Genomic DNA, 288358 nt, shown 5'->3' on the forward strand with positions numbered 1-288358 from the left:
AAGAAATTGTTTAAGAATATGTCCTAGTCTTGGAAAGGTTGTTCTAGGATTGTAGAATAAATCTTTGTAATTTAAAGCATAGAAATGATTCCCAAGGCAGGAATAAAAGATAATTTGGAATCTTTATAGCATACAGCAAGCAGAAAGCCTTTTGCGTTACAATTATTCAGGTAAACGGACCTGTATATTACATAAGATGAGTAAGAAAAAGTCAATGCACATAATGGATCATAAGTTTAAAAAGAAGATTACTTATTCCCTTATCCATCCTTCAGTGAAATGTACCACTCTAAAGCTCTCCTGAAGGCTCAAGAAGCCTTCAGGAGTGAAGGTGTCTGGGATGAGACGTGTGGTTATTTAAAGATAATTGTCAGCCTGAAGAGAGTAACATAAAACAATTCAAAAGAATATGTTGACAAACTGTTTAGTCACACAGCACAAGTAGAAAGAATTCTCAATATCTACCTATACACTCTATATTTTTCTTCACACCATGCAATATTTTAGTTAACAAGTAGGCTGGCTTGGTCGCTCAACAGCAAGACACTGGTGAAGCAGGTACAGCAGCGCTTGCATTTTCTTCATTGCATGAGAAAAGCACATCTTCCTTCCCCTGTTCTTACCACTTTCTACAGAGAGATGATCGAGAGCATGCTGTCATACAGCATCACAATCTGGTTTGGAAGTATCACTGCTTCAGACAGGAAGGCAGTGCAGAGAGTGGTGAGGATGGCTTAAAAGATCATTGGCAGTTCCCTCCCTTCCATCCAGGACATAGCACATAAGTGTTGCTTGAGCAGGGTCTGCAAGATTGTCTGAGACACCACACATCCTCTTCACTACCTGTATTCCTTGTTACCTTCTGGGAGGAGGCTCTGTGGTATCTGAAGCAGAACATCCAGATTCAGTCACAGCTTTGTTCCATACAGTATTAACCTTGTGAACTCTAAAGCTTCCTCCTTCTGTTACGTATTCAAGATGGACAGTGAACAATATTTGTATGTTACTTAAATGTAAGGGTGTAGGTCTATACATATGCTGTATATAGTATTGTTGTGTCCTGAGCCTGCTGGAGGGGTGAGCAGGCTCAAAAATGTTGCAAATGGTCCCAGGCAAACCAAAAGCTGCCCGGGACCAGACTGGTTGGCGCCAGCTTTGTGCACATGCTCAAGGCGCGAAAACGACCAGTTCCTATTGGTTAACACTGTCTGGGTTTAAGGCCCTATAAAAGGCCTGCGTGCCTTTTGCTGCTTGCTTGGTTGTAGGAGAAGAGTAATAAAGAGCTTGTTGTTTCATCATGTGTCTTCGTCAATTGCCAACAAACGGAAAACACAAGTATGTTTTAAATGTGTTATATATGTGTACATTTTGAGAGAAAGCAACTAAATTTCATTTTTAATATGTGCCATTGTGCTCACAGGAAAAAAACGACAATAACGGTTATCTATCTATCTATCTATCTATCTATCTATCTATCTATCTATCTATCATCTTTTCTTTTCTTTTCTTTTCTTTTCTTTTCTTTTCTTTTCTTTTCTTTTCTTTTCTTGTGTTTTTCTCCACCAAAGGCCATAACACAAAACTCAGGTGTAGGGACTGTGAGCGCTCAACACTGTGGTTATCTTTTCAATGATTCATTTTACTGCCTTGAATGAAAAATATCACTCTACATGATTTGAACCTAAAAACTCCTGAATCATACTTTTCACATAACACCCTTTTATATATTTATGGTGTTCTTACCTGTTTTTTTTCAAACTTGGCAACTTTAAGATGTGTGACTTCAGTTCCCCAGACAGCAACCCTGTTGAGAATATTTGCAATAAATAAGCCATATTGCCTGCTTATTAATGGCTAGTTTCTCTATTCTATTCCAGGTGCCATTCACTTTCTTAGTGGGATGCATACAATACATACCTTCCTATTTAGGCTCTCAGACAGAAAACAGAGGCCACAGGCATCTACATACTCCAATTAGAAGTAGGGAGATAATGCACACAAACATATACTGTATGTTGCTTTATTGCAGTGCTAATACAGGGGAGGGAAGGAATGTTAAAACCATGCTCTGCATGCTATTCCTCTCTGGTTTCTTTGGGGGTCAGATTTTTTTCTTTTGAATGGTAAACTTAAGGGAGATATGGTCTTGCTGCAACTATTCTTAAATCACTCTGGGGGCATTTGTGATTGAATAGAATTATCTTTCTCTCTGTGAGTCTAGGGGCATTTGTTAGATTTCAAACACTCAGTCCTGCTTTTAAGGTTGCCATCTAAAACAGTCTTCCTCTTTTTCTACAATATTCCATGATAGCCAACTTGGGGAAAAAAAATAAAAATAAAATCTTCAAGTCAAGTTTTACAATCTTTCAGCTTTTGTAGAACTTTAGTGTATCCCGATTGGTCTCTGATCCAATTACTAACCTCACTTGACCTTAGTTTCCCTTTTGAGATCACCTAATGCTGACACCTTGCTGGGTACCTGTTGGGAAAGTGGGAGAGCCGATATAACATCCAGGGAAATTTGGAAGTGAAAGGGTGAGGGAAGTGAAGAAAGAGGGGATATTAACCTACTTTGTAGGTTACCAGTTGAAGCGGAAATAATCCAGGCACCTTGATGAAATAGCTGCAGGCTAGGTGACAATTGGAGGTTCAGAGCCAGAGGCAGGTGTTCTCTGTCTCAGCAGAGGAGTTATGGTTGCTTAGCTTCTCTTCTTTTCCTCTGGTTCTGCAACTTGATGGAATAGATGCCACCAGGGAAAACTTGGGGAGAAGATGAGACAATTGTTTTCTCATGGGAGAAAGTCATCTAATTTGAATTGATATTATTTTGCATTTTTGAGCTAAATTGTTTGAAAATGGTATTTTCCCCTGGGTTGTTTTTTTTTGTGTGTGTGTGCAATTCTCCAGTTAAATTGGGGATCAAAAATTCAAGTTAGGGAAAACTGATTTCCCCAGATAAATACCCTGATGAATATAACCAAGAAGGCTGCGTCACCGTAGGGTGCGAAGAATGGTTTTCCTAATAATAATAATAATAATAATAATAATAATAATAATCATCCCCCAGTGAGGCACTACCTTGACGTGGTTGTGGGGCTTGTGTACTCTGAGGAAGATGAGAGATATGCCAGAGGTTCAACCATACTGGACAGGTCTCATCAGAGGAGTCAGACAAAGAGTGTCTCTCCCATAAAAAATATGGTGAGACGTAAATTGCAGAATGCCATACCGGCTCGGACGTCGCCCGGGTTAACCAGGTCCGCGCTAGATATCGGAGTTCCTGGATATCTGGTGAAAAATGGGTTACAGGACTCAGGACTGTTGGCTGAGCAACCAGGGCCAGCAGCTGCAGAACCACTGGAAGAAAAGATGTTTACCTGTCGCAGATACACAGTGATTGAAAACAAAGAAATAATGATCTGTTACTACAGATCAAGTCCAACACGAAGAGGATATCTAAAATGAATGCACCAGTTCTGGAAAGAACAACATCCAGAATCAGAAATAACAGAACAGAGACTAGCAGATCAACGCCGATTTAAAACACGAAATAAAGTATTTACAGAAACAGAATTGGACGAACTGCAAAGGTTTACCCAGGGCAAAGAAATCAAAGCCTTACAAGAAGTAATTCAGAATGTAGAGGCAAACCAGGGGGAGTTGGCAGTGAAAGAATCCAGTAGAGATATACAACTGTTCTCATTTGGAAACCAGGCACATCTTCCTCAGGAAGAACAAAACCCTCTAACTAAAGAAATAAAAGAATTGAAACAAAGAATAACTGAGCATCTAGAACAGCACAAAAACAACAGAATAAGGCTACCTCCATTGAAGCTTGTTCCAAAGAAACAGCTAGCACAAGCATTAAAAGATGCAAATACTGCAATATCAAGTATAAGCACCAATTCACTGCAAGAAACAAACCAACTAATGTACAGCACAGCTGCAGTTATAACTGAATACCTGGGATGCAAAATCAACAAAGAAGAAAAACAAACAAACAGTGCACCACAAAAATGGAAGGTTAGATTAGAAAATAAGATCAGCAAGTTAATATCACATGCAAGCAAGCTAGAACAGATGAAAGAAAAGAAGCTGAAGAACAAGAAGACCAAAGAATACTAATCAAGAAATACCACTTAGAAACAAGGAAGATCAAGGAAGCACTGGAAATAATAAAGCAACAAATAACAGCTATAGCCAGGAAAATCAGTAGATATGAAGCTCGAATTGCAAACTATAGGCAGAACCTCCAATTTCAATCCAATCAGAAACGTTTCTACCAATCCATCAATGGAGAAACTGCAAGGAATCAGTCAGCACCTGACAAGGAAGAAACAGTGCAGTTCTGGAAGCAGATATGGGATAACCCAAAGAAATACAACAAGGATGCGGCTTGGTTAAAAGAGGTGGATGCAAATAAAACAGAAGTTGAAATGAAAGAACTAGTAATAAAAACAAAAATGGTAGAAAAAAGAGCAAGGAAAATCAAAAATTGGTCAGCACCAGGTGAAGATGAACTGCATGGGTTTTGGTTGAAACATCTAACTGTTATACACCCACTCATTGCCAAGCAGTTCAACAATATACTACAAGGAGGAGAAATTGAAAAGTGGCTAACAACTGGGAAAACCTACCTAATAATGAAAAATCCAGCAAAAGGGGCAACACCAGGTAACTACAGGCCAATTACCTGCTTACCAACAACTTTCAAATTACTAACTGGTGTGGTAGCTGATGCAGTACAACAGCATCTAGTTGAAAACAATCTCTTTCCACCTGAGCAGAAAGGAAACCACCCCAATAGCAGAGGAACAAAAGATCAACTCCTAATAGACAAAATGATCTTGGAAAACTGCAAGAGAAGGAAGACCAACCTGAATGTGGCATGGATTGACTACAAAAAGGCATTTGACTCTCTGCCACATGATTGGATAATAAAGTGCCTAGAAATAAAAGGAGTCAGTAGAAACATCAGAAAATTTGTGCAAAGATCAATGGCACAATGGAAGACACAGTTGCAGATCAATGGTGAGAGGCTGGGAGAGGTTAATATCAAGAGAGGAATATTTCAAGGAGATTCATTATCACCATTACTATTTGTTATTGCACTGTTTCCTTTGTCAACAATACTGAATAACTCAGGACATGGCTATCAAACATCAAAAACATCTGCCAGACTATCCCATCTCCTTTATATGGATGATCTGAAGCTGTATGGAAAAACATCATCTGAAATAGAATCGCTGCTCAACACTGTCCGTATATATAGCCAAGATATTGTAATGGAGTTTGGCTTGGACAAATGTGCCATACTTACTATCAAACAAGGAAAAATAGTGAAAACTGAAGGAATCAAGATGCCCCACGAAAAACATTAAGAGTCTGGATGAGGAAGATTACTACAAATACTTGGGTATCCTTCAAGCTGACAACATCAAGCACACTGAAGTCAAGAAAAAGATTAGAGGTGAATACATCAAGAGAGTGAAGAAGATCTTAAAGTCCAAACTGAATGGAGGAAATACCATAAAGGCAATCAACACCTGGGCAATTCCAGTCATTAAATACACAGCTGGAATAATGGACTGGACTCAAGCAGAACTAAAAGCAATGGATAGGAAGACCAGAAAAAATAATGACAATGAATCATGCCCTTCATCCACACAGTGACATTGACAGACTTTATCTACCAAGGCAAAGAGGTGGGCGTGGAATGCTACAAGTACATCAGATGGTTGAAGAAGAAAAAATGGCTTTGGAAGAATATCTGAAGAACAGTGATGAAGATGCACTGAAATTAATATATCAGGAAGGCTTACTGACTACTGGAGAGACCAAACTGGCCTACAAGAAAGACCAAATGAAGAACAGAATAGAGGCATGGGAAGACAAAGCACTACATGGCCAATACATGAAAAAAATAGCTGGGAAATCAGATAATAATAAAACCTGGCAATGGCTAAGAGCAGGAAAACTGAAGAAAGAGACCGAGGGACTAATTCTGGCTGCACAAGACCAAGCCTTAAGGACAAATGCATACAAAGTCAAAATTGAGAAGACAGCAACAGACAGTAAGTGTCGCCTATGCAAAGAAGCTGAAGAAACGGTGGACCACTTGGTAAGCTGTTGCAAGAAGATTGCACAAACTGATTACAAGCAGCGGCATGACAAAGTAGCAACAATGGTGCATTGGAAGATCTGCAAAAAATATAATTTGCCTGTAAGCAAAAACTGGTGGGATCATAAAATAGAGAAAGTCATAGAAAATGATAAAATTAAAATGCTCTGGGACTTCAGAATTCAAACAGACAAGCACCTGCAACATAACACCCCAGACTTAACAATTGTCGGTAAGAAAGACAAAAAAGTCTGGAGGTCTGGACGTGCTTACAGACTGGACTGGAACAGGTGAAGAGAAAGAACTGCGATTTCGAAGGCGTACAAAGACAACGCAAAGCAGGGTGGCAGCCTTCAAGCTATCTTCCCTCACTTGGTTTGCCTTGAAGTAGTTCTCCATTCTGGATACGTAGGACTCCCACCGCTCTGGATGTGAGACGTCGAATTCCAAAGCCTTCCGATTTTCGCCATTTCGGATCTTCAGGAGACGGCCTATCAGCCACCTACCCCCGAATGCGCACTGGATTGGCGGGCAGCTGCTGAGTCAACACCCTCTTCCGCCGCTCAGGACTCCTTGGGTAAGCTTACACTTTGGCTGACTGTGCGATGATCGATAATAATAAAAATATGTACTTCACCTAAAGGCAGTTAGGCAGAATTGCAGGCACAATTTATAAATATGAGGTTAGATTTGTACAAAAGTATCTATTTTAAAAATGGGGAGGAAAAGGAAAACCTCTTTACTTCCTCTTAGCAGGCTGACTTTCTTAGCAGCTGAGGAGAAACCATGTGACTTTTAGGAGAGACAATGCAGCAGTCCTGTTTCTCTTCTCCCTCTCTGTAATTAAATGGAAACTGGTGTGTCATCAATTTTAAAAGTTTTTTAAACTCTCTGGCAGCAACCCCATTATGCTAACCCAGAACAGTTTTTTGACAAATTAATAAATCAGTAGGATTCCCTATCTATGTATAGAAATTGTTTGATCCAGAATGTTTCTACAAATATTATAGCCATCCCCACTCAATGAACCTATCTACTTTAAATGCTGGTCTTGTTTTACTAACCAAACATTGGTATGCTACAGTGTAAAGAATTATGAAATATAGCCGAGGCCTAGCATTCCTCGGGGCTATTGTTTTAACTGAATTTGAAGAATCTTATATTGAAAGTTGACGGTTTGATGAAAATAAGCCGTATCTGCGCACAGAAATAATTTTTGTGGAAAAAAAACCTCTCTGTCTTTCCAGGTTGAAACTTAAATAATCAATATTCCCAAATTGCAGGTGTATTGATCAGCAGCTTGCATTGTCACCAAATGTGTCACTATAGCACAAACTCAATGAGTTCTTTTTTTTTAATTTTTATTTTTTGTCACATAATTTCTCTAAGCTTGTCTACAAGACAATACATCATCACTAAGCCAGTAAATTACTTGACTTTCAATGGCACTCCTATAGAAGGTGCCTTCTAACTGAATTTAGAAGCAGATGAGAGTTTTGTAATTAGGATGAATTATACACAAGTATAATTGTTTATGAAACTGCGCTATGGCAGAAATGCTTAGTATATCTTGCAGTGCTTTAATATGCTTCAGTGAATTTGTAAAATTCCTTTTTTACACTACTTTTTATTTAACCATCTGAGTTGTTACTTTTATTATTTATATATCTTCTTTCATTCAGGAGTTCAGGAAGGCATACACAGTAATTTTTCTTGCCATTTTATCCCCACATTGTATCCCCAGTATTTCAGTAGGGTAGGCTGGACTAAACAAGACTGGTCCAGTTACCCAGTAGGCTTTTGTGGATTTGATTTAGATTTTCCTAATGCTAGACCAACTTCTTGGTCACTACTTCACAACTTGCATCAAACTTGCTTTATTTTATTCTAGTGGGTTGTGTGAACCTAACCCCTATAATTTGTAATTTACGGATTGAGGCTTAGCATTATCCATGGCTTTGAACAAACTATTTACCCCAGGGCTCTGTTCTAGGCCCAGTGGGCTTCAACAACTTCATCAACGATTTGGACGAGGGGATAGATGGGGAACTCATCAGATTTGCAGACGACACCAAGCTGGCAGGAATAGCCAACACTCCAGAAGACAGGCTTAAGATACAGAAGGATCTGGACAGACTTGAACACTGGGCACTATCTAACAAAATGAAATTCAATAGTGAAAAAAGCAAGGTTCTACATTTAGGCAAGAAAAACCAAAAGTGCAGGTATAGTATAGGGGGTACCTTGCTCAACAGTAGTAACTGTGAGAGGGATCTTGGAGTCCTAGTGGACAATCATTTAAACATGAACCAGCAATGTGCTGCAGCTTCCAAAAAGGCCAACACAGTGCTAGGCTGCATTAACAGAGGGATAGAATCAAGATCACATGAAGTGTTAATACCACTTTACAACGCCTTGGTAAGGTCACACTTGGAATACTGCATCCAGTTTTGGTCACTGCGATGTAAAAAAGGTGTTGAGACTCTAGAAAGAGTACAGAGAACAACAACAAAGATGATTAGGGGACTGGAGGCTAAAACATATAAGAAACGGTTTCTGGAATTGGGTATGTCTAGTTTAATGAAGAGAAGGACAAGGGAGGACATGACAGCAGGTTCCAATATCTCAGGGGCTGCCACAAAGAAGAGGGAGTCAAGCTATTTTTCAAAGCACCTGAAGGCAGGACAAGAAGCAACAGACGGAAACTAACCAAAGAATGAAGCAACATAGAACTAAGGAGAAACTTCCTGACAGTTAGAACAATTAACCAATGGAATAACCTGCCTCCAGAAGCGGTGAATGCTCCAACACTGGAAGTCTTTAAGAAGAGACTGGACAGCCATTTGTCTGAAATGGTATAAGGTTTCCTGCCTGAGCAGGGGGTTGGACTAGATGACCTCCAAGGTCCCGTCCAACTTTATTATTATTATGAATCATCGCACAGTCAGCCAGATGTTCAGACTGGATTTGGCATTTTGTCTACCTATCGAGTACTGACCCAGGACCTGGGATAGGCAGATGTAGATGTTTGATGGTATTACAGGTATCGTCGCAGGATGGAAGCAGTTCCTAATAAGGCCGCCTTTTGCAATTGACTAATAGCAAATTTGTCAATGCCAATGGTGTTCAAGTGGTGCTCCAGTTGTTTTGGGATTGCGCCCAAGGAGCCTATGACTATTGGTACTACCCTTGCTTGCTTTTGCCACCGTCTTTCTATTTCTATTTGTAGGTCTTTGTATTTTGTTATCTTCTCCAGTTCTTTCTCGTCTATTCTGCTATCTCCAGGCACTGCCACGTCCACTATCCAGACTTTTTTGTCTTTCTTATCGACAAATGTTAAGTCTGGGGTGTTATGTTGCAGGTGCTTGTCTGTTTGAATTCTGAAGTCCCAGAGCAGTTTAATTTTATCATTTTCTATGACTCTCTATTTTATGGTCCCACCAGTTCTTGCTAACAGGCAAACGATATTTCTTGCAGATCTTCCAATGCACCATTGTTGTTGCTTTGTCATGCCGCTGCTTGTAGTCAGTCTGTGTGATCTTCTTGCAACAGCTTACCAGGTGGTCCACTGTTTCTTCACCTTCTTTGCATAGGCGGCACTTACTGTCTGTTGCTGTCTTCTCAATTTTGACTTTATATGCGTTTGTCCTTAAGGCTTGGTCTTGTGCAGCCAGAATTAGTCCCTCGGGCTCTTTCTTCAATTTTCCTGCTCTTAGCCATTGCCAGGTTTTATTATTATCTGCTTTCCCAGCTATTTTTTTCATGTATTGGCCATGTAGTGCTTTGTCTTCCCATGCCTCTATTCTCTTCTTCATTTGGTCTTTCTTGTAGGCCAGTTTGGTCTCTCCAGTAGTTAGTAAGCCTTCCTGATATACTAATTTCAGTGCATCTTCATCATTGTTCTTCAGATATTCTTCCAGAGCCATTTTTTCTTCTTCAACCATCTGATGTACTTGTAGCATTCCACGCCCACCTATTTTCCTTGGTAGATAAAGTCTGTCAATGTCACTGCATGGATGAAGGGCATGATTCATTGTCATTATTTTTCTGGTCTTCCTATCCATTGCTTTTAGTTCTGCTTGAGTCCAGTCCACTATTCCAGCTGTGTACCTAATGATTGGAATTGCCCAGGTGTTGATTGCCTTTATGGTATTTCCTCCATTGAGTTTGGACTTTAAGATCTTCTTCACTCTCTTGATGTATACACCTCTAATCTTTTTCTTGACTTCAGTGTGCTTGATGTTGTCAGCTTGAAGGATACCCAAGTATTTGTAGTACTCTTCCTCATCCAGACTCTTAATGTTATTTTCGTGGGGCATCTTGATTCCTTCAGTTTTCACTACTTTTCCTTGTTTGATAATAAGTGTAGCACATTTGCCCAAGCCAAACTCCATAAAAATATCTTGGGTATATATACGGACAGTGTTGAGCAGTGATTCTATTTCAGAGGATGTTTTTCCATACAGCTTCAGATCATCCATGTAAAGGAGATGGGATAGTCTGGTAGATGTTTTTGATGTTTGATAGCCATGTCCTGAGTTATTCAGTATTGTTGACACAGGAAACAGTGCAATAACAAATAGTAATGGTGATAATGAATCTCCTTGAAATATTCCTCTCTTGATATTAACCTCTCCCAGTCTCTTACCATTGATCTGCAACTGTGTCTTCCATTGTGCCATCGATCTTTGCACAAATTTTCTGATGTTTCTACTGACTCCTGTTATTTCTAGGCACTTTATTATCCAATCATGTGGCAGAGAGTCAAATGCCTTTTTGTAGTCAATCCATGCCACATTCAGGTTGGTATTCCTTCTCTTGCAGTTTTCCAAGATCATTTTGTCTATTAGGAGTTGATCTTTTGTTCCTCTGCTATTGGAGCGGTTTCCTTTCTGCTCAGGTGGAAAGAGATTGTTTTCAACTAGATGCTGTTGTACTGCATCAGCTACCACACCAGTTAGTAAATTGAAAGTTGTTGGTAAACAGGTAATTGGCCTGTAATTGCTTGGTGTTGCCCCTTTTGCTGGATTTTTTATTATTAGGTAGGTTTTCCCAGTTGTTAGCCACTTTTCAATTTCTCCTCCTTGTAGTATATTGTTGAACTGGTTGGCAATGAGTGGGTGTATAACAGTTAGATGTTTCAACTAAAACCCATGCAGTTCATCTTTACCTGGTGCTGACCAATTTTTGATTTTCTTTGCTCTTTTTTCTACCATTTTTGTTGTTATTACTAGTTCTTTCATTTCAACTTCTGTTTTATTTGCATCCACCTCTTTAACCAAGCCGCATCCTTGTTGTATTTCTTTGGGTTATCCCATATCTGCTTCCAGAACTGCACTGTTTCTTCCTTGTCAGGTACTGACTGATTCCTTGCAGTTTCTCCATTGATGGATTGGTAGAAACGTTTTTGATTGGATTGAAATTGGAGGTTCTGCCTATAGTTTGCAATTCGAGCTTCATATCTACTGATTTTCCTGGCTACAGCTGTTATTTGTTGCTTTATTATTTCCAGTGCTTCCTTGATCTTCCTTGTTTCTAAGTGGTATTTCTTGATTAGGTATTCTTTGGTCTTCTTGTTCTTCAGCTTCTTTTCTTTAATCTGTTCTAGCTTGCTTGCATGTGATCTTAACTTGCTGATCTTATTTTCTAGTCTAACCTTCCATTTTTGTGGTGCACTGTTTGTTTGTTTTTCTTTGTTGTTGATTTTACATCCCAGGTATTCTGTTATAACTGCAGCTGTGCTGTACATTAGTTGGTTTGTTTCTTGCAGTGAATTGGTGCTTATACTTGATATTGCAGTATTTGCATCTTTTAATGCTTTTGCTAGCTATTTCTTTGGAACAAGCTTCAATGCAGGTAGCCTTATTCTGTTGTTTTTGTGCTGTTCTAGATGCTCAGTTATTCTTTGTTTCAATTCTTTTATTTCTTTAGTTAGAGGGTTTTTTTCTTCCTGAGGAAGAGGTGCCTGGTTTCCAAATGAGAACAGTTGTATATCTCTGCTAGATTCCTTCACTGCCAACTCCCCCTGGTTTGCCTCTACATTCTGAATTACTTCTGGTACGGCTTTGATTTCTTTGCCCTGGGTAAACCTTTGCAGTTCGTCCAATTCTGTTTCTGTGAATACTTTATTTCATATTATAAATCAGCGTTGATCTGCTAGTCTCTGTTCTGTTATTTCTGATTCTGGATGTTGTTCTTTCCAGAACTGGTGCATTCGTTTTAGATATCTTCTTCTTGTTGGACTTGATCTGTAGTAACAGATCATTATTTCTTTGTTTTCCATCACTGTGTATCTGCGACGGGTAAACACCTTTTCTTTCAGTAGTTCTGCAGCTGCTGGCCCTGGTTGCTCAGCCAACAGTCCTGAGTCCTGTAACCCATTTTTCACCAGATATCCAGGAACTCCGATATCTAGCGCGGACCTTGTTAACCCGGGCGATGTCCGAGCCGGTATGGCATTCTGCAATTTACGTCTCACCATATTTTTTATGGGAGAGACACTCTTTGTCTGACTCCTCTGATGAGACCTGTCCAGCATGTTTGAACCTCTGGCATAGCTCTCATCTTCCTCAGAGTACACAAGCCCCACAACCACGTCAAGGTAGTGCCTCACTGGGGGATTATTATTATTATTATTATTATATGACTCAGTATGATATGTGAACTCAGCCTCTTCTCTACTTTTGTACTTCTATCAGAGGGCAAAACTAGGAATGCGAAGCTACTGTTGGGATGTTAAGCAAGGTTAGTATGCTGGTCTTTAGTTAATTAATTTATCATATCACGTCTACTTCCTTGGGATTGCAAGGAATTTGACCTGTTTTTAGTAATATACTATTGCTCTTTCAAGGACATTCCAGTAATCTTTGATCTCCATCCATGTTCCTCATTGTTTCCCCCTTCTTATGCATAATCCTTTTTTTCATGCCTGAATTATACATGATTGATATTACCATAGAATCTTAATTTACAGATGGGAAGCACTAGTTCAGAAGTTCAGCTCCACAAGGAAGCCAGGATTATTGCTTCAAGGGTCCTTGCAGGTCCCTGCTCTAAGTCTATCTCCCCTCCATAGTTTGCATAGCTTTCCATTATCTTGTGAAATGGGGCCTCATTTTAGAAGACCAGAATCTTCTGAAACTGGAGTTTCAGAACTCCAGAAACTGATACCACATAGACAAAAACTGGAATCCTGCCTCATGTGTAGCTCTTCAAAATCTCCAAATATTATTATGCAGTTGCCACTTTTTAATGACAAAGAAGAGGAAAATGGCTAAATATACAACTAGAAAATATTAATTCCTGTATGGTTTATTAAAAGGATGGCTCTACAACAAAATCGGCAGTAGTAAACAACAAATAGCAAATAGTCAACAGACAATAGAGGATGTTCTATGAAGTCTTGATATCCATTACACTATTGGTTCATTCTTGGATTTTCAGTTTTTTGAACTAAATGGATTTATTATTTGAATAAACCATTCTAGAAGAAACCAGGAGAATTTGCTGGCAATGCTGAACAATTTTGTAGAACCCCCAATTTACTTAAGGTAGAATTCAATTTCAGATTTCTAAGGATATTGCAGAGCCACATTTTAAAATTTCATTTGAGGAATTGCAATTCCCTTGGAGTTTTGAGAAATTGCAATACTAATTATGAATCCATGTCCTTTTAGATCATGGGTGTCCAACCTTTTGGCTTGCCTGGGCTTGACTGAGTGAAGAGGAATTGTCTTAGGCCATATATAAAATATATAATATAGTTTTATAATATAAAATCACATAGTGTTAAATGTTTACAATATTGTGTGGTCACATTATTAGCTGTCCAGGGCCACATGTAGTCATCTCCCTTTCTCCTGCTCTTCTGTTTGGTAATGGATTTCCCATAAGCAGAATTATAGTAAATATTTGTTCTCGTAACAGATTTTGGATTCATATTTAGCCTTGGAAATTTTATAAAATAACTTAAGCACCTTTTATTCTGAGTCTACAGTAATTGCTAAATCAGGAGCTAGTAACATTTTGGTGACCAAAAGATGGCACTGAAAATTTGGAGGGGGATCTAGGCCACCCAAATGAGGGGACATGAAATGTGGATGAGAATTTGCCTTTGTGGGGGAATCTGATAGTATTATCCAGATGTCTTTTTTTAGGATCTACAGTATAGTTTTCAACTGTTCCCCACCCCAAGAAGTCAGTGACCTATGCTATCAGGTTTCAGTAATCATGATCAATGGATTCATGATTAGGATGGGTTTATTATTCATTATCATAGCCTGAAGTCAACTGAATGGTAGTCACTAGGAACAGAGGCAATAGAAACAAGAGTGATTGTCAATAGAAAATTTAAGAGCACAACTCAATAGTGGGGAAAGCAAATCTTAGAAATTTTCTGATCATAGAAGATTACTTCTGCAGACATTTTAAGATGTGATTATTCATGTTTTCTAGCCTTTTAGATCAGTTTCCTGGCAATATAGGACTCAGCCCCAGAATGCATTTTCTATTTCTAATATTTATCTTCTAGAAATTATGCCTTTTTATTATCTACCTCGAGGTGCAAGCAATAGCTGTAAGTTATAAAGCTGATAGCAAAGATAAACTTGGGTAGATAACAAAGATAGTCTAAGATATAAAAGTTGCCCCTGGAAATGTGTGAAATTTCAGAGGAAAATTAGATAAGTTCCATCACTTCTAACATTTAGGCACGTGTTTAAAATATCAGTATTCCAGCAAGCCTTTCTTTAAAACTGTTTTAATACACCATACTGTAAACTAACTTCAAAATTAGGTTTCATTTCCTACTATTTTCTAACTATAGAATTTTATACAGTGATAAAGTACTTCAGTGTGTTTTTAAGGCCTGAAATGGAGTTTAATTCCCACTCCTTAAATAAGTAAATAACTTGAATCACTGTAACTGAGCTAGAATCTGAGAAGGAATTTAATCCTGGAAAACATAATGGGTGGCATAATTTTCTTTTTGTCTGTTTCCTATTATGTATGTTCAGAAAAATAACATTACTCAATTATAATAAGCTCACAAATACATTAGCTGCAAAACATATAACTTTCCTTTTTCCATTTGTTCCTCTAGTTGTACATGTCAGACAACTTGGTAAGACAAATAGCATTTTTTTCTGTGCATTCTAAGCTTTATTTAAGTCAACAATATACTCTATTACACCACACAATGACAGATAAATGTGAAAGTGCAGAAAAGTTAGAAAAAGTCAAAATAAAAAGGAAGGGAAATCTCTTAGACATTTAGAGCCTAGATTCTAAAACACAGTTGCACAAAATTTTGTTTTAAATCTACATTTCAAGACCAATTGGTTGGAATCTGATGGAAATGTATATACAATGCAAAAAAAAAAAAAATAAATCTTCACAATCCTATTATAAAAATAATCATCTGGTTGAACCAAATGATATTCCAGGCAGTATAATTTTAGAGGGCAGAAAGGAGTAATCTTTTTTTTTTTATTAAGAATTTTTTAAAAAGTTTTTACAAAAAACAAAAAGAACAACAACAAAAATTAAAACAACCCTCAACCCCTCCCAAACCACCCCGTCCACCCCCCCCGAGCTTCCCAAAGCTGAATATAGGCTTAACTACAATTATAAAAATCCTAAGAAAGATTAAACAACTTATAAGCTAGTTAACAATAAAATATATATAACAAAAAAAGCATAAACATTAAAAAAATACTTAAAAAAGAAGAAAAAAGAAAAGAGAGAAGAAATAAAAAAAAAGAAAAAAGAGAAAGAATACAATCTATGAAATATCAAAACTTGTATACAAGTTATAAAAAAGCTAAATGATATTTTTTTATATCCAATTTATATTGTGTGAAATTTATCCATTTTTCCCATACGGCAAAAAATTTCTCTTGTGATTGCTCCTTTAAGAAAGCCAAAATCTTTGCCATTTCCGCCAAGTAAGAAACTTTAAAAAACCACTCTTGCAAAGTAGGCAAAGATTCCTTCTTCCAATATTGCCCTACTAACAGCCTTGCAGCTGTAATCAAATTCAACATCAATATAACGTCCTTAGCATCACAGTCAATAACAATTCCTAACAAAAACAGTTGTGGAGTAAATTTTACCCTCTTTCTAAAAATTCTTTGAATATTCCACCATATCTTAATCCAAAAAGCTTTTATATTTTTACACGACCACCAAATATGATAATAAGTAGCGTCCAGACAACCACATCTCCAACATTTAGGCTGTAAGTCAGGATACATAAGAGACATTTTTTGTGGATCAAGGTGCCATCTATAAAACATTTTATAAAAATTCTCCCTTAAGTTCTGGGCTTGTGTAAATTTAACATTCCTCACCCAGATAATTTCCCAGGTATCCAGTAGAACTGGTTCACCAAAATTTTGTGCCCATTTAATCATACAGTCTTTGATTAGTTCTGATTCTGAATCCAGTTCCACTAGAACCCCGTAAATTCTCTTAATGTGAGTTCGCCTTTGATCCTTTACTTGTTTAAAAAGATTTTCATCTTCTCTAAGCAGGCCCATTGCGATCCATCTTCCATCTATCCACTATTTGTCTATATTGAAACCAAGAATAGGTAATATTTTCATGTACTAAATCTTCCAAAGATCTTAACTGCCAGTTTTGACCGTCCCATCTAAGTAATTTTGTATAAGAAACCCTATCCATTTTAACTCCTCTCCTTATCCCCTCTATCGCATGCCCAGGTATAGCCCATAATGGTATTTTAAAATCACTTTTATAATATTTCCTCCAAACCCGAAGTAAAGAAATCCTTATAATATGAGATTTAAAAACACGATCCACTTTTTTGTTAAAAATTAAATAGGCATGCCATCCAAAAAGTAAATCCCAACCCTCCAAATGGAGTATTTCTACATTTGTTAAATTTACCAATCACTAATTAGTGTTAAAACCACAGCATCATAATATAATTTCAAATTCGGTACCTTGAGTCCACCTCTCTCACGGAAGTCTTGCATAATTTTAAACTTTACCCTTGGTTTTTTCCCTGCCCAAATAAATTTATTAATACCTTTCTGCCATTCATTTAAATTAAGCTCATTCTTTAAAATAGGTAGCATTTGAAACAAGAAGAGAAATTTTGGTAAAACATTCATTTTAATCACTGCAATTCTTCCCATAAGAGATAACTGTAACTTCTCCCAATTCTTCAAGTCTTTCTGTACCCTGACCCACAGCCTTTCATAATTATTTTTATACAATTTTGCATTGGAAACAGATAAGGTGACCCCCAAATATTTTATCTTATCTACAACCTCAAAATCAGTCAGATTAACCAAAATCTGCTTATCCAAATTAGTCATATTTTTAGATAATATTTTAGTCTTATTATTATTAATTTTAAAACCCGAAACCCGTCCATATTGGTAAATCAATTGTAATAGCTTTACTACAGAATTGGTAGGTTGAGACAAAGTAACCACCAAATCATCTGCAAAAGCTCTTAACTTATATTCTTTTTTGTTGACTTCTATTCCTTTTATTTCCTGCGATTCTCGAATTTTAATCAACAAAATTTCCAATGTTAAAACAAACAGTAACGGTGACAATGGACATCCCTGTCTTGTACCTTTTTCTATTGTAAAAACCTCTGACAAACCCCCATTAACAATAAGTTGTGCCGTTTGTTTTTGATATATAGAAGCAAAAGCTTCTATATATTTTTTCTCCAAAGTTCATCTCCTCGATTACTCTTAACATAAACTACCAATTCAGTTGATCAAAAGCTTTTTCAGCGTCTAAAAATATCAGCCCTGCTAAATATTCTAATAAATTAATAATTTGTCTAGCATTATTTTTCATATACCTACCAGTTATAAAACCCGATTGATCCTTATGTATAAGCTGGTGCAAAACCCTCATAAGCCTATTAGCTAAAATTTTTGCAAAAATCTTATAATCTACATTTAAGAGAGATATAGGCCTATAATTCTTAGGTAAAGTAAGATCTTGGTCCTCTTTAGGAATCAAAGATATAAAAGCACTGCGCCATGACGGAGGGATCTCTGAACCCTGTAATATATTATTAAAAAGCTCACATAGAGGTTGAGCCATCTCTTCTACTAAAGTTTTATAATAAGAAAGGAGTAATCTTGTTGCAGCTACCAGAAATACTTATGAATCAGGAAGATTTGTTTGTATATGCATTTATTTGGAAACCACCACAAATCTAATAGTAGATCCAGATCTACCTTCTGTCCACTCTGGTTTTGCAAGTTACCCTTACTCTCAACTTCAGTTCAGCAGAGAAAAAGAACCCTGTAAAGGAGGATTTTGTGGTGTATCTGTATACCTTTAATACCATCAAACAACCACATCTGCTTTTCCCAGGTTCTTGGGAAGGACTCAATATGCCAATTCCTGTCTAAACATCTGGTTGACTGTACAACCACTACCACCACCACCACCAATAATAATAATTGCAAATAGATAGGCACCTGCTACATAATACACCAGACTTAACAACTGTCAATAAGAAAGACAAGAAAGACTGGATAGTGTATGTGACAGCACCCGGAGACAGCAGAATAGAAGAGAAAGAAGCAAAAGAAGAGAAAGAAGCAAAAAAAAAAAAAAAGAATGGTAGTACCAATGGTAATAGGTACCTTGGGTGGAATCCCAAAACAACTGGGGCACAACTTGAACACCATTGATCACCATCAATCAATTGCAAAAGGCAGCTTCACTTGGAACAACTTAACAACTTTCTGTGACAATACCTTTAACACCTTCAAATAAGAACATCTGCCTATCTGACGTCTTTGAGAAGGACTCAATAGATGGCTAAAAATCCAGTCTAAATATCTGTCTGACCAAATCCAGTCTAAATATCTGTCTGAATATGTAAGGAACAATAACAGTAACAGTAACAACAACAACAACAACAACCACAACCACAACAACAATATAATAATAATAGCTGTCCGACTTCCAAAGACTCCATACAGTTCACAACAGTCAAGCAAAGCAATTATAGCAGAATCAGTGATGTAGGGATGGAAGAACTTGTGGGTGGAGTGGAACAAGAGATAAGCTTAGAATCCCTATGTGGCCACAAGAGAACTAAGTCCAACCCCTTGAGTGCTATTTATCTTTATCTAACTCTAAGCAGGTGTTGACCCTAGCTGACAAGATTCCTATGCATAGGCTTTTAGCAATAAACCAATTTAGTTGAACCTTCATGTATGCACTTGGTCATACATGTATGCATCTGATAATAAAAGTTAAAATATTAAAAATGGCAAGCATGATTGAATGAAGTGAGGGATCTCTCTCTATCTCTCAAAGGCTTGGGTGAAAGGCAGGACTTTATCATTCTTCTGAGTAACAGCCAAGTGTATCTTGGGAGATACCCTTATTCCAGGGAAGCAGGTGCTGTTGCCCATGCAATGTCAATGATTCCCAGATCTGGATTGCCCAAATACCCACAGACACTCTAGATAGTATTGAGTCGGAGATACAGTAGTTCATACCATGTGCTTCATTGTTCTAACTTACTAGCTGCTAAGTGTCTGTGAGTTGTAGCTTTTAATATTTATTTTCCTTTTTGCTATTGTAAGGTAATTTGAATGGATTAAATTGCTTTTCATGTCTGGATAATGAAGACAACAATATCATCTTATTTAAATATATCTCATCATCTCAGGTGTTATGAAACCCATGCTTTCACTTGAGATTCCTGGATAATTCCTTTCTCCAATCAATGTTGTTCTGATGAGCCTGATTTTCCTGAAGGCATCTCTGTATTCAATATGAATGTCTATGGAAAGAAGTCATTGTATATGAGCCATGACCCTGATAATGTAATATCTTGCTTCCATGGAAGCCACTACACTTAGAACAATTAGTACATACACTTTTTTTTTCCTATAGAGAGAAACGCTGGAAGAAGACACATAATTGGGATGATGTCACTGGAGGAATATATTTTCTAAAATGCTGTTAATGTTCTGATTTAGTAACACATGAACAGAGCTTTTGTCTGGCTCCGTGTATACATATTGTATGCAGCAGAAAATAGTACACTAGGCTGTTTTTAAAAAGACAGACAGCTCAAGATAGCTTGCTCAAAATTGATACCCTGTATAGTCAGCCCCAGGACCCAGAATCCCAAAGCAAGTAGCTTCAGTTAGGCAAGACAACTATAAATCTGTCTCCTATAGTCTCCTTTCTGAAAAGAGAGTGAGTTTTTTTTTTTTAATATTCAACCTTAGCATCTGAATCAGAGAGGGAAACTGTATGTGTAGCACCCTTTTATACTTATAGGTTTAACTTATCCAGAAAAATGCAGATGTTTATGTGAATAGTACCCAACTGGACTGTACTCTATATTCATGAATTTTCAAATGAAACATGGTAATTGAAATCAGTGGGGAATTAGACAAACAAACAAATTTAGACTCAGGAAGGATACTAGATTAGTAGTGGGAGGTAAAGTGAGACAAGAAATGTAAATCATGAAACTTCAAAAATCCTTCAAAAATCAGTAGCATGAGCACTGAGATATGAAGTTTTGGTTCCTATTTCTCCCATGTTTTCTGTTCAAGGACATTTGTATCCTACATTTATTGTTTGCTAATTCTTCTCTAGCTTTCAGTACATTTTCAGATTAGTATCAAATGTATTCCCTAAGTGTTATCTTCTCTTTTAGTGGGATTAGAGGACTACTACTAAGCACTTTGTTAATTTTGTCTCTTTTAATCACCTTAATTTGAAAACCAGACAACAGAAACTAAAATTTCAGTGAGTTCTGGTCCATACATACAACCCTACTATCTTCCCAAATGTCTCTCACTTGTTTTGCATTGCTTTAATTGACGCTAGCTTTATGATTTATTTTACAACAATGGCTTTCATGACTGCCTTTATGACAAATGATTTGAGTGGTACATTTGCATAGAGAACTAAGCATGATATCCAAAGACCTTAAAACAACCATAATTTGCAATATCAGAATACATCAAGGATATTTAAAAATTAAAATATTTCAAGAAGTTATCTTGCCAAACATATGATATGCAAGTTGGTCAGCTTAATGAACCCTTGGCAAACAGATGGTCACTGAAGGAAACAACAGTTAATGTCAGTGTGAATTGCAAATCTAAAACATCTCAAAGACTCTGCAGTCCTTTTTCTTTGTGAAAAGCAGAGTGCAGTTCTAATTCTGAATTAATATTAGATAATGGAAAAAATATATAGGTTCATTTTGAAATCTGTATGATTTGTCTTGTGATGGCTTTAAGAAATGCCCTGAAGTTATAACATGTAGTAAAAGTTTTCATATCTTAATAAACAGAATTTTTAAAAATATTGGGGTTAGACATTTTACCAAACAGAGTTTTAAAATTCTTACTGTGTCCAAAAGAAACAAGCAAAGTCACCTTGCAGTGATATTTTTTTCTGTCTCACAAATAGTTGTGTTGATGCATCTTAAACAGTTTGCTTATTTCAGAATTGTGAAGATTACTCCTTTTCTGAGAAAGACGTAAACAGCTTTAATTAATCAGTGAGTGTAATGTTGAAGATCTAAACTGACTTTAAAAAAGTATTCATTAAGGATCATAAAAATATATTACATAAACTAACATTGCATTATTTTGAGAACTTTTATTTTCTCATCATTCCTGAAATCAGGGTCTACAACCAAAACTCAGGACAGCAAAGTTGAGCAGCAAAGGCTATTGAAGTAGTTGTTTACTTTATTTATTGCTGGTTCTCTTTTGGGAACATTAACCTTGGGGTTGGTGTAGTTCTTTTATTCTCCAAAGCATGTGAAGGCAGGATAAGAAGTAACAGATGGAAACTAACCAAAGAATGAAGCAACATAGAACTAAGGAGAAATTTCCTGACATTTAGAACAATTAATCAGTGGAATAACCTGCCTCCAGAAGCTGTGAATGCTCCAACACTGGAAATTTTTAAGAAGAGACTGGGCAGCCATTTGTCTGAAATGGTATAGGGCTTCCTGCCTGAGCAGGGGGTGGACTAGATGACCTCCAAGGTCCCTTTCAACATTATTATTATTATTATTATTAGCCTGAGTAAGGACTTCTTCCTTTTTTATTGATTGGACATTGGTTGAACCAGCCAATGTTCCTTTTGTCCATCACAGAAGCAGGAATGGAGCAAGGCAAAGCTATTTTAAAATACTGTATATAGTTTTGGCAACAAGAAATTATGAAATCAAGAGTACTAACTATGATTGGCAAGCATCTTTATAATGAAGGGAGAGCAGCAAGCTTCTGTTTGGTAAATTAAAGAGATGCAAGTAATATGTTCTAAAATCTAATCAGAGAAAGATCTGAAAGTCATGAAACATGGGACAATGCTAAGTTGGCATAGCATACTTATTCCAAGAGAAGTTGAAGAGATATATGCTGGATGTTAAATAGGGCTGCCCAACATTTCAATCAAGATGAGAGCCTAAAGGAATTTGCTTTGCATGACAGTCTCCTATAGTTAGTTTTTCCTCAGTGTAGATCTTATTGTACAGTAAGTAGTTTTATAAAGCTGTGGTCCTAATTTACCAAAGTCCTTCATTCTTCAGATAAGTTCAAAGGAATAGTTCATGTCACATAGCTAAACAAATATGAGGGATGCTGACAACCAATCTTGTGTAATATTTAGAGTTTTGATTGGGATCAAAAAGTTTACATGATTCTGGGCTGGTCCTCTTTCCTCTTGATTCATAGGTCTTAGTCATGGAAGCTCACTAAGTGACTTTAGGTCGGTATTATCACAACCTATTCTACTTCTCAGAGGTATTATGAGAATAAAATATAAGGACCAAGTATTATATATACTTGAGTTCCTGAAGAAAAAAATTGAATATAAATCAGACTAATAATAATGACAGTGATCTAAATGCAATCCTAACAGACAAATTCTTCAAATCACATTGAATACTAGCAAAAGCCAATTGAAACTCAAAAGCATTGTTCTAATCTAAGGGACAAGATAGAAGTTTGGAAGTTAAGAATATAATCTGAAATCAAAACTTTGGTCTAAATAATTCAGTTCTGTCTGCTCTAGTTGAAATAGCTGTCCAGAATGGCAGAAAGACATTCTGACCAGCCCAACTTGTAAATGCTATGAATCTGGAATTTTTTGCCATATTTCATGCTTTCTAAATTTTTTTGACATAAACCAAGACATATTTGCCTTAGTTAATATTTGGGTAGGGAACCATCAAGAAATGTAAGGATATATTGGGAAGCTAAAAAGCTATCTATAACAAGGGATTGGCAAAGCACTTCCATGATGTCACTATAAATTTGCTGCATGAATTGGGACATGGTCTTGACTGCAAGACAACTTTATCTTAGATACAAGATATGTAGGTGCTCATGATCACAGCTTAAAAGTTAGTCTCCTAATTAAGAAGGTTGTAGCTCCCAATTAACACAGTTTTGGGGCATGCTGTTCCTTCATGTAAACTGCTTCAGTATTCTTCTGTGACAGGCACATGTCAGAAAATCCCAATAAGATTGCCCAATACGCTACTTCATATAATAGTCATTTATATTTGCTGTACCCTTTTCTAGCAACATAATCTATTTCTCTTACAATCGCAACACTAGTAGAAGGATCTAAGGCACTTAAAGAGCTCTTATAAACTACATCCTTTACTCTGATGTTTGAAGAGAAACCCTTTTAAATGTGCCGTCAGGAAGTATGGATTATATGCTGAACATGGAATAGAACAGCTGTGGCAGTAGAAACAAGAACCTTTTACAAGATTGAGCATAAAGCAGCAGGACATAAAAACAATTTATTTTAGCAGTATTGAAATGATTGACCTTCTCAGGTGGATGCTTTTTAGGAGTCTCTTTGTAGTTTCAGGTTGTTTACAGTTCACACTTCTTAGCTATTGCCTTTTGGTGGTTTGCACTAGACTAGACTCTAAATAGAGCTAGAGAAGTTAGCTTACATGGTTCTTTCTTGAAGGATCCCTACCGGAGAAGGACCATAGTTCCTGGGGAATTAGATGATGATGGTCTCTTGATACTTTATGCTTTGAGTAGTGTTTGGTTTATACTCTGAGTGATTAGAGGTCTTTTCATGCTAGAAACCCCTAAAACCATTGTTCACTGATGCACTCATGAAGAAAAAGTCAAGTACAAACCCCACAGAATACTGTTTCCTGCTCACTGGAGCAATATTATTTAACTGGATGTAAGTTGACAAGCTAGGTTCCTATGCTTGAGCTAAAGATGTTTAGAGGAAAGCAGCTCTACACAAAGCCCTTTTAAAACCTGCTTGTACATAACGATACACAGGGGAATTCCTACAATCTGAACATGGGGTGTACAATCTTTCAAGTTTTCTCTAGTAATTTATGTTTCAAAACCTAACACTATATCACTGCCATTGGTATATTCTGATTTTCCCCAGTGGGAAATGATAACCAGGATGCTCAGGGTATCTCAAATCAGACATGATACATGAACTGATCCAACTATTTTAGGGACTGATTGAAGCTCCCTGAAGAGGCAAAGCCTCCAGGGTTTTCTGTGATGATGCTTTTCAAAGCCTCCCACAGAAGAACAGAGAAGATCATTTCCATTGTTTTGCATACAGTTTTGGAAAGCTGCTTTAAGAAAAACAAAAATAAAAACCCACCGCTAGCGGAGATGGTAGCTGATGAACAATTGATAGTGTGCTATTTGTTGGGGGAGGACAGGAGAGTGGAATAATCAATTTGGTGGAATTTATTTTAATTCCATATTTTTTTTCTCCAACTAGTCTTCCCTTATTTTCTTCCCAGAACAACTATTGTGTCATATAGGATAAGGTAAGGTGGTAGTGTGGAGTTTCTGGCCCAAAGTCATTCAGTGAACTGAACGATTGAGTACATTTAATAAAAAGAGTGGCCATCAGGATCTGTAAGGACCTCCCTGAATCATTATGAGGTGTCACATGAGGAAGTGGTTCTTAGAAAATATTGTCTAGTAGAAATCACTTGTCATTAAAGGTTCAGCATAGAAGATGATGTGATTGCTGTTTGCTTTCTGGTAAGGATAACAAAGCAGCGAATTACAGCAATCAGGTAATTAGTAATTGCCATGGACAATACAATGGCCAACATTGTTGTCAAAGCTGAAGAAAAGAATGAAATCTGGACTACATTTTCTTACATAAGCTTCATTTCCATGCAATTTTGTATGGAAGACAAGTAGATTAAGCTGTTCTATAGAAGAGCTCATAGTCTCATGTATAATATAAATATATTTCCTTTGCTTGATTTCATAGTCCTTTTAATCATTTATATAAGAACAAGAAATGTTTCTAAATTTTACATGGTTCAGGATTCATATATAATATGTACCTATTATGATTGTGGCTGCTGAATGATGTGACTCTAAAGAAAGGAAGATGTCCTAGTCCCTGCCAAACCTGATATTTCTTTTTAACCAGTGGTTTTCTTTTCTCTTTCTTTTTAATGAATATAAATTTCTTATCTGTCTCATGAGAATGCTATGAGGATCATATATTTGCAGAACATACTGAAGATGAAATGTGCTCTATAAGTGCAATATATTACATATATCTTCTTTTTGACTCTTTTGATTCAGATATATGATCCTCATAGCACTCTCTTTTTTCCTCCTGCCTTAATGCTTATGAAGATAATTAGCTACTTGTGGTACATCTCTTGTTTGGTGGTTCCAAACATCTATTTCCTGTATATTTCTCTTTTAATACTAATCTCGGACGAAGGTTCCCATATATCCATAACAACTTCCTATGTTACTTAGTACTATATTTTTTGTTCTCAATTCACAAGGTGTATTTGTACTCCGACTATCTTATTTTTAAATAATTCCCAATCTACCCTGTATATCATTTGGTTTAAAGATTTTTCTCTTTGATATCTTACCTAATAATTCTCTCAGCTTGTTGAAATTGACTTTCCTTAAATCTAGTATTTATGTTCAACCGAGGTAGTCCTCAGTTAACAATGGTAATTGAAGGGTAATTCCTTGCAATATTCTCAGAGAATTCCATCACTAAGCAATGTGATTGAATAATGTGACAATCACATGATTGTAATTTAATAAATAATTATAAATAATTCCAAATAATTAAAGAAAATATGATGTATTAAAAAATTGCAAAGTAAACACAAAAGGACACCCAAAAGCTACATATAAAGTCTTACATTTTTTAACTTATGTTTTTATCCTCTACATACCCTGCAATCAATTTGCAGAGTGAATATTTTATTTTCCCTAATTTCAAATATTTTACATTTTTTCATTGCATGAAGAATAAATGCAATGTATTCATTGCATGAATTCAGTTCATGTTTTAATATATACTTTTCTTCGTTGTCAGAACCAGGACTCATGTAAATCACAGTCATTGGTTAAATTGCTGAGAAAAGCACTTTTAATTAACAGATTTAAAAGAAAAACTATTTATGCCTTAAAATTAAAATGACTCAACATTGCATTAGCAGAATAATGGGATTCAACCTGCTTGATATTTGAGCCTTGGTCACAATACAACTTTAAAGGGAAACACTAAATATTTCATTAGTGTTATATTACAGAAATAACAGGACTGTATTAACTTATGGATGATTGAGTCCCAATTAAAACATCTTGAATCTTCTTTCAACAGGGACAAAAATCAAGTGCCTAGCTAAGTACAGATATTTTTAACTGTTCTGAGCCATTTTGGGACACCACTTAAGTGGAGTACATCAACCCATACAATGTGTAGTTATCCTTAGGCATTTTAAAAAACTTTGGATTTGTGAAACAGAAGAAGGCACCACTTATCATTACTATTCTATCTTTATTCTTTAAACAACCCACAGAGGGGAAATTGTTGGACCACAACTTTCATGACTAGCAAAAAACATGACTTTTGAGAACAAGAACCATTAGCAATTTTCATTGCCAGGATACTTTTATGACTTGTCTAAACCCCTGAAAATAAGCCTTTTTTATGGCAGTAGTGGCATACACAACCTTATCTATAATGCCTAAGACTGACATTATCTATTATACACATTTTTATTGGTAAAGTAATTGTTTGTTTACAGTTATTTCCAGTTCAGCCCAATTACGTTTAATCTTTGGTTGTTAAAGAAGGTACAGTGACTTTATTTAAATAGTGTTATGCAATGACCACAAGTTTGGGAAGCCTGTTAGAAGCAACTGCCTCTAACACTTCTGTTGTTAATTGCAGAACAATTTATGGACCTTTTTCTCTCTTTATGCTCATCACAATAAGAGGTCTTGATATGTAGAAATGCATTTTTGTGAGAGGTTGAAACCATGAACAGACAAGGATTAGTGAGAAAGTAATAATCTTGAATGTTAACAGCTATGTGAGCAAGTGCTGGCCAGCTTGAGGATAAGCCTTCATAATTTCTAGAGAAGATATCAGACTGTACAATGAGCAGAATACTGTAACTGGATGAGGAAAGAATTCTCTGAGAATATTGCAAGAAAGGCCACAGTGAAAGATGACATAATGGAAAAGTTATAGTAATAATTTGTAGCAGCCAATCCAAACATCATCTCAAGGCAGCCAAAAAACCAGAAAAGTTCCCTACCTTCTTTTTTGCTCAATATATATATACTGTATATGTATATAAAGGACCTTGGAGTCTAGTGGATGATCACTTAAATATGATCCAGCAGTGTGCAGCAGCCACCAAAAAAGCTAATATAATCCTTGGTTGTATAAACAGAGAATCAAAATCACATGAAGTATTAGTACTGCTTTATAAAGCCTTAGTAAGGCTACACCTGGAATACTGCATCCAGTTTTGGTCACTACAACACAAAAAAGATGTTAAGACTTTGGAACAAGTGCAAAGAAGAGCAACTAAGATGATTAAGGGCCTGGAGACAAAAACATATGAAGAACGGTTGCAAGAGTTGGGTATGGCCAGTCTAGAAAAAAGAAGGACTAAGGGTGACATGATAGCAGTATTCCAGTATTTGAGGGGCAGCCACAAAGAAGAGGGGGTCAACTTATTTTCCAAAGGCCAGAAGGCAAGACAAGAAATAATGGATGGAAACTAATCAAGGAGAGAAGCAACCTGGAATTAAGGAGAAACTTCCTAAGACTGAGAACAATTGACCAGTGGAGCAGCTTGCCTTCAGGTGCTTTTAAGAAAAGACTGGACAAATTGTCTGAAATTGTATAGGATCTCCTGCTTGAGCTGGGGGTTGGACTAGAAGACCTCCAAGGTCCCTTTAAGCTCTATTCTGATTATATGTACATATGCATAGCAGCAGCAGTACTGAATTGATATCAATTTTCTAGGCAATATTTATGCAAGAATATTTCCATACAAAGAGAATTTTGTCTTTTTTATGACAAGTGTTTATGTTGCATCCTATTTTGTGTAAACCTGATATCTGCCTTACCTCAATATCCTGCTGAAAAAATCTTGCAGAGCTGGTTTGACAATCCTAATTTGTTCTGGGAATAAAATCAGTTAGATAAAGCTTATGCTTCTTCCCTGTCTACATTATAGTGGCATAAAAACCCACATTGAATAGTGAAAATGGAAAACAAATTACTTTACAAGGCAAACAAACCTTATTTCCTGAACAAGTCATAATTACATTTTCTAATAAATGTCTATTTAGGAAAAAACCATCTGCCCTGAGATTTGGATTTGAGGCCATGTTTTCTGGTTAGTAATGTCTTACAATAACATTTAACTTGCAGCAGTTAACATTTATATTTATTAAAAAATGGAAAAAAGTCAGAAAATGTTAGGAAATTATGAGCATAAACATTACTTTCTATCATTTAACACTCACTTAATTTTGATGGAAATATTTTTCTTTAAAGCAATCTGCAAGGAAAGTCACAACCAAGAGAAAAGGGAAGAGGAGTTACATCAATATTCATTTACTAATTATTATTGTTTTATACTCCACTGATTATTGCAGGTGAACATCTGAACATTTGATCAGAAATAGAAGGTTCAGTTGTGTTGGTTATTATCATGCAAAGACTCAATGGCAAGGATTCCTGTCTGTTTCTCCCATTCAAGAGACAGAAATATCAAGATATAGAGGCCAAAGTATTATTGGCCTTATATCTTGATATTCCTTAATTCCTTATTTCCATTTACACAGAGTTATTAATAATCAGGGATGGGATCAGATTGATTTGAAGTTATATAAAGAGTAGCCATTGAATCATGATTAATGCTTGGTTATGGATGAAGTGAGGGAGAGAATTATCCCTATCACTGGTTCATTGGGGGCACTCAGAGGGACAGGGGGCTGACTTATTATCCAAAGCAACTGAGGATAGGACAAAAAATAATGGATGGAAATTTATCAAAGAGAACTCCAACCCAGAATTAAGAGAAATTTCCTGACAGAACAATCAATCAGTGGAATGGCTTCCTCCCAGAAGTTATGGGTGCTCCATCACTGGAAGTTTATAAGAACAGATTGGACAGCATTTGTCCAGAATGGTTTAAGGTCTCCTGCTCAAGCAGGAAGTTAGACTATTAGAAGACCTCCAAGGTTCCTTCTAACTCTGTTATTCTGTATTTAAATATATCTTTACAGAAACAACCAAACTAGAAGAAAAGTCTGTGTTGGTGAGTGATGTGCATCAAAGGTCAATGATTTCAAACTTCGAAGGAGTGTCTGGATACAGTAAATGCAGCCTATAGTTCCTATGAGAAATATTTGTTGAAAGGGCATGTTACATATTGTTTTGGATAAGAAGATTTAAGAATTTCATTTGGTTTGTATGCTTTTTTAATCAGAAGTTAATACAAACATTTTTTTCATAAATGAAATGGAAAATTCCAATGGGGAAAAAGAAAACTGAAGAATCTATCCCTTTATCCATAACTTTCTTTACACTTTGTTTTCTGTAAATTGTGTGCATTTATTTTATAACTATCTGGATTGCTTAACTTTCTAAATCAAGTAGATTTTCTTTCTAAAAGCTTAAGTATACTTAAAACTAATAACTATACTGACTTGAGAATCATGGCACCTTAAGCACACCAGCAATATTTTACAACTTGGTAATGGTTCCATGAAATATATAGGAAAGCACAGCTATGTAAAATGAGAAGGAACCAATTTAGTATCAAGTGGAATTTGCTTTCTTCATTTAAATGCAGATATAAAATATAAAAGGAAGGAAGGAGGGTAGGTAGGAAGGAAGTGAATAAAGATGATGAGGAAGAGGGAGACGAGGAGAAATATGGATAAACAGATATTTAATATATAATAATAAAAAAGGACTTTTTCTTTCCAGCCATATATTAATGCCCATATGCAATATGCAAACATTTTTGCATAAAAGAACTCAATGAAATTTCTGGGTAATATGGCATGTTTCTTTATCAATTTCTCTAGTGAGATTGGAAATAATCCTCAAGGACAGTCATTGGAATGCATATTTATGTCTACTACATCTTTTTAGAAAAATTGCTTTAAAATACAGACATAGGAATACATTTGAAGAGGAGAGTACCAAGCACTGAATCAATAACACATGCTTTTCATTGCTTATTATTTTTAGAATGGGAGCAAGGAATATAAAGGACATATAAAATGTGGGATGAATGATATAATTATAGCATACAAAAAGTGAATATGACAGTGGAGAAAAATCAAGACTGCTATTGAGCTAAAATAGGTGTCAGAGATACATAACTTCTATGAATGTCAAGCAAAGCATATATAAGACATTACACTGTATATTTAATACATATATTAAGATGTTAAAATATCCTAACTATTTTTTTAAAATGGATTTCCTTATACTTTTAAAACACTGATGAAAGACAAGTGCTAGTTGTATTCCACCAGAATGATAGTTCAAAACTTTGGCATCAAAGCAGTTCTGGACCGAATAAACTGTATGCCTAGATCTAAATAATTGAAAGCCTGCCATCTTGTCAGGATTCAGCAACATTTTATTTGCCTCGATCTAGGTCAGGGGTCTTCAAACCTGACAACTTCAAGACTTGTGGACTTCAACTCTCAGAATTCCACAGCCAAAAGAATTTAGAATTCAGGAGAATTCTGGGAATTGAACTCCATAAGTCTTACAGTTGCCAAGTTTGGAGAATCATTATCTTTTGATGACAAAGGCTTCCTTTACTTGCCTCCTAATTGAAGTTACAACATGCAGAGGTGGTGCCTTTTGGAAGGGGCAACAAACAGCTGTTTGAGGGGCAGAATCTTATGAGGCCTGAAATTTTGCCCACTGTAAGACTGAATGAACAAGATTTCACAAGGCTAATATTTTTATGTCTTCCAAAGGTTTGGGAGGGAATATTAATTGGATTTCAAAAAGTTCTTTAGTCTCTATGGCTCCTCTCCCCAGCAATGAGAAAACCTATTTAGTAAAAAGTATTTTTAAAGAAAATTAGTTTAACAAACTCAAGATTGACCGATTTACTGAGAAGTGTTTGGTTCTGCAGACAAAATAAGTGTTGAAGAAAGGAACAGATTATTGTTCAAATTAGTGGTGAACCTGAAGTTACATTTTATGTTGAATTTGAATTTAGAACTTGTTTAGCTTTCATGTGATTTTATAATCCATCATTTCAAATAAGTGAAACAATATCCAAGATATTTCATCTTTGTGCCTTCCAAAAAGGCACATGACAGTTTCAGGGATTTTTTTTTTTTTTTTTTTTACTGTGAAAACAGTATGAAGGATAAGAATTAATCCTTTCTCTCATCTGGTGCTGGAGCTCCATTTAGAATCAGGCATTTCAGAAATGTTCTCAATCAGTAGCTCTAGTCTGAATTCTATCAACAGCACATCTAAGGTGGGCTTCCAATAAGTATGTATTTATATTTCTGTATTAATGACCAAGTATCATTTCAACTTTTCTTATAAATAATGTTGTAGAACACTTTCAAGAAAACTGGTACTAAATGACTGCAATTTTTTTTAAATAAAAAGTTTTATTACTTAACTATTTTAGTTCCTGAGATAGCCAAGCTGAAATAGCAAATCCCTGTGAATAGTTTTATGAGGCAAATACTGAAGACCTATTAATTGTAGGACACCATACAAAATTCTATATTTACAGAAGAATTCAAGCGCAGTGTTTCTTTTTAAGTGGCCTTTTATAGCGCTGAAAGGTACAATTAGAAATGATAGCTTGGCAAGTATGAAACCAGCAGCAGTTTTCACAGTAACCTTCAGTTAAACCTTTTTTCTCTCTTTTGTGGAGTAGATAACTGTTGCTATTTTTTTACCGTTTTTTCCATCCTGAGGTCAAGAGATGTTCCTAATTGACAGAGAATGATAGAAAGCTGATGACACCAAAAGCAACTTCAAATCTGAAAGCTCTTGAAAGTACAAAGACTCACACATACATATGCACACATCTAGAATGAACTCCCTCAGGAATGTATGGATTCTGTTGACATTTTATTAGCCCATTTCATGTTCTTATATTGTGATCTTATTCTCTATTTCTTCCTTGTGTGTTAGGACTGAGACTTGCCAGTATTATCAATATTCATTCCTAGCTAGATTTCACAGAGTTTGAAGAAAATAAGTTATTAGGTTCTTGTTTATTTTTCTTTCAGTTTTGACTTTTTTTTTTTTTTAAAAAAAAGTGTATTGAATTTGAAATATATATTTATTCAGGGCACATGAACCTGAATAAAAATACATTTTATTAGTTGTGCTGCTATCAAAAAATATAGAACAGATAATTGTTCCTAAATTATATATAATGTCAGGGGACCAGCTGGAGTTCATGATGCACCACAAGGAATTATTTGACTGGACCTATTTAATTATAGAAAGAGGATAAATCACATAACTGATGTACTGAAAAACCACATTTTACATTGTTTAAAAATTAAATTGATAGATTCCATATTGCAGTCTTTCCTAACCAGATGCGCTTTCCATGTGTTAGAAAGCTACATCTGAATGAGGTAAAGGAAAATTGAAAACAATATATCTTAGAGTATTAACTTAGAAAAGCTCTCATACTGACCTGATTTGAGCAGTAAATGAAGTTTCTAACATGATATGAAACATGCTGTGTGTTTGTCAATTTTTGGATTAAAATTAGCAGGTTTTCCCACCCCACTTCCACTATTTAATTACTTCATGGGATGTTCAAATGTTTAAATCCATAAATGTTTTTCTCTGCAATGAGACCAATTCCAAATCATTTCTATTTGTTTAGAAGAATGACAACACTCTTTATTCTTATCTTTTTCTTATATTAGATTATAAGTAACTATAGTGGGGGATGTTTATGGTAGTGGGTGGGGTTAACTTGCTTTTTCCCACAAATGCTCATAAATGATACTGAAGAGCATAGCAAATTCAATTCTATATTTTTATCTGGTAAATCCAATTTATATTGTTGCTTGACATACATAATAAGGATAAGCATTTCTAAAAGAAATGTAGACATTTTGGTTTACAGTCTATTGGAATGTGAAAAGTATTTCAATTAATAGAAGTAATTAATGTAGCAAAATGGAATGATATTAGATGAAGCAGAAAATTAGAAAGGGAAACCAACAGCTTGAGTCTTTTTCCTCAAAGTCATTAAGTGACTTCAAGATCTGTTCTCTGTGTGGCTTTTTGTGCCTCAGATTATGAATTAGTTTGTTAAGATTCGGCATTCAGGAAGAACATTATGAAAGATCCCCAAATTATTCTTCTCCCCCCTTTCTTATTAAGATGTGTTTTTGTATTGAGAGAAAAAGAGAGGGATTTCTTTGCATTCAAGAAATAAGTAGCAATATAAAGAGCAACATTTATTTAATAATTGATTTGAAATGATTTTGTTTCATCTATTCTTCTACTCATTGATGTGCAGATATTTAAATTGAATTATGAAAAGAGGAAGTCAGAACTTGAAAGTCAAGAGATATAAAATGACCATTGACCATTGAACTTTCTGGAAGTAGTCCTTGTCATGTTCTGAGTTTTTAGGCTAATCTGTTAGATAAAGTGGACTTTTAGATGTTCCAAATGTTTTAGGGGTATATATAAGTATGCATGTATATATGTATGTAAAGAATCATGGAAATATTCTATTTACAAAATATGCAAGATAATTTCAGTTAATGCAGGCATGTCAAACTCTTGATGTCATGTGATGTCGTGCAACGTATCGGGCCGGTTTTGCCATTGCCGGCAATGGGGTGGGCACGGCTTCCGTGTGACACATCCGGCCCATAGGCTGGCAGTTTGACACCCTTGAGTTAATGGCTCTCTCTTAGCATGGAGATCTGTAATTGTCATTTTAAAACAATATATCTTGAGCTTCCCTTGCGACAATGGGACAAAGCCTCCTGTTTACATCCTCTGAATATCTAGAAATGTTTTATTCTTGGGGAATAATTAACATTGGTCAGAGAATAGGGCTTTTTTCTGTATTACAAAAAAGTTTTCCTTAGGTGAATAGATTTGCATGTTTTCACCAAAATATCCCTTTATCATATTTCTAAAGGTTAGAAGTTAACCTTTCATCGTTTATGTGTTTGTCTCTGGAAACAACACAAGCTTGATTGCAGCCTGCTTTGTGCTGTCACTCCAAGGCAAACATTTTAAGCTTGTTTATTCCTTTTGATGAGAGCTTTAAACAGGTTGGTGGAGCTATAGTGTGATCAAAGATGCAGTCAATTGTGGAATGACAATGCAGTTGCATGCAATGTTCACATCACAGTGCTGGCTTTTATGAAGATTGCACATTATACCATATACCATCCCAGGAAGAAATCATTCATCATTCCAAAGGAAGAAAACAATGCAAATTGCTTTGTTTGACTACTAGCAGGAAAATATACCAAATGAAAGTTAAAATCCAGCATTAGAATGGTTGATAGTTGATGGTTAACTTTACTCAGATATGGCATTTTGTGATTAATCAGATACCAATGAAGATTAGAGTTCATGTTCTGGGATAGTATATCTCTTGAATTTCTCTGTGGTTTTTCAAAATTTGACAACCTTTAGAAGATAGGGAACAGGTGAGAAATCTTTTCTTAGAGAGCCAGATCTGGACTGCAAAAATATATGGATGACTACTGGATTGCATCTCTTTTTTAAAAACACAGCATATGCAAAAATTATACACTTTGATAAGATATTCTTTTCTTCTTTTCTTTTTGTTGCTGAGTTGTCAGTACTAGGTCTAAAAATAACAGGTCTCTGTGGTTGCCCATTTATTGGTTTGCTGCCCTTCTTTGAACTAAATCAAAATGAATTAATCTATCTATCTGTTTCATTGATCAAGACACAGATTTCACATTGCCAAAGAATGCTGGTTTCCATTTTGTAGTTGAGATAAAAGAGCCATCTGAGCCATCTACACTAGCTTAGAACCATCAAAATATTCCAGTTGGCTCTACCGGAGATATGAATCCACCCACAGTTTTACATTGTTCAACTAGAACATATGAGGGAGCGAAGAAGGTAATGACAGTCATCAGCATGGACATTTTTCTTCAAGCATGCTCTGATCTTATTGTATCATTTGAGTTAAGGGTGCTAAGGTTAAGAAAATTAATGGGTAGGCTTCCAAGAACAAATCTGTTCTTGCATCCATCATAAGGCCCATAAAAAGATAACAAAAAATATTGCTATCACTGCCACTTAACTAAGCAAATCTTCAACCTATTTTTCCTCATTACATAAATATTATCCTTATGCCAGGAACCCTGAATTCACCTCTTCACAAAGGTCACCTAGATGAAGAAGATGGATTCCCCTCCTTTGATTAGGTGCTTATGTGGCCACGGTCCAGTAGTAAGACTCAGCCCGGGGGTTGGGACCCCTGCCTTAGGGAAAACCAGTTTTTCTGGCCATGGGTGCCATTGCACAATCTAATGATTTCCAAAATTGTGGGTTCTCCAAATACCATAAAATGTTATTGACTTCTTCCTGATGTATGGGGATCCAGTTTTGTACAAACATCACATGAGAGTTTATCATCTTGTGAAATTACAAGTCACTCTATATTATTATTTCATTTTTGAGGCTGTAGGCAACTTCTAAGCATTTGATTGACATAAAATTAAAATGGATACTTATCTCCCGTGTAGTTTTATTACTTAAAATCAAAGATACTGGTTATATTGATCCAAATATTTTCTTTAAAAAAATGCCTTTATATTTGCCCAGTGGATATTGAAGCAGGATATGTAATCACTGGAGCTTCTAAGAAGGTTGTGAAGAAGTGCTGCCAACTTCATGCACTTCTATGCTAAGCATTAAAGCAAAATGACTATTTTTCAGGCTGTATTCATTTTAATGACTGGATTCCTTAAAGCAGTGGCATTTTATCCTCATGCTTGGGGAAAAAAGACAGGTTACTTTAATGAATAATCAAGAGGTGCTGTGCTTCTGATTTGTTTCCTAAATTTTAGATGCATAGATCTTGTGATTTTTTCCCTATGAGATACAGTTTTGTAAAAGGTAAATTTTTATTTTATTTTTTTTGTACAATTTGCCTTACAAATATAGTTATTTTGGAGTAAGAAAAGAGGTTTTAGCTTGTGGATTTCCAGAAAAGGAGGTTCTTATCTTTCTCTGTTTATGTGTTGCTGATTGTTAAGAAAATGATTGAAAACCTGTACCTTCTTGGGAATAAAACTTTCAGCAAATTGGAAAATAGATTCTGGGACTGAGAATCAACAAACTTCATCCCCAAAACTGCATGTGGTCTATTGGATCTTTGTTGTAATTCCTTTTGAAAATTGGCTGTGCAGTTTCTTGTCATGCCAAGGCATGAAACATGAAAAATGCAATATAACCTAAAATAGTCCCAACATAGTTAAAAAAAAAAACAATTTCAACACTCAACACAAATTGGATTCTATACAGTGTGGTTTTGTATAAATAGAAATGGCGGCTTTCAGCTGGCAGCAGGGCAGCCAATCTTTCTGAACAGCTCTGTCATAGTCATTCCCTTGCAAAATGAAATGCAGTGTTGGAACTGGGGTTCCGTGGGGGTGAGTCAGTGAAAATTGGATGACCTGCACTTGTTACTAATGTAGGGCTGAATAGTGCACAATTCCATGAAGTTCCTAGATCCCTTTTTCTACCCCATAAATCATACCACAGGTGGAAATTCATGTTGTGATTCCTTCCTTTGTTTCCAAAAAAAGCAAATAAAACCAATGTAGTTGATTATCCACCAAGTTTATTGAATTTATGCCATTTACAGTAATTACATAAATTCATCCAAAAGTCAGACTTGCTTGCAGGCACCTAGCCAGTGGTGGGATTCAAATATGTGAACAACCAGTTCTCTGTGTGGATGTCACTTCCGAAAGTCCATTCTGGGCCTGGACAACAAAAAATTAGCTACTGGTTCTGCCGAAGTGGTGCAAACTGGCTGAATTCCACCACTTCACCTAGCCACAAAATTGTTGTCGTCCCCCTCCCTGAAATAATACAGTGCCACCAAAAGGTTATGTAGACATAATTTTTTTTCTCACAGGAACAAGTACCAGTTCGGACAATTTATACTTGAGAAAATGGAAGTACTGCAGCTAAGTCCATTTTTAGGAATATCATGGCTTCCATTGCCAACAATTCACTTTGTCTTAAAAATTCAGAAACCTCTGGTCTCAGATTTAGTTGTGGGCTTTTTAGTTTTGGGGCCAAATATAAGCATTTGAAAATACACAATCGAGAGTTCTATTTAAAGCATGCTGCCCTCTGTTCTGAAAGTAGACCACCTCTTTGAAGTAACTGATTATACACATCAAGTGACAGCTGCAATTAGCATAGCTAAGATTATTTAAAACGAGGCCAGTGCAATATTTGCTGACAGTGAATAGTTTAATTCTGCTTCAGATTTAACTATGTGTTGTGTAACTAAATATTTTCTCTATCCATAGTTAGTTTATTATTCCATGTTTGAACATTGCGAGATGGAGAAAAACTTTGGTGCCACATTTTTTAATATTACGCATGATTTCATTCATGTCTTCTATTGCCATTTTATTGGAACCAACCATATTATAGGAGGTGGATTTTAAAAAAGGGGGGAAATCATTTAATGTACAGTTCTGAATATGTATCGGCTACAAATAGTTGTTCCCTGAAATGGACAATGGAGAAACCTTCTCTCTGAATTGTGATAGAGTGTCATGAATGAGCAGTGGCTTCTGAGACCTGAACTCCTGAACTTTTCTCTAACAGGCAACAATTATCTATGCACCTGAAATAAAACAAAGAAAAAGACATGTAACCTTTGAACTGAAACAAGAATAAAATAATACATGAGCTGAAAATAAAAGCAGTATGGAAATAAATCTTGAAATGCCAAAGAAAGGGGCCAGAATGCAAGACACAGGAACCATTCACTGCTTTTATTGTTCTCTTTTTATTTTACTTCTCTGGCACAGAGGAGGTCATTTCACCTAGCAGAGGGAGGCAATACTGAAAACTGAATTCAAGCTGAGATGATAAATAAATAGATAAGCATGCCTCTTCCAGAATATTTTTGATCCCGACGTTCTGAGGTATATGTTATATATGTTACTTCCCCCCCCCCCATCCATAGCAGGCTTGGGATGTTGCTATGGTCCCGGGATGTTGCAAGCTGTCTGGGACCAGACTAAGTGGTGCCAGCCTGCGCACATGCGCAAGGCGCAAAAGCGTGCCATTTTCTGTTGTAACCTTTTTGCCCGGGAATTCTATTTAATGCGAGAAAGGCCTGCGAGCCTTAAAGTTGTGTTAGAGTGAGCAGAAGAAGAATAAACAGTTGTTGGATACAGAATGCGTGCTCTTCTTTCGCCATTAACTCGAGGACTTAACACCCCCCCCCAAAAAAAAAACTCCTCTCAATATTCAGAGAGGCAGATATTGGTAAAAATTGCAAGTTAACAGCAAGAAGGATGCTTTAATTTGGTAACAGTGCAGTTTAGCAATAGTATAGTATAGCACAAAGCCATGACTGCTGGCCAGGTATAATATTAAGATTTCCCATTAAAGCTTATAATGGATATAATTATTTGGCTATAGCAACACTATCACTCTAGAAAAATCCTATTACAATATTAAAATATCCTTTTTAAGGGTTATAATCACTTGACTACATCAATCTAGAAATGCAACTTCATAGGGTTCTCTTAAAGTGAATTACATTGTCACATTTTCTTCTCATTTTGGGGTGTTTTCATAGATTGGCACTTGATAGTCATCAATATATTAATGTTCTAATAAAAATGCACTGGATATTTTTAACATTTTATGAATCTAAGTAGTGAGTTCACAGAGCATTCTGTCCAAGCCAAACTACATAAGGACCTATAAAAGTAAAAGGTAAAGGAATCCCCGTGGGTTTTACTCTACTAGTCATTGCCAAATATAGGGGGCAGAGCTCATCTCCATTTCAAGCCACTGAACCAGTGCTACCTGAAGACATTTCTTTGCTCCTGTAGCCAGCATGACATCACAGAGTGCTGTTACCGTCCCACCAAAATGGCACCTATTTATCTACTCACATTTGCATGCTTTCAAACTACTAAGTTTGAAAGCAAGGGGCAAGGATGGGAGTTCACTCCATCTTGAACCTGGGCTGCCAGCTTTCCAACAAATCCAGCGTCTTAACCACTGAGCCACTGCACCACCTTAAGGATCTGTACCGTGGAGATGGTTTATAGGTAGGACTGAAAGAAATATCAAAGAATGCATTTAAAATTACTTAAGAGCAAACAGAAGAGATTTCACTATCTCCTGAGAGTTTTACATTTTCTCCATGGAAGTCTGTTTCGGAACCAAGGAATACATCTATTTTTGAGTGCATTCAGGAATTCCTCAAAATGGGTGTTACCAAAAGAAAGAAATAGATAGAAGAGAATTCTAAATATGAATTGATAAAAAAAATCATAGTGACTTTGGATCTGTTGTGCGTATAATGAACTACAGAATTCCCTGTTGCTACCAGTGGAGCAACAAATAATAAGTGCTGGATAAAAAAAAACAGCTTGGATAGATGGAGAATACTACTTGTTAAAGAAAAACATCTTTTTTTCCTCCCCTTTTTCTTGTGAGCATTCTTGTATCGAATCAGTAACAGTGTAAAACAAAATGCTGGACCGAATAGTCTTTGATCTAATCTATTGAGAGTCTTCTTATAATTTAATGGCTTTGCAGGCAGAGTGATGGAAGGGGCATGATAGATGTATGTAGAAAAGTAGCAAAGGTGAATGATAGATCACTGAATACAGAAGTAATTCTGTATGTTGTTGTTAAATGGAAACTAAGAAGAGATCAAACTTTATTGGGCCCCCAGTGGCATCATGTGATCAAGTTTGGCATAGTTTTGACATAGAACAAGGCTAATTCTCAAGTTTAGGAAGAAAACTTTTTTTATTATGTCTGAATTCTGAGCCTGAACAGCACTACACATGATTCTTAATTACAATAATCTTTGCAAAACTTTATCATAGGGTTAATCATATGTATAAATACATACTGTACCTTGAATTCACTGTTATTTTTGTTTTTGTGACTTAGCTGAGGATATCATTCTTTTTACAGATCATCTTATAAAATATCTGGAAAGTGACATGCAGTCTCTAACATTCCAAATAGATATTATTGAAGTCAGGCATCACTTGCACATAAATCTTGCCCATTATTTTGGGAACATTGACAGAGTATTTTTTATAAAGTTATACCTCAGAGCAAGCTATTAAAAATAGAAATGTAAAAAGACACTGTCCGGTAAAATAGAAGTACAATTTTTAAAGAAAACACCAAAGACAATAGACTAGGGAACATGGCAGAAAGAGTAATCCTGCCAAGAATATACTTATGAATTCACCTTTGAGTAAATAACTGTAACACTTTGTGTCTTTATACTTTTATCTTATCCTGGAAAGGGAAGGAAGGAAGGAAGGAAGGAAGGAAGGAAGGAAGGAAGGAAGGAAGGAAGGAAGGAATCCTTTTAAAAGTGTAAGTCAGTTGGTTCATTGGCTATGTCTCTTTATCATAAAATAATTCCATACTATCAAAACAGGAAGTAAGATTTTAAAAATCAAAGGAAGTAAGATTTTAAAAATCAAATAGCCAATTTTAAAACATAAGCTCTCTACTGGTTCTGAAGATTCCCTTTGGATTCTAAAGTTTTATGAATATGTGCATTCATAAAAACTGAGTTGATAGGCTGAATAATCATTATTTGTTTTAAAAAGTGGGAATTTGCTATTTTCCCAGTTTATAAAGTTAGAATGAGTGGTCTGTCACAGATGGATAGCATTTTCTTAAATATGCTGTCATGGGGAAGCTGCCTGTAAATGTGGCCCAAATTATAATCTTGAACAATTGTGAGCTGCATAGAATGTTCCCATGAATGTGTCTTTCATGTAGGAGACACCAAAGCATTCCTGAGACACCTCATTTGTGTGGGAGAATATTTCCAACTTTAGATAATATGAGGTTAAGGGACCCATTAGGCTTCTGAATTACATGGTGGAATAGTAAAGGGGATAATCTTGATGGGGGGAGAGAGAGAGGATAACTGTTACAAAAGCAGTGAGGAAGAAAACATGGCTTAAGTTCAAATCATGAAGAAAGTATGTGAAAATGTCTCAGACAGATACTCCCCTAATTCACATGAATTAAAGCATAATCAGATTGCAAGACTGATGTCAGCGACACAAAGTAGACCATTTTAGTCATGGAGGACTAAAATTACTTTTACTAAAATGGGTTATAGTTATAAAATCTTACTAATTACTAATTAATTTGGGCTTTCAATTGAATTCTTCTTGACATAGGTGACTTTCTCAATATGCCCTGCCACTACAACAGTGTGGTATCACATGAGAATGTTGTTCATGCAGATATTCCTTATTTAATGGCTATACAGTGACCATTTGAAGTTACAGTGGCCCTGATGGAAGGGATTTATGGTTGTTCCTTGTGGCTGCAATTACAGCGATTGCACTATCCCTCACTTGCATAATTGTTATTTGCAATCTTCCCTGCTGGCTTCCAACAAGTCAATGGGAAAACTACAGGAAGTTGCAAATGGTGAGCAGTAATGTCACACTAACAACCATGTGGTATTTGCTGAATGATGGCAACCCGGAAGTTCTGCAACTGGTCTTGTAAGTCTATACAGTCATGTGACATAACATTTTACAACTGAATTGCTTAGCAATAGAATTGCTGGTCCCAATAACCATTGTTAAGTGGGCCTGTAATCTGTTCATCCACTGAATATCATTGGAAATATAGACTGCTAGTAAATTGTAAAGTTATGATAGCTTGTTTTTTTTTTAAAAAATGTTATACATTTATTAACACACATACACACATTTGATTCCAAACATCATGATTTTGTTGGTAAAATGCTGATTCCAAGTAAATGTATTCAGCATCAAACTAGCAGAAGCAACCTCATTTTAATGGGGACTAGAATTTAAGGTGGTTTAAAAATTGGTCATGCATAGAACATTAGTGGAAATGGCAAACAGACTGATTTGGTGTCCCTCACATCTCACTTCTTTCCCTGTTCCAGTATTTCTGGCATGTACAGGGAGTTGTAGGTCATAAAATTGTGAGCCAAAGAAAAGATATATTAAATATGTGCTTCACAATTGAAGATGTACTGTACCTGCAGGGATCTTAGTGAGGGAACCAGGAGGCTATTAATTGCAGGGTGCTTCTGGCATTGATATAAACCAGCAGCTTAGTTCTTACCATGATCAATATGAGCTCAGTGAACATTATGAGGGCAGCATGAAAATCACAATCTTTTCCCGTTGCATGTTCTTAATATCCTTCATTGCTCTAAACTTGGAATGTTTACTTACCTGTTAGGCCTAATGACATATGTCTCTTCCACAAATGTGTCTAATTTATAAAATCATTGAAGTAATCCAACCATCACTAATGTCTAGATAAGCAAATCACATTAATATAGTGTTCTATGAAATCATACTTTATTTGATCTGTGCTTGATATACCAGCAATAATTTGACCTGGTTAACCTAAAATGATGGTGGGAAAAGAAGAGGAAAAAAGGACCTCTCACTATCCACTCTTTCTATTACATTTATAATTATCATAAACATATTCCTCCCTAAGTCATATATTTTCTGAAGTTTGGAAAAGTGCAGTGTTTCTCCAAAGAGAAAGTTCTCTAGACACTGATCATTAAACAGGACAATCCTATTGTCTAGCAAAGATATCTTCAGCTAAATTGGAATGTAAATTGATGTTTTGCTACATGATACTCTCTGCAAACCCAAAGCAATGTCCATATTGAAAGAACTGATTGAAACAACAGTGATAACCGTGGCAAGTGTCACTCACAATATTGTCATATAATCACAACCTTGTTCCAATGACCTTCTCACACTCGCTACCTATGTATGGGACTCCCAAATGTCTATAGAGAGTCTCAGTTATACAGATCGTGATTGTCTCAAAGGTACTTTTTCAAAAGACAGCTGGACTGAACTGAAGAAGCTTCTTGGATGAGAAGCAAAATGGTCTTCAAGGAAAAACAAAGTCCAGTTGCCTTTTGAAAAAGCACCTTCGGGACAAGGACTCCCAAACTCAAAATGCAATGATTCTGCTAGAAAAAGTGCAGCCTTTGCAGACTCCAAACAGTGAAGAGTTGTGAAATAGATTCCTCACACTTTACCCTGAAGAATACCAGGTCCTCAACATGAAGAAAGTGCAAGTAATGCACCAGCTGGGTAGCTCATGTGCAATGCACTGTTAGTCATTCAAATTTTGTTCTAGCACCATTGCAATCACTCTAAAATCATTGCTCATGATCATTTTTTTGTGCTTGAAATGTTTGTAAATTGTTATCATGCCACAATCCCGTTATCGTTTTGTCATAACCTGGCACTCATTTTCGCACTGTTGGATGAATGTATGAAGTCTAAAGATAAAAAGCCTTTGTTTTATTCAGTAACTAAAAAATAAATCCCATGACTGCTTTAGCATGTTAAATGTGCATGCTATTATTAACATCATATTACACAGCAATATAATCTATTGTACAAACTTGGAAATGATATATTGATCTTGGTGTTATCATGCAGAAATTAAAGGCATTTGTATAGACAAAGCAAACCAAGGCAAACTTCTATAATATAACTGATATGAAAAAAAAAATGGACTAGAGCAGCGGTTCTCAACCTATGGGTCGCGACCATTTTACGGGGGTCGCCAAACAACGCGATCCGCCATTTTTCCCCCTCAGGGGGTGGTGCCGCGCATGCGTGCCGCGCATGGGGCACGTGCTTGCGCACGCCGCACATGGGGACAGCACGCGCATGCGTGTGCGCGTCCGTGTGACCGGGGGTCGCCATATAAAAAGATTGAGAACCGCTGGACTAGAGCTTCATAAAACAATACTGACACTAAAGTTTTCCAACAATGTATCTTCATCACTCATTGCAAGGTAACAGTTTTATACATATTTTCTTGGAAGTAATTTCTACTGGTCACAGTAAACATCCCACCCCCCCAAAAAAGTGCATGAGAATTGAGAGGTAAGAGTTAAAGTAATCTTGGAAAAAGATAGTTACCCTGAGCTCATATTTATTGGACTCATATTCCACTTTGCCAATCTAGTAGATTTATTAAATGATAGATGGAAAATATTGGTCACCCTATTTATTTTATCACTTTTCTGACTGTTTGCAATTCAGCCCTTAAGCCAATATTTCAAGATAGTAATACTGGAAGTCAATTTAATTTTTTTTTAGTGGGTTGCATTAGTGTTATTACTGAGGTTAAGCTTTATAATATCCTAGCAAATGCATAATTTGTATCATTTTCTTAAATTACAAACAAGTGGATTCTTAGTTAAGTTGTGGAGAAAGAGAGAAGGTAAGTAAGCTGCATATTACTTATTAATTGAGATGGAACAGTACATATGTATATCTACTTCCTTTGAACAGTACATTGGTTAATGACTGAATCACATTCAGCTTTTCAGGTCTTCCTGTCATCAGCTGGATGATCATTGGAGAAATTGGATGTTTGCCATTGGTCTGATCTAGCACAGTTGTTCTTATAAGGCAATATTAGGACAGGCTTCTAGTTTCTACAGCCTAATTCTCTAGAACTTGCCTGAAAAATCGGTGTGAATTTCTGTGCATTTGTTTAGTATCCATACAGCTCACATTAGATTAATTTCAAAAGCAGATATATTAAGGAATATAGAACCTAACATTGCAGTTCATTAATACATACATGAACAATTTCATCCAGATTTTTAGACATGTACATATTCTCCAAAGCACCTGAAGGCAAGACAAGAAACAACAGATGGAAACTAACCAAAGATAGAAGCAACCTAGAACTAAGGAGAGATTTCCTGACAGTTAGAACAATTAATCAGTGGAAACATCTGCCTCCATAAGCTGTGAATGCTCCAGCACTGGAAGTTTTTAAGAAGAGACTGGACAGTCTGAAATGGTATGGGGTAGGGTTACCCAACCCTGGTCCACGGACCGGTACCAGGCTATGGCATGCCAGCAACCAGTCCACACAAACAAGCAAAGCTCCATCCATAGGATGCAGGCAGCACACAAAACCACGCACCCTCTGTTGAGTCCGTGGCGGGAAAACAGACACGAGAAGCAGCTGGAGTTCTCAGTTTCTTTTATTCAGCGTTCAGCTTACAGGAAGATGGCTTCAGCCTCGCCCAAACGCCTCGCAGCCTCTTATATAGGCAACTCCCGGGTAAATGGGTTACTTTTCCCGCGCCAGCACCCGCGCATGCGCACGGCGCTGGCGACAGCCTGTCTGGTCCCGGGCAGCTTTGCACCTGCCCGGGACTGCCTGCAAACGCCCGAGCCGTTTGCAAGGCTCGGGACATAACACCCCTTTCCCCCGGGCTAAAACTACTACCAACATACAACATTTATTTTATACGACAATTTGCTCCCCAGTGCTCCCACTGTTTACTGGCTTTTGCCTTGCCAGCAATGTTATGTAATCTTCTAGGTACTTAGGAGATTTCTTTGCTCTCTGTGACCTTCTTAGCTCTGGGTTACTGGCATAAGTCCCCTGACTGGAGGGAGGCGTGAGCCTGTTCTCTCTATTGTGCCCTGGTGTCTTCCAAGGACTGTGCCCGATGCCTGGCCTGCTTGCTTGCCCACCGGGCTCGTCAGGCCAGGGCTTCTGTTGCTTTGTGACCTGGTTGTCCTACCTAGCTGTAGACCCTCAGGCCCTTGAAGTGATAGCCACTGCTGGGCGTCTCTGTAGAACCTCCTAGGTCAGTCCAAGACCTGTCAGGAGGCTGTCCATTCCCTGAACCCCATTCTGTGTTCGGGCTCGTGTGGGTTTCTGTACTTTCCCAAAACTCAGGTGTTCCCTGATTTGTGCTAGGGGTGTTGTAGTCGGGACTTGGTTCCTCGACTAGCTCTGTGTATGTTTGACCCCCTGTAGGATTTGGGTTAAGGTCAGGCCAACCTTGGGAATTGTGTGCCAGCTCTCTTGCGGGGAATGATTTGTTGGGATGCCCCCGGGTATCCTCCGTTACTGGAGTGCTGTGTGATGTGTGTGGAAAGTGAGTATGCCCCCGGGGTGACTCCCTGGCTGGAGTAGGCATGAGTGCCTGTTGTGTGGGTAAGCTCCATGACTTCCTTTTCGGAGGAATTGCGGAATCTTGGGATGGGCCGTTTGTGGCTCCCTCAGTGGAGATGGGCAGTAGCTCTTGCCCTTCCCTTTGCTCTAAAGGGTCCCCCTCCCCCCCTGGAAAAGACCCAGGAGTCTCATCAGAAAAGTCCCGCCTAGAGCGGAGTTGGTCAATGTGCCGACGCAGGACACGACCGTTGTCCAGGGCTACCTCGTAGGAGAGAGGACCTGTGACCCTGGAAACAGAAGCGGGGACCCATGTATGACCAGGCCCGTAATTGCGAGCCCAAACCGGGGCACCCACAAGTAGTTGTCTAGGTGCCCTAGGATGTGAGGTAGATGAAGGCAGTCTGTCCGGATGCAACCGGTCAAGTCTAGTAGTAAGTTGGCGCCCCCAACGAAGTTCAGCTGGACTTCTCCCTGTAGAAGTGGACGGTGTGGTGCGATAAGAAAGGAGAAAGTCAGCCAACCTATGATGCCAGTCCCCGTAGGTGAGTCTCTTCAAGGCGTCCTTTGCGATGCGCACCATGCGTTCAGCCATACCGTTGGTGGACGGGTGAAAAGGCGCAGACGTGGCATGACGAATCAGGTTTGCCTGTAAGAAAGCTTGGAATTCGGAGGAGGTGAATTGAGGGCCGTTGTCGGACACAATGACATCTGGCAGCCCGTGTGCAGCAAAAATCCCCCTCAGTACCTGAATAGTCTTTGCAGTGGTGGTGGATGAGACAGGCACAACCTCAAGCCATTTTGAATGGCTGTCAACAAGGACCAAGAAGAACTGGCCCTGAAAGGGCCCAGCGTAGTCAATGTGCACCCTAGACCATGGGGACTGTGTTTCCTCCCATCTATGCACAGGAGCTTGGGGCATCTCTGGGCGAGATCGTTGGCACAGGTGGCATGCGTGTACCTTAGCCTCAATACCTTTATCTAAACCAGGCCACCACAAGTGGCTTCGTGCAAGAGCCTTCATACGAACAATGATGACCCTCGTGGAGGGATTCTAAGACCCTAGTCCTCATTGAGGTGGGAATGACAACTCTGTTTCCCCAAAGCAGACAACCCTGAGAAAGGGACAGTTCGTTCCTTTTGGACCAGAAACTCTGAAACTCAGGACTAGGGCAGTGCTCAGGCCACCCGGACAGGACCCAGGAGCGGACACGTGAAAGTGTGTGATCTGTACCTGTTTCAGCGGTAACATCCCTGGCACTAAGAGGGAGCTCGGGCAAGGCTTGGATTGATAGAATGTTGACAGCTGGCGCGGGGTCAGCTTCTACTACTGGCAGAGGCAATCTACTGAGGCCATCAGCATGGCCCATTTCTTTCCCAGGCTTGTGGATTAATGAAAAATCATATGCAGACAAAAAAAATAGACCACCTAAGCATTCTAGGGGAAATGATGTGGGGAGTCTGCTTACGTGTGGTAAACAGTCCCAGCAGAGGCTTATGGTCAGTGAAGACCGTGAAATGCCTGCCATATAGAAAATCGTGGAATTTTTTAATTCCAGCAACAACAGCCAGAGCCTCCCTGTCTATCTGAGCGTAGTTGCGCTCGGCAGAAGACAGTGTTCTGGAGTAGTATGCAATAGGAACCTGAGTTCCATCAGACCTGAGGTGACTCAGGACAGCTCCAACCCCGTAGGGGGACGCATCACAAGCGATGCACACAGGAAGAGACTCGTTGAAATGTGCAAGAACACTGTTAGAAGTGAGCAAGGCCTTGACTTCTTTAAAGCAAGCCTCATGTGCTTGTGACCACAGCCACACAGCTTGTTTGTCTAGTAGCCTGTGAAGAGGCTCAGCTACACTAGCTTTATGTGGAAGAAAAGAATTGTAGAAATTCAGGAGGCCTAAGAAGGCCTGAAGTTCGGCCTTAGACTTTGGCCTGGGTGCTTCTAAAATAGCAGTTAGTTTGGATTCAGCAGGATGAATCCCAGCAGCATCAATTTTGAATCCCAGAAATTCAGTAGAAGGCACCCCAATCTTGCATTTGTCTTTTCTGAGCTTAAGGCCTGATTTCCTGAATCTTAACAGGACAGCCCTAAGCCTTTCAGCTAGAATGTGTGTGGAGTCTCCTGCAATCAAGACATCGTCAAAGTAGGGGCAGACCCCTGGTATACCTCGTAGTGTGTTTTCCATTACGCTTTGGAAAATCCCAGGAGCGACATTCACTCCAAACTGTAGCCTTTTTACCTTAAAGGCTCCCCTGTGGGTCACAATGGTCTGAGCTATGGCAGCATCATCATCAACAGGCAGCTGTTGATATGCTTGAGCTAGGTCAAGCTTTGCAAAAACACGCCCCCCTTGAGAGAGGCCAGGATGTGACTGACCACAGGAACAGGATAGGCGTGCTGCAATGCCTTATTGAGTGTGCATTTGTAATCAGCACAAATGCGAATGTCCCCATTTGCCTTTAGAGGCGTGACAATGGGGGTCTCCACGGGCTGGAATCAACAGGTTCTAGGATTCCCTGTTGGATTAGTTTGTCTATTCAGTGTCAATCTTACTTTTTAAAGCAAAAGGGACCCTTCTTGCTTTAATCCTAATGGGAGTGACAGTGGGGTCTAGCTTTAAGGACACAGGTGGTCCTTTGAATGTGCCCAGCTGGGGGCTGAAAACATCTGCAAATTCTTTGCAGACTTCCTGTAGGTCGAGTGTTTGTAAACTGTTGAGTCCTGTGATGTGTATCCCCAGGGCCTCAAACCAATCGAGTCCTATGAGACTCGTTCGTTCACCCCCTACTACTAATAAGTCTAGTGGACCTTCAAAACTCTTGTATTGCACGTTAAGGGTGGCCTCCCCCTTAACACACACTCTTGAGTTCTGAAAATCTGTTAATACAATATCAGAAGGCCTTAACTTGGCCTTAGTCCCACTACTGGAACAAATCTTCCTAAATGTATGCAATGAAATGATGGAAAGGGCAGACCCTGTGTCTAGTTCCATAGATAATGGAACCCCTTGTAGCTTCACGTTGAGTGACAGCTTTTTCTTCATGGGCTTGTGTGTGCCTGTCTACAGATGCTTCTTCGCGAAGCGCAAAAACCTACCCTATTCTGGCTGGGGAGTCTGGTACCCTTCAGGCGTTCTTCTTGGGGTTGTGCTTTCGTCGGGCCAGACACACAGCTGCAATGTGCCCTTGTTTGCCGCATGCCCGGCAGGTAGCGGAGCGGAACTTGCAGTCGGTTCTCCTGTGGCGACCTCCACAGCCGATGCACTTGAGCGGAGCCGAAGAGCTTCCCTTCTGGTTCTCTTCCTTCGCGGGGTGTAGACGGTCGACTTCTTCGTCCGGATCCTCCTCGGAGTTTCGTTGGACGTCTTCCTGGTGCACGGACGCACCCTCTGCACTGCTTCTGATCGGCCGCATGTTCTTGACGGCGCCGCCTGCTGCTTCTTCTGCGGTGACTTCCCTTAAGGCGTCTTGGAAGGATAATTCTTCCTTAGCGAAAAGTCTCTGTTGTAGCTCTCGATGCCTTAACCCACACACGAATCGGTCCCTCAGTCGTTCCTCGAGGTCCTTGAACTCGCAGGGCTTGGCGGCCTTCCGTAACGCGGCGATGTATTCCTTGGCTGACTCACCGGACCGTTGATCCCTCTGTTCGAAGGTGTGGCGCCATGAGATAACGGACACCTTGGGGTGGAAGTGCTCCTTCAGCAGCTTCTTCAGGTCTGCGTAGCTTACAGACTCTACTGGGACAGGTGCTGCAAGGTTTTCTGCGATTTCGAAGGCGTCTTGGCCGCAAACGCAAAGCAGGGTGGCAGCCTTCAAGCTATCTTCCCTCACTTGGTTTGCCTTGAAGTAGTTCTCCATTCTGGATACGTAGGACTCCCACCGCTCTGGATGTGAGACGTCGAATTCCGAAAGCCTTCCGATTTTCGCCATCTTCGGATCTTCAGGAGACGGGTCTATCAGCCAGCCTACCCCCGAATGCGCACCGGATTGGCGGGCAGCTGCCGAGTCGACGCCGTTCCTCTTCCGCCACTCAGGACTCCTTGGGTAAGCTTACACTTCTTCCTTTCCAGGTAGTGCAAGGCATCCCACCTTCGTCGCCAGTGTTGAGTCCGTGGCGGGAAAACAGACACGAGAAGCAGCTGGAGTTCTCAGTTTCTTTTATTCAGCGTTCAGCTTACAGGAAGATGGCTTCAGCCTCGCCCAAACGCCTCGCAGCCTCTTATATAGGCAACTCCCGGGTAAATGGGTTACTTTTCCCGCGCCAGCACCCACGCATGCGCACGGTGCTGGCGACAGCCTGTCTGGTCCCGGGCAGCTTTTCACCTGCCCGGGACTGCCTGCAAACGCCCGAGCCGTTTGCAAGGCTCGGGACATAACACCCTCCAGTCCGTGGAAAAACCTCTCTCCACAGAACCAGTCCTAGGCACCCAAAAGGTTGGGGACCTCTGATATAGGGTTTCCTGCCTGAGCAGGGGATTGGACTAGATGACCTCCGAGGTACCTTCCAACTTTATTATTATTATTATTACATGTGTAATTTGCATGGTTTTGAGGTAGACAAATACGTTCATCCTTATGTATGTTCATATAAGAAATATTCTAAGGTACAGGTAGCTCTTGACTTACAAGTCACTTAACAACTATTTGAAGTTATGAGCAACCTCTCCAGAGCTTCTTATGAGCTGTTTTCAAAGTTAGGACAGCTACTCCACTCTGCCTCCTGCAGTCATGTAATTGGGCCCTTGACAACTGATTCACCTTTATGGCTATTGGCAGTATCCAATTATCTCACAACCACAATTCATTATGTTTTTTGCTGATTTTCAGCCAAAAACACCCATTGGGAAAAATGAATTTGTTTAATGACTATGGTATTCACTTAATGACCACTGCAAAAAATGTTGAAAAATGGATCCTTTTACATGATGCCTCAGCTTACAAATGTAATGATTTATGACTATCATTCTAGGCTCAATTATGGTCATAAATAACTGACTACCTGTATAATTGATGGATCCATTCAAAAAAAATCTGTTGGAAGTTAAACAGCAGAGATTTCAAGAAGCCAGATTGAGGTCTAATTCCTAGCTAAACAAACAGCAATTCTGCCAATATATTGTAAATGTCTTTTCAAAATTGACACAGTATTAAACCATGACCGAAAAATAAATGTCTGGTTTAGCATTGTGCAATATATCTGAACATGACCATAACGAAACACTATACTAGTCCTATGCAATTGTTTTTAGGGAAAAAAAAAACAATTAGGGAAATAAGGCAAAGTGTCTGCTAGACTCAGTTCTTTGGTTATGTTCTCCTCCATCTCTTGCTTTCCCCTGCCTATGTACAGATCCTGTCTTGTTTACAACCAGGTTTATAAATTATATATGGGTGCAGTAGATGACCTGTGGCCATTGAGAACAGATAACTGTATATCTCTAATGCTCAATGAACCAATTACTCTGTTATTTCAGATATTGGAATAAGATCAGGAAAAGATTGAAATCAGCTCTCAACAATGGAAACTCAGTGGGTCAGTCATTCTTTCTCAGCAGAGATTGTTACCTCACAGGTTGTTGTTATAGGGATAAAATGAATAGATGTCCCACTGTAAGGTGACTTAAGCAGTTCGAGGAATGACAGGATATAAATCTAACAAATCATTATCATCATTGGCTAGTGATGCAGTTACCTACCATTATGAAGCCAGAAGCATCTCCATTTCCTTCCTACCTTTCAACATTTTTAAAATTTTATTATAATCTTTTCCTCCCCTCCCCCAAAAATGTTGAGCATATCTATCTTCTGTGTATGATATTTACAAATAGGCTACCATGTCAATACTAAAAAAAAATCGGATGGTCCTTTGAAGATAGTAAAAAATTAATAGTTTGAAATCCCAAAGCAAAGCAGCACTAACATTTGAAAAATGTACTATTAGTTTGTATCTATGCCTGAGTTCTATTTTTAACAATTGCCTGGATGAGATTAATGGGTGCTGAAGTTCATTGACTTATTTTTTCTATCATTTTACTTTTGTGTTTGCTTCATCATCATAATTTTGTTGAAGCAAGTCATAATTAAGCCCATTCTCAGATGGAAATTGAATAGATCAGTATACTAGTTTACATTAGCATTTACTCTGACAATGAGAACCAATTCATCCATATAACTTTAAGTGGAAATAAGATTTACTGACTTTGTATTTTCAGCTACAACCTAGGACTGTGGAGAGAAAGCAGTAGGTAATCAAGTTAACTTACAACAGTTCATTTAGAGACTGTTCAAAATTACAAGGGCACCGAAAACAGTGACTTATGACCATTTTTCACATTTATGACTGTTGCAGCATCCCCATGGCCATGTGATTTACATTCAGATGCTTGGCAATTGGCTCCTATTTATGACCGTTGCAGTGTCCTGGGATCACGTGATCCCCTTTTGCGAACTTCTGATGAGCAAAGTCAATGGGGGAAGCCAGATTGCCCTAACAACCATGTTGCAGTGATTCACTTAACAAATGTGGCAAGTGATTCACTTAATAAATGTGGCAAGAAAGGTCATAAAATGGGGCAATTTTAGAAGCACAGAATAATGTGATTTTATGATGAGAGTTCTCCAAATGCTTCCTGGGAAGAAAAAGTAGAAATATATTTGAAGTTTTTCATTTTGGAAGTATAAATATAGAATATAAAAATAGAATTACCACAAAAGCCAAATTGTTTCTTTCCAATTTCACAGAACCCCTGGCTGATAATTAAACATCCTTCATACTAACCAAGATAGATATAGTTCGGTCATAACATAGGCAGCTACAGACTATGCACATGCTGCTATTTGGATAAATGCCTAACTAAATCAGTGGGTGATGTTCTTCTACATTTCTCAAGCCCTTGCTTTAATGGTAACAACAACAACAAGCTCAACACAAACTGATTATTTGGAAGGAATGGAAATGTAAAATAAATGTTGTAGAAAAGGCTAAGAAAAGAACCATGCCATTGGATAGAGATTTTATTCAGCTATTTGTCTGCCATTAACTGTTAACTTCAAATCACACTAGCTAATTCTATATCAGTACAGTTGTACCATATTAATTCAATTCAAATAAATAAACATCAAACATTGCAAAATCTGTAAAAACAAAACAAAACAAAAGCATTATAAGATGTTTCACAATGACCTGAAAGGATATCAGACTCCATGACACTCTTATACCATAGTTATGTCTTTGTGTCATATAATTGTAAAGCTCCCAGAACCATTTTAAGAATCTAGTTTTGTCCTTCATTATGAGCCCCAGCAATCTGCAGTCCTTGCCCAATCTGTGACACTAAGTAAAGATGGTGCTGTTTTGCACCTGAATGGAGATCCACCTGAGAATTTTAGGGTTGTTGACTGGAAGAGCAAAAACAAAACAAACAAATAAGCCCTGGAATGAGGAATCTGACAAACATTTCCATTAACATTTGTTTTAACCCTTCAATATTCTCCACATTTCCCACACATTTTTTGCAATCCAAGCTACCCAGTCTGGAACTACATCAGCCTGCATTGGCTGAAGATACAAAGAGGCAGTAGCCTGGTACAGGCTATTTGAAAACCACCCAAATAACAAGAGAATTTGGGCCCATGTTGTCACTTTGCCCAAATAAGTTTGTTGACACATCTGTAAAGAAAAATCCGCATTTCTGTTTTTGTAACATTTTCATAGCGTTTAGTGACATGCAGAGTAGGGGGGAAGTGAGTTTAAAAATCATGCAGTGGGAAAAAGATATTTGGTTCAGGTGGGTAGAAGATAAAGGTCTCATGCACAGCAAGAATGCTCATAGTACATGAAAGAAGGAAAAGTATAAATGTAAGTATGCCTGGTTAGGAAAGAGAGAGCCAAGCAATGATAATAAACTGGCGGTAGAAATTGATATGCACTGCAGGTGGGAAAAAGCAAAACTGAACGTGGGTTGTGAATGAGAGGAGAAGAGTCTTAATATTTGCAATTGAGTGGGAAAGTCTACATATGGTAACTTGGTCCATGGATAACTGTTTCTGATATGCTCAGCTTGACACTTGTAAATTAGCAACAGTTACTTTGTTAGAAAGCATATAATAAAGCATAAGCTCTTCTATTTAAGGTCACACACTGATAATTTCTACCATCTGATAAAAGCATAGAAGGCAAAGCATGTAACATCCCCCAAACAATGGGCTGGGATAAAACATTATAGATAATAAATGCAACTCAGCTTGAAGCATCTGGTTAAGTATCTAGTATTCCCAAGTAGAATCCTTTTTATCTGGGTTGCAATATTCTGAATGACCATGAGATATAGCAAATATTTCTCCACTACCATCTAATGGTCATCCAGAATTTTGCAACTTAGATACATCTACCCAAATGTAATTGATTCTGAAAGTTCTGAATTATGTCTCAGTACCTTCGCCACAAACTGAATGCCTCTGAGACCTTCATATATGGGGACTGGGTAGTTCTAGCATAGATGTGAAGTCCCAAAGCCTTGGTAGTGGAATATGGATTTGCAGGATCGGGTTCAGTTTTTGCTGTAGAGTTCTCAGGTTCCAAACTAATGTTTGCCTCAATGTTCTTTTGTTCTTTCCCTTTTTCAAACTCCCTTCTGAAACACATATATAGGTTACTGACTTTATAGTCTAGGAACCTACTTAGGGCTAGGTAATAGTGCATAGTGTTGTTTGGAAATAGATGGGATGTATTATTGGAGACATCACACAGTTTTGGTAAAAATATAGGAGTTCAGGAGATTATGCAGTAATAAGCTGCTCAAGGTAACACATAACATATAGAAAGTCTTAGTTCATCTGCACAAATCATATTAATTATAATTGATTAAGCATTACATGCATATGCTTATAGTCACGCTAACTTGCTTATGACAAACTATCAGGTAATGGTGTTAGGGAAGTCAGGAGTGCTATATAGATTGTAACTTCATACATGAATTGGGGGTATGTTGACAGAGACCTATACAGCTTGTCCTTATCTTTTATCGATGGTATCCATCACACATTCCTTTAGGTGATCTGCTATATCAGGGATGTCAAGCTCGCAACGTCACATGATGTGTCATGATGTATCACAACTTTTTTCCATTGCCAGCAATGGGGTAGGTACGGTTTTTCCATGACACATCTGGCCCGCAGGCAGGCAGTTTGACACACCTGTGCTATATGGAACTTCTTATCTAAAATAGCTGATATCCAGACTTGCTCTGGTGGCTTCCTTAATTTTCACACTCTTCAGCATGTCTACTTCTTCTCTTGGGTTCAAATTCTGTTCATCTGTATCTTCCAATATTTTATTTCTTGTAACGAAGATTGCCAGGCTTGTGTGTTACAAGTTGCATACAAGTTGCCATTGCATAGAATGTTACTAACTTTCATGCTTACCTATTTCCTTTGAATCCTACCCTGGGTAGATGTTATAGATTAGATTGACATCAGGTGTCCTACCTAGTCAGACTTGATCTTGTTTTTTCAATGCAGCAGACAGGTGTTAAGAGGAAATATTAATTGCCAAAGGAATATTAAAGCAGTATTCATATGCATGGAATGTGTGATGCCACATTTCTAACTGGTTCTATAAAAGTGCACAAATGAATACAGTGTGCTGCTGAAAGAATTACACTTTCCACAATAGGAAATTTTTGTTTGTTACATTTAATCATTATTTTCCTCTCTTTTTGAATTGTGATGTCTAGCCTCCCTTTAAACATGCTGATATAGGCACACTTTTGTCAAATTATAAAGAGATTACCATTATTTTGATTGGTAGGGGGGAAACGTTGTTAATGTACAAGAAAAAACGAAGTTGAAAGATTTGCTAGGAAATTATATTGTGTCACAGAGAGGAATATTTATTCTCTGGGTAGCACTGGCAAATGTAAGCTCAGCTTGATTCAAATTGTAGTGCAATGGAACATGAGTGAGTGATCAAAATAGGGAAATCTCCCTCTCTCTTCTCCCCCACCTCTCAAAGTACATGAATAAAGATATCACAAGAAAGCATTACAAACTAGATACAAACAGATGCATTTGTTACGAAACAACATGCAATCCATGTATTTCTGAACACTTTGTTAGTTTTGCATCTCATTGTCTATTCTAGAGGAATCATGTTTTATGCTGACTTTACTGGAGAGTTGTCATACTGCTTTACTGTTTTCAGTTCATATGTCATCTGAGTGAAGATACTTTGCTGCAAATAAGCAGTGAGTGAAATTTTACTTTTTTTGGGATGAGTGGGGAAAAAAATTCGGTAGAAGTAATTAATAAAAAAAAATGTTGGAAGAGCAAATGTATTTTTTATGCAAAATATCACTAGTAATTGTATTATCCCATAATAGGATCTAGAATGCTTGCACTGACAAAAACTCTTTACACAAGTACATGCTTGAGTACAGTTTGATGTAGATAAAGGGATCAATACTTACAAAGAAATAAGACGGGATAGATGCTCATCTCAGTGCTATTTAATGTATACATTAATAGTTTACCAGGATTAATGAAGGATCTTGAAGTACATATGCTTATGGTACTCAACACATATTATAAACCTTTGCTACTTGCTGACAATTTTTAGCACTTTGCAAATTGGATTGTGTAAGTTGTTAAGGTTTGTTGTTAATTCTTTGATTATTAATAAATTGAAGTCAAAGGTTGTGGTCTTCAGAAAAAGACACCCAGCCAGAGATGGCTATTAGATGGTGAGTTAATAGAGCAAATTAATACCTTTCTTTATTAAGGAGTAGTCTTTTCCAAGATCTTGGCTCCCTAATCATTAAAGGAGCTTGTTCAGAGTGAGGTTGCGAATGTATTAATAAATTAAAATTAATAAATCTTAAGTAACCACAATTATTAAAGTGTATAAATCAAATATACTCCAATATATGCCATACTTTTATATATGGAGTTCAAAAGCATGTACTATTATTAGAGCAAACACAACCACAGCATTTGAGCAGTATTTAGGGTATGAAGAAAAGGACATTGCCCATTCTAAAGCCAAACGAAGTTTATCTTGATAAATAAACCCAGCTTGCATAAAGCTCAAAGGCTTCATAATATTTCAGCACGTTATTTAACATTGTGTTTAATTGGTTCGTGCTTGCATTAAATATTATAAGAAAGCAAACGCAGCACCCTTAGGAGAACTGTGGATTGATTGGGAATGTGGCCCAGATAAGCACCAAGCTTGTATTTGGAAGAAAATAATGCTGTTATTTGGAAAGGAATAGAAGAAAGCTTGGAGGATGAAAATGGGAATTTCCATTCAGAGGCCCAGCTAGTGGGATTTCTTACATTTGATAGGATGACATATGAAATTAAAATAGTTTTAAGGGATTCCAGAAGAGTTTTTTTTTATTAGCTGTATTTGAGTTCTGAACACTAGTGTGTGTTCATTGATAATATCGTTAAGACTCTATGAAGCTATAACATATAACACCCTTCCCACCCCAAAGAATTGTTTTAATAAACAGCACTTCTTGCCAGAGTCTTTGTCCTCTAATTCCAAAGAGCTCAAACATGGGAAAGCTATTAAATCACGTTTGATTTATCATACAGTGTCCCTATGCTCATACACATGGAGTATAAATCCAAAGCAGATCTCTCTCTAATCCTCCTAATTTTAAAAATGTTTGCTCTAAGAAACAAAAGTAATTGTGATTTGCAAGGTTAGCTATCTAATCGGCTTGCTTCTGCGGTGACTGTCGCTCTTCATTTTGATTTTCTCAACACTAAGTGGTTTGCTAACATACTTAATCCAGACCCACTGAGTTTTTCATTTATTTCACTAAGTCTCCAATGTGATATAGTGCCTGTCTTCATTTCACACTATTTGCATTTGGCTGATGTAACATTTGGAGAAAATCTTAAGTGGGGATTCGTTATAATTCATTACAAGTGTTTGTTCCTTTTCCAACCCATCACTTCTTGTAATCTAGGTAGAGAGCAACTTTTCACTGGAATTGCTAAATGGATTTCAATACATAATGTGTTTGCAAAAAAATGGTGTATTTGAGATTATTTTTTTTTTAATTTTCTAATTTTCTTTTTGGGGATACTGGTAGAAAATTAATGGCTATTAAATATAAGGTGCGCAAAGAATAAGTAAATAACAGGATTTATAATCAGGAAAACGTTGGTAGGAATTTGTAAAAGACATTTTAAAAAACTTTAGTGAAGTTTTTATTGAAATTAAAGAAATTTTCAGGAAGAAAAGAAAAATAGAGTAATGGTGCTGGTATTCCTTCTTAGTGAATTCTAAAATAAGTAGAACTGCCTTTTGTGGGCTAGTCATAACTTGGTAGATTTCTAAATTATTTAGATATATTTGTCCATTCAAGCCCTATCAAAATAACCAAGGAAGCTGAGTAATGACAAACTAATCTAATCCTGTGCTATATAGCACAGGAATATATACAGAGTCTAGTATCTCTCAAAGACTTGGGCCTTCAATTTCTGATGACTTTTAGCATGGAAAGGGACAGTGGGAATTGCTGTCAAATTGCTTCACTTGGGACTATACTGATTGGCTGTGGTTCTCTATCTTTTCTGAAACCATTAAGCTGTAGAACTGCTTTAAGGAATAGCTTGTTTGGCTCTATTTTTAATTATGTTTTAGTAATCTAATTAAATCTGTATGACACAGCTTTAATTTTTATCTCTTATAGAATTATACTACTAAGGGAGTACTTACACTTGAATTTCTGTTGTTGAGATTCTGATGAACAAGTTCTCTGGAACACTGTTGCCACATTCTTGTTGCATGTTACCCGGCAGATTCAAGATGTAAAAGGTTTTCAGTGAATGGGGATTACTACTTTCCCTAGCAGCTTTATGTGTGGCAAGCACTAAGATTTTGGCATGAGTACACTCTTAATCAAGCCAAGGTTTGGAGAATTTAGTTTGAGTATTCTGAAGTAGCATAGAGGAAGACTTAATACATTTCTGCATTGAGCTAATAATGTCATGGAAACTGTCAAAAACAGACCGTAATATTGACTTAATTGATGGCCTATTTCTGCTCTAGATTTTGAATGAACTTAGAAATTTGATTCATGCATATCTAACTTATGTGATAATTTAGGGCAAAACAATATCTTTTTCACTGAAGATTCCAGAACATGTTAAACAAAGGTGTTAACTTTCCAAGGAAAGACAAAGGAGAGATTATTGCTGTAAGGAGGTGAGGAGATGCAACAAGTACCCATATAATAATCATCCATCCTGCTACAATGACCCTGGGCAGCTAAGAGTAATACAATAGAAACAATAGCCATCTGCAACAATAAAAAACAATTACAATAGCAAAGAATAAACAGTGTGCCTGAAGTCTGTCTTATGAGCAGACCAATAGTAAACAACTATATGAACCGTATCATCCTTAGAAATATTTCTTTAAATGGACAGTCTGAATGGCATATTCCCATGATTAATGATATTGCTGGACTCTTTATACTTAGCAAAATGTAATGTTCCTTTTGCTTGACATGTAGCAGTCAGCTTCTCTTGCCTGTAAGTTATCCAATATTCCTAAAAAAGAGAAAGAGAGAAAAAAGTACACAGCAATAATAACTTTGACAATAAATCTACACAGGTATATGTATACACATGTGGATGCACATGTGTATACATATACACAATAAAGGTTAACAACTTTATTCAACATGTTCTGGAAACTTCAATGAAAAGGAATTATTTTGCCCTAAATTATCATATAAGTTAGATATGCATGTATCAAATTTCTAAGTTCATTCCGAATCTAGAGCAGAAACAGGCCATGAATGTGGAAACTGTTTCACATCAAATTAGTGACCAGTTTTCTCTGGGCAGTGAAAGATGAAACCAGAAACCTGTTTTTAACAAGTTGGATATGAGAAATCCAGGAATTAAATATGCTCCACACAAGTTGCAGACACTGAAGGTCATCAGTGTTTTCATCATGGAAGACACCACAGGTGACACCAGGAATATCTTGGACTACACTGATTGGCTGTGGTTCTCCAGCTTTTCTGAAGATATACATTAACCTAGTTTCAGTCTCCATAAATATATCGAGTTTCTTAGCAGTGATTCATTGCTTTGCTAGGATCTTGGACCTACAATATTTCAGAAGTGACACTGGAGTTCATTCCTTGATTAGCTGGCACTGCATCCAGTGAAAGTGTGGGAATATAGCAGATATATATTTCTTTATGACTCACTTGTCATGAGAATAAAATTGGCATTCATTGGATCTCCAAAGACCTTTTAATTAAAATGCTACAGAATTAACATGTGTTCCCTATACAGAGATGATAAAGAAATAATTCTTTAGCACTGAAGAATACGTTCTTTGAATGAGATTTACCTTAGAGGTGAGGGTCCTTATTAGGATTTGTAGACAAGATTTTATTATCTCAGGAGAAAAACTAGTGAAGGCACAATTGCAGAACTGAAAATCAGGATTCCAATAAAAGTTCCTTGTAAAACATGGCACTCATGTAGAGCTTAAAACTGCACTATTTATTAATCTGCTAAGGAGCTCATGCTTTTTATGATTAGGAGGAAGTGGGTCAGAAAGTATTTGCATATATTGTATCAAGATTTGCAGTCTTAAGGTTGGCAAATTGCATGTATTTCAACAGTCTGCATAGCCTTCTTTAGTGATGGCAGTAGCCAGCTTCATTATCCGTGAAAATAAAAAGAAGTTCAGTGAAAGATGCAATCTCTGGCAAAGAAACAACACAGATGGATTAACAGGTGGTGTCAGCCTAGCAGGAAGAGAAATGGATGGAATACTGATAGTGGGAAGAGAGAGCTAGGATTCAATACTAGTCAGCCGAATTCCTATGCACAGAACATACTTTTGGAAGGCAGAGCTAGCGAGCCATCTGGGACATTTGTTGTTGATTCAGGATAAATGCCAACACTTGGGACTAATGTAAGGCAAGCAAAAGATGAAACAAGATGTTTAGGACTATCAAAGGTATTGATGGCTGCTCAAGCTGCACACCAGAATGACACAGAGAGATCAGTTGAGGTAAATCTCAGGTGAAAGCTGACAAGGCAGTTGTAAGACATTCAGCAATGACCAGGCCAGAATTCAGTCATGATTCTCTTTCTCTTGAGATAGTGAGTTGGGAATAATACGCTTTTTTATCCAAACTTTTCCCTTAATGCTTTCCTTGAAATTGAGGTGCATTATTGAAAAAAAAATCCATCATGGCAGAACAATGTGGGGGGAAAATAAATTCTCTCCCATGTTTCTTTGATGGACCTGAAAATCACCTCTCACAAATTGTCCTGAGAAGTGAGATAGACCAGACCAATTATTTGAAAGAAAAAAGTTTTTACAAAGGAAGAAGTCATTTACTGTTGCAGTGTTTATGCTCAAACATTTCCAGAATAGTTATTAGTAACTACATATTACTGCACAAATCTGCTTAAAGCTCTATTGGCATAAATATCAATGTTTATGCCAATGCAGCATTTATGTAACTAGAAATCTGGGATGCAAAAGGTCAGTCTCCTGGCTACCATTTGATATTTATTGATGTGTTCTCTCCATTTTCTGCTTGTTTGCCTCACGTAGTGGGTGTTGTAATCCATGTACGTATATGTAGTAGATGACTTCTGGTTTGTCTTCTTTGGCCATTGGGTCTTTGGGCTTGCTTAGGATGATTTTATTGGTTTATAGTTTTCTATGATGCCTAGGTACTGTAGTAACCTGTTGGTAGCTTTAGAGATGTTATTGATATACGATAGAGTTATCCTTTCCATGGTCTGTGTGAGTGATCTCACCTTCATAGCAGACACAGTGATACAATGTCTGGAAATAATAATACACCCACAGATGCAACCCGAAATATGGATCTGTTATGTGAACAGTACGTTCATTATGATAAACTACTTCAAGTAAAGAACACCCATCAAAAATGCTTCCCTGAAATGACATTTGAAAAATGGATACTATAATATTTAAACTAAGGATTGAATTTAAGTTTTATTTGTATCTTTTGTAAAAGAAGTTGGGACTCATTTTTTTTATGCTTGTGTCTTATAGTTTTTATTTTCGGCACTCCAAACTTCTATTTTTCTCTTCATTCTTTCTATCTATTCCTCTTTATGACTATTTATGTTTGTTAGTTTTATCTTTTTGTTCTATGTAAAACTTAATAAAGTGATATAAAAAAAACAAATGGAATCAGATTCATCACACTATGTTTCTTGGAATATTCATACTTCAGACAAAGCAATGGCAAGTTATACACCCAAAAGTAACCCCAAACAATCTATACCTATCAAATACTCAGCAACATCCCAACAATATTCAAAAGAAGCTATGTAAATACTCTCATCAGATGAGGAACAGCATACTGCAATAATCCAGAATTCCAAAGAGCAGAGACTTTACTTATATAACACATTGTCATATGATGGATATTCATGCAACATCATCAAATTTGTTTATCCATCAACCAGCAACTACAAAGCTGTGAAACCCAGACAAGCAGATACTATGAAATTCTTTAATTACAACACACACTTACAGGTTTGACTACAGTTTTATCTTGGACTAAGACAGATCCAAAAGTGCAGAAGTATAGTTTGTATTAGCTTTTACTTTCATTTTCAAAACTTTTAATAAAATTATAAAAACAAACAAAAATACAAGATATTTCTAGAAGCATGGTATTCTGAATAATCCAGCAGAGACACATTGAAATAAGCTCTTTTACAAATCATACACTAAAGGAAGGAACCAGAAGTCAAGGAAAGAGGAAAACAGACCTAAACATTCTTTTTTGTAGCATTAACCAATACTTAGATAAGCAGGAACCACCACCAGATAAAAAGAACAAACCAATTTTCAATTATTCGTCTTATGCAAAACCATATCCACCCAAAAAGTAATCAAGAAAGAAATAATAAAGGCCTGGTAGGATAAACCTCCAACAAACCTTACTCCATTACAGCACTGATGCTGTAACCTGGTCTGGTAATAAAATGTCTTCAGAAAGAGCAAAAAGCATAAAAAACACTGGACACCCACCAGTCCTAAGGGTTTGTGAAGGATATGCCCAAGTGAAGCAAAGTGCTAAAGGCTGTCAGAGGAAGACAAAGGAAGTTTTTTTTTAAATAAATGTCTTCAAGATAATGTACTGTTGGAGCAATTTTCTTTTTATGTAAACCATCCCATCATATTATCTCAAGAGAATTTTCATGGAGGGTGTTGAGTCCTTGGCGGGAAGCAGACACGAGAAGCAGTTGAAGTTCTCAGTTTCCTTTATTCAGCGTTCAGCTTACAAGTAGATGGCTTCAGCAGCTCCCAAAACCTCCCAGCTTCTTATATAGACGCTTCCCGAGTAAATGTGTTACTTTTCCCACACCAGCACCCGCGCATGCGCATGGCGCTGGCGACAGCCTGTCTGGTCCCGGGCAGCTTTGCACCTGCCCGGGACTGCCTGCAAACGCCTGAGCCGTTTGCAAGGCTCGGGACATAACACCCCTTTCCCCCGGGCTAAAACTACTACCAACATATAAACATTTATTTTATGCAGTGTTCTGTTTTTCAGTGCTCCTATCGTTACCTGGCTTTTGTTTAGCCAGCAATGTTATGTAATCCTCTAAGTATTTAGGAGACTTCTTTGCTCTCTGTGACCTTCTCAGCTCTGGGTTACTAGCATGAGTTCCCTGACTGGAGGGAGATGTGAGCCTGTTCTCCTTATTTTGCCTTGGTGCCTTCCAAGGACTGTGCCCCAATGCCTGGCCTGCTTGCTTGCCCACCGGGCTCGTCAGGCCAGGGCTTCTGTCACTTTGTGACCTGGTTGACCTGCCTAGCTGTAGACCCTCGGGCCCCTTGAAGTGATAGCCACTGCTGGGCGTCTCTGTTGAACCTCCTAGGTCCGTCCAAGACCTGTCAGGAGGCTGACCATTCCCTGAACCCCGTTCTGTGTCCGGGCTTGTGTGGGTTTCTGTACTTTCCCAAAACTCAGTTACTCCCTGATTTGGGCTAGAGGTGTTGTAGTCGGGACTTGGTTCCTCGACCACCTCCCTGTATGTTTGACCCCCTGTAGAATTTGGGGTAAGGTCAGGCCAACCTTGGGGATTGTGTGCCAGCTCTCTTGCGGGGAATGATTTGTTGGGATGCCCCCGGGTATCCTCCGTGACTGGAGTGCTGTGTGATGTGTGTGGAAGGTGAGTATGCCCCCGGGGTGACTCCCTGGCTGGAGTAGGCGTGAGTGCCTGTTGTGTGGGTAAGCTCCATGAATTCCTTTTCGGAGCAATTGCGGAACCCTGGGATGGGCCGTTTGTGGCTCCATCAGTGGAGATGGGCAGCAGCTCGTGCCCTTCCCTTTGCTCCAAAGGGTCCCCCTCCCCCCCTGGAAAAGACCCAGGAGTCTCATCTGAAAAGTCCCGCCTAGGGCGGAGTTGGTCGATGTGCCAACGCAGGACACGACCGTTGTCCAGGGCAACCTCGTAGGAGAGAGGACCTGTGACCCTGGAAATAGAAGCGGGGACCCAGGTATGACCAGGCCCGTAATTGCGAGCCCAAACCGGGGCACCCACAAGTAGTTGTCTAGGTGCCCTAGGATGTGAGGTAGATGAAGGCAGTCTGTCCGGATGCAACCGGTCAAGTTTAGTAGTAAGTTGACGCCCCCAGCGAAGTTCAGCTGGACTTCTCCCTGTAGAAGTGGACGGTGTGGTGCGATAAGAAAGGAGAAAGTCAGCCAACCTGTGATGCCAGTCCCCGTAGGTGAGTCTTTTCAAGGCGTCCTTTGTAATGCGCACCATACGTTCAGCCATACCGTTGGTGGACGGGTGGAAGGGTGCAGACGTGGCATGACGAATCATGTTAGCCTGTAAGAAAGCTTGGAATTCGGAGGAAGTGAATTGAGGGCCGTTGTCAGACACGATGACATCTGGAAGCCCGTGTGCAGCAAAAATCCCCCTCAGTACCTGAATAGTCTTTGCAGTGGTGGTGGAAGAGACAGGTACAACCTCAAGCCATTTTGAATGGCTGTCAACAAGGACCAAGAAGAACTGGCCCTGAAAGGGCCCAGCGTAGTCAATGTGCACCCTAGACCATGGGGACTGCGTTTCCTCCCATTTATGCACGGGAGCTTGGGGCATCTCTGGGCGAGATCGTTGGCACAGGTGGCATGCATGCACCTTAGCCTCAATATCCTTATCTAAAACAGGCCACCACAAGTGGCTGCGTGCAAGAGCCTTCATACGAACAATGCCAGGATGACCCTCGTGGAGGGATTCTAAGACCCTAGTCCTCATTGAGGAGGGAATGACAACTCTGTTTCCCCAAAGCAGACAACCCTGAGAAAGGGACAACTCGTTTCTTTTGGACCAGAAACTCTGAAACTCAGGACTAGGGCAGTGCTCAGGCCAACCGGACAAAACCCAGGAACGGACACGTGAAAGTGTGTGATCTGTACCTGTTTCAGCGGCAACATCCCTGGCACAAAGAGGGAGCTCGGGCAAGGCTTGGATTGATAGAATGTTGACAGCTGGCGCAGGGTCAGCTTCTACTACTGGCAGAGGCAATCTACTGAGGCCATCAGCATGGCCCATTTCTTTCCCAGGCTTGTGGAGTAAAGAAAAATCATATGCAGACAGAAAAATAGACCACCTAAGCATTCTAGGGGAAATGATTTGGGGAGTCTGCTTACGTGTGGTAAACAGTCCCAGCAGAGGCTTATGGTCAGTAAAGACCGTGAAATGCCTGCCATAGAGAAAATCGTGGAATTTTTTAATTCCAGCGACAACAGCCAGAGCCTCCCTGTCTATCTGAGCGTAGTTGCGCTCAGCAGAAGACAATGTTCTGGAGTAATATGCAACAGGAACCTGAGTTCCATCAGACCTGAGGTGGCTCAGGACAGCTCCTACCCCGTAAGGGGACGCATCACATGCGATGCACACAGGAAGAGATTCGTTGAAATGTGCAAGTACACTGTTAGAAGTGAGCAAGGCCTTGACTTTGTTAAAGCAAGCCTCATGTGTATGTGACCACTGCCACACTGCTTGTTTGTCTAGTAGCCTGTGAAGAGGCTCAGCTACACTAGCTTTATGTGGAAGAAAAGAATTGTAGAAATTCAGGAGGCCCAGGAAGGCCTGAAGTTCGGCCTTGGACTTTGGCCTAGGTGCTTCTAAAATAGCTGTCAGTTTGGATTCAGCAGGGTGAATCCCAGCAGCATCAATTTTGAACCCCAGAAATTCAGTAGAAGGCACCCCAATCTTGCATTTGTCTTTTTTGAGCTTGAGGCCTGACTTCCTGAATCTTAACAGAACAGCCCTTAGCCTTTCAGCTAGAATGTGTGTGGAGTCTCCTGCAATTAAGACATCATCAAAGTAGGGGCAAACCCCTGGTATACCCCGTAGTGTGTTTTCCATTACGCTTTGGAAAATCCCAGGAGCGACATTCACTCCAAACTGTAGCCTTTTTACCTTAAAGGCTCCCCTGTGGGTCACAATAGTCTGAGCTATAGCAGCATCATCATCAACAGGCAGCTGTTGATACGCTTGAGCTAGGTCAAGCTTTGCAAAAACGCGCCCCCCCTTGAGGGAGGCCAGAATATGACTGACCACAGGAACAGGATAGGCATGTTGCTGCAATGCCTTATTCAGAGTGCATTTGTAGTCAGCACAAATGCGAATGTCCCCATTTGCCTTTAGAGGCGTGACAATGGGGGTCTCCCAAGGACTGGAATCAACAGGTTCTAGGATTCCCTGTTGAATCAGTTTGTCTAACTCAGTGTCAATTTTACTCTTTAAAGCAAAAGGGACCCTTCTTGCTTTAATTCTAATGGGAGTGACAGTGGGGTCTAGCTTTAAGGACACAGGGGGTCCTTTGAATGTGCCCAGCTGGGGGCTGAAAACATCTGCAAATTCTTTGCAGACTTCCTGTAGGTCGAGTGTTTGTAAGCTGTTGAGTCCTGTGACGTGTATCCCCAGGGCCTCAAACCAATCGAGTCCTATGAGACTCGTTCGTTCACCCCCTACTACTAATAAGTCTAATGGACCTTCAAAACTCTTGTATTGCACGTTAAGGGTGGCCTCCCCCTTAACACACACTCTTGAATTTTGAAAATCTGTTAACACAATGTCAGAAGGCCTTAACTTGGCCTGAGTTCCACTACCGGAACAAATCTTCCTAAATGTATGCAAGGAGATAATTGAAAAGGCAGACCCTGTGTCTAGTTCCATAGATAATGGAACCCCTTGTAGCTTCACCTTGAGTGACAGCTTTTTCTTAATGGGCTTGTGTGTGCCTGTCCTAAGGATGCTTCTTCGCGAAGCACAAAACCCTACCCTATTCTGGCTGGGGAATCTGGTACCTTTCAGGCGCAGTTCTTCCTGAGGTTGTACCTTTCGTCGGCCCAGACACACAGCTGCAATGTGTCCTTGTTTGCCGCATGCCCGGCAGGTAGCGGAGCGGAACTTGCAGTCCGATGCACTTGAGCGGAGCTGAAGAGCTTCCCTTCTGTTTTTATTCCGTCGTGGGGTGGAGATGGTCGACTTCCTCGTCCGGATCCTCCTCGGAGTTCCTTTGGGCGTCTTCCTGGTGCACGGATGCAACCTCTGGACTGTTTCTGATCGGCCGCATGTTCTTGATAGCGCCGCCTGCTGCTTCTTCTGCGGTGACTTCCCTTAAGGCATCTTGGTAGGACAGTTCTTCTTTAGCGAAAAGTCTCTGTTGTAGATCTCGATGCCTTAACCCGCACACGAATCGGTCCCTCAGTCGTTCTTCGAGGTCTTTGAACTCGCAGTGCTTGGCGGCCTTCCGTAATGCGGCGATGAATTCTTTGGCCGACTCGCCGGGCCGTTGATCCCTCTGCTCGAAGGTGTGGCGCCATGCGATGACGGACATCTTGGGGTGGAAGTGCTCTTTCAGTAGCTTCTTCAGATCTGCGTAGCTGACAGACTCTACTGGAACAGGTGCTGCAAGGTTTTCTGCGATGTCGAAGGCGTCTTGACCGCAAACACAAAGCAGGGTGGCAGCCTTCAAGCTCTCTTCCCTCACTTGGTTTGCCTTGAAGTAGTTCTCCACCCTGGCTACGTATGACTCCCACCGCTCTGGATGTGAGACGTCGAATTCCGAAAGCCTTCCGATTTTCGCCATCTTCAGATCTTCAGGAGACGGGTCTATCAGCCAACCTACCCCCGAATGCGCACCGGATTGGCGGGCAGCTGCCGAGTCGACGCCGTTCCTTTCCGCCGCTCAGGACTCCTTGGATAAGCTTACACTTCTTCCTTTCCAGGTAGTGCAAGGCATCCCACCTTCATCGCCAGTGTTGAGTCCTTGGCGGGAAGCAGACACGAGAAGCAGTTGAAGTTCTCAGTTTCCTTTATTCAGCGTTCAGCTTACAAGTAGATGGCTTCAGCAGCTCCCAAAACCTCCCAGCTTCTTATATAGACGCTTCCCGGGTAAATGTGTTACTTTTCCCGCGCCAGCACCCGCGCATGCGCACGGCGCTGGCGACAGCCTGTCTGGTCCCGGGCAGCTTTGCACCTGCCCGGGACTGCCTGCAAACGCCCGAGCCGTTTGCAAGGCTCGGGACATAACAGAGGGAGCAATAAAACAGAATATTAATTCATGTTCTTAGTTGTGAACATTTTAGAAGCCGAGCTACACAGTGCATATTTTGTATATCCTCTTTGCAACCTCTTTTTCATAAATATTGACTAGACAAACAACTAGGTCAGGTACCTTGGCTCTTTTATAACTCATGGACCAACTCCCAGAATTTCTGAGCCAGCCAAGTCCACTAGTCATAAAAGAGCCAAGGTTGCCTATCCCTAAGCTAGGTAGACTTTTTAACAGCACCATATATATTCTGTTTTTTTATTTCAATATGCACAACTGAGAAGACATAATAGAAAAGAAGAATGAGATTGAAACCCCAGGGTTTTCTGAAGCCTATTTGCCAATTCATACACATGGTAAAAGCAGAACTTGAATCTTTCTGCCTATAGTATATTTCACAAATGTAAGGCATTTTTAAATTACTTGGACATTTATTTTTTTTAAAGGACAACTTGGTTTTTTTTGCTAAAGTGCAATATTTATTTATCTACCAATCATAAGCCCTAAGATAAGCAGTAAAGGGCATTTGATGAATCTTACAATCTAAAATAAAATAAACAAAAAGAATGGGAAAAAAAATCTTGCCAGATTCTGTTTGATTATAATTGTAAATTGCATCTAGTTTGACCATTTTGAGATGGTCTTCTTCATGATCTGGCCACCCAAACCCTGAAATAATGATTCTGGAATTCTACCATTTGAATTGTAAGAAAATTCAGAGAACCTCTAGTAATAGAAATAACTTTTTCAGATACAATGTCCATAGCAAAGAAATTTAGAGTTTACTGACTAATGAGGTGGCAGTTTTCTACAGATTTTATGTTGCTATTGCATTTTCCTTTAATTGAATATTACAGACCTTCTAGGAAAAATCTTGAATAGAATCATGGAGAGAAATTATGCATATTATGATATAATCTGAGGAATTTCTTGTCTATCTATTTAGGGTAGCCTTTTTCTAGAGGTGACACAGGAAATTCAAAAAGTCAAGATGGCAGCTACAGCCCATTTAAAGTGGGTTTGGATCACATGGATCTGGCCTCCATTTTGCCTTTTTTTATCCACTGCCTTGGTCATTCATTGTGTTTCAAAGCACATCTAAAAGAACAAAGGTGTTATATTTCCCATTAAAAACTATTATTCCTGAAGAAGATGGTAGAACACAGTCTGTTCTTGTTTCCCAAATACGCTTCTCTACCAGTGTTTTCTTAATTTTCAGAATTTTCTAAAAGCTGCCAGACAGCCCATTTCTTTCATAGATCTAAAAATGTCATTTATACTTCATGCAATAATAATAAGTTGGCACTAATGGATTAATGGATGGCATGTTTACAATATCCACAATAGCAACAGCTATTTTAGATTTTCCACTGCTGTCTCCTTAACAAAACCCAAGTGTGCTACATTAAACAATAGCCATTTCAGGATTTCTTGAATACAAGAAAAAAATGATTCAACACAGACAGTTTTCCATCTACATAATAACCTATTCTGTTTCCTATGTGATTTCAGTGATTACTTTACTTACTCCATGACAAGTAATTTGTAATATTTCCCATTGTCAGCTCAAATGCTCAAGTATAATTGCGAGAAATATTTTCTCTATCAATAATCACATTATTATTGCAGCATTTCAAGATGAAAAAAGAAAACCCATTTCAAAATAAAAGAGCAGATCAATAGTTTGAGAATAGTTTGATACTGTTGATATGAAAGTGATATATTTAAACAAATTATATAACTTATGTGACTATTTTATTTAACTGATGAGGTTAAATAAATGATATCATCTCAGAAACAGTGATTATTGTTTTCAACCTAAATTTCTGACTTTATTCTTGCTGTCCTTTGAAAATGTACTGAGGAACATTTGGGGAAGGAGTTATTTCAAAGGAAAAGTAAAACCAAAATACCGTTTTTGGATAGTAATAGGTTAAATCAACTATTGAGCCTACAAGGCTATTTCTGGGTACAAGCTTAAAAAAAGTTAAAGCTTTAAAGCAAGTTAACATACTTTTGAGTTGAAAATCTGAAATTCAGTTTTATGTACCGAAGGTCATCAATCATATACAAACTTTGCTGGAAGCAGTATGTTGTGAACTCAGTGAAAATTGTGAAGTAGACTAGACAACATGCAACCCATTTCATAAATATTTCCTTACCTAAAAAGAGAAACAGAATGACCATCAGTGGATTGCTAGTGTTTTGGTTTTAAAATGAAAGAAGAAAATATTTTATTGAAGAAGACATGAGTGTAGGAGGACAAATATACATGGTTTTCATTCAACAAAGGAAGCCCATTTGTGGGTGGTCTGCCATTCTTTAAGAATATTCTAACATTTTCACTTCTTTTTTCTCAGCTTAAAGTGACATACAGATGTGGCCATGCTGAAATACCAGTATCTCTAGATAAACCAGCACATTCTCTATGGTTTGTCCTTGCACTTTAGGTATAGTGACAGCAAAGCATGATACTATTGAAAATTGTGTCTGCTGAAGAGGACACAGACCCCCTGTGATTGCCATCATTTTGATTAATTATACTGTCAGTATTTGCAAGTTACATTCTTCAAGGGTTTTTCTCAATTTCTCAAGGTTTATTTTTTTTGGGGGGGGGGAATACAGAAGAGCTTGTTCATGATTTTCTTATTGACCATGATATTATGCAGAGTCTTGTTTTTTCGGCATCTTCCAAAGTGTTACCAATGATAATCAGCTTGCAACAATCCTTTCTTTGCAGACATCTTTGAATGACAGAAACAGATATGTCCATTAAGTGTCTTCAATGATTTGAAACATACTGGTTTTTTTATAGGATGATGATACATTATCAAGTAGTAGAGGTGAAGAAATGGTATACACCTGACCCAATACATTGGGTTCAAAAATTCTGGAAAACTCTTCCACTGTTTTCCCAATCATCCTTCTTTTCCACCCCTTATTAGTCCCAGTATAGAATCTTGGAGTATTGCTAGATGTTATTGTACAATGTTTTTGCAAATGGAACATGCTTGCAAAGATGAATGAATTCTGTTGTAGTGGTTCTTGCCATATCAATATTCAGTTGCCCAGCAACATTATCTGGAAATATTACTTGATGCCAAGGCTTTTTTTTTTGTTATAGAATGCACAGAATGACGTTCCAGCACCTTTTTTCAATGGAATTTGTGGAAATAAAAAAAGTTCAGTCAGACCTTCTTGCAAAAAAAAAAAAAGATCTCACAAGGAGTTGGAAGGTCTGGCTGAACTTTTTTTAGTCCCACAAACTGCAACAGAAGAGAAACACGCCAGAGCTGGAAAGCAGGTTAGCAAAGAAATGCTTTTCAGAAGAGGGAGGAGCTGCACCAGGAGAAGAGACAGGAAATGGGGATGCCAGTTCCAGAAGGGAGACGTGGGGCAATGCAGGGCAGCAAGCAAGTGCTGTTCTCTGCTCTGCATTCCTGCGCATGGCTGCTGTGTTCTCTGTTCTCCGTGAGACAGGTGACAAAGTACTGGTGGAAGGAAGTGGCGGGGGAGGCTTGTGCTGACTGGTCATGGTGCAAGCCATGGGAGAGTTGGCGGAGGACAAGGAGGGGGCGGCTGTGCCCAGGCAGGTGATCTGCAGGTTGAAGCTTAAAGAAAGCCCCTCCAGCAGTGCACAGTGGCAGTGGAGCCATTCACCATCACTCTCCCCTGCTCCAACTACCCCCCCATCCCATCCACCTTAGCATGGCAGTCCAACTCAGGAGGGGAGTGAAAGGTTGCGGATCAAGGAATGGCCTGGTGGGGGGGAGGGAGGCTGAGTTCCGACACCTTTTTTCTTACAAACAAAGCACTGCTTGATGCTATTGTGGAAGGTGCACAAAGGCAAAAAAATGTCTGGCTTTCTCTCATGAATTTGAAATCCAAGTATCAATGCAATAGTTTCAGAGGGCCCAATATATCTGTCTGTCAAGTACTGTTTGATTTTGTCTTCTCTGTTCAATAAAAAAAATTGCCTATCATGGTATACTTGATATACTTTGATGTTTAACAGATTTAACTAATGAGCATATTTGTACATTGAGATGACAATTGAACACCTTCAACAGGTACATGATCAGGTACCATTGAGAAGTTATAATCTGTCATCCTGCTTTATGGCCTCCTGTTTCTGAAAACTCATTCTTGTAGATAGGTTATGAATCATCACCATAGCAGATATGCTTGTTGAATGCCTTTCAGTATCTCTTACTGCATGTACTATTTTACCAACACACCGAGTTCCTGTTGGAATGAGGACCATGCATCATGTACTTCAGTACCAATTTATGTAGCTCTGGATCTTAATTTGGATCTGATATTTTGGCTTACACAAATATACTATAACTTTGTGCTTCACCAAGCCACAGCAGATAGTGCAAATGAGGCAGTTGCATTGTCTAATATTCTTCCTGAACTTGTTTTGATATTTTGCTGAATTCAGATTATTTTTTTAAAATGAGATTACATTTGTTGGCATAGCTGCCCCTTTTTCTGCACATTTTGCTTGCCCAATTTTAGACTGATGAGAAAAGGGATGGATAATAAGAGGGAGTCTATAGATTGAGGGGAAATTAACCTTTTAAAAAGTGAAGCCCATCTATTTTACAGTATCTACAAAAAATAGACATATAGAGGTCTGACTTAGTAAAATGTTCCTGCCAATATATAGGTTGCTATTAAAAACAAAGCAATCTGCAGGTTTTGTTTTGTTTCCCCAAATGTGATGACATTTGCTGGCAGTGGAAAATGTATGATTCAGTATCTCTGCCATAAAGCACTATATGTTAAGAATGCCCCTGATGAATATGCCCTTGGCTTTGAACAGAGACTTGTCAATCAGCCAGTAAACCTTTCTTCCTGTCTTGGCATTTTACAGAAAAATACATTTTTCAAATACAGCTTTCATGCGATACTCCAAAATGCTAAATCATTCACAATGCTTTATTTCATTTTGTCCTCTTTAAAGGGACCTCACGTCTTCATGGACCCAGAAAAAATGACCTTTTCTTTTAGGATTATCTAAGGATCTTGAATATTAATTATCCATCATCTTGATATTTATTTCATAGACTGCTTGGCTCATGTGCTTGAGATACATGCAGCAATTTGTTTTTCCCTCAGCTTTCTGGAATTTTCTTGGTATCTCCATGAGACATACTATAGTTTGGATTAACAGGTTACTAGGTGAGCTGAAGTGAGGGGAAGGGATGGTTAGTAGATAGACATCCCAGTTTATAGCACCAACTTGTGATCCTTGCATAATTATCATTGCAAAATTATTTAATACTTCTGTGAACATTGTTGGACAAACATTTTGGTACAAGTATTTCTAAAATACATTGTATTCAATGAAAATGCTATACCACACTATAGTATTTTCTTGGATTTATATATAGAAGTTAACTGCTTTATAAGCTTGAAAAATCATAAGGATTTATTGCCAAACATAAACTTTTTTCTTGTTAAAAATAATAGTCCATTATCCATCAAAATCTGTCACCATATAATAGTCTCCAAACTTATTTAAAAATGTATATATCCATTTATTAACAGGAAGGCAGAGAATTCCCCCTTATTTCTGTTGCAGTATAAATTAATATTGGTTTAGAGAAAATACCATTTTCTTTCAGAAGGAAAATCTTAACTGTGAAACACAAGTGATGGTTTTTTTTCACTGTGATTTTATTGCATGAAGAAATGCATGGAAGTGATGTTACATGTGAAAATAATTACATGTGCAAAAAAAGCTCTAATATATTTAGATAATGTCCAAAGATTAATTTCAGAAATTAACATAAAAAAGGAGGATTGTGACTTTTCATCCCAAGCCTTCAGTCTTCATGAGAACTGATGCCATTTTAAAACAGGAGTCCAAGTCTGCATTATTTTAAATGGCTGCTTCAGATCAAGACAACCTCCAAAATTGAATCAAGTTTGGATCCTGAGCCTAGCCATCTTTAAAGTGAGCACCTTCATATGTCACCAAGATTGACTTTATATCAACTTTGAGTTGGTACCTGCTTAAGGTGCCAAAGCTTAGGGGATGCCACCACTGGCCTTCTTTCTGAATACTTTTTTTTAAAAAAATATTTACAATGACCAGAAGAGGCACCATCCATCAATCTGTTCTAGGGATGCATATACCATTGAACTGAAACAGTATGCCACAGAATGCATTGTGTGATTCAGGAAACAATAGAAGTCACACTCTGCTGAATTTGACAACATCCCTCCAGTTCCTTAAAAATTCTAGTTGTATGAGTCTATTGTAGAAGGTTGAATTAGAAGGGGGAAAAGTTGTTAGCCCTTTGAGATAGGCAAGATGAAGAAACAGAAGTAGCAGGGATCATAGGTATGTTCTTTTGTGTTGTAAGGTAGGGTAGAAGACTCTTGAAAGCCTGTCAGAAGTCATCTGTGCCTGGTCTTATATCAGACTAAATCAAAGCATGGTTATTTTGAGTTTCTTTCTTATACTTTATATTTCCCCAGATTGGGCTGCTGTTTTTCTTCTGTTTATTATTCTCTTCTTGCTTTTTAATTCCAGAGCTCTGTTTGGTCACCAAAGCGGCTTTAGAATGAGTGGAGATGCACAGGTAACCCTAATCATTGTTCCTTTCAACCTGATATGTTGTTTCCAGAGATCATGCTACAGCCTGCAGAAGACAGCTATGCAATCTGCAGCTGCTTTAAGAAGCCACTGCATGCTGAAAAACACTTTTTTTTTTCCTTTAAAAATCAAAGTGCTTCATATATTGAGTCTGTAAAACCTGGAGTCCAAATGCTAATGAAGTCTCCTTCAGTAGTTTGGTACATTGAGGCCAAGTGTAGCATGATATATTTAAGATGCAGACTCAGAAATAACATGGAAGTTATTAAATTTCTATGGCTCAGTTTAATGTTTTTTTTAAATTTCTTTTGTATTGCTGTTCTTTGGTTAGAAATATGTTGATACAAACTGTAGGAACACATGGAATTGTTTATATAATTACACATTTGATGCTGCTTAGTGGAATGCAGACATTTTCAGTTGACTCTTTATGTACCACATAAATTTTTTTTTTAAAGAATATATTTTTACATTTGGGTTGCAAACTTAAGTTGGCAACCTTTAATACATCTTCGGTTAAAAAAAATAAAATCGCTGTTGAAACTATAAATGTTAAGTTAATGTTGTTTAAATAAAATATGAGCATGCTAAAATCCACCCACATTTTAACTGCGTTAGTTTATGAATATGCAGTCTTGCCCAGTTTCATCCCCTATGCACGCTGGCAGAATCCAAATGTGGAACATTGAAGACATAATTGATCCTGTTTATTTCAACTCATTTTAGATAATCCTACTGGGCTGGGATGGAGTCACTGAAGCAGTAGGTGTGAGCTTAAATGGACTCCAGAAGATGGTAGAGGACAGGAAGTCCTGGAGCAATGTTGTCCATGGGGTTGCGATGGGTCGGACACAACTTTGCAATTAACAACAACAACTTTATTTATCTGGACTAGATTCAGGCTCTTGTATTTTTAGATGGGCATACTGAGGAGGTAGGGATTCTGCTTCAGAAGTGACACAAGTTTCGACCAATAATGCTGTACACAGCCTTGCTCTATAGCTTTGTGTACACTATATGCTCTAGCACAGTATTTCTCAGCCTTGGTAACTTTTAAGATGCTTAGAGTTGAGCTCCAGAATTCTTAAAGTTGTCAAGGTTGAGAAAAACTACTTTGAAAGGTCTCTACAGTCAGCAGGAATCAGAAACTGATTCAACTGCACCAAAACAAACTGCACTCCATTAATTGTTATTAATCATACAAGAATTTCTTTCAAATTTGACTAATATTTTGGGAGAGAATTGAAACAGATCCAGGAAGTACTTATACTTGATTGGACCATTAGTCACTTGATGTTAGTATTGTTTATAATGTTAACAATAGCTGTTTAATTTCTCAGGTCAGATTTGTTTCAGCCATACATGGAAATGATAAGCATAGATACTGGAATCTTTGCATATAAGCATCTATTCTAACTTAAAGCCCTTCCTCATCAACTACTTTGTAAGATTGTGTACAAAATTTAAATTAAGTGCTTCATCAATAATTTTTTTAAAGGTCTTGCTATGTGATTTTCAAGTTAACTTTACCTAAATTGCTCCCAAAGTTACAGGAGAACAACAAATAAATATTATATCATATATAACTTTTCGGAATGTAGCACATGTGGGCTATCTGGCACTTCTCAAAATAGATGGAAGTTCAGTTTTGTAATATGATATTTAATTTATCCAAATTAAAAAACTGTCTTTTTTGCATTTCAAACTGAAAATTATATCTCTTTCTGTCTTATCATAGCATTACTTTCATAAATACATAGAACTGAATTGCACACATTTTTAATTTTTGATCAGTCAGTTCAGACATTTTCCATTGTAAAAGAATCTCAATTGCATACTATTAATACAGTATATCAAATTGGCTTATTTCTCTAATTAGAAATAATCCTGAAAATGAACTCAGAAAATGTGTTCATTTTGCATGTTATGTTACGTTACGTTACATTACGTTACGTTACCTTACCTTACCTTACCTTACCTTACCTTACCTTACCTTACCTTACCTTACCTTACCTTACCTTACCTTATCTTATCTTATCTTATCTTATCTTATCTTATCTTATCTTATGTTTTAGGATATTGAAACGAGTTCCCAGAATTCTATTCATGATGACCAAATTAATCATAATATTATTGCCATTCATTTCAAGTGACAACATAGCAGAACACAGATGTTAATCCAAAGTCAGTTAAGTAATTAAGGGTGTCATGCTAACAATGATAGAAGTATTGAAGTATAGTAGAATCAGCAATTATTATGGATACTTGAAACCAAGGAAAACAGACCAAAGGTAAAAAAAGGGCAGAAATAAAACTAAGTATGGTAATAATTTTATGAGAAAGAAAAGCATTGTTTGAAGAAACCTGAACAGTTCCAATGCATGTATCCACAACAAAAAAGTAAAAAAAAACTAATCTCCATTAAAAACTTGCTTGAATAGTAACAGCTTTAATTGGTGTTTAAATAAAAAGCACAACAGACTTAATTGCTCACAATTGAGTGCTACAATGCTTCATTTAATTGTTTGTTTGTTTATAAATGTTATATACTGCAATTTCTTGGGTTTTTTTTTTTTAAAAAAGTTCAAACTGGAGATGCAATTGAATTAATAAAACAGTTAACATCATTTAATTTTAAAGCAGTTACTGCTGAAAATTTGAACAAATCAGTTGGCAATTCTGAGGCTATAGACTGCATGTGGTTCATAGTTTTCTCTTTATTGTTTGTTAATTCCTGTGTTCCAGTCACAAAATTTAAATTGCTGGATTTCAGAACTCAAATTTTCAATTAATTGAGTAAGTAATTTAAAGTGTGGGAAAGAGAATTCTTGTTCCTATCTCTCACCCCAGCACTTTTTAAATTTAACCAAAAAGGTGAAAATCAATCAAATAAACAAAATCTTTCCAATTCCAGTGAAGTCATTTGATCAGTTACACCAGATCAAGGAGAGAATTCCATACAGAACTATGTGCATTGTAAATGCTCTGTCTTGGATCAGAATACAACAAATCACTAGCAAATGTAACTCTCTGGAGGATATGCCACTAGATCTTAATAGCCAAGCAGAATCTCTGCTATACACCCACGTCATTAGCAAAATCAGTCTGTCTTTAGCATGACAAATTCCTTAAATGTAGCTTTAGAGCAGAATAACTCTCAGTACAATGTTTTCAAAACAAATATGATCTTATAGCAGTTCCACAATTAACAGTTACATAGTTGTTTTGCCAGCAATCTGAAATGTAATCCTGTAAACAGAGGTTCCAAATAAAATTTTATTGATAGGCTAATAATGGTTTATTATTTCTTGTAAGCCATTTATGAAAGTTTGTTATCTCAAGATCTGAACTGATCAGCAATCACTGTCTGTTCCATACATCTTGTGTGAATGTTTCTTATACACTATTTCAGATAGGCAGAACTTGACATGTGATATCTCATAACAACACTTTTTTTTCCCTCGTGGTCATTAATTGTGTAGAAACACACACCTACACAGCTTTCACTCACAGATGCACACATTCTGTTAAACATTGTCAAAGACTGATAGAATAACAGGTGGCTTAGAAGTATTCGAAGTAAATAGTAAATACCATCAATTGTAGTGATACTATTTAATTTGACCACCCTGGCATGTTACTTTAAAAAAGGTGTAATATGCATGGCTCCTCCTTTATATGCATATGAATATATGTTTTCCCCTACTAATTCTTGTTGTCATCACTGCAGATATACCTAATGTTGATGGAGCTCCTGCAAACAGTTTTTTTTTCTCAGTCTATTTGCTCAGACTAGTCAATACAGCAAGTAAAAAATAAATATTCTGTCTATATCACCATAGCAACTAATGAACAAACAACTAGTGTCCGTTCTTCCTTTTAAACTTTTTTTTTTAGTAAAGTGAATGAATTCCTCAAAGGAAAATGAATGAAGAAGAAAACTCGCAACAAACAAACAAACAAACAAACAAAAAAGACTTGTACTAATTTTGACCTGTTTGTCCAAGTTAAGAATATGCTAAGGTATAAACCGAGCTTCTCACAGCATGATTGCTTTGGATCAATTTTATTTGGAAAGAACTGTTTTTAAAACTTACAAACTTAAAATTAATTAAAAAATATTCTTGACATTGTATTCAACTTATGCAGGTGTTATGCTGAGAACAACAGAAGTTTTAATAGAACAACCAGATCAATCACTGTATGTTGAAGATGCCTCTGTACTTCTTAATGCATTCCAGTATTAAGGAACACAAGACTTGTGGACTTTGATTATTTGCATATATACCACTGGAAAAGAAAAGTGTGCACCGGTATTTCAACAATTATTTGTTGATGTGTGCCATTTGTCCACATTTGTTTATCAAAGTTTTTCAACAAATGATCAATAAAAATTGATGGTTAAAGGTTTGGAAGTTATGTTTACAACATAATGCCTACCTAGGACTTCTCCTTATTCTCCCCCCCCCTCTGTATTGCAGTGCTGATGAGGGTTGAAATTAGGTAGATCCTCTAAGGCTGTGTAGATTTTTACTTTTTCTGTCAATTACTCTAGCAGAATATTTTTTTTAAAAAAAATACTTATTTAAAATATTGCTACAGCTGCTCATCTCATTTAATACAACCCTGGGTAAAAAGATAAAAAGAATAAAAGCAATATAAGCATTTAAAAAACAAAACAGAAGAGGCCCAGATCCTAAACACAGAATATACATGAATACTTATCACAGCTTTCCTGGATTCCAGCTTCATGACCCCACTTGTCCACCGTGGCTTGTGGGAAAAGTCAGGTCTTTTCAAAAGGCCACGAGAATAGGAACCTGTTGAATGTCAGGGGGAAGACGGTGCCAAGATGTTATCTTAAAGAGGAACACCCCCCATTAAATCACTCTAATGTAAATACTATCTAATATTTTGACTAGAAAAAATAGGTTTTTCTTTTTTATCATGAAGTTTTATACTTGGTATAGAGTTGTGCCATCCGATTACATTGTATCTTTTTCATTATCCATGGCCAGCTGGTTAAAAATGAGACTCATCCTTACCAGTAAGTGCTTATAAAACGGAATGGTGAACTCTTAATGAAAGGATATGAAAGGATGTTCATTTTACACTGCAGAAATTAATACCTATGAATGATGGCTGCTTTTGTAGCCCATAAAATTTGCAACAAAATGTACTAAAAACAGATAGGTTGTGCAATATTATGCATGTAGCAATTATCATGTAGGCATTTGATTATATTCATTTATATTAATGGAACAGTTTTTATTTATAGGTTTGTAAACATTTCAAACGCTATTACCTATTGCCATTATTTCATTCTTCTTGACAGCATACATTATCTTTTGTTTTACAGCTGTGGTGAAGTGTAGCAGGCAAATGGAATCTTTGCATCCAAATATATTCAACGTCTGGATTATGAAATTAAATTTCAGCACTGGCAAAATGGTAGCATTTTCTCTTCAAAGGTCAGTGTGATAGCACCCAAATCTACTTTCCATCCTATCCATCAGGTTAGATCACCTTTTTTTTTCAGAATACAGTGAGCTCCTCACCATGGCAACAATTTTAATCAAAATAGGAAAAGCTAAGAATTCCAGTTCTCTATTCAGATAAGGTATTTAATTGCTAATGCAGACCTTTGAAGACTCTTGTTCATCCTTGAAAGATGAAGAACAATGGACATGTTTTGATTCAAAAGGGAAGGATTATATAAGGTTGCCTATCTTTTAGGAAGACTGCAGCAAAGAAATATATTGAAATACTGTTGTGGAGTAAATTCCAAATACAGATAACGGTCAAGGAAGACAAAGACCAATAGCAAAGTAATAATAAGATAGCTGAAGATTGGATAGGAAAGCAAATTTAATGTTACGCTTATTATAATTAAGATACCAGCATGTATCTTTGACTGCTACCATCCTGGATTAGTTTGCTTAAATACAGGTGCTCCTTGACTTACAACCACAACTGAACATAACATTTCTGTTGTTAAGTGAGTTTTGCCCCATTTTACGACCTTTCTTACCACAGTTGTTAAGTGAATTGCTGCAGTTGATAAATTAGTAACCCAGTTGTTAAGTGAATCTGGCTTTCCCCATTGACTTTGCTTGTCAGAAGGTTGCAAAAGGTGATCATGTGACCCTGGGACACAGCAACGGTCATAAATATGAATCAGTTGCCAAGTGTCTGAATTTTGATCACGTGATCTTGGGGATGCTGGAAAGGTCATCCGGGTGAAAAGGGGTCATAAGTCACATTTTTCAATGCCGTTGTAACTTTGAACTGTCACTAAATGCCTAATATGTGGGATAACTCTTTTTGCTGGCCAGCCATTCCTGAGAATTCTGAAAACTGTAATTTGGAAATGTATTTAAATTCTGCATTAGAGTGAACATTCCCATTTAAAAGTACAATTCCCAAGTTTTGGGGGAGAGAAGAAATAATTGTTAAATTATGATGATTAGGGCAAAAATAGCTATTCATTTGCCACCTTTCTTATATTCAAAACAGCTTACTGTCAATAATCAATACAGTACAAAAAATAGTAAATAAACTTGCAGAATAAAGCAAGCATCAATAACTAAGCAAAATTTTTATTTGGGTTGTCTCAAACTAATAAAACAGACCTGTCAGATCAATATACAGCATTTCAAAAATAAATATGTATTTTATCATTCAACATTTGAAGCAAGCATTAAATCAGCCTTCTCCAACTTGGCATTCTCCAATATACTGAAATTATAATATTCTAAGTGCTTATTCTGAGACTTCTGAGAAGCATACTTAGGGATTATAAAAAGAGAAAGTTGCAATAAACCTAATGGAAAAGCTAGTAGAACTGGAGGACCAGAAATGGGCTCTTTTCAAGAAATTAGCTTTGTCGCATTTAATCTGTTTAGCAACAAGCATTCAAGCATAGGATAGAGAAAAACTTCAGTCTTCTGACAAGTGAGAAGGTAAGAGACTGGAGTGGAATTTGGTTTGTTATCATATCTTTAACTTCTCACAGTGTTTAATCCTCACCCCACCACCTTTTTGAAATTGGTTCTTCATCATTAGAAATAATGATTGCTTGGTTAGAAGCAATTGTTAGAAAAAGCCCCAAATTTGTAATTATTCCAAGGTGAAAAAATTAAAATATTTTCTTCCAGGCACTGCAGCTTGCAGTGTTTTGCTAAATGCAGAAGGTTGCAGCCATCCAAAAACAGTAGGGACAGGACTCATGAATCCCAATTCATGAAATCTGATCAATATTAATTGATAAAGGGATAGTAATTGGAATCAACTGGGATTCATCATTGAACTTTGTTACAAAAAATACTGAAGGACATGGTTGCTTTGAGCAACATTCATTTTTAACATGATGATAAATGTTTAATTATTTCTTAAGAAGTATAGTAGGTTGTATTGAAAAGTGTGATAACTTTTATTCTTGAAAAGTTGTTCTTTCACAAATATTTCAGGCTATAATGGTTTAACTCATAAGCTGCTCCTTGCTATTGCTTCCTGCATTTGGCATTTTGTAGCATAACTGAATATGGAGGTTTTGTCCATTCATCCATCACTGTCAGTAACTTTTGATAGATCTTTCCCCCTATGGATTTTTCTAATTTTCTAAAGGCCATCACATTTTCTGCTATTAAGTTTCATAAATTAGTTATGCAGTGTGTTCTATATTCTGTAAGCTGAGACCATTTGTTTTAAGCAGTATTTTGGTATAGATCAGGTAGACCTTAAAATGGTCATATTTAATTTCAAGATATTTTCCAGAGGCATTGAAACAAGTTTGGCTCAGTACTTCCTTCTGAGTGGAGAAAACTTACAGTACTTGAAATCAAAACTAGATGTGTTTAATGAAGAATATAAAGTAATTTTTATTACAAAATTAAACCAATCAATTCTTCTCCTTGTAAATGATTAAGCATTTGTTTATTAATCAAATTTATATAGCTGTCCACCTCTTCCAGAGGAGCTGCCCCTTTTCTTCAACATCTTGACAGTGGACCAGTTGTGGCAGTAAGGTGCATTTTTATTCCTGTATAAATGATATATGTTATTTCAGCATGTGAAATGTCATGTAGTAACTTTGCTGCTTAACATAAAATACTGCTGAGTTTAACCTCTAGCAAGTTCTAGGGCTTGGATTATTATTAGTTTCTTGGTATAATCCCAGTTAATAAATGACAGCTGTGTGCTTTTACAGTTACTCCCTAGTTTATCTGTGAATGACATACATTGATTTGTTTACATGGGAACTTCATCTTAAAATGGAATGTTGCAGAATGTACGTAAAGGGATGTATCCTGACCAGATGCTATCCTAAATCATATATATCTCTTTGTCATTTGTCAGGTAAATGCTAATATCTAAGGCAGAAAATGGTTGTTAATTAATGAAATCAGAAAGGATCAGTGCTTTAAGTTCCTGTTTTCTTGACAAATGAAAGAACTATTTTCCTTTTAAGTTTTTCTAGGAATATTGAACAGAAAACATCACAAAGGGGAAGAACTAATATAGGACTTGCTTAACCTATAAAAGTGTCAGCTTTCTCTAATTTTGGTGCTGCATGAATACTTTAGTGCTCATAAGTCCTCTGGGTAGTATGAACATTTCTGAGCATATCAGGAAAGGACTGGGAAAGGCTGAAAAATAAAAGTAAGCCCAGATTCATTTATTATTTAAGATTCTTATGCATTAAACGAGTAAGGTTTATTTTCTTTTCTGCCATGTGGAGAATGCTGACAACTTGCTTTTGCTAGTGAACCAATGATTCAAGCATTTCTTAGGTATAGAAGAGGGAGAAAAGCAGAACAGCAGGCTTCCAATGAAGCTGCTTTCCACAAGTTCCCTTTTCTGACCTTTCACTTTATCCCAATTATATTTAGTAGATGGCTTTATTTTCTTTGCCTATGATCTTGCAAAGGATCTTGGCAGTAGCATATGTTAGTTGGTATTTCTGGATTTAAGTTTTGTGATACCCAAGCGATGGCTTCTTTCCCATTACAGATTGCATCCTTCCTGGTCTTTCACAGTTTAAATAAATTCAAAGGGAAGTCATCCTCAGGAAATTCATTTCATTCCACTTTTTCAGTTTAGAAAGTAAGAGGGAGGGGAAATCTAAATGGAAACTTCAATGAAGTTGAAGCTATTGGTATTCATATCCATCCTCGTTAGGATGCATAATATCCCAAATTAGTTTGTCTTGATGCTAGGGCATGTGCCATTCAGTTGTTTTAAGTTACTGCCAACAGATATTCTGAATTTTTTTTTTAACCTGCTCTTTTTTCAGCTTGATGAAAGAAAATTAGAAAGGTCAAAGAAGACGGAGAAACTCTTAAAGCTGGAGTTTAGTGTTTTTGCATTTATTTAGATATAATTTCTCCAAGGGATGTGCACATGAGTGTGTCTTAATTTTCAGTGCCTAGTCACTTTTCCAGCATGAATTACCTAGCTTTTTGTTCCTTAATTAAATCACAAGCAAAAACATCCTGAAGGCATTTTTCTCATTCTGGGGAAGGCACAGATGGTGCTATCATTGTTAAGGATAAAAATCTACCTTTAAGAAATTGTTGGAAAATTCCTTCTTCCTCTAATCTAGAATCATGTGGATAAATTCTTCACCCTATTTCTCATTTTAAATTTGTAGAGAATGCTCAACCATAGTTTCCCAATGTGAAAAGGCTACCCATTGGATTAGATCCAGATAATCTGTTCTCAGAAAACATTGAGACAGAAAAATGAAAACTGTTCTGCTTCTGTTTAATAAGGCCACTATACTGGATAAAGGGGCTGTATGCTAATCTGTTATGATTTATATGCCTTATAATTCATAAGGCTGCCAATTTCCAAAGATGATTTTGGGCAATGTATAAAGGTTAAAATCATCACCACAATTTACCAAATCAAGGACCTGAGAATACAATCCAACTCACATTCTCATAAAGAATAATATTTATTGTTGTATATTTATATTTATAATATTTATTTGTTGTATAATTTGGACAAAACTCAGCAGCACTTTTTCGTGCGGTTGCTGATAAAAACAGGATCGCCAACATGATTGCCAACGTCCGATAATGGATATGGCACAAGAAGGAAAAGAATATCCCTTCTGCTTCAATGAAGTTTGTATTTACGTTCTTTATTTTATAAAATGTTCAAGCTGACTCTGAAGGTTTACAAAAAGAACAATAGAAAATATAAAGATGCAAAACCCAAAAAGGAGACTCCAAGAAGCCATACCAACTAGAAACTAAACACCACACAAAGAGTTCCATCACCTATTCTGACCCAGAGCATGAGGGGAGGGACTAGGTCCTGAGCACTCATTTAAATAAGACCCAAATTCAGTAAGAAGGAAAATTAAAAGAGAACCAGACAGATGCAAGGGTAATTGTTCAGACTCTTCACTGATATTTCCTCCCCCACCCAAAAAAAAGAGTGATAACTGTTATGTCCTGAGCCTGTGGAAGCAGGCTCGGGGCATTGCAACGGTCCTGGGCAGGTGCAAGGTGCCCGGGACCAGACTGGCTGTCGCCAGCACTCGCGCGCATGCGCAGGTGCGAGCGTGCCAAATGTTGCAGTTTGGCCCGGGAATCACCTATAAAAGAGGCAGGGAGATTTGGGCGTTGTCGCCGTCTTGTAACCAGTATGCTGAACATAAATAAAGAGTTCCTGAGAACTAGAACTGCTTTTCGTGTCGTTGCCATTTCGCGAAGGACTTAACACTGGCGACGAGGGTGGGATTGCCTTACATCGACTGAAGACAGGTGTAAGCTTACCCTGAGCCGTAGGAATGGCATTGACTCGGCAGCTACCCGCCAATCTAGCGAGCATCGGGGGTAGGCTGGCTGATAGACCCTTCCTTTTCTACAAAAATGGCAAAAGTTGGAAGACTTTCAGAATTCAACGTCTCGCATCCGGAAAGATGGGAGTCCTACGTAGCCAGGGTGGAAAACTATCTTAAAGTCAATCAAGTAAGAGAAGATAGTTTAAAAGCCGCCACCCTGCTGTGCGTTTGCGGTCAAGATGCATTCGAAATCGCTGAAAACATAGCAGCACCTATACCTCTAGAATCTGTTAACTACACAGATCTCAAAAAACTACTAAAGGAACACTTCCAGCCCAAGTTGTCCGTCATCGCTTGGCGCCACACCTTCGAACAGAGGGATCAGCGACCCGGAGAATCAGCCAAAGAATACATTGCTGCGCTGAGAAAAGCCACTAAACACTGCGAGTTCAAGGATCTAGAAGAACGGCGGAGAGACAGATTTGTATGCGGACTGAGGCATAGAGAATTGCAGCAGAGACTTTTTGCTAAAGAAGACTTATCATTCCAAGATGCCTTGAGAGAGGTTACTGCAGAAGAGGCAGCGGGCGGCGCCATCAAGAACATGAGGCCGATCAGAAGCACTCCAGACGTTGTGTCCGTGCACCAGGAAGGAGTCCAAAGGAACCCAGAGGAGGATCCTGACGATGAAGTAGACCGTCTCTCCCCCACGAAAGAAAGGAAACAGAAGGAAAGCTCTTCAGCTCTCCCCAAGTGCCTCGGTTGTGGAGGTCGCCACAAGAGGACCAACTGTAGATTCCGCTCCGCTATCTGCAGGGCATGCGGAAAACAGGGACACATTGCAGCTGTGTGTCTGGGCCGTCAGAAGGTACAACCTCGGGAAGAATTGCGCCTGAAAGGTACCAGGGTCCCCAGCCAAAACAGGGTGGGTTTCTGTGCTTCGCGAAGAAGCATCTATAGGACAGGCACACACAAGCCCATCAAGAAAAAGCTGTCACTTAAAGTGAAGCTACAAGGGTTCCATTGGCTATGGAACTGGATACGGGGTCTGCACTTTCAATCATTTCCATGCACACGTTTAGGAAGATTTGTTCTGGCAGCGGATTTCAGGCCAAGCTGAGGCCTTCCGACATTGTGTTAACAGACTTTCAAAACTCCAGAGTGGAGTTTTGTATGTTAAGGGGAGGCCACCCTTAACGTACAGTATAAGGATTTTGAAGGTCCACTAGATGTAATAGTAGTAGGGGGTGAACAAACGAGTCTCATAGGACTCGATTGGTTTGAGGCCTTGGGAATACACGTCACAGGGCTCAATAGCTTGCAAACAATAGACCTACAAGAAGTCTGCAAAGAATTTGCAGATGTTTTCAGCCCCCAGCTGGGCACGTACAAAGGACCCCCTGTGTCACTGAAGTTAGACCCCACTGTCACCCCTATTAGAATTAAAGCAAGAAGGGTCCCTTTTGCTTTGAAAGGTAAAATTGACACAGAATTGGACAAATTGATTCAGCAAGGAGTTCTAGAACCTGTTGACTCCAGTCCTTGGGAGACCCCCATTGTCACGCCTCTTAAGGCAAATGGGGACATTCGCATCTGTGCAGATTACAAATGCACTCTGAATAAGGCATTGCAGCAACATGCCTATCCTGTCCCCGTGGTCAGTCATATTCTGGCCTCCCTCAAGGGGGGGGTGCATCTTTGCAAAGCTTGACCTAGCTCAGGCAAATCAACAGCTACCTGTTGATGATGCTGCTGCTGTAGGTCAAACCATTGTGACCCACAGGGGGGCATTCAAGGTAAAGAGGTTACAATTTGGAGTAAATGTCACTCCTGGAATTTTCCAAAGCATAATGGAAAACACACTACGGGGTATACCAGGGGTTTGCCCCTATTTTGATGATGTCTTAATTGCTGGAGACTCTACACACAACTTAGCTGAGAGATTAAGGGTTGTCCTGCTAAGGTTCAGGCAAACGGGCCTCAAACTTAAGAAGGACAAATGTAAAATTGGGGTGCCTTCTACAGATTTTCTGGGATTCAAAATTGATGCTACCGGGATTCACCCTGCTGAATCCAAATTGAAAGCTATTTTGCATGCTCCTAGGCCAAAGTCCAAGGCCGAACTACAGGCCTTTCTGGGCCTTCTGAACTTCTACAACTCCTTCCTTCCAAACAAGGCTAGTGTAGCCGAGCCTCTTCATAGGCTCTTGGACAAACAGGCAGTGTGGCAGTGGTCACAAAAACACGAAGCAAGTTTCAATGAGGTTAAGGCCTTACTCACTTCTAACAGTGTGCTTACACATTTCAATGAATCCCTTCCTGTGTGCATCGCTTGTGATGCTTCTCCTTATGGGGTGGGAGCTGTACTGAGCCACCTCAGACCAGATGGAACTCAGGTTCCTGTTGCACATTACTCCAGAACCTTGTCTTCTGCAGAGCGAAATTATGCTCAAATTGACAGGGAGGCTTTAGCTGTTGTTGCTGGAATCAAAAAATTCCATGACTTCCTATATGGCAGGCATTTCACGGTCTGCACTGACCATAAGCCTTTGTTGGGGCTGTTTACTACACATAAACAAACTCCCCAAATCATCTCCCCCAGGATGCTGAGATGGTCTATCTTTCTGTCTGCCTATGAGTTTTCCTTACTTCACAAACCTTGGAAAGAAATGGGCCATGCTGACGGCCTCAGTAGATTACCCCTGCCAGTTGTAGAAGCTGACCCTGCACCAACAATCAATATTCTCTCCATTCAGGCCTTGCCTGAGTCCCCTTTAGATGCAAGGGATGTGGCTGCTGAATCAGCCACAGATCTCACACTTTCGCGTGTCCTTTCTTGGGTTTTATCTGGATGGCCAGAGAGCTGTCCAGGCACTGAGTTTCATAGTTTCTGGTCCAAAAGGAACGAGTTGTCCACCTTCCAGGGTTGTCTGCTTTGGGGGAGCAGAGTTGTCATTCCTGCCTCAATGAGGACTAGGGTCTTAGGTTCCCTCCACGAGGGTCATCCTGGCATTGTACGTATGAAGGCGCTTGCGCACAGCCATTTGTGGTGGCCTGGGTTAGACAGAAACATTGAAGCTAAGGTGCATGCATGCCACCTTTGTCAACGTTCGTGCCCTGAAATGCCCCAAGCTCCTGTACATAGATGGGAGGAAACACAGTCTCCATGGTCTAGGGTGCACATTGACTACGCTGGGCCCTTTCAGGTCAATTCTTCTTGGTCCTAGTTGATAGCCATTCAAAATGGCTTGAGGTTGTACCTGTCTCTTCCACCACCACTGCAAAGACTATTCAAGTACTGAGGGGGATTTTTGCTGCACACGGGCTTCCTGATGTCCTCATATCTGACAATGGCCCTCAATTCACTTCTTCCAAATTCCAAGCTTTCTTACAGGCCAACATGATTCGTCATGCCACCTCTGCGCCTTTCCACCCGTCCACCAATGGTATGGCTGAACGCATGGTTCACATCACCAAGGACGCCTTGAAGAAAATTACCTATGGAGACTGGCATCACAGGTTGGCTGACTTTCTCCTTTCTTATCGCACTACACCTTCCACTTCTACTGGGAGGAGTCCAGCTGAACTTCGTTGGGGGCGCAAACTGACTACCAAGCTTGACCGGTTGCACCCGGACAGACTACCTTCCACAATCACACACCCCAGGGCACCTAGACAACTGCTTGTGGGTGCCCCGGTTTGGACTCGTAACTATGGGCCTGGTCATTCATGGGTCCCTGCCACTGTATCCAGGGTCACAGGTCCTTTGTCCTACGAGGTGTCCCTGGATGACGGTTGTGTCCTGCGACGACACATCGACCAGCTCTGCACTAGACGGGACCTTCCCACTGAGACTCCTGGGTCTTTTCCAGGGGGGAAGGGGGAACCCTTTGGGCAAAGGGAAGAGTGCGGGCTGCCGCCTATCATTAACGAGGGAGCTACAGACAGCTCATTCCGAGATTTCGCGAGTGCTCCAAACAGGAATCCATGGAGCCCAACTAGAACTCAGGCACCAGTGCCTACTCCAGCCAGGGAGTCACCCCGGGGGCATAATCACTACTCACCCGCATTACTTAGTACTCCATTCAGGGAGGATATCCGGGAACGTCCAAACAACCCACACCCTGCAAGAGAGCTGGCACACATTCCGTCTAGTTGGCCCAACACTACCCCTGTCCCTAGAAGGGGGCAAGCACACAGGGAGGTGGTCAAGGAACCAAATCCCGACTACAACACCCCTGACATCACTCAGGGGACAACTGAGTTTTGGGACAGCACTGAAACCCCAACAAGCCCGGGGACAGAACAGGAACACGGGGAAAGACAACCTCTTGACAGGTCTAGGACAGACCTTGGAGGTTCTATAGAATTGCCCAACAGTGACAGTCACTTAAGAGGGCCTACAGCTAGGCAGGTCAAACAGAGAAAGAAGTCCTGGCCTGATGAGCCCGGTGGGCAAGCAAGCAGGCCAGGCATTGGAGCACAGTCCTTGGAAATCACCAGGGTTTAGCACGGGGGACAAGCATACATCACCCCTCAGTCAAGGGGTATTTGGAAGGTACCCAGAAGTTAGGAGGTCACAGAGAGCTAGAAGATCTCCTAAGTATTTAGAAGATTTTGTAACCCTACTGGCAAAACAGAGTTAACAGAGAGTATTCCTGTACACATTGGAAAATAGAAGTAAAGGGGACAATTGGTACAAAGTAGTATGGGTACCACACTCGTATTGGATTGCATATTATTATTGTATGATCATAGTCTGAGCCGGGGGGGAAGGGGTGTTTTGTCCTGAGCCTGTGGAAGCAGCTCGGGGCATTGCAACGGTCCTGGGCAGGTGCAAGCTGCCCGGGACCAGACTGGCTGTCGCCAGCACTTGCGTGCATGCGCAGGTGCAAGCGCGCCAAATGTTGCAGTTTGGCCCGGGAATCGCCTATAAAAGAGGCAGGGAGATTTGGGCGTTGTCAGCGTCTTGTAACCAGTATGCTGAACAGAAATAAAGAGTTCCTGAGAACTACAACTGCTTCTCGTGTCATTGCCATTTCGCGAAGGACTTAACAATAACCCCCCCACCACACACACAAAAACATTTTCTTTCTTCCAGAACAGGGATTGCCTGCAAAGCTCTGATGCTTAGGAGGTTTTACCAATGATTTTAAAAGACGATAAAGGAATCTCGGTTTCCCTCCTTCTTTCAGGCAAAATTTAAACCAAGCAATTTGAAGCTTAACTGACATTTGATGGTATTTTCTGCTGTGAAAGCATTTATCCAGAGATAAGCCCCGGATTTTACCAGTCTAGACTGGAACAGTTTTGGAGTATTTTACATATTGTTAATCATAAGGAGAAAAATGTGTTTGAGATTTCATATAATAGAAAGGAAACAATGAAACAGTTTTATGGGGAAGAATTATATAATATTATATATATGCCAATCATATAGAAAATGCTGATTTAACTAAAGATAGATCATAGTAAAGACAATGGATACTTAACTTAGTTACATATGCTTTGGAAGCCACATGTTTATAGACACATATTTTTCTTATTATCTGTTCTCATTCTGTTATATTTTCCCTGATTCCTTCTTGTTCAGGCAGATTCATCCCTCATATAGTTGCTATAACTTTTGACAGACCAGATAATTATTAATTCCCATGATCTCAACACTGTATTAGTGTTGAAACAGTCAAAGAGTACAGTAATTGGCTCTTCTCACAAATCCTACTATTAAAAAGGAACCATCTATCTAGTACCCATTAATCTCTATGCCCTCACTAATACGTTTCCAACCCCTTCCTTGCTCTTGATTAGGGAAGCATTTCCCTCTATTTTCTGGAAACTAAACAGAGAAGAAAATATTTTCAGTCATGCAAGGTTCTGTTTAATAATCTTAACGTATTGTAAGTAACCTTTACACTAAATACGAGGCTGTGCTCCTGGATGTGCTTCGTATCTGAAATAAGATCTGAAATACCTCGATGGGCTAATAAGAACAAAACTAATTTTAATTGCTCATGTTTGTCTGTTTTCTGATTATGTTGTTCTTTCAAACTCCCTCCCCCACTAGTATAAAGGTTCACAAACATAATTTTTCTATTCCTTTTACTACTCCGCTTTTCTACTCCTCTCCCTGTGTAACAAACAGATTTGCTTCCCTTTTTATACTTTCCTTTTCATTATTGTTCCTCATTGATTTTTCTACCCCTGATTCTACCCCTTTTATTTTGTAAGGTGTGAATGTAAGTCCTGATGACACAATGCCAGTGATGGCTGGGGGGGGGGGAGAGAGAGAGAGAGAAAGAGAGAAAGAGAGAAAGAGAGAAAGAGAGAAAGAGAGAAAGAGAGAAAGAGAGAAAGAGAGAAAGAGAGAGAGATCTTTAGTAGTCATCTGGATTGCACCACAAAGCTGCCCTTTTTGCTCTGTCCTCTGATAAAACCATTTTTCGTCCACTTTTTCTTGTGCACTGAGAATTGTGGCTCCAAATAAGGAACCTCAGTGCTAGAATTAATTCATTGAGAAATTAATTTATCTGCTCATGCTATTAGTCATGTGTTAAAAAAAGTGGAATATGATTTATCCTCTAAAATCAATTGTAACTTGGGTTACAGTTTGCTCCTTTTGGGTTGTTTTTCTTATCAGTCTTATAAAGTCAATACAGTAATCTAAAAAAAACATTTAAAAGCACACTCCCAATTAATATGCATGCAGTGATTGTGTGACAGAAGGCACATTATCTGAAGGTGTGCTTGTGATAATATCTTACACAGCCTAAAGTTACTTTCCATCACTTCTATCATTTATTTTTAGTACAAAATGTTACCATGCTTACACTAGTCTTCGTGAAGTGACTCAGAAAGTTAAAATATGCCCATTTACAAGTCAAGACAATTCCTTGTCACATTGTAAATGTGGAGGGTGTTGTCCTAGCTTTAAAATGAAACATGAAATTCTCCACTGCCACTTCACATAAAATATGGGTGACATCAGATAATTTAGTTCATAAAATATTTCATCAGCCATCAAGAGAGAAGGGTTGGGATTTGTGATAGGAGAAAAGATAGCAACCAAATGCATTCATTCTCAGTAACGTGGCTATGTTTGGTACATAAATCAGACCTATAAAATCTGCAGTGCCGAGTCTTTTATCTTTCCATCCCTGATCCTTATGCACATATTAGCAACTTTCCAGTTGCAACAAAAGTAGCTCAGGCATCTATGAATGGTCCGATTTATTTTTGGAAACAAGGATTTTTGCGTCCTACTCCCAGAGTGCGTTAAGATTTTAAAACCAGGAAATCTATTCATTGCAATGCTTTCTTTACCCTTAAGAACTGGGATCCGTTTTCAGACCCTTAAGTGTAACTGTACAATTCATTCCAAGGGGCTGTTTTTCATGTAGCATGGTAGCAACGAAGGAGTAAATTGTAAACATTTATCATCTAAGCAGCACATTTATTGATTTCCCATAGGAAGCACTTTGGGAACTTAGTGATAGATGTTGGTTCCGATGGAAAGTGAAAGGTTATAACAGTTCACTGATTATGGATCATCTGCTAGTGCTCAAGTGAAAGTTACCCGTTTATTGCATTTTAAATGAATACTATAGACCCTAAACACAGTGGGCCAAATCCTTGAACGTGATAAGACTATGGCAAATAGGACATTCAGCCTATTGATTACAAAAGTAAATGCATCCCATTCTTTATGGAGAAGTTCACTATTAATGACAGAAAACTGCATGCATACATTTCATAATATAATCATAACAAGTGATGATGCTGAAAACAGTGGTTTTTAACACTATAATGACAGAATGTTAAAATATGTCTGTGATGTCACAACACCAGCTCCTCTCTTTTATACTGCAATGTGAAATCACATACAGTTATGGAAGGAGTGACATTATGTCCCCATGTTTCAATGGAGGCTTAATAAATTGCTTGTTCTTCAAAAAAATGCTTATGGTTATCTCATGGTAAATTATTCAACTTCTTACTTCACAATTTCAAACAGATTTTACTTGCTGCCTGATAAATTAATTCTAGGTTGTTATGCAGCTCCATGAAAAGACAAAACAAGAGCAACAAGACTTTTTTCTTCACCAAATCATATTTAACTCTTACATGGGACAAGCGGGGATAACAACAGGCTAACAATGTTATCACAACACTTCATATATCTTTGAAATACTGGTCTTTACTACCTTCTGAAGAAAATTCTATGGAATGCATATTTTTATTTTTATGTTTCACTTACTTCCCAAAAAGGAAGCAAGCATTAACTGGCAGAAGCGATAGGGCTAAATTTAATAATCAATTTTTTTTTCAGTTTAGAAATGCTAACTATGTTAGATAAAATAATGCATTTTATCCACATTCTTTGGTTATCAGATATATAATAATAATTATAATAATATGACCTATAGATTAAGAAGGAATTAAGATTAAGAGACAACAAATGAAGAATAGAAAAGACACGTGGTAAGGCAAAATATTACATGGTCACTACATTAAAAAAAATAGCAAGCAAAGCAAATAACAAGACTTGTCAATGGCTAAGACTAGGAAAATTAATAAAGAGACAGAGGGGCTAATTCTGGCTGCACAAAACCAAATCTTAACAACGAATGCATACAAAGCCAGAATTGAGAAGACAGCAATAGACAGCAAATGCTGGCTCTGCAAAGCTAAAGAAAAGGTGGACTATCTAGTTAGCTGCTATAAGACAATTACCCAGATGACTACAAACAATGGCATGACAAACAAGCAACAATTGTGCATTGGTGTATCTGCAAGAAATACCATTTGCCTGCAAACAAGAATCAGTGGGACCACAGAATAAAGTAATAGAATATAAAGAAGCTAAAGTGCTCTGGGATTACAGAATTCAAACAGAAAAGCATCTGTCACATAACACCCCAGACATAACAATTCTCAACAGGAAAGACAAAAAAAGTCTGGATAGTGAATGTGACAGTACTTGGAGATAGCAGAAGAGAAGAGAAAGAACTGGAGAAAATCACAAAATATAAAGTCCTGCTGACTTGCTAAATGTGACTAACTGCACAACCCCCACCACCAATAATAATAATAATTTAAATTAAGGCCAAATAAAAGAAATAAAATGGATAATTAAAATTAACAGTTAAAAGCAACATTTAAAAAACTGTACATTAAGATGTTCTACATGGAAATCATTCCAAAATGTTGGAGTGTCAACAGAGAAGATTTGATCTGGGCTGCTGGTAGATGAGTTCATGGCAATTATAGGCTAACCTATGTTAGCAAGGAGATTCATATAGTATGAGGCATTCTCTCAAATAGTTGGATCTAAGCCAGGTAGGGCTTTAAAGTTAATGACCATTACTTTGGATTTTGCCTGGAAACAAATTGGCAGTTTGTACAGTGCTTTTAGCATTGACATATAAACTAATTGCAAACAACAATTTTCATGTCAATATCTGTTGGAAAATTACTCTGGGCAATTCCTTGTTTAGTTTGCACCTAGCACACTTCTAATCAATCCCTATATCCAAATCAGAACAATCAGATACTGTATACTTAACTCAGCAGGTCTAACAAAAAAAAAAATGGCTGGATGTTTATGTATTAAACAAAGCCACTATCCAAAGCAGATAAAACATTTACATATTATGCACTGCAACAACATAGAGACATTTCTGTTTTATGTCAGGGAATGTAGAGTTTTGGATCTTTGAATCTTAGATTTGACCTGATTTTTACTGGGTTTGGTCATGCATTTTTCCAAATTCTGAAAAATGTTCTTCAGCTCTGGTTTCTCCACAATAATCCCTAGCCAATAGTAACAAGTGATATGACCCTAGGCTTGTGAATTGAGTTGCAATGTATGAGTCCATGCAAAATATTATAAATAGCAAAGACATGGCAAACAAACAAGAAAGCATAGCAACAGCAATTCCCATAGCAATAGCAATAGCACTTAAACTTATATACTGCTTCATAGTGCTTTATAGCACTCTCTAAGCAGTTTACAGAGTCAGCATATTGCCCCCAACAATCTGGGTCCTCATTTTACTGACCTCGGAAGGTGGAAGGCTGAGTCAACCATAACTATATAGTATAGACCTACTAGTTCTAAACTGTACAAATTTAAGATATGAAAGAATGATGCTGAGATTTGACAAAGGATCCAAAAGAGTCCAAAAGAAAAAGGTATGACTTGTTTCCAACTCAATCAAAAGCTATCAGAGAATATTTGAGAAACCAATTCATTGGGAAGAATTCATTTTTCAATCAATACCTAGGCAAGCTTTTGTTTCTTCCATTTGAAAACCCAGCCACCAAACATAAGGCAATTGTAAAACTACTCTAACAACTTGATTTCCTCCAGTTCAACTGATCTGTAGATGGATTTTTGTCAGAAATACTCTTATGGTTGCAAATTCCAGCTTATCAACCCTTGAGCACAAAAAAAAAATTCAGAAATCTTGCTGAGCTGCTTAGAATTCCCAGCACTACTTATTCCATTTTAGCTTTCTAAATCTCAGAAGACTGGAATATCTCTCTAAAGGACTTGAAACATTTACCTGCCCTATTTTAGGTCTGTCAATAAGCTAATTATGTAACTTAGATAAGCCAATAATGCAATCATTATCTTGTCTTTTGATAACTTATTTATAGGATACTCTTCCCTACAGTACCACGCAAGACTGCTCAAGGTCCTTCTAAGGTCAGTTTGAATATGTTACAAGCATCACATTATCACCATACAAAAGGACTGAATGTTTTGTTTCATCAGCCTGGGTAGGCAGTGGTGCATGATTTCCAGGGTCTTAGCTAAATTGTTAATACTGAAATTAAGAAGTAGCAGGTCCAAAATGCAGTCATGCTTGACAACTTTCTAAATTGGTAGAGGGGCAGGTAATAGTGGGTTGCATCTGACTCTCAAGTTGGTGTTTGTATGGAACTTATTAATAAATAGTAGACAATCTCTTGTTATCAGAGATTGAATCAAAGACAAAGTTGGCAAAAGCAAAAGGACACATTCAATTTCTTAGAATATATATATAACACAGCTAAATGTTGAAGAACTATTCCATCATTTTCACATTCATTTTTCTTTCAATCAGATAGTTTCATCAAAAATATTTGGCACGGAATTTAAATACGATTATGCTTAACAATCTAATTAGTCTGTAAGTGATTTCCATTTCATATACAGGAATGACAATATAAAAGTTTCTAGGGATCAGCACTGTCTTGTCTGTAAAGATGAAGATGGATAGTAAAACAGGTGCTTTTCAATCCATATTTATCTTGGTTAATCCTTTTTGTTAATCCTAATTTAATCATTGCCTGAATGTTCTCTGTGTTCAGTTGTTCAATTTTGTTTTCCTTTAGGTCTCAGAAACTGAGACTGGAAGGCATTCAAGCAAAGTAACTTTGGAAAGGGCCAGTCTTCATTATTATATATCTGCCTGTTATAGAGAGCTTGAAAACAGGCTTCTTCAATGTGTAGAGGGCCATCACTACTTATGCTAGAGCAGTGTTTCCCAAACTTGACAATTTTAAGGCATGAGGACTTCAACTCCCAGAATTCCACAGCCAGCAACGCTGGCTGTGGAATTCTGGGAGTTGAAGTCCACATGCCTTAAAATTGTCAAGTTTGGGAAACACTGTGCTAGAGGGATACGTCCAACTACCAATTGCCAGAAGAGAGATGAATTATTCTGGTGAGCCAAGTAATTAGTTGTTGCCATGTCAGCTTTAATACTTCAACAAAACAAAACAAAAAGGAATTTATTTTTATTTTTTTCTAGTCGACTTGCTGCAAATGTAGCAACAGAAGATCAAGTTGGTAGAATTCACAAGACATTATAGAGATTTGCTACCATATACTTGTGATCAAACCAGTTCTTAGAGTGGAGATCTTATGATGAGCTTTGGTCTACTTTGGTAAGAGTTAGCATTCTTGTATGCTTTAAACAAGATTGTAATGCTCTAATATATTTTCACCTGCTTCTAGTTGTGTTAGTGAGATACAACTAGACTAGAATTCAACTTTGTTTTGAAAAATCCATAGCAGGATTCATTCTATTATAAGTATTAAAATATAAGCATCCAAAAGGAGGATAAAAGGGCAAGCAATGAAAGAAAAAAATGATGACATCTTCACATAAATGCAGCAAATTATTTATTTTCATCTGACATCAGAATCCAAGAACCCCAATGTTTACTAGATGATGTTGCCAAATTCATATCTTTATTACACTTTTCTAAAGGCACTACCAAATTAAGATAAAAGGAAAGAAGAGCACAGACTTTAGGACCATGGTCTGTTTACTATTTTGCAGAATTTCATCTAAACTACTGAGCATATTGGTTCTTAATGTATTCAATTTTTAATGTAATATTTTTTATTTATTATTTATTTCCTTTAACTAATGGAAGTTTGGAAAGATGGATGTGGAAAAGCTAATGTTTACATGAAGTGGTACAGTAGAATTAAAAAATAGCATCATTTGGCTAAGCAGTTGAGTGTCGTCCCACAAGGGATTTCTCTGCTAAAGAGGGCTGGGAAGCTTTGCGCAGTGTGTACATTAGAGAGACTGCGAGCAGCAAAGTAATGCTGACAAGGAAGCTGTATAAGGCCCAACTGAGACCAGGAGAGAGCATGTCTATGCATTTGCAGTCCATGAGAAAGACATTCCTAGAGCTAGAAGTAAGAGGAATGATTTTACTGAGGCACACAAAGTGTATGTGGATATAACCAGTGCGGTTAGCATTTTGAGTCGGCACACTTCAGCACCCAAACAACAACACTGGTTGGGGATTAAAAGAATATTAAGATATTTAAAAGGAACAATGGACCTAGGATTAAGGATAAGGTCATCTGGTGATTTATCATTACAGTGCTATGTAGATAGTGACTGGGCAAATGATCTGTGGGACAGAAAATTAAATTCAGAAAATCAAATTCAGGGTTTGTGATATTGATATTGCAATATTGTTTGCCAGCAATTCAGAAAACAACCTTCAGTAGCACTATCAATTGCTGAAGCTGAATTCGTAGCATTGTCCAAGGCATATTCTGAGATAACCTGGTATGTTCAGTTCCAGATAACCTGGTATGTTCATATCGATGTACAAGGAGCTGTATTGAAGACAATGTTGTATGTATAAAAATGGCAATGGGAGAACGTAAAGGAAGCAGAAGTAAACATGTAGATATAAAGTATTGTAACATCAGGGAGGCTGTAAAGGATAAACTGATAAAGTTACAGCATTGTTCCACTGACAACAATATAGCCGATATGTTAACTAAGCCTTTAAACCAGTGGTTCTCAACTTTTTTAATGCCGCGACCCCCAACAGGTCGTAAGTCGAGGACTACTCAACTGGTGCAGCACTGTTTGCAGAATGGGACTTTTGGCGGCTCAGCAGGGCAGAGACAGCCTGGACAATTCCTATTGGCTTTTGAAAGCCAATAGAATTAGACTCTATTCAAGAGAGTCTATTCTATTGGCTTTCAAAAGCCAATAGAATAAAAGGGAGTAGCACAGCTAAGGAAAAGGGGAAAAAAATGGTGTTGTTTGGCGACCCCGTGAAATGGTTGTTCGACCCCAAATGGGGTCCCGACCCACAGGTTGAGAACCACTGCTTTAAACGCAGGCAAGCATCAAGAGTATGTAAAAGCATTTGGGTTAATAGCTGTTCAGCTTTAAATGATGATTTAAAAGTTGACCAGCTGATGCAATGATGGGAATGAGTCAGTAGGGTCTTTGGCTGTTGACTCTTTAAGAGCCTGTGTAAAAAGGGAAGCTCTGCTAATGTGTTTTTCTTTCTTTTCCCTTTCCTAATATATTTGCTTTTTGTTGGATTTTGTTCATAGCACGTGTACATATATTGTTCCTAGTGATACTTGTATACCATTGTAGATATTGTAGATAAATCACCATTTGTTACAAACCACTGTTTGCTGTGTCTGCTCCTGGGTTGTTGCACGCGATAGGACTGTGCGCGTTCTGACAAACTCTCTGATTTTATTTGTATTTACTTAGGTATTATCTCCTGACTTCAGTAGGGCTTATTGGGTAGCCTTAGGCTTATGCAAAAGAATTTAGAGCAATTCAGTTTCTTGCTGATTTCATTCATACTTTTGTGAAAGATAGACAAAATTCAAGTACTAATACATCTATTGGCTTATAACTGTCTCCATCAATACATTTTTATATGAACTTTTTGCTTCAGCAAGCTCAGTCAAAATCACATCAAAATCAATCAACCTGTACACAAACAAGATCCTATAACTTCCCAAGAAACAATTTGGCATTGTGTTAGAATCTTCCAGTATTCAGATCTATTAAATAAAAATAACTGTGTCTGCACTTTACTTTTATTTGCAGTTTGGTAACTACTATTTTATATTCTGCTTACAAATCAACCCTCATTCTTAGGGATTTCTGAGTATTCAGCTTTCTGCAAAAAACCAATTTCTTCTAAATTCTTTTTGCCTCTTTACTTTTTTAAAGGGAAAAAAAGTTATAACAAAGGCAGAGTTGCCAGTCTCGATTAACTTAATTATTAAAAATAAAAGTAAAAACAAAAGAAAAACTTATACAACCAATATTATTGAGGCTATAGGAAGGTATACATGGATTCTTTGAATTTCTAAACTATCAAATTACTGTTTCTGCTGTTCTAAAGTTTATGAGATACTTATGCTCAGCTAGACTTTGTTATGTTTCCTAACTATATAACAGCATGATGTGAAAGGAGAGGAGAGCATTATCTAAGCAAAACAGAACATTTTTTCATTTTGTTAGATGATTAGCTATCCCATCAAAATTATATAATATGCCTATATGATTACCATTTTTCCACTTCTTCATTCAGATCATTAATACCAATATTGGAGACTTTCAAGCATAGGAGTAAACTGTCTCCTTCTGAATACTTGTCTGTGAATATATATTTTCAATTTGATAAAGAATTATTGATGAACACTTGTTTATTTCTTGATTGAGTATGCTTCCTAAGCCAAATATGTAGCCATCTAATTACCATGTTATTCATCCTACATCTAGCTTTAATATTAATTAAATCTAATCAGTTAATATGCCATGGATTCTTTGTCAAACGTTTTGTAGAATTCAGAATACATTGCACCTACAATTTATGAAAGATGTGACCAAAAATGAGGGAAGGCTAATCTGGCAAGATTTGTCCTTGATCAGTCTCTGTGGGTGCTAGTTGCTATTTAGTGGTCTCAGGGGTCTTTCTAATTAACCCCCTTTTTAATCATCTGCTCTTGAAATGCTGCATTGAGTTGTACCAAATATAAGTGGGATATAAACCCAATCAATCAATCAATCAATCAATCAGTTATCTCTCCTGTATCAATTGTAGACTTATGGTTCTCCTGGGTTCTTCTTTTCCTCCTTACAATATTTGCCATTTTCCACTGTCCTGCATTTTATCAAGATTTCTCAAAGATAATGTCTAAAAATTCAGCTAGACAATCACAAAGTTATTTTAATATTCTAAAATGCAGTTAATGGAACCTTTAGATTTTGATTCTTTCGAGGTAAACGGTATTCTCTAACATATTTCTATAAATCCAAGGAGTCAGTCCAAACCTTTTCATCTTTTAGTTCCTGTTGCCTAGTGAAGTACCGGTATGTATGCTCAAATTATTTAGTTGTATTTCTCTGCCTTTCCTGAGTTATATATTACCATTTTATCATCAACTGTGGACAGCTGTATACCGATTTATTTTCTTTTTGTTTTTGACATATTGGAAATATCTCTTTTTATTTTATAGCAATTGACAATCTCATTTCCTTTAGTTTTTCTGACATTATCTCTATAGTTACATGAAGCCTGCCCAAATTCTACCTCTTATACATATATTTTTTTTTACATCTTGCTAAACTTTTTGTGTAGCCATTTGACTTCTGCTGTTACTTTCCTTTATTTTGTCATAGTAATTTGTTTGCAGTAGTTTTTTAAAAAATCTGTTGGATCTTATTCTCAGAGAAAATCCCTGCAGGTTTACCATTGTTTCCTTCCTAAGACTAAGGAAAAGTGACTGACCCAAGTGACTGTTCCAAGGTCACCTAACTGGCTTTGTGACTAAGGAAGGACTAGAACTCAGGTTTTTAGCCCAACACCTTAACCACTATACCAGACCGGCTCTTCATAGTGCTTTTAAATCTGCTTTTTTTTTTAGACAAATTTGCTCACTCTCCCAATAAACTTCTTCACCCATTGAACTATATTTATCAGTTGTTCCATGCTTCTGATACATTTAGAATCCTAGCATTTTGTGGCTCCTTTCCCCCAAATTCCTGATATTTACAATTCTTTGACTAAGACTCTTCTTGGTGTCTTTTGCAGTTGGATAAATTACTACTATTGCTAAAAGATTTTGTTTGTTAAATTTCTTTTATCTAAAACTGCTGTGGATGGTTTCCTCCTCTACATTAATTGCACTTTTCAATTTAATGTTGATTTTGTACTAGATCATAATTCTGAATTCATTTCAGTTGTTGAATGGGCAGTAAAAAAAGTTGGGCAAACATTATAATCCAATACACATTGTTGGAAGAAAAATCTGGTCCAGTTCTCATTCCAAGTTGGGAGAAAGATACAGAAGAACTGAACTGAAGGCAGGCTGCATTTTGGAAAAGAGGTCGCTGTTTGGTAGCCAGAAACAACAATAACAATAGCATGTTTCTGGGCTGGCAGACAAATTGGGGTTGAAAGTAGATGGACTTTTGTAAAATTTTGGGGGCTTTGTGATTGAGATGCCTGTTCCTGTGCAAGACTATATCCTTTAAAATTTTAATGGCTGTTGCCAGATTCCTATGGGGTCATTTAAGGGTCACAGCTGGCTCTACAGGCACAAGGGGAAATGCAAATCCTAGGTATTTTGTTTGTCTGAGCTAATCCTATCAGTTTCTGCTCCTTGCCTATTGTGTTGCTTATTCGGAGCTTTTGGTTGCCCTTTGTTTTTTGAACAGAGTGGCCCGGCTTTCTGAATGGATACAAAATGTCCACATCTAAAGCCTAGTCCAGGGGTAGGCAACCTCGGCTCTTTTATGACTCATGGACTTCAACTCCCAGAATTCCTAAGTCAGCATAGCTGGCCTAGTCTCTTCAGGCTTCTGCTTGAAGCTGTTTTCCTATAGCAGAAAGTCTGGGGGCTGCTTTATGCCTTTGTTAAGGAGATTTTCCTCCTCTTCTTCTTTAGGGGAACTATTCTATCCTGCCTCTTTTAATATCTTGTAGAATATTTTTCTTCTGGGCAGGGGGGCGGCTTCCTACAGCATATTTCTCATTCACCAGTTTTGGAACTAGAACTTGCAACATTCCTGACTGGAGAAGACTGATATCATTCTATATGAGTGCACTGATTATGTCAAGAATTAAGAAAAAAGTTGTTCCGATATAAATATATGATATTTCTATTTTTTGGGCCTTCTGTTGAACGCACAGAGGTTTTGCCATCTCTGGACTCTGGTTCTCAACATCTTTATACTGGACCAGGCCAGACCAATAGTAAAGGTGGTCTCCAATTCTTTCCATATCAGCCCCAGCTATCAGCTGGGTCACTTTCAGGCCTTGTGATAGCATACCTGCCCTTCAAGGTTAGTGGTGAGCTTCTTTTCCCCTTTTACTCACTCAATTGGCCGGCTCACTCTAGCGAATTACAGCTATGCCAGACCCCTAAAACTCATACGCCACAACATCTTTTAATTTTCAATACTACCTCCTTCAAGTACTCAGCATGATTAGTAATTTAGTGTTGTTGCTTTGTCCATCCTGCCATTATCTGTTTTGCTGTTTTCTTTTAAGAAATCTATTTCCACAGACCTTGAGATTCTTCTTAGCATGCTGATGCTTTCTGTCTATTTCTCAAGAAGTCCCACTTTGCTACCTACCTTTAACTCAGCTCCTGAGGTAGCTATGAATATATATGAGAGCTTAGAAAACTACATTTATAACAGAAACTGCAGCACATTAACACAGCCTTGTGAGTGTTGTTGCTATAATTATTTTTTAATTATTGTACATCTTAAATACCTTCAATAGCTAAACACCAAAGGAAGTTCATGAGGGAGAAATGGATTCAATCACCAGAATAATGTCTCTGTTTTAGCAGGTGCTGTTATTGCAAATACAGTGCAAAGCCATACCATTTTAGGCTACGGAACACATTCTATCATAGCCAAATGGGACTGGAAAGCTTAAATGAATGAATTACTTCTGAATTTGAAATGTCTTCCATTCAGTATCTTAAATTTCTTAACAGGAAAACCAAAACAAAATAAGAAATAACGTGCTGCAGTTCCTGTTATAAATGTAGCTCTCTCTCATATTTGAAGAATCTGAAGAATTTGAGACATATAAAACAATAAATGAATGTAACAAGAAGGGTATTGTGGAAAAAAAACTTCTGCAATCAAAATGCACTTCCTCTTTTGATTATCATCAAGTATATTTGATGCTGTATGCATCTGACTGTCTGATTCAAGGGTATCCATGGGAAGGAAAGGTCAAATATGGCAACTGTGATTCAAGGATCCTGCCTCTTCTTTATCTGTAACACGTATAAAAAAAAGGCATGAAGCTTGTGATTCCATGGTTACACTGCCATATTAATCCCTCCAGCCCCTTCCCCACATGCAGATACCTTTGATAAAAGTACTTTACTTATTATCCCTGACACCAATATCATATTTTCATCATGAATCTTCCAAACTTCATTTTGTAGATCATTCATCCCTAATAAAAGATATATTCTAGGGAGAGATATTGCAGAAGAGATATTGGGTGGGTTGAGATAACTTTGATTTTAATTCGAAAAATAAAATATTTTAATCTTTTTATTTTTTTGGTATCTCAAAAAGGATTGTATATAGAGAAGCTTGGCAAAATACTTAACAGTTACTATATTTCATAATTCAGAAATAAACCTGGATAATTGAACCAATGGCATGGTTCAATATAAAGTCCATATGTTTATAAGAAATGAATAGAAGTGCAAAGTACGGAAAAGGGTTAGTGTCTATATTCTGTGACACCATCTAATTAAGGAATGCAAAATCAAGTTCCTGAAGTAGCACTCAATTAATATTATGTACCAATGTATATTTAGTGTGTTAAAGACCCATTAATTGATAATATGCTGCAATTAGCCCTTAAGTATATAATTAATATTCTAGTAAATGCTCATTTACCATTATTTCACATTCTGTATGAATGAATAGATATTTAATTAAAATCTGCTTCCTTTAAATTTGAAGAACAAATCAGTTTTCTCTTTTCTATGATTATCTTCTGCTTTCTTTCTTTAGGCTATTTTCATTTCAGGTTGCAGAGTGTTAACCTCCTCATGGTTCATTCAGCTAAACAGGAAATAATCAGTTTTCCAGCTCATTCGGACTGGTTATGCTGGGATTATAAATCTACCAAAGAACACCAAAATATACTCCACAAAATATTTCCTCCCATGCAAGGACCTATAAAAATGCAGTCAGAGTTATAATTTTCACTTCTTATTTCCCTCTTTTTTAGCAACTGCAGATGTACATGCTGAGGGTAAACGAGGCAGAGAAAATGGAACAATACAAGAGTATGGTAGTAATACTGCCTTATGAAGGAGAAAATCTTTAACATCGATTCTCTACGTTTGGGCTCTTGCTATCTGATAAGCAGCCAACTATAGCATGTTGTTCAGCAGACACAAGTAGGAAGAAACATAAACAGGTTTTGGATGTGAGCAGTGGAGTCGGGTGGGTTGAGATAACTTTTGATTTAAAAACATGGTAGTACAAGAGTTTGAGAATGAGAATTATTTAAGTGACTCCAGTGTCAAGGCTATATATCTGAGAGTAGTTCATGTTTGAAAATTGTTAATCTCTACAAACGAGACTGATTTAAATATTTTAGAATCTGTGGAGATAAGGTAATAATAAAGATGTTGGATTAATGAGGATTAGAGGATCTAGGTTTCTTTTAAAACAGCATCACAAACTGTATAACTTAATCTCAAGCAAATCTGCATTTTGTATTTACAGTATATTGCTTCATTTCATTAAAATAAAATGAGCTGCCTTTTCACCCATGTTGAAACATTTGTTCATATCCATGCATTTTTAACAGATGTTCATTAAAAATTATCTGTTAATTTTCAAAGAAAGATAATAAGGGCAGATTGGAAGAGAGAGAGAGAAAGAGAGAGAGAGAGAGAGAGAGAGAGAGAGAGAGAGAGGGAGGGAGAGGGAGAGGGAGAGGGAGAGGGAAAGGGAGGGAGGGAGAGAGAGAGTGTGTGTGTTTCCATTCAGTTATGTCAATTCTCACAGCCTGCCTGGATAAGTCCCTGCAGTTTTCTTGACAAGGTTTTTCAGAAGTGGTTTGTTATTGCCTCCTTCCTAGGGCTGAGAAAAAGTGACTGGCTGAAGGAACAAATCAAAAGATTGTAATGTTATCTCAAATGCCAACAAGAAGCTCAGAAGAAAGACATCAGAAAATGACAATTTCTTGGCTTTCTGTTTCCAGGAGAGAATGTCGTATCAAAAGGGAAGCAGCTCCCATGATTGGGAATAATATACTTAATGAAACCAGCTAGCTGCTGTTGATAGCTTTGTTCTTGAATTTAACAATTATCTTTTGAAGCTATCCAAGCTAATGATTGTCACCACCTCTTTAACTAAGTGGGGTGTGAAAAAATTACTCCCTTTTGTCTGTCCTAAATAGCTTGAGGCTAATAATTTCTCAGGCATTTGGATTCAGTTTGATCAAAATGAAATAGTTTTTAAAATGTAAATGTTCCTACATCTTAATGTGGGATTCTTCAGCTTCCCTTACTTATAAGACAGATAAGCATGCAAGTTCCTTGTCCATTGTGCTGAATTCTCTCTTATAATCCACAGGCTTCACAGATTCTTGCACATCAAGGGCAAAATGTCAGAAGCTCACTCTTCTCAAAACTTTTTCACTGCAGGAAATGTGAGAAGCTGTCTTTTTACTGGACATTGTTTTTCCTTATCAAGGTGGTTTGCCTTAAAAATTATGACTATTTCACTGTCCTGGCTTCCTTGATGTCAGGGCTTGTCTTCTTATTTGTAGTTTAAGCAGGTGGGCCTTTTTCTTATATTCCCTGAGCCTGCCAATTTCCTAGGCTGTTCTTCAAATCTTTCTGCAAACTTTCCGAGCAAAGCTTCCTGATGATGGTTCCCTTTTCCTTTTTAAATATCACAAGTTCCACAGGAGGAGCGAGCCACTTTGAGATCTGGCCCAATTTCTCTCTAGCTCAATGACTCATCTCAGTGTTCAACATACATAATATAGGTAGTCTGTGACTTATGTCTATAATTGGGACCAGAATCTTGGTCATTTGAGGGAAGCAGTTACTAAGTGAGATGCTCACCTGAGTCCTTCACTCAGTGATTGGAAACCTGTACTTCTGGTTGCAGTTGTTAAATGTTCTCCCAGGTCATTAAATGGACAGAGTGAAATAGTTGCCTGGTAGAGGATTTCAGCTCCATGCAGAAGGAGACCTTTCGGCAGGGGATAGCATCTTGCAAATCTTCCCTGCTAGCTTCCTAATTGTCTTTCTGGGGAAGTTGACAAAGACGATTGCAAATGGCAATGATATTTAGAATAGAATAGAATAGAATAGAATAGAATAGAATAGAATAGAATAGAATAGAATAGAATAGAATAGAATAGAATAGAATAATCATGGATACTCGGCAACTGGTCATAAACATGACCAGTTGCCAAGCACCTAGATCTCAATCGTGTGACTGTGAATGTGCATATACAACATTTTCCAACAATGGGAAGTGTTTTATGGTCCATGAAGTATCCTTTCCAAGACCCCTATTAATTTGAACCAGTTATAAGTTGAGGACTACCTGTAAAGAAAGAGCTTGACTATGATCGATGCAAAAGTTCACCAAAAGCATTGAGTGGGGGGAAAATATAAGAAGTCTTAAAATTAAGCCAGGAGTTTCCTCCATGCACCTTAAAGTGAGCTGCAAGACAGAGCCTATAGTTGATTGCATAAATAGAAGAAGTTATTTTGAAGAAATATTACTGCTGCTTTGATACTTCCAGTATCTAAGAGGCAAAGAGTAATGGGCCTCCTTCTTAACTTAGTTTAGAAAATGCTGTGTTCCATGTGTACTAAAACACATGAAAAGCGCTAAAATAAACTCTCAAACTAAGAATAAACAGATCTTTAGAGCTGCCTTTGATAATAGGTATGGTTATGTACATTTCATAAATAAATAAATAAATGGGACAGAATAATAATCCCAACCAAATCAACCAACCTTTTAAACCATTGCTATGTATTTTTATATCTTCCTGTTTGTTCACTGAGAAACCTTTAAGAAGTTCTTTTCTTTAGTAAAATATACATTATAATTATTTTTCCTGTTAATTGAGCTATTTCTTAGCCAATAATGAATGCTATCAGGTGCTCCATTAATGTAAAATATACTTTTCCTCTGTGGGTTAGCGACATAAATGAACAACCATGCACACCGAGTATTTTAGACGTAAAGAAAGTAATATTTTTGGTGGATGATTTTTAACTGGATTTTAATATTTAGCTCTTCTTTATCTTTCAATAAAACCATTAAGTTAAGATTAACAATAGAAATTAGCAATTCATGTTAAAATTCTTTTGTATGGGATTTTGTGAACCTATGACAAGTGTAGAATAATCCGTTCTATAGGAATGAAGACAAACAGCCAGTTGGCATTTTTGAAAGATATTTGGAACGGTATAAATTTTATCCATACCTTTCCTCATTATTCAGATGGATGATATCACTAAGATATTGTATTTATGAACTTCATTTAATTAATTCAGCCACATAAATCCTCAAATTGCATCCTCCTTTCTAAAATGGGATGATGAGATCTGGAGGGCATTATATTCACCATTTGTTGAACTTAAGTATGATTTCAATTATCAAATTTATAAAGATCTCAAGTTGCATGGAGAGAAGGCTTCATAAGCTTTCTTTTATATCTCTTCATAGAAGCTGGGTAGAACAAGTGGAGAAACCAGGACAAGAGGACATGGTCACAGAGCCACAAATACTTGAATTATTGACATGTATGTATCTAACAAATATATTTATTTTCCTTTTAAATAATGGCTGCTAAAATTAGATTTATTGAAACACAAATATAAATGCTTTCTCAAACATTGAGTAAATAATCAGTAGGCAGGATTTTTTCCTTGGCAATAATTTTTGCAGAGTTCAAGTTTACATATAAGAAGATATTAATATAAATTTATTTATGTATTTATTTATTATACACATTTATTATCTCCACCCAATGATTCCAGATGAAATAAGACACACAATGTAAGCAATAACCCCAACATTCTCAGATACATAATCATTGCTGACTTTAAAATTCTCATTATATTCCAAAGCACGATCAAAATATATTCCAATAAGAGATTGTGATTTGCTGCTTGCTTATGTAAATAAGCCAGGATCTCATGATTTTCAGTATTTGTAGAAACAGATCAATTTAAAAATAGAATGATAATTTCAGTTCCCCTTGCAAGGACGCTTGAGAAGGAGAAGGGATGTGGTATTTACTTTCAAAAGCTAGTTGCACATATTGCTAAACTAGAGCTTGTCACATTTCCAAAAAAGATCTGTCATGTCACCAGAAAGAAATGTTGCAAAGTTGTTGTAGAAACATAAATAACTAATCTAAAACATATAGTTGTTTATAAATTATGTAAAATCAAGCTTCTTTTAAGTCAAGAATGAGTCCTGGTGATTTCATGGTTGTATCCATGTAGTTTTCTTGGCAAATCATGGAATAAAAATCATGGCCAATTTGAAATTATGAATTGGCATACAACTCATTGAATTCTGATTGTTGCATCTATCTCCTCTATACCTCTCATTCTAAAACCCCTGTTTGTGTCAGCCCTTCAAGGCTGTCTGTTAGAGGAAAATAAAAACCACATGAATTCCTGGAACTCTAAAGAAGGGAGAATTGATTCTTTAAAGAGAATCAAGACAGGGCAGTCTTGAGTTTTCCCTCTCATTCATTCCTACCTCTCGGCACTAAGCTGATATTGCTTTTCTTTTTCAAGATCAAGTGCATTTTTTAGAGAGGGCTGTTATAATACATTTAAATAATAATAATTTATAGCTTGGGATTATATATCAAACTAAATGAAAATATAGTTTTAGCACAACCTAATTAATTGAGGCTTATTTAACTAGTCATGGTTTAAAGAAATCATAGCTTGGAAAGAAGTGAAAGTCCAGCCTAGAAATGTATAGCTTCTCTTTGGTGTTTATATTTTTCATTGACTCAACTGATGTTTCAATTTTCTAAATTTGCAACTTGAAAATATGATAGTAATGGTTATAATAACCTGTTCACCAAATGCCTGTACAAAAGGGGTAGAACTTCAATCAGCATCTTTAATTTTTCCTTTACCCTACAAATGCCCCTTTTGGTCACCAAGAATGGTGCTTTTAAACATACGCATTCTTTTGACCATCACAACTTTTTAAATAGCATTACCCATACACGTTGTACTTTATCACTCACAACTCTATTATAGTTAACAGATTCTTGGAATAGGAATGTACAGAATGTAGATGAGCAAATCCCACTGATGATCCTGAGAACTAGAAAGCAGGACATCTGTTACCCAGAGAAAAACACAAGAAGGAGGGGAATATTGGATGCAAACTAGAAGAAGAGATACTTTCTTAAAGGGACTCACAGCTTTCAGAAACTGCCAGCTGTTTGGAATAGATTCTGTTCCTACATTACCCTAAAGTTGTGTCCTTTCAAATATTTGGGAAGCTTCAATTTTATGTCTGCCTAGAGAGGCTGATATTATCAGCAGTTATGATGGCCCATTAAAGGACAGCATCTCTCCAATCTTTCTCCTCCTCTTCCTTAATACAAAGTTTTGGTTCTTGCATTTCTCCCAGCCTCAACCATTGTTGTTTGATAGCGACATTGTATTTCCATTTTCTTCCAGGTATGCTTCATGCTCTTTGACCTTTTTATGTATGCCTTACATGGTATGGAATCCCCAGATAGTCTCTCCAGATGGACAAACCACTTTATTTGCTATCTTTTTATGTAGTTTAATATTGGTTCTATTCCAATTCTTTTCCTTATAATCTCATTCCTGATTTTAACCCTTAGTCATTCTGCCAGCTTTCCTCAGGCATCTCATTTTGGCAGTAACTAACTTTCATTTATGCTTTATTTTAAGTCTCTATGTTTGGCACTGGTAACATAAGGTGGTCCAAGTTTGTCTGATCTCAAAAAACAAAGCACATTCATTCCTATTTGGATGGAAGACCATCATAAATTCCCAAGATCATCAACTAGACTGAGAGGTTAAAAAAAAAAGGCAGCAATTACAAAATACTTCAATAGTGTTCCTGAAAGCTACATGTGTGTATCCATTAAATTATCAAGAGTCAAGGTTAAATCAAATGAAACATTATCTTTATTAGTAGATATACTAAATAACCACCTTTAAAAAAATAACTGGATGAGTGAAAAACAAAGACAAAACATATACACAAAAAATATATTTCAAGTTAGTCCTGTTTAATAATCTTCTTTTGTACCTCCAGTGAGAGGGCTGGTTCCAGAACGGCATGAAAGGAGAATTCTTTAATTATTAATGATCCCTTTTCAAATCTCTTCATAATATTGGCTGTAGATGAACTTCACAATAATACCAGGAAGCAAACGTATTGTTAATGTGTTACTTCCTGATTCTATAAATTCTTCCCAAAAGCTGATGGGAAAAAGTGACACTCAGCTATGGTTCTGTCATAATTAAGAAGGCAATAAATCACAGATTATCTAGCACAGTGATGGTGAACCTTTTAGAGACCGAGTGCCCAAACTGCAACCCAATACCTGGTTATGTATCGTCAGGTGCCAGGTTGGTGTGGTCATTGGGTGGGTGTGGCCCATTGGGTGAGTGTAACCCATTGGGTGGGCGTGGCTGCAGTGGTAATGACAGACTGGGTGGGACTAAAAAGTTTAATCAATCAATTCCAACTTTGTGAAATCATTTTTTTCCTGCAAGAAGTTGAAATTGATTGATTGAACCTTTTTGTTTTTGCACACGGTGGCGGAGGCCTAAAGCGAAAAGGTTTTATAAAACCCAGCTGAAGGCCTAGGACTGGGGCGATGGCACACGTGCCTACAGAGAGGGCTCTGTGTGCCACCTGTGGCACACGTGCCATAGGTTCGCTACTACGGATCTAGCATTATGATCAGACCTTCCAAGTACAACAGTCTCTATGGGGCATAAGCAAATGGGAAATTCAAGCTGCTGGTATCAGTGTCCAAGAAACCTTTGAATTTCCTAGTCATATTAGTGCAGCTAATTTAGAGAATGCTGCTGGGCCTCAAGTTTCCTAGCATACACTGTATTATGATTGAACTATCTGCATAAAAGGCAAAGATATACTTCATATTCACTCATACATATTTTCCCAAAGCCCAGCTTTGGCAATGATGCCTGGCAATGCCCAGGAGTAAGTGCACACATTCCATGTCCTTCAAATGGTAGTATGGTTAATGATGCTAAAAATATGAACCCTGGGAATATTCATATCTAAAATAAAATGAACACCAAGGTACTAATTAAAACTATAAAAGTTTAATTTAAAAACGCCAAGCTTTCGCCGTCACCTGCCGGCATCATCAGGGCTGGGCCGCCAGGGTGTGAGAGAGTCATTTTATAGGGAAGCCGGAGTCTGCACTCGGCTCCTTGATCCCGTCATCGGGCCCAATTGGTTAAATTGTGCTCCGGTGGTTCGTTTCTTCCTGTCCTTCCTAGCTACGTGTGTATCTTCATCTACCTTCTTTTATTTGACTTCTGAGGCAGGTGGTATAAACTCCTTATCTCTCCGACTGTCTCTATCCCTCAATCCATTCTCCCTTTCGGGTTTGAGTGGTAATTTGCATTTGTCCTTTTCTTTTCCCAGATCACGTTTTACCCAGTCACTTTCTCTATGAGTATCTTTCTTTTCGTCCTTAACGCCCCTCCCTCGTGCCCAACTGTCATCAAGATGGTCATACGCAGTGTTCCAGATCGGTTGGGGTGGCTCAATAGGTTGTTTTTCTATGGGGGTGGTCTCATAGTTATAATTATCTTTGACTACCACACCCTTCCCCTCCTTTTTGTCCTCTGCGCTCTTGTCGCACATGCTATAATCCGAGGTCTTGGTCTGGGGGGGGTGGAGTTGCGATCTTTCTGAGCGTGATAACGCTCCTTCTTTACCCTCCTCTTCGTTCCGACGTCTCTCGCTCCTGCGTGTGTATGACAGGAGTCTTTGGAGTCCATGGGTGTTGCCGGTACGAGGCGCGGTAAGCTGATCTCATTAGCTCCACCCTCTCTCGCACCTCTCCGTCTGGGCTCGTTTTTCTCCTTACTTTCCGGAGCGTCCGCAGGCTTGTTTTTATGCTCAGTGCCGTCCCGCACTCCATATGTTTTTGGGCCGGCTGATGATGCGGAGTAGGGGGGTCGCTTCTTCTCCCTTAAGTCGGTCATCTTGTTTCTTTCTGAGCGTCGGTGAGGTGTCCGGTTTAACGATCTCTCCCCATCTTTGTCTATCGTGTTTCCTTGCATGCTAAATGGGATATCTCCGATGTTCATAATGCAGGAGTTCTGGGCTTTAATTTCTATTGCTCTCTTAGCTTTTTGCAAGCGTGTTAACATTGCGGGGGTAGTGGGGATTCTTAGTCGCTGTCCCTCCTCTTCTGGATTGCACCAAGCTGACTGGGGGGTTGGCATATCACCTGTGGCTTTCTCGCTAGGTTTGTTGTCGGGCCGGTAATAGCGAGATGGGTGGTTGGTCGCACTCCATGATCTAAATGCCAAGTGTGCTGGACAGAGGTCAATATGCCGGTTGATAGAGCTGCTATTGGATAGCCATGCTTCCTTTAGCAGTCGGCCTCCCTTTGTACTGTCACTAGCCAAGACGTCTACCTCATTAAAATTAAAGCGGTGGCCCAATTCCGCCATATGAGTCCATATCTGGGAGTGCTGTTCGCCCCTGGTAGTATATACATATTATGTAAATGAACAGGTTTGAAAGCTTTCAAGCACACACGAACTTCACACTTGAACACTTTTCAAAAGCTGTTCAACAGCAATACTTCAACTTGGCTGTTTTTGTACCTTTCCATGGTTTAGTAGTTGAGGAAAAGAAATGATCAAGGTTTATCTTCAACTCCTTGTGTTTTCTCCACTCTCTTTGACTGCTTGAGCTGGACCCCCCTGGAGTTTTCAGCAGGTGTGAAATGCAAGGTTACATAGCAAAGACCATTTGCCCTTTGCTTTATTGCAGATTGTTCTTGAATGTTTGCCTTTGCTCAGTTGTTTGCTTTCGGTTAAGAGCTCCCTCCTTGTGATTCAACCAGATATGCCCTGGAGTCGGCTGTCCTTCCAATTTAACACCTGATAGCAATGATTGTACAATGTAATTAACAGTCAGTGCTAGCTTTTTGGATATGTGCTATAATGAAAGAACCATCTGAAATTAGGACTTAAATAATGACAGGTTCAGGAATATGTAGGCTGGTATTTGTTATGCATTTTAATAGCGTAACTTTTCAGTTAATTGGAGACTAACTAAACCCCTTGGACACATTTCAAATCATGTCAGTATTTTTTTCTCCCTAAGGAATCTGATAGGCTATGCAGCTTAGTACTGCCTTTTTCTATCTTAATTACCATATTGAGTTGTTTTAATGCTGGTTTACTTTAGAAGCATGTGTTATGACTTTAAGCTAGACAGTGCTTCTTATCCAGCTACTGCAATCTCATTTAAATTTAATACCACCCTATCTGCAAGAAACAAGGAGAAGAAAAGAAGCAGACTTATTAAGAGCAAAACTAGATCCACGATCTGTGCATGTGCATATCATTTACACTGGAAGATACGTATAATTATAAACCACCCTCCTCTTTTTGGTGTCAGCATCCCTGAAAGGCTTAAAAGACAGGAAATGTAACATGAGAATGGATGCCAATCTTGTGTGATGTTGGGCTTTCCTAGATACACTGAAGTATCGTTTATACCAGTAAAAGAGCAAATTTTCATTGCCCAAAAGCTGACGGCTATTATTTTTGCAGTGTGTGCCAGAATTATTAGTTTGAGAAAAGCACTGAAGTTTCCAGCACATTTGTTAATAGTGTAAAATTCCATGAATAATCTCTATGCTGAGCAACATGTTCCTGCAAAAATGAATAAAGGGCAGAAGAACTACAGTCTGGAAATCAAACTAGAAAAACAATACCATACTTGTTTGGGCTTTTGGGGAAATTATCAGTTGCATATTTATCTCTGCTTCCTATCCTGTGCCAAGGTTTAGTATTAAATCATAATACATTAGCAGGCCATTCTATAATTTGAAAGCAGTAGGAGGCTGAAATACAGGTTGCACATAACAAATACCACTTTGGTCTAATGGTTAAGGAACTAGGCTAGAAATCGGGAGACTAAGATCTAATCCTACTTTAACGCCTGAAGCCAGCTGGGTAATTTGGGGTTGGCTGTTTTCAGCCCTAGTAAGAAATTAGTAGCAAACCTCTTTTGGAAAATGGTGGAAAGGAAGCAGGAGGGAACTGTCTTGGTAGTTGTCATGAATCATGTCTGGCATGAAGACACTATACAAACAAATAGCATTAATGAAATCTTGTTTTGGTTTAGCGGAACAATGAACACAGAAGAGTAACAAAGGTTACCTAGTTAATATCCAGAACATGCTGGAGAATATTTTACCATGATCCACGTTTCCTTTGGCCTCATGGGAGCTTATGATGGATTAAAATATATTTAAAATGTATCTGAGTATGTAGAGGTTTCCTCTCATTGAAAAGTCTGGTGATTGGGGAATTTCATTGGTACTGGATGTTCTCTATAGCTGTGAGCCACATTGACCCCCATTATTTGAGCATATGTTCAACCATTTGTTACACTCTGTTTCTAAGTACATTATTGTACTTACAATAAATATGTGTGTGTATATATATATATATATATATATATATATATATATATATATATATTTCTGTCACATTTTTTTCATCATGAAAAAAATAATTCTTCAGGCTTTTGGTTTTTTTTTACACAACTTTCTTGTCTGGTTTCTAATCAAAGAACAAGAAAGAAACTGCTTTTAATATTTAGAAGTGTGGATTTTGTTTTGCAGCTTTCCAATTTCCATTTCAGTGACAAAGTATCAGTGCCCTGTGTGATCAAAGTTCTTTAACTCAGAATAGCCCTTCGTTATCTAAATAAACAGTTCCTTTCATGGCCTTCTCATTATTTTTCAGAGTCTTGAAAATATTCTTTTTCCTTGTAATTTTTCAGTATAGCTGAAAAATATAGAGAATTTTCTGAGATAATAAAGCATCTGCCTCTTTAAACATAGGTTCTTTCAGAAGAAGAAGCCACATTGGTTAGTTTTGCCTCTAATCTCAGCTTTAGCATTTGTCATGTTTTGAAAAAATTGACCAATAATTCAGCAAAATTGTATTTTTCCATTTCTTATGTCAGTTTACTTAACCTGCTTCCTCCTCACTCCCCTCTTTTTCATATCATTTTAACCTATATATTATGGCATTAATGGTGTGGATGGATGTTTAAAAGCAGCCACTCTACAATCCATTTTATCTTCGCAGTTTATTCTCAGTATAATACAAAGAGACACAAGCAATACCTCATCTAGGATGGGATAATGCTATCTGTTCTCTGCAGCAGCCTTGAAATGCTAGTTGCTAAGAAAAAGTATTAGGGTATGGTGTTTTCCTGTTACAAATTAGGAGTGGGTATAATATCAAACCTTCTGGCAGACCATCTTTTCCAAGGAGTCTTACCATAATTTTATGCTCATATGCAAAATGTAGAATACACAAGTAGTATATCTACTCCAAATGCTTGCTTAATACAATGCTACTTTCCCTTTCAACATTATGAACTTTGCTCTTTTCTGTTATTCCTTATTCATGTAGATCACTTTAGACTAATTTCAGCTTGCTACCTGAATGTGGCATAACTGCAGTAATCCAATAACTCAATAGGAAGAAAATGTATAGATTAGAGGGTACATATTTGGCAGTTTTTCCTCCTACTGAGTTAGTGGTAGGTACTGATAACTATGCATGACATCAGGAATATATATTTAAATTGAAATCTTACTGATTTCTGGGCACAGTTGAAAATGGACATTTAAAATCCTAGCTGGTTTGGGATTTAACAATCCCAGGGATATCTTTTTGGTCTGCTTTCTAGATAGCAATGTCATTAGATAAGGGCCTCTTAAATGTGACCTAAATTTTTGAGATCCTTTTAGGGGACATACAGAAGAGATCTTCTATGTTGCACCCATTCTGTAGATTGCAACCCAAAGGGATCAATTGTATACTCAAGCTTCCCTTCCCTATGTTTAGGAAAGAAGTTAAGTTCTTCTTCTTAGAGAGAAATTTTCCATTTAAATAAGTTAAAAACAATTTAACAATGTTTTATTGGTAACCCCCTAATAATTTTACTCACAGTAACTGTGATTTTCATGATGCCATAATGGAGAAAGGAGAGTAGCACTATGTGCACCACACACCACAAAAGGCATTAACATTCATGGCAATTTATGTCCTTCACGGTATGCTGTGTGTCATCCCCTCTAGCTCTCCAACACCTTTCTACGAAAAAGGATGCATGTAATTAATTTCCTGTATAGTTTGCATATAATTACATTCAAATGGATATCTTGACTTAATGGCTATATTAGGGTGCATTTACATTAAACTTGCTAATTAGTTAGCATTCCATATAGCAAATAGGACTTCTTATTCTTCAGTTAGAAGCATCACAAAGCAGAGTCGTGGCTGTCTAAAGTGGAAGACATTTCAATAGAGGAAGGTACTGTAGAAGCAAAATTATAGCTACAGAGTACTAAAAGCAATGATCATAAATATTGTGTTGATCAATATGAGTTAATGAATCCTGGACTGGAGACATTGTTTTTAATGCTTGCTATGTTGATTGACACAAGCAGACACTATCACATGGGCAGCTATGTAAACCTAGTGCATTTTGCAGTTCTGGATAACTTGGTCCAAAGGTTATCTATAGCACATCTAAACAGTGTGACAGGACCAGCACAGAACCTTGAGAATAAAGAGCAGGTCCATGAATTATATTATCCATTCTTTTAGCTACTGATAGCTTTCCTAATTGCTCTAGTCTGAGGTTTCTAACATCCAGAAGAAATAATCCAAAGACTTATTTTATGTTATCCCATGTAAAGACTCTTCTCCATGTAAATTTAAATTTAAAGTGATGTATCTGATGATATATATTAGAAGAACAAAGATATAGAAAAAAATTCTTAGAGGACAGAGGGAATGCAAAATTACATGCTGCTTAGGTAAAGAAAAAAAATCTTTTGGGTCTAATACATTTATATTCATTCCCATACCTGAAGGAAAATTTTAGTTATAACTGAATAAAGCATTCATTCATTCATTCATTCTTCATTGCTTGTGCACAAATGTTATATAAACATATATTCTATTATTTTCCCCATTTTATTTGACCACAATGGTAAGGAATTCTTGAGGAAGGTTGTATTTTAATTTATAGTGAATTCTTTACAATTGGAATAAATAAAATAATTTTTAAGCCCAACTTCAAGCTGTTGAAGACATAATTTTAATCTCCCATTTGTAATACTACTTTGAGCTGCAAGCATAGGTGTGCTCTTTAAATTTGAGTTTGTATTGAGCCTCCAGTTTCCTCAAACCAGCCCTGATATTTGGGTTTAAATATTCTCAAATTCATAATTGACTTCTATTTTGTAGTTACTGCCCTCTATGATTATTTGATATAAACTATTCTTGTAATGATCTCAGAAATGATTTCATCTCAAAAAAATAATAGGGATACAAATTATTTTTCCCCTATGGGTCTCCCTGAGAATAGATTTGGATTTTTATTCTCCAGCTGTTTTATTTTCAGCTATTATAGCACTTGCAACAAATTAACAAATTATGTCCATCTAGATATAGTTTTATCTAATGCTCTCTCTGGAAAAAAAATCCTAAAAGAAGATAATTACTGAATGGTATTTTAAAAATAATAATTAGATTAAAACTGAGAGTATACAACAGGGGAATGCCGATGTCAAAATAAGACCAGAGTAATGTGTACTAAATGATTTCATGGGCAAATGATGCTAATAATATGTAAATGAGGAAGATAAATACAAAGGCTCTACATATTAAAAAGCATGTTAAATATAAATAATTAATGAAAATATTTATGTGTTCTAAAAATCCATTAGAAAACTTGCAGGCCCAGAATGTTGTACTACTAAAAATGACTGAAATTTTACTAATATGATCAGCCTCATCATTGCAGGAATCTGTTGGTTTCTGGATACCACAAGTAAGGTCATTTGTTTTTCAAAACTATAAAGACACTTTTGAAATTGGCCATTAACTGTTACAAGTGAGTATCGAAGACATCTTTTATGTTTCTTGTATTAGCTAATTTATTATCTATAATATGCTGAAGTTCATTAACTATAAGGCTTCTCTTCCTCCATTCTTATTCTTTTTTTATAATTCCCTTCAAAACATAACATTATTTATAACTACATAATTTTCTTCCATTTCACCACCATACGGAAGAAACAAAGGGATGAAGGAAGGAATGGGGAACAAAAAACAACAACCACAAAGAAAAACAGTGGTGACTAGGTAAAAGAGGTGAAAGACAATCCAAATAGAACTGAAAAAACTATTTTTTTTATTAGCAACACAATCTGTGTCCCGGTGGGGGGTCCAGCTGTCCCAATGTCTTCAGTTATCTTTCTGATACAAAGTATTAATCCATTTACAAAAATCCCAACTTTTTGGTTGTCAGGATTTCTTTCAAATGTGAAGTTAAATAGCAACAGAAAGGACTAGCAAACAGTAATGAAATGTAAGTCAGCTTTACTTAATACATATCCTGATAGTAAATAAATACACATTGGCCTGCCACTTCAAGACCAGAAAGGGCCGTATGCTTAGCATTTAACGGAATGGAAAGTACTGTTGCTTTGTTCTAGGAACAGATCCAAAATTCTGTAGTTCTCAGATTGAGTCTGAAAGAAGAGGCATTAAAATTGGCACAGTTCCTGTAATATCAGTTCTGTGTGACTTGAGATTCTCAGGAGAGTGAGTTAATATTTTCCTTAAAAGGGAGAAAAATAGAAAAAAAATGCACTCTTTATTTTAGTAGCGGTCTGGATACTTTGGAAAGAGGTTGAATTAAAATCACCTAGTTCCTATTATTTTAATGCATTTTTCTTATCATACACATTTTATTTACTTCACAGAATTCAATAGTGTGATAAGGTCAGGATGTTAAATTAACTGCATTGATACCATCAAAATTTGCACATACAATGTGGAATACAGACAATTATATTGAATACTTGCTTCAGTTGCATTCCAAATATATCACTACATCATTTTGTATAAAGATGTTAAAAGGTTCCTTGCTAACTGTTAAGTTTTATTATCAGAGAGCTGGAATAGCTTATTTTGTGCTAGAACCTGACACTGAAAATGATTCACAAGTAGATAAAGTGACTTCTACATAGCTACCCATGCTAGAAACAATTGTATTAGGAGCCTATTTAAAACTCCTGTGTTTCTTCTAATTCATTTTATTCACAGCTCTTGAGTTGTACATGTAGTCCTTGAGTTCTTCATTGAATTGAGTCATCCAATAAACACCTGGCAAAAAGAAAAAAAATCAGCATAAATTGTGTTGCCGTGATAGTTAAACTGATGCTGCGTGGCAGCACAGAATAGAACAATATGGGCTTCATTGTGTTTTGAAGGAATTCTACATTTATGTCCAGACATAAGCCCATTTGATAGTCACAGGTATGGAGGAACGCTTGCTATATAGAGAGAGGGAATTCAGTAAATATTTTATTTGCATAAATAGGAACAAATAATATTTCTACTTATTCTATTACTTGCTGCAGCATCGGCAATGAGAAACCAATGATTATAATTTTGACCTTGTGCCTGACACCACCTGGAAGTAGTCCATAAAGTAAACAAAATGATATTGCAGCATTATCTCTCCCTCCCTAGTAATAAAAACTGTGGGGCAAATGGTCATCTGAAACCTATGCAGATAAAGTGGAAAAATGTGCTTACTTGGAACAGAATCAGTAACATACAGCCATTGGAATGCAACTTGAGAAGAGCCGAGGTTGCACAGCAGTTAGAGTGTAGTACTGCAGGCCACTTTAGCTGACTGTGTTCAGCAGGTCAGTGGTTCAAATCTCACCGGCTCAAGGTTGACTCAGCCTTCCATCCTTCTGAGGTAGGTAAAATGAGGACCCAGATTGTTGGGGGGCAATGTAAATATATATATATATATATATATATATATATATATATATATATATATATATATATATGTAGGTCTTTGGTTGTTCGGGTTTTCTCCCGCGTAAAATTGGAAGTGTCTTGGCGACGTTTCGACGAAGTCCCATTCGTCATCTTCAGGCTGGTGTTTTCAGCTTCGTGCTTCGAGCAGCAATGTGTGGTCTTAGCTGTTTCTTCCTTTTAACTGCCAGTGGGGGTATGAACTGATTGGGTGGGAGCTTGGCTGTGTTCTGATTGGGTGGAGGTGTGTTCTGATTGGTTAGGGGCGTGGCTGTGCTCTGATTGGCTGGGGGGTGGCTGTGCTCTGATTGGCTGGGGGGTTGGCTGTGCTCTGATTGGCTGGGGGAGTGTTCTGTTTGGTTGTCTCAGGTTAGTCTGAGTTGCAGAGGGGTTTAAGATTTTGGGCTGCCTTTTTTTGGTGCGCATTTGAAGAATAACGTCAAAAAAAAACAAACTTCCCCTCCACACCTTAAAGCCACAGGACAAAATTTTAAAAATACCAGAACCATTGCCAAAAGTGAACATTTTAATAACAGAATAATCAGAGAAGCCATCGAGATAGAAAAACGCCCACACAGCATGAACAAGCGAGATGATACCTCCCGCCTACCAGCCATTTGGAAACCCGCCCTTATTGACAAACGACTCCCTAACACAAAAAATGATACCAGACCCACACTCACAAAAACCACACAGGATGTCACCACCACACATCCACGCAAAAAGCAAACCCAAAGCCACACCGATGATGAGGCACGACCACAAACCAGAAGCCAGACCAGAGCTGCATCATTAGCCACTTTAAAGCCCTCCAATCCATACATGAAGCAAACTGACACCCTCCATGAAAATGAGGCACGACCACAAACGCGAAGCCAAAAAATAGCAAGGCAGCCCAAAATCTTAAACCCCTCTGCAACTCAGACTAACCTGAGCACAACAGAACCAAACAGAACACTCCAACCCCCAGCCAATCAGAGCACAGCCAAGCCCCTAACCAATCAGAACACACCTCCACCCAATCAGAACACAGCCAAGCTCCCACCCAATCAGTTCATACCCCCACTGGCAGTTAAAAGGAAGAAACAGCTAAGACCACACATTGCTGCTCAAAGCACGAAGCTGAAAACACCAGCCTGAAGATGACGAATGGGACTTCGTCGAAACGTCGCCAAGACACTTCCAATTTTACGCGGGAGAAAACCCGAACAACCAAAGACCTACATACAAATACCCGCGAAAACCTCAGAAAACTATATATATATATATATATATATATATATATATATATATATATATATATACACATTGCTTACTGGTATACACCGCTTAGAGAGTGCTTGCACTTAAAGTGGTATATAAGTCTCATAAATAAATAAATAATAAATCTAGTTGAAAATAATGCTAAACCATTTACATAAGGATATTACTGGCTGGCGCTTTCCAGAATGCCAGTCAGAAATGCATCTGCTGTATCTAGGTGTCCAGGGTCTATAGCAGGGTCCCCATGGACCAGTACTGAGCCGCGGCATGCCAGCAACTGGTCTGTACAAACAAACAAAGCCTCATCCACAAGATGCAGGCAGAACACAAAACCACATACCCTCCAGTCTGTGGAAAAACCTCTCTCCACAGAACTGGTCCCTGGTGCCCAAAAGGTTGGGGACCTCTGGTCTATAGCCTAAGCCAGTATAGCCACTGGAGCATCAAGCAACCAGAGGGAAGGAATGCATATCAGCACAGCCTAAAGTATACACACAAGGAGCTGGTGATATCTCGGTTTTTGATCATTAACCACATTATAAGTGATGGAACATAGACTGTGTCCATGACCAACAGTGTTGGGAGAACAAGGAGAATACTAATCAAAAAATGGAACAGATAAATACAACTTTAGCTTTATCCACTGTGGACTAGGGAGGAGATGGAAGGCCAAGTGATTTAGAAAGAGTATGGAGGACACCTTTCGGCTAGGATTAGAAAGACATAAGAATGATTGTCCCAAAGGTGCTTTTTCAGGAGGCAACTGGACTTGCTTGTTTTCTTTGAAGACATTTCGCTTGTCATCCAAGAAGCTTCTTCAGCTCTGCCTGGATGGTGGGGAATGGAAGGATTTATATTCCTTGCAGACAGCTGGTCATTTGCCTTCTTTTAGAGAGTCATTGGGGCCATTTGGAGGTTTTTCTGGTCTGCAGGGTCAGCTGAGTAGTGCCAATGTGTGTGGAGCCTTCTGGCTGCAGAAAATGCTGCAGATTACCGGAACATCCTGCAGCCATAAGGCTCCACAGCCTCCTGTGGAGGTTGTTTTTCTTTTCCATCTTCTAACCTGACCTGATAAATTTTGCTTTAGATAAGACCTCTGCTCTTTGCTTAGAAACAAACTTTTCAGCAATGCAGTTAGGCCAGTTTTGATTCAGAACTTCAAGTTAACAGCTCCCACATCTGGACAAGGATTGTTGTGATAATGACCTTCGGAGAAGACTGTGCAAGTGGTAAACCATATAAAAATAATCTTAGGATGAAGCTATTTAGATTGTACTATATAGTTTTACTTTAACACCAGGCAATTGAGAGTTCCTACACCTAGGGGCAGTATCTCTTCCTTGATTTGTCCTTCAGAGTACTGCCAAAGTAGCACTGTTGACTCTGTACCTAATGACACAGTTCCAGTCATATTATGCTCAATTTGGTCATAGTAGCTTCGGCTATTTGTTAACATTTGGAAATTTGTTTGAGAAAGCAAGGTGACTCAAATATGCAAATTTCAAAAGTAATTTCAAAATGTTTACCATATTTCATTTCAATTGCATCATAAGATGGAATAGCAAAGGTTGGCTTGTCATAAAGTTTTAGCCTTGCCTGAAAGTTTTACCCCAAAGTGATTTTATTTTCCTAGCAAGGCTATCTGTCAAAAGCGGCAAAATATGTTCTCTAGGAAGCAGTTGTAATCTCTCTTCTTTAACACTCTAATATTATATATGCTGTGTGGATGACTAATAACTGAAGGTGTACATAACTTGCTATTATAATGATGCAATATTTTTGTTGCAACATACCTGTATCTATCTCCACACACATATTCTATTTTCCTTTCACTGAAACTTAAAGAAGCATTAAAAATGAATAATGATTTGAGTTAACGCCAGCAGCAGAAATGTCTTCTTTAATTGCAAATATTTCAAGATGTACAATTTAGTCAAAATATCAGACATTTTTTCCCCTGCATTTTTAAAAAGCAATTCTCTGCAGTGTAATGGTAATGCTAATCAATTTGCAAAGAAGTATGGGAAAAAAAGTAATTTTCACTGCAGTTCGGTAAAGATGAGAGAAAGGATGTAGACCTACTTAGGTAAACTTTAGAACTTTTAATATGTGAACATTTTAGTACTGAATATAATGACCCTAGGAGAATTAGATATGCATTATTTCCAAATTATTGTCATTCCTACTTCTATATCAGGAGCTGATTGAAATGAGACTAACATATCAGAAATGAAGAATGGGACAAGTTGCCACAGTCAACTGACCACTGCCAACTCACTGTGGGACAACTCTCCATGAGCCAAGTCACCACAGGACAATTCAACAATTCAATTTAATTATTTAAAATAATTTAAAAAAAATATTTTTAGTTTTGTCATTCATATTTCATTTTGTCCCTCCTTTTGCAGTCTTTCTTCAGTGATTCTATTCCACCATTTGTTTGATACTAGTGTAACTGTTGTCCCATAGCGAATTGTCCATGGTGAGTTGTCCCATGGCGACTTGTCCGAGACCCTGTCCAAATCAGGATGTTTGAGAATTTCTTTACAACATGCATGAGAACCTCAATCATTATATAACCTGTTTAAAAAGACTAAGTATAGCATCTTGGTCTTTGTTTGGTCCTCTACATTTCTTATAGCAAAAATGTGACTTTGATAAAGGAAAAGGTAGGTGAAATGGGAATCACTTCAACATAGGCCAGAATATGAACAGATTGCTATTTTCTATCAGAAAGTTTATGATATGAAATTTATAAGCCTTCTATTTATTCATCAATTTCAGATGTGGGAGATCTTCAGTGTATGATAACATACTTCCTGTAAACAAATCTGTCTTTTACCCCAAAGTAAAATTAAGGATGTTCATTTTTTTAAGAAGATGTGAGAGAAAAGAAAAACGCTAATGAATAATTAAGTAAAAAAAAGTAATGGAGGGAGAGTCCATAAAGGTATTGAAATGAAATTCCTCAGTACCAAAGGGGGATGGGCAGCATCTAGATAGACTTCATCTCCACATTGTGGGAGGATACAAGTGCAGGGAATGGGGAGGAAAGGCGATGAGAGGTGAGGGAACCAGTAAGGTTAGTCCACTACAATATTAGGTAAATAAGATGCTGTGGCATCATCTAAGGAAGATCAGCAGATGGCAGACTCTAAAAGAGAGCACACATGAATCATCAAACCATAGGAAACTGCTAAGTTAAAAATAGAAGACCTTCTTGTCTTAGGAGAAGTATTATAGGGAGAAAATGGAAAGAAGCAGAAGTTGCAGCAATGGATTTCCTACTGTCAAAATGAGCTGACTTAAGGTAGATGCACAGAAGAAATAAAGTATGACATTCCTTGTCTGACTTTTATCTTGACTCCTTTTTAATTTTTCATTCTAGAATAAATCCATTCTATAATTCTTTTTCCCCACCAGAGAGTGGGTCAGAAATGTCTATACATGCATGGTCACAGATACTTAGACAATAAAGTTTGTGCTGCATTTTCCTCATGACCTTTATTGCTGCTTTGTAAAATGACATTCCCTAAATTCTGCTGAAGATGTTACCTAGCCTGGTAAAGAAAAGTTTGGAAACCAACCCACAAGCTTGGAGAATGAACCTCTACTCTCATATTATTTTATATATGTTTTACTTTTTAATATATTTTAATTTTTAATACATATTGTTTTATATTGTTATATAGATTGTATTTATTTATATAGTTGTTAGTTTTATTTTAATTGTTGTTTGCCACACAGGGTAACTTCTTGTGATATGGTGGTGATATTCGATAAATAAATAAACCTTAAGTGAAATGAGTTGTTAAGCTCTTACAGTAGCAGGTCTGAAGAGCAATATACATGAAAATCAATATCAACTGTCCAACCTGTAGAAGCCCCAACCTATCCCACAGTAATATGTTATTTTCAGTATAGATCTTTGTAAAGACATCAAGAAGGAAGAAGAAATTCAGATTGCTGAGACAGGAACTACCATTTGCAGTTTAACATTCAGAGGAAGACAATGTTTGGCTTAAACACGTTGCTTATTTTAGAGCAATAAGTAAAGGTTGGATTTCCTTCAAGCAGTTAGTTTTCTCTACTCTTTTGAAGCTCTGATTGAAACTGTAGTGTTTTGCCTCCAAAACTAAAGAAACTTATGACTTTCAAAAGAAAGGTAAGTTACACAGACATATCACACCGGTGTATATTTTAAAATTTTAGGAAGCCTTTTTAAAAAAAAAGAAAAAAAGAAGTTGAATAGGTATTTCATAATCTCAACTGCTGCTTCTAATATCACAAATGCTTAATTAGATTATCATACCATAATTCTCATATTTCACAGTGGTAGCATAAACAAATGCTTGTTGGGATGTATACTACTCAAAAAAATAAAGGAAACACAAACGTACTGTATAGGATCCTATACGTTTGTGTTCCCTTTATTTTTTTGAGCAGTATATTTAACCTCACCTACAGTACATATAGGAATCAGTTTGTACTCCGCAGGGATCCCTTGAAAGTCAATAGCATAAATACCCTTATTTAATTTGAGAAGCATTTGTAATGATTCAGACTCTGATTCTACAGCAATTCTTCACTGCTTGTTCTTTCCAGTTGGTTGTCTAGCTTTCAGTTTGCAAGAACTACTGTGACATTAGAGCACCAGATCATTAGCTCAATGTGAGATGTTGAGTCCAGTTCACACTTCCTGAATGTAAAGATCAGAAGAAGGTAGCACCTTTTCAGAATAACAATTTTTAGTAAAAGACTTTCATGAGCTGTAGCACACTTCATCAGATTTATCCCTATTTAAATCTTACATTAGTTTTAGCCATTCCGTGCTTCGGATGAAATAGGCTATAGCACAGAAAAGCTTATGCCTTTATATACAATGTATTAATCCAAAAAAGATGCTATCAAACTCCCTCTGATTTTTGGCTATCATAGACTAATGCCGCTTTCTTCCTGTAATGAAATCAAAGTATAACTTCTAAGCCTAGTAAATACCTCTAAGGCAGTGAATACTAAGGATAGTTATGTATAAGAATAATATTGTCCTTCAGGGACACCCTTGAGCAGATGTGCACTGAAAATCAAACAGAGGGGCAGGCAGAAAAGCAAGGTCTGCAAAATGAAATATAAGGAACTTAGATGAGAAAGAAAAATAATTAACATTTCAACTTTGCAAACAGGCAAAAGCTGTTTGCAAAAAATAAACAGCCTGATGCTTTATATGAGCGTTTGGAATCTTGTGTGAGTACCATACTAAGTACTGGTAATCCCCATTCAGAAACAGTATAAATCTGGAAATGGTCTAATTTAGGTTTCAATGAAATTAAATTTGGATTAGCAAAGCCAGTTCAAGAGAATGGTTAAGTTCCAACTTCTAAAAATTAAGTGTCTAGACCTTGGATAGTTCCAAATGAATTCATCTGAAAGTTTGACTATAAAAGCAGGTTAGATTGTTGCTTTAATAACCTACAAATTCAGCAGCTTCCTTCTGATAATTAGCTCTGCTCCAAACTCTTTTAGAAACCATTGTCTCCTCCTCCTCCTCAGAAAAATGAAAGAGTTGGATAGCAACAATTGCATGACAATGATATAATAAATACTGATTTAAAACTATATGAAAAATTCTAATGACATAAACATTTAATTCACCCTGGGCAAAATATTTATTCTTTGTTACAGCAGATCTAATTCAATAGCAATTTGTTTGCATGCTTTAGTAGCTGTGACATAAAATGTAGCTATATTAAATGGCATTAAGTCTATTGTATGATTAGAGAAAAGCAGGATAAAACTTGTCTAATCATCCTGCATATATTCCAACAAGGGGGAGATGAGAGATTGATAGTTATTTTGATAATATGAGCAACACAACAAAACATATTATTGAATGTTGAGTTACAGGGGACAACTTGTTCTTGGAAAAGGAATTTTGGCTAATCTACTATTGAGAACTGCACTAGATAAAACAGGTCTGGCTCTAAAAAGGGTCAGTGCTGAGCAGGTAAGATAAAACATAGTTAAACCTCTATTTTAGTTCCAATATAAGGTGTTCTGAATGCTCCTTTATTTGATGTGAAGTTAAACTAAGTTCATTCTGCTTTCAATATCAAGTAATTTGGTTTTAGTAATTTGAAAGGGTTGTTTATGTTCTGAGGACAACAGCTGTTCAATAAGAAGGTCAAGGATTTTTTTTTTTTTTGAGTACTGGAGCACTGAAGTTGATTTGTCCAATCTAGAAGGATCAGTTCTGGAGGGGGGGAGGGGGAGAAAAAGCTCTTGAGTCAATAATTAAATGAACAGCCATGCCTTTTCCTCTAACTTCAGTGATCCTACCACCAGGCTTAATGATGCATTTGATAAACATTTAGGTGCATGGAAAATTGACTCTAGGAAGCTACTTTGCATTGTTTATAGGGGTTTATAATTAAGGTACGGGCCTATGTGAAATAAAGCATTTGGGCCATAATTTCAATGGTGCAGCAATATATTCTTTTCCCAGAGTGTGAAAGAATATTGCTGCTGAGATCCTAAACACTAATTGTTTCATGTATTCTTTATGGCTTTTTCCAAGAACCAGTAGCATGTAGGATAGACATGTCAAACCTGCGACATCACGTGACATCGCACAACGTATCGGGACGGTTTTGTCATTGCCGGCAATGGGGTGGACACAGCTTCCAGATGATGCGTCTAGCCCATGGGCCAGCAGTTTGACACCCCTGATGTAGGACCATGCCTAGATATTTGAAACTGTTAACTCGTTCAATTTCATTCCCTGCAATAGTCTATTTTTTTAGGGTTTTCATCAATTAATTGCCTTTTTTTTGGCGGTAATCAGCCAAGAATCTAAAATGCAGTCTTAAGATCAGTTGAGGCTTGTAAAATAATAGTCAGATCATTAGCATATAGGAGAATGGGTACACTAGTGCAGGGGTGTCAAACTGCCGGCCCGTGGGCCGGATGCATCACGCGGAAGCCGCACCCACCCCATTGCCGGCAATGGCAAAACAGTCCCGATACATTGCGTGATGTCACATGATGTCGCGAGTTTGACATGTCTGCACTAGTGTCTATAATCTGAGATGTGTGCAAATGAGAATCAGAAAGATAGTATCTTGGGGAGTTTAGGTACAGATTAAATAATTAGGGGTCAAATACAACCCTGTGTGACGTTTCTGATAAGTATTAGACTGGTTAGTACACTACATGAGTTACATCTGACTCTGATAGTAAAATTTTTATATAAATGTTGAATAAATAGAAGTAAATGTCTGTTTACTTCTACAAGTAAGTTCTTCCACAAACTTTCCCTTGAAATGGATTCAAATGCTCATTTAATATCTATAAAGTCCATATATAATTGGGTCTTTGCTTTATGGCTATATTTTTCTGTTGAGTCGCTTGAAAGCAGGACCCAATCAATGGTAAAGTGGCTAGGGCAAAAGTCTGCTTGTTTGTTACCTAATATAGATTCTTCTTTTATCCAGTCCTGTAATTTGCAATCTGAGTGGTATTCATAGAGTTTGCTGATTATGTTTTTTAAAAAAAGCTAATGGGATTTATAATTAGCTGGATCTGTTCTGTTCCCCTCTTTAAATATGGATATTTCTGCTTGAATTTCCAGGAGCCTGAAGTCTTGAACTCTTTAGATGCCCCAATTGACCTAATTTCTCTAGGGGGGGGGGGTGATCTCCAAACTTGGCAACTTTAAGACTTGTGGACTTCAACTCCTAGAATTCCTTAGCCAGCCACAAGTCTGAAAGTTGCCAAGTTTGGAGATCCCCCACTCTAGAGGAGGATTCCTAGCTGTGGTATGTAAGGGTCTGGTTGATAGTTGAATCCAAAGAGTTAGAGAGAGCTGATTACAATCTAGACATGTTTCAGTGATATCTGAGTAATCTTTAGCAGATCACAGGAAGCTAACCAATAGTTTATCACTGACATACAAATAAATGAATTATGCTGGGCAGGCATCCAATATTACTTATTAAGAATATAGAGATCATATTGGAAACCAACTTGGTAAATCAAAAGCCACCAGAATTACACATCTGATCCTTTAAAAGCCTTTAAAAAAGGAAACCTCTTCTAATATAAAGGTAGAAGTTCAGCAATAGTTTCAAAACTTGTGATCTTAATATCTGAAGAAGAGTACAGTTTATTAGGGTCTGGCTAAAAATTGATAATGGAAAGTCTGAGAAATAGAGATGCCTGGATTATTTCCAGTCTGTCATCTATAGCCACCTTTTTGTCTGTGGAATTCATCTGGGGAAAATAGCAACTATTAGAAATGGATGGGGAAAAACTGCACCCTTTAGTTTGTTGCTGCTAAAGAGAAACATCTCTGAGATGGTATGAATGCATACTAGTGAAAATCTTGAGTGCTAGTCTTTCTGCACTGGATTGAACCAATGTTCATTTGTTCAGAACAAATGACTGTCAGCTGAAAAAAAATGCCTTTAATGTGATTCTAGTGAAAGAAACAGGCAAAGTGACAATCCATATCAACAGTAAAGAAACTTTTTCCCACAAAAGAAATTCCAAAGAGAGACAAAATGTTAAGAAATAACACTCCTTCTATCTGGCAGTTTAGGAAAAGTTGAATGAACAGAAGGATTACAGAACTGGGGAACTTATGTGTGATATATGCTTTTGGGGTGGCATGTCAGTGTTTTAAATGTGACCAGTGGGTTTACAAATGGTAACAATTGTGGAAGTATTGTAAAATTACTTTTTTAAAAGGTTGAGTTACATACCTGCTGTGCATTGTAGATAAACAAACTTAAGGCTTTTAACTAAAGGTTTCCTAGGTATTTGTACAAATCACTTCCAAGAGTAGAAGTCTTCTTTTAGTTACCACAAAAATGGTATGTTTCAAAATTTCCAGCACAATCACACACTTATATTTTGATGTTTTGTTTTCTTTGCTTGTAAATCTTCTCAGGGGAGAAGACATGGAGTACTGCTCTTTCCAGGTGAAACCTACAGTAATTACTGTAATTCAAAGAGATATATTTTCATTGGAAGAAGGCAATTCCGCCCTCACAATCAACCTTTCTGCAACTCAAGGAAAACACAAACATGGCCCTTCTTAAGCATAAGCAAATGACACATTAGATGAGTCGAAAGATCGTGCTAGAAATCCAAAACATGTTTTGCTGCCACCTAGTGGATAATTGGTTAACCAATTGAGTGGTCAACCTACTGTATAAAGAATTTTAAAAACTCAATTGGTCAACAGAATAACTGTCAAGAAGGGAGAAAATGCAGTACATGGAGTAACCAAAGCATTGGCTAAGCCAGTTGAAGGAGGTTTTTAATATTTTGGATGATTTTGGCTGGGGTTGAAATTTCACTAGAGGAAACTGTCAATGACCCTTAAAATGTTGTCTGTTAAATTGCACAGACACCAGCCTAGCATAGACCCATTTCAAGCACACAATCAGGGTACAGTATGATTTTGGAGAAGCAAGATTCCTTCTGGGTCCAGAATGGCAAAGCTGCTATGTGAATAGATTCTCTGTATTTTAATAGCATATATGAGATCTGTTTTCATTAAAATAACCATAGACACTCTTGCACAAATAGGTATAAGCCTCTAAAGATATTCTAATAAAAAAAAATATATTATAAAACTGAGCCAGGAAACTTTCAGAATGGAATAGTACACCAATGCTCAATCAGGCTGCTTGTATTTGTTTGTGACCTATCTTCAGGGGTGAAATGCTATAAGCAGATTCTTTTGAAGCAGGAATTCCCTATTGACTTCTATTCTGAAGCTCTACTTTGTCAAGCTGTACTGTCCAGTAACCACAGTGAAATAGCTACCTGGCAGTAGATTTATTACTCCATTTATAGTGAAGAAATAAAACTGTCTAATGTAGCAAAACATGTAGTCAAATGCAGACCTCATCAGCCATCTAAATTAACCAGGATAAGAATTCTGCTGTCAGACGGCTGTAAATAATCAAAGGAAAGAGACTCCTTTGAACATCTTTACACTGAAGATGCATACAGAAAGCTGTTTTCCTCACAGGAGAATAAAAACATCTTTTAAGATTCTCTCATTCAACTTGAAACAACACATATTTAATTCATATTACTTTGCAAACATGTCATTTTTGAAAACAAAGACTTGGGAGAGTTTTTCCTTTTAAAGCACAAATAAAAATATCCTCCAGAGTTCTGAGAATGTTCAGGTCCAATAATAATAATAATAATCATTCCCCAATGAGGCACTATCTTGACATGGTTGTAGGGCTTACATGCTCTGAGGAAGATAAGAGTTACGCCAGAGGTTCAGCTGTTCTGGACAAGTCTCATCAGAGTAGCCAAATGAAGATAACTACTTCTTATAATTCATGAAAATTATATAGTATATGGATTTGAAGATGCACCCTTCCCTTTCAACTCCTTTTCGCGGACTACAATTTACAGTGTCTTTTGCTTGGATCCATGGAGATACGGTTGTGTGTTTTTTTAAAATATTTTATTAATTTTCTAATTTTACAATCATGAGTACTTAATAAACAATGTATTGTCTGGGTCCATTGGTACATATTAATTCAATGGTACATATTAACTTTTTCAATCTAGTTCCAATACTACACCATCCAGTGCTTCCTTTGTTCTCTTTTCTTCCGGTGATATGCATTTTTCCACACTGGGCAAATACAATTCTTGTTACTGTTAATACATATACAATTAAATATAGACATCTTCATCACATTTATCTGGAATTATACATAATTTTGATAGTGTCAGTTTATAATATCTTGTCTAGCCAGAATACATCTCAATTGCATTTGCACTTAAAATCCATTTGTTCAATCAATATCCTGTATTTCCCACTTTTTAAAAATTTTAATTTCCCATCAATGTTCAAAATATCTCTATCACTTATAATTTTCTCATAATAAATTATATATATTCAAACCCTTTTAGAATTTTCATAGTTCCCATCTCATAACAAAGTAGAATATTCTAGTTACAAATCCTATCCTTCTAATTATAATAATACTTTTATTTCTAACAGTTATCTATTTTCTTAACCATATTCAAACATCTGTTTAATAGTATAATATCCCATCTAATGGTTCAAAACCTCTATTTTCTTCAGTCTTACTCTAGCTTTCTTCCTTTGCCAAATAACTTTCCAAGTCAGTGCATTTGAATCATCAGGTAATTCTTCCTCTGTTTTTGTATATATTATTTGGAATGAGAAAGAGAATTTGATTGAAGTATTTTTGGAAGAATGCTCAACCCATTTATATTTATTAAACAGCCTCCATCTTTCTCCTTCAGTTTTTCTTTTCATTTCTTGTTTGTCAATATTCAGCATTTCTCCTAACAGCTTTATCATCCATTCGATCAGCTCTTCTTCCTTAACCTCAAATGTGTTCTGAGATCTTGACAAGTAAGATATTTTTTCCATTTCTGGTGTTATCACTGCATCTTCTAATTTTCCATTTGTCTGTATCTATCTGTTAATTCCTTTCTTTAGGTCCTCCATCTTTGGATCCGTTTCTTCTAATTTTCCTTCTGTTTTCTGGGTTACTAGTTCCTTCTTTGTAGTCATTATCTGGATTTGTAAGTTTAGGTCAGAAAATTGTTCTTTTCATACATAAAATAAGCATATTATTTCAAAAACACATTTATTCTATTTATTTATCAAAAACAAACGGCACAACTTATTGTTAATGGGGGTTTATCAGAGGTTTTTACAATAGAAAAGGGGACTAGACAGGGATGTCCATTGTCACCATTGCTGTTTGTTTTAACTTTGGAAATATTGCTGATTAAAATTCGAGAATCACAGGAAATAAAATGAATAGAAGTTAATAAAAAAGAATATAAATTAAGAGCTTTTGCAGATGACTTGGTGGTTACCCTGTCCCAACCTACTTATTCTGTAGTAGAGTTATTACAACTGATATACCAATATGGACGGGTTTCGGGTTTTAAAATTAATAACAATAAGACTAAAATATTACCCAAAAATATGACCAATTTGGATAAGCAGACTTTGGTTAAGTTGACAGATTTTGAGGTTGTTGATAAGGTAAAATATTTGGGGGTTACTTTATCTGTTTCTAATGTAAAATTGTATAAAAACAATTATGAAAGGTTGTGGGTCAGGATACAAAGAGACTTGAAAAATTGGGAGAAATTGCAATTATCTCTTTTGGGAAGAATTGCGGTGATCAAAATGAATGTTCTGCCAAAGTTCCTTTTTTATTTCAAATGATACCTATCTTAAAGAATGAGATTAATTTAAATGAATGGCAGAAAAGTATCAATAAATTTATTTGGGCGGGGAAAAAACCAAGAGTAAAGCTTAAAATAACACAAGACATTCGTGAGAGAGGTGGACTCAAAGTACCGAATTTGAAATTGTACTATGATGCGGTGGTCTTAACATTAATTAGTGATTGGGTTAATTTAACAAATGTAGAAATACTCCTCTTGGAGGGTTGGGATTTACTTTTTGGATGGCATGCCTATTTAATTTTTAATAAAAAAGTAGACAGGGCTTTTAAATCTCATATTATAAGGATTTCTTTATTTTGGGTTTGGAGGAAATATTATAGAAGTGATTTTAAAATCCCATTATGGGCTATACCTTGGCATGCGATAGAGGGGATAAGGAGAGGAGTTAAGATGGATGGTGTTTCTTATGCACAATTACTTAGATGGGATGGTAAAAACTGGCAGTTAAAATCTTTGGAAGATCTAGCACAAGAAAACATTATATACTCATGGTTTCAGTATAGACAAATAGTGGATAGATGGAAGTTAGATCGTAATGTGGGTTTACTTAGAGAAGATGAAAATTTTCTTAAACAAGTAAAAGATCAAAGACGAACTCATATTAAGAGAATTTATGGGGTGCTAGTAGAATTGGACTCAGAGGCAGAATTAATTAAAGAATGTATGATTAAATGGGCACAAAATTTTGGTGAACCAGTTCTACTAGATACCTGGGAAATTATTTGGGTGAGGAATGTCAAATTTACACAAGCCCAGAACTTAAGGGAGAATTTTTATAAAATGTTTTACAGATGGCACCTTGATCCACAAAAAATGTCTCGTATGTATCCTGACTTACAGCCCAAATGTTGGAGATGTGGTTGCTTGGATGCTACTTACTATCATATTTGATGGTCGTGTAAAAATATAAAAGCCTTTTGGATTAAGATATGGTGGAATATTCAAAGAATTTTTAGAAGGAGGGTAAAATTTACCCCACAATTGTTTTTGCTAGGTATTGTTACTGATTATGATACTAAAGAGACCACATTGATGTTAAATTTAATTACAGCTGCAAGGTTGTTAGTAGGGCAATGTTAGAAGAAGGAATCTTTGCCTACTTTGCAAGAGTGGTTTTTTAAAGTTTCTTATTTGGCGGAAATGGCAAAGATTTCAGCTTTCTTGAAGGATCAATAGCAAGAGAAGTATTTTGCGGTATGGAAAAATGGATAGATTTTATACAATGTAAGTTGGATATTAAAAAATATTATTTAGTTTTTCAATAACTTATATTTAAAATTTAAAACAACTTATAGATTTTATTCCTTTTTTTATTTTTATTTTTTATTTTTATTATACTTTCTTTTATCTTTTTCTTTTTTCCTTTTCTTTATTCTTTTTCCTCTCAAGTATTATTCTTTTGGTATTTATGTTTTTTCATATATATATTATTGTTAATTATCTTATAATTTAATATTTAGATTTATTCATGGTTTATATCTTTTTTTAAGACTTTTTGAAGAAATTTTAATTAAGCCTATGTTCAGCTCTGGGAAGGTCAGGGGAGGGAATGGGAGGATTGGGGAGGTTTGGGGATGGGTTTAGTTTTGTAAAATTTCAAAAATTCTATAAAAAAAACAACAACACATTTATTCTATTTCACATATATATTCTATTAACCAACAATTTTCCTCTCGATTATAAGTCTGAGTCTTAAACCTTAAGTCAATCCGTGTCTCTGAAAGGCCTTTTTAACCCGTTACATACAATTTTAAGTTTCATTTTTAAGTCTTATTCTGGTTTTCTTTTTGTGCCGAGCAGGTTTCCATAACAGAGCCTTTATCAACAAATAAGTCTCCCTTTATTCCTCGTGATATAATTTGGGTCAAGGGAGAATGTCCCATCCTTTATTTTGGGAACCTGACTCCTTTGTGGTTAATCCCTTGTTGCTTTAAAAATTCAAATCTCAATGTTTGTTTCAGCTGAATAGCACACTCAGTTGTGTCCAATATTGTGATTAATGGTTGGTTATCAAAGTTGTCGTAGTTCTCAATAAATTGTATTTCTATATCAATTCCTGTTGCTGTGGTGGGGCATGGTTAGAATGCAGTATTGCAGGCTAATTCACTGCTCACTGCCAGGAATCTGAGTCTCACTGGTTTAAGGTTGACTCAGCCTTCCATCCTTCCAAGGTTAGTAAAACAAGGACCCAGATTGTTGGGAGCAATAGACTGACTCTGTAAACTGCTTAGAGAGGGCTGCAAAGCACTATGAAGTGGTGTATAAGTCTATTCTCCCCTCCTCAAAATACTTATTAGCAGTACTTTAAAAATCATGGGGGTTGTTCTGTCATATCCCTAATCCTTTCTCTGGCCAAATAGCATATTTCATGGGCCAGTGGGTTGTATGTTTCTTTCAGTTCCTTACATTAGTGATTCACAAAAAATAGCATGACTCTTGTCTTAATAGAAGGCATGGTTGCATCCTTTGTGCTTTCCTAAAGAGTCTCCAATACTCTTTTTTGTTCTTCAGATTAATTTTTTCTTCCTCTTTACCTGCCATGGGGCATGTTACCAACTCCATGCATCATTTTTATTGCCCTCTTCTGAATTTTTCCTAAGGATTTACATTTGGTTAAAGATCTTCTGCCATAGTTATATCCACTTTTTGAAACCTAAAGGAAAACTTAAAATTAGCTAGCTTCAAAACTGTGTTCAGGGTTTTTTTTTGTTTGGCTTTGTCCTACTAATGTCAACTCTACAATGAGTATGGCTGCAGCCATTTTTTTCTTCTCATTCTAGGTTGCCATATAGAATGGAGGGAGGCAGGATGCCCAGGTGTTTCGTTAGTCAAAATAATCTTCTGTCTCATGAGAACCAAGGTCATCTGCTGCTCCCAAGACCAGGGACTGGGTGTTGCATAAAAAGCCCATCAACTAAGTATATTGGAGAACGTAGTTGCTTGCATAGTGGGTGGGATATTTAACTTTGTAATTGTGCAATTGTTACTTGTGTATACAGATTTGGTTTCACTTTTGACCGTGCCGATACTTTGTAACTAATAAACATGTTCTTTGAGCAATTTCAAGCCTCGTAGTTCTGCTTTATTCATCTCTGTCTGTCGGAACCATGACAACTAACTTATGACAGGGTCTTGAATAATCTTCCCTCCCCTCCTCATGCAATTTCTCAATATGGGATTCTTGACAATTGGGCATCTTAATTTAGAAACATTTTGAACATTTGGCTCTCAGAGCTTTAGGCTGGGAAGATGAAGAAATAATCAAGGAGATTTTGGAAGTGACTTGACAGCAGTTATCCTGTATTTCAGCTAGTGACTCTAATGTCAGAGCTACTACACCAGACCTCTATATAGTCCTTATCATTTCTTATGAGTAAGCAAGAATTATAAATAGCTGCATTTAGAAGATCTGCTATTCCTGGCTCATCAATAACCTTCAAGATGATGCGTGCTCTTGCTCAATGCTGATGTCCTGTCACAACAGACCATGCATAAGGGATCAGTGTCAAAGACACAGTCACCTTGCAAATATCACTTTATAAAGTGACAAAATATTGTGCTACATGCTAATTTTATTCTTTGCCCCTTTTTTAGCTCATTAGTAATTATCTGTTTTTAAAAATGGAAATTTTTGTTGTGCTTTAAATATGAATCTGCAGCCCTGCAAAGATAGCACAATACACTAGTGGCCAATATAAGCCAACCCTTCCTTCCTTCCTTCCTTCCTTCCTTCCTTCCTTCCTTCCTTCCTTCCTTCCTTCCTTCCTTCCTTCCTTCCTTCCTTCCTTCCTTCCTTCCCTGTTAACAATTACAGTATGATTTTCTGGCTTGTTGATTTAAATAACAAACAAACAGCTGCATTATGGCTCTGCTAAGCTTAATATATCTATTCTGCTAAAAGCCCAATTCCATATGCACAGATTGAAACAAAGGTAAAATTGTATCCATTAGCATTCAGTGTTACTACCAAGTAATCAGTATATCACTTGCTAATAATAGTAATCATGATAGTGAATGTTGTAGTACCTGAAGATAGCAAAATACAAGAGAAAATCACAGAATACAAAGACCTGCAAATAGAAGTAAAATAACTGCTGGAAAAGAAAGCAAAGATAATACCAACTGTAATAGGCACCTTGGGTACAATCCCAAAAATGCCCATTGGCACTGACAAAATCACCATCAGTCAATGGCAAAAGGCAGTTTTACCTGGAACAGCTTATATCCTGTGACAATACCTTTAACACCATCAAACCACATCTCCTATCCTATCCTATCCTATCCTATCCTATCCTATCCTATCCTATCCTATCCTATCCTATCCTATCCCATGTCCTTGGGAAGGACTCAATAGATGGATAAAAATGCCAAATCTAACCTAAACAGCTGAATGACTGTGCAGCCAACATAATAATAAATCAGGCCCTGAATGAATGCCCTGTTATGTTTTTTTTTTTTTGTGTGTGTGTGTGTGTATGTGGATGGCTCCAAATCAGTATGACTCCTGGTGATTGCTTGGACTAGTCCCTGCAGGATTGTTGTTGTTGTTGTTGTTGTTTTTGGCAAACTGTTTTGTTTGCTTTCTAAGGTTGAAAGAGAGTAGCTGATCCAAAATCAGTAGTTGCCTTTGTTCCTAAGCTAAGATTAGAATTCACAGTCTCCTGATTCTAGTCTGATCCCTTAACTATTAGGCCAAACTGGTTTTTCCTGGTGTAGATCATAATATTTAATATTAAATGTGTGTGCAATTTCCTTCATTTAAATATAATTGAATTATATCATAAGAATAGATTAAAGTAATGTAATAAAAAGTTGGATCAGAATAAAAAGATTTATTCTTGGATTTCTGTAGCCATTCACATTAAATTCAGTGTTGCTGATTTTTCATCAGTACCAAAATTGCTAATCCACATTGAGCAAGTTTCTCCATCTTTCAAACATGGACCAGAATTCAGATAACTGCTTTTATTTTTGTTGCTGTTCATCAAAACTTTACTTGTTTGGGTCTCAAAAACTATATGGTTATAAATTTTGTAAGAATAAGGTTCAGGCCGATCTCATTGGATTTATGGGAGATAATTTGGACAAGAAATGTTAAATTTACACAAGCTCAAAATTTGAGAGAAAATTTTTATAAAATGTTTTATAGATGGCATTTAGATCCTAAAAAATTATCTTGCATGTATTCCAATATACAGCCCAAATGTTGGAGATGTGGCAATAATGATGCGACATACTTTCATATTTGGTGGAATTGCAAAAAAGTAAAGGCTTTTTGGATTATGATTTGGTGGAACATTCAAAAGATTTTTAGAAGAAAGATAAAGTTCACTCCTCAACTATTTTTACGTGGTATTTTCGTTGACTTAAATGAAAAAGAAACTACTTTGATGTTGAATTTATTAACTGCAGCAAGGTTATTAGTAGGTTTATACTGGAAGAAAGATTCTTTGCCTACTCTAGAAAAATGGATATTTAAAGTATCTAGTTTTGCAGAAATGGCAAAAATTTCTGCTTATTTAAAGGATCATACACAAGAAAGATATATTATTGTATGGAGAAGATGGATAGATTATATTCAGAAAAAGTATGGAATTAAAAAGTTTCATTTATTTTATGAATGAATATTAAATATTATAGAGAATTGCTTTATAGGTTATGGAGTTAAAGGTTAATTATGATATTTTTTTTTCTTTTCTTTTTTCTTTTCTTTTTTATTATTATAAATTTTGTTATTAACCCTGTATTCTGCTCTGGGAAGAGAAGGGAGGGGGGTTGGGGGTGGGAGGGAGGGTAAGGGGGGGGGTAAAGGTAGTATAGACAATGATTGCTTATGAATTTATTTTATTTTAAATTTTATTGTATTTTTATAATGTTTGTATGTTAAAAAATAAAAGTTTTCAATAAAAAAAAAAGAATAAGGTTCAGGCACAGGAAGGTTAAAGTGAAAGCAAATTGTCTGAGCCAAAGACCAGATTTTAAAAACAAGAACAGATATCTTGATCACTTTGGGAAATAGATCAGGACCCAGTGTAGCTTTAAATATTAGCAATATGCATTCAAAGAAATCCCCAAGTACAAACTCATAGCCACTTAACATGGAGGCTTTCAAAGCATAGATAATGCATACTTATTTGGTTTAATTTTAAACTTAATCTATTTCACTCACAACCTTAGCAAGTGAAAGGCCTTGAAACTTGTAAAGAATCAAAGTAGGGAGAGAATGGGATGGCATGCTTGGCTCCAGTGGCTTGACTCCAGGTGGGTTCAGAATTAACTCATTATAAGGAAAAGCCCAAAAGGAATTTTGGTTTGCATTCAATTCTAACACCAAGATGACCTCATTCTACAAGTTCATTTTTATTTTGAAAACATGAAGGGACTGTAAGGATAAATAGGAAACAGAAATTGGACAACATCATATTTTGTCTTCAATCCCCAAATATTTCAAGAAGATTTGGAAATCTCTAGAACAGAGGTTCTCAACCTGTGGTCCACAGACCCCCATTACAGGGGGTCTGCGAAGGCTTGAAGAAATGTTATAATTTAAATCTTGAGTTAAGTTTTGGGATCCTTAGCCATGGTCTGTGACCACAAAAAGTATTTAAAGGGGGTCCGTGGTGGAGAAAAGATTGAGAACCACTGCACTAGAAGATTCGGGAGATTTATTGTTTAATAGACAAAGTCATCCATCATCGTGACTTAGATCAGGACTTTTCAATGCATATCACCATGGTATTTTGGGCACCTGGCAGATGGTACACAACTATCCTACACAAGTGTAGTGGGGGAGGGGAATGAGCTGAAGTGACACAAACCTGAGGGAGAGACAGCTGGAGCTGCAGGACTGTTGGGGCTCAGCAGAAGCTCCAGGATCACCACAGAGCACCAACTCATTGGCACTTCCAGAAGCAGCACACAGCTGGAGGTGAACCAAAGAGAAAAGAAGGGGGGGAAGAGGAGAAGATATAAAAGGAGGAGGTTTTGGCGGGACAGGGAAAAATGACAAGGAAAGAGAAGGGGACGGAGAAGAAGTTGTGGAAGGAGAGCCCAGCAGGCAGGGAGGAAAAAGAGAAGGGAAGAAGAAGCTGTTGCTGGAAAAAAAGGTCTCCTGGTTTGTTTTCTCCAGCCAGGAGAATGCAATCAGCGCTGAGGAAATAAAAAGCTGGGAGACAAGCTTATTGGAAAGGAGGTTGGTTTATTTCAGAAGCCAATGTTACTAGTGACTGCAGCAATGGGTTCCCGATCATCTGGCAGCTTGATTGGGTAAGCATAAGGATTTTTATATAGTTTTTACAATGTTTCATAATTCAGAGGCTCAGTTTCTGTGCTTTTGTTATTGGAATATTTTAGTCTGTTTCACAAAGACTAGCAATGAGTCAAAAATGTTAGCTTCTGTAGGTTCTAATCCCTTTAAACAAATGTAATTAGTTTTACCCCCTTATCTTGAGTCTGTCTATGGCTTTTAGCAAATTTTCTTTGTAGGTAAACATGCTTAATTTAAGGCTTCCACTTTTTGCAATTGTCGGAGCCTTTCATGCTCTGGTTACAACATTGTTTAAGCTGAGGCATGTGGCCAGTCTGCCTGTGACTATTATTTGACAGCTTGAAGAAAAAAAACAACTGGAGTTAGTGTTTCTTTATTCTGGGAGGCTTTTGTGAGCCTTTCTTGCTTTGTGCTTGTGTCTTTAGGGGTATGGTGAATGGGCTGGGGGGTGCATTCTTACTGTACTGTGGAAGGAGAGCCCAACAGGCAGGAAGGCAAAAGAGAGAGGAGAGGGAGAGAGGAAGAAGGAGGGCCAACCAGCCAGCTGACACCAAGGTAGTGGTGCATATTAATAAATATAGATAAATTCATCATACATTTGTTAGTGCAAAGGAACCGCCATGGAAGAAATTAAAACTGGTATCTTTTTCCTTTTTTTAAACAGTTTGTTAAATTTTATTATATTATAGAATAAAATACAAAAATACAAAAGCAAATAGTAGGATACAGGGAGGAGGGGGGGAAAGTGAGGGGGAGAAGGGAAAAAGAAAAGGCATTGACTTCTGACTTCCTCTGTTGCAGTAGAATGAAGCATTAACATCAAATCTTGACTTCTTACTTTTCCATAATAGTATAAACTAGCCATTTCTATAACAATAAATGAATCTAATCAGTAAAACCCAAAATCCCCCCCCCTTTTTTAGTCAGGAAGCTTTTGACATCTTGCTAAGCATTGGTGGTACTCAAATATTGTCATGTCCTAAAAGTTTTACAATCTGTGAAAAGGTTGAAAAGCCCTGACTTAGATATTTCTATGTCAAAACAGGCACAATACCTTTGATATTTCTAGTACTAATTTCTATTGGAAAATAGTTGCATGACAACCAGTGTCTTGTCCAACAAAGGGCATAATCTAAAATATATTTCTGTGTAAAATAAAAAAAAATGTCTTAGTGCTCAGAATCAGAGGCCTCATTATTTACTGTATTACGCATTCTAAACTTCTCCTTGAATATATCCCATGAAATAGAAATGATGGTGCAATATAAAAACTGTAATATGATTACCTGCACAAGTGCTCTAGAAAAGATACAAGGAACACTCAAAGCACATAAACTTTGCTAATTTGGAAGATTTTTCTCCAAATAAATTCCAAAAGCCCTTTTAATTGCACATTGTGCCCCTTCTTCTTACTTTTACTCTCCTCATTGATTCTTTCTGTAAAACAAATCAATGACATCTATTTAGGGTGGATTTAGCAGAATTAGCCTTAACAGCCAGTTTATTTATATACAATTAGTTTAAATGGAGAAGAAAATTAGGTAGGTTTAATACAGGAATATTTTCCAGACCATTTACTCATGTATCTCCTCCTTAGGGTATTTCAAATGAGGACAATGCACATTCTCATCACTATAGGGACTATTGATCCCCTTAGATTTGTTTTTGAGAGTCTCAACTCTTCTCCATCCCCTGACTTTCAGCAAAGTGGTTCCAGCTGTGATAAGAGTTAATGACCTTTTGATATGACTTCACATGAATGTTTTTTAAAGTTGAAAAGCAGACTGTTCAAGGAAAAAAGAGAAGCATACTGACTGTGGTTAAAGAGCTAAGGTACTGGTAGCTAACCCAGGTTATTTATTCCCATGTTAAGGCAGAGGTAGGATGAATGAGTAAGGAACATACAGTGAAGGACACCAAAGCCACTTGAATAACAGATTTATAGGTTGATTAGTAGATAACAATGGTGAGGAGGGGAGGAAAGATTTAAACAGATGGAAAGAGAGGAGTTGGAAACTAAATCAATCTTATTAGTTTCAGAACTAGGAGATACTTGTATAAATTATTATTAATAACAACCCCACAGGAGAAATTCTTACAATTTCAAAATCTTATTCCAAGTTTCTCTGACTTCTTAGTCTACTTATAACTTTCCAAAATCTACATTCAAATCAGCTTTTTACATTTATTTCAAAATAAGAATGTAGTCCTTAAACTTACATAGAACTTCCTTTATCTTTCTGTAGTTCTTAATATCCAAAAGTTTTTTAACAAGCAATTTCCAAAAGTGCTTAAAGACAGAAGTATGCAAACCCAGTGCCACAGCTTAAGCAAAGAGGGCTTTTCCTTGTCTTCCAAGACCCTGAAACCCACTGGAAACCAGTGACTTGTGGTCTTCTCATGGGCAGTCACTAAATGGAGCATATGTGGGCAATACTGGTCCTTTTCTTGCTCCTTGCTCCCCTTTTGCAGAATCATCTTCAGTCTACCATTTCTTCCTCGGAAGGCTGTTATTAAATTTTAAAACATGTAGCACATAACGTTCTGAATGCCATTTCTCCTTTACGAGAAGAAGAGACTGAGTATAGAAAAAGAAGGGGGGAAAAAGATAGAGGTTACTAATAAAGGAGAATAAGTTCCCTTTTTGGTTTGTTGATTGTCTCTTTTGCATAGTATGTAACGTAAAGTTTTCCTTATCTGTTGTGTCTGACTCTAGGGCACGGTGCTCATCTCTGCCTCTTGGTTGAGGGAGCCACTGTTGTCCAAAGACAGTTTCCATGGTCATGTAGCCAGCATGGCTGTATGCTAAAAGGGCATGGAACACTGTTACCTTCCCATTGAAGTGGTATCAATCTATTGGCATTTGCATGCTTTCGAACTGCTAGATAGGCAGGAGCTGGGGCAAATAATGGGAGCTTGCCCTATTGTGTGGAACTTGGGTCTTAAATTCAGGCTATCTATTCTCCAACTGATAAGTTCAGCATCTTTAACCACTAAGTCACCGCACAGTATGTAGATGTTGTTTACATCTATGCGTCTATAGATGGCTAATTTGTCAGATAGTTTTGACTTGGCTTGATCTAGGATGGTCACAGTTTCCTAACAATGGTTCAGTTTGTTCATTTCTTGTGAAATTAAAGAGTTTTCATCATCTCTTCTCACTGTTAGTTGGGCATTCGTGGATGTGTTTCTGCTAGTCTTCTGCCTGTTTGTCCTCCATAGTGGTTGTTGCAGTCATTACATTGTATGAGTAGATGACTCTCCTGTTTTTTCTTCTGGGGCTGTTGGGTCTTTGGGTTTGCTAAGGATGTTTTTGAAGGGTTTGAGTTCGCTTGTGTGCTACAATCCAATTAAAGATAGAGGTTACAATAGGATGATGAAGAAGTGCAGCAGGTGCAAGTGAATTTAGCCAATGTATGTAATAAGCAAATAAAAAAGCTTTAAAACTGTTATTTTATACATGTGAGACTACCCTGCCATGTCCAAGCCCCACTACAGAGAACCAATGTAATGCAACAAGTTTAATGAGTTAGACAAAAGATATTGCATTATTGTAAGGAAAAGGTGGGGTAAATTGAATTATTTTGCACATATAGGGTTAAAAATCTTAATCTGGCCCTAGACAAATGCAGAACTATACTAAAATCCAAGGCAGCCTGAACACTTGGGTGACATCCAAATATTTTCATGAGAAATTATTGACCAATCAGGGCTTTTGACAGGGCTAACTAACCATATTTTTCAGTAAAGTGATTGGAAATGTTTCAATCAAGATGCTGATGAAACCTCTCAAAATTCAAAAAGACACTGGCTATATGTTATGATTTATCTAACACATAAAGAACACTGCCTGCTGAGATGAATAATCACAGACCAGAACAAAATAACAGTCCTTGATTTTAGACAGTAAAAAATCACTCCAAGACTGTCGGTTAAAGTGAAAATCAACTTGTTTCCTGTCTTTACAAAACAAACAACAAGCAATCAAACAAAACCTAAAGACATCTGAAGGGGTCCAATACTAAATGAATATTTAAACCTAATGCCAACCATGATAATATTATTTTGAGGATTGAATATATTCTGCATATAAGAAAAGTGTTTTTAATGATTCCTTCCTCTCTTTCTTCTTAAGGATTGCCTTTTATATGAGTTGGAAATTACTTGTATTAACTCAAAGATGTCTTGCTGTAGTCATGATGTCCATTTCTACCAGCAGGTCAATCTATATATTGTTTCAAAATTACTCAGGCAAACTTTGTGCTGTGGAAAAAAAGATACATATATCCAAAGATTTTGTTTCCGGGTTTAATTATATAATAATAACAATAACAATAATAATAATAATGATGATGATGATGATGATGATGATGATGATAAAGTTGGAAGGGACCTTGGAGGTCATCTAGACCAACCCCCTGCTCAGGCAGGAAACTCTATACCATTTCGGACAAATGGCTGTCCAGTTTCTTCTTAAAAACTTCCAGTGTTGGAGCATTCACCGCTTCTGGAGGCAGGTTGTTCCACTGGTTAATTGTTCTAACTGTCAGGAAGTTTCTCCTTAGTTCTAGGTTGCTTCTCTATTTGGTTAGTTTCCACCCATTGCTTCTTGTCCTGCCTTCAGGCGCTTTGGAAAATAGCTTGACTCCCTCTTCTTTGTGGCAACCCCTGAGATATTGGAACACTGCTATCATGTCCCCCCTTGTCCTTTTCTTCATTAAACTAGACATACCCAATTCCAACAACCGTTCCTTATATGTTTTAACCTCCAGTCCCCTAATCATCTTTGTTGCTCTTCTCTGTACTCTTCCTAGAGTCTCAGCATCTTCTTTACATCGTGGTGACCAAAACTGGATACAGTGTTCCAAGTGTGGCCTTACTAAGGCATTGTAAAGTGTTCTGCCTCCAAACTTCATCTCTTTTCTCATTATAAGCAAGAGTCCTTCTGTCCTTCATCACCCTCCAAAATGTCCTTGCTGTCAGTGATGGGTTGGCAAGAACCGAAGAGCTACCAATAGTGAGAAGATCTCATTTGCATGTAATCCTACAACTTTTGCACTTGAAAGTTCAGAGGGAAATGCATCAAATATTAACACATGTTGCAATCTCCTTTGTCTGCCTCAAATCACAGAATGACAAGTTATGTGTCAACGGTAGTTTGGGACATCATTACAGCTGATTGTGTATGCAAGCTGTATGGATGCAGCTTCTTAGGCATTTAATTTCTGATGCCGAAGCAAGGTATTAGCATTAGCTGACTCAGACATGCAATAGGAGAAAATTGAAAAAGCAGGGAAAGATATCCTTGCCTCCTCTCAGAAAATAGAGTGAGAAATTTGAAGAATTCAACTTTCTCCAGACAGGCTGTTGAAAATAAAGCCTTTGTAAATTTGGAGGAAGTGAATGCCTTCAAATTGATGAAAGAGACCTGCTTTGGAGCTGCAGCTAAACTTTCAAGAAAATTCTCCTGGGTTTTTGTCTTTTCCATTTTACCACCGAGGAACCAATCAGTCTCTCTCTCTCTCCCTCTCCCTCTCTCTCTCTCTCTCTCTCTCTCTCTCTGTGTGTGTGTGTGTGTGTGTTTGTGTGTGTATCTGCATCTCCATATGCATTGTTATTCCTTGCGCAATCCATAGCTTCTCTGGCTTCAATTAAACATCAAGAGAAGATGCTATAAAAAAACTCTCCCCATGGGAGCTTTTCAGATCCAGAAGCTTTGTCTGTCAAGCAAGCTGCAAAAAGCAACATCCAAAGACATTCTAAATAAAGTCTAATGCACTGGCAGAATGAAGCATTTAAACAAATGTGTCTTTTTTAAGAAAAGAGAACTTTTAGGAAATTAGAATTAGACTTGATATTTGGCATTTGAAGGGAAGCAGCTGTTTTATATGAAAGAATGAAAACACAATAGTGTTCATGGTGGTAATGACAAGTACAACCCCGTGTTCCCTAGATTTTAATTCTCAATGCTTGGATTCAGAAGTAGAGAGAATGAGCACATCTGAGTTTATGGTAGGATCACAGCATTAATGAAGTGCCTAAAAAGAATTGCTACAGCTTGGTACTCATTCACTAATTAATATCAGGACCATGTATCTCCAAGGAACAGAATAACTTTCAGCAATTCAGTAGATTGCACTGGGCCAGAAAACACTTAGGATCCAATCTGGAACCACTGGAATTTATTGTCAAACATTTGTTTATTTAACAGACAACCTTAATTACTATAATTCTGTTTGTTGAGATAATAGACAGGAGCTTTTTCAGGATGATTCCCAGATTATGGATGTTCCTTTTGAGCTAGTAGCAATAGTACTTAGACTTGTACACTTCACAGTGCTTGAAACAGTTTACAGAGTCAGCATATTTACCCCAACAATCTGGGTCCTCATTTTACTGATCTTTACTGACCTCTGGATGGAAAGCTGAATTAACTTTGAGCTAGTCAGGATCAAACTCCAGGCTGTCGGCAGAGTCAGCCTGCAATACTGCATTCTAACCATTGCACTTCCATGGCCTTGTATAATCATGAAATTGGCTGCTATAATTTATTTTCACCAACTTCAGCTGACAAAAACTGATGCCATATAATGTGTTAATCTTAAAAAGGGCTACCAGCCTTGTTCCAATTACTGCGTTGCCTGGTTTTAATAGTGCAGTGCTTTATAGAGTTATTATTCTATTTGTTGCTGTAATGCACTTCAGTGCTTCTGTGAATATTTATTCAGAATTGAATAAGTAAAAGGTAAATTGTACAAATAGAATGCAAAATGTAAACTTACAATTCCCAATTACTCATTTGGTTCCCAAAGAAATTTCTTTTGCACCCTGAGTCCTCCCTCTCTGAGAATTTAAAGCCTCAGAGAAGTCATTGATGAGCTGTGAATATGCATTTAACATAAACAGATTGTCTTAATTATGGTTTATTCATTTTTGAATTCTACATGCTGCTTAAATTCAAATAGACTCTACGTTGTTTATGATATTTGATAAAATACAATAATTTAATAAATAGTTGTGGTCTCTTTAAGGTTTAAAGTTCTATGAGCGCCTACCATTTTCTCTCATTGTATTTCATGGAAATGTGATATTTCTCTGGGTTTTTTTTTTTTTTTTTGTTCATTGAAGTGAATAGTTAAAAAAGCAGGTGACAATTTGAATAAATGTTCTAATAAACAAGAGTTCATTGGGGTAAATGGCCTAGTAAGCAGGCAATATAATGAAATAACTTTTGAGAAATATATTCTAACTAGTAATTTTTAAAGTTTAGAATAAAAGCATCATTTCATCTTTTCAAATATTAACATGAAGATACAGGCATATTAAAAAAATACCAGATTTTCAAGTAGATTTTTCTCTTCAGCTCACTGTGATTGGAACCGAAGGCAATTTTTTTCTTCCCACCTCCAAAACCTATGAATATAAAACCTAGAATTTTCTAGATCAATAGAAGTCTCTGTTGGAAGATTGGATAAATCCATCTTTCAGAATAGACCAAGTTCGCTATCCAGTAATTTGAATATTTTGCCCGAATATCATTTCCCAAAATGTAAACAGGTACTAATGACAAATTTTAGTATTGCTGTCCTTCAATGGCAATCCTCTACAGGTTAATTCTGAAGTAATTCCCATTATACTGAATGGAATTAATCCATTTAAAAAATAAATATTTTCAAGCTAAGATTGTAATCCTATGCTCATTAATTTGAAAGTTATCTCTGCTAAACTCAATGGAATTTATTCCTGAATTAACAAAAACAGGTATTATGTGGTTACTAAAAGTTGACATCAACCTGAAGGTACATAATCATCACGCAATCAAGCAACTACAGTATTAATTGGGAATATGATCAATTTAACATAGTTCAACTTTGTTCTGCTTTATGTATATTAATTTGATCTGTCAGATGCCATAAATGAAATACTGTATAAGAGAGAGCAGTGTTTGTACTTTCATATGTATTGAAAATGTATGCAGCAAAGGTGGCATAATTAGAATATAGTTAAATAAATGTTGAGAATGATACTCTTCAATGAATATGTTGAAATATTCAGCTCCCAGAATCTTGGAATTTCAAATTTCAAAGTCAGATTTTTGACTTTAACTACAGTCATTTCTGGACAATACTGTTAAAGTTCTCTAAAATAAGGATTTGTTTTGTTTTGTTTTATGGCCAATTTACACATTGTGAACTTTCACAATATTCTTGAAAATAAGGACTGGAATAACGTAATGACCAGACATGTATTTATAAACTACAATATATATCAACCTATGTAAGGAGTGCAGAAAGAGTCAGATAATGGATAAAAATTAATGACCAAATCTTTCTTAACTGAAAATTATAAAATATTTGTCAATTTAAAATTGATGCACTCACACAAACCTATGCTCTATGTTCTGAACTTGGACAATAAATAAAAGTTAAGGTTTAAGAGTCTTCCTGGGTCTTTAAAAATCTACTCAATGAAAAAGGACAGATTTTAGAACTCAAAATGAATAACTAAATCTGGTGTGTGCATGTCTTTTCATTACTAATAATATAGTGCTTGTAATAGGAAAAAATTATGTCTAGTTCTTCCAAAAATCAGTAAAATTACGGACTAAGGGATATTTACAATATAGGAAACAGGCTGTAGTATTTTAAAATTACAAGTTGTCAAACATTCTTTGTGAAAAAGTAGTTAAATTGAAGTGTTTGGAATTAAGTTATAATAATGCCACAAATGTTTATGGGGCTTAATTGAATTGAATTCAGCTTTTTAAATCTAACTGGGACTTGGGTTTGGGTGACAGTATATCGTTTCTCATTTAACATGAATTTCAAGAGACCTAAATGGAAATTAAAAAGCAGATAATGCAAAGCAGATGTTAGTAAACTCTTGTTTTTTCTTCTTAGAACGTTATAAACATATGGAATGGCCTATCAGATGCTATTGCTTAGACAGAACACAAGGATCATTCAAGAAACAATTAGATGCCTCTCTAAAGAAATGGAATGCTTCACATGGATTAGACCTTATGGGCCAATAGCCCTTATGGGTAAATAGCTCCAGCTAAAACATTTTATGTTGCTATATTCATTTGGATGTAAATATCACTTCACAAACATCTTTGTTCTTAAGCTGGTAAAAATGCCTTCTTCCCACCCCTTCCCCTCTTTTGTCCTTTCCTATTTCTTAAGTGTTTTTGTAGTGTTGTATTGTGGCTTTTGTTTTTTAACCTGCAAAGTATTTTCAACCACAGTAGTGAATTCCCACTCCTGCTAACCTACATAAAAATTCAGTTTTTGGTTGAAAAGCAAAAAGCTACATGTTCAAAGACATGAAAGAATTTCAACCTGAAGCAAAAAGGGAGAAAATAAAAGACACAAGAATGACAACAACAACAACAACAACAACAACAAAGGGGGGGGGTAAAATGTTAACCTGAAACTTCTTTAAATTATCATTTTCTTGATTATTAATAAGCAAAAATCATTCACTGTACTATAACTGTAATATGCTGGTGATAAATACAGAGAATTTTGGAGCTTGCTTTCACCAACTAGGGTCAACAAATCCGAGTGGCATCCATACTGATATTTTATTGCTGTAGAGTGAAGAATCTTGCCCCCTTCATTTGGGGGATAAGTTATCATGGGGCATTTATTTTCTAGGATTCATTAGCTTCCTCTTTTCAGCTCCTTGTGGCCAATGCAAGAGAACATGTTCAAAGCAGGTATGTGGATGAAGATGGACATCTGTTTCTCTTCCTTCCATCTAATTTAGGGCTATACTAAATCAATAACAAATCAATACAGGCATTCATTTGCCCCAATGGATATGAAAGTGGCCAACAATTCAAATTAGGTGCACCTTCAAAATACATTGCAAAGCAAAGAAGCATTCTGCTTATAATTAGGCTGCACAGAAACCTTTGATTGCAAGGGAAAAGAGTCCATTGAGTCTCCATAGAGGTGGAACAACTTGCCTCTGTGAGATGTTTCACTATGTTGATAAAGAGAAAACTTAAAAGGAAAACCATCTCATTGAATCAGATCATGGCTAATCTAAAGAACTATAGATAGCATCAGCTCTCTACCATTTGCAATATAAAGAGCAAGGTCATTTCACCTGTCATATTATTCAGTCAGTATTTAAGTTTTTAATTTTTTTTTAAAAAAATCTATTAATCTATTCTCTTCTATTTTTTTTCACAACTTAGCTTCGCTTTGAATTGGAATTCTCTCTGGAACTTTTGTAGGCAATTTCCAAGTGCAATTCAAAATCCTGGTTTTGATCCTTACGTGGCTTGGCACCAAAGTATATTCAGAACTGTCTTCTCCAATCAGTATCATCCTATTGGGAGAAACAGACTCTTCATTGCCTTGCATTTTTGCAAAGTCAAAGAGACAGAAGCCAAGATGGTATCCTTCTTCAAAATGGGTCCTACATTATGAAATAAACTTCCTTGTGTTATTAGATGGCTTCCCATTCTGCAGCCCTTTGGGAAGTTTCTTTGGACTGACTTGTTTCAGAAAATCTTTGGTGGCTGTCTGATATTTACATCAACAACTGCACTTAAAATTATTACTATGGATGCAAATAATGCATGACTATAAATTGATTCTTTTCAAGAATGTCCTGATTATGGTATTTCAAGCACCATGGAATTCCTATTGCTATTGTAAATGTTTTTTTAAAATTTATGTTATTATTATAGATGCTTTATCCTTGATCATTGCTATGGATGTTTTAATCATTGCAGTTGTGGTTGACTATAAGCCTCTGTAAGTTCATATGATTCAGTGGTACATGAATTCAATACATGAAAACAGTTAATGAAATAAGCTTCCAATTCCACATGCAATTAAGTTTCAAGAAAAATTGCTTTAAAAACAAATTCCTTTGTCTTGTAAAAATGTACATTTTCCCAATGGATTTTAAACAATTTGAATACAACCTTAAGAAACATCAATTATCTTTCACAATACATTTCTTTATGAATAGGCAGATTTTTTGACAGAGAAAGGAAGCTATTAGCAAACCCTGCTTAACCCTGCTGAAGTGGGGTCAGTTTGGTTGGACTCACAAACTACAATCAAAGAAATTTATGGCATATTCTTTTACATCCTTTCAGTCACTACTTATCATGAAAAACATCCTCATAAGCAGATAGTTAATTTTTCTCCAAATGTTAAAAGCCAAGGCAAAAGGCCAATGCTTCTGAAATGAAGCAAAGTATTTCTTTTAATGGAAACATACATTAAAATGGAAATGTATATAGTTAATGATGCAAGTGGAAAATACATATTTAATTTCTGTTGAGTCCTTGGCGGGAAGCAGACACGAGAAGCAGTTGAAGTTCTCAGTTTCCTTTATTCAGCGTTCAGCTTACAAGTAGATGGCTTCAGTCAGCTCCCAAAACCTCCCAGCTTCTTATATAGACGCTTCCCGGGTAAATGTGTTACTTTTCCCGCGCCAGCACCCGCGCATGCGCACGGCGCTGGCGACAGCCTGTCTGGTCCCGGGCAGCTTTGCACCTGCCCGGGACTGCCTGCAAACGCCCGAGCCGTTTGCAAGGCTCGGGACATAACACCCCTTTCCCCCGGGCTAAAACTACTACCAACATATAAACATTTATTTTATGCAGTGTTCTGCTTCTCAGTGCTCCTATCGTTACCTGGCTTTTGTTTAGCCAGCAATGTTATGTAATCCTCTAAGTATTTAGGAGACTTCTTTGCTCTCTGTGACCTTCTCAGCTCTGGGTTACTAGCATGAGTTCCCTGACTGGAGGGAGATGTGAGCCTGTTCTCCTTATTTTGCCTTGGTGCCTTCCAAGGACTGTGCCCCGATGCCTGGCCTGCTTGCTTGCCCACCGGGCTCGTCAGGCCAGGGCTTCTGTCACTTTGTGACCTGGTTGACCTGCCTAGCTGTAGACCCTCGGGCCCCTTGAAGTGATAGCCACTGCTGGGCGTCTCTGTTGAACCTCCTAGGTCCGTCCAAGACCTGTCAGGAGGCTGACCATTCCCTGAACCCCGTTCTGTGTCCGGGCTTGTGTGGGTTCCTGTACTTTCCCAAAACTCAGTTACTCCCTGATTTGGGCTAGAGGTGTTGTAGTCGGGACTTGGTTCCTCGACCACCTCCCTGTATGTTTGACCCCCTGTAGAATTTGGGGTAAGGTCAGGCCAACCTTGGGGATTGTGTGCCAGCTCTCTTGCGGGGAATGATTTGTTGGGATGCCCCCGGGTATCCTCCGTGACTGGAGTGCTGTGTGATGTGTGTGGAAGGTGAGTATGCCCCCGGGGTGACTCCCTGGCTGGAGTAGGCGTGAGTGCCTGTTGTGTGGGTAAGCTCCATGAATTCCTTTTCGGAGCAATTGCGGAACCCTGGGATGGGCCGTTTGTGGCTCCATCAGTGGAGATGGGCAGCAGCTCGTGCCCTTCCCTTTGCTCCAAAGGGTCCCCCTCCCCCCCTGGAAAAGACCCAGGAGTCTCATCTGAAAAGTCCCGCCTAGGGCGGAGTTGGTCGATGTGCCGACGCAGGACACGACCGTTGTCCAGGGCAACCTCGTAGGAGAGAGGACCTGTGACCCTGGAAATAGAAGCGGGGACCCAGGTATGACCAGGCCCGTAATTGCGAGCCCAAACCGGGGCACCCACAAGTAGTTGTCTAGGTGCCCTAGGATGTGAGGTAGATGAAGGCAGTCTGTCCGGATGCAACCGGTCAAGTTTAGTAGTAAGTTGACGCCCCCAGCGAAGTTCAGCTGGACTTCTCCCTGTAGAAGTGGACGGTGTGGTGCGATAAGAAAGTCAGCCAACCTGTGATGCCAGTCCCCATAGGTGAGTCTTTTCAAGGCGTCCTTTGTGATGCGCACCATGCGTTCAGCCATACCGTTGGTGGACGGGTGGAAGGGTGCAGACGTGGCATGACGAATCATGTTAGCCTGTAAGAAAGCTTGGAATTCGGAGGAAGTGAATTGAGGGCCGTTGTCAGACACGATGACATCTGGAAGCCCGTGTGCAGCAAAAATCCCCCTCAGTACCTGAATAGTCTTTGCAGTGGTGGTGGAGAGACAGGTACAACCTCAAGCCATTTTGAATGGCTGTCAAAAAAGGACCAAGAAGAACTGGCCCTGAAAGGGCCCAGCGTAGTCAATGTGCACCCTAGACCATGGGGACTGCGTTTCCTCCCATTTATGCACGGGAGCTTGGGGCATCTCTGGGCGAGATCGTTGGCACAGGTGGCATGCATGCACCTTAGCCTCAATATCCTTATCTAAAACAGGCCACCACAAGTGGCTGCGTGCAAGAGCCTTCATACGAACAATGCCAGGATGACCCTCGTGGAGGGATTCTAAGACCCTAGTCCTCATTGAGGAGGGAATGACAACTCTGTTTCCCCAAAGCAGACAACCCTGAGAAAGGGACAACTCGTTTCTTTTGGACCAGAAACTCTGAAACTCAGGACTAGGGCAGTGCTCAGGCCAACCGGACAAAACCCAGGAACGGACACGTGAAAGTGTGTGATCTGTACCTGTTTCAGCGGCAACATCCCTGGCACTAAGAGGGAGCTTGGGCAAGGCTTGGATTGATAGAATGTTGACAGCTGGCGCAGGGTCAGCTTCTACTACTGGCAGAGGCAATCTACTGAGGCCATCAGCATGGCCCATTTCTTTCCCAGGCTTGTGGAGTAAGGAAAAATCATATGCAGACAAAAAAATAGACCACCTAAGCATTCTAGGGGAAATGATGTGGGGAGTCTGCTTACGTGTGGTAAACAGTCCCAGCAGAGGTTTATGGTCAGTGAAGACCGTGAAATGCCTGCCATATAGAAAGTCGTGGAATTTTTTAATTCCAGCAACAACAGCCAGAGCCTCCCTGTCTATCTGAGCGTAGTTGCGCTCGGCAGAAGACAGTGTTCTGGAGTAGTATGCAATAGGAACCTGAGTTCCATCAGACCTGAGGTGACTCAGGACAGCTCCAACCCCGTAGGGGGACGCATCACAAGCGATGCACATAGGAAGAGACTCGTTGAAATGTGCAAGAACACTGTTAGAAGTGAGCAAGGCCTTGACTTCTTTAAAGCAAGCCTCATGCGCTTGTGACCACTGCCACACAGCTTGTTTGTCTAGTAGCCTGTGAAGAGGCTCAGCTACACTAGCTTTATGTGGAAGAAAAGAATTGTAGAAATTCAGGAGGCCTAGGAAGGCCTGAAGTTCGGCCTTGGACTTTGGCCTGGGTGCTTCTAAAATAGCAGTTAGTTTGGATTCAGCAGGGTGAATCCCAGCAGCATCAATTTTGAACCCCAGAAATTCAGTAGAAGGCACCCCAATCTTGCATTTGTCTTTTTTGAGCTTGAGGCCTGATTTCCTGAATCTTAACAGGACAGCCCTAAGCCTCTCAGCTAGAATGTGTGTGGAGTCTCCTGCAATCAAGACATCATCAAAGTAGGGGCAAACCCCTGGTATACCTCGTAGTGTGTTTTCCATCACGCTTTGGAAAATCCCAGGAGCGACATTCACTCCAAACTGTAGCCTTTTTACCTTAAAGTCTCCCCTGTGGGTCACAATAGTCTGAGCTATGGCAGCATCATCATCAACAGGCAGCTGTTGATATGCTTGAGCCAGGTCAAGCTTTGCAAAAACACGCCCCCCCTTGAGGGAGGCCAGGATATGGCTGACCACAGGAACAGGGTAGGCATGTTGCTGCAATGCCTTATTAAGTGTGCATTTGTAATCAGCACAAATGCGAATGTCCCCATTTGCCTTTAGAGGCGTGACAATGGGGGTCTCCCAAGGGCTGGAATCAACAGGTTCTAGAACTCCCTGTTGGATTAGTTTGTCTAACTCAGTGTCAATCTTACTCTTTAAAGCAAAAGGGACCCTTCTTGCTTTAATCCTAATGGGAGTGACAGTGGGGTCTAGCTTTAAGGACACAGGTGGTCCTTTGAATGTGCCCAGCTGGGGGCTGAAAACATCTGCAAATTCTTTGCAGACTTCCTGTAGGTCGAGTGTTTGTAAGCTGTTGAGTCCTGTGATGTGTATCCCCAGGCCTCAAACCAATCGAGTCCTTTGAGACTCGTTCGTTCACTCCCTACTACTAATAAGTCTAGTGGACCTTCAAAACTCTTGTATTGCACGTTAAGGGTGGCCTCCCCCTTAACACACACTCTTGAATTTTGAAAATCTGTTAACACAATGTCAGAAGGCCTTAACTTGGCCTGAGTTCCACTACCGGAACAAATCTTCCTAAATGTATGCAAGGAGATAATTGAAAAGGCAGACCCTGTGTCTAGTTCCATAGATAATGGAACCCCTTGTAGCTTCACCTTGAGTGACAGCTTTTTCTTAATTGGCTTGTGTGTGCCTGTCCTAAGGATGCTTCTTCGCGAAGCGCAAAACCCTACCCTATTCTGGCTGGGGAATCTGGTACCTTTCAGGCGCGGTTCTTCCTGAGGTTGTACCTTTCGTCGGCCCAGACACACAGCTGCAATGTGTCCTTGCTTGCCGCATGCCCGGCAGGAAGCGGAGCGGAACTTGCAGTCGGTTCTCCTGTGGCGACCTCCACAGCCGATGCACTTGAGCGGAGCTGAAGAGCTTCCCTTCTGTTTTTCTTCCATCGTGGGGTGGAGACGGTCGACTTCCTCGTCCGGATCCTCCTCGGAGTTCCTTTGGGCGTCTTCCTGGTGCACGGATGCAACCTCTGGACTGTTTCTGATCGGCCGCATGTTCTTGATAGCGCCGCCTGCTGCTTCTTCTGCGGTGACTTCCCTTAAGGCATCTTGGTAGGACAGTTCTTCTTTAGCGAAAAGTCTCTGTTGTAGATCTCGATGCCTTAACCCGCACACGAATCGGTCCCTCAGTCGTTCTTCGAGGTCTTTGAACTCGCAGTGCTTGGCGGCCTTCCGTAATGCGGCGATGAATTCTTTGGCCGACTCGCCGGGCCGTTGATCCCTCTGCTCGAAGGTGTGGCGCCATGCGATGACGGACATCTTGGGGTGGAAGTGCTCTTTCAGTAGCTTCTTCAGATCTGCGTAGCTGACAGACTCTACTGGAACAGGTGCTGCAAGGTTTTCTGCGATGTCGAAGGCGTCTTGACCGCAAACACAAAGCAGGGTGGCAGCCTTCAAGCTCTCTTCCCTCACTTGGTTTGCCTTGAAGTAGTTCTCCACCCTGGCTACGTATGACTCCCACCGCTCTGGATGTGAGACGTCGAATTCCGAAAGCCTTCCGATTTTTGCCATCTTTAGATCTTCAGGAGATGGGTCTATCAGCCAGCCTACCCCCGAATGCGCACCGGATTGGCGGGCAGCTGCCGAGTCGACGCCGTTCCTTTCCGCTGCTCAGGACTCCTTGGGTAAGCTTACACTTCTTCCTTTCCAGGTAGTGCAAGGCATCCCACCTTCGTCGCCAGTGTTGAGTCCTTGGCGGGAAGCAGACACGAGAAGCAGTTGAAGTTCTCAGTTTCCTTTATTCAGCGTTCAGCTTACAAGTAGATGGCTTCAGCAGCTCCCAAAACCTCCCAGCTTCTTATATAGACGCTTCCCGGGTAAATGTGTTACTTTTCCCGCGCCAGCACCCGCGCATGCGCACGGCGCTGGCGACAGCCTGTCTGGTCCCGGGCAGCTTTGCACCTGCCCGGGACTGCCTGCAAATGCCCGAGCCGTTTGCAAGGCTCGGGACATAACAATTTCTTTCTTGAATGTAGCAACATTTGACAAATTCTTTATTCAAGTGAAAGGTTGAAAATATTAACAGTATGCAGAAGGTAAGCTATAGTCTCTATTACCTTTTATTCAAATGCATTCCTGCAAGCAAGAGTTGAGAACTAATTAACTTTTGGAAACATAGTTAGGACATCGAAAATATGTATATAAGTAGCTCAGGACTGAACTGTGGAGTCCTTGGTGCTCTCTGAACTTAGTTGTTTACTTGCAGACATTTCATTACCCAACTAGGTAACATCACCAGTGCTACTAAGGGTGAGGTTTGCTCCTTGTTTATAGTTCAGAGATCATTAAAGACTCTATAGTTGAGACACTAAGGTGGAATCTCTGTATTATTTTAGCAAGTACTATAAAAGTAACACAACACTTCTCGACAGAATGCTTGTACTTTCCAAAACATCAGGAACAGGGGTTTTGTATAACAGATCCCCAGAATCTATGCAAGTCAGATTATGCAAGTAATAAATCAGTCTGGTATCAGACACAAGGGAAATTCCTGTTTAATGAATGTTTCATTCCCTTTTGTTCATTCTGTGAAAGGGTACATTCTGGCTTTAGTGTTAGGGCTCTCCCACTCTTAGTATGTTTCTTTGTACAGGGAAAGAAAATGAATGGGATAGTCTATGAAGAAGCTACTTTTAAAACAGCCATTGTAAGAAAAGGAATGTTGAACCCGTAGGAGACTGATTTGGAGAAAAGAATTAGGTCTTTAGTTGTCGAATACAAAGGTTCTTCATAAAAGTGAAATGAATTAGCAGCTGATGTGAGAACGAAGTTTTTCCCCCGCAATATAAAAGGAATATATTGAAGCAGAAATATAATCTGGCCCTGATCTCTGGCTAAAGGACAAAGTACTACTTGTAGCAGTCTCTCATGCAACTAATTAATACATGCTGTCCTTTTACTAGAGAAGTGAGAAGTTAAAAACTGCAGTTTTCCAGGAGTTGGTTTTCTAGATGCATGTTCAAAGATTGAGTTTTTCACTATAAAGCTTAAGTCAGACTCTCATATTTTGAGCATAGACTTCTTTACAGGTGGTCCTTGTTTATCAATTGCCTCATTTAGTGACTGTTATGATGGCAATGAAAAAAATAACTTTGTGATTATACCTCACATTTATGATCTTCACAGGTCTCTAAAGCAAAGGAAAGCTGAAGAAGATTGTAAGCACAGATATGGTTTCATTTCACTTAAATGACTGAGTTGCCAATCCCGATTATGGTCATTAATCAAGGACTACCTGCAGTACACAGCATGAAGGCACATAGGCAGTGATCTCATCAACTAAGCAACGCTTCTGCATTTGGCAAACAATTAACATCCTGGTGCTCTGATTAAATGGTTCTACAGTAAAAGTATCCACAGCTCCAAGAAAATAGGTAGTTTCAGGCTCACTAACTAGTCATCAATTGTAGCTATGGAGGAATTGGTTTCTATTTCTTTAGCATTTTGGAACCATACCTACCGTCTTCCATCTTTATAGCTATAGGAATCAGGGATTCCAGAGGTTCAGAAAGAAAAGCATTTCTCATCCATAGAAATAATATTTATGTATTGGAAATGATTATATGGCATGCCATAACATACCATATTCCTTGGGCTATAATGTTTATATATATATATATATATATATATATATATATATATATATATATGTTTTCTGAGGTTTTCGGGTATTTGTATGTAGGTCTTTGGTTGTTCGGGTTTTCTCCCGCGTAAAATTGGAAGTGTCTTGGCGACGTTTCGACGAAGTCCCATTCGTCATCTTCAGGCTGGTGTTTTCAGCTTCGTGCTTTGAGCAGCAATGTGTGGTCTTAGCTGGGTATGAACTGATTGCACCAGCAAGCCACCCAAAAGCAACTTACCCAAAGAGGAACAGACAGCACTACGTAACCTGAAAGAAGACACCAGCATAATAATCCTACCAGCAGACAAGGGCAACGCCACGGTGGTTATGAACACATCTGACTACCAAACCAAATTAACCAACCTACTCCAAGACTCCACATACAAACCCCTAAATACAGATCCCACCACCTACCTGGAAAAAACCACCAGATCCAAAATAAAAGCCTCCCCCATTAGCGAAGAGATCCAGCAAAGAATCATTCCCAGAGAGAAATCATCCAGATGCCCCAAACTCTATGGTCTCCCCAAGATACACAAAGAAGGAACCCCACTCAGACCTATAGTCAGCTCCATAGGCTCACCTCTACAAAACCTAGCCAAATTTCTCGCCAAACAATTACAGCCCTATGCAGAATCCATCACCTCACACGTAAAAAACTCATTCCAGTTTATAGAGATCATAAAGAAACAAAACTTACAGCCCAGCGACCTACTAGTGAGCTTCGATGTCATATCCCTCTTCACCCAAGTGCCTATCAAAGAAGCCTTGACAGCTATTCAAAACAAATATAACCCCCCCAAACACATCTTAGATCTGACCAACCACTGCCTATCCAACACATACTTCATCTATAATGGACAAAAATACAAACAAACAGAAGGAGCACCCATGGGATCACCCCTCTCACCTGTCATTGCCAACCTCTACATGGAACACTTTGAAACCCAAGCTCTAGAAAAATCGGATCACAAACCCAAACTCTGGCTCAGATACGTAGACGACACCTTCATAATCTGGCCACATGGGAAAGAAAAACTGGACAACTTCCTCACACACCTCAACAGCCTACACCCCAAAATACAGTTCACCATGGAAACAGAAGCTAACAACCAACTTCCCTTCCTGGATGTCTTAGTCTACAAGAAATCCAATGGCTCCCTAGGACACACCATCTACCAGAAGAAAACACACACAAACCGCTATCTGCACGCTCTCTCACACCACCACCCAGCACAGATCAACTCTGTAGCCAAGACACTCATCTCCAGAACAAAACGCTTAGCTGACGAACAACACCTAAAACCCGAACTACACACTCTCACCAATGTACTAACATCCAATGGATTCCATAGAAATAAGATTACAAACCTAATCCAAAAAGAAACCCCCACTAAAATCCAAGACAAAGAACAAGAAAACGGCAAAGCCCTCCTCCCATACATAAAAGGCACCACAGACAGAATCAGTAAGATCCTCCATAAACACAACATCAAAACAGCATTCTGCACAAACAGAAAAATATCCACCATCCTTAGAAACCCCAAAGATAAAATTGAATTAGAAAATCAAGGAGTATACGAAATCCCATGCACCACTTGTCCCACCACATACATCGGACAAACCAACAGAAGAATAAGTGCACGCATTGAAGAACATAAGAACTCAGTCAAAAAAGAGGAACCAACATCTTCCCTGGTCCAACACCTTAAAGCCACAGGACATGAAATTGACTTTAAAAATACCAGAACCATTGCCAAAAGTGAACATTTTAATAACAGAATAATCAGAGAAGCCATCGAGATAGAAAAACGCCCACACAGCATGAACAAGCGAGATGATACCTCCCGCCTACCAGCCATTTGGAAACCCGCCCTTATTGACAAACGACTCCCTAACACAAAAAATGATACCAGACCCACACTCACAAAAACCACACAGGAGGTCACCACCACACATCCACGCAAAAAACAAACCCAAAGCCACACCGATGACGAGGCACGACCACAAACCAGAAGCCAGATCACAGCTGCATCATTAGCCACTTTAAACCCCTCCAATCCATACATGAAGCAAACTGACACCCTCCATGAAGAGGAGGCACGACCATGAACGCGAAGCCAAAAAATAACAAGGCAGCCCAAAATCTCAAACCCCTCTGCAACTCAGACTAACCTGAGCACAACCAAACAGAACACTCCCCCAGCCAATCAGAGCACAGCCAAGCCCCTAACCATTCAGAACACACTCCACCCAATCAGAACACAGCCAAGCTCCCACCCAATCAGTTCATACCCCCACTGGCAGTTAAAAGGAAGAAACAGCTAAGACCACACATTGCTGCTCAAAGCACGAAGCTGAAAACACCAGCCTGAAGATGACGAATGGGACTTCGTCGAAACGTCGCCAAGACACTTCCAATTTTACGCGGGAGAAAACCCGAACAACCAAAGACCTATATATATATATATATATATATATATATATATATATATATATATATATATATATATATAGGTTTTTTTTGCTAACAAAGAATAAAGAGAGAATGGTATAGCTATTTCGGGTTCCTTTAACCCTCATCAGCCAAACTTACTCTTCTGAGATTCGAACCTGGGCTATCTGCATATATATAATCTTTGGAAATAGGAAGATTTTGTATTGTAATTTGTGCTTGTTGAATACAGCAGCACTAAGAATGATAAAAAAATTCAGATTATGGCTATCATGGTTTTAATTAGAGCAATGCTTAAAGGAATATAATTTGCTATATCTTGAATATTCATGACCTGGTATGCAGAGCATTGTTGATGTTTATCATTATTTTGTTTCTTTTTAATATGTACAAACTCTTACTAAAACTCCCATTGACGTGACCTTTATCTGGGAGAAATGATGCATCACAGGGCAACAATTTTTGAACTGAGATATCACAAATGGACTAAGTTACAGAATGTGTCCAAAATCTGGACCCATGACACCCAGGGGAATGAAATTTGGAGAAATTGTGGCTGCTTCTGTGCTACTGACTGCTGCTGTACTGTTGGCTGCTGCTGCAGTTACATGATCTTCAACTTTCAACAGTTTGTGACAGTTTCCAACCAGTCTTGCACAGTCTTGTTTTTCCTTTGACTGAGTGGAAGGAAGGAAGGAAGGAAGGAAGGAAGGAAGGAAGGAAGGAAGGAAGGAAGGAAGGAAGGAAGGAAGGAAGGAAGGAAGATTTCCAATGCTCCCTGCCAGATTATCTCAAGGAAATCAATGGGGAAGCCACCAGGATATTAGAAGTCACTTCTGCTCCCACTGTTCTTTTTCTCCACCCTTTGTCATTCTGTTTCTTTGTTTAGGTTTGAAGGAAGGGAGGAAGAGAGGAGGAAAGAAGGAATCCCTATTCACTCTCCCTGTCCCAAATTGCCCCCTCATCCACAAACCTATCTTGTATTGCCATGCCTGTGCACCATTCCCCACACATACAGCACCTCTTGCACACCTCCAAACATCTTTCCCGACCGGTGCTGTGCTCCACATGCCTCCCTCAATCTGTTTTTTTTGTTTGTTTGTGTGTGTGTAAGTAAAGAAATATCTCTGAAACAATGACTCAGTGGGGCACAGGAGGTCTAGTATTAAATAAATGTACTGGAGCCTTTAATATTAAATATTAATAGCAATATATAGTACTTTACATCCCTCTCTAAGCAGTTTACAGTGTCAGCATATTGCCCCCAACAATCTGAGTCCTCATTTTACCAATCTCAGAAGGATGGAAGGCTGAGTCAACCTTGAGCTGGTCATGATCGAACTCCTGGCAGTGGGCAGAGTAAGCCTGAAATATTGCACTCATGGCTCATTAAGATTGCAACATTTCTTATATAACGAAATAATTTAATGTATTTTTCAGTTTGCATGAATGCCACATTTAGTTTTAAAATGTAAAATTTAAACAACTTTATGCTTATCACCATTAATATTTTAAAAATCCTAGTTCATGTTGATACACATTTCTTCTTTATCTTTAAACATTTAAGTTAAATAAATATTAGAGCATTAATGATTTACAAAGACTGTATAAACACCTCTGTACCGAATTAATTTAAATCACAGACGTACACCCGCAGAGACACAGGCACAAATCCCCCCCAAACACTAAACATTTTTCAACTTTTATTTTTTCCTTAATCTTAACAGGGAAGCACAAATAGTTGAGGGTTATTTGTTTCTGTAGAGTTAGATTAAATTTACAGACAACACTACTATGATTTGAGAACTGCTGTATGGCACACAGGTTTTAGAGTTAAATCTGATTTTCTTTTAAAAAAATGCTTTCAATTTTATAGTTTGGGGACAGTACAGAATGAAATTAGCAGTGTTCATGGCCTCTAAAATAAAGGGAAAATCCATGCCAAATTTCAGAAAAATGGTTTGAAAAGTATCATTTACAAAGAGAAGAGTGGTTGCAAAGAATAATGATGCTGCTCCTTGAGCACACTGTAATTGATTCTCAGAAACTGAGGCATAAATATAACAAATTACTGTTCCTCCCCTCCATAAAATATATCAGTCTTTAATTCAGGTCAGTCAGACTTGCTTAATTTTCTTTCCCTTTCTCCCACGCACATATACACACTCTGAACAATAAGGCTGTGGGAAGCTTTGAATGAATGCTTTCCCCCCCTTAAGCTTTGAATGAAGCGGCCCTCAACACTTTTTCTTTTAGCAATAGCACCCACTTTGCACTCTAAGGGCAAAGCAAAACATGGTTGCATTATAGTCCTCCTACGTCTTGTGCCATAGAGCTAGTATTTCAAAGGAAAGTTGAAAAAGAAAAAGAAAGGTGTTCTTCATTGAATGCTTTGGGATGAGATAAAGCAAAGTCCCCCCCCCCAGTAACATCAGCTGAGCAAAATTCCAGACAGTAGAAGCTTTTTGTGCAGATTGGAAAATGGTCAGTCCATCACTTTGGCCAACATATCTGGGCATAAGAAAACTTTAAGCAAGTGACCATCACGTATCCAGCTACTATATTTTAGCATTGGTTAAGTAAGCTCTGGGGCCAGCACCCAGGAAGATGGATACTTTAACTGCAGCACCCATTTTTAGGAAGGAGACAGCATCTAAGGAACAATCATCTTACCAGTATTTTGCCAGTCTCATCTACTCCTGCTTTGGAAACTTAACAAGGCTCCTGCAGGGAGTAAATGGCTTGCTGTAAATCAGGAAATTCCTGTATAATCACAGGTGCTTCTATAACTATAATCACTTAAATATGAGCCACTAGTGTGCTGCAGCTGCCAAAAAAGCCAACATAGTGCTGGGCTGCATTAACAGAGGGATAGAATCAAGATCACGTGAAGTATTAATACCACTTTACAATGCCTTGGTAAGGCCACACTTGGAATACTGCATGCAGTTTTGGTCACTGTGATGTAAAAAATATGCTGAGACTCTAGAAAGAGTACAGAGAAGAACAACAAAGATGATTAGGGGACTGGAGGCTAAAACATATAAGGAACGGTTGCTGGAATTGGGTATGTCTAGTTTAACAAAGAGAAGAACAAGGGGGGACATGATAGCAGTGTTCCAATATCTCAGGGGCTGCCACAAAGAAGAGGGAGTCAAGCTATTCTCCAAAGTGTCTGAAGGCAGGACAAGAAGCAATGGGTGGAAACTAATCAAGGAGAGAAGCAACCTAGAACTGAGGAGAAACTTCCTGACAGTTAGAACAATTAACCAATGGAACAACCTGCTTCCAGAAGCAGTGAATGCTCCAACACTGGAAGTTTTTAAGAAGAGACTGGATAGGCATTTGTCCAAAATGGTGTAGGGCAGTGGTTCTCAACCTGTGGGTTGCAACCCTTTGGGGGATCACACGAGCCTTTCACAGGGGTGCTTGTCAACTGCCTTCTCTCCCTGTCCCCCTCCACTCCACCTCACTTGTTTGTGGAAAATATGCTGCTTGGCGACAGTCTGCATGAACTCTACCAAATGTGCCCTGCAGAGGGCTCATGAAGAGCGCAGGCACAGAGCAAGGCCCCGCCCTCCCCAGAGACTCATTGTGCAGCAGCCAGACTGACTTCTTCTCGTGCACGCGGTCAGCGAACGGGGAGCTGCCGCAGCACCCAACTCCTGCGCCCGTCAGCTGGCGACCCCTGAACCTGTCAGCCAGGAGGTCTGGTAATGGCCACAGGTCTCCTTTGCCACCCTGCCTGTCCTTGACTCCTCTGCCCATTCATGTCGAGCTTGCTGGGACTTGACAGGGAGAGAGGGAGGGGAAGGGACTCCTCCTCCTCTCCTAAGCTTCAAAACACGATCAGCTTCCCAAGGGCGCCACAATCCTCATGAAAGCTGGGGAGAGAAGCAAAGGAGTCGAGAAAGCTCACAGCAGGCTCGAAGGAGCACCTGTCAGCGTTGGTGATGAGAAATTCCCCACAAACCCAGGGAAGGGATGGAGAAAATGAGCCCCCTTTGGGAGGAAACTGCCACCTTCTTCTCCTTGGCTTTGTGCTCTTCTGTTCCTTGACAGCCGGGCTGCCAAGCCTCTGCTGGCTGGAACTTCCTTTCCTTCCCTCCCTCTTGGTCTCTTCCTCCTTCCCTTCCTCTCCCATTTTCCCTTCCTTCCTTCCTTCCTTCCTTCCTTCCTTCCTTCCTTCCTTCCTTCCTTCCTTCCTTTCCTTCTCCTCCCTCTTCTTCCCTCCTTCCCTCCCTCTCTCCCCTTGTCCCTTCCTTCCTTCCCTCTTGTCCAGGATTGGGGCGATCCACACTTCTGCAGAGCAGCCCAGAAACAGATCAGTTGTAGCAGCTGTCCTTGGCTCCTGCCCAGCAAACTTGTTTGAGCTTTACTAGAAAACATGCCGCTTGTTAATTTAGCAGAAGTGGAAATTAGCTGGCACTTCTGCTAACTTAGCAAATGGCATGTTTTCCGGCAAAGCTGAGCAAGTGAGCTGGGCGGAGCTCTTCTTTGCCTCTGCCTGTGCACAGGCAGGTTTGGCATGTCGCCATGGCCACCGGCAGCAAAGCCGCCAGCCATGCTGGCAGCCTATCCCCCTCCCCTTGTCCCTTCCTGGGCACGGACGGGGGGAGGAACGAACAGACGAAGAAGGAGGGAAGGAAGGGACAATGAGAGAGGGAAGGAAGGAATGAAGGGACATGGAGAGAGAGGGAGGGAAGGAGGAAGAGACTAAGAGGGAGGGGAAGGATTATTATTATTATTATTATTATTATTATTATTATTATTATTATTATTATTATTATTATTATTATTACAGTACAGGTAATCCTTGACTTACAACCATAGCCTGGACCTTAATTTTTGCTGCTAAGCAAGATGGTTGCTAAGTCAATCTCATTTGATTTTATGACCATTTTTGCCATGATTGTTAAGCAAATCACTGCAGTTGTTAAGTGATTTATGAGGTTATTGTGCAAATCTAGTTTTCCTCATTGACCTTTCTTGTTGGGAGCCAGTTGGGAAGGCTTACAAATGATGATCACAAGCAATTGTTGTAAATAATGCCAAATGCCCAAATTTTGATTACATGACTATGAGGATACTGTGATCCTTGTAATTGAAAGGACCAGTCATAAGTCACTTTTTTCAGTGTGGTTGTAACTTACATAGTTGCTAAATAAATGGTTGCCAGTTGAGAATTACCTATATTTTTTGCCTGAGTTGCAAACAGCCAAACACTAGCAGCACTTGAGCCTGAAAGTTAAACTCAGAAATGCCATCTGCTACGTTCCACTCCCAGGGGTGACAAAGTTCCTTGATTCCAGTCCACAGATGGGGAATTCATGCAACCAGCCACATGCTTTTAGGTGAGGCAGTTGCAGAAGTTGTGCTAGCAAAGAATCCCCCTCTGAAGAGTCCTTAAATATCCAATACTCATTTACTTGCCTCCTAGATGTTTTCTTTGTAGGTATTCTTTCCTCTCACATTTTTAGAAGGGAGAGAAGGGCCTGTTCTTGTTTCCATTTCTTTATTAGCAATCCCATGTCGATCATTAGGTGTCCTCCTGGGTCCTTCTGCAATGTTTGGGTGATTTGTAATAAACTTTGCAAAAGACTCTTTCAAGCAGTTAACCTTATTTGTGACAGTTGATAATAGTTCGTAGATTGAATTTACAGTTTGAGCTGTAAACAAACATTGTCTGGAAAGGAGATCTATTTCATTCTCCCTTTCTAAATTTGTTACTATCCCAATACTCATTTACTTGCCTCCTACATGACTGAAACTAAGCAGCATCCCCAAAGAACAGGGTGAGGGTTTGTTCCAATATTTCTTTATGTATTGTGATATATAGCTGTCATATCTTGTGGTTGTGGATGAGGCACCCTATAGAACATAAAAACAAAAAAGTAAAAAACTCTACAGCAAAGCCAGTTTGGTGCAGTAGTTAAGACACCAGGCTAGAAACTGGGAGACTATGAGTTTTAATCTTGCCTTAAACATGAACCATTTGGGTGACTTTAGGCCAATCACTCATGTTCAGCCTAAGAAGGAGGCAATAGCAAAATCGTGCCAAGAAAACTGCAGGACTTGTCTAGATAGTTACCAGGACTCATGACTTATTGGAAGATACCAAAACAAGGAAGAAAAAGAGAAAGAAAGAAAAAGGAAGGAAGGAAGGAAGGAAGGAAGGAAGGAAGGAAGGAAGGAAGGAAGGAAGGAAGGAAGACAAACAGCAAGATTATTAACAATCTGTTCCTAGTGCCTGATAAAGCCAGATTTTCAAGATTTTTTCAAAGGTCCATTAGGTCCATCCATATCACAGGGGGATGTTGTTTCACAAGGTAGGTGTTACAACAGAGAAGGGAAATTTTCCTGGTTCCTACTAGGTGGCACTGTTTCCCAAAAGGAGTGCTAGAAGCAGGGCAGCTTCATGAACTGATAATAAACAACAACATAACACAGTCCCCAACATGATTCACTGGAACATATGTAAAAGTGATCGTTGCCAGTAATGAAAAATTAGTGGGAATATATGGCTTTATTTATTTATCACATTTCTACAGTTCTCATCTCACCTAAGTGAATCTGGATGGTTTACAATGATTGACAAAGTAGCTGAAAATATGAATGCGATTAACACACCACATTTAACTCAGCTGAAAAGAAGAAAGCGTTGATAATTGATGTGCAATACCAGGATGTAGTAGAATAGAACATAAAGATTTGGAGAAGATCACAAGGTTCCAAGATCTGAAAATTGAAATTGAAAGATTAGGGCATAAATTGGCTCCAGTAGTCCTAGTGGTTATCAGCACACAGGATGCCATAAAACGTTGGATGGCACTTAAAAAAATCTCTGGATTCACAACATTTCCATACGTTAATTATAAAAGGCTATATTGCTTGGATCTGAACACATATTGTAGCCAATACAGTAGATCATTCTAGGTTCTTGGGAAGAACTCGGTATGTATGAAAGCCAGCACCAGCTAAAGAATTGGCAACTGTGATTTCACATTGTTGTGTATGCAACAATAACATATTAAACTTCTGTGCTGCCTGACTCTCAGTGACTCTGAACAGCTCACAACAATCAAACAAAAATCTTCACTGCTTATATAAACAATAGCAGAATGGGGGCAAACCTCATTTTAGAGGGTAGGTGCTGCCACGGTGAAGGTAGGTTTCACAATCCTGATGATGCCATTGTTTAACTGAGGGAACCAGAACATGTCAACCCCATCAGACTTTATGCTATGGCTTCTTCACTATAGCAGTGAATCCGGCCTCCTCTAATATTTTCATTCACTTTATTGAACTGAATCTTAACTTCTTCACAAAGGCCTATTATATAATCCTTCAAAATGAGAGATGGGGTAACTCTGAATTGGTAAACCTAAGACCCGGCCTGTAATTAGGTCCATGGTAGTTTGATCATGCCATACAGTCAGTCTGATTTGAGTCCAGTGTTATTCTTCTTCCTTCTTCCCCTACAATATATGCCATGGCATTTTACCTAATCATTGTTTAGGTATTGAGCATTGTCATGATGCTGCCTGTTAGACCAATCTGGAGTTCCTGAAAAGCAGATCAGGAATAAATTTTCATGGAGTTTGGAATCTGAATAGACAAGAGTCTGACCTATCGCTTCTGTACCAGGAAAATAAACATCTGCTTCAAATATTTCATTCCTGCTCATGATCCAGGTTTTGACCATTCAAAACATATTCTTCATAGTTAGTAGAGGTAATTCTCTAAGTATCTGATCAATCTGAAGTCCAAACTGGAAGGAAATATTTTCAGCAACATGACCCGATTTTTAGAAGCTCATCAAGCACTCATTATAATGCCTTTTCTACACCAGGTGAAAAGTATTTTAAAACATTATAAATGTATAGTTTTGCTTTTCCAATGCCAAGTTAACATAATGTTATTATCAATCTCTTTTGATGGTTACTGTGTGTTTATTTCTTTCTAGACTGAATTTATAGACATGTATTTTTTCCTGTGTTTCATTTGAATTTATTGTTAAACTGCTACTTTTGTTATTGTTTTAATTTTCTTTTACACTTGATTTTTTTAATGACAACTAAATTTGGAAATTTTAGGATAATGAAAGACTAATATAGGAGAGTTTTGAGTTCTGGAGATACAAGTTAAAAGCATATGCCCTGCTTAGCACAGTGAGCACGTTACACTATCCTGAATTCAAGTCCATGTGCTCCATTTTTATTTTCCAATGAGAGGCATATTTAAAACATATTAAGCAAAACACACACACACACAAACACAGAGATAAAGAGAGAGAGAGAGAGAGACAGAGAGAAAGAGGAAGGGAAGGAGGAAGGGAGGGAGAGTAACCACACACATTATTACTTTTAGGATAAACAGTGTTAGACAAAGCACAGGAAAAGAATAAGATTTAAACAAAAGAAAATACGAGAGAAAAAAGAACCAATTAATTTATACCAATGCCATTTATTATTTCTCTTCCTATTTTCTTTTTTCTATACCAATTTCACACATGCTTTTTTACATTAATGTCATTTTTTATCTTGCATAAAAGCATTATTTGAAACTTTCATATTAAACACCTATATTATTTAAAGTTGCCTGAAATAAGACAGTACACACAATGCTTCCAATACCTAAATGCTTTTGGTACTTTCAGAACCAGACAAAATAGTAACCTATGCATCCTAATATTACATATAATGCTTGGAAAACAGAGGTCAGTAACCCTTTTATATGCTTTATGACACTATCCGATTTGTGTGTGAATGATTCCATGACCTCACCAATTATTATTTATTACATGATTGCATTACTGTTTATTTTTCCCCATCAAACATTAGCCTCCCTCAAACATTAATGTCAACACATTTGCTGTGAAATCTCCAATGCTTGCCACTTTCATATTAATATCATATTCTGCAACTATCATAAAATATTCTGAGACATCTATAACTTGACCCATTAATCGAAAACACATAAGGATATATTAGACCAGCAAGTTCTGGATGATGATCAAAAGTGAAATTATTATGCAGAATATGTGTTTAGCAAGCATTATCCCATACTTTTTCTTTAAGCTGTTAAAGTACTTGTTAAAAATGCTGCTGTTGTCTGTAATAGTTTTGTAGTCTTTCATTTAAAATCCATCCATGTCTTGATTTGTACCTGTGGGTCAGGCTATTAAATTAGCAATATTTCTATATGTTTAGTTGAAATGGCGAAATATGATTTGAATCATAGTTTTGATTTGGAAAATGTATCAAATTCAATTTGACAATTCTATTCATGTTTTCAAATTATCAATTCAGTTGGGAGGTTTCAGTCAAATTGCCAAATTGGATAAAGTTGATTAAGATTTTTTAAAAAGGAAATTATGCATCTGTCCAAAGCATCCATATATGAGGGCAATTCAGAAATAAATCTATGTTTGGTTTATCAGTGACAGACACTCACAGATACAGAACTTTTATTATACACATTAGAAAACTACAACATTACATTACTTTTTGACATAATCGCCATTCAAATTGAGGCACTTGTCAAAATGTCTTAGAAAGTTTGAAATTCCTTAGTAGTAATTTGCTTGGTACCAAATCTGGGCTATGGGGCGGGTGAACAAAAACATCTCAACAGAACTGCTTCAAAAGTTCTTGGGTGCATCTAGCGGTGTGCGGACGAGCATTATGAACCAACACCACAACGGAAGTCAGCATGCCCCGACGCTTATTATGGATGGCTCATCTGAGTTTTCATAACAGGTCACAGCACACTTCTGAATTGATGATCGAACCACGCTCCATGAACTTCACTAGCAGTACTCCTTTGGGATCTTCACATTTGGTGGGATTTTCTATGGCACTTCTGGTGTGGTGTTGGTTCATGATAATGCTTGCCCGCACACCACTAGATGCATCCAAGAATTTTTGAAGCCGTTCTGTTGGGATGTTTTTGATCACCCACCCCCCCATAATCCAGATTTGGCATCAAGCAGCTACAACTAAGGAATTTCAAACCTTGTAAGATGTTATGACAAGTGCCTCAATTTGAATGGTAATTATGTCGAAAAACAATGTAATGTTGTAGTTTTGTAATGTGTATAATAAAAGTTCTTTATCTGTGAGCATCTGTCATTGATAACAAACAGAGGTTTATTTTTGAATCACTCTCATAGTTTCAGAATCACACAATGCAAATTAAACAATCTGTATCAACTTTACAATTTGATTTAGAAAATCACAAAAAAGCAATTAGGTTCAGAGATTTTATTAAACTGACTTCAAATCAAATCTTCAAACTGAATACTTGCCCAAGTACAAAACAAGCTGTTCTTTCAAAAAATTCAGGGGAAGGTTTTTTTTTACTAAGAATCAGGTTTTATAGTCACACAATATATAAGCTCGTACTATTCTAAGTTAGCAAATCATATCTGTTTGCTAAATCAATTGAAGTGCCTCAGAACATTTCATTTACCATAGGTTGAAAGAATTGCTATGAGGTCATATTTCAAATCTATTAGTCTGAAATGGATTATGTTTCTTTTGTAATACTTGCTGGTGATTTTTTTGAATTGTCATTCTCCTATTGTTTGAATCTAAAAAGGAAATTTCAATGAATGAATGAATTTTACAGAAAGGGCATCAACTTCATTTAAATAAATAAAGCATTCCGAATAATGGATAAACTTACATTCATATGTATCATGCTATTCCTTTTCTGGATAAGCAACTTTATGTAGAGCATAGGGAAGGAGTAAGAAGTAGTAGGCCAAAGGAATTAAAATTGTAAAATATAAAAAAATAGGCCTCCCCAAACAGGCTTAACATATGAAAAAGAAAAAACTACAGAACTAATAATATTTTATGCCAACAGCGTACACTGTAGTGTTCCACATCTTTTTATCCTTGCAAAAAATTTGTGCTTCCACTATGTCCTTATTTCTATTTCATACATTGCCTATTGTTCTTTAAACTTTTCACCTTTTTCTTTTTTCAGAATCCTGTCAGCTTTGTCCAGTCCCAGCTTTCAGCTTTCTCTTTCCTCTCAACTACTGTATTCATTCTTCCTTCATATATTTGCTTTGATGCATCTCTTATTCAATCTCTCTGTGACCAAACAACCTTCATCTACTTTTTGTACATCTGACTTACCATTTCATACAGTGCCCATTTGTTCTGACCCCATCTCTTCTTGTATTATTATGCATACTTTTAAAGTAAACTATTCCCAATGCATTCAACCTATATGTATGTTTCTTCCAACATCCTTTCCTTCCATATATCATGGAAATATGCATTTCTTGCAAGGCCACAGGGCCACTTACAGTATTATCTTTATATAAGCACAGAAACATGTTTAACATTTATCCATTCTTGTCTTGCTATTTTGTCCTGGATAGTACTAGCGCCTGGAGAATATTCAATTAATTTGTCAAAGTTGTTATAACTGGTTCTACATTGTCCTGAAGAGAAATACAGGGATTGATCCCAGGCTCGCTGTTTTTAAATATGTTTATAAATGACCTAGAGAACTGAATGAAAATAATACCTTTTACTTTTCACTCAAGCCTACTTTCTAGGAGTCCAAGATCCATTTTAGCTTTCCTAGTTATCTAGAAATTATCTAGATCCATGGGATCAAACATTTGGAGGAAAGCAGTACATTGACCATTTCTTCTCTGTTGGTCAGGATGAGATCCAGGATCTCATTGTCTTTTCTCTTTGTCTTTTCTTCCATCTTTTAGAAAATAATAATAATAATAATAATAATAATAATAATAATAATAATAATAATAATAAATAATAATAATAATAATAATAATAATAATAATAATAATAATAATAATAATAATAATAATAATAATAATAATAATAATAATAATAAAGTTGGAAGGGACCTTGGAGATCATCGAGTCCAACTCCCTGCTCAGGCAGGAACCCTACACCATTTCAGACAAATGGCTGTCCAGTCTCTTCTTAAAAACTTCCACTGTTGGAGCATTCACCGCTTCTGGAGGCAGGTTGTTCCATTGGTTAATTGTTCTAACTGTCAGGAAGTTTCTCTTTAGTTCTAAGTTGCGTCTCTCCTTGATCAGTTTCCATCTGTTGCTTCTCGTCCTGCCTTCAGGCACTTTAAAAAATAGCTTGACTCCCTCTTCTTTGTGGCAGCCCCTGAGATATTGGAATACTGCTATCATGTCCCCCCTCATCCTTCTCTTCGTTAAACTAGACATACCCAATTCCAGCAACTGTTCCTTATATGTTTTAGCCTCCAGTCCCCTAATCATCTTTGTTGCTCTTCTCTGTACTCTTTCCTCTTTTATCCTTAGATAGATTGGCATAAGAATGCAAATCTTTCTGAACAAAATATTTGGTTGCAGTATCCTGCTGCAGTGCCCTGTGGCTTGATCTTTGTTAGGAATTAAATTTCCATTAAAAATTCTCAAAGAAGAAAGGCTAGTCTCCAATCTTGCATTTGGAACTAATATAGCAACTGAGAAGTCTATTGTTAAGCAGAATCTGAAGTCATGTTTTTTTCATCTCAGTAAACTCCTTCATAAAACTCCCTTGTTCCTTTTGATCTCATTTCTTCTGGTAGCAACAGCTCAGCTGCTTGTTGCTGCAACACTTTACCTGTCTTTCTAAAAAGTACTCAGGTGTTGCAGGTAAATTCATATAAGTCATACAAGTGACTTCAGGAATTTGTTAAGATACATGCCGAGAGGGCTTATTTATTGTGAGATACACAAATTTATCATCAGCTGATGAAAATTTGTGTATCTCACATTTACTTTGAAATTTCAAAGAAAATATATGGGAATCTGCAGTTTTATTCCTTGCAACCTTAAATCACTCAGCTCTCTGAAGGGCTAAAACATGGTTATTCACAATGCAAGCATGACCTGCTACATTGCATGGATCTTCAGTTAAATCACAAACAGTGTATAGGAGGCTCTCACACAGCACCAAAGCTGTAAGTTCCACTGTAAGACAATAACTGCCAATAGCCTTTGAATTACCAGCAAGACATGACCCCAGCCTTCAACAACTAATGTCCTGATAGTATAACCAATGTTAGAAATTCTAACATGTTTGTGTTTCAATATAATGGGGCGAAAAGACTCAAATTAAAATTTTGCTTCTCTGCCTCAGCCAAATCTTATAGGTTCAGCTAAATGCAGCATGGAATGAATTTAGCAGGTATAAAGTAGTTGTCAATACTTAGGTTCTCTTATTAAATAAAGAAAAATAATGTTTGCAACCAGAATTTGCAATCATTGCAAGAACATCATAATGGTGAAATATAGGATTAAAACCCAACCACTGAAAACTGCCATTGTGAACAGACACATTTACTGATATTGCATTTTCCTACATTAATTTTCAATCAAATTTGTTGTGTGGACTGTTTATGCATATCCTTATTGTTTGTGTGGTGAACTGATGCATTATGAATCTCCACTGTTTTATGTTCTTATAAAGCATGCATAAATAATTTCCCAGATTTTTTACTTCTTCCAGTTAAAAATACCCCTAATAGATAAAATTGATGTGATCCTTTGCACGACACCAGAAATGTTACTTTTTCAAGTACACATATTAATGCAGACATCCATAAGATAGTATTGTCAAGGAACCTTGTTGTGAGCATGCATATAACTACATTAGATTTAAAACAAATGTTTGCTTGAATTTAAAAAAAAATCTTTAGGAAACAAAATGGTGGCTGCCAACCAAGACTGGTGGACAATATAGTACCTTTCTCAGGTGGCAAACTATCAGCAATCCCTGAACCCTGTTTCTGCAATTCACAGAAAGCTTTCTGATCAAGATTGCTAAAAATCAGTAGCCCTAATTCTTTGCATTGATCTCCAAAGTGGTGGATGACAAAACATGTGTTGTGATACCAAACTCTACTTTGTTTATTTCATAACAGAAACAGTTCATAAAGATCAGAGCTTGCACCATGATGTAATGATACACATTTTGTCCTATTGATGAAGCTTCTGGATTCTGTAGGCATTGTTAGTTCCTTATTTTGAGATGGGGAATGATGATTGTAGTATAACCACTTTATATGGTTTTTTTTAAAAAAACAAGCAAAAATACATAATACTCCTTCCAAAACTCAAGAGGCATCTGAATATAGTGACTCTGTCCACACATGTGACATAGCTTTGTCTCCTTTTTGTCATTGGCCATGCACACTTGGCTTTCATTCTGTTGAAAAATTGTTTCATATGGTCTTTGTCACCAGCAACAATAAACGTAAGAGAGCTGCTCTCTGAATTTTTTTGTAATTTTTTTGCTTAAAACCTTTGAAATAGACTTATAAAGATTAATTGGCATTACAGTCTAAGTAATTGACATTACTTAGACTGTTAAGGACTTAGAGATAGCTTACTTTAGCTCATGCTGAATTGCTATTCTTCCTCTTCTCAATAAAACAAAGACAGCTTATCACTGTGGATTGTCTTTTCAGGTTCAAAGAACACTTCCCAAATCACCCACTGGAGGTCCGAAATCATGTTTTTTTCATTCATTATGTCAAATATTCATAATGTAAGAAGCAGATGGGAATCTAGAGTTTAAACCTGTGAAATTAGAAAGCAGAAGTAGATTCAGATTAATAAACAATCTCGTCAGGTTAACCTGTCAGTTTCAAGTTGGTATTGATGTAATTGAAAAGTGCCATGGGCTAGAAAAACATGCTCTTCAAGGAAGACATGGGTCAAATTGTTTTATGCATGTTCAAAGACTCTGACCCCAAACAACTCTAAATCAATGAAATGATTCTTGTTGACTGTAGTTAACAAGTTCAGGGACATTTTAAGTGCCCAGAAAAAGCACCACCTTTTGTATTACAACTGCTTTTGGTCCCTGGAAGGAAGAACAAGAAACTACCTGCATTACAACTTAAAAATAATAAACAGATGTATTTATTATTTTCCCTACTATCTCTGAAGAATAAAACAAACCCTTTTCTGGATTGCACTATTTTACATTCTGCATTCCTACATCATTCCTAATTATCAACACTAAGCATTAAACAGAGTTCTTCTAAATGTAAAATCCACGATCTCCAATAATCTGTGATCTATATTTACCAGTTTTTATTCTGGAATATATTTTGCTGGAATTAATGTATAAACCAAATTTAATTTTGTTTTGTTCATAAACCTAAAATGTCTTTCTATAGAATTTTATAAACAATTGTTTTATTCTTAATTGCTAATAATATCCAAAGCAAAGAATTAAGATTTCAAATACATCTTGGAATTTTTTGTTATTTTGAAAATGTATTGAAACTTTGTGGATTTAGAGAAAGTAAATTGAAATGGTAATGGAGGGTTTTGTACAAATATGGTTTTGTTGAATATAATTAATGCTATATAATGGAAGTAAAATATATATGAAAATAAATGAAATGCTTAGCAAATGGTTTAAAACTGATAGGGTAAAAGAAAGGGATGTTTGACACCCTCTTGGTTATTTAATGCAGGGGTCTCCAAACCCCCGATCTATGGACCAGCACTGGTCCATAGCATGCAAGAAACTGGTCTGTGAAAACAAGCGAAGTCCCATTCACGAGATACAGACAGCATAACTCTCTCCACGGAACTGGTCCCTGGTGCCCAAAAGGTTTAATGTATTTAATGTAGAAGGAATTATTGTGGTATTGGTTGCAGCATTAACGTATGCGTGCTTTTTCTATACAGGCTAAGAACCTGCATTATTTGCAATGAATGCTAGACTGATTATATAATTTAACAAGGAGAATGGATATGAAAATTAATGCATAATTTTGTGTTTGACTGCAAAATGGCAAAAAAATATAGTTTACTATGCTTAAATGGTGAAAAACAAGGTAAGGTAAATACATTTTCTTTTAAAAAAATATGGAACGCTTCACAAATTTGCGTGTCATCCTTGTGCCGAAGCGAGCACAATAAGGTAAATACATTTTTGTACGTTGCTAAAATATTTACTAAAGATAGAAATGTTATTGTTGGAAATGTGAACAACATGAAAAAGTTTAGTGGACATGTAAAATAACTAAAAAAACCCAGATTCAAATATATATTTTGATACAGAGGATTTTAAAGATTAAAATTCAATTCAAGCCAGAACTTTTTCTTTTAGAATTGATGAATGAACAGTTTTTAAAAAGCCATAGAAGATTATTGCAGTATATGATTACTGTGGGGACATTACTTGTACTACGTACCAAGATGGGAATACTTGGCACTATCCATCATGGAGGAATGATAGGATGAAATTAACAGAACTTGCTGTTGAGTTAGACAAGCTAACTTCTTTAATTAGAGAAAGGACTATATCTACATATATATTGGTGATAGGAAACCCCTTATTGACTTTTTGCAAAAGAATGAAACAAACAAAAAAAAAGAATTTGTGACTTATGGTTTTGATGGGTGGGCAGGAAAGATTATACAAAAAAGAGAGTCATAGTGTAGGTTTAGAGAGAGGTGTTAAAATATAATTGTACTTATAACTGCTCTGAGATATTTGGAATCCACTTTATATCTTACTCTTTTTTCCCACCATCTTCTACTTTTTTCCTAATTGTACTTTTAACTTTTTCTTTTATTTCTCTTTCCATTTCCTTTTCTCGGTTCTCTCTTAGTTTGTATTAGTTTTAAAAGTGCTGTTAAAACTTTCCATAAACATTATTTTAAAAAGAGACAGAAAAGTGCAGAGCTTAAAGAACAAAAGCAAAAGACCATCCATGAATGAGGTGGTGGAAACAAGGGTGGTTTTCAACGACAAATACAGGTAGTCCTTGACTTACAACAGTTCGTTTAGTGACCATTCAAAGTTACAACAGCACTGAAAAAAGTGACTTAGGACCATTTTTCACATTTATGACTATTACTGCAGCCTCATGGTCACCTGATCAAAATTCAGATGCTTGGCAACCGACTCATATTTATGATGGTTGCAGGGTCATGTGATCACCTTTTGTGTCTATCTGAAAAGCAAAGTCAATGGGAAAGCTAAATTCACTTAATAATTGTGTTACTAACTTAACAACTGCAGTGATTCACTTAACAACTGTGACGAGAAAAATCGTAAAATTCACTTAAAACTGTTTTGCTTAACAACAGTAATTATATATGTAGCACTAACCCCTCGGAAGCCACCAAAGCACAGGCCCTCCTAACCCTCCCTCTTTAGTCCCGCTCAATAGCTGCACCCTCAAGGTGTTGACAGAATGTCCAGTTTCAGCGGGAGCGTACGCGGAGTGAAGATGGCAAGTTCTCGTTATCAGAGGGGTTTGCAGGAACAAAGCAGACTGACCCCTAACCATGGCGGTCAGTGTGTAACAGTATTTAAAAGCCTCAGACATTCATAGCAATAATAGTCAATAGTCCATGGCAGTTGTTTGAGAAAACAAGAGGAGTGTGTGGAAAAAACTCCCCGGCTCCAAGCAGCAGCAGAAACCACGAGTGGAGATAATTAATACCCTGCAGTCACAGCTCGCTCAGCCAGGGCAACTCCCCACAATGTTTACAGCATACACAGGTGGTAGTGATCAATGTTTGGATGGCCGCTGGTCTCCAAAGCAGTAACGGCTCGCCTCTTCTTCTCTTTTGTTGGGACCCGTCATCCCAGGTCTCTCTCTATGCCAAATTCCCCCCCTTTCCTTTCTAGTTAAAACCTGGTTTAGCACCCCAGGCAACTTCCTCACACTCATTCTCACTCTCTCTCTTCCCCTTGCTCTGGATATCCCCTTGCAAAAGAAAACAATAAAACCCCATTCTCACTCTCTCTCTTCCTCTCCTTCCCACTACTCCAAAGGAGAGGAATCACCTAAAAGTCCAATTCTCTTCAGCTTCACCTGGTCTCTACCCAACAGCAACAACAACCCCTTTCTCCTTCTCCTTTTCTTCCCTTTCCCCAGTCTACACCTGCCCCGCCCAAACCAGCAGCAGCTGTCTGAGCTTTCTACTCCCCTCTCGCAAGCCAGGCTCCTGCAAAGCCTTTCGGTCAGCCTGCTACATATATATAAATTGATATTTCCTAATAATGCTGGGAAAAGTAAGCACAGCATCACATTGCTACTATGAAGGACATACAAATTCAAATGGTTAATTATTTCTGCTAAAAAGGTTGTCATTTTCTTTTCAAAACAGTGTTAAAACACTGATCATGTGTACAGTTTTCCTTTTTAAAAATTATAGCAACATTTAAAAGGAGAAATACAGACTTAACAAGAATAAATTAAGAATAATGTCCAACAAATGAATTATTTATGAAATTGTAATGCCAAAAAAAGGAAATAAAACAAATGGAAAACCCTAAAATCAATGTACTAAATTAATATTAAATCACCTAAGTATTTAACTTATTTATGCAATCATATAATGAATCAAATTATGGCTTGATATTTGTAAAATATTGTGAAACCTACATGAAAGAAAACAATGTGTCAAATTTGGTTAGTGGAAAATAGTCTTTTTAAAAACAGATAAATTTAGGAAAAAATAAATTAAAGAATATGTAAAGATTATTGGTGATGGAAGTATGTCACAGATTTATTGTTTTGCAAAACTATCAGAAATACCCCTCTCTTTTCAGTTAAGAGTGCTTCTCTTGTTAAACTGCTGTCTAACGATATTCAAATCATACGTGTCCTAAAGAGTATAATTTGCTTTAGGTCAGAGGTGGAGAACTATTGACTTCAACTACCAGAATTCCTGAGCAAGCAGGGCTGCCTCAGGAATTCTGCAAGTTGAGGTCCACAAGTCATAAAAGGCCCACCCCTGCTTTAGGTATTAGCTATTCTGTTTTTCTTTTTTTTTCAGGTTTGAGGTAATTACATGACCTTGAAAGAATATCTTCTCCTAAGAGTGATTTCTGTATACCTGTGGTAGCACTGAGTTCCTCGGAACGAATGGTAATGTCAAAAATTATTGCCACATAAAGGTTTTAATCCCTGCAATAAAAATAACATATAGAGTGAAGAATTATAAGGCTGCCTTACATATTACAATGTCATGCTGAAGTACTTCAATAAAATATATAGTCCATTTTGATCTGATGGTAGGTAAGAATAGTTATATATACATATATAAACATATATATTTACAAGTTATAAACAAAGGGACTTTGTCTACAGGAGAAAAGGTGACAGCCCACATTCCCCTTGCTTTTGAACAGTTGATTGTAGCAATTATTTAATGGGTTTTCCACATAATAGTTCAAGATGTTAAATCTTGATATCTAACAAAGCTTAGCCCAGGATATCAACTGTTTCTGTAATTCTAGGGGTGGAATCTCACACACAGTGAATGCTCATTATTTTGAAAGCTAGAGGTAGATTCTGAGTATGGTATGCTTCTGTGTTTTGAATGGCAACAACAATAGATTTTGTTCCTTTTGTCCTGAAGCATTAGTATAATGTTTGACCCACGAATAATGTGAATAAGTATTATAAAAATTGCTACAAAAATAGTAGAAGCTCCTTCAGAACTATTTTTTTCCCTTAATCTTTCAGATTAATATGGAAGTGATATAGAATGAATCCCAGAAATCCAATGATGGTTGCATCATCTGCAAACTTCAGTACTTTAACTGAGGGATCCTTAGCGATGCAGTCATTAGTATATATAGAGAAGAGCAATGGAGAGAGCACACAGCCGGGGGCGCCTGTGATAATTGTCTGGCTTCACCTGTTGCTTCCTATCTCTCAAACAGTTTATAATCCACTTACTAGTATGGATAGCCACAGGTAGCTGAATCAGCCTTGAGCGAAGAATTCCTGGAATTTCTGATGGTATTGAATGCTGAGCTAAAGTCTACAAAAAGGACTCTTGCATAGGTCATGGGGCATTCAGGTGTAGTGCACTGCCATATTGACAACAGTATCTGCCAATTCATTTGCATGATAGGCAAACTGCAAGGGATCAAACAGTGGATCTATGATGATTTTCAGGTGAGCCAGCATTAACCTTTCGAAGGTTTTTATAACTACACATGTCAGAGCAACTGGTCTGTAGTCATTCAGCTCCTTGATGGAGGGTCTCTTGGGTACTAGGAGAGTAGAGTGTTTAAGCAAGAAGGAACATAACACATCTCCCGTGATTTATTAAAGAGGCAGATGAAGATGGGGGCCAGTTGTTCACCACACACTTTCGAGCAAGAAGGAGTTACTCCATCTGGGCCTGATGCTTTACACACACACACACACACACACACACACAGAGAGAGAGAGAGAGAGAGAGAGAGAGAGAGAGAGAGAGAGAGAGAGAGAGACAGAAACACACAGAAACACACACACAGAAACCACATACACAGAACCACACACACACACACACACACACACACACACACAGCCCCATGGTCATTTTGAGTGCTTGGAATCTGGCTTGCCTTGTGACTGGTTGTGGTGACCTGCAGTTATGTGACCATGATTTGCAACATTCCTGGGCAGTTTCTAGCAAAAAGTGCCATTTCAAAAGAGTGGATTCACACTTACGACTGTGGCATTTGCACACTTGTGCTGTTTGTTTAATGACCACTGATTTGCTTAATAACCTCCACAAAAAATGTCATAAAATCCGGTCTAGTCATGTGGGTGCTTCAATTTATGAGCGTAATAATTTATGACCCTAAATCAGTCCCAGTTGTAGCTGTATGTTGAGTGCTATAGGTAAATATATGCATTGCAAAAGCCAAGAAGAAAGTTATCATTAATATTCAAACAATATAATTTACTTTAAACCTTTAAAAAGGTTTAGAGTTAATGACATTCAAGACAATCAAATAATCACATGGTTTTCTTTAGTTACAATTAGCAGTTTGTACCATGACACAGAGATTTGAAGCAAATAATGGCTCATGGGAATTAAATACATGCAATTAAAATAAGAGAAAGCTAAAGCAAAGGATTTTGAGAAGCGATTCATTTTAATCATTAACACATTGTTCATCTATTGGCCCAATAAGAAATGGGAAGAGAAGAGAAGAGAAGAGAAGAGAAGAGAAGAGAAGAGAAGAGAAGAGAAGAGAAGAGAAGAGAAGAGAGAGGAGAGGAGAGGAGAGGGGATAGAAAGATGATGGAAAGATGGATAGAAAGATGATAGAAAGATGAAAGCCTTTCGTTGTAGCAAAGAAAGAAAGATAATTACAGTTATAACAGTTATATATACACAAATACACAGATAGTAAATTGAAAGAATGGAAGGTTTTATACTGTGGAAAGGTATAAAAGAAAAGGAGAAACGATTTTTTTTCTGATCAAGGAAGGAGAGAGGACGGGGAAAACGATCTGCATTTCACTGACTTGTAATCTTGCATACAAATATAGGAAAAGCTTAAAAAGTTTTTAAAAAGGGCATTGGAGAATGAAGCATAGAGGAAGAGAAAGTCTGAGAGAATGAAAAGAGACAGAGAGAAATCCATTCACCTGATTCCTTCTTCTGCATAAAACTTAAAATAGTTTTTTTTTTAAAAAAAATAGAAATAAAGCTTGAGAGACAAATGAATAAAGAACAACACTCTACGGGAGCACAGTTTATTCCTTTTATAGAGTTTTCTATCCTGGGACAAAAATATTGCTACTGTACTTCTTGAGAAAAACAGGAAGAAAAGGAAGATAGCAGATAGCCTAAAAAACATCAGCGATGGACATAGAAAGTTTTTGCTTGTCAGAAGTTTATAAAAGGTAATCACATGACCCTGGGACATCATAAATATGAGTCAGTTGACAAGTGTCTGAATTTTGATTATGTACAGCATGGGGATGCTGCAAACATTCATAAGTCACTTTTTTCAGCATTGTTGTATCTTCAAACAGTCATTAATTGAACTGTTGTTAAGTCGAGAACTACCTGTATCTGAACTGAATTTTTCAATTACATATGTACGTGCACATACACATACACATACATATATACAAGTATTGGCAATAAAATATTGCTGATAAAAATTATTATTTATTTATGTATTTAATATATGTGCAGAAAGAAAAAGAGAAATCCCAAAATCTTGAATGCAATTGACTGCAGCATTAGGAAGAAGCAGATGCTGTCTGTTTCCCATTTTCTGTTCATGTCGTTGGGTTGTTTATGTGGCACAAATAAAAGAAACACATTTTCTAAACTCCTGCAGAGCACTTGATTAGTCCTTTGGTGGCAGATGAGTTTCAGTGTAATGGAATCCAACAGGTATAAAGAAGAGCCTGGCTCTGTGGTTGGTTCAAAATAGCAGCAGTGGAATTTCTCTCATTTGTCATCTCTATGGTGAGTATCAAGTGTTTGAGATCTAAAGTTTGATGATAACTGCTCTCTCCCTTTTTTTTGCAGCCTGACAAATCAAATTAAAAGCATAAAATATTGCGCCCAGATTGAAAAGGCCCTGTGCCTGAACAATGAGAAATTGTGTCTTTTCTTTTATATATCTATATGTATCTATATTCATCTGTCTGTATACTGTGTATTGTTCATTAAAAAAAGGATATTCCTCTGCGTTCTGTTTATCTCTTTGGCTCTAACTGTTTACACATTTTGTTTTTATACAAGCCAACATTTTTCAACAGCTTTTTTCCTTTCCCCCTGTGGTCCCTCTGTGTTTGCCTTCTGTTGTAACAGAATAATTTCTAAGTCTTTAGAATCTGTGTGTTTAGAGGAAAAAAACAATGAAAACTCCTACTTGCCTACAAATGTTTTTTTTTTTTTTTTAAAATTTTCTGGATGTGAGTAAATTACTGGAAAAAGAACAACACACTCCACAAACCAGTGATACTTCAGATCCAGCATATTAAATCAGGATAATGACAAGCTTTTTATGACCTTGCTCCTTTTTATCTGTAACATAATGCTTTAGTTCTACTGCTTGAAGGGAACTTGGTAGTATTAAAGAACTCTCTCCCTTCCTTTCCCTGTTCCATCCTACAAGGCTATAAACTGCATTTTTCTCATTCCTGTAGTTTGTCAAGTATGCCATCTGCAAGTACTTAGATTAAAGGCATCAGCTGACACTAGACTGTCTTTCATTCTGTGAAACAAAGACTAACTCCATCAACTTCCAGACATTTCAACTTTCTACATTGCTTTTTATTTATTTTTTATACGTTTTTATTTATTTTTTAATACAATAAACAGTGTTTATTCAACAAATGTGTTGTCTGAATTTATCATTCACTAATAGAAATTAAATTCCTAATCCCTAGTTCGTTTCTCCAGCCATTGATAAAATAAGTCCCAAGTTTGAAAATATTCTGTTTCTTCTTTTTCTTTCAACCTCAAAGTAAGTCTGTCCATTTCTGCACAGTCTAGTATTTTTTTAATTATTTCTTCCTCCGATGGTATTTCTTCATTTTTACAATGTTGTGCAAATATAAGTCTTGCTGCTGTTGTCACATGCAAAATCAAGCTTTTCTGGCATTATACCTAATAGAAAAAGTTCAGGTTTAAATTCTACATGTTCTTCCAATATCTTTTCTAGCCAAGTATGTATTTTTGACCAATATTTCTTTGCTTTAATGTATGTCCACCACACATGATAATAAGTACCTGGTTTATGATTACATTTCCAACATTTATCCGACATATTTTTAAACATTTTTGCTAATCTTGCTGGTGACAAAGGCCATCTATAAAACATTTTGTATAAGTTTTCTTTATAAGAGGTTGACATTGTCAATTTATAATTTCTTTCCCATAGGATTTGCCATTTCTCTAAATCTATATTATATCCAAAATTCTTTGCCATGTTATCATTGTTTATTTGTTCATCTTCCATTTTCAAATTTAATAAAAAATTATACATTTTCTTGTTACAAGATGCCAAGGAAAATGGAGGTTTTGATTTACCAGAGTGGATTTTATATTATCAAGCATCTGTATTAACATGGGTAAAAGAATGGATAATTCTTAGAAACAAAAGATTGTTATATATGAAGGGCATGATTTACAATTAGGGTGGCATGCTAAAATAAAATTTAAAAAATTCATAAATACTTCCAAAATCACTATATAAGAAATGCATTATTAACAACATGGGAAAAAATAAAATGTAAAATATATCTGAAAATTCCAGTGTGGTTATCAACAATGGAAGCATTTGTACACTCAAATTTAGTTGACTTTGAAAAAATTCTGGACATATAGACATATTCTAAACTCTGAAGGGAATTTAAAATCTAAACAAGAAATGGAAAAATCAGGGTATCAACTTATCATGGTGGGCACATTTACAAATGCAAGCTAGATATGATAAAGATGTCAACTGTATGGATTTATAAGGAACAAACTTTGTTTGATAAGATGTTAACTTCTGATGTGAAACTAATTAAGAAAATTTATAATTTTTTATTAACTTTGAAAATGGAAAGCAAACAAGTTAAAGAAACAATGATAAGATGGGCAACATTTTTTGGATGTAATATACAATTAGAAAAATGGCAAATTTATGGGAAAGAGATTATAAACTGACAATGTCAACTTCCTACAAAGAAAATTTATATAAAATATTTTATAGATGGCACTTGCCACCAGCAGGACTAGCAAAAATGTTTAAAAACATGTGAGATAGATGTTGGAAATGCAAACATAAGTCAGGCACTTATTACCATGTTTAGTTGACATGTGCCAAAGCAAAGAGTTACTGAAAAAAGATACGTGCCTGTCTAGAAAAGATATTGGGAGAACATGTAGAATTTAAACTTGAACTTTTTTTATTAGGTATAATGCCAGAAAAGACTGGTAAACAAAGCATATATTTGACTTTGCATGTTATAACAGCAGCAAGAATTATATTTGCGCAATATTGGAAGAATGAAGGAATACCATTAGATGAAGAAATAATTAAAAAATATTAGAATGTGCAGAGGTGGATAGATTGACTCTGAGACTGAAAAAGAAACGGAATATTATCAAATTTGGGACTTATTTTATTGATGGCTAGAGGAAAGAATAAAGGATTAGGAACTAAATATGTATTAGTGAATGTAAACTCAGCACGTTTGTTGAATAAATACTATTGAATGAATGGAAAAAAATCAATAAAAACCTTTAAAAAAAGAATATTATACATTTTCTTAATTAGTTTTTCATCAGAGGTTAATAATATCTGATCAAACAAAATCTTCTCATTACAGAATCCATACAATTTAACAGTTTATCATATCTCACTTGCATCTGTAAATGTGACCACTATGATAATTCAATACTTGTCTAGATTTTAACTTCTCTTCAGAGTTTAGAATATCTTTATATTTTCTCAAGACTAACTAGATTTGGGTGCACAAATGCTTCCATTGTTGAAAGCCATCCTGGAATTTTCAAATATATTTTGCATTTTATTTTCCCCCAAAACCAATATAGTGGTTTTGAAAATATTTATGCATTTTATTTTTCCCACATCATAAAAAAGCATGCCAACCAAGTTGTAAGTCATGTCCCTCTAAATATAATAATCTTTTACCCATGTTAACACCAGTTTACATTGCTTTTTAGCTTTAGTACATAGAGTGCTACATCTGGCCTTTGCTTAGAAGCTAAGTGAAGTCAGGTCTGGTTAATACTTGGCTGGGAGAGTAGCAGGAAATAGACCATATAGCAATGCAAACTGCTTCCATTTTGTTGCCAAGAAAATGACAAAGTTATTTTAAAGGAAGTTACCAGTAGTCAAGCTTGATTTAAGGGCACCTTTACCTTTATATTTATGTAGCAAGTAGGATTTGGGTGACCTCTATGCTAATATTAAATTGCTTGGCACTCAGGTATAGTAAATGAATGCATTTGATTTCACAGCAGACATGGCAATAAATCTCAGCTTTCCATACACTTAACCCTATACTCAGGAATTAGCTAATAGCAGTTCTTGTCCTTTATTGCAGACAAGAATGAAGCCATATCTTTGCAAAAGATCTGAAAACTGTAATGCACAAAAATCATGGCATATATGTGCGCATAGGTATCTGTCTGATCCAGGATTTAAATTCTAGGGTTGGTATTTTTTTTTTTTTTTTTAAGTCAATGGAAATTTGGCTGGCCTCTTCTTGCCTTGGAACTGGGAGACCTACTCAATATTTATATAACTGTTCTCCCTGGCCTGGGAATAATTGATTCCTGCTTTAGTATCCTCATTCTTTATATTTGGGGGCCATAAGTGTCTGTGTAGGAATATTTCTGTGAATAATTTTGCTACTATGCTTGCATAATTAAGATAACAAAAGTGGATATTAGTATTTCTTACACAAATAGCTAAAAAATAGAGGAAATGCAAAAAATGATCAAGAATTGAATGGATGTGTTTCCAAAACAACACATTCTTACTGTTTCTGTTTTATAGTCCTTGTTAGTGGAACACAGTTATAGCCTACACAGTTTTCCTGCATATTGTAGAAAAATGTAACATGTATTTTGGCAAGTCTTGTACCATATGAAAGTTTTGAATGCCTTTTCATCATATTTATATAACTAGCAACATAAGACATCCAAAAACCTCTTTAAAGGAAAAACAACAAGAAAAGCAACAACACAAATAATTTTATCATACTCGGATATATATTTTCATGAATAAATAGTTTAAACAACATTTTTTCTTCCAAAATAAGCATTTTAAAAACATAGCTACTACTATATGGTCCAGGTATTAGCAACTTAACTCCCCCCCGCAATGCACTTCTTCTCATGGGAGCAGAATGTTCAAATTCTCTTCCAGCAGAAATTGAGTTTTTATATCCCTATTGTGTAGTTTTGATAAAAGAAAATTGAGTAAGTGAGCAAGTGAGTGAGTGAATGAAAGAATGAGAGAAAGCTTCAATAATGCTAACAGTGTGTTTATTCTAAACTCTTTCATTCCAGACTAAGAACCTAGACAAATGTGGATTAAAGCTCCACTGAAGTTATCTAAAAGCAGTGAAACGAAACTGATATGTGTACAATAGTGAAAGCTTTTCTTATTTTATAATTTTCAACAAGAAGATTTATTCCATATTCTCGTGATCCTGGGATTGCTATAGAAAGTACATCTTTGTCATTTCAGAGACATTGTAATTTTGTTCGAACAAAAGCAAAACATATTTATAATCATTTTAGATGAGTACACTGTCCCAATGAAGGAACGTGATCTAAAACTTATCTCACTATCTGGGGGCAGTATGCTTTTTTTTTTTTTTTAAAGTGCCATGAATTATTGAATGTACAACTTCTATCCCTGGAAAGCTACTTTGGATACAAATGCTATATTGTCAAGAGCAAATTGTGCAATAGAGAAAATATTTTGTCCATTATGGATATTTTCCCCCTACTGGATGCATGAAGTTTAAAAGTAGAACATTCCTGTTCAGATCATTTTCAAAAAATAAAATATACTATAGCCAATTAAAATCGTAGCAATTCTATAACAAAATGAATTGGTGTAGCAATTGGTTGAATGACGATAAATCATTGAAACTGGTACAAGATATAAGGGAACTCTATTAAAATGACATAAATGTGAGCAAAGTTCATTCAGAACCTGGCAAATCCAACCCACGTTCCCTTGCTTTCTATCCAAGCAAAATGCACAGTTGAAGGAATAATTGATTGACAGGTCAAATGGATGGGAAGTTCACGGTTCTTAGGCAGTTCTTATGTGTTTCTTCAGCAATCATGCTGCTGTTGCAGTTTAGTACGTACGATAAATGAGTGAGCCACCAATATGGGTAAGAAGAGAAAGGAAATGAATAGAATGAACTGACCTTTTAAAAGTTGGTAGACTCTGTTGGAAGCATAGAAAAGGGAAAGGGAAGATACATGTATTCATCCACTGAATTATTTCCATTCTCAAAAAAAAAAAAGAAAAAAAAAAGGTTTTGAACTGGAAACCTAAGCTAACTTGCTTGAATATACTGCCTACCAAATTTAATGCAATGTATTTTTTGAATAAATATCCATAATATTGCCCTTTTCACATAGTCTTCCTTATATCTAAGTTATTCCCTTCCTCTTTTTGGAAGCTGGATTAAAATATTTTTTATCCAGAATCCATGGAACACTCAATGTGCATGTTTTCCACCTTGTTATTAGATCCTTAGAAAGGTGTTTGCTGAAGTTAACCATTATTTTCAGTGTGGTTGGGAATGAGCATCACAGGTTAACAAAATCCAAAGACAATAGTTTGAAGTCATCATTATCATTATCTCACTTTCCTCCTCAGTATCATCCTTGTTGAGGAAATAAATGGTGATCAGGTTGCAAACAATAGGAAGATGGATGGCATTTAAATAACATGTATTGGCCTTAAGCCCATCAGAGTCTGCAGCTGTTGAAAAAAATCTTGTACTTTTCTAAAAATGTCTTCTGCAATTTTTCCCATTGTTCTAATTTTTTCTTTCTCATTATACCAATGGAAAATAAAATATTTAGTAAAATTCTTATAAGTGATATGCTGGTTCTCTTCACTTAGTTAATACATGAATGAGAGGAATGAATAGTACAGTTTTACAAAACTTTAGTATGATAACACTTGGAACACTGGATGCAATACAATACAAAAGAAATGTGAGACTCTGGAAAGAGTGCAGAGAAGAGCAACAAAAATGTTTAGGGGGCTGGAGTCTAAAATGTATGAAGAATGGCTACAGGAATTTGGTATATCTAGTTTAATGAGAAGAAGGAACAGAACAGAACAGAACAGAACAGAATAGAGCTGGAAGGGACCTTGAAAGTCTTTTAGTCTAGCCCCCTGCTCAAGCAGGAGAACCTATACCATCTCAGACAAATGACTGTCCAGCCTCTTCTTAAAAATCTCCAGTGATGGAGTGTACACGATTTCTGGAGGCAAAAATCTGTTCCACTGGTTAATTGTCCTCACTATCAGGAAGTTTCTCCTTAATTCTAGGTTGCTTCTCTCTTTGGTCAGTTTCCATTGTTTCTTGTCTTGCCCCCTGGTGGTTTGGTTAATAATATGATCCCATCTTCTTTATGGCAGCCCCTCAAATGCTGGAATACTGCTATCATGTCTCCTCTATTTCTTCTTTTCTTTAAACTAGCCAAACCCAAGTCCTGCAGCCGTTCTTCATATGTTTTAGTCTCCAGGCCTTTGATCATCTTAGTTACTCTTCTTTGAAATTTTTCCAGACTCTCAACATCTTTTGTGATATGGTGACCAAAATTGGCTGCAGTATTCCAGGTGTGGTCTTACTAGGGTTTTATAAAGCTCTACTAATACTTCATGTGTTCTTGATTCTATGCCTCTGTTTATACAATCCAGGATTGTATTAACTTTTTTGGCTGTTGCTGCACACTTCTGGCTCATAGTGAAGTGATTGTCCACTAGTACTCCAAGGTCCCTCTCCCAGTTATTGTTTTTAAGTCAGGTCTCACCTAACCTGTACTTGTACCTTTGATTTTTCCTGCCTAAATGTAAGACTTTGCCTTTCTCCACATTGAAACTCATATTTTGTTGGATAGGGACCATTGTTCAAGCTTGTCAAGATCTGTTTGGATCCTGAGTTTGTCTTCTGGGTTGTTGGCTATTCCTGCCATTTTGATGTCATCTGCAAATTTGATGAGTTCCCCTTCAATTCCCTCTTCTAAGTCATCTATGAAGATATTGAAGAGTACTGGACCTAAGACAGAACCTTGTGGTACCCCACTGCTTACTTCTCTCCATGTGGATGTAGTGCCATTGAAAATTACTCATTGAGTACGGTTTGTCAGCCAACTACAGATCCATCTGTGGTGATGTTGTCTATTCCACCTTTTTCTGGGTTACCAAGGAGTAGGTTGTGGTCTACTTTATCAAATGCCTTACTGAAGTCTAAGTATACTACATCCATAGCATTCTGCTGGTCTACTAGTTTAGTCACTTTATCAAAGAATGAAATAAGATTGGTTTGGCATGATCTGTTTTTAACAAACCCATGCTGGCTACTAGTTATAACTTTGTTTGCTTCTAGTTGTTCACAGATCTGTTTTTTGATTATCTTTTATAGGATCTTCCCAGGTATTGATGTTAAACTGATTGGTATGTAGTTTCATGGGTCCGGTTTTTTTTTTCCTGGGAAACACATCAGCCCTTTTCCAATTCTCAGGTACCTCCCCGATGCTGAAGGATTTATGAAAGATATGGTGCAATGGTTCTGAGACATGGGAGACAAGGGGAGACATGATAACATGGTCCTAGTATTAAAGGGGCTCCTACAAAGATGAGGGGGTCAAACTATTTTCCAAAGCACCAAAAGGCAGGACAAGAAACAATGGTTAGAAGCTAACTAAGGAGAGAAGCAACCTAGAACTAAGGAGAAATTTCCTAACAGTGAGTGCAATTAACCAATGGAATAGCTTGCCTTCAGAAGTTGTGGGTACTTCACAACTGAAGGCTTTCAAAAAAAGATTAGACAACCATTTGTCTGAAATGGCATAGGGTCTCCTGCTTGGGCAGGGGGCTGGACTATAAGACCTCTGAGATGCCTTCCAAATCTATTATTCTATGTTCTGTGTTCTAAGGATGGGGAGAACATGCTTGTGTATCTGATCTTCTTCCCTAGCTTCCCAGAATACAGAGATTCCTCCCCGTCTAAGTGGGCTTTTTTTTTTTCAAACCAGGCAGCATGACTATAGATTAAAGGACAGATGTGAAACAGAAAAATACTAACAGCAGAACTCAGAGGTGCTTCTTCTTAATATAGGAAGTTTTTTTTTTTCTTAAAAAAAAACACCCCCAAAGGAAATGAGAAATGTCTTTCCCCAGAGAATAAAACTTGGGAACCTGGAAGAAAATTTTCACAACACTTTTTTTTTAAAAAAAAATGTACGAGTTTGAAGGGAAGTCGGCGAGGGGAACAGACATGGGAATAGAAAGAATAACTAAGACATAAGAAGGTACATAACAGGAAAGATACCAAATTATTGGCTAAAAATCAACCTTTGTGACAATCTCCTAAAAAATAAATGCAAAGAAGTGTACCGAATACAGAACAATAAGCTTAATGAGTCATGCCCTGAAAATATACCTGAGAATAATTCACACAAGAATATACAACAAAACTGAAGAGCGTCTAGATAACACACAATTTGGTTTCAGAAACAATCTTTGTACACGAGATCCGCTGTTCAGCATTCAGGTTCTTGTACAGTGTTGTAGAGATGTCAATCACAGTGTTTACATGTGCTTCATTGATTTTGAAAAAGCTTTTGATAAAATAAGACACAGCAAACTATTAGAAATCCTGAAACAAGGGGGACTAGATGACAAAGACATCCAAATAATAAAGAATCTGTATTGGCATCAGGTAGCAAATGTGAGACTAGGCCAAAAATACTCAGCTGATGCAGAAATAAGAAGAGGGGTCAGACAGGGATGTATTCTGTCTCCACTGTTGTTCAATATCTACTCTGAGTCAATCTTCAATGAGGCAGTGGAGAACATTGATGCTGGCATCAAAGTAAACAGTGTTTGGATCAACAACTTAAGATATACTGACGATACAGTTCTGCTTGCCAGTAAGCATGAAGACCTTCAGCTCCTCATCAACAGAATCACAGAAATATCTGAAAAATATGGCCTGAAGCTTAACACCTCAAAAACCAAGATCATGGTCGTCAGCAAACCACTTGTTAATTTACCACCAATCAATTCAGAAGGAATACCACTAGAAAAAGTTGAAAGGATCACATACCTCGGTTCCAATTTACATGAAAGCTGGGACATGACCATTGAAGTAAAGACAAGGATAGAAAAAGCTTGAACAGCATTCTTCAAAATGAAAAAAGTCTTCTGCAGTCATGACATAAGCCTAAGACTGAAAATCAGGCTTGTCAGATGCTGTATTTTTTCTATCCTGCTCTATGGAGTAGAGAGTTGGTCTCTGACAGAAGGCCACCTGAAAAGACTAGAAGCATTTGAAATGTGGATTTACAGGCGGCTGTTACGTATAATCTCGGTTAATAAGATCAGAAATGAGGTGATAAGCCACCTGGGAAAGCCAAGGGAAATCATCAAAACAATTAAAAAACAAAAATTAGAATATTTCGGACATGTGATGAGACACCCAGAAAAATATGGGATACTCCATTTAATGCTGCAGGGAAAGATTGAAGGCAAACGAGGTCCAGGCAGAAGAAGAACATCATGGCTTCAAAATCTAAGGGATTGGTTTGGACAAAACTTAGCAGCACTTTTTCGTGCAGCTGCTGATAAAAACAGGATCGCCAACATGATCGCTAATGTCCGATAACGGATATGGCACAAGAAGAAGAAGGTATAGAATTTAAAGAAAGTCTCCAAGCATCAAATTGGAAAGGAGTTCAGTAACTGAATGAATATCAAAGTGAACATCCAGAGCATCTCTGGTTCCATAGTGTCCAGAGGCAGGTAGAGACTTCTGTTTTCTACCTGACAGAGATAAAAGCAAAATAAATGTTGATATGCTGGAGTAGAAATTCGTAGTTATTATCTCAGATGATGATGGTGATGCTGATGGTGTTTCCATCTGGTCCTCTGGAACCCCCTTAACTTCTCTTTGTTCTATTATGGATAAAGAAGGTCCCTTTGTGATTTACAGGGAGAATTGTAAAATATGCATATGTTTTCAGTTTTCCTTGGTGTACCATTCATTATCGTGTCTCTCATTTCAAGGTTGGGTTACCCTCTGATTCATAGTTTAGCAAAACAGCGATATAGGCTTCCCCCTATATCTGGACAACTTTTTAAAAAGTAGTTATTAAGTATATGCAATATGTATTTTAGCAATATCATTTTTCGTGTTTCTTGGATGCTATTTGTAAATTTTAAAAATATTTACTAATTGCCCTTTCCCTACACAAAAAAAATATGGTGCCTTGTGCATATTAATCAGAGCTGAATGAAACCAACCCATTTCTAGAAATTTGGAATATGCTTGCTGGAAAAAGTTTTTAAAAATCGTGCTAAGAAAAAATAATCTTTGATTTTTGCCCTAGCTACTGAGTAAATCTTATCCTCTCTAATGACAGTACATAGTTCATCTAATATACAAAGAATCACTTCAATTAAAATCAGGCAGTTTTTTTAACAACTGCGGGTTGTACTATTCTTGGAAATGCCTGGAATTTTGTGTGTGTGTGTGTGTGTGGAGTGTGTGCGTGTGTTTAGGTTTCCAAAAGTCAAGACAAAGAAGTTACTATGGCCAGAATAAAAACTAAGATTTAATATGCATTTAAATTAAACATTTCCTCTCTTTATTTCATTTTTTCCTTCAGTCATATTAAAATAACAATTTTTAGTGCAGTCACTATTAATGTTATTAAATAGAAAATATTGTATGTGGTGTAGTTTAAGATTGTACAATCATATATTCAATTAGTTTTGGATATCCTGTGGCCTGTAGGATATCCCGGGCATAATTGTGCGGCCCAATGCCTCCACGATCAATACAGTGAAATTTGGTGGCAGATCACTGGTCTTTGTCATTGTGATTTGGAGGAAAGGTGAACGGAGCATCTGCAAAGCTTAGCACAAGCTTATTTTGCATCAAAAGGCATTTCCAAAACTCAAATTAAAATAAATCTGAACTTTGTAATCTTTGATGATGTTGCTTTGTCTCTTGGTCACATTCCACATGCAGAGGGCAGTTCCTGGAGGAAAAAGGTATCTCCACGTCCTCTGATTAAATGGAACCAGCTAAGCAGACTGATTAGACAATGATGTCCTCATTCTAAATTGGATTTCATTGTACTCAGAAATACCAAATACCTGGTATATGATATCATCACGTTCACATATGATATTTAGAAGCATTCCATAAATTCAACAATCACTGGATCCACTAAAATTAATTAGAATTAAAAAGGCATGAAAATAAGGAAAACATAAACCATGGAAAAGGTAAACATTTGATACATTTCTTGTCAAAGCATAGTTTACAAAGTAAAAAAAAATACAAAACTCACGTTCAAGTTTATGAAGACAAAAACATCTGGTATTCGAATCCAAACTAATTTGGCTTCCAGAGTTAGATTTAAGGAACTATCACTCTGGAACATCATAGTGCCTAGCAGTACAGGGGCAAAATTACTTTTGAAAGAAGTATTGGATCCATCAGTTTGACAAGGCAAAGTTATAGATTTAGCCACCCAGTTAGATAGCGAGGGGACTTTCCTTTCAACCTCTTTCCACATAGAGAAGAAAAAGAAAGTTCATTAATTTACTCAGGTTGCTTGTCCAGCCTAAAAGGATATATGATCTTGATGATTCTCCTACTCTAGCTAGTATCATGTGAACATTGTGATGCTGTTTTTAACATGTCATTCCATTTTTTTTCTCCTTTTCAACCTACTGAAGATAGCATGATGGATTTTTCCCGACTGGCCCTTGTGTACTTGCACTCTGGGAATGTGGGTGACTGAAGTCTGAGAATTTCAATTCATATTGGGGAAAGTTGGCAGAACAGGAAGTAAACTTTGTGCAGTGAATGCTAAGAACCTTTCAATTCAATACAAATCTATAAAGAATGGTATTTTTTCAACTCACAATGACATTTGGAAGGAACTCAATGTGCAATTTGATGACACATAAATGCTGCCTGTCTTTAAATCAGAAGACATGTGTTATTAGTAATTGACAGAGTAATTAATGCAACTCAGTTTTACACATTGCAAAAGATGAAAGCAAAGCACTATGATAAACATTCTTGTACACCTGGCAGGAACAATCTTTGCTTGAGATAAGCAAACTGCTGTGTTGCAGGAAAGGTTACATCCCCTAACTTCCCATCTGCTGCCCTTATTATTCAATTACCAGAAGTGATTTTGTAAAATGTTAAAAGCATACACCCAGGAAAGTTATATTGAGGCATACTGTAATGACTGTGTAGAGATAGTGCTGTGTATTCAGACTTCTAAAGTATTTATCTCTTGTTGTTCTTGCTTTCCTCTGAAGGTTTTTCACAGAACTGGAATTGCATTCTCCTTAGACTTTTAACAAAGTTGCTCAGTAATAAGTTAAGCAATTTAAGAAGAGTTTTAAGATAAAGATGCTTCTTTTGTGAAGCATAACTGAAAATTAAGTGAAACACAAAAAGCCAAGAAAATTAATTTTCAACACTCCCTCTTTCTTTGACCACTCATTGTAGCTTTTGGTACCTATAGTGCAAGAGAATGGCAAGACCCTCTCCCCCAATTGGCAACAATATACATATTTCCTATTCTAGCAAGCACTGTTCTGGAGAAAAGGGCTTGCTGTGGATAGACCAGCTACTTGAAAGATAAAATACAACTTTAAAAGTGCAGCAGCTCTTTGCTTGACCCAAAGGTGTAGGAATGGGATCATATATGTGCTAGGGTACAGGTGTATCCATTATTCTGTTTCAAGGCCTGCAGGGAAAAAAAATGGAGAGAGAGATAAATATGTTGTACAGCACCAGATTGCTACATGGTCAGTGAATCTGTAAATGAATTTAGCATTTCTACATTCTCAGACTAGACAAATGGAAAGATGTTCTGATACCTTCCTCGTTGATTTTCTTGGAACCGTATTAGTCACTTCAGTGCATATGACCAATTTTATCCATCAGATAAATTTGTTTGTGGGATCTGATACACTGGAGGAATTTCACTACTTAAAAGTGTTCTGCTTGTTTGATAAAAGATCTTTGGGAATAATTTGGCTTTTCTGTTCCAGACATCTTCTAGAACAGGCATGTCAAACTTGCGACGTCATGTGACATCACGCAATGTATCAGGACTTTTTCCCCATTACCGGCAATGGGGTGGATGTGGTTTCAGTGTGATGCATCCAGCCCCTGGGTCCGCAGTTTGACATGCCTGTTCTAGGACAAGACCAAAGCTTCAAGAGGATTTCTTAAAGAATTTCAAAATGTCTCATGATGATGATGATGATGTTTGCAGGTACTTCACTTTTGGGAAGGTTTCAGACCAACTGCTTGCCTAAACTCATATATGATTATATTTCTGTAAGAATGTAATTATAATTATGATTGATTTGCCCATTCATACAGTATAGTCTCTTAGCCTTGAATACAGTATAGTCTCTTAGCCTTGAGAGCTAGACTTACAATACATATAGATCAGAGGTCCCCAACTTACCGGGCCCTGGCTTCTTAGCCACCGGACTGTGTGTGTCTGGCCAGTGCATGCACATGTGTGCATGTGCTCACCCTCTTTACACAGGTGCTAGCCTCTCCATGAGCTGTGAGTCTCGTGCCAGCTCTAGCAGCCCCATTTTATGGAACCTGCATGCTCATGGTCCCATTCGCACACACACACTTGCGCAGTTACATTTGCGTATGTGCCCATGCATGCATAAAGATGCCTTCCCCTCCCTTTCCCACTGGGCCACCAATCCAGAAAAGTTGGGGACCCCTGATATAGACAGAGGTACATACTTCAGGTCTTCAGAAGTTACCAACAACTTGGAATTTGAAATATGGTAAACTAGGTATATTAGTAACCTCCTAATTACATGTTTGAAGTATAATCGTATTAACAATGTCTCATTTTAATTAAATATAAATAAATTCAAATTTAGCTTATTTTTTCCCTCACCCTCACTAGTAATTTCTGAAGCATGACCTGTGACATACCACTCATAACTTAATTGCTGTAACTAAAACATAAAAATAGAACCATTAAAATTATGGTAAATTGTATAAATCCACATCAACAGCACTTAGCTATTCTGTACAATAAATTACAGTGTTGTAAAAAATTATTGGTAGGAAGCTGAAAGGCAGCATTAATTTCAAGTAAAATTAGTTCAGCATCTCAGTTCCTGATTCTATTTCTGATTTTTCAGCACTGATTTTTTTCTGTGAATTTTTTTTCTTTTCCAGACCAGATAATAAAAGCCTATCCTCAAAATGAAAAGGATTTGTTGTATAAGATCTTTCTATCATGATCTGAAGCATTTAAAGTATATTACCATTTTTAATCCTCTATGGAACTGTACTGATTACCATTGTTGCAGCTTATGCACCAATAAAAGTGAGCAGTGATGAAAAAAAAAGGCCATTTATTTACACCAAATTACAAAACATCATAAATTAAGCCCCCTCACCTCAATAGATGTTCTAAACATACAAATTGGAAAATTGTGATTTGGCTCAGCAGAAGTCACGGGCAAGTTTGGGTCTCAATGAACAATATTAGATTGTGACTGCTTAATTTTACTTTATTAAATTCACTAAAAATTTGCAACAGCTTATTCAGATTCCCATTCATCAATTAACATGGTACTCAGAAGTGCTAAATGCTTCTTCTATGATCAATTATTCCATGATAGGCAAGTATTTTAAGACACTGTTAATGAAGTCAGAATGCTGAGAAGTATAGAAGAAAGGTTTGGCCAACAACTGGTTCAGTGCAGGATCAAATTGAATCTGAAGCCTACATTACAATGCTATTTACCACCTCAATGCCAACTGAATTGCAGTCTCAGAAACACCTTCTCCCAGACATGAAGCTGGCTCTAGCCCTGTTGACCTTTAAAGTATGATTTTGCCAACTGGCTTGGAGAGACCATGAAGGATGAAGCCTAATACAGTAGATGGTTACATGATAGTGAATTGGAATGCACTTTTTGTATGAGTGTTTTTTAAGGATTATTTTAATTCTTTTAATGATTATTTTGGGTGTATTTTAATGGTCTTTATGCATTTGGATTGTTTTATTATGTACACCATCCAGAGCCACTATGTGAGATAGAATTGCACAACAGATTCACTGCAACAAAACAAATATGATGGCAGTGGCAGGAGTAGTCAGTCCATCATCAACATGGACTGCCCTAACAGGGAGAAAAGATGGTGATAACAGATGTCACAGTTTACATGTGAAAAGAGAAAATTGGCTAGCTTTACAAATCCAATGAAGACAAAATATGTGACAAAACAAATTTACAAAAAGCTGAAAAATAGAAAGGAGACATTTTTGGAAGGAATAACTGCAATGGTGTAGGCAGCAGCTTAACACAAGTAACAACGGGCACCTTTTTCAATGTTGAAAACATTGTTAGATGAACACAACCAAGCCAACAGAAGCATCCAGGATGCAACAGGGCAAGGTGCTAAAATGACACTGAAGTACTACAATCCACCTCAACAATACAACAGCATTATTATTTATTCTGAAATTGTTAAACACCAGCAGTATTACACCAGGTACCATATGATCCAGGTTCACCTTCTAATATTGTGTTTGAAGTGAAAGAAAGCTAAACAGAGGTTGGTGAAATGATCATAATGACAGCTGCAGTGCCTGACCAAGTCATTGTGGAGGTGATAAAGTTTGAGGGGCCTGGTGGTTAATTATTTTCACAGTCTATGCTCAATATTATGAAAAGAATGAATCCCAGTTCACTGGAAACATGCTGCAATTGTGCTTTGTTTAAAAAGGGTGATAAAATATAAAAATGATTGAAGAATCACCTGTTAAAAATTAGAAAGGTCCTTGAATAGTTAAAGTGCATGGTGACAAAATAATTCCCTTCCCAGTTATATCAGGAGTGGGACAAGGGTATGGATAAAGTGGACAAGCCTTGGTGGGTGTACAAGAGCTCAGCTTATCTTCACAGATGCAGCATATTATCTTCATAGAGGAATTGGAACTGAAGTCTCAGGAGCTATTTAATGTCATAAGTAATACAGCAGAGAAGCTTGGGCTATACATAAATGTAAAAATAATGGAGGCCAGGCCAACTGATGTCACACAAATTAACCTTGCCCTTAGAGGTGAGCTTATTGAGCCAGGTGTATAAATTCAAAGACCTTGGCTTTTTGATCTCTGTGTTAACAATCACCAGGTCCACTGATGTTGTTGCAGCAATTGTCAGGGCTCAGCAGTTTTTGCCAGCCATAATGGTGCCACTGGAAGAAGAAAAATGTCAACCTAAAAATTAGGGTTCAAGTATTCTTGCCATCATGCCAGCACTCTGCGTATTCCTAAAGTGCACAATAAGTCAGTTAGAGCATTTATTTTGGTCTTTTACCAACATCAAGTGTGAAATTAAACAAAACAAAATTAATCCCAAATGAATTAGTCTATAACAATGGAAAAGAGAGAAATTATAATGCATATTTATATGCAAATTCCCCAATTAGAAAACCTTTGCATTTAACAATGTTGTTTGCTTTCTTGTTTGTAGAGTTTTAGAAATTACTGTATGTTTCATCTCCATCTGCCTTGACCTTACATTCATTTATAAAGCTCATGGGTTTGTTCAGAAGCTTTTATTAAAAAGAAAAAAAAAGTGGCAACCTTCAGCAGACCCTGGCAAAGATTTGATTGACTAAAGATTGATTCTCTAAAGTCTGAATGGTCAAACATGCACTGCATTTGCTGTGCTTCATTGCTATATCCTAAAAAATATTTTCAAGTAGGCTGCCCTAATGAGCCTATTAGTAAGAGACTGAAAGAATCACAGATTGTCTGTCAAGAAAGACTATCAGTCACCACTCACTGTTAGCAGTTCTATTATGATTTAGGCAATACATGTAGAAAAAGAAGAATGGTGCTAAAAATAAATATACAACAAAACCAGAAGTGTTATTGCCTCAGACTTCTGTTAGTGTATCAATATGGAATAAAATGTGGCAGAAAAGATTCTTCTGCAAAGATAAATAAGTTCATGAGGAAGCCATCAAATATTACAAAGAACGCCTCTCTTTCTCTCACCAGGCTAAAGTATATAAGAAATGAGCATCATAACATTACAGATTGTGCAATGAGCATATATAAGAGAATATGTGGCAAGAGGGTGAAATATATTCTTATTATTTAACATATGTCATATCATACATGGGCTAGCAGTATATATTAACATTTAATCTAGATTAATAAAACATAATAAAATATAAATATTGAAAAGATTGACTTTCAAATACCAATATCTAGGCCATCTCACCATTGAAGCACAACATCTTTTATATGAAAAAAAATCAGATACTGAACCTGTATATGCTCTCAGCTTACAGCTGATCACAATGTGATATACAGTTTGATGTAGGATCCAGCAGTCACATGAAAGGAGGATACCATGCCCCATTTATACAATGAGTCCCAGCAGATGCTGTGTGATGAGACAGAAATAAATTAGAATTCATGATAGAAACAGTTTTGTTTGTTTATTTATTTATTTATGAGACTTATATACTGCTTTAAGTGCAAGCACTCTCTAAGCGGTGTACACCAGTAAGCAATGTATATATATTTTACATTGCCCCCAACAATCTGGGTCCTCGTTTTACCTACCTCGGAAGGATGAAGGCTGAGTCAACCTTGAGCCGGTGAGATTTGAACCACTGACCTGCTGAACACAGTCAGCTAAAGTGGCCTGCAGTACTGCACTCTAACTGCTGCGCCACCTCGGCTTCTATTCCAAGCTAAATTATCTGATTATCTATCAATTCTACAGTTTTTCCCATCAATTGAATTGTCTTGAACTAGATCTTCAAGGGATTCAACTCCTGAAATCTAAAGATTAGGTTTTCCATTGATGACCCTGTAGATAGGAATTTTCTTTTTCATTCCTTTTGAACATGGGTATAGACAATTTTACTGCTGGTTATTGTATTTTAGCTTAGGTATCCATATCAACCAGGAAAGTTGAAAATAGGGAGATGAAAAGGGCAACACTCTCTCATTGCCATTCTTCTGTTTTTTTCCCCCAATTCTGATATTCTCACTCTTTTGCTTTTTAAAATAAAAATAATGCAGTGAACCAGGTCAACTGTAGGGGCTTTCAGGGATCAAGAGAAGTCTGTGGGCATGCATAAAGACTTCAGTTTCAATTACATAAAGAAGACAAAATTACACATAAGTATCAGTATACAGTGATCTCTTCAGCAGGACGCTGCATGTTTATAATAGGATACAGTTTCAGTCCATAAGGAGAACTCAAACTTAATGAAGAAACAAAGAGTGGAAAAACTTATGATTTGCTATTAGGAATACAGGCATCTGATTACTTGTAGAATCTGTGCTCACAGATTGAAATAAATATTATAGGTGAATGCTGAAAAGCAAGAGTAGATGAGGCCAGAACAAACCAGTAGCATTAGGACAAGATTTTAAAAGGGTTGAATTTGTTTTGATGTAATTTTAATTGCATTAAATTGATTACATTTATTTAATATCATTACTCCAAATGTAATTAATCAGTTTCTGTTTTTCTCTGGCTAAAACTTATAATTCAGTGGCAGATTGTAGAGAGACGATGAGAAAAGATATGCCAGATTTCAAGGACAGAAGTTGCACAACTGTTAGAAGTGGATTTTTAGGGTGCAAGGTTGTTCTTAACCATCAGCTTTCTAAGAATGAATGTAACTCATGAATCAATATTGCAAGATTTTTCTTTCCAGCAGAAATAACCAGCATTTATCAGAAAGACCTTTGATATAATTGTGTAGGTTTTAAATGCAAGTATGCTTTTCCACTTGGCCTAATTTAATTTCTATTTAATATGCCCAAATTCTGAATATCACACTTCTACATGTTCTAAATGCTATTTTAAATGTGGTGGCACAGTGGTTAGAATGCAGTACTACAGGCTTATTCTGCTGACTGCCAACTGCCAGCAGTTCTGCAGTTCCATTCTCACTGGCTCAAGGTTGACTCAGATTTTCATCCTTCCTAGGTTGGTAAAATAAGGACCCAGATTGTTGGAGGCAATATGCTGACTCTGTAAACTGCTTAGAGAGGGCAGTAAAGCACTGTGAAGTGGTATATAAGTCTACATATTATTGCTATTAAATTAAAGGACAAAAGTATTACTCCTAACCCAGTAAAAGTACTCCTATTAAACTGAGACTCAGCTATTTATTCACCAGATTGTGCCTGCTTGCTAAATTTGTGTGAGAGTCTCTGTGTGTCTTTTTCTCTGTAAAGATAATATAGCAGATCTTTAATTATTTTGCCTCTTGCTTTGTTATGCCCTAAATCAGCGGTTCTCAACCTTTCTAATGCCGTCACCCCATAATACAGTTCCCCATGTTGTGGTGACCCCCAAGTGGGTGTGGCCACCAATAAGAGGGAGTAGGACAGCTAGGGAAAAGGGAAAAAAATGGCGGACAGCGTGGTTTGGCGACCCCCGTGAAATGGTCATTCGACCCCAAATGGGGTCCCGACCCACAGGTTGAGAACCACTGCCCTAAATGATGTAGGAATAATGCCCAAACTTCATAAAAAATGCTAGGACCATTTCTTCTCTTCTCTGAAAGCCAGAGGGATTTGACTACATTTTTGAGAAACAGCAAATTGCATCCCAAGAAAATATGTCAAATGTCCGAGCTTAATCCTGCATTTTAGAGTAGCAGTGTTCTGCCCCATCTGCTATTCTCAGGCATAATAAAGCCCAATGTGAAATTTTGTTGGGAAAATTCTATGCATCTCATTTCAGGTAATTGGAAAATGCCCTCCGAAGGTGACTCAATGAAGTGTATTTCACAAATCCTTTTTGAAATATTGTAGAATACACATTGTAGAATTCTCAATCTTCAAGTCAGAAGAAATAAATACCAATACATCCTACCTTTTCCTCAGAGGATAATGTTTGGAAGAAGAAGCTTTGTATATTTCATTAAATCAGGAGTCTTTAAACTTGGTCTTTTTATGACTTGTGAACTTCAACTCCCATTGCTGGCTGAGGAATTCTGGGAGTTGAAGTCAACAAGTCATAAAAGGACCAAGTTTGAAGATCCCTGCATTAAACCTTATCAAAGAAATACTGTATTTTTAAAAGCCATCCTGTTTCTGTTAATATGAATAAATTAAGCAGCTGAGATTGTATATTTTTAAATTATTTTTAAACTTAGGTTTCAGCTTCAGGTATTTAGCCCATGTCTTTGTGGGGGCATTCTTAACATGGCATCAGTAGATGCCAAGAGGGCTGCAGACACTAATTTATTACTAACTTGTAACCTATAAGGTTAAGAATGTAATCTGAAAAATCCTCCCAAAAAGATAAATATAAGCCTAGATCAGGGGTCTTCAAACTTGGCCCTTTATGACTTGTGGACTTCAAATCCCAGAATTCCTCAGCCAGATAATAACCATAGATAATAGATAATAACCATACAAATGAGACAGCACAGAGTCAGACTTGTCTGATTTCAGACCTGATCAGAAATTGAATGTAAGATCAGCAGAAAATATATCTTAGAAGACAATAAGAAAATTTGGCTGATAAGAAAATTTATGCTTAAGCAAGGAATGGCAGTGAGTCTTCTCTGTAAGTTATTATGATCTCCCTCCAGTGGTGGGATTCAAATATGTGAACAACTGGTTGTCTGTGTGGGTGCCGCTTCCGGAAATCCATTCTGGGCCTGGGCAGGCAACAAAAAATTAGCTACCGGTTCTACAGAACTGGTGCGAACTGGCTAAATCCCACCACTGCCTCCCTCTCAGAGGCAGTCATCTTGCGAATGGGCAAGTACTTCCAGTAACCATTTTATGATGGTATTCACAATTTATCTTCAAAATGTCAGATGTGCCCATCCTTCTGCAAAGTTAGTTGTTCTATTTCTCTTTGTTAAGAAATAGTAAAAAGGAAAATAAAGCAGAACAGGATTTGCTTCTGTAAAATAACTGAGATCAAGAAAAAACTTTTGAGATCCTTTTGTCAATATGTGAGAATTTAGATTAGCCTTTTAGAGCTAGCTTGGCCTGATGAATTGGGGCAAAAATAATAACAGCTCACATCTGGAGTGAATAATTTGCCAAAATGTTATTAGTAGAGAGACAAGAACTGGAACAGTTTTCTTTAACAGCTTTGAAAAATTAGCCTGTGAAAATAGCAGTAGTAACTCAATGACTTGGGATAGGATATTAAAGTAAGATAGATAGAGAGATATATAGAGAGAAAAAGAGAGGAGAGAGAAATAGAGATAGAGAGATGATAGAGATAGAGACACCTTGTTTTATTATCCCAATAGCCCTTGCAGCTTAGAAGACCGTAAAGTGCTCAGCATTTATTCTGTTGTTATGACTCACATTATGCCAAAAAACACACATATGGCACAACTGTATCAATGTGCTGTATGAATTACTCGAAAATAGTTAATATATTATTTACTGCATATATAGCTACTAAGCTGAAACTTCTTAGCCAATCAGTTTTGTTTGTCACAAGCCACAAATTTTATATATTTATTATAATGGAATCTGGGGTGACTATGTACCACTCTTTTACTTCTTTCCACTTCTATTTCTCACATTTCTTTCTGTTTTCATTTATATATACTGTATAAAGCTCCACATGAATTTGTCGATGATCACATGGCACTGTAAAAGGATGGTGTCAGCAATGCTAGAATTTGATATAATGTGTCATCATCTTCACTGGGATTTAATGATGATGTAGGCTAATAAAACTGAGGTGCTTGAGTGCAAAGAAAAAGAAAAATGGTTTCAAAGATAATCAGCAGCCAAGATAATAAAAAATCACTAAAAATCCACGATAAAATGAAAATCTAGTAAGGTGATAATATGCCAAATGTTCTATTTTTAAAGAAGTCAATATTAGAGGATATTTGTTATATAGAATATTTACATAATACCAGTACCACTAAGTATTGTAGTGCTTAAATTATTTGACCAAAATCAACAAAATGAACCTTTATTAGATTTAAAATAAATGTCTTATATTATAGTAACATTATATCTATAGTTACTATATCTGAATCAAGAGTGAAGTGGTTCAAATGTGTGTCATTTAATATGTCATTGTACATTGGCTTAAATATTATTAACATTCCATTTTCTTTTTGATAAATCTAATTGCAATATTGATGTATTAAAATCACTGACACTCAGGTGCAACATATGCATTAGAACAGAGGGTCTCAACTTTTGGGCACCAGGGACTGGTTCCATGGAGAAAGGTTTTTCCGCAGACTGGAGAGTGCCATGCTTTTGTTGCTGCCTGCATCCCACTGATGGGGCTTTGCTTGTTTGTGCGGAATGGTTGCTGGCATGCTGTGGCCTGCTACTGGTACATGGATCGGGGGTTGGAGACCCCTGCTTCAGCTTCAGGCTAAGGAATTCATTGTGACATCAAGGGAAAATAAAGTTGAATTTTCCATTCAAAATTAACGAACAAACATAAACTCAGGTGTTGAAAATAAGATTTTCAAGGATACCCCAAAAGTTCCAGAAAGTTTCCAAAAGCTTGGCCTTTCACCTCAGTTAATAAGCTTCCTTCTTCTTCTTGAAAATAGTGAGATTTTTTATTGAATCATGGTGATGTTATGAAAACACAAACACCCACATTCCTCTCACTTAGGAATTCCTTTGCTTTCTGAAGTGTAATCCCAGGAGAATACATTTGCTCGATTGCCCTTTCTTTAAAGTTTGAGAGAGACTACCAGAAATTGAATGGAGACTCTAATAACATATTCCCTCTTTCAAAATGCTAATGATTCCGTCTCAGGTCAGAGAGCTTGAGTTCTCATATCTGAGAGAGAGAGAGAGAGGGGGGGGGGAGGGAGAGAGAAAGATATTGCTTGTTGGAAACAAAGATGTTTATTTTAGTCCTTCTTACTTTAACATGCTTTATTCCATAATTCTACTTCTCTCTGTGTGTGAAAGAAACCATGATTGATGGTATCAAAGACTACCAAAAGTTATAATAGGGCCAAAAGTGAACCATCTCCTTTAGCTAGGTCAGGATCCCCCGACCTTTCCAGGTTTGCGGACCGGCAGGAGGATGGAGAGGGAATGGTTACATTTGAGCGGTGGGCAAGGTCTTTGGAAGTACAGCAGGCTTTTCAATAGAGGATCCAATAAAAATAATAGGTTGAACTATATTATAAGTTATAACACAGAGTACAATAATCACACAAAACTCCATTTTGTTTTTCTATCTTAAAGTTCAAGCTTTGATTTTAAATCACTATGGCATATGAGTGTCACTTAATAAATCTAACAATATATAATAATAATAATAATAATGTCTGAACCAACTTAAGAAGGATAGAAAGGTATCAGGCTGACATCTAAAATTGTATTTAGATATTGAAAATACCACCCACAGCTAATAAATGGCTTAAAGTTTCAAGAAAATCTTTATCAGGTGTAAGTTTTCTGTTTAGCTGACCTATAAAAGGGGGAAATCTACTGCCTGCTTAAATTACTTTTTTAAAATGTGAAATTATATCTGAATTTAAGTTTAGTCATATTTAGTAGTGCAAAGTCTCAATTACCATCAGTGAAAGAAGGCAGAGTTTTTGTTTCTGTTGTGAATGCCTTGCATTCTATTTGCCTCCGTTCTTTGGAATTTTGTTTGCCTTTTCATGCTGTACAGTTTGTATATTTACTTATTTATTGATACAAGAAGCCATTTGGGAGCAGTGACTCAGCAGTAGATACATTGGAAGGCTTATTCTCCAGTGTGCCTTTTTTGTCTTCTTTCATTTGATTAACGAATGACTGAGCCATGAATGAGCCATTCATTCATATTTGCTAATTCAGTAGTTTTTTTTTCAGAGATTAACTTCTTTCAGCATATTGCATATTTTCTCCCCAAATCACCCATGGTTGTTTCATTTCCACTCATTATTAAAACAGGAACAGCAGCATTTTATAGTACATATTTATTCATAATGAAATCTCCACCATTGCTATCATTTATTCTTTCATTTCAAGTTGAAATCTTCCATATTACCTGCTCCTCACCATTAAGTCCCATACATGTTGGCCACTTTGGGCTACTATAGCCTTGGTTCATCAAAGCTTCCATGTAATATTTTTTGGTAGAAGGAATGATATGATGAAGTATAGCCTTTTCCAGACCTATGTCACATGCAACATTCCCCACTTTATGGTGAAAACAACATGCTTCAGTTGTGACACATTATAACCAGTATGTTTAGCTAGTATGTTACAACTGGAATTAATTTTACCTTTATCCCCATAGAACCTCATGCTATTCTCTCCAGGTTAGAATCTGTAATGTATGGGTTATTTGAGAACCAACATACTTGTTAGCTCTAACCTCTCACAGCTAGGAGATATATGAAATGTACTGACACCTGCAGGACATTTCAGTGTTGGAAATATCTGATATTAGAAGTTGATGGATGTGCATACTACCTGAATGTAATCAGGTAATGGATTTTGCTCTTGGAGGTCAAAGCTGTCTCTCTAGTTTTGAAGGAAAGACATTTGAAAAAAAATACTTTATTTCAGATTTCCTTCCAGAGGCTATGCGACTATAACCTGAGGCACACATTTTGAAAAGTATCCGTAAGTGCTGAGTGTTAGCTTTTCTGTTCCACCTACTTTTACAGAGAAACATTTGTACAGATGATAAAATATCTAGATCATAGCACCAATAGGAAAAAAACAAATAAAAATGACATTCAGCAATTATATAATCAATGCAATTCTGTTCCAACTCATAGAAGTAATAACTCAAAGTGGTTTCAACATTCTTTTACTCAATAACTGTGAATTAAGAACGTAATTTGTAGACAACTAATCAGTGACAATTATCTTTAAGGAAATTCTACACAAACTGACAAAAAGCAAAATGATTCTGTTGAATGTAAAATATTCTAGTAAGTTATAAATTTCATATGATGAGCACACATTTGCTAGATCAAACCTAATTAGCATGTATATTGATCTCTTTTCTGCTCTTAAAGGAGTTTGAAACTTAGTTGCAGAGTTAATAAGCACACTAATAGTGTTAACCAATCACAGTTCACGGATTGTTAAGCATGTTAGATAAATGAAGTAAGATTTTACAAGGACTCCATTAGCAGAAGCTGGAGGTAATATTTACATTAAGAAAAATCTTCTTGTTCAAAGTATTGATTTGGAACTAGTTAAGAAATAAAGGACTATTTGGGGTCTATTTTGTAGATTTTCTAGAAACACAGCAAAATTTGATTTAGGAATAGCAGTTTCTGGGATAACACTGATCAATTATGTGCCATCAAGTCACTACATAAATAGATTATCTCCATGATGATCTACCCTTAACTCTGTTTTTCAGTGATGTGTGATAACATGCTTGCCCTCAGAGGTCTTGCCAAAATATAAATGGAAGTTCTTAGTACTATATTCTAAGATAATGCTCAATTTATCATAGTTAGATCAAGCATGTATTCTCACAAAAACATACATTCACAGAAAACAAAGGTAGCAAAAATACTATGCAACACTTTTGTTCTTCCCAAACTAACCAATTTCTATCTCATTCTACAGGACGCTCAGCCTTTTATCATGGATTTTATTAAGTGAAATTCTAAAAGATCAAGGGACCATATAGACAACCAACTTCTTTGCACTTATGTATAATTAGATAAGGGTAAGGATTCATGATATTATTTTTTTTACTGCGGATGGCAGATTTGAGAACTTTTCTATAGGAAGTGTCACCTTTGCACTGAAGTGAGATAGAGAGTGTTAAAATGCCACATATTATATATAGAGAAAATACTGATGTAATAAATATTAATATGGTCCTTGAGATAGTAAAATGACATAAGATTAACTATAAGATTTCAGGTTAGAAAAAATGACATAGAGAACATTAATAATGTCTAGCATTCATAATAATTTCTAGTATTATATTCATTCTTACTAAGCATTTTACTGAATTCTTTTTTCAATTCTTCTGGAAAATTTCTATATTTACTACCTTTTAAAATACATGTACAATCTACACATGGGATTCCTGTATTTGCCATTTTTTAAAATATATGTTCAATCCACGTATGGGATTCTTTGAGCAGCAACAACTTACTGAATTACAGAGGTCACTTGAAAGCAGATCCATTGAAATGTTCATTCTCTTATCTGCTGTGATAAATTTGAATGTAGATTGGCAGGAACAAACTTCATTTTTTTTATATCAGTCAGAAGAACAGGATATTTGTTCACAAGTAGTCATCATAGCATCTTTTTCTGGATAAAAACTGCCAAGCAAACTAGGCCTTTGATTGAAACACATGCACACGTACATACACACACAGAGAGTACAGTACACTGTTGTGCAGATCAACAAGGACAAGGCAGGTAGGAAGCTTGAATATGTATCCATGAGTATGATGTGTGCATATATACTATTTCTCTTGCTGTCACTGAACTTGGACTGTTCATGGAGATTCTCAGCCATCCAGATCCTGGTTGTCCCAAAGGTGCTTTTTCAAGAGGCAACTGGACTTGCTTTCTTTTTCCTTGAAGACATTTCGCTTCTCATCCAAGAAGCCTTTGAACTGAACTGAAGAAGCTTCTTGAATGAGAAGTGAAATGTCTTCAAAGAAAAACAAAGAAAGTCCAGTTGCCTCTCGAAAAAGCACCTTTGGAACTGAACTTGGATTCTTTTCTGATGATGCAAAAGGGACTAGTTATAATTTGCCAAAAAAACCCATGTCCCCTGTTCCACAGACAAGCAATAATAGATGATAACTGCAGGCCTGCATCACCCTTAACTTTGCTAGAATACTTGAGTAAAATAAGACAAGTTTATAAAAATAAAAATCAGCATATAGGAAAAAAAATATACACTGTTAAGGAATGGTGTGATTAGAAACAAATATATATTTTAGGTGTATTTGCATTCAAAAACAGGTATACAGGGGCAGTTAAGTTAGTCACACAAGATATTAATGTATTGCAATTAAACTTTTTCTTTCTGTCTTGCAAACAAATATATACACAGCTTGAGAGGATGTTTCTCTGCTTTCTTCTCTCAGGCTGACAATTTTCCCTAATGATTTATGATAGTTCTGAGAAATGGACAGCTGTGAACTAGAGATTTGACCTCAACAAATTGCACTATTATGCATATATTCAGCCTTTTTTCAAGTTATTTTCATGTTATTTCCTCTGTCTAGACCTTTATCCTAACAGAGGATCATCCCATAAAGCAATTAGGTCAAATACTAAAAATTACCATCTGCCATGGGGCTTTTAACTCTTAAAATCTCCTAGCAATACCACTAAAAGAATATGTCAGTCAAAGACTGCACTTTATGGGTTATAATGCTTATCAAGATGAAAATATCATATTTTTCTGGATTTGCTGGCCAAACAGTTTAGCCAGCAAATCCAGAAGTTCAGCCAGCTGATGATCTTGCCCCCTCCCCCTTCCATTAGCAGCAAGCCCACAGGGGCTTGACACCTGCACCAGGAGGCATGGCAACCTACACAGGCATGTCCTGGGCTGCGGAGGTTACCATTATTTTTCCATGCATAAGATGTTGAACTTGTAGAAGACGCACCTGATTTTTGAACAGGGTGTTTGCAGGAAAAAATAGCATCTTATACATGAAAAAAATACGGTATTTTAGGCTTTGTCACTGTTTCCTGAATATTTCAGTGGCAATTGAAAAATGTATGTTCTTCTTTCAGTTACAAAGTTTTTGCTTTTTCCAACCTTTGGTAATGTGTGCCAGGTTAGAGAAGGCTGAATTACTCAAATAACAATTTTTCTTCCTTTAAATTGATTTGTTAAATTACACCAGTACACAATACAATTAAACTGCTGCTGTTTAATTAGGTCATTAGGTTATTAGGTCATTATTTCCATCACCATATGATCTCTAATTGGCTGGGATAATCAATATAACTGCTTCAGGAAGCCCTGTCCTCCTACCCATTTGTCATGTGTAGACTACAGTCATATAAACAAACGTAATTGATTACATTATTATTCTGTCAGATTCATTCTGTGCATTTGGTGAACTACAGTAGCTGTTTTCAGTTTTGCTCCCCACAAGGCAGCTGCCAGAATTCAGCTGCCAGAATTTAACAACCAGCATCTCTATTGCTAAGAATTCTGGGATTTTAAACCCTTATATCCAGATATTTTGAAGATTCTATACCAGGAGTGTCAAACAGGCAGGTATAAGAGAACACTAATAGCAGAACTGGTATGTTGTTGTTGTTGTTAATTGCAAAGTCGTGTCCGACCCATCGCGACCCCATGGACAACGTTCCTCCAGGTCTTCCTGTCCTCTACCATCTTCTGGAGTCCATTTAAATTCACACCTACTGCTTCAGTGACTCCATCCAGCCATCTCATTCTTTGTCGTCCCCTTCTTCTATTGCCCTCAATCTTTCCCAGCATTAGGCTCTTCTCCAGTGAATCCTTCCTTCTCATTAGGTGGCCAAAGTACTTGAGTTTCAACTTCAGGATCTGGCCTTCTAAAGAGCAGTCGGGGTTGATCTCTTCTAGGACTGACCGGTTTGAACGCCTTGCAGTCCAAGGGACTCGCAGGAGTCTTCTCCAGCACCATAGTTCAAAGGCCTCAATTCTTTGCGCTCAGCCTTTCTTATGGTCCAACTTTCACAGCCATACATTGCAACTGGGAAAACCATGGCCTGGACTATACGCACTTTTGTTGGCAGGGTGATGTCTCTGCTTTTTAGTATGCTGTCTAGATTTGCCATAGCTTTCCTCCCCAGGAGCAAGCGTCTTTTAATTTCTTGGCTGCAGTCCCCATCTGAGGTGATCTTTGAGCCCAGAAAAATAAAATCTGTCACTACCTCCATTTCTTCCCCATCTATTTGCCAGGAATTGATGCCATGATTTTGGTTTTCTTAATGTTGAGTTTCAAGCCAACTTTTGCACTCTCCTTCTTCACCCGCATCAAGAGGCTCTTTAGTTCCTCTTCACTTTCTGCCATTAGAGTGGTATCATCTGCATATCTTAGGTTGTTGATATTTCTCCCGGCAATCTTAATTCCAACTTTTGATTCATCTAGCCCTGCCTTTCTCATGATGTGCTCTGCATATAAGTTAAATAGGCAGGGCGACAGTATACAGCCTTGCCGGACTCCTTTTCCAATTTTGAACCAATCAGTGGTTCCGTGTTCGGTTCTCACTGTTGCTTCTTGACCCACATATAGGTTTCTAAAGAGACAAATGAGATGGTCTGGTACTCCCATCTCTTTAAGGACTTGCCACAATTTGTTGTGATCCACACAATCAAAGGCTTTTGCATAGTCAATGAAGCAGAAGTAGATGTTTTTCTGGAACTCCTAGCTTTCTCCATGATCCAGCGTATGTTGGCAATTTGATCTCTAGTTCCTCTGCCTCTTCGAAATCCTGCCTGTACTTCTGGTAGTTCTCGATCCACATACTGCTGGAGTCTAGCTTGTAGGATTTTAAGCATAACTTTACTAGCATGTGAAATGAGTGCAATGGTGCGATAGTTTGAACATTCTTTGGCATTGCCTTTCTTTGGAATTGGAATGTAAACTGACCTTTTCCAATCCTGTGGCCACTGTTGAGTTTTCCAAATTTGCTGGCAAATTGAGTGTAGCACTTTTACTGCATCGTCTTTTTAAGCTTTTGAATACCACTAGCTTTGTTGTTGCTCAGATTTTCTAAGGCCCATTTCACTTCACATTCTAGGATGTCTGGTTCGAGGTCAATGACCATCTCATTGTGGTTATCTGGGATGTTAAGCTCATTCTTGTATAGTTCTTCTGTATAGTTTTGCCATCTCTTCTTAATCTCTTCTGCCTCTGTTAGGTCTCTGCCATTTTGGTCCTTTATCATGCCCATCTTTGCATGAAACGTTCCCTTCATATCTCCAATTTTCTTGAAGAGATCTCTGGTCCTCCCTATTCTGTTGTTTTCTTCTATTTCTTTGCACTGTTCATTTAAGAAGGCATTCTTATCTCTTCTAGCTACTCTCTGGAATTCTGCATTCAATTGGGTGTATCTTTCTCTTTCTCCTTTGCCTTTCGCTTCCCTTCTTTCCTCAGCTATTTGCAAAGCTTCCTCAGACAGCCATTTTGCTTTCTTGCATTTCTTTTTCTTTGGGATGGTTTTAGTTGCTACCTCTTGTACAATGTTGCGAACTTCCATCCATAGTTCTTCAGGCACTCTGTCTATCAGATCTAATTCCTTAAATCTATTTGTCACCTCTACTGTATATTCATCAGGAATATGATTTAGTTCATACCTGAGTGGCCTAGTGCTTTTCCCTACTTTTTTCAATTTAAGCCTAAATTTTGCAACGAGAAGCTCATGATCTGAGCCACAGTCAGCTCCTGGTCTTGTTTTTACTGACTGTATAGAGCTTCTCCATCTTTGGCTGCAGAGCACATAGTCAATCTGATTTCTATGTTGACCGTCTGGTGATGTCCATGTGTAGAGCTGTCTCTTGGGTTGTTGGAAAAGAGTGTTTGTTATGACCATCGTATTCTCTTGACAAAATTCTATTAGCCTGTGCCCTGCTTCATTTTGTACTCCAAGTCCAAACTTGCCTGTTATTCCGGTTATCTTTTGGCTTCCTACCTTAGCATTCCAATCCCCCATGATGATAAGGACATCATTTTTTGGTGTTAATTCTATAAGGTGCTGTAGGGCTTCATAGAACCGGTCAATTTCATCCTCTTCAGCACCAGTGGTTGGGGCATAGATTTGGACTACTGTGATATTGAATGGTTTGCCTTGGATTCGAATTGAGATCATTCTGTCATTTTGAGGATTGTATCCCAGTATTGCTTTTCCTATTTTTTTATTGACTATGAAGGCTACTCCATTTCTTCTGAGGGATTCTTGCCCACAGTAGTATACCTGATGGTCATCTGAGTTAAATTCACCCATTCCTGTCCATTTTAGTTCGCTGATTCCTAAGATGTCGATGTTCAGTCTTGTCATCTCTTTTTTGACTACGTCTAGCTTGCCTTGATTCATGGATCTTACATTCCAGGTTCCTATGGAGAAAAAATCTTTACAGCATCGGACTTTCCTTTCACCACCAGATATATCCACAGCTGAGCGTCCTTTCGGCTTTGGCCCAGTCGCTTCATTCTTTCTGGCGCTACTAGTACTAGCCCTCTGCTCTTCCCCAGTAGCATATTGGACACTTTCCGACCTGAGGGGCTCATCTTCCAGCGTCATATCTTTTTTCCTTTTAGTACTGCCCATGGGGTTTTCATGGCAAAGATACTGGAGTGGTTTGCCATTTCCTTCTCCAGTGGATCACATTTTGTCAGAACTCTCTGCTATAACCTGTCCATCTTGGGTGGCCCTGCACGGCATAGCTTATAGCTTCATTGAGTTATGCAAGCCCCTTCGCCACGACAAGGCAGTAATCCATAAAGGGGAGAACTGGTATATATATGTGGTAAAGGAGAAGTCGAAGATATCTCACATGTTTTATTGTACTGTGAGTTATACCAAGTTTATAGGACAGTGTATATTCTTCCTTTATTAGAGAGATTGCCAGGGAGGGCAGACAATTTTTATGTAGGTTTTCTCTTCCAAGACTCAAACCCTTCTATCACGCATGCAGTGGCAAAATACTGTGTTGCGGCAATGTCCACAAGAAAAAAATTGGTTACAGATTTATAGTCAACTTCTGCCAATTTTTGGGAGATATCTCTAATAATGTTTGGAACATTATATTTACTCACTCATTAATCGGCTATCCACTCATGTAAATTAGGGAGTGACCCTAACATTTTGAGAACATGTATTTTCTTAACAGGGATGTTATTATTTACTATTAATGTTGGTACTATTTTTTTTAATTATTATTATTTAATATATTGTAAAAAGTGATAGCTATTGCTGGTCTACGACCGTAATAAAGTTTATTATTATTATTATTATTATTATTATTATTATTATTATTATTATTATTATTATTATACCAGGAGTGTCAAACTCGCAACTTCATGTGATGTATCGCAACTTTTTTGCCATTGCCGGCAATGAGGTGGATGCGGTTTCGCTATGATGCATCCAGCCCGCGGGCCGGCAGTTTGACACCCCTGTTCCATATCATTAAGATGTAAAGTAATGCACCATTTTTTACACTAATAATTTTAAATGGCACAAAGCTAGCAATAACAAACTCAGCACAAGGTGGCTACTGTAAGAATTAAGGTCTTATTTGACAATTGAATTTGTCAAGAAGCTCATGATCTGAGCCACAGTCAGCTAATTTATTTCCAAGAAAAAATATTTTGCATATGGTTATTACAAAATACAGGTGACATGCTATAAGAATGGAATAGGTTGAGGCAGGATACAGTTAAAAGCTCAGTTAATATATTTATGTACTGTACTACTCAAACTCTCATTGTTATGACTTTTTCCTAAGAAAAATGATGCAACAATTTTTGAACCAAAGTACCTCAAATGGGCTAACTTAGAGAATGCATCCAAAATTGAGGATCCATGACTCCCATGGGAATGAAATTTGGGATAGTTATGGCTACTACAGTGCTGCTGGCTGCTGCAACAGACAAGCAATCATCATTTTAAACATTCCATGACAATTTTCCAGTCAGTTTTGTGATCCTGCATTCAGTCCCTCAACCAGGAGAAGCCATTAACCTGCCTGCAGGAAAGGAAAGGGAAAGGGAAGAGAACTTTCTAATACTATCTGACAGATTCTTACAAAGAAACTCAATGGGGAAGCCACATCTCTCCTGCTCCCACTGCTTTTTTACCCGCTCATAGTCATGTTTAGATAAAGAAACATCTCTGAAATGCTGACCCAATAGGGTATGGATTATCTAATGAATAAATAATCAGGTTTATTACTACAATATAGTAAAATTTTGTTCCTTCCACAATTCCATTCAGTGAAAAGAGGTACCTTAGTTAGTCAAGAGCATTGGATTTTGTTTATTTGTTTGTTTGTTTGTTTGTTCATTCGTTCACTCACTCACTCACACACTCACTCACTCACTCACTCAACCAACCAACCAATCAATCAATTTATGTACCCTCCCAATCGCCAATACCTGACTCAGGAAAGCATACTTCATCAATACACATCATAAATCAATGTAAAACAATACAGTAAACAATTGATAAAAGCCAAACATGAAGCTGTAAGTACATACAGTTCTGGGAAAAATTCATCCTAGGAATCATATTACTCCTCAGTGCCTGAAAAATGTTGTGAAGATGGATTAATATTCCTGGGGGGATTTGATGGATAGAACTCAACCAAAGAACTCTTGGGGAAAAAAATAATGCCTTTTCTCACCATGGAGGCATCTTGGTTAAACAAATTATTCTTCCCCATTATTAGTTATATCTATTTCTTAGATTAAAATAGATCTCATTGTTTAACAACATCATGTTGTGATGTTGAATGTGAATATATTATCTACAATGTTCTTTTAGAAGGTTTTTGTTTGTTTTATTGTAATCATGATAATGTTAGAGTACAAAAGATAAATCTACTTTGAGTAGATTCCATTCTGTTAAAATCAGCATTGTGTTCATTCTTTTTTAAATCCCCACATATGACACTACAGAGGAGAAACTGAAATGCATGTTCCTAAACTCCTAAGACTCAACAAAACTCATACAAATAAAATAAAATAGTTTGAATCAAAACATTAATTTTGGCTTTTGACTTTCACCATTCCATTTGCAGGATTTGGGGATGACTATTCCAAGTAAAAGAAAAACTATATTTCTTAGAGGAGTTTCCAGTAGCAACACTCTGCATTCTGTTTTTGGTACATAGAGATAGCAGATGTTGGAAGTTTTACATATTTTTTCATTTTTCACACCCTGAGAGAAAAAGAGTGGCTAGAACTGATTCATCAGTATCTTAAAGATATGTTTTTACTGAATCTACTTTTTACATTAAAAAGGGTTTAAAATGAGTGAAGGGAACACCACTCATCTTATTGACAGTGTCAAACAAAGAGTTTCTTGACCTTTGTACGTCTATGTATGAATAACATTGATCAGTGTGTATGTGTATGTGTGTGTGTGTGTGAGAGAGAGAGAGTGAGAGAGAGAGAGAGAGAGAGAGCTTGAGTCAGGTATATGGGTAGGGTGCTTGTGGTCACATCTGAACAAGCATGTGGGTTACATTTAACCAAAATGGAAGTTTGGGACCATATCAATGTGCTAAGGACTGAATCTACTGTATAGTAGCCTATTGTGTAGTGGGCTTCAGTAGGCAAGGAGCAGACCAGCATAGTTACAACGATATTTATTGATTCAAACTAGAATTGAATAACTGCAGGCAATTGCCTATAATTTATACTCTGAGCCCAATCACAATACTTGAAAAATCTGCCCAAATATGAATGTTCAAAGTTTCCCTCCGAAACAGTTGGAATTTACAGTCAGGGTCATCTAAAAGTTAGTTTCATTTTAGCTTCACAAGCATTTGGAGTTAAGTTAGTTTCACTTTAGCAGGGATTTAACACAACTTTATATATATTCAATACAATAACAGTAGCCCATCCTAAAAATCAAAAAGCATGGTTGCAGTACCATTTCAAATTCCAAATTTTGGAACAAAATTATTTCTTTTACTTTGCACCTCAAGCTTACCAGAGCTTTATGCAGAGCTTAAGAAAGATATTTGAGGAATTTATAATTTATCTGTGAAATAAAAGATTTGAAAGCTGGAGACTTACCTTTTTCTCTGATTTTCCTTTTATACATTACTGTGTGTACAGGAGATCAGTCTTCCATTTGATAAAGTTTGGCAGAGGAAAAAAAAAAGTGAAACAAAAGGAGGAGAATATATTATATAATAAGTAAAGGATCAGTGGAAGCCAGCTGAAACTACAGAGGAAATCAAGCAAGTGAGCAGGTTTTGTCTGGCCCTCACTTCCAAGTTAAATTGCCTCAGGTTGGTGATTTTATGGAATAAATTCTTGGCTCATCCCAATAGTTGGCTCCTTTCAGAAGACCACTACTGCCAAGAGGCATTAAACAGTCATGTTTGCAGGTACCAGTGTGTGCTCCTTTGTTGTGATGACAATTTAATTGCACTTGAGAGAAAACATAGAGCAAGGAAGGAACAGGAGCTAGAAATCAGAACTGCTTTTAAAAAAGAAGTGTAGCTGTGGCAAAACAACAGTACACTGTTTCTGCATAAATTGTTGGATACTTGTCTTATATCTATCACTGTTTCTGCATAAATTGTTGGATACTTAAAAATTGGAGCTTGATCATTCAGGCCTCTAGTCAAATTACCTGAAATAATAAAAAACAGATCCAGAAATGAAATAGAAGTGCCTTGAAACATTTTTGTCATTACTTCATCATCTACCATGTTATATTTGAAGTTAGATCTGGTTTCTTTGTCATGTAACTGTGGAATATGACATGATTTTAATTGATGTGGTCATATTAATGCATTTGTTGGCTAAAATTATTTTGAATGTTTTGAAAGAAGCATTAGATTATTATTAAAACTTAAAGGAAGACTTCTTCAATTGCATACTTTTGCCATACCCTGGGAATGCAGTTCTTACATTCCAATCCATGTATGTATGTATGTATGTATGTATGTATGTATGTATGTATGTATGTATTTAATTTATATAGTTGCCCATTTCAACAAAATTCTCCTTGCTAGGAATTTTGAGAATTTTAGATTCAGTATACATACCGTATATGCCAGCGTATTAGGCGACCCGGCGTATAAGACGACCCCCGAGTTCGACGCCGGGTCGCCAGACGATCGACGCCGAGTCGCATATAAGATGACTTTCTAGGCATGCGACTCGGTGTCGATCATCTTATACGCCGGAAATGACGTCATTTCCGGCGTATAAGATGATCGACACCGAGTCGCATTCCTAGAACGTCATCTTATACGCCGGAAATAATAAATAAATAAATAAACGTTATGACTCGGCGTATAAGACGACCCCCGAGTTTGGAGGCTGTTTCATCGCTCTCAAAAGTCGTCTTATACGCCGGAATATACGGTATATCACAACTGACTAGAAATTTGAGCCTATTGCATAATAATTGTTCCTAAGAAAAATAACTTGTAAACACAAATATTTCATTGATTATTAAAAGGAAATACTCATTTTTTTAAAAAAAATCTGAACAAAACTCTAGCTTAAGATCAATTATCAATGTTTGAAAATGCACATTACCTACTAATTAGCCTGATTAAAACTAAGTTTACAATCTTAATGGTTATAATTATCCTAATAAACCAGATAGAGTGTAATATAAATTCTGTGGCTTGAAATAGAAAGTATATCAAGAATTGTTCTTTTAGAAATTAGACTAAATTGTGTTTTATAAGTTTCTGCTGGTGACATTTTTTAAAATATAAAATGCAACTGAAATATGAATAATCACATAATAATAAACATAATAATTCCTGGTTTTTGTTTTCCTTCCTAGCAGACATTTTGGTTTCATCATATTTGTAGTGTTTATTCCATAGGCAATCAATCAAAATAAATCAGTGTAAATAAGTTCCTTCAATGGCAGTAGAATTAAAGACCATGTACTATTCCATCTGTAACTACGGTAAGATATAGAAAAAAGATCAAAATTGACATAAGGTGAATCTTTCTGAATTTCTTGGATTCATGCCTGTGAATGTGTTCAAAGAGAAAACTATTGCAGTTAAAAAGTAAACAAAGGGTAAAAACTTAAGCAATTGTTTTTCTTTAGTAGGCGAATTCAAAATGCTGTCATTAACTGTGTAAAATGGAAACTGTGATATGAATGCACAAACAGTAATCAAGTGGATTGATCTTTGAAGCTACTTAGGAATGAGTTATTCTGGTAAATGACTGTCTTCACACCTCTTCCATCATTACTACATCAAATGCTACAAGATGTGCTTTCCATGAGTACTTCCTCTTTACTTTTTGATTTAGTTCATTTCAGAAACTGCCTTAAGTTTCTAGTAAAAATATCTAATTGCCTATTAATAAGTGCAAAACTGCACTGATAAATTTTTTTAAAACAATTTTATTTATTTATTTTTTTGGGAGGGGGGAATGGCAATTGTAGCATTTACCATGTATTGCATAACCAAACGTTTCTTGATTCAGACGTTTTAACAGAATAACAGAGTTGGAAGGGATCTTGGAGGTCTTCTAGTCCAACTCCCTGGTCAACCAGGAAACCCTATACCATTTTAGACAAATTGTTTTCCAATGTCTTCTTAAAAAGATAAGACTTGGTTATTTCCAAGTATTTAGCCTATACTTGCTCACAACTTGCTAAAAACATTCCAGTGAACATCTAGTAATTTCTCAAGACGTCTAATCTCTTATTTCTTCATTAAGGCAAATGGTAAACAAGTAAACATATAGCAAGGAAAATTCTAGAGGGTGCTTAACTTTACATCACACTTAAAGGACAGGAAAGACATTCCTGTTGGGCTCTTGAATTATTGCTTGATACATTATATTAAAAGGTAATGAATCTTAGCACTTTATTAGTTGTTCTGTACATGGATGGTCACTGGACAGCCCACTTATTTAAACAGGGTATCTTCTCATCACTTTATGTAGCAGCATCAAAGCATTGGCAGATCTATTGGATAACTGCATATTTTAATTGAGCCAAAAACCTATGTTCTATGTTCGCAACTCTCACCATCCCTGGCATTATGTAAAACGATGAGCACCAGTGCACTCATGAAGTTCCAAAATGATAGTCATGACAATATGATCACAATCCGTCTTTTGTGAGTACAGGTGTGCATAAAAAATAGCAATGCTTCAATTGCATGGTTGCAATCACCACCCTGTCTTTTGGGATCCTCTTTTCTCTTTCAGACTGTGCACATATATGCCAACTTGATTTACAATTGATTTACTGATGAGTAATATTGCAATAAGCTACAAAAGGGGAAAAAGCAACTGTTAAAGTTCTGGAAAATACAGGGAAGTGAGTTTTGTCAATTTGGTGGAACAGAAGAGTTGAGAATTAAAGAGAACATGAAGCAACATTACAGAAATCAGATCCAAGGTAGGGAGATGTTCCCAGTAAAAAATAATCTGCTGGTGATTATAATCTGCTCTTAAATAAAATAGATGCAGATTTGATTCAGTTTTGAGTATTGGCACCTTTGTTTCACAAGGAGCTGAACTGATCACCTCTATTTGGCTCTTCGAATTTGCCAAGGAATCCTGGGATTGAGAACTCTGCCAGGATCTGCCCCTTGTCATTCAGCTTTTCACAAATACCCCTGCTGACCTTTTGCTGTGTCAGTCTTAGGTGGCTGACTATCTGCTGAATTTGATAACTTGATGGCTCACAATGTCCTTTGATAAGGGATATAGTTCACTAACATCTAGATTCTACAGGGTAAGAGATGCCCTATCCCTGAAGTTTATGAAAATGGGGAGTAGTAAGTACAAGAAGATAAATCTGTTTTCATAAGAGTGCAAAGGCAGCTGGTGCTTTCTGTCTATGTACATGCTTAAAATCAGTCTGTTTGCCGATGCTTTCAAAGTTGAAAGCCTTTGGCATCATGGCACACATGGCAAAAACTGAAGAAGATAAATCAAGAGACAAGTTTGTGTATGCATATTTCTACATACTGCATATGTGTTGGAGCAGGGGTGTCAAACTCAATTTCATTGAGGGCCGCATCAGCATTGCAGTTGCCGTTGGGGGCTGGGTGGGTGTGGCCAGGGTGGGTGCAGCCTACTGGGTGGGCGTGGATGGAGTGTGTGTGGCCTACTGGGTGGGCATGGCCAGCTCTACATCGTTCACATCAAGAGTGTCTGTGGGAGCCTGGGCAGGAGTGGAACAGATCTGAGGGTCTCTGGCAGAAGGGTGGGACCGGGGCAAGTGCCAAGGCATGGTCCATTTCTTCATTCCTCACAAAGGGACACCTCCCCAGCATGCACCCAGGGGGCGTGGCCGACATGGCAGGGGCTGGTTCCTCGCTATTTCTAGATGACCTTGTGGAGCTAAGACTGAATGCATTTCAGCATAGATGGCCACCACAAATTGTTCATTGGCTCCCGGCCGGCCTGGGCCAAGGCCAAGGCAACGGGGGCTGTTCCCTCACTGTTTCCAGGATGGCTTCGCGGGCCACATGAAACCACTTTGCAGGCATCCGGCCCCCGGGCCGTGTGTTTGACATGTCTGTGTTGGAGGAATGTGTGTATGAGGTCAAGATGTAGAAAATGGCTTGGGGAGGAATCCTGCTACAGATTTTACTGTGGGGTTGAGCTGAAGGGCCATCCATTTATAATGAAGTTGACAGAAAACTACACTGGCACAATATTTTCTATTTCAATTGCTGATCCCAATCCTACCTTTTCTGTCTCTGTTCCAAGTCACTGCGTAGAGCTGACTTACTTTCAAAGTAATATATGACATTGCTTAACAGATTTTATACACTTTGATTTTTAAAATAAAATTTTATTAAACAGAATAAAAACTAACAAGAGCTTATACACACTTTGAGACTGTACACAGTGTTAGAATCAGGGAATGTCCTATCTTAATATTTGTACAGATAAGGACAACTCAAGTCCTTTTCACACCTGAGCTGGAGAGGAGATGAAGGCAATGTCATGGGAGCACAGCAGAAAAAGGATGCAGTTGTGTTCTGGTGATGTGTAAGAGGGGACCCAACCAAATTTTGAGTAGAAAATAACATAATTATTTAATCTGTATCCTACTTTTTATTCAGGAATTCAAGGTAGCATTTAGGAGATCTCTTTATTTTCTTACAACTTTGTAAGGAAAGTTAAACTGAAGAAGACTGAAAGAACCAAAATCACCCAGTGAGTTTCTGTGGCTGATATTGACTGGAACCCTCTTTCCTTTGCTCCTAATTCTATACCATAATCACTAACATACACTGGTACACTGCCCTGACAATGGAAAAAGATTCAATGGTATGTGCTGGCTCAGATAAAGAAGAACTCTAGCTGAAAAAGATAAGAGACTGAAGTTTGAGTTTGGCTAAGTAAGGGTGGTGATAGCCTGAAGATCACCTTAATGTTTCCAGAAAAATAGCTTGTTGAGCTTCTGGAAAACATGATGATTGAGTTTTTACTATGTTGTAGGCATTCTGGAAGGCAAAGATTGTCAAAGAAAAAATATTTGGACAAAAAATAAGAAAAAGAATTAGAGATTAGCTATGCAGGTTTGTTCTATTCCTTATCTGGCTTGATGACTTGAAACACTTTCTTTCATTCATGCTGTTACATGAAACCTAGATACTTTTAATCAATTTTAGGATTCAGTCAGTTGGGAGGTTGCATTTCAGAGAAACGTCCAAAATATAGGACATGTGTTAATACAAAGGAACACAAGATATTGATAGTACCTGACTCTTTTCTTTCTACAGATTGACAGTTATTCCAAAGACAAGTAATTATTATTTCAGTAAGGCATTTGATAAAGTAGATCACAACCTACTACTTGACAAGATAGAAAAATGTGGGGTAGACAGAACCACCACCAGATGGATCCGTAGCTGGCTGACCGGCCGTACTCAGCGAGTGGTCATCAATGGAACTGCATCTATATGGAGGGAAGTGTGTAGTGGGGTGCCCCAGGGCTCTGTTCTGGGCCCAGTACTCTTCAACATCTTCATCAACGATTTGGATGAAGGGATAGATGGGGAACTCATCAAATTTGCAGATGACACCAAGCTGGCAGGAATAGCCAACACTCCAGAAGACAGGCTACAGGTACAGAAGGATCTGGACAGACTTGAACACTGGGCACTAACTAACAAAATGAAATTCAATGGTGAAAAAAGCAAGGTTCTACATTTAGGCAAGAAAAACCAAATGCACAAGTACAGCCTAGGTGGCACCATGCTCAATAGTAGTAACTGTGAGAGGGACCTCGGAGTCCTAGTAGACAATCACCTAAATATGAGCCAGCAGTGTGCTGCAGCTGCCAAAAAGGCCAACACAGTGCTAGGCTGCATTAACAGAGGGATAGAATCAAGATCACGCGAAGTATTAATACCACTCTTCAATGCCTTGGTAAGGCCACACTTGGAATACTGCATCCAGTTTTGGTCACCACGATGTAAAAAAGAGGTTGAGACTCTAGAAAGAGTACAGAGAAGAGCAACAAAGATGATTAGGGGACTGGAGGCTAAAACATATAAGGAATGGTTGCTGGAATTGGGTATGTCTAGTCTAATGAAGAGAAGGATGAGAGGTGACATGATAGCAGTGTTCCCATATCTCAGGGGTTGCCATAAAGAAGAGGGAGTCAAACTATTCTCCAAAGCACCTGAAGGCAGGACAAGAAGCAACGGATGGAAACTAATCAAGGAGAGAAGCAACCTAGAACTAAGGAGAAACTTCCTGACAGTGAGAACAATTAATCAGTGGAACAGCTTGCCTCCAGAAGCAGTAAATGCTCCAACACTGGAAGTTTTTAAGAAGAGACTGGACAGCCATTTGTCCGAAATGGTGTAGGGTTTCCTGCCCGAGCAGGGGGTTGGACTAGATGACCTCCAAGGTCCCTTCCAACTTTACTATTATTATTATTATTATTATTATATCTCAAGAACACATTGATATCTTAATAAACTGGATTTGGCTTGCATGAACAGGAAACACTTAGTCAAGTTTAAAAAAAACACCTAGATTTAAGAGATGTTAGTTGATAAACTAGAGTTTTATTCTCAGAGGTTTTTTTTTACAAGTAACTGTAAATGTACAGCTTGCTATGCTCAGATTGTTAAAAAAGCTCACCTAATGTGTGATAATCAATTAATAAACCAGTTGACATATTGACACATACCTATGGAAAACATTGAAATAAATATTTGAAACTAGGGTTAATCAATCTTGCTTGGTATCTGAGAATTAGACTACATGCTAATTTATATCCATAAAAACACTTTCTTTTCTTTGTAATGTTTTGCTCCAGGTCTTATGCAAAATGAACCCCAATTGAGGTTCATCTTGGAAACAGAAATTTAGGAAGGTGGGTATCAGGAAACATTCGGACCTCAGTACAGGATAATGCAATTGAGATTGGGAGGTCTGATAGATCACATTTAGTTGATGATCTGGAGATTTTAGTTCAGGGGTGTCAAACTGCCAGCTGGACAAACTGCTGGACATATAATGAGGAAACCGTACTTACCCCATTGCCGGTAATGGGGAAAAAGTTCCGATATGTCGTGCGACGTGACATGACGTTGCGAGTTTGACATGTCTGTTAGTTCCTTCAAATATTCCCCCCCCCTCTCTCACACACATATTATTACAAAGATATCTGTCAAGAGTAAAGAAAATTATATTGATAAGAGTTGCTGTAACTATTATATAGCCAAAAGGCCCTGAGATTTTTTTTTTAAAAAGTCCAGAACAATGAGATAACATTTGAAAGTAGTTCAGGCAGACAACCCCCTAAGGGCCTTACAATCACTCACGCCCTTGTCACCTCACGTTTGGACTACTGCAACGCGCTCTACATGGGGCTACCCTTGAAAAGTATTCGGAGACTACAGTTGGTCCAGAATGCAGCCGCGCGAGTGATAGTGGGTGCTCCTCGATACACCCATGTTACACCTATCCTCCGTGAGCTGCACTGGTTGCCTATTGGTCTCCGGGTCCAATTCAAGGTGTTGGTCATTACCTTTAAAGCCCTATATGGCTCAGGGCCAGGCTATTTGCGAGACCGCTTACTACCTCATAGTTCCCTACGTCCGGTTAGATCCCACAGGCTGGGCCTCCTTCAGGCCCCATCGGCCAAGCAGTGCCATTTGGCGGGGCCGCGGAGGAGGGCCTTCTCTGTGATGGCGCCCACGTTTTGGAATCAGCTCCCCCCGGAGATTAGGACCGCTCCCCCCTGTTGGTCTTCCCTAAGCTACTTAAGACCTGGCTTTTCCGGCAGGCCTGGGGTTTATAAAACCTTACCCCTGGATGATTGTTTTTGTATTGTTTTGTTATGTTTTATGTGTTTTTTATTGTTAGCCGCCCAAAGTCCTTCGGGAGTGGGGTGGCTTATAAATTTTAAAAATAAAATAAATAAATAAATAAATAATTTACTGAACTATAAGAAGCTGGAGAAGGTCAGTAGGACAATCAGACTTGCAAGATTGATGGCAACCTCAAACCAGGAAATCAGCTTCACATGAAGGCTAAAGCTACTTTAATAAAGATTGGTTATAATAACAGAATTTTGCAAGTTTGATCGTCCTTCTTACTGTGAATTAGGGAAGCATCCACCTAAGCTACTTTCAAATGTTATGTCATTGCTCTGAATGTAAAAAAATGCTCTAATCTCTTTTTGCCTAATAATTATTGCTGCATGTCTCTGTAAAGTTTATCTTTCTATAACATTTCAACTAGGCAACAACAATTGGACTGACAACTTCTAACATTAAATAATCTAGTGTATATCTATATATATCTGTGTGTGTGTGTGTGTGTGTGTGTGTGTGTGTTAATTTTCTTCCATTGCCAGTTCTGGTATATCATTTCTAGCAATTTATGGCTATACTTACTGATCCAGTAAATGCTATCAACATTCTCTCACTGGAGCAGATTCAGCAAAGTAATACTCTTCAGTAAATGCTTTGGCCTTGTTGACAATTGATATATTCTTGGAGCTCATAAACAAAGATGGGATCCAAAAAACTACTTGAGGTAAGCTGAAATAACAGACCTCACAAATGATTTATGAAATCTCCTACACTTTTAGAAGATAGCCTTATATGTAGCATGAAGACGTGTCACTGAGAAAGTGAAACCCACAACTCTTTTAAGCACACACATTTTTTTTTCAAATATGGTTTGAATGCTTTCCTTGATTTAGAGAACAAGAGGCTTTCCAGTTTTTATTGAACTACATCTCCCAGCAGCCACAGCTAGCATGACCAATACTGAGATATAATCAGAAGGTTAAGTCAGCAACATCAAAAGGATCAGTGTCCCCTGTTCTGACTTAATTTATACTGTTTATACATTTATACATAATATATATTTTTATTTACAGGAAAAAATAGTCCAGCACAGATAGTACTCAATGTACAACTACAAATTTCCATTGCTAAGTGAAGTAGTTGTTAAGGGAATCATGTCTTTTTTGCTGCAGACATTAAGCAAACCATATGGTTGTTAAGTGAATCACAAAGTCATTAGGTGAACATGGCTTCCCCCCTTTACTTGTTGGAACCCTCTGGGAAGGTTGCAAATGGTGATCACACAACCCTTGAACACTGCCACTACCATAAATACATGACGGTTGCCAACTTCTGGAAGCAAGTTGTTCCACTGATTAATTATTCTAACTGTCAGGAAATTTCTCCTTAGTTCTAGGTTGCTTCTCTCCTTGATTAGTTTCCATCCGTTGCTTCTTGTTCTGCCTTCAGGTGCTTTAGAGAAGCTCTTCTTTGTAGCAGTTTTTTAGATATTGGAACACTGCTATCATGTCACCCCTAGTCCTTCTTTTCATTAAACTAGACATACCCAATTCCTGCAACTGTTCTTCGTGTGTTTTAACCTCTAGTACCCTTATCATCTTTGTTGCTTTTTTCAACACTCTTTCTAGAGTCTCAACTTTTTTATATTGTGGTGACCAAAACTGGATACAACATTTCAAGTGTGGTCTTACCAAGGCATTATAAAGGGGTACTAACACTTCATTTGTTCTTGATTCAGTCCTTCTTTTAATTCAGCCTAGGACTGTATTAGCTTTTTCTGGCAGCTGCAGGACAGTGTGAGGCTTGGATAGAAATATAAATTTATATTTATATTTCTGCCAATGGTAATGCAAATTTAAGCTAGGAAAAGTTAAAGTTAAGTTTGCCAGATAACAGAACATGTTAAAAATATTGTTGACCAATTAAATAATCTCAGATAATGATAAGAAAAAAAACTTTCTTAAAATATGACTCGGGTTGTTTTAATATAGTCATCTTAAAGCTATTGTTTTTTAATTGTTATAAAATTGAATAATTATTTACCACTCATATAAAATTTATCATGTAGCTTAATCAAAATATTAGACGTTTGCAGAGCAACCTACATTACAGACTTGCTAACCTACATTTCATGGGAAACGTGCCATGGATGGCTCATGTTTACTCACACTACGATACAAAACCATACAAGCTTAACCTGGCATCAATAATTCTGCTACTTTCAGAGTAGAAACCTGTGTTCCTCCAGTCCCCTCCCCTTCCCCCACCAACCTGGGCCTTCATAATTCAGGGTTCTTGATAATAGAACAGAACAGAACATTCCTTTGGCCAAATGTGATTGGACACACAAGAAATTTGTCTTTGGGGCATAAGATCTTTGTGTGCATACAAGCAACAAAGTGATAAATCATAAATCATAAGAAACAATCATAAATCATAAGATGCAGCCAACAAAATGATAGTCATAGGATATCAGTAGGAGTAAGTAATAGAAAAGATGAGAACAATAATAGTAATACAGCCCTACTAAATGGTTAGGTATCCTTAGGCATAAGACAGAGTGTGGGAATTAAGTGTTTAGCGTGATGGGAGCATGTGGAAAAAACCACCCCTGTCTTTGCATCTAGTTGGTTTTAGCATGCAATGTCCTATAACGGTGTCCTGAGGGGAGAAGTTGAAACAGGATGTGAGGAGAAGTTTATGTCCAGGATGTGAGGGTCTGTAGATATTTTCTCAGCCCTCTTTCTGGCTCATGCAGTATTCAGGTCTTCAGTGGAAGACAGGGTGATTGCAAATTGTATTTTCTGAAGTCCTATCTGTTGAAGTCTGTATCTGTCCAGTTTAGTTGCTATACCAAAACAGACGGTTATAGAAGTACAAATGACAGACTCAATAATACCTTTGTAGAACTGTATCAGCAACTCCCTGGGCAGGCTGAACTTTCTGAGCTGGCACAGTAAGAACATTCTTTGTTGTACTTTTTTAATGATGGTTCTAATATAAGGTGTCCATTTCATCTAACTGCTCCAGTCCCCTCTCTCCCCCTCCAACCATGGCCTTCAGAAATGAGGATTCTCAACAGTTAATAGCGTAATAGGAAAAGGTGGTTATTTTGGTTTGATTTCATTTCATTGTATGGTATTTTTATCCTTTGGAAATTGTAAGTCATTACACTCCAGCATGTAGGCACCATACAAATTACTGTAACCACCATCATCTGTTGGGTATACTCTGTGTGTGTGTGTGTCTCTCTCTCTCTGTGTGTGTGTGTGTGTGTGTATGAAAGACAGATGGTAAGTTTTGAGCAAGCCTTCTTTACCAGACTCCCATTGAAATAAAAAAACCCTAGCTTTTGTTTAGAGTTATTATTGTATCTTTGTAATACAGTCTATATATCTGTGTGGTGGTAGTAAAGCTGTTTTAGTTTATTCATAACCAGAAGTGCATTTAGAGCAGGGGTGTCAAACTTGCAATGTCACGTGACGTGTCGTGACTTTTTTGCCATTGCCGGCAACGGGGAGGGGGCGGTTTCACTATGATGCATCCAGCCCGCGGGCCAGCAGTTTGACACCCCTGATTTAGAGGATTTGCAGAGAAGAGAAGGAAAGAGGGAAATTATCTTTGGATTTCCTCTGCTTATTAGAGATTAAACAGATGGAGAATTCCTCATAGGAACAAGTTCAGAACATTTACATCAACAGTTACATCAACCTGACCATTATGCTTTGGTCATGCTGTAGCTCACACTCTTATTTTGGGCACAAGCTGAATTACCCAGCTGATCTCCCGTGAGCCATATTTAACATAAAGAAAACATCATCATCCTCAAGCTCCTTCCATTTGCAAGTGAGGTCTACTTAATTCATTTCTCTCAAGTTGTCACCACTAAAAGTATTCACTTCTCAATCCCACTATATCCAGCTCTGAGAAGTGGAAACAAAATATAAGGTATATCACTTATATTGCCAAGAAAACTCTACAGAAGTATATATGAAGTAATCATATATCCCCACTTCAGCTTGAGTCTTTACCTTTTGCCCTCCTCATATACACACGCAAATGGTGAGTCCTTTATTTGAAATCAATTCAATTGCTATCATTTTCTTTAAATAGTATCTTTAAATTGGCACAGCAGCTGTTATAACACATTAACATATTTTCCTTTCAATATAATAGGCTTCATTTTTTCAAGGTCATTCCATTATCCATTCTGTTGAAACTCTTAACATGAATTAAGATTTACACTGTCCACTTATTCATTGTCAGTGAAGGAAAAAATGGGGTTTTGCTTTCTGCACAAAGGATATTTTCATGTAGAGTCTTCCATGTGAGCTGCTGACTACAAAAAAGCCTTCCTAAAGTTAGAATGTAGCCTTAATTTGATCTAAAAATGCTTCTCCTTTGCTTCATATTCCATAATAAGAACTATTGTATTATTCTAGACTAAAATAATTTTTAACTTCATTGATAATAAAATGGCCCAACAGTCTTGAGATCTAAATTATTTTATAAAGTTTCAACTGAAAGTAGGAAAAAAAAAGGATTTTATGTGCCATGTACTTATGTGCACTAAGTAAAAGCATTTCTAAGATACTTACTTGGTAGCTTAATTTTTATTTGGCTTCTATGTTTTGCATTTTATACTTCCCATTTTTTCTCCTTTTAAACACATGTGAAAAATATAAAAATTGGGTGTTTTAAGGCTTGCCATTCAAGGAGGAGATTACTATCATTCCTAGATATGCCTTCCATAAGGGTTGCAAATATTTCAGTGCGATCAAAGCATGTTCAGCTCTGGAAAGATTTAATGCATTTGGTGAAGTGCTTCATTTTGTAAATGGCTGAAACAACACATTTAGAATAAAGCACCAATCTAATTCTCACGTTACATTTTTTTATGTTGGCAATATTAAGTGAATATTATTGCCATTCAGATGCTCCAGTCAGAACTAGTAAAGCAGTCTGCAGTTCAATATCTGTTAATAAAATGGGAGGAAAAAAGAGGAAAGGATAGGGATGACAGCCCCCATATGCCACCACCAGAAGGGCAAGCATGAATCAAATATTTCAATGAACCATTTATGTCACAAGTAAGTTTCTTCTGAGTGCAAGTAACTTAAAAAAAATAGGGAAGCTATCACAGCTTTATAACCATAAATAACAATTATTCTTTTGGCATGAATCACAATCTGAGCTGCCTTGAAATGCTTGGCAAATGCTGTAACTTCTGAGGTAAAGCAAATAAAATGTAAAAAATATGCTGGCATCACATTTCTAGAAGAAGCTATCACATGGTCATGATGATATGTTTAGATATATTTACCATCCCATGCTATCAGGATTGGCAGTGGTGTTCTTTTATATTAAGTTAATAATATAAAATATATCAAGTGGGCAATTTTGTGTGTCAGGCACCTTCCAGTTAACTGCTTCTGCTGATGGAAAACTCTCATCAACAGAATCAGGAGGCGTGATCCATCTTCTTCCAAAGCTATTGTAACTTATCAAATCTGATCTGAAAGATTGAGAGATAGTCTGAAGCAAAGTTGAAAAGAGGGAAGGAATTCAATTTTATAACAGAAATCAAAACATGCACATTCCATTATATTGCAACCTCATAAGGTAGACCAGACTAAAAATACATGTTGGCCTAAAACTACTTTGATTAAGATTGGCTATTGTAACAGAATCCTGCAATCTGAATGTGCTTCCCTTTTTCCCTTTTTAATATATAATTTGAATAAGAAGGGAGGGTTCAAACATTTTCATAACTTTCCTTCCTCACCTATGTTTCTACCCATGTGAGGGTAGAAGAGCAATAGATCTTCCCTCTCTCTATCAAGATAATATTCTTTCTCTGTACACTATACTATATTGTATTTGTGCAGTTAGTACCGTGCTGTTACCATTCTATAGAGATCAAAGAAGCTTATAATGTTCTTGTTACTTTTTATATCCTTCCAACAAATGTGAGCTGAGGCTAGCCGATGCTGGTCAGTGATAGGTGTACAGTAGTTTATTGAATAAATCACAAATGGATGTGTTTAAACAATGCATGGAGGCATAACATTATAACAGAGATTATAACAATAATAACCAGGGTCACATAACATGTTAGGCTAAAACCAAACAAATGACTTTATGACTTAATATAAACAGTCTGAATCAACTTAGCAAGGTCAGCAACTGAATGGAAATTTGAACATGATTTCAAATCCAGAACTCTTACTTATATTGCTATGTATGATTTACAGTTAAAACAGCAGGTTTGATCTGCTGAGATCCAGATCATAACCCAGGTCTACCTTACTTGGAATGCAAGAATGCAAACGACTGTTAGAGTTTAGGTTTCTTTTGTTGGAGTTTTAACTCAAATCTAGCAAGTCTAAACTAAATGCCACAAGTATGTAAGTTACCAAATGCCCCAAGTTTCAGAGTTGTTCCTTATGATAATGGTGATAATCCTATGATAGTATCATTGCACAAAAGTGATTTGTAAAAGACTACAGTATCTTTTACTAGTTTTTACAAGTTCCCAAATTCCATTAAAAAGATGCATATTTTTCCCTTTTTCCTGGAAGCCTGGGAATTTATTTCTGATAAAGAGGGTCATTCCTCAACATTCAGAAAGATGAATTTTTGGCAGCAAACATATGTACAGTATGTAGTTTTTCTTCTGGTTATTAACAAAACCATCTGGTATTTTGCTGAACACAGAGCAGAATCTATGACTAGTCTTAATAGCTTATTTTTGCATAGCAAAGCTGAATTGGAAAGAACTTTTAGTCTGAGATACTTTTCATATTTATTAAAATATTACCATAACATTTTACAAAGGGGCAACTTTTGTTGTATGAGATCAGATTTTATTTGAAAAATTTAGTGTGGAGGAAAAATATAGCAAAGTTGCATTCTATATTAAGACTCATTAGGATTACATGTTGGGCCAATACACTCCAATAGAGAAACAATTGCACAATTGCTGCCGTTCTCCTTGTCCCAAAGGTGCTTTTTTTTAAAAAAAATATTGTATTAATTTTCTAATTTTACAATCATAAGTACTTAATAAGCAACATGTTGTCTGGGTCTATTAGTAATTCAGTGGTACATATTACCTTTCTCAGTCTAGTCCAATACTAGACCATCCAGTGCTTCCTTGGTCCTCTCTTCTTCTGGTGGCATGAATTTTTCCATACTGGGCAAATACAATTCTTGTTACTGTTAATACATATACAATTAAATATAGACATCTACATATAGACATTTTTCTGGTATTATACATAATATCGATAGTATCAATTTATAATATCTTTTCTAGCCAAAATATATCTCAATTATATTTGCACTTAAAATCTATTTATTTAATCAATATCCTGTTTTTTCTGATTTTTTAAAAAATAATTTCCCATGAATGTTCAAAATATCTCTATTGCTTATAATTTTCTCATAATAAATTATATTTGGGTAACCGAAAGCTTCCCTTATTCAAACTCTTTTAGAATTTTCATATTTCCCATCTCATAACAAAGTATAATATTCTAGTTACAAATCCTATCCTTCTAATTATAATAATACTTTTATTTTTAACCGTTCTGTATTTTGCTTAGCCATATTCAAACATCTGTTTAATAGTATAATATCCCATCTAATAGGTCAGAACCTCAAAGGTGCTTTTTCAAGAAGCAACTGGACTTTCTTGTTTTTCTTTGAAGACGTTTCACTTCTCATCCAAGAAGCTTCTTCAGCTCTGACTGGATGGTGGGGAATGGAAGGGTTTATACTCCTTGCAGACAGCTGATTGTTGCATTCTTTTAGAGAATTGTTGAGGTCACTTTGAGGTTTGTCTGCATTCTCAAGGTCACTTGCAATTGGGCGTGGAGCCTTCTTGGAAATGCTGAAAGGACTGTGTTGTGGAGCTGTGTTTTCTGCGGGATGTTTTCCGGCCTGTGTCCCTTCACTGTTGAACATAGGAGCAGCCTTTTCGGGATGAGTCTGTGTTGTCTCCATCTCAAACTGAAGAATGAATGGTTTCTGTAGTCTGCAATTTTTTGGGAAATCCGTTCATACCCCTGCATCATTTGAAGGTGTTCATACCAAAGTGCACAGCTATTCCATTCCATTCCCCACGATCCAATCAGAGCTGAAGAAGCTTCTTAGATGAGAAGCAGATCATTTTCAAAGAAAAACAAGAAAGTTGAGTTGCCTCTTGAAAAAACACCTTTGGGACAGCCATGACCTGGAACACTGAGAATCTTCGTAGACATCCCATTTCTCCTTGTTGCTGACATCCAAATATATGTCCTTATATATAAACATGGTATATGTAGCTAGCAAAATAAATACCCAAAATGTGTGAAGTTAATCACTGAACTTATAAGTTATGAATTGTTCAATTTGCCACCTCGATCTGATGCATTTCAATCTGTTAGGATTCAACTCTTTTCAGCAACAAATCTCATATGTTTGAGTGGCTCTCAGCCTACCCTGATCATTAATCCAATCAAATGAAATAAATGGAATCACAGAACACAGAGAACATTTTCTTTAAAATACTATATAACGTATATTACACAGCTACCATATATAATCCAAATGGTGCATTAAATGTAGTCTTCTGCATTTATTCACATGACATTTTGGCAACCATGCAATATACATGAAAACTCAGTTCTTTGACCCTCTCAACAACCATTCAATGAAAATTAAGGATGCAATAAATCCAGGATAATTAAGAATGCATAAATAGCCTCCAGAAGTTGTGGGTGCTCTATCACTAGAGGTTTTTTGTTTTTTTTAATATTTTTTTATTTTTCCAAACTCTCCCCCATACATATACCATGATATTTATCAGATATTAACATACATTCTTTTTACATTCATATATAAGATACTTTTAATAAAATGATATAAATACATACACATGACTTTTGGTGTTGCTCGCCCATTTCCCCTTTCACTGTATCCATACTCCTTCTCTACCTTCTTTCTCCCTTTCTTCTCGTCCCTACTTCCCTCTTCTTCCTCTCCTCCTCTCTTTCCTTCACCACTCTCCTCCCCTTTTTCCCCACTTCTCCTCCTCTCCTCCAACCTTCCTACTTCCTTCTCTCCTCCTTTACTCTTTTCTCTCTCCTCTCCTTTCTTCCCTCTCATCCCTCTTCAGATACAATTCAGGGGTAATGTCCGAGCAACTCCTCTCTCCAAATTTCCCTATCTGTATTATATACAATAAGATTAATTTTCTCTTACATTAATACTTCTATTTATCTAAACTTCTTGGTATATACTTCTATAAATATTTATACAACCTCCAGTTATTTAATACTGCATCACTAGAGGTTTTTAAGAAGAGATTGGACATTTGTCTGAAATGGTATAGGGCAGGGGCCTCAACCTATAGGGCCGGGGCCTCTTGGGCAGTGGGACGCAGAAATGGCTGGCTGGCACACGCACGTGTATGCGCACACTCTCCCCACTCACACTAGCACCCGCAGCCCCGTTTGCACATGCACGCATGTGCAAACAGGGGTGCTAGTGCCACACACCAATTTGGAAGCTGCTCTCCTTTCTTCCAGGCTGTGAGCCCAGAAAGGTTGGAGACCTCTAGTATAGGGTTTCTACCTGAGTGGAGAGTTGGACTAGAAGATCTCCAAGGTCCCTTCCGATTCTGATATTCAGGTGACCATGTGATGGCAACCAAGAGTTTGAGGTTTTGGTTTCTGTTTGCTGCATTCTAGTGGCAACCTACACCTGGTAACTAACATAAATTCTCTAGTAAACTGTATATTTTTGTATAAAATATAACAGTTGTCATATAATTGCATACTCTAATTGTTCCATTTGGGGAAAAAATTATACATATGAACAGTGAGTCAATATTTAATATTTTCAGATTTTCATATTGTTTTGAACTATTCCAACTATTTGTAGAACCTGAAATATGGACTAAAAGACTCTTTTCTGGGTTATTTATAATTAAGGGACTTATTAGGAAAATAAACATATGGCCCCAACTATTCAAACAACAATTGCAGAGTAAATGTTATTAGAAATTTACAAATGAATCACTTAGTGCAGAGGTCCCCAAGCTTTTGGGCATCAGGGACCAATTTTGTGGAGAGATGTTTTTCCACAGACTGGAGAGTGTGTGGTTTTGTGTGCTGCCTGCGTCCCATAGATGGGGCTTTGCTTGTTTGTGTGGACCAGTTGCTGGCATGCTGTGGCCTGGTACCGGTCCATGGACTGGGGATTGGGGACCCCTTACTTAGTGATCTACCGTATATTTCAGCGTATAAGGCGACCCGGTGTATAAGACGACCCCTGTCTTCGGCACTGAGTCGCATGCCTAGAAAGTCATCTTATACGCCGGAAACCACCGTTATTTCCAGCGTATAAGACGACTCAGTGTATAAGACGACCCCCGACTTCGGCGCCAATTTTAATGCTTGCGAAAGTCGTCTTATATGCCGGAAAGTATGGTAGATGAGCTATGGATGATTATAATGAAATATGGCTTCTATATACTGAAAAGTTTATATAGAACTTTATATACATGTATACATACCCTGCATGTTTTGGTCAGGCTTGGAAGTAAGTCCCATTAATCTCCATAGGCCTTATTTTACAAATATAGATACTTACACTTCACTTATTGTCCATAAATAACATGCACCTTGTGATTTGTTCACAAGCTGCTGTAAAGACCATTGAGGTGACTGGTATCCTGCTGTGTAAATGTTTTTGCCACCAGACCTTCATAGTATGTGGGAAGAATTCTCATATGCTGCTTAGAGATGCAGAAATAATCCATCACAGATTTCTTTTTGGAGGACATGGTATGATCTGCCAAAAAAGGAATATACTGCATCACAAACAGGCACATAATCATAACGTCTGCTAGCATTAATCTTGAAGTTTCTTGGCGCTCTCTCTCTCCCTCTCCCTCTCCCTCTCTTTCTCTCTCTCTGGAAACTATATATAAAAACAACCACACACTCTGAAAAGTTACATGCAAAAAGTATATTCTCACAGACAGCTTATAAAATGTACTAATTAGAGAATGAGGTGTACAAAAAGTTTATGTTAAATAAAATTATGGGTAACAATGATTGCCAATTATTTTAGTTGCCTTTTTTTCTAGAAAAAATACACTGAACACATAGATTGTACACACTAATCATTAAAGCTGTACTGATTCAGGCCAGATTTACACAGCTCCCATAATTCAATTCAATAAGTTGGAGTCCAAGCTACAAATATTTGTCAACACCATACAATTGTTGAGGAGCAATTGTAACACCAGCTCTGTAAGGAAACCATTTTTGTGTGTGGGGGGGAAGACTATTTTGTGCAAAGGAGGATGGAACCTATTTATGCTACCCATGGTTTTTCCATTATTGTAGACCAAGATAAGTTATACTCTAGTCTATCATGTTGTGGCTTGAACAGACCCTCTAGTGCAGGCATGTCAAACTCATGATGTCACATGACGTCACGCAACGTATCGGGCTGGTTTTGCCATTGCTGGCAATGGGGTGGTGCTGCTTCCAGGTGATGCGTCCAGCCTGCAGGCTGGCAGTTTGACACCCCTGCTCTAATATTTCTGATTAGAACTGACTGGTGGAATTAGAGTTACACTTTTTGAAGTTGATGACTTATAATGTAAATCCTGTGAACTTCTACATGCTGCTCTACAGTACAGCTTCCAACTATTTTGGTAGTCTTCCCAAAAAGTTAAATAGATTCATACTAAGCTGCAGGAACTTTGCATATGAGCACTTAAAATCATCTATTCATCTCTCTCAGTCTACTCTGCTACATTTCAGACTGAAGTCTATTTGTTTGAAGTCCTGTTTAGTTTAGTAAGAAAGTCCTATATGCTGGGACCGTTTGGTGCTGTGGCTAAGGTATCAGGCTACAAACTAGGACACCATGAGTTTGGTACAAAACCAGCTGGGTAACCTAGGGCCAGTGGTGGGATTCAGCCAGTTTGTACCAGTCAATGCATTTGAATCATCAAATAATTTTTCCTCTGCTTTTGTGTATATTGTTTGGAATAAGAAAGACCATTTGGTTAAAGTATTTTTGGAAGAACGAACCCATTAATATTCATTAAACAGCCTCCCTCCTTCTCCAATTCCCTCAGTTCTTCTAACAGCTCTATCTTCCATTAAATCAGTTCTTCCTTTTCCTCAAATGTGTTTTGAATTCTTGATTGGTAAGATTTCCGATATTATTGCTCCGTCTTCTACTTCTTCAATTGTCTTAATCTGTCGGTTAGTTCCTTCCTTTAGGTCCTCCATCTTTGGATCTGCTTACTCAAGTTTTCTTCTATTTTCTGAATTGCTAATTCCTTCTTTGTAGTCATGTTCTGGGTTTGTAAATTTAGATTAGAAAATTGTTCTTTTATCGCCTTTGTGTTATTTCTTGTCTCATCATGAGCTAAATCAATAGTCTCTTATATTGATTTCGACATGGAGAGAATTACTTTCTGATCTTCATCCATATTTTCTTGGTGGTATATCAAACTTAAGACTTTGGGGACAGGTGTTAGAGATGGTTTTTTACCATTTAAAGCTGAGTATGAGACTTCCATTTCAATTTTTGTAGGTGGTCTTCCGGTTTGATGTCACGGGTGCAGGAAGATGGGGCTCCGACTTTCTTGTTCAATTTTGCCCCGCTGGGGACCCTGGAAAAGGTCGAAAGTTGCCCCATAGAGGTGACAAGCAAGGAGGGGATCCTCATTGATCACGGGAGAGCGGCGTCCCTTTGGTTTGATCTGAGGAAGCCCTCCAAACTGGCGGGGAAAGACTGGCTACATTTGTGTAGCCAGTCAGAAGCTGCTGACAATGGAAGATATAAGCACTAACACGCAACCTTTCAGCAACGTGGATGAAACTGGGTGAGACTCTATCCTCTCTATATGACTTTAAGACTTCTTCCTGAAAAAATTGCCCAAAGCACTCTCCCCGATTAGAGAGGGAAGGGAAATTTCCATCCCATTCCCCTACGAAAAGAAAAGCAGCGAACTAATTACTTGGGGGAAACAGAAAATTACAAGATTAATCTGGAATTAATACACATATATGGCTTTGAAATTTGGGACTAAAAGTGCCTTTAAGACTTTTTTTAAACAAGAGATTTGAAAAGCTTGTAATGTAAGTTTGGATTTAAAAAGGCAAACCACTTCTGAAAAACCTTGCCAAGAAAACTGCATGTATTTAATCAGGCAGTCTTCAAGAATATCTACAATTGAGCACGAGAGATAGAGACAGAGGGAAAAAAATCTTATATGCTAGATGTTGATGGATGCATCATCCTTGTCTGTCAAGTTGTTTCCTACCTAGAGAAGAATAGAGCAGGATCACCGTTGTCCTGCATTCCATTTCTATTCTTTTATTACTATGTACATGAGAGATTGAATAAATAACCAAAGACTATTCGCTTTGGGGCTCTGTGTAAATTACCCACAATATAGTTTTCAGTGATTCTGGAAAATTCTGTGCTTTTTGATTTATAGATAGATAATATAGATTGTTTTTATTAAATCCTTTACCCTCTTGCTTGTGGTTTATCTTTCTCTCTCTCTCTCCCCTTTTAATAAATGCCACCCTATAGTTTTTTATTGGCCTGGGAACTTGCTTTGGTCTGAATGTAGAGATTGACTTGCAGTGTGAGGGGCCCAAACTGAACTGGAAATTACACGCAAGATTTGTACAACTCTAATATGTTTTCATAGAATTAAGCCCTGATGAGTTCAATGAAGCTCCCCTCTCAGGTAAATGCACATTGGATTTAAGATGGGATAGACAAAGCTCCATGTCTCTTTCTCAGGAAATCCTTTAACTGGATCAAAAGAAGTGAGGTTAGGGTGTTGGCAAACTTATAAAGAAGTTATAATCGTAGCCTGTTTGACGTTCCCCAGTCTTCTGGCTCATGCAAACTCTTCCTGGTGAGTGAACTGTTTCTTCCTGTTCCTCTTGGATCTTTATTTAGTACTATGCTGGAGCTGCTTTGGAGAGTGAAGAAGGAAGCAAAAGATGGCATTAGGGAAGATTTGCTTAATGCTTCCTGGGTGCCTATAAGCCTGATTGTACCCCTCTGGCTGTTTAAATATTTATCTCTTTTACCCCGACCTGGAGCCCCAAACCTTAACAATTGAAGCAGCAACAGTCTCCCAACCAACTTTGAAGGATCCAGGAACTTTTAGAAAATAGGTGTTCTGTGTTTGACAGGATCTCTGGGAAATGAATTACTGCATGTAGGGTGAGTTAATTGCCTATGATAGCTGGAGGGGAACAACTCTTCTAGACTCCTGGGCAAATGAGACCGTTCCTAATCCCCACCTCTTGTCACCCTTAATTTAGTTGTCCTTATGAAAGATTGATTTAAAGCATTTTCTGCAAAGACATTTCCCTGAAAGGTCTGAGGTTTATTCTAAGTAAATGCAATTGAAGATCAAAGAACAGATCATCTCAATTTAATTGTGGCTCTGCTTGACCTATCGCAAGTACATTGATGTCAGTGCTTTGGATTTCAATGACTTAGCCCACTCCTGATGGTGGGGCTTGGGGACCAAATTTGGGTATCTGTATTTAGCAGTGGTCTTTGCAGAGCAGGCTGAACTTTTCTCTCTCTTCTGCACATACTGTTTTGAAAATAAATGAATAGAGAAGAGCACATTTTAATTGAGGTAACCTTTAAAAGAAATCTCTATGGGCAAGAGCAGAGCTTTGAATATGGCAACGTACTTATTGCTTGCACCCCACACAGGGAACCTGAAATCATTGTGAATCTGTCTGTTGGGATTCTTTGTCATTTCCCCATCATGTGTTGGAGCTGAAGTGAAATAATGATGGGAATTACAAATACATTATGCCTTGTTTGGATTGATTAGGGGGCTAAAAGCACTTTTCAACTTTCTCTAGGAAAAAGTATATTGCCTCGTTTTCTGTAGACTACTATTCATCAAAACTAGTGAGGCAAATAAAAGTCAAATAAATATTAAGCATGCCTTTCCCAATGCTTGTAATAGAGTTATTAAAAAAGAAACCATCAGGACAATTATATTAAGCAAAAGGCATCTGAAAGCAAGGAGTTTGTTAGCTTTAGTGCCATACAAACCAGTCTGGTAAACTTTATGAATATTGGAAAGGAAACTTGTAACAGTTAAGGAAAAAGAAGCCCTTTCTAGAGTTTGAAGGGGCTGTTTTCTGATAAGAAGTTCAAGGATTGTGGCTGTAATTACTTTGATGTGTGACTATGTATTTTGAGTGAGATGGATCTCTGTTTAATGGGGAGAAAAGCCACAATCAAAAAGAGATTAATTAAGCACAAAAACATATAGGAACATAAAATAATCAATGTTCCTGTATATAGTTCTAAAAGAGATCTTGAAAATAACAAAATAACAGAATAATAAGAGAGTTGGAAGGGACATTGGAGGTCTTCTAGTCCAACCTCCTGCTCAAGTAGGAAACCCCATAACATTTCAGACAAATGGTTGTCAAATCTCTTCTTAAAAGCCTCCAGTGTTGGAGTAGACACAACTTCTGGAGGCAAATCATTCCACTGATTAATTGTTCTCACTCTCAGGGAATTTCTCCTTAGTTCTAGGTTGCTTCTCTCTTTGTTAGTTTCCATCCATTGCTTCCTTTCCTGCCTTCAGGTGCTTTGGAGAATAGATTGACCCCCTCTTCCTTGGGGCAACCCCTTAGATATTGGAACACTGCTATTATGTCACCTCTAGTCTTCCTTTTCATTTTAAAACTTCTATATTGTTATTTAATGTCCTTCTTGTCTTCTATTTCTACAGTGGCCTACCAAATGCCTATAATAAGCATACAAATAGGACATTACTACAATTGCACAGTCTCATTCATATTCTCTAGGACCTAGCGTCAAAACCACTATTAATGTTGATAGTACTATCTTCTTGTTCAATATAGTAGTCATCATTGTATCTTGTGGTGGCAATTTTTTTAGTTTAATTATGCCTTGCAGCAAGAAATGACCATTTGTATTCCTCACTAAGTGCAAATGCCCCTGTATCAATGCATATTTTTAAAAATTGCTATTCTGCCCAGCAGCTAGCTCAACAATCTCCCAGGTATATTCCTGCAAAATCAGAGCAAGGAGCAGCAAACATAGCTGTTGATGTTTTTGGAGGACTAATGTTAATTCCAATTTCAAAGCAAAATTCAGCTGAAGAGGAAAAGTTTAAGTTCCATCTTGTTTATACTAAAATTTTGGTAGCCTTCCCAAATGATGCTCAGTTCAGTTTCATAAGTCAGCACATTAAATAACAATATAGAAGATGTTTTAAAATGGAGGAAATATTTAACTTTCTAAAATAATCAAGCAACTAGGAAGCTTGGGCAGGGAAGAATGTTCTATGGCTCAAAACATATCTCTGAAAGAAAAGCATTCCAGCTTAACTGAGTGACAGATGAATTAAATATACTAGTTGCTATTTTTCATATATTGGGAATACCAAAGGGTTTTATAAGAAGCACATATATGTACATCCATATCACTTATTCATATTGAAATGCCTTTCTGTCAGATTTTATACAAATTGGTAAAATTGTCACTAATGTCAAAAATCATATTAGAAGTCCCATTTATCTGAGGGTTTTTTAAAGGACAGTGTTCATATTCCTATTCAGCCATGAAATTCACTAGGTGACTTTAGACTGTTTGTTTATTGGAGGATAAATGAAAGGAGCATGTAGGTGCTTTCAAGGCTTAAAGGAAAGATAAAAATTTAATAAATGGCTGACATATTTGTCCAAATCTGCAACCTTACTAAGCTGGATTCTTGGATTTGATAGCAAAGTGGAAAAACAGCAGCTTGAAGCAGAAGCTTCACTTTCCTAATCCACAGATTCGACCAATTACCAGTCAGTATACTGCTCTGTAAAAAAATACTGACTCTGATGGATATCAATAAGTGATGATGGCAAGGTTCATGAATAATTTCTTAATCCTGTGTCATCTACAGAAAGCATATTGAAAGGACTCTTGTAAGTAGCTGCTTTTATGGAGTGCAAAAAGTCTTTTGATTGAGCAAAATCGTGTATTGGTTTGGGAGAAAAACTGGTATGTCTTTTCTAAAGTTTACTGTTGCTTTAACATTCAATGATGATGTCAACTATAACTTTCTGATGAGAAAAAAATCTTCACTTTTGCTAGTGTAACTTGAAGATTATGCCCCTTAGAAATCATCTCCTATCTTCTATCACAGAGGTCCCCAACCCCGGGTCCATGGACCAGTATTGGTCCATGGCCCGTTGGTAACAGAGCTACACAAGCAGTAAGCAAGCACATGAAGCTCATTTGTGCAAGCAGTGGGCATGCACACAAAACCATCCTATCTCCCCTGCTGCCACTGCTCCTGCCTCTACCATCACTGTCAGTCCATGGAGCTGGAAAGGGTGGGGACCACTGTTCTTTCTTTCATGGTAACGGATATTTGATGAGGCACTCTCATTTTTTTAAAGGCTGTTAGAAACAGACTTTCAACATTTCATGGACTGCCTGTACAATAGATATTGTGCAACCATAAACAAGTAAGTTATAAAGTTTTTGCCTGATTTCATAATTTACCTCAGAAATGATGGAGTGGTCAATCTGAGGTTTTGAAAAAGTGTGTTTCACAATCTAAACAGCCCTCCTGTCAATCAAAACTCCTCTAGTTAGTCTTTTCAAAGATTAAGACTTACGTTTCTGCCCCGCCATATATTTAGTGTATGCTGTAAGGCAACTAGGAGGAATCAGTAATTGGGTCATTCGGGAGATGTCAGGAGGGGAAAACAAATGTTTTACTAACATATTCTCTATTCAGTCTTTAAAGAAGAAAATTGCCACTCAATTCTGCTCATAAGGTCAAAGTATTGCCTAAACAAAGTTATGGTTCTCATGACTAGTACATATTCCAAAAATATAGGTAAGGAACAATAGCACATTGTAATGATATGTGGGAATGTCTTTAGGAGATAGGATAAAGAGATGCTGCCTAGGGAAGACTCAAATCAGAGACAGCATAACTGAATATCTATGGAGATTCTCAATCATTGCAGTGCTTTTCCAAAGGCAACTGGACTTTGTTAGTTATTTCCTTGAAAATGTCTTACTTCTCATACAAGAAGCTTCTTCAGTTCAGAACCAAGACAGTCCAGTTACTTTTTGGAAAAAGCATCTTTGGGACTACAACTGAATAATGGGCAAAACAACAAGCTCAGAAGGGACCCTCTCTAGTTTGTCAGGCTACAAATTACAGGAAATTTGTACCTTCAGGCTTGCAAGATTGTGATAATGTAGCCTTACAATAAAGTAGAATTAGCTCATCTGGTCATGTTTCTTGTCTGGTCTGCCTGGTAAGGCTGACACCCCTTAAATAATTTATGTTGCTGTGGATTTTCATTTTGGAAATTAGCTTTCATTTATACAGATTAATCTCACAAATACAATACACTTTAAAAGTATTATTTTGCTTATGACTGAGCACGGTCAATTGTGTTTGATTTGTAAAGGGGCATAAATGGCAAACTTTAGAGGCTAACAGAAGTCAGGAGAGGAACAATTATGCCATGCAATGGCATTCTCCTGGGTTTTATAGCAAAACAAAAATGATAGAGTGATTGATGGTGCAATAGAAATTGTGTCATTTTCTATCCGAAATGATGATGTCATTGGGAGGTTACCTTCTGAGACATACACTTTGTCTGTGTACTGACCCTGGGGAGAACATTTGAAACCATGACTGGCCATGAGGAATACACTTTTGATCTGTCCCTATTTTAATTTTTCAATACATAAACATAAATGATTCAATACATAGATGATTCTTTCTTTTTTAAAGTCATATGTGTTTTTATAAGGCTGTAAACTAAATGAAAGACTTGGGCTGTATGTTTTCTTCTCCTGTGAAGCTTTGGGAAAATAAATATTAACCAATGAAGTTTGTAGCATCCATTCAACCAGCCACTTTGCAAAGTTAAAATTGACCATCTAATCATATTCTAAAGATGTAGTTCTGTTTAATTTATTAACATGGTGCATTTTTATTATAATCTGTTTGCTAGTCAGACTGATCACTTGTCTGGTAGTAAAAGTCCTAATTGACAATCTATGAATATCATTTGCCAATCTATGAATATCATTTTTTATTTGTTGCTTTTAAAATAATAACAGAAGAGAGCAGAAAAAACAAAAGGAACAAAGTACAAAAATACATACTTTATAAAAAAAGAGTACACAATAAGGGCTTAAAAATAAGTGAAAAAATACATCAGAAAAAGAAAATAATTTTTTTAAAAAAAATAAAATATAGATTATATTGGTGTTACAACAGTAAGCAGTTACAATTCTACATATAATTATCTAATACAAAGATTATGCATGTGTATAATTTATTTATTTATAAATGATATAATTATAATGCCTTTTCTGCTTGCAGATAGCAAGTGGAATCATATCTTGAGTCTATTGTGTAAAATGAGCTATTATATTTGTCTTTCCAATATTTCATTATCTTTTTTTGCTATAGTAAGGACACTGCGAATCCATTTACAGTACATTCTCCAGTTGTCAAATTCCATGTATTAGATATATAATTCAAGAGAACATTATCTACTGAAAATTTTAGCTTTTAGCATAATCACACTTTCTCCCCAAACTTAATAAATATATGACATTGGAAAAATATGCATTTTAAAGAAGTATTGTCCTTATTACCTCTCCAACAAAATTATCTCCTTTTTCTATATGAATGTAATGGTGTTCAATAAATTTTAAATATTATTTTTGTTCCATAAGTTGTAATTTGAGGTCCATTGACACTCTTTTTGTCTGGCACACAAAAATGGAAGAAAGAGCTTAACAATATCTGCTATAATAAAACTTGACAAAGAGCAACACTGCACACTTCAAAACACTTGCTACTGAATATGTTGCACTGGGCAGATTATTATTATTTTTTTTAAAAAATCCAAACTTGGAAATATTTAACGTTTTTTTTAAGTGGTGCATAAGAAAAGGCAAATTTCCCCATTTGTGCTGATTATTGGCAGATATGTAGATGCAGCTGTATGTGATAATATTCTTTGCAAGGACATTGCTTAGTGTATAGTACTAAAATATATGAGTGGCATGGCCCTGCCTTATAAATAAGTTTTGGATGAGAAAAGAGAACAATGAAAGCCTACAACATATACATTGAAAAATCAAGTCCAGTAGGAGTTGTGAGAGAAAAATGTTTAATACAGATGTCCATACCCCTTCTGTAATTACTTGAGTCCTATTAAACTGTTGGAAATTTTATTTAATACAACATGCAAATCTTTATCTTTGAGCTGGACTAGAACCTGTGACTTTCTTATTTTCTTGATTTGCTGGATTTCTGAATATATTTTAACAATATGTAATTAACAAGAGAATATATTTTTTCATTATAATTTTGGCGTAATTATAGTTACTTTAATCATTGGAAATATAATAGAGCAATTCTAATTGCATTTTCAGATAAGTTAATACTATGAAAGATTAGTTAAGAAATAAGATAGAATCACAATATTATAAATGTAATGAATATCTTAATACTATATTTGTATTGTACTGTAGAGTAATTTATGATCATTATAAAGCTAAGAGATATGTCAGTCATGCTGCTTTAAATTGCTGAAGTTTTGGATACAATATAGAATTAGAGAAATGGCAAAATCTTTGGGAAAGAAATATAAATTGACAATGGCAATTTCATATAAAGAAAACTTATATAAAATGTTTTATAGATGGCATCTTCCACCTGTCAGATTAACAAAAATGTTTAAAAATATGTCTAGTAAATGTTGGAAATATAATCAAAATCCTGGTACATATTATCACTTGTGGTGGACGTGTGTTAAAGCAAAATAAAATTTGGACATATTTGGTTAGAAAAGATGTTAGGGAAATACATAGACTTTAAACCTGAACTTTTTTTTAACAAAATTTTATTAAATTTATATAGCTAAGGAAAAATAGGAAGAATATGGTAAAGGGAAGGGTAAAAGGAAAGGGGGAGGGGAAGGAAATAAGGAATTAGGGTAAAATAAGGATAGGTACAATCACATATTTCAACAAACAAGCAACCGTCCGGTTCATAATAATGAGTAAGTATCATATTCAACCATTTTTAACAAAGCTTAAACTGTAACATATTAAAAATAATTAGTAAACAAATACGTTGATCTATTAAGTAAACACTACTAATAAAATCATAAAAAAATAAATAAAAAAATTCTAACAATCAAAAGTAACAAATGAAAATCAGTAAATCAGGAAAAGTAATCATATCATCAAAATGTTAGTTAGAACTCGATTAAAGATCAATCATCTATTCTAAAATATTAAATCCTTCAAGTTCTAATGTGTCTCTAACCATTGATAAAATTTTTCCCAAGTTCTAAAATAAATTGAATCATCCTTTTCTTTCATTTCTAATGTTAGTCTATCCATTTCTGCACACTCTAGAATTTTGGTAATAATAATCTGGTCAGATGGTAGATTCTCATTTTTCCAAAATTGGGCAAATACTATCCTTGCAGCAGTTAAAACATGCAATATCAAGTAGTCATTCTCTTTACCATAATTAGGTCTTAATATTCCTAACAAAAACAATTCTGGTTTAAATTCTATTTGTAGTTTCATCATCTTTTCCAACCATCTATGAATCTTAGACCAATATTTCTTAGCGATAGGGCATGTCCACCAGGCATGGTAATAAGTGCCTGGCTGTTGTTTACATTTCCAGCAAATATCCGAACCATTTTTAAACATTTTCGCTAAGCGAACTGGTGTCATATGCCATCTATAGAACATCTTATATAAGTTTTCTTTATATGCTATCGCTTTTGTAAGCTTAATGTTTTTATCCCAAAGTTTTTGCCAGTCTTCCAAATCTATAGAATATCCAAAGTTATTTGCCCATACTATCATTGTTTCTTTCACTTGTTCTTCTTCCATCTTCCAGTTTAGAAGAAATTTATAGAGTTTTCTAATCAAATTCTCATCTGTTTTTAACAAAATTTTATCCAATGGGGTCTGTTCTTTGTAAAAACCTGTCGATTTTATATCTTTTTCGTATCTTGTTTGAATTTGCAAGTAGGACTACCATGTCAAATTAATACCTTGTAGTTGTAAAGTTTGCCTGTCCTTAAATTTTCCCTCTTTATCTAAAATGAACTAACCAGTTTGTCATAAACCTGAACTTTTTTATTAGGTGTAATTCCAGAAAAAAACGATAAACAAAGTGTATATTTAACATTACATGTATTATCAGCAGCAAGGATTTTATTTGCTCAGCACTGAAAAAATGAAAAAAAAAACACCATTGGATGAAGAGATAATCAAGAAAATACTGGACTGTGCTTAAATGGATAGACTTACATTGAGAGTCAAAGAAAAATAAGATACAGAATATTTTCAAACATGGAACTTATTTTATCAATGGCTGGAAAAATGGGATAGAGAGTAAGAACCTAACTTGTATTACTAAGCAAAATAAATCAATCCAGACAACACATTGTTCACTAAGCACTAATGAATTGTAATAATAGAAAATTAATAAAATACTATAACAAAATAAATTGCTGAAAAGAGTTCTTTCTAGAACATGGTTCAAAATTGATTGCACTTGGAAATTCAAACAGGAAACTGCACAATCCTGCCCACACACCCGAAGCAAAATGTAACACACAGAAGAACTGTACATGAAAAGTGGGTAGACATTGAGTTGATGTTGACTTTTTGACATTGCCTATGGAGGCATCTTATCTTTTTAACTGTTTGGAAAAATCCCTTATTTCTCATAGTATGCTGCAAATTCCAGCAAAGGAAAAGTTGCAATTTAAGTAGTATTGGAGAAAGAGAGATATATAATTATCATGGGAATGATTGTTTACTGGTGTAGAGGCACATATTGTGAATTATCCAACCCAACCCCAAATAAATCAAAGGTAATTTCCCAAGCTACACATGAAGTATCTGTATGCTGCACATAGGATGTTTTATTATTATTTTTTTAAAAAAGCATTAGTGTTTCTTTCATGATAATCACCTTTTAAATTGTGTGAAATACTGTTGGCTTTTCCCTAGAGCTGATATTCTTAGCAAGAGAAGAGAAGAGAAAGCAATCCACACATCTAATTTATGTAATCCTGTTTTTTTTAAAGATTTAGTTTCCAATTTCAATTCATTATTAACAGTAATGTTTAATAGCCATTTAGCAGTTTCCTGCCCAGTGTTTAGGACCGTGTTTCCCAAAATAAGACACTATTTTATTTTATTTTATTTGCCTTTTTTGTCTTATTTTTTGCAGGTATCTTTTCCACTCACCTTTCCACTGTGGCACCGACAGCCCCACCTAGCTGGTCCACTTCTGCGGCCTAAGGAGCAGCTTCATTCTGCAGCTCAGAGACTTTTCTGGAAGGCCTGTGCAGCTGAGAACTGAGCTATGGATTGAATCCATAGCTCGGTTCTTGGCTACACAGGCCTTCTGGAAAGGCCTCTGACTGTAAAATGCAGTCAGAGCTCCATTCTCAGCTGCAGAAAGAAGCTGCTCCTTATGCCACAGAAGAAGTGGGCCAGCAAGGAAAGTGTCGATCCATGGGAGGCCTGGCTGCAATGGTAAGTTTCACGCCCCCAGCTTGATTTTTAGGCATGCGCCTCACCCCAAAACTAGGGCTTATTTTTGGGGTAGGGCTTATATTAGGCCCACCCCAAAAATCAAACAAGGACTTATTTTAGGGGTAGGTTTTACTTTTGGGGAAACATGGGAATAGAAAAATAACTGTTCCTTTTCTTGTAAATCTTGACAAATTGACTAAGTTTGCTACCCTAAGTTCACTTATCTTAGAGAGGAAGCCAGATAAATTCATTGGGACTGATTTTTGGGTCAAAGAAATGCAATGCCAGAATGTAATTCTTTATGTGCTTACTGCACTTAAAAGCGAGAGTCCGTTAAGTGTAATTGAGAGCAAGCTTGATTGCACTTAATAGGACTTTCTGCCATGTAAAAGCCATAGAATGTCATGGCAATTTGGGAATAGTATTTCAAAGGAGAAGCTCAAAGAAAATGGAACAATTGTAGTACAACTTAAAATGAGTTGTAGTTTGTTTTAAAGAACAGAGGCCTGAGGTTTCCTTTTTAAAAAATATTTTATTAGAATTTTACAGTACCATAGAAATACAAAAATGAAAAGAAAAAAGGGTATTAGAAAAAAGAAATGAAAAAAAAGAGAAAATATCAAATTTTGACTTAGGTCATTCTTTCTATTGAATAATTGCCATCTTACTTTTTTCCTGCCCTCTATTAATTCCCATATCCATAAATCATTAGTTCTGACTTTTCTTTTTTCATATATACTGCACATAAGGCTTCTGATATATTTTTTTTAAAAAAGTCTTATTGGGTTTTTCCCTGACCAAACTGATCAGCTTTGCCATTTCCCCAAGCTCTATCAATTTGATAATCAATCTACTGTGGGTATTTCAATCAATCTACTGTGGGTAGTTACCATATATGTGGTAGTTACCATATATTTGTGGTTACCATATATCTTTTTGTCAATCTTGTCAAAACTGACTCAAAGGGGCAAAATAAATAAACAAATAAAAATAATTACATAGAAAAAGTAGGCATTTTGTTTGCTTTTTAACTGGCAGTACTTTTTAATGACTGATTGATACATTTGTATTTTGGAGACAATCTACATTTGTTAATTTATTTCATTTGTCTTATACCAACATAAAAACAAACAATATCTTCTTAATTTCCCACAAGATATGTAACATTAAATTATTAGATTGGTACTGAACTGTCTTTGTCAATTAGAGCATAGATAATAACTAATTCATGGCCTATTTTTTGTGTTTAAAACAAATTCTTGCAATAAATTAGCTGAAGGAATTTTTATTCAAGTTGTCTTATATTCTTGATACTTGCGGTTCTTATTCTCTTTTAAGTGTGCTATTTGCAAGGCGTATTATTTATATTTTAATTTCCTAATTTGGTGTCCTTAAATGTGTTGGATTTTGTAGCTGAAAACCATAGGAGGTGGGGCCTATGGAAGCTGAATTTAATACACTTAAGGCCATCAAAATGGAAAAGTCTGTCTGAAAAGATTTGTATCTGAGTAATATGCTGTGAGATTCTTTTATTAAAGTTTAAGGTAAATATATTTCAGAATTCCTAATCAGGATAGCTGTTGGAAATATTGACTGACTATTTTGCGAGTTATCTATCTAAGTGGTTGCATAATCAAACAAATTCAGAGGGACACAGGTTAAGCAATAACCTACCCAGAGACCTTTTAGTGTGAAAGTTACAAACTCAGACATTGTTGCTTTCATATTGAACAAGCTGTATTCAATTTTATAAAGGGAAATCAGTCTCTTTCTGCAAAATGTAATTACCATAGAGCTATCTTCAAAAAAAAGGGTAGATTCTTCTTTGAGATGCTTTCACTATTGCGTTGAAATTCCTCTATGAAAACAGTCTGATAGAACATCACCCCTGACTGCAGCATTTTAAGTTAAAAGAAAGCAAGCGAGTAGATTTTAATTTTGTTCTCAAGTAATTTAGTTTGATTGACAGACCCCCTGGTTGGAAGGAAGAAGAGGGATTAGTTGCTTGCATATGTCAGTGTCTGTGTATGCAATTCTCAAGGCCAACTCACTTCTGCCTTAGAAGGTATCCTAAATTTTTGAAGACTGTTGGCATATATAACAATGATTGGGAATGGACAAATTTTGACTGAACAAATTTTGTCCTTCCAATGTTCAGCTCCATGGCAACATATTTTCAATTATCTAGCTGTAACTTCAAGGTTATGACTCTTCCAACTACCATCTTTCCATGTCCTTCCAAATGTCTCTATAGGAAAACCTAAATATTGATTTAGGAGTGAGAAGCTATGTCAGTGGTGGCGAACCTTTTAGAGACTGAGTGCCCAAACTGCAACCAAAAACCCACTTATGTATCGTCGGGTGCCGATTGGGTGTGGCCCATTGGGTGGGTGTTGCCAATTGGGTGGGCATGGCCCAAATGGTGGGCATGGCTGTGGTGGTAATGGCAGACTGGATGGGACTAAAAAGTTCAATCAATCAATTCCAACTTTGCGAGATCTTTTTTTTCCCGCAAGAAGTTAAAATTGATTGATTGATTTAACCTTTTTTTTACACATGGTGGTGAAGGCCTAAAGCAAAAAGGTTTTATAAAACCCAGCTGAAGGCCTAGGACTGGGGCGACAGCGCGCGTGCCCACAAAGAGGGCTCTGCATGCCACCTGTGGCATTCGTGCCATAGGTTCGCCACCACGGAGCTATGTTATACCCAGTTCAACTTGCTGGCTAATAAAGGTAATTGGAAGAGGGAGAAATGTTAATTGGAAATATATGCATGCAGGTCCCACTAAGCATAATAGAAGCTAAACTTAAGAGAAAGTTTTTTTTCACAAATAAACTTTTATCTAAAGTTAAGCCTTTTGATTCCATGATTTTATTGAATCTTTCCATGGTCCTCAGAAAGCTCTAAGTGCTTTGAAAAGAAGCTTCTAATGTGTCAAAGGGGAACTGATACTGCCTTTTGCTCCTGTCAAGAAGTAAAGAACAAGTAGATAATAATAATTAGCTTTAAATTGCTCAGGGTTTGCATTCTGGACTTACTTCTCTTCTTAAAAAAACAGTTTTGGTGATTTAAACTTGAAATTAATGAGTATAATAATATATCAGAGTACAGAGATATAATCACTTTTGCACTGAAATTTAACTTACATTATTGTAAAATTATACTTTAATTTGCTTATTCTAAAATAGTGTCTTCCTGGAATTATTGAGAATATATCTTAACAAAACTGAAAAATGCGGAGGACTTTGGAGGATTATGTAATCTAACCAAACCCCAATAGTCATATGTCTGGCATCCAAGGGCAGAATTAAAAAAAAAAATCAATATGGTAACTGTAGTCACTTAATTAAATCTCCACCCGTTTTTCCATGCAACATTCCCTATTTATGCAGATTTTTGGCGTATGGTAAAGGGCTCAATCATATGCTGATATATGCATGTAGACTTGCTCCTTGTACATTCAGTCACAACATATCAACAAGAATAAGGCTTGCCTGTATAGTTTTCTTATTTGTCCTACATAATACAACATATGTTGTATCAGCAATTGGTATCAGCAATGTAATCATCAATGCCTTTTTTGTACCATTTTCAGCTTTCTAAAGAAGAAGATTGTGTAATATTGAGCTGACAATGTGTTTTCAGCCCTGTGGGAATCTTCAGGATATTGCTGAATTACAATTTCCAAGATCCCTCAGCATTCAAAATCTTGATTCTCCCCCCCCCCACCTCTGATATTAACAAGCAATCCAAGTGGCAAATATCCAGATTTATTAGTCCTTGGATATCAAAATTGAAATGCTAAAAAAAGAAGCAGGTGTTCTTTCAAGTAAAACAAAAAAGATACTCCATCTTAGTTTTCTTAATATTTGTTCCTTAATAGAAGGAAATAGCCAGGCAAAGAAAAAAGATGTCTCTGTCTCTCGCTCTCTTGCTCTCTAAAATAGATGGCTATGAAGAATCCAGATTGGATTTACTAATCAGGTATCTGAACAATCTTGCCCTCAAGCAAAGAAATACAATTTGAACTAAACACTCAGGTGCTGATCAATTAATTACATTCATGGAAGATCTAGTGATACTTCACATCACATAAGGCTGCCTGACAGGAATTAGAACATGTCTTTAAAGCACTTAATATGACACTCAGAGTGATGAGCAAGAGCACCTGGATGAAAAATATGGCACAGGATAAAAACTTTTGTCTAATGTCAGTGAACTAATCACTTTGACATGCCTGCTCTGAAATCTCCTTTGGTAATGAAGATGTAGATAACTTTCCCATCTCCCTTTTTGCCTTTTTTATAAAGAGATGGAAATGGCATTTCAGTTCTGGTTTGTATTCATGAAATTAATTATTACAAATGACAATGGAATATTTTCTGTAAAGCACCATCTTGCTGAGGGATATGTGGATTGTGTTCTGGATGGGATGGATCAACCAAAGTATTTTGCAAACCTTGAAAATGGAAATTCAAAATGATTTAAAAGCTATATGTTAAAATTGATTTCACACTGAAATTGTAAGATCTTAAAGGAACAGTATAGTGGTTACACTAAAAGTCAATAGAAAATTAATTCCAAAGTTACTCTGTCAATTGGCTGCAAGCAGATTTGGAGGTAAAATAGAATGTAAGAATTGCAATAGTAGAAAAGGGGACACAGGCTGACTAGTGAAAATGTGACATCCAAGTCTAAGTCACCTTAAGAAGGAAGAGAGGGAATAATTCATTCTGAGGGTTTGGTGTTAGGGAGATTTTAAATAATTTTCAACCACAGGAGGTCATAGAATGCCTTATAGTTGGAGACAGGTTCCAGCACACCTAGCTAGTTCTTTAAAAAAACCTGAGAAGAATCTGTAATTTCAATTGAAAAAAAGAGGTGGTTGTTCCTGTATCTTGGCAGTATTATTCCAGGGAATTATATTACAGGAACAAAAGATATATGTCCTACTTAAGTATTTAGGTGTGCCATATATGAGTTGCATAGTTCCAGATAACTACTAGATTGGAGGAAAGAGATACAGGAACAGGATACAGGAATTCTTAAGCCCAGTGGTGGGATTCAGCCAGTTTGCACCACTTCAGTAGAACTGGTAGCTATTTTTTGTTGTCCAGGTCCATAATGGACTTACAGAAGCAGCATCCACACAGAGAACCAGTTATTCACATATTTGAATCCCACTACTGGTTAAGCCCCCCCCCCAATCTAGACATTTTTTTAGTGATCCAGCCGAGATGTGGAGGGAAAAAAATAGGTTATTAATAAGTATTGATGTTTGGCTCCCATAGAAAATATATCAGATGGAGCTCCAATAGCAGAACATTTGGTTTCAGAACCTTCTTCCATGTCACCCTTCTGTGACAAATTATAATAGGGAAGAAAAAGAGTAGAGGAAGATCACATGTTTTTCTATTACCATTACAGTGTAAGAGTCCTGTGGGTATCTCCCCTCACCTTCTCAGTATTCCAAAATATTCCTTCTTCCTCCTGCTCAGTCATTCCCCCCAAACTCACAACCCTTCCCTCAGAAGACCTATCTCTAACTTGGTTGTCTGAAAAACCTTGTCTTAGGAAAAACTGGAATATAATTGGGCTGGGAAAAAAACAGTCTGATTAACAGATCGGAACAAAAAAGATTTCTATTTGTTTGTTTGTTTTTGCGTGCATCTAGTGGTCTTATGTTTTCTTGCAGTCCTAATATCAAATGCCCATTATTTCTCCCCTCATTCATTCCATGAAAGAGAAGAGCCAGAAGATGAAGGCATCAGCCAGCAATGAGTCAGCGTTCCATCTTCTACCCATGCTGCTGTCGCCAATGCCATAGCTCGCTCAGAAGCAAGAGGGGAATGAGGCAATCATCTCACTTATTCCTTCCTTCTTTCTGGGCCAGTCTTCTAGTATAATCATGTGCTGTTGGGCCCCGCTATTTGGGCTATCATGTCTGGGCTGCAAAAGTCTGACTGACAGGGTAGCAAAAAGATACAGAAAGTTATAATTCTTTCCTCTTGTCTTTCCTCTTTACTTTTTTTTCAGGCCAGATATGATTGCCCTACTACATGTGATCAGACAAGAAGTGGACAGCAAGAGAAAACCCTATACCTGTGGCCCCAAAGACAGTTGCTTCCTCTGCATTTGCTATGTTTGTGTCCATTGGTTTAAATAGTAACAATTAGATAGTAACAATTTGATTTTGGAGAAGAAATAAATGTCAAATTACACTGGGCATATCCTCAGGGCCAGGTTGCCCCCTTGCAAATACAGGTCACCAAGCATTTCTAGAAAGCAGGAAGAAATAATGCCATCATCTGTATGGGAACCCACTATGAAAGTGACCTCTGCCTACATTCCTGCCCTTCATTTAAAACAATGTCCTCCATATTTTGGCAGCTTTAGCATCTGTCCAACTGTCTGTTGAGGTTTAATTTCTTTCTAAACAAAACTCTGCAATTCAATTGGCTACTGGCCACCATGATAGGAATGCCTCTCTTGCATTTCCCCAGATCTGGGTCTCTGAATTCTGCCACTGAATGAATATTTCAATAGTACAGCGGTTGTATCATTTTCCTACCTTGTAGCAGCTCACCAATTCAATATCTGGCAAAAAAAGTGTTAACCTTTTTCTTTCCTTAAAATAACCACTCCTGGCTTTTTTTTTAAATTTAAAAATCACCTGTATACTAATGCTGGAGCTTTTTCTATTTCTATTTTTGGTTTTGGTTTGCTTTTTTCCCAACTCAAAAATAGCCCAAATGATTAACTACCATGAAGCCCTTGGGAACTGAAGTAAAACCCTTCTGCCTCTGAAGTGACAGCGAAAACAATGAAACAATGAATCAGTGGCTGTTAAAAATAAATGAACAGTGAAGTTGTAGCCCAGGGAAAGGGAAAAATAGTAAATACGTTTAAAAGTGAAACTGGTTTCAAATCAGTGACCCTTTGCATGTTAAGCAAATGTTTAACTACTATACCATTTGAAGAGTACTGAAATAGTAGTTTCAGTATAAATTAAGGAATCAAACCTGGGAAAATCCATAAAGGAATTTAAGGTGGATTGGAAGATGTTTTGAGCCAACAACCCAATGATATTGTCATGGTTCCAATATATGAGACCAAGCAAATCAGAACTCTGAAACTAGACGTTTCCTCAAAGAACATGTTTATTGGCTAAATAGTATCGGCACAGTCAAAAGTGAAACCAAGTCTGAAATTCCTTCTCAAGAGACACACTATTAAAAAGTAGAACTTTCCATCCATTGCTATGCAATCGACTAAGTTCTCCAATAGAATAGTTTGGCGGGCTTTCTAACCAAAAGGCTCGTGCTCCCTTTATCTAACTGACAGAAATTACCTTGGTTCCCATGGGACAATAAAATGTTTAGACTAGTAGAAATCATCCGCACCCCTCCCATTCTTGTGGCAACGTAGAACGAGCAAAATGACTGCAGCCAGGTTCGTTGTAGAGTTGACACATATCTCCAGTTCAAAATTAAAAAAAAAAAAGATAGTCCACGTAACCTGAATAGCTCCTGAGAAATAGACTGAGGTCAATTCATTTTAAGCTTGTAGAAATCACCTGAAAGTCACCAATTACAACCAAGAGTAAACAGCAAACAATGCGCTAGAAGAGTAAGTTAGCTAGCAACAGCTGGTGCTGAATATGGTATTGCTTGAACACTGTGAGTGCTGACAGTATTTCAATGTATAGTTTACTTTTCTGATGTGCAAGGTTTGTTTTTAACTTTTTGTCATAATTATTCTTTTTCTTGGACTCAAAAACAGTTCAAATTTTTTGCAGCTGTCCTGTCAATTCTTTTCTTCCTTTAGTCTTCAGATATTTTCACTGCATTTTCTTTAGATCCCTCTAGATCATAGCTGAGACTGCAATGTTTAATAATCATCATTTATTCTATATATTGCTGAGAATCTGTTTGAAAACTGTCTGTAGATTATTTCACAAGCAATAGGGAAATGCTACAGAATAAGCTCATTTTAATTCATCTGTAATCACTCTTTAAGTTTAGATGTTAGCTTCAAATAATGATATCTCTCCTGAATTTTGTGCACATTTGGTTTAAGTGTAACATCCACTCAATCTGTTTATACAGTTTTTTTAATGTGGCATCATAATTTCAATAATTTCATTCAACATATAAGTGAATAAGTAGTTATGAGAACTTTAAAAAAATGCAAACCAATATAAACTTTGTCTTGCGTGAGACGGTGTGTTATTTTGTAAGCAATAGTCTTATATACTGTATAAGACACATACACAAATACACACACACACACACACACACACACACACACACATTGTACTACACCATTTTGACTCAACTGTTCCAAATAGGAATAGATTTTTCTCCCAAACATGTTTCTGTGTAGGAATAATAATTTAACAATAATTAATAGATGCTACAATATTTGTTGTTGTTCCCTTCATTCTTTCTATTAAATGCTAAAGAAAAATGGAAAACATGAAACATAGAAGCGAATTTTCAGAGATATAACTAAATATTCTAACATTGACAAAGAACACATATCAATAATGTGTTGCAGCCATCCAGATATACATTTATTTATATTATATAATAATTCATTTAAGTTGGTCCAATTAATATTGATAGATTTCATATGCTAAAGTTTTGATGTATATATTTCTAGCTGGTCTTCTCCAACCGCCTTCCCTTCCAATGCACAAAAACTGTATATGAGTGCTGTCGTATATGACATATGCCTAAGAAATAGCACTATCAAAAAAATTCCAGCCACAAGAGCTGGAGTAAAAAGTCATAAACACACAAAAGATTAATTCACATTGTCATTTACCTTTCATCAGAAGTATAGTTGGGTCAAAGATGGTCAAAATTATTACCGTCTTTATGAACTTTATTAATGAAATATTCTAATATTCTAATATGTGTATCATCACAGAAATGGATACAATCATTTTTCGACTAGAGATTGACAAAAATATTTTATAGTTCATTCCTATGAATTTCTACAAAGAGATAGGTCCAATGAGTCCAATAGATTGCATTTCTAGATAAATGAATGTGAGATTTCTCTCATAATTAAAAATAATACAAAGAAATACATCATTGGCTATGATTTGCATTTATTTTAGCTGTTTGTTTAGAAAATTTTAATGGCACTCACAGCCTTAATGGTTCTGGATGGTTTATAAGGTACAATAAAAACATTCATAAAAAACACAGTGAAACATCACAGTTATAAACAAAAAAATGCAAAAAAAAATGCAAACAAGAAAACAAATGCCAAAGAGCATAAAATGCCTGTGGAAATAAATATGTTTTGAGCCTGCTTCAATCGTAATAATGGCAGACTTGCTTTACTCTAGTGACAATTCATTCCTTAAGATAGATAAGCCAAATTGATGGCTGGGGTGAAACACATCTTTGATAGGATCAATAAAAAATCCCAAGCTAATAATGTAAGAATATATGCAGTTAATTTATCCTATAAATGTGTGGTTTACAGGGCTAAATGTGATTTTTTAAAATCTATGATCAAAGGACTTTATAGTTGTTGGAAGGTTTTTTTGATCCTCTATAACCAAAAAAATATTCTGAATATTCACACCAAAATAATTATGGATCTACCTTGTCTCAACAGCTATGGTGGTCTGGGGAGCAGAGAGAATTCCATTCCAGCCAAATTTCTATGCTTCAATGCCAGATTTATTATACAGGTAAGTCCTAAGATGAGTAATTGCTGCAAAAATGTTATGACAATAGTGTCATCTTTTTCCTTGGCAAGCCACAGGGGGGAAGAAAATGAATTCTCATAAAATGTTAATGCTTCTAATTCTAATTCAGACTGTGTGTTGCTGAAGGAAATGTATGAAACTATTGAAAAGTTATCCTGCCTGCTCTTCCATCTTTATATTCCTTTGCCTGAATGCTTTGTCTGATAGTAATAATCTTTACATCTTTAAGATATTAACATTATTCTTTAATTTTTTTCTTTTTACTAAAACAGAATTGTGCCGCGGATCATACTGGGACTATTTATTCTCTTTCGCAGCATCCCTTTTTCTGATAGGGATAGAACTGCAACATAAAGATAGAACTGCAACATAAAGTTTTTAAGAAGTTGCACAAACAATTGATTAAGACAATTTGATTGAGTTGATACATCTAGTTAAATTTTCAGAGAGTTTAATTTAATGGTGTCATTTCTGATTTTATTTTGGGATGACAGTCATGGTCCATTGGTGCCCGCAAAGCAAATTTCATCTGCATTGTTTTCTATTATGGTTGCTTAATTTGATGGGAAATAAATTACTTTTGAAATGTTTTTCAAAGGAGAGTTACATGTTGGTGTATTATACTTAGGAAGTAGCTGTGATGAGGGGATGAATATATTTTATTTGCAATAATCTCTCTTGGTATCCAACCCCATGAGGAAGCAATTGGTGTCATGAACATGGCAAAGTGATAGAAAGATGTGTAATAGGAATGCATAACAACATCAGCTAAAAAAATTTCCTGAAACAAAAACTTACTCCCAAAGTAATTCTAGAAAAGCACCCTGAATAAGACCATAAAACAAAAGTTTGTTTCATGTGGGAAGAACAATGGAAGACAGATTTTGATGTTCCCCAACTGAAATGAAAATAGGAAACATTTGCACAAAGAATCAAAACATTATTAGAAAATTGGGATCTATATTGTCAGGTTGCCTGGAGGAACGTTGTCCATGGGGTCACGATGGGTCGGACACGACTTCGCAACTAACAACAACAACAACAAAAATTGTCAGGTTGCTCCATCTGTTTCCTGCTGAATCTAAACTGACTTTTAGACATTCTGAAATTTTCATTATCCCACATCACAATGGCACATTGGTAGATTCTAAGTTAGTAATATGCAATGCTTCTGATTTGGTTCAAAATAAATGCTTCAGAATATGCAGGCGCACAAATGACACAGGTCTGCAGCACACAGGTTTGCAGTAATAAAGCAGGCATACTTTTTTGAAGGAGTCCATGAATTACACCTGTTTTAACTGCACTTTTATGTTAGTGTAATATTACAATAAAGTAGAATTCTTTCATTTGGGTGTGCTTCCTATATGGATTACCTCATAAGTCTGATAGTCTACACCTGAAAAACTTCCACTGTGGTTGGAAACTGTTTATGTATTATTTATATAATATATTCATGTGCCATTTCATTTGCTGAAGGATCTTGAAGCAGCTTAATTAGAACTGTTCCTTGTCATGTCTTTCTGCACCTCTGATTGGTTCTTGTGACTTCAAGTTGGCTTCTGGACTTGACTGTACCTGTATTTTGAACTCAGTGATTTGAGTTAGATTTTTTCAGATAGAGACCCTGCCTTTGTTTTGTACTCTTTCTTGGCTTTTCCTTTTACAGAAGTAATTTACAACCACTGTTGCTAAGGCGTGAAAATTCCCTAGGGTAGGGCCAGATCTTCTCTTTGTCCATATTCATGACTAAATCATCAGCCACATTTCATTTATTTTTATTTTCAGAATGGTTTAAGAACACCCAATTAAGCCCACTTAAAAATTCCATAGATGGCTTTCAAAAAGTCTTATATTGTACCAGGAAAAGAAGCTGTTGCCTTGGCAAAAAGAAAGCCAGGAGGGCCAAGTTAGAAAATATATGTAAAAAGCTGTGATTATGTTCCAAATTCAGACAATAAATATCTAGGTTTAATATCTTCATACCTCTACTTTCTAAAAGAGAGAGGAAAGCAATGTGAACTTTGCAACAAAACCAGGGGAACAATATTTGAGGATAAACAAAACAAAAAAAGATTCAAGGGTCAGGCATTCTTTACCAATGAAGATAAATTAGTAGACCATAAGATGTGAAGAAGATATTTTTGTTTTGACTAAGGATGACAGGTTTGTTCTGGGTGCTAATTTCACTCTAAGAGCTCTAACCTATATGTACTCATTTACTTGTTATATTTTTAGATGGCCTGATTATTGAAGTTCTGTGGATGATTAGACCAGAGTTAATTAAAAAGTCTAAAATATAAAATAACAATAATTAGCATGAAACTGTGCAAAGTGAAATGAAATTAAATTCAGCAATGAAAAAAATGTTCCATATAATGAAACACAAAGTTTAATGTGGTCATGATATACTATGCAAGAATCTACAAGGGAAAAATATGTAGTCTTTCAAAAATTGTAATGCAGGCATCATATTAATCCCTCGGAAGAAGCTTTTTAGAAGATAGGTCAACACAACTGAAAAATTTTCTTGTTTGAAACACTTAAAGAAGGACTAATAAATATGGAAGAAGATGGCTTTTGCCTCATGCTAGGAAGACTAAATAATATTTTGTTAATCAAGTATTGCACTGAGTGATAGAATCCCAGTTGACTTGATAAGTATGCAATGTGGGCAGAGCTACATAAAGCAGATGACAAGGGAAACTATTTTTTGACCAGTTGGTTAAGCTGTTTATAAACATGGTTGCTCACTCATACAAACCCATGTTTAGAAATGGTCCAACTGATACATGATACATGAGATACATAACAGATATATCCAAATAGCACTAGGAATATTTCCTATTTTTTAGCAATAGCAATGGCAATAACAATGAGACTTATATTCTGATTCACAGAGCTTTGTAGTCCTCTCTAAGCAGTTTATATAGTAGCATATTGCCCCTGAAAATCTGGGTCCTCCTTTTACTGATCCTGGAACGATTGAATACTGAGTCAACCCTGAGCCGGTGGGAATTGAACTGCTGGCAGTCGGCAGAATTAGCCTGCAATACTGTATTCCAACCACTGTGCCACTAATTTTAACCTTAAGCATCCCTCCACATATTGATAATCAGAGAACTTCACAAGCTATGAACCCCACAATTTTGGCATCTGTCTCCTGTCTCCTACCTCATCCCACTCTAGAGATAATTATAGATGTTTGTTTTCCAATCCTGTGGGGTGAAGTGAAACCCTGGATATTCACCAATTTCCTTAACTTGGCCTGCAATAGAATAAGCATTCTTTGCCAGCCTCATTACTGTGGAACAGGGGTAACAAGCACAATTTGTACAACTAGATTTTTCTAGTGGCTGAAAAATTGATGAGATCGTGTTAGCTATGATTGTAAGCAGTAATGGGTGAAGGAAACAATGACAGTAAAGTTCAGGGATACAAAGCAAGAAACTTTCAGAGTGGCATTAAATCCAAGAACTCTAGATTAAAATGTATTTATGTTAAATTTTAAGATGTCATCAAATCCAAATGAAAAACACTGGAGAAAGATATGTCCTGAAATTTGAAAATAATAACTTGCAGTTGAGGAAAGAGAGGGAAAAACAGCAAATCTGCTGCCTTTTGGTAACTATTATAGTTCTGCTTCCACATTTATTTATGTTCTAATACCAAATGCAGGGGGGAGAAACAGCAATACAGTGCAGTTATAAAAAGAAATTTTAATCATGGTGAGAAAATCCTAAAACAGTTAACAGCTAACAATAGCATGAAGGATGAACCAGATGACTTCTAATAGCTGTTGATAAGAATTTTGCAAACTAGAGTACTAGAGTGGTCACCTAGGAGAAGGATTGCCCTCCTGGTTACAATGGCTATTAGAGTTGTTAACATTTGGAAGCATTAAACATAATTGCCATTTACTGTATAATGGACATTTTAATAGCACATAAGAGAGAAGGTAAAGGTTTCCCTTTCCAGTTATGTCTGACTCTAGGCGGCAGTACTTATCTCTGTTTCCTAGCTGAGGGAGCCAGTGTTGTTCAAAGACATTTTCGTGGTTATGTGGCCAGCATGACTATATGTTGAGTTGCACAAAATGCTGTTACCTTCCCACCAAAATGGCACCTATTTATCTACTTGCATTTGCATGTTTTCAAACTGCTAGGTGGGCAGGAGCTGAGGCAAGTAACAGAAGCTTACCCTGTCACATAGCACTCAGGTCTTGAACCTGGGCTGTCAGCATCTCAGCTAACAAGCTCAGTGTCTTTAACCACTGAGAATCACACACTGGATATACTACCAAGAAATCTGACTAAAAATAAGTTCAGCTTCCATATGGCAGACTCATATATCTATCAGTTTTTGCCCTAATAGGTAACACCCAAATAGGGCTAAATAGGTAATCTACATGGAGTATATAAGAAGTTAAAGAAATAAATATGGAAAGTTCTGGAAAGAGGAACAATTGTGCTATAAAAGGGAGAGAAAATGTTGGTTCTGTCTTTTGAATGTTTTAGTTCAGTCATGACTTTATCACTTTCCAGAGCAGATAGTGTTAACATATGAAATATGCCAAATCATCATTAATTTGTCTTTTTAGGGTGGAAGACAACCTATCAGGCAAGATAAGATTGACTAAGGAACTTCCTTACAGATTTGCTTCAACCAGAATCAAAATCAGCAAAGTCTTAATTAGGCCCCAAAGGAAATGCATCTGAATTCCAGCTGTGCCAAAATATTAGAAGTTCAGTAAGGTACTAGTAAGATTTTCAAGGATTTTGATTGAATAGCTTCTAAAATAAGAGAATCCTTATATATACATATAGCATCAAACCTAGAACTTTGTCTTTAAATAGTTTAATAGCTGCTGTCACATAATAATTACCAAACTGACCTGTAAATGCAAGGAATACTTTTGGGGTTTTGTAGAAGCTCTCTTATTTGAATAGACCTGACAGGGAGAGAATTATAAATAGACACCTAGATAATGAAAGAATTTTACTTGATCAATGAGTTGGCCATTTATCATCTATCTAATTAGGACCTTAGTATTTCCTAGAGAATGTTTTTGGTTTAGAGTGGTATATTTTGAGTAGAGAACAGTAAAGCAATGGAGATTTAAGTCATATTCAAATGTGTACTTGAGTTACAGATGGTAGGCTGTGTCATCAGCATAAAGGAAAATAGATACAGAGTGGTGGGCAAGGACCGGAAGCTAGAATTCTGACAGACATCTCAGCAATATTGCTAATGTAAAAGTTAAATAATACTGGGATGAGGATACAGTTTTATTTAACACATTATTTAATACAAAAAGTTAGATCACCAAGGAGATTATCCTTAATTTGAATAGTTATGTCATGGTATAATAGCATTATTAGGCCTAAGAAGACAGTGGTCTTTTGGTCTAATACAGTAGGCTAATTTGTTCCAGAATTATTTTTGGGGATAAAATCAAAGGCTGCCCTCAAATCAATAAAGGTTACACAGAGGACACATTTATGCTGGTTGTGGTGTTTCTCTGCTAGTGATGTAGTATGGTATATTGATCCATAGATAAGTGACCTGGAACTGGCTGCCTCTAGGACAGGATTTCTCAACCTTGGCAACTATAAGATGTCTGAACTTCACTTCCCAGAATTCCTCGACAGCCATGCTTCTAGGAGTTGAAGTCTATGCATCTTAAAGTTGCCAAGTTTGAGACACACTGTCCTAGGGGCAAACATGTTTTCAGAGGACATCCAGTCAAAAAGATTTGTAATATAGAAATCTATCATATAATTTGATGATTACAAGTAGAAGTTTAATTGGGTGGTCATTTGCTGGATCACATGTACCACTTTTCTTCTAAACTGGGATAATATTAGACTTAATCCAAGTTTTAGGGGGATACAAACAATTATTTATGACTGTGAAGAGGGGAGCAAGCCCAGATGCCCAGCATGTAGAATTTAATTTTAAGAATTCTGGTAAAATTAAGTTTTTATCAGGAGCTTTACTATTTTCCAACTAATTAATTTTGGGACTCTGGGATGAAACTGGGGGTCAACCATTATAGAAACAATAATATGTCTGAGAGAAATTATCTCAATACCAATATCTGTCTCTAAATGAATTTTTAAACTTTGCATATACATGTTTTCATTTTAAAATAAATTTTAGTACTGTGAGCATTAAAATAATAGTTAAGGAGCATAACATGACACAGAGCCAATATAAAAAGATCAATTAATTGTTCTAAACTGTGAAGTGAACTTTGAGTTCCTGGATAACAGAGGTCTAGAGTAAGAAAGGTGAAAGAGAAATGTACAGTATCTGAGAAAGGAAACTTTTGCCATTTTTTAAAAATAGCTGAAAACAAAAAGAAATGGGTGAATGTGTGAATGCAAATTCATGAACCAATTTCCTGACTTGGTAAGGGTTATATGTATTATACTATTGTTTATTGATAAATCAGCCTTCAAAACATAACTTTGTACCAAAGGGAAAAAGGTGGTTTAAATAACTACAGAATGCTCTAGGAACACAGCATTCCACAAAGAATAAAAAATGTTTACTTTTATCTGTCAAACTGAGTGATACTGCTGAAGATAATCTTATTACTTCTGGCTCTGTTACTATTATAAGATCATAGAATATTACTGTACATATCCTATGGCTTAGCTGAGGATGGTAGGTTTATCTTTATGTCTGCTGATCTTTGAAATGCTAATTTTACCATTAAATAATTTTCAAAACCAGTTCTACCTTAACCCCTGAACCCCCTCTGGATTTATTTCTAGAGGGGGTGAAAGGAGTGTTCCCTCGGAGCTCTTGCTGATCTCCGCCTCCCAGCTGTTTTTGCTTCCTTGGAAGCAAAAGAAACCGCCGCTTCTATCTCCGTGTTTACAGCATTTTGGTGAGTAATTTTTAAACGGACGGAGCAGTTTAAAGGACTTTTTCTTATATTTTAGGTGTTTATTTTTTTATCTTTTGATTTTTACTATTTTTCCTCCTTTTCTTTGTTATACTAGTGAAAGGACTTAAGATGGCGTTTTGAAAGTGTCGGAGTTTTTTTTTCCTTTCTCTTTTGTTTTACTTTCCCTTTTTAAGGATTGTTTTTTGCTTTTGCTTTTGCTTTTGGCTTAGAATTTTTTTTTTGAATTGTTTGCTCTTTTATTACTTATTCTTGGGATTTATTCTGGACTTTTAATGATTATAGTTTGTCTCTTTTTAAAAATTCTTTTTTTCTTTTTTTCCTCCTCCCTTTTTGGCTGGAGGGGAAAGGGAAGTGACAATTGTGCTTTTTAAAATGGCTTCAAAGAGGCAGCAGCCTTCCTCAGTACCCAAGGTTATTTCTTCTCCTATAACTTCCACTGCACAGCTACAACAACAATCTAAACATGCACCACCGGCTCAGCCACCACCCTCCCCTCCTCTACCTGGACTTTCAGTGCAAGAGGTTAGAGGCATAATGGGAGAGATTGTAGTTCAAATGAGAGAGGAAATGACTCAATTTGTTTCACAGATTAAATCAGAAATTAAATCTGATCTCAAAGAAGAGATAACGGGGATAAAGTCTAAATTGCAAGAAAATAATAATGAATTACGACAAGATATACTGGCAGCTGTTTCAGGTTTGGCTACTGTGGTGGTTAAGCTCGATGCAAGGCTTGAGGAAGTGGAAGACAAAGTTGACTCTTTAGATGACAAAATTCAAGACGTGGAAAGGAAGGTGGACTCCTCACAAGAAGATATTTTGATGTTTCAATACAGACAAATGGAGTATGCTCTGAGGATTAGAGGCCTCAAGGAAGATATGAATCAAGATTTGATGGAGGTGGTTCTTAGTGATCTGGCGCTGGCTTTGGATATGGATAAAGGAGAATTACAGAGAGAAGTAGAAAAAATTTATAGACTCAACTCCTGGATTGCTAAGCAGAAGAATTTGCCCAGAGATGTGGTGATTTACTTTACAAAGAAGTCCCTGCGGAATGAGATTATACAAGCTTTTTATAACAAAAGATTTCAGATTGCCGCCCAAGATGTCATCATTCTAAAGGAAATCCCATCTAAAATTTTAAGAAGTAGGAAAGACTTTGCTTTTTTAACCAATGAGCTTAAAGCTAGATCGATGCCATTCAGATGGGAAATTCCGATGGGTATCGTTTTGAGCCATGCTGGGACACGTTACAGATTGAACACAGTTGACAAAGCTAGAGATTTCTATACTTCGGTCCTGAGTGCAGGCTCAACTTCATCTGGTCGGAAATCTTTGAGTGCTAAGGAACCTGAGCAGCAATCTGAGGCACTAGATTTGGTTTCCGCAGGGATGATAGAAGTGGCAAAGCAACGCCAAACGGAGGCTAAAGAGCAGAGGATGACTCGTGCAGCTTATAAGCGTAAAGAGAAAGAGCAACGTAAAAAAGAGCCCAAAGAGAATTCTCCTGGAAGTGCATCACCGCCGGTGGGAGGAGCAAGACCCAAGAGTTATGCAACACACGCAGCTCTGTCAGAGTTTGATGGTGTCTTCTCCAGGCTGCGTGCCAAGGGAGATGGCAAAGTTTTTGACCTGGAATGTTAATGGATTGAATTCTCCTCAGAAACGGAAAAAAATCTTTTATTATTTGAAACAACATACCAATGATGTTATTTGTTTACAGGAAACTCATATTCTACTTAAAGATCAGAAATATTTAGTTAATGCTCGTTTGGGATCTCATTTTATATCTCCTGCACCTGGGAAGAAAGGGGGAGTTGTTATATATGTCAAACAAAACCTGCCAGCTTGTCTGGTAGAATCAGATCCCCAGGGGAGATATGTGATGATTGAACTTGGTATTTATGGTAAGAAAGTACTTATAGTTGGACTTTATGCTCCAAATCAACAACAGGAACAATTTTATAAACAGTTACACCAAAAAATAACTTTGCTTGATTATAGATCGGTGGTATTAATGGGTGATTGGAATGGTGTCTTAGATACACAAAGGGATAAGAAAGGTTCCTCTCCTTTTCTTAAACAAGCAAGGCTACCTAAAGCCTTTTTTGATATGAAAGAAGACTGGGAATTAAGGGACTATTGGCGGGAACGTAATCAAGAGGAGAGAGACTTTACTTTTTTTTCTGACAGACACCAATCTTTTTCAAGAATTGACTTTTTCTTGATTACCACGGATTTGTATAATAAAGTAAAGAATGTAAAGATTTTTCCTAGATCACTGACGGATCATAGTCCAGTTTGGATGGAGTTGATTCAAGAGAAAGAGGAAAGAAGATCCTGGAGAGTTAATGAAAATTTGTTTAGACAAGAGAAGAATGTTCAAAAACTAAAGGAGTGTTTAAAGGACTATTTTGCTTTGAATATGTATAAGGGGACTTCAATGTCAATGGTATGGGATGCAGGTAAAGCATTTATGCGCGGTGTTTTGATAAAAATGAATAATTTTTATAAGCGAAATCAGACTCAGAAACGTAGAGAACTTGAAGATGAAATTAAACTAAAAGAAAGGGCTTTGATTCTAAATCCTTCTGATGAAAGTACTAAAGAATCTGTAAAGTTATTAAGGTCACAATTTAATATGTTGATAGCAGATCAAGCTGCAACCAATTTATTATTTATGAAACAAAATACATTTTGTAATGCTAATAAGCCGGGGAGATGGTTGGCTTATCAATTAAGAAAGAAACAGAGACTGAGAATAATAGAGAAAATAAATTATAAGGGTAAACTAGTTTCTCAGAAGGAATTAATTAAAAAATCTTTTTTGGATTATTATCAAAACCTATACAAATCTACTAATGTACAACTGTTAGATATAAATAAATATTTAGCTGAGGCAAGTTTTCCTAAACTGACTGAGGATCAGAAATATGAAATTAATGGTTTAATTACTAAGGAGGAAATCGCCTCAGCAATTCAACAATTGAAATTAGGGAAAGCACCGGGTACGGATGGGTTAACAGCTGTTTATTATAAAGCTTTAATGGAGGAGATGATTCAACCATTAAATGATCTTTTTAATGGTATCTTACAGGGTTTAGAGATTCCTCCTTCATGGCGTAGTGCTTTTATATCATTGATTCCAAAGGAGGATCAAGATCTTACTTTACCAAAAAACTATAGGCCTATATCTCTTTTAAACGTGGATTATAAGATATTTGTAAAAATTTTGGTAAATAGGCTTATGAGGGTGGTGCATCATCTTGTGCATAAAGATCAATCAGGGTTTATAACAGGAAGGTATATGAAAAACAATGTTAGACAAATTATTAACTTATTAGAATACTTAGATAAGAACAACCAAGTTCCTGCAGGGCTCATATTTTTAGATGCTGAAAAAGCATTTGACCAACTGAATTGGCATTTTATGCTAAGAGTAATGGAAGAAATGAATTTTGGTGAAAACATATTACAAGCCCTTAAGGTAATATATCAAAAACAAACAGCACAACTTATTGTTAATGGAGGTTTGTTGGAGGTTTTCACAATAGAGAAAGGTACTAGACAGGGGTGTCCTTTATCGCCATTGTTGTTTGTTTTAACATTGGAAATATTATTGATTAAAATTCGAGAGTCTCAGGAAATTAAAGGAATATATGTTAATAAAAAAGAATATAAGTTGAGAGCTTTTGCGGATGACTTGGTTGTTACTTTGTCGCAACCTGATTATTCTGTAGTAAACTTATTACAGTTGATTCACCATTATGGTTTGGTCTCGGGTTTTAAGATTAATGTAAATAAGACTAAAATTTTACCTAAAAATTTGTTGAGTCAGGAGAAGCAGATTTTGGTTAACTCGACGGGTTTTGAGATTGTTAATAAGGTAAAATATCTGGGGGTGATGCTGTCTGTTTCTAATGCAAAACTATTTAAAAATAATTATGAAAGGTTGTGGGTCGGGGTACAGAAAGACTTGAAGAATTGGGAAAAGCTGCAATTATCCCTCATGGGAAGAATTGCAGTGATAAAAATGAATATTCTACCCAAGTTTCTTTTTTTGTTTCAAATGTTACCAATTTTGAAAAATGAGATTAATTTAAATGAGTGGCAGAAGGGTCTCAATAAATTTATTTGGGCAGGGAAAAAACCAAGGGTTAAGTTCAAAATTATGCAAGACTTCCGTGAGAGGGGTGGACTCAAGGTACCAAATTTGAAATTATATTATGATGCGGTGGTTTTAACATTAATTAGTGACTGGGTAAATTTGACAAATTCTGAGATACTTTATCTAGAGGGATGGGATTTACTTTATGGGTGGCATGCCTATTTAATATTTAATAAAAAAATAGATTGGGCTTTTAAATCTCATATTTTAAGAATTTCTTTACTTAGGATTTGGAGAAAATATTATAAAAGTGATTTTAAAGTACCATTATGGGCTATACCTTGGCATGCGATAGAAGGAATAAAAAGAGGGGTTAAAATGGATATGGTGTCTTACAGACAGTTACTTAAATGGGATGGACAAAAATGGCAATTAAAATCACGGGAAGAATTAGCACAAGAAAATTTTACTTATTCTTGGTTCCAATATAGGCAACTACTAGATAGATGGAAGATGGATTGTAAGGTGGGTTTTCTTAGAGAAGATGAAAATCTTATTAAGCAACTGAAGGATCAAAGACAAACCCACATTAAGAGAATTTATGGGGTTTTAGTTGAATTGGACTCAGAAACGGAACTAATTAAAGATTGTATGATTAGATGGGCGCAGAACTTTGGTGAGCCAGTTTCATTGGACACCTGGGAAACTATTTGGGTGAGAAATGTCAAATTTACTCAAGCACAGAATCTAAGGGAGAATTTTTATAAAATGTTTTATAGATGGCACCTTGATCCACAAAAAATGTCTTACATGTACCCTGACGTGCAACCTAAATGTGGAGATGTGGTTATAAGGAGGCTTCCTATTATCATATTTGGTGGTCATGTAGAGAGATAAAAGCATTTTGGATCAAAATATGGTGGAATATCCAGAGAATTTTTAGAAGGAGGGTAAAATTTACTCCGCAATTATTTTTGTTAGGTATTGTTACAGATTGTGATACAAAGGAGGTTGTATTGATGTTAAACTTGATCACAGCCGCGAGGCTGTTAGTTGGACAATATTGGAAGAAGGAATCTTTGCCTACATTGCAGGAATGGTTTTTTAAAGTAGCTTATCTGGCAGAAATGGCAAAGATTTCGGCTTTCTTAAAGCAACAAACGCAAGAGAAGTTTTTTGCTATCTGGGACAAATGGATAAAATTTATACAATTTAGATTGGGTATACAAAAATATTATATAGCTTTTTCATAAGTTTTATTTTTATATATATTATAGATATCTTTTTTATATATATAAATATAAAGTTTTTAATTTAATTTTTATTTTATTTTTTTTTTTTTATTATTATTATTTCTTAAGCCTATATTCTGCTCTGGGAAGCTCAGGGGGGGGGAAGGGAGGGTTTTTGGGAGGGGTGTGGGGTGGGGGGTTTTTTTTATATGTATTGTTTAATTTTTTTTTCTTTTGTATATGTTGTTTTTTGTTCTGTATTGTTCTTGTTTTTTTTTGTAAAATTTATAAAACTTTTAATAAAAAAAAAAAAACCAGTTCTACCTCAAAACACAAAACAATCTCAGTTATACATTAATTCAAAAGTTGGACTATGTGGGTAACTATTCTATATCTTTTTTTTAAATAAACCTGAGGTTATGGTATATGGATTTATCTCAGACATGGCTCATAACTAGGAAAAGTTCTACCCTCCAAAAAGATTATACCCAAATACTGTAAATCCATTGCAAAAGCTCATAATTTGGTTTCTATGCCATGGGGATTTGGACTGACATCACCAAAACAAACAAGCTTATAAGATGAACATCAGAATCACTTATTGAGAAAATTGTTTACAGAAAACAAAAATTCCACCAACTTTGAAATTGCACTTCTTTCAGAGTTACACTATTTATCTCTTATTTCAACCATGTTACATTCACACATGTGAGTCTTCATTTTATTCTCATGATTAAGGACATGCATATTCAGTGTGTAAAACCTGACATTTATTTGGTTCTGAATAATAAATCAGACTATTTTTTAAACAGACAACATTTTTGACTATGCTGTAACTTTGAGAACTGCAAGTATTCATAAACAGTCGACAATTTGCTAATTATTCTTCACATATGTAATGAATTCTTAATTATATATGGATATAGTTTCCCTTAATACAAATGAAATATTACATTAATCTCATCCAAAAGATGTTGAACCTATATCTGCATATATTGTTCACTCTCACTGATTCTAATTTCATTTTTTTTGCACTTTATAACATATGTGAAGAACTTCATGAGAACTAGTGATTCTGAAATGCCAGATGCTCAGACACTTAAATTCCCACATTGTGCATATTTGTTTAGAAGCAAGTCTGATTACATCAGTGATACTTTGCTGTAATATATCTATGCAGATCTTTAAAGAGGCTGTTTGTTTCTTTAGAATTTTAGATAGAGTGCCCCTCTGAAGCACTTTGATGAAATAGAGCAGTGGTTCTCAGCCTTTTTAATGCCGCGACCCCCAACCGGTCATAAGTCGAGGACTACCCAACCGGTCGTAAGTCAAGGATTACCCAACTGGTCGTAAGTCGAGGACTTTTCCTGCCCGGGAGCACCGTGCATGTGTGGTGCCGCCCCCTGCGCTGGCCAAAGCATAGCTGGCAAGCGGCAGAGATGGCACAGGCCGACCACCGGCTGGGCCATCAGCTGATCCACCCCCAAGGGAGGTAAGGCACCCGCTGGGCCCCACGCATGCCAGCAACCCTCCCTGTGCCCGCTGGCCTCCCACCTCCCACCCCTGGCCCTCTTTTACTTACATTTTTAGTAGTTGCTCAGCAGGGAGGGGTGGAAACTTCCAGACAGCTCGCCTTCTCTGCAGACAACTTGCAGCACCGTTTGCAGAATGGGACTTTTGGCAGGCTCAGCAGGGCAGAGACAGCCTGGACAATTCCTATTGGCTTTTGAAAGCCAATAGAATTAGACTCTATTCAAGAGAGTCTATTCTATTGGCTTTCAAAAGCCAATAGAATAAAAGGGAGTAGCACAGCTAAGGAAAAGGGGAAAAAAATGGCGGACTGCGTTGTTTGGCGACCCCCGTGAAATGGTCATTCGACCCCAAATGGGGTACCGACCCACAAGTTGAGAACCACTGCAATAGACTCAACCATTTTCTTCCAAGGTGATAGAAAAAGGCGACTGTTTTACTCAGCAACAGAACATGTTGTTTGTGAAACAATTTTACTAATTGGGACTTTTTGTAGATATAGAATAATGTATTATCATAAAAAACATTACCATATTAGGTACATAAACCTCCAGAACACCTTAGAACACTGAAGATTTTTAATTTCAATGTTTTTCCATTCTGGCAAAATATTATAAAGAAAACATTTGGGGTTTTATTGTTGTTTACTTCAAGTGCATATAGTAAAGGCAACAATCAGTTTTGTCATTCATAAATGAAATGTTTTATTCTGGATTTAAAATGGATTTAAAATAACTGGTACAAAATTCAGCTGTGGCTTTAAAAGAATTTCAAATTAAAATATATCATTTTTTGCCAATGGTTACACGTGCATGTTACATGTCAGCTATATGGGTGAAAATAAGAACTTACCAACTTTCTCACCTGCCAACCATAGTTAAGTACATGGAAAAAAATTGAAATTAAAAAAATGATTCAAATTCCAGCCAGAGAATAAACTCATTTAGGTCATTAAAATCTATCTTGGAAAAATCAGTCTTCCAATATATTTCTTGTGCTGAATTAGAACCCCTGGAATCCTTCCTTCTGTTTCGTAGTGACAAGCACATAGGTGCAATATGGCCTTTTTGAAATGGAAATAATTTAATAGTCATTTCATTAAAATTAATACATTTTAATATATTATTTTGGGATTCCTAAATATCTTAATAAATAAGGTGGAAAGAACACAAAATGAAATGTTAAATAATTATGGGAAGAAAACTTGTGACAGATGTGTCTATACCGAAACAAAAATCAAAAACTTCTGCAACAAAACAAAAACTAAAAACTTCTACACAAACAAAAATTAAAAAATTCTACACGCACACACACATACACACACACACAAACCTGAAGCACCAAAAAAGGAAAAAAAACCCTGCCATCCAAGGTCTGCCATTCTACCCCTCCTCTTTGGAAATAAACTCTCTCTCTCTCTCTCTCTCTCTCTCTCTCTCTCTCTCTCTCTCTCTCTCTCTCTCTCTATCTCTCTATCTCTATCTATCTATCTCTATCTCTATCTCTGTATATATTGAACAGGTATTATAAGCATATTAGTATACAGGTAGTCCTTGACTTATGACTGGTCAGGTAGTGACTATTTGAAATTACAATGAACCTCCCTGGGGATCTGATGATTTCCCCCCTCCTCTCATAGTCATATTACCACAGTTTAGGCATTTAGCAACTGGACCACATTTATAGCTCTTTGCAGTGTCCCATAGTCACGTGACAATGTTTTACAAGGTTTTTGTGAAAACCAGCATTTACTTCCATTTGGTTAAACTGGCCCATAGCAAACAATTGATTTGCTCAATGACCACAGAGTTTGCTTAATGCTCACTACAAAAATAAAATAAAATAAAATCATATCAGTCATGTCAATCATGTGGGTGACCCACTTTATGGCCATCACAATTTATAGTCATAATGAGCAGGCTCCAATCCCTTTATAAGTTAAGGACTACTTATATTCAAGATGCAGACAGAAAACATATCACAAAGCTTCAGATAAGACAGAAAAGTCATTTTCCACCTATTTTATTGTATAGGAATGGCCAATTTTCACAATGATGATTCATAGAGGAATAAGTGGGTTGTGTGATCCACCGTATGCTTTTTTGATATGAAGCTGTCCTTTAAGTCGTTCATCTGTTTTAAGTTATTGTTGAAAAGTCTTCATCAGGGGTCCATCCAAGCCAGGAATAAACAACATGGTGACTGCTTTAGGAAGAAGGTTGTAGTTTATTGAAGAGGAGAGCCAGACAGAAAGATGGCTCTGGAAGAAAAGAGAGAGAGCACATGTAGAGAGTGGGTTTTTATATCCTCTGGGGCTCTTGAGGTTGTTTCCTGTTTCTGTTTGAGGCTTTGTATTTCCTGTGTCATGTACTTTGACCTGAGTCTAAGTGTGCCCCTTTGGCATCTGTGGGTTAATCCTATTATGTCCCATCTTAGAGTTTGGGTGGGGTATGTAGATTTTAGATGTCTTTGTCTTCCTAAGCTTCTAGCTGGAGAGCTCCAACCTTCCTGAATAGCTTATCACATCTGCATTTCTACAGAGCTGGGAGGGAGACTTGGGGCTATTAAGAAAAACTGGGTATGCTTTTCTGCCTCTTTAAGATCCTTTGAGGAAATATAATATTCTGCCCTTTTAATATTCCCTTCTCTGGGGGGGGGGGCTGACTTCCCACACTATTAATCTCAAACCCCCTTTTTGTTTTTCTCCACTTTTTATAAGCTTATTCTTGCTCATTTCATATAAGCAAAATTTCATATAAATTTGCATGTGTGTCTCTTTAGAAAGAATAAAGTCATCTAATTGCTCTTTTCCCACTGTCAGAGGACATTTGCCTATGGAAAAAAGCTGTTTTCTCAGAATGATCTGCCTTGTAGACTTTTGCAGAGGTCTAACAAAATTGATTTCTGTTTCCTTTCAGAGAGCTTATCTGATTATGAAACTGATTTGTTTCTATGAGTAAGTTAATATGTAAAAGCCTTATATTGGGATTTACCTCAATTATCAAATATTAATCTATCTTTAATTATGATTATATAAGTAAACAAGTTGGCAGGAAATCACTTCTGATATATTTTAATACAATTTTAAGATCTGTTTTTTTTAAAAAAAAATCTCTCAAATATCATGACATAAATCTGACACTTTACCAGAGTTAAACTGAGCTGAAACTACTCACACTTAAGAACAATGTCAAAAAGTGCCTTTCCTTTTCGGTGAATTCTGATACTTCCATATTGGCATTTCTCATTTCCCACAGGGAGATATCTTTGTGGCAACACCAGCTTCAGATAAGTCATCCATCCCCTGAAGTGCTTCTTAACAGGCAGCATCATGTGACTGACAAATCAAGGTAAAAGACAGCCAGCCATCAAAGAAAAAAACATGGCTACAGAAAAGACTGAGTGATGGGGAAACAAAAACATTACAAAATCCCAACTGAATATCTATTGGATAGCCTTCTTCTGCAAAGACAAATAAATAAAAAAGAAAAAATGCCAAGTACAATATTCTATAATTCATAACTTTATATAATTAGGTTTGGCAGTTTCTTCTTTAACATGAAAGGGATAGCTTTATTTATCTCTTCCAACAAAATAAAGCAGGAGTATTGCATCTTAAATGATGTAACACATTTATTGCTATTTAAGCTTTCATAAATCTCAGGCCACTCAGTCAGATGTATGGACTAAGATTTCAAGGGAGGAGAGCTGACTGGGGAGAAGGAGATAGAACTGTATAGTATTTCTGCCTATTATTCTTATTTTTTTCTCTCTCAAACCACCTTGAATGCTATCTATATATCTCTATAATCTATAATGTACTATATCTCTTTCTCTCTTGGAACTTGTTCCATTCATCTGTCTCTCACTTGGAACCTACAAAAATGTATATATTTATTTGACTGATTTTATGAGAATTGCATTCTATTCATTTTATTCTTGCTTATATCTAGCTGATGGTCTTGTCATATGTATAGATATACACAAAGCAATAACTTACTTATATACTGCTTCACAGTGCTTTACAGCCTTCTCTAAGGGGTTTACAGAGTCAGCATATTGCCCCCAACAATCTGGATTCTCATTTTACTGATCTCGGAAGGATGGAAAGCTGAGTCAACCAAGATCGAATTCCTGGCAGTGGACAGAGTCAGCTGCAATACAGCATTCTAACCACTGTGCCATCACACGTACACACTCAGATCCTTTCTCTTTTTTGTTTGCATTATTTTAAAAAAATCAATATATAATTTTACTTGAATGGTGCAGAATAAATGGGGTTAAGTTTTATTTTCAATTGTTATCAGTTGTACTTTAAAAAAACCTCTCAATAACCATTACATTAAAATAATTAAAATAAGTTGTAGAATTAAACTGAATTCACACTGGAATAAAGTTAGATTTACTATACCTAGGCTGCCAAAACCCAGATGATTACTAAATAGCAGCAGAATTTAGTGTTTTTTTTCTCTCTCATCTGTTTACTACTGGAATGGAATTGTTTAAATGTCAAACAAATCTAGGATAAGCATGTATATGTTACCTAGAATTTTAGGCTTTGTTATTAGCATTTTAAAAAGGTGATATTAGCATTTCACCATGGCAGTCTTGGACTCTTTCTAACTTTAGAAAACCACTTTTTTTTTTTCCTCTGAGCCAAGCTCATTTCCTTTGATATGCAAAAACTAGCCTTTTCAGTAACTAAACAATAGGGAGCATATTCAGGAACTCCCTGAATACATCTGTAAGTACTAAGAAATAAACAAACCTGACTGGGAAAGGAAATGATGTAATTCGTAAATTTGACACTTGTGGAAAGTTATCTAGAATCAATGTTTTCTATTGTTTAATTTTCATGTCTAATCAATGCCTTTTATTGTTTGATTAGTTGCTCTCTGACTCATCACATATGCAAAATGCATGTATCATTTGTTTCTGGACCATATATATGATATTCCCCCCCCCCTTAATAAATGTTTTTTGCTTTGCCTGAAATACTTCTTGTGTCTATGTGTATGTTTGAAAAAGCCACTTTGTATAGTATTTTTCTTCCAAATTCGGATACAAGATTTCTTTTCAACTACATGCCACTTGGGTGCCTGAGTTTCTAGGCAACTTGTAGCTATTCTGAAAATGGTTAACTAGACTACTTGTATTCTCTTTAAAAGCTTTTCTGTCACACAATTTCATTCACCATTAGGAATAGTACGTAGCAATCTTCCTCTACTTTGAACTTTTCCTGGCTATTTCTGGCTCCTTGGATAATTCAAGGATAATTTGTTGAAGTATTCAGTGTAATCTGAAGTGGGATGATACTTGGCATGTTCACCTCAGTCTTTCTTTTGGATCATATATTTACAAATTGCAAACCTATCTTTCTTAGTTTTGAGATCTACTCTCTTCAGCCATCAATGGTGATCTTCAGAACCTTTCCCAAACCACAACCAATTGCCCCCAAATGACTGAGGTTTTGCTTGATTCTGGTCTGAAGAGCTGATTAATCAAGTGCTTATTCCTATCTGACACGTTCCCTAATGGCCCTCCTTTAATGGCCTTTTCAGACTGACAGTTTGACGGCTTCCATCTCAGTTATTACTATTAACAGAACAGTCACAACCATCTTACAGTGACTGCAAAGTAGCAGCAGTATGCTTCTGACCTGCTTGTTTACATTATAATACTTCTTAGAGGTAACTCTCAGCATATAAAATTATGAAACAGTTTTTCTTTACTGAGGGTAACAAGGATGCTTCCAGACTTTTAAAATGCCTCACCTAGAACACAATATGGTCTTCTCATGATTCCACCTCTTTTGCTATGCAGATCTGAGAGGATTTCATCTCAGACTCTGGCAGCTTGAAGGAGAAGATGTCTCGCCTGATAAAAATGTTTGGGGAGTGTAAACTTGGTGAGGCTGGCTGGGGGATAAAGATAGGGGTGAAGGGGCTAGGTTAATTGCCCAAGCCCTGAGTATTGGCTGCAAGGCAGAAGCCTCAAGGTCTTGAGCTGTGTGTACCTTTCCCACAACCAGTGTGTATGAAATGTGTTTGGCCCTTCTAGTTGTTTTAGAAAGTAGTCACTAAAAAAAAACTAAATTAATGCCATTTTAAAAGGGAAGTTGGTGCTTTGCTATTATACAGAAGCAAGAAAGTCATGTATATAGATTAGAAAGGAATGTAAGAACAAATATTACGCTCATAGCAACAGAGATAAGGTATACCAATTAGTAGGAGAAATTAGGCTATTTCTTAATAGGAAAATAAAATTTGACAGTTCTAGAATTAGACGTGCTCAGACTAGTTGATTACACCTGAATATAAAATGCTTTTGCACCACTCGTAAGAAGCCAGGCATATTCACTGTCAGATGCTTTTTGCCTTGTGTTGCTAAATAAAACTTTTGAACTCTGAATTACAGCATCTGGGATTTCGACCTGAGTAAGGAATAAATTAAAAGGAAGGCATTATTCTAACATACGGCATGGGAAGGTGAAATGTAGGGTGGGAATAGTGTAAGAGAAGAAAGACTGAGTGGCAGCATTGAGATGGTGATGGACATGGGGACACAGAGCAGAAGACAGGGTTTAATATTTAATATTGTCTTATCTCAGCTTTGTGTTTTCAAGTCCAAAGCCTAGTCTTTGGAGCCTCAAAGGCCCTGAACTCTGACTGTTGCTGCTTTGTGCTAAGTCACCTGTAATAAGGCTCACCTTGACCATGATTTGATTGTAGATGAGAGAATTCACCTGATATCACTGAAACTTGGAAGGCAGAAATATGTTGTCTGGGATTTCAAGTGTGGATTTCACTGTGGGACTCTGGGGTAAAACTATGCCCGCTGTCATTTAGAAATCTCTGGTCCCCCAGATATAGCCAGATTCAGAACTGTCTTTGTGAAATTGGACTATAAAGATCAATTTGGCTTGCCCTTTACCTACTTTCCTTCCTAAAATGTAGTGGTGCCCTGCCTGATACGCTTTGATATCATGGATGAATTGGTTGGGTAATTCTACAGACTTCTGGTTCTGGAGAACTTCAATCTACTTCCCTGGGTCCAGGATGGTTTGGGAACTCATGGTAACTATGGCAGCCATGGACCTGATCCAACTTATTAAGGGTCTAATTTACAGTAGGAATCATACCTTCTGATAAGGAAGGGCTAAGAGAACACCTTTAAAATCTCTGTGTAGACTATTCTAAGCATCTGTAGGACAAAGTCATTCAGTTTCATTCTGAGTTGGATTCTACCTGAGCAAGTCCTATGAAGTGATGGAGGCACATCCTAGCTTGGTTATCTGTGAAGAGTTCAAGCTGGTTGAACCTGAGTAAGTAGAGAGGGTCCTTGTTGCTGGGAGATTGACAAGTTTCTTGGCTCCATGGTCCTCCTGCTCTTCTTAAATAGAATGCTTTAGATCTCAGATCTTTCACCATTCCAGTTTAACATCTGCATGAAGCCTCTGGGTGAGATAATTCAGCAGCATGCAGTGCCGTATCATCAGTAGGTGGATGACATCTTCATCCCAGGTAGGACATATGATGCTATTCAGGTGCTTGTCCTGTATACAGTCCTAGATATCTGTGTTTTTCCTGTGCTACACTGCTACTGCATAAATTTATTGGCTTTCATTTCCTTTCTGAATGCCAGTCAGGGTGCTGCTTATTAAAATCCTGAATGTCATGAGTGGCTGCCTCTTTCTGATGGTATCTGGCCATTGCACCAGGTCAGATAGAGAGTGGGCATATTAGGCCCTATTTCTCAAATGTCAATTGCTGGAATCTAGGATGCATGCCCTTTCTGAAGTAGGCTCAACCCTTTAGAACAGCCTTCCCCCAAATCTGGAAGGCCCCTACATGAAGGCCTGACTCTTTCCCCAAGCAGTGGACTAGGATAGGAATGATCTCATCAGTTGTGGAGGTTGATATGGTAATGTGATGGTGCCATAGTGAGAACTTGATATATTATTTAGTATAATGTGGAGATGCTGTTTTATTTATATGGTTTTTTATTTGTTGTTATTGTGAGTTGCCTCAGATTATTGTGTATTAGGTGGGCAACTGTATAGGTTTAATAAATCAGTAAATACATGGAATTATCTGAGCATTTGGCTATTTCATGTAGTACAGCTTTCACACAACGTAAGTAGGAAATTTGGCCCAGAAGCCACTGCCAAGGAAAGTTTTGAATATATGTTAAGTGCAAATATATTCATTGCAATCAGAAGACTTCCCTGAAGGAATATTTAATCTGCCTTAAGGTTTTTGTTTCTAACAAAGCAATACCTACCATTCATGCCTGAGCTCATGTAGAATTTGTATGTCTGTTCCCAAAGGCAATATTATGAAAAAGAGAAGACATTCCAAGAGGTTCAGTTAGGAAAAAAATGTTGATCAATTAAATCTAAATCTGCCAGCCTAGGTAATCTGCAAGGCCCAGAAAAACTCAGAAAACTTTTACTTTGAGCAACCATCTAGGACAGGGATAGGCAACCTTAGCTCTTTTATGACTCATGACTGGCTCAGGAATTTTGGGAATTGAAGTCCACGAGTCATAAAAAGCCAAGGTTGTCTACCCCTGATCTAGGAGAAAGAAACTTTCCCCCTCTCTAACAAAAGAGAAAGGAAGCAGCCCTGGGAACTGGACTTCAATAAACCATTTTCATGTATTCTTTGGAGCATGTGAGACCTGAAGGAAGAGACAGATGACAAGAGGTCTTGATAAAAGAAAGCCATGCTTTACTCCTGCCACTGTTTTAAACATGGCAAATTGTGTGAATTGTTCTGCTGAACTGCTGTTGCACTTTAGAAATGGTGAAAGCAATGTAAAATAATGTGCTACTGGCATACAGTATATGCTTTGATAATGAAATGACAGAATAGGTGCACATGTAAGTATTCCCAACTGATTCCCAAAAATCTTAAAGGAAGGCTGATTAGGAATAGATTTCCTAAGGTTTTGCCAGTAACTATGGCTTGCATCTACAGAAGCATCAGATGCTTAGCAGAATATTTTGTCTCTGAAGATGCCAGCCATATCAAGATATCTGAAGCCCAATACTGCCCAATACCATGAAAGCCTACACCAGTAAACAATGCACTGCTGAACTTAATATGCATTAAAAAAAACAGTAGGGAGAGACATAATAGTTGTCATCATCATCATCATCATAATCATTATCATCATCATCTATTTCAAGCCACTATCCCTCTGCATGTCAGACAACTTATAGTCAGCATTTCTCTACAATATCAATGGTAGTAGAGCATAAAGAAATACTGGATGATTACAGAGTCATTATTGTAGATGAGGTGGTTCCTAGCCAATGTGTAGAGTTTTGTGTAGAGCTTTGCCTTAAAGGATGGACAAGAAGCAAAGGCAAACATTGAGCCAGCACAAACAGGAAAATACTATTTTCTATTTGGAATGACAAAATCTTTGCAATGGGTTGTGAGGTAGTAGAGGACAATGTCCATTTTTGCCTTTCAACAATGATTGGTAGCCCATACTCTTGAAGAGTAGTCTGGTAATGTAGATATGGCCACCAACTAAGAGTAGATTTCTGTAGTTTCAAGTTGAAATTTCTCTAGCACCACTGAGAATAGCTGCCACTTCATAGTGATGGAGTCCCTTCTGCACATAAATATGCTGAGGTCTGGAAAGAGTCCTTGAAGTGACCACCCTGAGCCTTTGAACAGTGAAGATTATGGAAATACTTCACCTAATATACCAAGAGTTCCTCCAAATAGTTTGTACAGACCTGTTAACTGGTATGAATAATCCTCTGTTAAAACTATTTAAGTTGTTGGTCGTCTTATGCTACTGAGTGCCACACTTTAATTGTGTGCTGTATGAAGAACTGTTTCCTTTTGCCTCTTAATGCTCTCCCACCATTCAATTTAATTCTGTTATGTGCTTAGCAGAAAATTGCTTTCTTTTCATTTTTGCTATAGTTTGCATAATATTAGAAAATCCTCTAACTCCCCTCTTGCTTGACTTTTTTTCTACTAAAAAGCATCAAATATTGAAATTGTTCTTTAGATAGCAGCTTCAGTTTCTTTTATTTGCCCTTTCTTTCACCCTTCTCAGCTCTCCTACAGTTTTTTAAAATCCAATAATCAAAGATGCACACAGAATTCCAAGTGTTGCAGCTTTGTCTAGAATACTATAGGGCAACATTTCTTTACGATTACTAATGTAGATACTTTTTTTTCCTCTAATGATCATGCAGTAGTTCAGTCTGTTCACAGAGTTATCCTTGCTGATTCCAAAATCCCTTCCCATTCAATGGCCAGAAACTCACACCCATCAGCTGGGATCTTAAGCTTTAACAGGCTTTACACAGCTTGCCAAAACTACTGAATAAATCTCTATTTGCTTATTCTCCATCAGCTCCTATCTGATTTATAAAATTTGTGTTTGAAACTCCTGCATCTCCTTATATCTTCTCTAGCTCATCAGAGTAACAATACTGAAGTTCTTTTAAGCTAGCTGGGGTTTTAATGCTGTGTCTGAGCATTGCACTTCAGACAACAGACAGAATTGGGATAAAATTACATTTCATTAAATTAAAGTTAAAATTAAGTTAACATGATAAGAATATATTTACATAATACTTCCCTATGTATGAAAGTATTTATTATTTATCTGTTACTTTAAAAACTAAAATGCTGGCTGGGGAATTTTGGGAGTTGAAGTCCAAAAGTCTTAAAGTTGCCAGTTTTGGAAACTCCTGCTTTAGGGGCAACTTTGAAAGTATTTCCTCAAGCTACATTCAAGGCATTGGCTCAAGGCATTGGCTCAAATTCTTCTACTAAATAACTCATCCCATGGTCACCTATCGGTAGCATCTAGGAGTCTAGAAGCTCCACTTCAAATTCTGTGGGTATGTGCATTTTTTCTCTCCACAAAATTTATGCCCACCTTCAAGATCTATGCTTCATATCTTGCCCTAATTCCTTGTTTGGGCAAGCAAAAATTCCATTCCTCTTTTTTTCAGAATGAGATTCATTCTCAGATTTATCTTGAATTACACATCTTTGTTGGGCATGAATTAAAAACTTATCTGCAACCTTTATCTAATCAGGATCAAAAACACACTTATCACCATAGTGGAAGACCAACACAAAAAGTGATCCAGCCTTTTGTACAAGTGCTCTACTCTTTGCAAAAATGTAACACTATCAAAATAAGAAATCATCCAATAGCAATTACCGTATATGCCGGCATATAAGGCGACTTCCGCAAGCGTTAAAATCGGCGCCGAAGTCGGGGGTCGTCTTATATGCCGAGTCACCTTATACGCCGGCATATACGGTGTATATATATGTATGTATATATTTTTTTAGCAACCTAAAAAAAAATGTAAAATGATGTCGCAGTTGGCGACTGCTGCTTGTGGATGGCTCTAGATTGAGCTGATACAGGCAAAAGAAAAAGAAAAAGAAAGAAGATTTCTTTCTCCCATATTTGGGCTGACAGGGTGTACATTCAAGGTAAAAATCTCCTCCCCCTGTCTCTCTTCTGATAGCTAACAGAGTGGGAGAGAGCCTGTGGCTCAGAGGTTATAACAACTGCCTAACATGCAGATAAGCTCAGGTTCGAATCTCAGAAGAGTAAGTCTGGCTGAAGAGAGTTAACAGAACTCGAAATAGCTATACCAGTTCTCTCTTTATTCTTTGTTAGCAACCTAAAAAAAAATGTAAAATGATGTCGCAGTTGGCGACTGCTGCTTGTGGATGGCTCTAGATTGAGCTGATACAGGCAAAAGAAAAAGAAAAAGAAAGATTTCTTTCTCCCATATTTGGGCTGACAGGGTGTACATTCAAGGTA

General features: G+C 37.2%; 1 long non-coding RNA gene across 5 annotated transcripts; it reads left to right on the plus strand.

Annotated features, from left to right (window-relative positions):
• Positions 1-29716: 29716 nt before the first annotated feature.
• On the plus strand, positions 29717-153854 carry LOC120306299. 5 transcript variants are annotated; one of them, XR_005556231.1, is made up of 10 exons: positions 29717-29750; positions 75857-75905; positions 77995-79942; positions 80069-80232; positions 81279-81390; positions 83876-83946; positions 97377-97425; positions 109760-109836; positions 151915-152057; positions 153222-153854. It is a non-coding gene; the product is annotated as an uncharacterized LOC120306299 (long non-coding RNA). The 5 variants fall into 5 exon arrangements; XR_005556229.1 differs by having other exon boundaries at positions 77995-80232; XR_005556230.1 differs by having other exon boundaries at positions 77995-80232; positions 83876-83941.
• The last annotated feature ends 134504 nt before the right edge of the window (positions 153855-288358 follow it).

This window comes from Crotalus tigris, unplaced genomic scaffold, assembly GCF_016545835.1.
Source record: "Crotalus tigris isolate CLP2741 ecotype Arizona unplaced genomic scaffold, ASM1654583v1 scf7180000017731.4096049, whole genome shotgun sequence".
Classification (NCBI taxonomy): domain Eukaryota; kingdom Metazoa; phylum Chordata; class Lepidosauria; order Squamata; family Viperidae; genus Crotalus; species Crotalus tigris.